Genomic DNA, 288,358 nt, shown 5'->3' on the forward strand with positions numbered 1-288,358 from the left:
TGCCAACTCTTACTAATACAGAGCAATGCATTTCCAAGTTCCCTGCACAGCCAGTCAAGTGCATGGCATGTTAGAGCTCAGCTGCCTAAGATTAATGGCTGCCATTTCAATTTATTAACAGCAACATAGCTGGAATTTCTAGCCCCAATGTTTTTGCTTCACATTAAATCTATAGATTCAAGAAAAGGCAAGGGCAAGCTGTAACACGCTGATCCTGTCCTGACCTGGTTTACTCAGGAGGTTGCATTGACTTCAATGAGGCTTCCCTGAAGGTTGTGTGCTTAGGAGTGCAGGGCGAGGGCCACCAATCCTATGCAAACTTAAGTGGGGAGTGAGCCCTATTGAAGTTGTATTTCAAAGTAAACACACAGAGGATTGAGTGTCCTGTGCTCAAGGCAGCCTTCCTCAACCTGGTACCCTCCAGGTGTTTTTGACCAAATCTCCCACCACCCCGACCATTGGCCATGCTGGTTGGGACTGGTGGGAGCCAGAGTCCAACAACACCTGGAGGGGGATTCTGGCTTCAGGGCTCTTCTCCCTGATGTTCCTATCTAAGCATACTTACATGATAAGTTAAGTCCACTAAAAGAAACCAACAGGGTTTCAAATTAAGACTACAATGCTACACATACTTACTCTGTGGAATGCAGTGGAATTTGCTTCAGAGTAAAAATGCACAGAATCACATGGCACATGTGTTTCAAACACAATAGAGGAAGCCTGTTGTATTTACACACATTTCACCTAGACCAAACAACTTTTTCTTTTAGCAAAGTTGTAGGGCAGATTGAAATGGAGCAGAGGAAGAACTGGAGCACAATGCTTTGCAGCCACCTGACCTCTGCCTATTAAAAGCAGACACGGATTCCCAGAAAATTATTGGCAAACTTGACAAGGTACTCACGTGTTGAAAGTACAAGTTAGTGCAAAGGAATACTTATTTTGAAAAACACAACAGAACGGTATTGGTCAAATGTACATTTTTGTAAGCAAAGAAAAAGACAAATGGTCATCTGGTTCAATACTACTTCCATTCATTCAAATGAATTTTCATAGTTTCCAGCAAAGTCTACTTTTCCAGCATAGATCTCTTTTAATAATTATTTTGCATGTATTCACCAGGAAAAAGCAATGTGTAAGCCTCTTCTCTCCCTATAAAAGAGTAGGGAGTTAAGGTGCACAATCCTGAAACATCTCCCATCTTGAGCCTTGGGCCACATTTCAACATTATTAATTTGATTAATTCATTCTTTTGGGATGGGGGTCCACAGCTCAGCAGCAGAGCACATGCGGTGCATGCAGAAAGGACCAGGGCTGTGATGCTGGGGGGATGTAGAAAAAGTGCAGAACGTGGTATCAAGACGTGGTGCAATTCAGCTTCTTGAGAAATTCCACTTTTTAAATTTGGAGGCTGACAAGAGAAAAAGAGCAATATTTTGACAGCTACAAAGTGTGTTGGCAATGCCTGTGTTGGCAATGCCTGCTAAAGAGCAAAACATGGCTGCAGTCTTGGGCACACTTGCTTGGGGAGTAAGCCTCACTTAGTAGGATTTACTTCCAAGTAAGCAAGTAATATTTGAGCAAGTTTTCTTCTACTTCCTTGCTTTTCTCTAGCTCCCTTTGGACATTCCAAATAAATTGGCGTAGGGAGGGTCAAGCTGGCACATATTAGCTCTGTCCACAATATCTCCATCCCAACAGGGCACAGCTTCAGACCAGGCTGGCAGGGAGAGGACAGCCTAGGGCAGCCTTTGCCCACCTGTGGCCAGCCATTTGTTGCTGGACTAAAAACTTCTATCATCCCTGGCTATTGCCCATGCTGGATTGGTCTGATGGGTAGTTGCAGCCCAAGCATACCTGTCCCTACTTCAGACTGTCATGCATGGAATATGAAAATATAATTAGAATGCTTGGTGGCCAACATGCTTGCTGGCCTCCCCACACGCTGCTCAGAGGGTCGCACAAGCATCGCACAAAATGTCTTAAGACTTTTATGATGAGAAAAACCAGAGTAAGTGATGCAGATAGTAAATAAATTATTTAAAAAATATGCAAACAGTATTTTTGTGTGTGCAGCACACACACTTAATTCTCTGTATCCTTATTGCTTCATATATTAACCAGAATCTGTTCCAGGTTAATGTTGGCATTAAAAGGGGTCGGGGGAATAATCTAGCTTGATACAAGTTATCACAGCCCACTCAAAAAACAAATAAATATCTTTTTGTGCTCCTGAAAAACCTGCCATATAAAAAGGGAGCATACCTGAGTATATTCTGACCACAGACGTTCACACTGTTTGAGAGTAGTCTTCGCATAGCGAAATCCTGTTTGATTTTTCCTTGCTAGATTTGCGTTTTGCTTTGCTTTCTGTTTTAGTCAGGCACCCGGAACAATTTAGCGGGGGGGAATGATCACAACCCCACCCCTTTGCAAACGTAATTTAGATGACTATATTGTGACCTGGAAATATGGGAGAAGGAAACGTTTAAAGAGGAGCTAGTCCTCACTGTGAGGACAGACTTTCCTTCTGTCCTGGACATTCAGAGCTAAGAAGTTCACTTAATGCAGCTATGTCACATCCAAACCATACATGTAAAGCACTCCTTATACCCAGTGGCGTAGCGTGGGTTGTCAGCACCCGGGGCAAGGCAAGTAATTTGCGCCCCCTAACCCGTGGATTTGCGCCCCCTAACCTGTGGATTTGCCCTAACCCCAGATGTTGCGCCCGGTGCGGCCGGCCCCCCCTGCACCCCCCACGCTACGCCACTGCTTATACCACTGTAACTGTCATGGCACCCCTCCCCCCAGAGAATCCTGGGAACTGTCATTTCCTAAGGGGTCTTCTAATAACTCTCAGCACCCTTGGCCAACTATAGTTCTCAGATTATCTGGAGGAAGCCATGGCTATTAAAGTGTTCCAAGAGGGCTGTAATTGCATGGTGTGGCTGTGATAGCAACCAGATTGTTTGTGTGTGACAGTCCTCATTTAGGAAGCCAGAGCCAAGGGCTGAATTTTAGAACACTGATTCTGTTGCACTAACTTTTATCACATTCTGTCTGGCCCGTTCTCTGTATTTCTTCATACTCCAGGCAACACAAGGAAGGCTGTTAAAAAAATCTTAGGAATTAAATCTCCTAGGCTGCAGCACAGTTGCACAAACGCCATCTAGGACAGGCCTCCTGTAGCAAGTGGGTCTTGCTAGTCTTGGGCCTGATAAGCATCAGTGAGGCATTCACAGAAGGTCGGCGGTTCGAATCCCTGTGACGGGGTGAGCTCCCGTTGTTTGGTCCCAGCTCCTGCTCACCTAGCAGTTCAAAAGCACAGCAATGTGCAAGTAGATAAAGAGGTACCGCTCCGGTGGGAAGGTAAACGGCGTTTCCATGCGCTGCTCTGGTTTCACCAGAAGCGGCTTAGTCATGCTGGCCACATGACCTGGAAAAACTGCGGACAAACGCTGGCTCCCTTGGCCAGTAAAGCGAGATAAGCGCCACAACCCCAGAGTCGTCCGTGACTGGACCAAACGGTCTGGGGTACCTTTACCTTTGCATCAGAGTGCAGGGCAGGGTGGAGGCAAACATATTCTGCAGGCAATTGAAGTTCCTGGCCTTTCCAGGTAGGAGTGGAAAGATCTTGGCTGAAGTCCTGGAGATCCGCTGACAAATAATGTAGACAGCGTTGAATTAGATGAGCTAAGTCTGTTGTGGCACAAGACAGCATCCTGGTTTTAGATGCAACTGAGTTTTTGGTTGTGCCAGTTCTGGAAAAGTTCTTCATGGATTTCCTGTTTTTTTTTACTATTATTATAATGGTCTCACACACCAGCTGAAAGCACACTGTGTAAATCCGGGGTGGGGAACCAGTGAACAGTCAGGTGTTGGTGGACTTCAACTCCCATCATCCTTGACCATTGACTGAATTGGCTGGGGCTGATGGGAGTTGGAATCCAACATCTACAGGGTCATAGGTTGCCTGTGCTGGTGTAAATATAGCTTTAGCCAGTTGAACACACTGTAGATCACCAGAATGTCCCCATACCAGAGTTTGAAGAATTCCTGCCATAACCTTGCTTTATTTGCCCCCTGCCCCAACCTTCTGTGCAACTGCAGTTGATGCTGCTGTGTAGGAAAGGGCTATGGCTCAGTGCTGGATCAAATGCCTAGCATGCAGGAGGTCCCAGGTTCAACCCCTGGCATGTCCAGGTAGGGGTGGGAGAAATGCCCCTCTCTGAAATCCTGGATGGACACGTTGTCTCAGGATAAGTCAGCTTCCTATGCTCCCTTCTGCAGGAAAAGCTCTCTAGGAACTCCACTTTGTTCCAACCCCTTGTACCTTGACAAAAAGAGTGTATGGCCTTCCCACATCAGCAGCATGGCTCACTGAAGATGAAGAGCATCTGTTACACACACAGGTTTATGTGAGAGCTAGAGAGTTAGACATTCACATCAAAACTGACAGTCCAACACTGTTCCACAGGATTTCTTCAAAAGCCACAATTATGGAAGAACCCTCAAAGTCCTCTCCCACAGAAGTTAGGAGTGCTGCCTTCAACTCCTCTGCAGATCAAGCATGCAAGCCAGACCACCAGTGTGCTGCTACAAAAACAGTGGGGTGTACCTGGGCACATTGCCAGAAGAGGTCAAGATGACTCCAGTGAGTGACACACACACACACATACACACATACACACACACACACACACAGAGAGAGAGAGAGAGAGAGAGAGAGAGAGAGAGAGAACACCCATACCAGGTTTCTAGCTGATTGGCAAAGGTGGTCTCTCCTTTACTACATGGGAAGGCATCTGAGATGAAGGAACCACATCACACTGAAAATGTGCAAGGAATGACTCCAGGGCTGGAGGTTGCATCTCATGTGCTTCCCATATTTAAGGTCATCACATCACAGTGACTGCTCCAGCTCCAGCTTCCTAAGCATGTGCAAGCTAGCTAGCATTTGCCCCAACACAGCCATGTGTCAGGACCAGGGAAGCGTCAACATGGTCTGTACATCGACAGGCGCTGCTTTGCAGTGCACAGTCACACATCCGAGGTCCGGATGCTCTCATCATCCAGGTCAAAGGGAAATGGATGCTCTTTAAAGTTCTGGGGCTCCGACCTGTGCCGGAGACGCCCACCCTGCGTGGCTCTAGCATCTCGCTGGGCAAACAGAGGGGAGAACTCCGAGTCCTTCGGCAGGCCAGCCTTCTGCTCTGCTGCAGGCTGCGGCTTCCCTTCCGACTGGGGCACCGGCATCCAAGGCAGCCAGCACGAGGCCGACGGGCTTTTGGCAGAGGCCTTGGGCTCCCCTCCCAGATGCTTCAGCCTCTCAATGGGAGGCACGGCTGAACTGGGGCCTCCGCGCTTGTTCACCGAAGCAGATCTCACCAAGTCCTGCATGGGGTGGAGGGGTGTGGGTGAGAGAGGGAGAGAGAAAAGAGACACACCTTACAGCTTATGCATGCCAGAGGGGGTGCCAGCACAGTGCCCATGGGTGCAATGGTGCCCCTGAAGTCTTCCCAGGGACCGATGAAGCCCCTGTGCTCCCTTGGTCATGTGGAATGCGGTGGTTTCCATTTTCTCCCTTGAAAGTGACACTGTTTCCTACTTCATCTCTATGTGCTTTTTTATTTTTATTTTTTATTAAAGATTTTCTTGATTTACAAAAGTGTTTGCAATGTCTCTCTCTCGTTTTCACCCCCCCCACACACGTAACATTTTTACAAATCAGTTTCATTTGTTGAGACATTAGGAAGAAAAGGGGGAAAGGGGTAGAGGGGGGGAAAGATGGGTGGGGTTGGGGTTGGGGGGCAATGTTTCTATTTTACTTACTATATGTAGGGTTTGGTGTCAGCATTGCTTGTGCAGGTTATTTGCTGTTTGCTTGTGTTCCTTTGGTGAGAGAGGTTGGGGTTGGCCTAGGGTGTGGTTATTTATTTGTGGTTGGCTGTGGTGGTCTTTGTTTTCAAGTGTGAGTGGGGTGGCTGGGTGTTTTGGATCAGGTTAGCCATATTGATTTGTATGCTGTTGGTGGATTTTTATTGTTGTCTTGCTGGGCTGTGTATGTGATAAAGGGGAGCCATACCGGGGTGAAGGTGTCTTCTTCTATTTTTCCCCGTGTCAGTTTCAGTTTATTGGTTAATTTTTCTAGTAGGTCTGTTTCCCATACTATCTGGTACCATTGGTCCATGTTTACTCCTGACAGGTCTCTCCAGTGTCTGGCTATGATGCTTCTGGCTGCTGCAAGTAGGTGGGTTATGAGTTCTTTGTGGTGTTAAGTGGGCATTATTGTCTTGGAAGATGTTTAGTAAGGCCAATTCTGGGGTGATTTCTAATACTTGCTTGATTATTTTACTTATTTCTCGTATGGTTGTTCTCCAGAATGGTTGGATTTTGGGGCACTCCTGCCACATGTGGAGGTATGTGCCTGTGGAGGTGCACCCTCTCCAGCATTTTGGTGAGGTTCCTGGGCGTATTAACACCAGTTTTCTTGGTGTTAGGTACCACCTGTAGGTGATTTTCAGAGTGAGTTCTTTTCTTTTTGTTGATATGGATTTAAAGAGGGGGTTTAGATCACATTTTGATCCATTGAGTGGAGTTAACCTCATAGCCTATGTCATCCTCCCAATCTCTATGTGCTTTTCTAGGTTCAGACTAATTCTACTGGATTCCACTTCCCCAATGACTAGTTGCTTAATATACATAATTTGTACAGGTTGAAGAATTCAACATTTCTTGGTGCAGAATATTAATATATTTCAGTGCAGAGCAAACTCATCCCAGGCCATAGTGAAGCTTTCCTGCAGTGAAATTGTTTTCCATATGGTCCGAATGCCTGGCAGACATTTGAGTCAACCTTCTTCAGATTGCCTTAAAAATGGACCTGATCTTGTACAGATGCATTCACATGAACCCTTTGCTCCTGGTGAGGGAGATGGGAAAGGGTTTTGGTCAAAAATATAACCTAAACCAGGGATGGGTAGATTTCCATCTTGCATCTTTGCTTTTTCCAACAACGCTGAGGTCCACTGCTCAGGAGCCAAAGGGAAAATAGTGGCTTAGAAAGAGGGGTGGACATTGACTTAGAATTAAAGAAAAGAGCGCCTCAGAGTGCACATCATCCCATGAACTTGTTTTCAGTACCAGAACTGAGATCACAGCCCTTTCATATAAAAATCTAGTCCTGGTTCCCCACCACAACCCCTCAGCTTTCTTCATTTCAGCAACCTAATTTGGGAGGAAAATTGTTGCTATTGTTAAACAGTTGGGAGTCAGAAATCCCTGGCATCTCCAGGAAGGGCTGGGAGGACTGCTGCCAGTCAGTGTAGACAATCATGAGCTAGATGGACAAGTGGGTCTAACGAAGTATGAGACAAAAGCAAGCCTTGGCCAACTCCTACATGACAGTCAACAATATACTGTACAAGAAGCAAAAGAGAAACCACAAAGACAGTGGTACAGAGTCAGTAAGGACCTTTTTCCTCACAGAAGAAGGAACCAGAGGCAGAACTGGAGAGCAGGATGGCTCCTCCCCCCGGAAGAGGAGGCAAAAGACTTGAAAGGCCCTGACTCTCAGGTGGGAAGAGTCAGCCTCCTCAATGCAGGTCCTCCAGTGCACTCCGGCTTCTCTGATCACAAGAGTCTCTACTTCTGCTTCTTCCCTCTGCAAAACAAGTTACTAGCCCTCATTGATTATGAAGGGCAAAATATTTGAAAGTGGTGCATCTAATAACGGAAACCAGAGGTGGAAGAGGTAGAATATCTAGGACAGGGTGCAACAAGTGTGGCCACTGAGAAACAGGTTTTTTTTATTCTGTGCTTTGGATGGGCAGTGGTTATTCCCTGTTCCTTCCACCTGTGGTCTTGGCTGAAGACTCCTTGCAGAGCCATCCCTCGAGGGGACTAAATAAAAGAAATGCGACTGAAGTAAGTTATGCCAACTTGCAACTTGTTCCTATGTAAATAATAATAATAATAATATTTATTTATACCCCGCCCATCTGGCTGGGTTTCCCCAGCCACTTTGGGCGGCTTCCAACTGAATATTAAAAACAGTACAGCATCAGACATTAAAAACTTCCCTAAAGAGGGCTGCCTTCAGTTGTCTTTTAAAAATAAAATAGTTGTTTATTGCTTTGACATCTGCTGGGAGGGCGTTCCACAGGGCAGGCGCCACTACCGAGAAGGCCCTCTGCCTGGTTCCCTGTAACCTTACTTCTCGCAATGATGGAACCGCCAGAAGGCCCTCGGCGCTGGATCTGTGTCCGGGCTGAACGATGGGGGTGGAGACGCTCCTTCAGGTATACAGGACCGAGGCCGTTTAGGGCTTTAAAGGTCAGCACCAACACTTTGAATTGTGCTCGGAAACGTACTGGGAGCCAATGCAGATCTCTCAGAACCGGTGTTATGTGGTCCCGGCGGCCACTCCCAGTCACCAGTCTAGCTGCCGCATTCTGGATTAATTGCAGTTTCCGGGTCACCTTCAAAGGTAGCCCCACATAGAGCGTGTTGCAGTAGTCCAAGTGGGAGATAACTAGAGCATGCACCACTCTGGCAAGACAGTCCGCGGGCAGGTAGGGTCTTAGCCTGCGTACCAGGTGGAGCTGGTAGACAGCTGCCCTGGACACAGAATTAACCTGTGCCTCCATGGACAGCTGTGAGTCCAAAATGACTCCCAGGCTGCGCACCTGGTCCTTCAGGGGCACAGTTACCCCATTCAGGACCAGGGAATCCCCTACACCTGCCCGCCCCCTGTCCCCCAAAAACAGTACTTCTGTCTTGTCAGGATTCAATCTCAATCTGTTAGCCGCCATCCAGCCTCCAACCGCCTCCAGGCACTCACACAGGACCTTCACCGCCTTCACTGGTTCTGATTTAAAGGAGAGGTAGAGCTGGGTGTCATCTGCATACTGATGAACACCCAGCCCAATAATAATAATCAGGTCCACAAAACTGGACTGCATGGGATGGGGGTGGGTTAAAAAGTTGCTCCAATTTCTAGCCCCCAATTTCTGCTTAATTTCTAAGCCACAGAATTATGATTAATATCTCCCCCCCCCCCAAGGAAAGTTAAGCAAGTTTTGCCAAGTTGCTTGCAGCAGCTGTAGAGAGGCGGACAGATACATGTTCCCATTGCATAATGCTCATTAATTTCTCCTATCTCACCCGCTTTCCACTCCCGGTTTCTGTGGAATCAAGCCAGAGACTAGAAAGCTGCCTCCAGGAAGTGAGATATTTCTCAAATGTTTGCCCAAGACATTAAAATGGATGATGTCTGCTTAAGAAAACAAGCACAAAAAACTAATTAATTCTGCATGCAAAGGATATGACCTACCCTAGGGCAGCTCTTTAGGGCCTGCACAGCCCCGCTGATCTCCTTGATCCAGCTGTGCATGTCCTCAGGGCTATAGGCCTGCAGAGAGAAAGAATAAAGACATCAGCCAAAAACAACACAGCCCACGAGACTCCCATCCCCAGAGCTGGATTATGCTGCACCATGACATTTCAGGCCAGGAAGAGGGTCTGCAGGTGAACTGACCTAGTGATTGACAAGTGGATAGCCTCATCCACCAGTCAGAGCTGCCTTGTGGGGCCGGTACCCCACTCCTGCCCTAGCCAAGTGGCTACCATGTTAAAGTTCCTTCCCATCGTGTTAAATGTGAAAAGAAGGGGTGAAAAGCTGAATGTTCACATCATGAAGAAGAGACAGCAAGACCTAATCAGATTAGACTCTAATAGGTTCTGTGTAAATTCCACGTTGGACCCAGGACTGCTGGAGATAAGCGCTAGACAATGGTTGATCTGTTTTGAAAAATATAAGGGCCACTCCAATAGACCTGCTTATTGAGCATTCAACTGGACTTGCTTGCAAGAAGCTTATGTGGCAGTTAGCCTGTTTCCAGTCTCTCTGGAGCAATCTTCTTATTTGTTTGCAGGGCAGTGATATGACAATGAGCATTTGCCCCACATTCATTCTGATTTGCTTGCAGCATGTTTACATTTCTTCCTGTTAGGCATCCACACTTAGGCATCCATCCTAGTTAGTTCATCCACACTTTTCAATGCATTTTCTCACCTCTCCCCAAACTACAAAGTCAGTGTGTTTGTTTGGTTTTTAAGTGGGTTTGTTGTGCAGGAGTGACAAAGGCCTGTCTGCAAATGTAAATCCCCTCTGCAAAATAGAGTCTACACTACAGGCACACAAAGTTCACCAGTTGCCATGCAAACTTCCACCAGGGGACAGAAGTGAGACTTCAGAAATACATTTCTTCAAAGCACACATACACACACATCCCCCAAAAGCAACAAATCCCCAGGGCCTTTTTTTAAAAAATTAGGCTTTCTGAGAAAGGGAAGCAGTTGCCTTCCAGATGGGCAGCACAATCTGAGAATACCAGCTCAGCTACATGAGTAAGCCCCACTGAAGTCAACAGGATTTGCCCACACATAAATAACAGCTAGATCTCACCCCAAATATCAAGGGAAGGGAAAGTTCTTGTCACTGACTGCTGCTCATCACAGCAAGGGGTGAACAAACACGGAGTAGCAGGGGATGTTCTCATCCTGGCCTTGAAGAAAGACACTGGAGAAGCAGCGTGAGCTAGTGGTTATTTATTTATTTCATAAAATGTATACACCAGTTTACTGGGGGGACGGACCTCAAAGCGGTCAGAGCAAGGGTTGCCAATGTGTCACCATGGGCAGCACAATGATACCCTTGCAATCTTCCCCTGGCACCCGCTAAGCCCCTGAGCCCCCACCTCCTGGCCTCTTGCCTACTTTCCCTGAAAAATACATAGAGCTGAAAGTGGAAGTTGGAAGCATGTCACTTCCCCCCATTTCAGCTCTATATAAGAACCTCAGAAGAGCCTTCTGGAGCAGGCCATTGGCCCACCTAGTCCACCATCCTGATCTCATAGTGGCCAACCAGACACCTGTGGGAAACCTTCAAGCAGCACCTGAGCCGGAGAGCCCTGTCCCCTCCTGTGGTTTCCAGAAACATGGTGGCCTCCGGCTGTGGAGGCGGAGCATAGACATTGTGGCGAGTTGCCCTGGATAGCCTTTTCCTCCATGCATTTGTCCAACCCTCATTTAAAGCCCTGCAGTTGGTGGCCATCACTGCCTCCTGTGACAGGGAGTTCCATATTTTAACTTTCTTTTATCTGTCCTGAAACTTCCAACCTTCAGCTTCACTGGAAGCTGAGCTATGGAGGGAAAAATCTTTTTTTCTATCCACTTTTTCCATGCATGCACCATTTATAGTCTTGCAAATGAACCAGTTCATGCATGAGATTCACCGATACAATCACAGACAAATTACTACGTCCTTGTCTCAGCTCCTGAATTACCATTACTGAAATGTAGATCTAGAAAATTTCCACTTCCTGCCTACCTTGGGAAACATCACGTGCCTATTTATGACCTTTAGGTCATCAGCCCTCCCATGTCGACTCATGGAGATAAAGGATACTCTATGGTGGTTCCACTCTCTCCGCCCAGTGAGGGTATTTAAGGACGAAACTAGGAGGCAATTGGTCCCTTGCATAGAGTCAAAGCTAATGCGGACAACGGAAACCAAGCTTAATACTACTAACTGTCTGAAGGAAGAAAAGAATTCTGTAAGCCTAGAATTACATGATCTGAAGAAGAGGCTATCGAATATAAGACTGAGATTTTTACCCAAAATATAAGGACAGTAGAGCCTAGAGAACAATATTTAAAAACGTCCAACAGCTTCTTACCCCATAGAAAGACATCAGTGCAACTCCCTGTTCCCTTTTCAAGTGACATCGAAGTAGATGAGGAATTTGGCGCCTCCGACATTTTCTATGTCAACAACACCTAAAGAATTCTATGTTGCTGACAGTCTGGAGAAATCCAGCACCCAATCTATATCTGGACCTTTGCCTAATGTTCCAAAAACTTATGAGAATGATCAACCTTCTCTACGGTACTCCTGGCGAGACAGGATGGACAGAGCTTCCGAATTCGAAGCTGGCTCTTTGTTGGCCAGCGATTCCCATTTTATAGCACATGCCTCATTAATACTCCCACAGCCACAGATAGAATCAACAGTCCTTCAGTCAACCCAGGAGGGAGAGAGGGATTGACAGCTAACTAAACACTGTGGGACCGCCCTCCCCGCTTGGGGTGTGGTTGGTTGGGTTTTATCTTCTAGGGATAATTACCCTATCGAACTTCCACCTCTTCCCCATACCATTCTGACCCAGGAGTCCTGGCCCAGGGATGACTTGTTAGTGAGGGGATCTTACCCCTCTATTGGGGTCTGGGATTCCCACTATTGAAGGGCTAGGGAAGAATGGTGGTGGGGCTAGATATCACTATCAGCAAAGGGTTTTGAGATGCAGTGATGCTCAAACCCCTTCCAATCTACCCCCATCCCAAGGGATGAGGGTAGGGCAAGCAGGGATTACCCACCTCCGTCATTGGTGTTGTGCAATGCCAGGTCTATAGGCAATAAAACCGCTACCATGTGTGACTTTTTTGTCTCTCAGGGGATTGACCTGGCTTGAGTGACTGAGACCTGGGTATGGGAAGGTGAAGTAGTCTCCCTACATGAGATAACACCTCCAGGTTTCTCTGTCCTCCATCAATCACGGACTGTGTGTTGGAGGGGAGGAGTATCGTTGTTAATCTGGGAGGATTGCTCTTTCAGGGCTCTGCCACCACCGGCGATCTCTGGCATTGAATGTGTTGGTCTTGTGGGGGCACCAGGGAGAGCTTGGCTGTCTGGCTGGTGTACCGACCACCCAGCGCACCAGCAGCCACCCTGTCAGACCTGCTGGAGGTGGTGGCGGGCTAGGTCTTGGAGTTCCCAAGCCTATTGGTTTTGGGAGACTTCAACGTCCATGCCGATGCCGCCCCCTCCTCACAGGCTCTGGACCTAGTGACTTCCATGGCAACACTAGGGCTCTCCCAGTTTGTTTTGGGCCCCACTCATCAAGCAGGCCACATGCTGGATTTGATCTTTGGTGCTGGCATAGATGTGATCATGCTCCCCACTGTGGAAGTGCCATGGTCTGATCACTACACTCTGAAAGCCAAGATTGACTTCCCGCTCCTGCCCTGCTCAGGTGGCGAGCCTATTTGGGCTTGCCGCGAAGGCTGATGGATCCGGATAGATTCCGTCAGGCCTTGCGGGACCCTGCTCCTCCTGGCGACTCATTAGATAACCTTGTCGAGGACTGGAATAACCGGCTCTTGGTGACCATCAATGAGATCGTGCCTAAGCGCCCTCTGTGACCCCGTTGAAACCGGGCCCCTTGGTTTACTGAGGAGTTCTGGAAAATGAAGCGGGATCTCAGACAGCTAGAGCGAGTATGGCGACGGACTCGTGACGGAGCTTCAAGAACATCTTATAGGGCGCTTATGAAAGCCTATGAGATGGCTATGAAAGCTGCTAAGAAATCTTACTTTGCAGCTTCCATTGCATCCACTAGCTCTCGCCCAGCACAACTTTTTAGAATAATTAGGTCGATAACGTACTTAGGAGGAAAACCAAATTTAAGCACAAATTCGACCCACAGCTGTGAGGCACTCGCGAGCTTTTTTGCGGAGAACGTCCTGTTGCTCCACTGTGACCTCCCTGCCAATTTAGATACAGTGACAGAACTGGAGGCCCCTCAACTGTCTTCGGGTCCAGTGTTGGACCATTTCGATCGGATACTCCCTGCTGATGTGCATAGACTCCTCCAAGCTGGTAGGCCCACCACATGCCTCCTCGATCTGTGCCCATCTTGGCTGATTAGGGCATGCCCAGATGTCACATGGACCCCCCTGGTTGAAATTATCAATTTGTCCCTTGGCACGGGGATATTCCCAGGGGACCTGAAGGAAGCAGTGGTGTGTCCGCTCTTAAAGAAAACTTCACTAGATCCTTTAGATCTATCCAATTACTGCCCAGTTTCAAATCTTCCATATCTGGGTAAGGTAATTGAGAGAGCGGTTGCTGAACAGCTTGGTAGGTTTCTGGAGGAAACATCGGCTTTAGATCCATTTCAGTCCGAATTCCGTCCTGGTTTTGGGACCGAGACGGCTCTGGTCGCCCTAACAGATGATCTCCGCAGACAACTGGATCGAGGCAGGTCGGGACTGCTGATTCTCTTAGATTTGTCAGCAGCTTTTGACATGGTCGATCATGATCTTCTGGACCACCGCCTCGCCAACGTGGGGATACAGGGCATAGCTCGCAAATAGCTGTGCTCTTTTATCTCTGGTCGGGGACAGAGGGTGGCACTAGGGAGGGAGATGTCGTTGTGCTACTCCTTGGTGTGTGGAGTGCCGCAGGGCGCAATGCTCTTCCCGATGCTTTTTAACATCGTTATGAACCCCCTTGCCCAGATTGTCCGGAGCTTTGGGCTGGGTTGTCACCAATATGCTGATGACGCTCAGCTCTATCTGCTGATGGATGGCCATACCGACTCGTCCCCGGACACACTGACCAGATGTTTGGAAGCTGTGGCTGGATGGTTTCGTGGGAGCTGATTGAAACTAAATCCTTTGAAGACAGAGGTCCTCTGGCTGGGTCGGGATGGTATGGGGATGAGGGACCAACTCCCTTCTCTTGCGGGGGCCCAATTAGTGCCATTGTCTTCCGTTAAGAGTTTGGGTGTAATCCTTGATGCCTCCCTTTCCATGGAGGTGCAGGTTACAGCAACAGCCAAGGCGACATTTCCCCCCCTTCGCCGCATCAAGCAGTTGGTCCCTTACCTTTCCCGCCCCGACCGGGCCACAGTGATCCATGCGGCGGTCACCTCCAGTCTTGACTACTGTAATTCGCTCTATGCGGGGCTGCCCTTGAAGCTGTCCCAGAAACTCCAGTGGGTGCAGAATGTGCAGCGAGGCTCCTCACAGGGTCTCTGCCATGGGAGCATATTCACCCAGTGCTTTTCCAGCTGTACAGGCTCCCGGTGGAGTACAGGGTCAGATTTAAGGTGCTGGTTTTGACCTTTAAAGCCCTTCGCAGCCTAGGACCCTCATACCTACGGGACCGCCTCTCCCGGTGTGCCCCACGGAGGACCTTAAGGTAGCAACACCCTAGAGGTCCTGGGCCCTAAGGAAGTCAGATTAGCCTCAACCAGAGCCAGGGCCTTTTCAACACTGGCTCCGGCCTGGTGGCACGCTCTGTCTCATGAGACCAGGGCCCTGCGGGATCTGATTTCTTTTCGCAGGGCCTGTATGGCAGAGGTGTTCTGCCTGGCCTTTGGCTTGGAGTCAATTTGATTCCCTCCCCCTCTTTCTTTTTTCCTTTCTCCTCCTGTGAAAAGGCTGCATCTTAATGTTTTAATGTTGTATTTTAATCTTGTTTTTTAAATTGTATTTTAATCAACTTGTTTTTATTATTGATTGTTAGTAGCCTTGAGCCCGGTCTTGGTTGGGGAGGGTGGGGTATAAATTATCATCATCATCATCATCATCATCATCATTAGTTGCCTTCCAAGGCTCAGATTAACTCCACTAGCTCCAGCTTCTGCCAATATCTCTGGGAAGAGTAAAGTGACCCAAGGGGGGCACCAAATGTGCCTTTAGGCAGATAAAGGTTGGCAGCTCCCTGCATAAGAGTCTCAGACTCAAGGAGTCAGTCCCTGCTCAGCTAGGAAGCTCACTGGGGGTCCTTAGGCCCATCACTCTCTCTCAGCTTAAATCTAACTCACAGGGGATAAAATTAGGCAGGTGAGGAGAGAACCATGGATGCCACACTTGGAGGCGCTTGGAGGAAAGGTGGGATACAGATTAAGTAAGTGTTTGTTCCTTTCCTGCCAAAGTACTACACCAGTGTAGACAACATGCTGTCCTCTTGGTGTTATTGGACTACAATGCCCACGATCCCTGACCACTGATAATGCTGGCTGGGGCTGATGGGAGTTGTAGTCAACAGCATACAGCAGGCACCATATTGGCTATCCCTCTACCACAGCGGCCAGCCCCACTTCCTCTTGTGAACAGGTGTCGTGGGAGATGCTATGACAGTGGCAAAGAGGTGGAGGAACAAGACTCAGCAAGAGCAGAAGCTTCTTTGCTGTTCAGGCCGGCCAGCAAGCCAGACCTACTGCTTTACATCCTGCTTTTCCTCCAAGAAGCTCTGGGTTGTGTACTTTGATCAGAATCCAAGCATTCTTGTGGTTTGTTGCCTGCAGGAATCAACCTTTTCTTCCTGTTCCATTGAATTCCCAGAAGGCCTCTGTCCCTGGCACTTTCCTACCTTGTTGGCCCAGCTCAAGAATGGGGAACCTCAAGCATAAGCCCCAAATGTGGCCCTCCAAGGCTTTCTATCTGGCCCTTCGGACTCTCCCCAGGCCACACACTTCCTTGCCCTGCTTCACACCCTAAGGGTCTTTACCAGGTTGGATAGAGGAGATACAGGGGGCTGCTACATCGATTGCATAGGGATTCTCCAGATTTAGGAAGGAGAAAGTGTGTGTGAACAGTAGTTGCAGGAGAATGTCACATGGAGTGGGGTTTTTAAAGGAGGCACAAGGGGTTCCATATTAAGCTGAGGTATGGATGGGCTCTGAATCAAACCGCTGAGCCCTATACTGCCTGCTCTGAATGGCAGCTGTTGTCCAAGGCCTTAGGTCTTGCTAACCAATATATTTTTAACTTGAGACCCCAGGGATGGAATCTGCCTACTTCTACAAACCAAACATATGACCTCTTGCTTCTGAACCAAAGTGCTGCCCAACATGATGTTGGCACGCTCTCATGCACAAGACCTTACCACACAGTTATGTGACTGATAAACAAAACTCAGCCAGGTGCAACTCCTTGACATGTGCATAGAAGAGCAACCTGCTTTGCAAAAACCATTCTGAAAAACATACTTCCACCTGCCCCTATTATTCTGATCTTCTCTCATGGTTAGTGCATCTGCTTTGTATGCAGAAGGTCCCTGGCATCTCCAGGTAGGGCTAGGAGGAACTCTGAAGAGCTGCTGCCATTGACAGCACTGAGCAAAATGAAGCAACAGTATGACTAAGTGCAAGGCACCTTCCTATGTTCCAAATCTGAGTGAACGCTATCAAAACAAACTGAAAATATTCCACATATAGAGGCTGGTGGGGGCTGACACACAGCTCTGGTGCTGTCCAACATCTGATGCTGCTTGAGTTGTCAGAGACTTGAACTGTCCACCTTCTCTACCCTTGGGGGCTAATCCAAATGCTAGGCTAGAACACCCCCACTACCCCTCACAAACAGCCGGGCAGAGGGGGAGCACATGTTTGCATATGGCTGGCGTCAGGCATAGACATGGCTGGGGACCCAGCGAGGGCCCACAGTCCACCAGGGACCCCCGGAGAAGAGCACCTTGGAGCCTCTCCAGACTGGCAGACTGGGAGGCTGTGGGAAGCCCTGTGCACAGAATATCAGTCTGTTCGCAGAAGCTATGGCAGTTAAAATGTTACATAGCCAGGTTTTAGAGGGCCTCTCCAGACTGGCAGTGGTCCCTTGGCCCTTCCAGAATGGGCATGAGACAGTAACGCAATGCATGCAAAACACACACAGAGATCTGACTGGGCTGTGCTTTGATGCAGACATGCGGCTGCTGGTCACCAGTAATGGCACCCTTGAGTCATGCTGCCCATGTCCTCCTCAGAACACGCAGTTGTAGTCACCCATGGCTTTCTCCTGCTAGCAGCAGCCAATGATACATACATTGATATATTATGGGGAAAGGAGGCAGATGATGAAGTGAAGATGCCAGATTTGGGCAACATCATGTATTTGCCTTAACATGAAGATGGATCCTGTTTGTTATTTTCCCTTGCATTACAGTTGCTTTGAGGGTGTGTCTGGAGGATAAGGACACTAACCACAAGGCCTATGTTCTATCCCAGCAGCAGAGGAGGTGTCCCTCTGACTACCAGCTGAGGGGCATCATAAGCGGAAAGAGTGGCACTCAGGTCTTGCTGGCAAGCTTCCAATGGGCATCTGGCGGCCACTGTAGAACATAATGCTGGACTAGACAGGCCTTTGGAATGGTCTAGCAGGCTCTTCTTATGTCCATGGGACACCCATGTCCCAAGAGGAGCAGCTGGTCTCTATTTTCTGGAACTTGTCTCTGGAAAAACTACTACCCACATTTCTGGCCTTTGCAGGATACCGTGATATGCTAAAATTCACCCAGAAGGCTCGTAGCTCAGTGGAAGATCATCTGTTTTGCATGCAGAAGGTTCCAGGTTCAATCCTGGCCATCTCTGGGTAGGGATGCCTGACATCCTAGAGAGCCACTGCCAATCAGTGTGGACAATAATGAGCTCCAGGGACCAATGAGTTTGACTCAGGATAAGGCTCTTATTCTATATTCCTAATGGTCTCAAAACTGAGGTGCTAAAATCTCCATTCCTGCCCTCCCCCCAAAATTTCTAGACTATCTTAATACTAATACTAAATGATGTTAACATTGTTAATTATACTGGTGGTGGCAGGTATGGGATTATGCCCCAAGATCTGGTGATGGCCAATCAACCTTAAAAGGAAATCAAATTCACAGAGGATAAGGTTACAAATTGCTTTGAGTTGTGATGGCCATATGCCACAACATGCCAATGAATACCAGCCGCTGGAGAACACAAGTGGAAGAGGGCTGCTGGTGGGCTTCCTTCCCATAAGCTGCTTTAGGAAACAGGATACCGAATGAGCATTGGCTTTGAGCTCTTCCTATGTTCGTAGGGTGGCATACAGGATTCCCCGCTATTTTATCCTCACAAATCTGTGAGACAAGTTAGGCTGAAAGAGAGCATCAGCCCATCCAACATCACCCCATGAGCCTCTTGGTTGAGTGGGGCTTTGAGCCCAGGTCTCCTTGGCTAGTCTGATTCTCTTAGCACGACTCCACAGGTGCACATACAGAGAGTAGCCTGCCCATGAATAGCAAGGAATAGTGCACTGCACAGCTTGAGGTATATGCTGGACTCTTGAGCACCCTGTGCAAAACCCCAACTCTGTCCACTTTCACTTGTTGCTGAAGGCTCTAAGCCAGGAAACAGGGAAGCTGTTGCCCTCTGGGTGTTATTGGACCACAAATCTCATAAGCCTTAAGCATTGTGGCCAAAGGGCAGAGATGGTGGGAGGGCCAGTTGTTCCCTATCTCTACTAGAAATGGCTGACCTGTGCAATTCTCAAATGTACAGTTCTGCCATTCACGTCCGTGGGGATTGCACAAAGTAGCTTTCAGGTGGATTGTGTATTTAGGAAGCTTCCTCCCCAACGGTGCATAACACAGGAAACATAAATGGAGAAGTCTTCTTCAAAGAAGACCTAGACCAGCTCTACCACACACTGTACATGTGAACAATCCCCATCTTTATGGTTCTCTTTTGCACCTGCAAGGGGACGCAGGTGGCGCTGTGGGTTAAAGCCTCAGCGCCTAGGACTTGCCGATCGAAAGGTCGGCGGTTCGAATCCCCGCGGCGGGGTGCGCTCCCGTCGTTCGGTCCCAGCGCCTGCCAACCTAGCAGTTCGAAAGCACCTTCGGGTGCAAGTAGATAAATAGGGACCGCTTACCAGCGGGAAGGTAAACGGCGTTCCGTGTGCTGCGCTGGCTCACCAGATGCAGCTTGTCACGCTGGCCACGTGACCTGGAAGTGTCTGCGGACAGCGCTGGCTCCCGGCCTATAGAGTGAGATGAGCGCACAACCCCAGAGTCTGGCAAGACTGGCCCGTACGGGCAGGGGTACCTTTACCTTTACCTTTTTTGCACCTGCACAAATAACTTTCACTATAAATATGATGGAATGGAGAAGTGAAATAGCTGCAAAAGCAGGCTGCCCTTGGTATGGAGGGCCCCAGAGGCCAAAAAGGAACTGTGTACAAACCCTTTCTGCTTGAAAGGTTGTCAGCAAAGCATCCTGTTTGGCAGGGCAAGACCAGAGTTAACTGTTAAGGGCTAAATTTACTGTAGAGAAAAATAAACTTAAAAACAAACACAGTCCTCCCAACTGGGAACCAATTCTGAAATTGCATAATGTGTGCTGATCATTTGACGACCAGTATACACTGATGTAGGGACACGGGTGGCGCTGTGGGTTAAACCACAGAACCTAGGACTTGCCGATCAGAAAGTTGGCGGTTCGAATCCCCGTGTGCTGGTCCCGGGGGGAGGTTACCGTGGGGCGAGGTCCAGGACCTGAGTCGAGGGTCGGCAGACAGTCCTCCACGAGCGAAGCGGGGTCAAAAGCGAGGAGCCGGGCAAGGACAGGAACTCTGGAGGAACAGGACTGGGTGCTGGCCGAAACAGCTCTTCAGCGACGTTGCTCCCGCAACCTGGGACTGGGCTGACTGGCCTTTATCTTCTCTGAGGCCAGGGGCGGCACCGGCCCCCAGGAGCCCCGCCTCTCCTGGCCTTAAGGCGAGCACTCCTCCTGGGAGAAACTAGTTCCCTCCGCCTCTCTGCCCTGAACCTCTGCAGCTCAGGAGAGGCTGGAGGGTTACTGGACCCAGGGGGAGACTCACCTTCCCCTGACAGGGCTGGGAGAGGCGCACCTGTAGGCACTGTGTCCTCAACCACCTCTGGAGCCAGAGTGGATTCACCTGGTGCCTGCTCCTGAGGATCCGGCACAGGTGCAGGCGCTTCAGAATCCAGGCACTGCCCCAGCTCAGCCGGCCCTGGAGGCGGGGACTCATGTGCAGGCTGGGATTCCTCTGGTTCAGCCTCTGAATCGGATTCCCAGGCCATCACACCCCGCGACGGGGTGAGCTCCCGTTGCTCGGTCCCTGCTCCTGCCAACCTAGCAGTTCGAAAGCACGTCAAAGTGCAAGTAGATAAATAGGTACCGCTGTGGCAGGAAGGTAAACGGAGTTTCCATGCGCTGCTCTGGTTTGCCAGAAGCGGCTTAGTCATGCTGGCCACATGTCCCGGAAGCTGTACACTGGCTCCCTCGGCCAATAAAGTGAGATGAGCGCCGCAACCCCAGAGTCGGTCACAACTGGACCTAATGGTCAGGGGTCCCTTTACCTTTACACACTGATGTATATTTATCACTATAGAAATATTCTGGTTAGATAGTAGGGATGAATAGAATTGTCAATTTTGGCTTCTCTCAAGTTTCTCATTTCCACATTGGTTTGTGGTATTTTTTAACCAGTCATGAGAATTCATCAGCATTTTTGTGCAAATTTATTCTAATATACACATTTATGTATGGAATTTCATTGAGTCAGTCTATCTATATCTATCATCTATCTATCTATCTATCTATCTATCTATCTATCTATCTATCTATCATCATCTATCTATCTATATCTATCATCTATCTATCTATCTATCATCCATCATCTATCTATCTATCGTATATATTCATAACACAGACTTTCCAAATATGTATGTTATTTGTTGTATGTTATTTCCCCCAATACATGTATCTTTACGCAGAGGCAGTTTAGGGGAGCGTGACCAGTACAGTACTGGGTGCTACATTGCAGGGACAACACAACAATGCTCTAGAACAGAGTGCAAGGGCGGGAGCACTAAATTTTAGCACTGAACAGGGTGCTGCTGAAATTTGAGAGCCTAAAGTCTGCCACTGCTTTATGCACACTTTATTGTATTATATGCATTTTCCTACATGCTACTTGGCTGGAGAACTGCAATGCAAAATTTGGAGAAGTGTAAATTTTGAAGAATGCCTGTGTTTCAGTTCTCATACTGTTTTAGAAAAATGTAAATTTGCTAGGTTCACTTTTAAACATTAACTGAATCGAATTTCTCCCCCATCTCTACACAGAGGAGTCCTCTGAGGACTATGACTCATCAAATGCAGCACAGAGATATTCTGGGGGATGTTCTGGGGTGCAGGTAGACCCTGGTGTGATGGACAGACCATTGGGTCCTCCTCCTGGAGGCTCTTTGCCAATCACAGCAGGGAGGAGAAGCAGCCCATCAGGAAAGAGTGAGGAGGGTAAAGAGAGAAGCTGGCATTCTAACTGGCAGGGCCTGGGCCGGGGAAGTAGCTAAGGGTGTTTGGGGCAGAATTAACTGGTTTAATTTCCTCATGTGGAGCGAAGAGGGCTAGAGATGTTTTACAGGCAGAGTAAAAGCAGATAGCCATTCTAGGAAGAAATAGACTTAATAGAAGCAGTTCTGTTGTGGAGGATTATAGGTAAGAGCTTGTTTAAACCTGAAACAGTATTTCTGACAGAAAATAAGTATTATGCCTTTAACAGCAAAGCCGTCAAGCTTTATCCTTCATGCTGTGTTTATTTATAATAATTAAAAGATCAATTCCATTGTGCCGCAACTTCAAGGATAAAGTTGTCACAGGAGCCTCTATAGCTGCAGATTTACATTATATGCTACCACATAAAGTTAAAACATGAATTATCGGTTGTTATAGACAGGGAGAGACCAAGGCTAAAAAAACCCAGACTCGGTCGTGTTTCATCTTTCCCATTTGCTACATCTGTCGGTGCCTGAGCAGCAGCCGGCCACATGTCAGCCAGGCTCTTTGCGCTGCTGGCACCGTATTTTTCGCTCCATAAGACACACTTTTTCCCTCCTAAAAAGTAAGGGAAAATGTGTGTGCGTCTTATGGTGCGAATGCAGGGGGGAGGCAGGCAGGAAAAGCCCCCAAGAGCCACACACAAGCTCCGCAAGGCTCTTGCGGGCTTTTCCCCAGGAGGGAGAAGGGACTGACGCGGCCAGTCAGTCCCTTCTCCCTCCTCATAGAAAAGCCCGCAGGAGCCGCACGCTCCTTAAAGGGTCTGCTTTAGCTGCGTGCCACCTCTCCGGCCAGGAGAGGCTGCACGCGGCTAAAGCAGCCAGAACAGTGAGAGGATCCATCCCGCTGGCTGTCTTGGCTTCTGCCATAGCCACGCGCAGCCTCTCCCGGAAGCCAGAGGAAGCCAGGACAGCGAGCGGGATCCTGCTGGCTTTGCTCTTTGGGGCTGGGGAGGAAACCCGGGCTTCCCCTGGCAGCCCCGAGAAGCTCTGGGAGAAGCGGACAGGTTGTGCACAGCCGGTCTGCTGCTCTTTGGGGCTGGGGAAATAATATTTTTTTCTTGATTTCCCCCTCTAAAAACTAGGTGCGCCTTATGGTAAGGTGCACCTTATGGAGCGAAAAATACGGTAATTCTTAAGTCTCCCTGAAGAGGAAGTCAGAGAAAGCGGAGGAGATTTCAGAGCTCCTGGCCATCTTCCCCCGTCCCAGCTTTATGCTAGCATTCTCCAACCTGGTGCCCTCCATATGGTTTTGGACTGCAACTCCCATCAGCCCCAGTCAGCGCAGCCGTCTGACCTGGAAGAAGGCAAAGGAGTCTTAAAGGGTCCCTGATGCCAGACTTCGTAAAGGATTTTCTCTCCAAGGAACCCCTAGGATGCTTCCCCAAAACTGCCCTGCCTGCCAAGTTTCCACTGGTCAGGAGGGTATTTTACCTGGATATAGAAGGTCCTGTAGCTCGTTGTGATTTCAAAGAGATTGTCCCGCATTAGAAGATCACTAGAAAACACAGAAGGAAAAGCCGACATGTTGAAACCACACTTTTCTTCTTTATGTGAGTTACAGTGGTACCCCGCAAAACGAACGCCTCGCAAGACGGAAAACCCGCTAGACGAAAGGGTTTTCCGTTTTGGAGGCGCTTCGCAAGACGAATTTCCCTATGGGCTTGCTTCGCAAGACGAAAGCCCATAGGGAAATCTCCGGGACAGCGGGGAAGCGCAGCGCGTCTACCCCGCTGTCCTCGGACCTCCTCCGAAGCCTGGCAGCGGGGCGGGGACACCTCTTCCTGCCGCCAGGCTTCGGAAGGATGCTCCGAAGCTAAAGAAGCTAAAGCAGCCTGCCGCGACCCTCTCCCGGCTGGAGAAGTGACGCGCGCCTATGGCAGGAGCCTCCATAGCCGAGCGTCACCTCTCCAGCCGGGAGAGCGCGCGCGGGGCTAAAGCAGCCCCCCGCGACCCTCTCCCAGGTGACGCGCGCCTATGTCAGGAGCCTCCATAGCCGAGCGTCACCTCTCCAACCGGGAGAGCGCGCGCGGGGCTAAAGAAGCCATAGCCCCGCGACCCTCTCCCAGGTGACGCGCGCCTATGTCAGGAGCCTCCATAGCCGAGCGTCACCTCTCCAACCAGGAGAGCGCGCGCGGGGCTAAAGAAGCCATAGCCCCGCGACCCTCTCCCAGGTGACGCGCGCCTATGGCAGGAGCCTCCATAGCCGAGCGTCACCTCTCCAGCTGGGAGAGCGCGCGCGTGGGGCTAAAGCAGCCCCCCCGCGACCCTCTCCCGGGTGACGCGCGCCTATGGCAGGAGCCTCCATAGGTGCGCGTCACCTCTCCAACCGGGAGAGCGCGCGCGGGGCTAAAGAAACCCCTCGCGACCCTCTCCCGGCTGGAGACGTGACGCGCGCCTATGGCAGGAGCCTCCATAGGCGCCCGTCACCTCTCCAGCCAGGAGAGCGCGCGCGGGGCTAAACCAGCCCCCCGCGACCCTCTCCCGGCTGGAGAAGTGACGCGCGCCTATGGCAGGAGCCTCCATAGGCGCGCGTCACTTCTCCAGCCGGGAGAGGGTCGCGGGGGGTTTCTTTAGCCCCGCGCGCGCTCTCCCGGCTGGAGAGGTGACGGGCGCCTATGGCAGGAGCCTCCATAGGCGCCCGTCACCTCTCCAGCCGGGAGAGCGCGCGCGGGGCTAAAGAAGCCCCCCGCGACCCTCTCCCAGGTGACGCGTACCTATGGCAGGAGCCTCCATAGGCGCCCGTCACCTCTCCAGCCGGGAGAGCGCGCGCGGGGCTAAAGAAGCCATAGCCCCGCGACCCTCTCCCAGCTGGAGAAGTGACGCGTGACTATGGCAGCAGCCTCTGAAGGATGCACCGAAGCCTGGCGTGGGGGGGGGGGCGGAGAGACCTTCTCCCCGCGCCAGCCTTCGGATGGCTGTCCTGAAGACTTGGGGTGGGAGAAGGGTTTTCCTTCCCACCGCCAACATTCAGAATGCTGTTCTGAATGTTGGCGGTGGGGAGGGAAAACCCTCCTCCCACGCAAGCCCCGGGAACAGAGGGAAAGCGCTGCGCGCCTTCCCCTCTGTTCCTGTACCTGTGCTGAAGGCTTGCGGTGGGGAGAAAAGCCCTTCTCCGCACCGCCAGCCTGGCAAGCGGTTTCCCTAGGAACGCATTAATTGATTTTCAATGCATTCCTATGGGAAACCGTGCTTCGCAAAACGAAAAACTCGCAAGAAGAAAAAACTTGCGGAACAAATTAATTTCGTCTTGCGAGGCACCACTGTATTTTACAAAAAGTGTTGCAGTATTCCTTTGGCAAGACATTAAATGGCTAAGAGCAGGAGCAGTAAGGAAAGGCCTACAAGGCCTACACAATCATTCATTAACTGCTAACTGTTAACAGCAAACTGCTGAATCATTATGACTCATCTACAGGATGACTCATTCTCTCTATAGATTTGCATCCTGTTTGCAGGCAGGCCAGTGTAGTGCCTGTGCCTGTGTGTCTTGTTGCAGGCAGAGTGGCTCCAGGGTTAATCAGTGACTATGACTGTGGCTCTGTGAAGAGTCAGGTAGCTGCTATGAGCACTCTGTGTATGCTCTTTATCTATGCTGTTTCTGAACAAGTTTATTTTCTTAAGTAAAAGTTTTATTCAGTTTATGAAGAAGATTCTGTGTTGATTAATTTGCCGCTGTGCAACACACCATGTAATACACACATGCACACACATGCCAGCAAAAAACAACAGTTCTCCCACACTATTAAGTTGTCGTCTGGAACACAAAATAAACCTGCAACCACCAGTGAGAGAACAGCTGCTTTGCCTGCAGAAATTCCAAGTTTCCCTTCCCAGTATCTCCAGGCAGGGCTGGGAGAGGCCCCAGTCGCTTTCCAACAGTGGAAACGTCCACCTCTTGAAAACAGGCATTCTTGCCTTTTGTAACTTCCTTGACTCTGACTCCACTCACGTTGGAGAAGTGAATACCATGGGTATGCATAGCCTGTGTGTGTACCCCAAATTAGAAGGTGAATCAGGATAATTTGGCAAAGGTTCTAGCTCATGTTTCCAGGACAGATTGCATCTGTAACAGTCTTGCCTTGAGGAAGATCAGGGACTCCCTAAGATTCTGAGTAGCTCAAAGGTCTTGGCTGTCCAAAATATGCAAAGCAGAACGCGCACCCCCCCCCCAGCCAAAAACCCAGTGTGTTAGAAGGGGGCATGCATTGTGGGTATGGGGGGCAGGGCGGGAATCAAACCACTGTTCCTTTTGACAGACAGGTCAAGTTTAAAGTTATAATAAATTATTTCCCAAGGTGCTCCAATCACATTGATTTGGGGGAGGGATTAAAAGCTATGGCTGTTTCTCATGTGGATCAATGCCTAACTCTAGGCAAGTTAATGGAGAAAAACCCCCAAACACCCCCTTCTGTTACAAAGGCTTTGCCCCACCCTAGTCTTTCCTGAGGATTTACCATACTTCCCCACCCACATAAAGTCAATTGAGAGATCTATTTTTCCTTCCCCTGTTCCCCAACCCTCCTCCCAATGACAACCCTTGGTCATTGCTGGGGGACTACATTTTCCCCAACTCACTCTTTTCCAGGGATCCAGCTATTCTGAAATTTGTCAGGCTTCATCCCCTCAGAAGGGGTGAGAATGCCCACAAATTGCATCTGATTCTGGCAGAAAGTGAAAAACGTGGAGAGTTTTCCCTTGTTTAAAAAGTCTAACTTTAAAAATGCCCTTCATGAAAATTCCTGGCTTTATCTGCCTACAATTTGGTAGGGGCTGCTACACCTGCAAATTTCATTCACTTCTGTTAACCCTTTCCTCACTCTCTCATAATTTAAATAGAATATCTCTTCCTTGATATGCTGTGTATTTTTAAATTTAATCCTTAAGATATCCCTTTGTCATCTGCTTTTTTCTTTGAGTGGGTCTTATTATTTTGAGTTCCCAGTTGCCTACCTTATCACTCTCTTAATTTTTTTATTATTTATGGTATTATTTTACTCCCTTGTCTCCACTTGATGTGAAGGAATGGGTTTCCAAAACCCAAAAACTGACTGTGCAGGCAGTTTTAAACTGCACCAAAATTCCTATTTTTCCTTAGCTAAAATGCATAAACTCAAGCCGTTGAGTAAATCCATAACAAGAACAAAGCTCTCTCCCTTATCATTCCGTGGCGGCAATGAGTGACCTTGCCAAGTTCCAGTACAGCAGGGATGATGCATGTGTGCTGACCACAAAGGCGCGCAGACCCACGTCTGGGAATAACACCAGAGTGTGTTCTCGGAAATGGTGACCTCTGCGTCCCAGATAAGAGTAGGAAGAGGAAGATCCTTTTATGGTCAGAAGTACAGGAAGGAAGATCCTTTTATGGTTGAGAGTACCAGAGCAGGAACATATGTGATGTCAACCTGTGTACATAGGCCGACGTGGTTGGGCTCCTAGGGAAGGAGTGAGAGGGTGCCTGGAGGATATATAAACTGCATGAAACCTGTCATTTCTTTGTACTTGCTGTGGACTCACCATGCAGGTGCCTTCTGCTATCCGGAGAGCAGAATAAACTCTTTCTTTGAACCAACCTCGGTGTCATTTTGACTTCCTTCCTCCTGTCCCGGAGCAACGCAGACCCAATTGGTGAACTCCAATAAGGCTACAGATGGATTATAATTGTACTGGTTGGATTAGCCAAACAAGTGGCAAGAAAAATTAACCCTTCATTTTTTTGGATGTTATAAATTTTGATTGCCAAGCAAGTGGCAAGAAAATTATTATTTTTTAAATATTGGATGCTATAACTGAGATTGAGAATTATTAAGAAAATGTCCCATTCACAGAAAAAGGGAGGTGAAGAGGCAACACCTGGAGAAAGAAGAGGATCAAAACAGGAGACGGAATCGAAAGGATATATAGTAAAGATGTTTGCAGAGATAAAGAGAGATATTAAGCAAAGTGAGAAAAACTTTGCAGAGATAAAGAGAGATATTAAGCAAAGTGAGAAAAACTTAGAGACAAGGTTGGAGCAGATGGACAAAAAAAATGATATGACAGTTAATGAATTGAAAGGACAAATGAAGGAGATGACAAAGAGAACACCGAGTCTAGAAGAGGGAAAGAAAAGAACAAAATTAGAGATGAGGGAGGTTAAGATGGAGGAGGAGGAGATGAGAGCTGAAGTTTCAGAAATTAATAAGACGCAAGAAGGTATATGGGATGCTGTCAGAGCTGCCCTAGGTCCCAGCTCACAAAGGACCAACGCCAGTTCGTTGTTATATAAAACAGTCTTTATTGAAGCTCAGTTTCGCTTTCACAGCCGCGGCACGCAGCTCTACGTCTCAAACTCTAGACCGCCGAAGCTCCGTCTGAGTCTCCTCCCCCCAGACACCAGTTTAAGACTCTAGCCTTGCTCCACCTCTTCCTTTGCTCTTTCCTCCTCTGGGTCCGCCTGTCCGCTGAGGTCTTCCCCTTCCTAGACTCTTCTGACGCTGAGTCCCCTGAGTCTTCCCCCTGCCTCCGGCGGGCTTTAGGACCTGGTTCCCAATCCGGGTTTTCTGCTGTCCCGCGCGCCTGTACATTTGAACTTGGCGCGCGCGCCCAGCCGGTTACCTTCCTCCTGACCGTTACACTGCTCCTGTCACTGCTTCCCCCTTCGGGGAGGCTAGCTGGATCTGACCTCCCCTCCATTCCCCCACTCTCCGATGGAGGCGTGGTCAGCCCTGACTCATCTTCTCTCCCCGCTGGAGGTGACACTGGCCCTGACACATGGGACTCTTCCCCCCCACTATGCTCTGGTGGGGAAGCTGGTCCTGATCTCCCGCTGCTGCTTTGGGAGTCCCCGCTGGCCCCTTGCTTCTGGTGCGTCCCCCCTGGGACCCCCCTTGCCCTGACCATCGGCGCCCCCTTCTGGGAATCTTCTGATTCGCTGGAGAGGCTCATGGAATCTCTCGGGTCACTGTCATTCTCCCCTCCGCTGCCCTCAGATTCTTCCCCTTCGCTCTCCATTTCCTCTCTCCCCTGTGCCTCTGCTCCTGAGCCCCTGACAGATGCGATTGCTATGAATGATTTGAGGCAAAGAGAGGGGAATCTAAGGTTGAGATCGGTACCTGAGGTACAAGGGGAGAACATAAGGGAGAAATTGACATTAGAAATTGCACAATGGTTAGGTATGGAAGTGGAAGAGGTGATGAAAACAATTCAAAGTGTATTTCGGATTAAGACAAGATCGGTTAAAGCAAAGAAATTTCCAGGCGATTGTCTAATCATTTTCAAAGATAGAGAAATGAAAAATTTGATATTACATAAAAATAGAGAAGCAAGATTGATAATCGATGGAAATTTCATAATCATCTTTAGAGACATTCCACTTTGCTTGTTGAAAAAGCGAGATCCTTACAAGCCATTGACACAATCTTTGAGGAAAAATCAAATTGAATTTAAATGGGAATTACCAGAAAGGAATTTCCTTTTTTCATAAAGGGAAAAAGTTTAAACTTACAAACCCAGATGAAACGCAGAAGTTTATGAGAAGATGCAAGGAACTGAGAAGAGAAGAAGAAGAAGAAGCAGGAGCTGGAGCAGGAGCAGGATTTGGGGGCCCAGTGGGAGGGGAGGAAGGGGAGAGGGATCAGAAGGAGGAATTGGGAGACAGATAAGAAGAAGAACAGGAAGAGGAAGAAGAAGAGGAACAGGAAAAAGAAGAAGAAGAAAGAAGAAGAAGAAGAAGAGGAGGAGGAGGTTTAAGACTTTAATTTATTTGACTTACAAAGAAAGAACACAAGATGGTGCTGAAACTATGGACTTGGAATATTAATGGGATTAACGATAAAAAAACCCGCAATAAAATTCAATATTATCTGAAGAGGAAGAATTTGGACATTATTTGTTTACAAGAGACTCATGTGGCAAGAAGACATAGAAAGGAATTAATAAGAAATTAGGAAACAAATTTATTTCATCAGACAGAAGCAAGAAGAGAGGGGTGGTGTTGTATATAAAAAATAAATTGGAAGCTCAGCAGATTTTCAAAGATGAAGAAGGTAGGTGTCAGAGCTGGCTCCAGGTCCCAGCTCACAGAGGACCAACGCTAGCCGGTAGTAATGTACAAAAGTCTTTATTGAAGTACAGTTTCCATTTTCAAGCCGCAGCGCCCAGCTCTAAGTCTTAGAGGCTAGACCGGCGAAGCTCCGTCTGAGTCTCCACCCCCTGTACACCAGTTTAAGACTCTAACCTTACTCCACCTCTTCCGTCTCTCCTTTCTCCTCTGGGTCCTTCTGCCCCCCAGGGTCTCCTCCTTCCTGGACTCTTCTGACGCTGACCCCCCTGACTCCTGTCCCTCCTTTCTGCGGGCTTTAGGACCTGGCTCCCTATCTGGGCTACCAACTGTGCCGCCCTCCTGTACATTTGAACTTGGCGCGCGCGCCCAGCCTCCAACCTTCCTCTTGACCGTTTCCTCGCTCTCCGATGGAGGCGTGGCCAATCCTGACTCATGTCCTCCCGCTGGCGGTGAGCCGCCTGATCCCGATACCTGGGACTCCTCCCCCCTACTGCGCTCTGGTGGGGAAGCTGGTCCTGATTTCCAACTGCTGCTCTCTGAGTCCCCTCTGGCCCCTTCTTCCTGGGGTGTCCCCCTAGGCACCCCCCTTGCTCTGACCATGGGAGCCCCTTTCTGTGAATCTTCCGATTCGCTGGAAAGACTCAAGAGACCTCGGGCCGCTGTCATCGCTAACATTTCCTTCGGATTCCTCCCCCTCGCTCTCTATTTCCTCCCTTTCCTGTGCCTCTGCTCCTGAGCCCCTGACAGTAGGGTTATGGCAGTTCAAGTCAAATGGCAAGGCGAAAAACTGATAATAGTCGGGATTTATGCACCTAATGGAAATAAAACTGATTTCTACAAAGAACTGGAAGAAAAGTTACTTGAATTTATGGATCAGAAAATCATAATAATGGGGGATATGAATGGAGTGGTGTCAATGGAAATGGATAGATTAAGAGCAAGTGGGAAAGTTAAAGAAGGGAAACTACCTAAGACTTTTTTTTCGATGATTGAGAATTGTAATTTGATAGATATTTGGAGATTAAGACACCCATTAGAAAAACAATTCACTTACCACTCACAAGCAAATCAGTCAATGTCAAGAATCGATCAGGTTTGGATTTCTAGTGAATTAACACCAAGAATTTCTAAAATTGAAATACAGCCAAAGGTAATGTCGGATCATAATGCAATAAAGTGTGTTATAAAAGGAATAGAAGAAAAAAACCTTTTGATGGAGAATGAATGAGAGTCTTTTGGATGATCTGAAAATAATAGAAAAGGCACGTAAGAACTTAACGGACTATTTTGTGAACAACTGTAATAAGGGTACGAAAATTAATACGGTATGGGATGCCAGCAAAGCGGTGATGTGGGGAGTTTTTATTCAGCAAAATACGATTAAAAACAAATTTAGAGAAAAAGGGAGGAAAGAAATTTTAAAACAAATAATGGAAAATGAGAAGAAATTAATCGAAAAACTAAACAATTCGAAAATAAAGCAAAATATTAAAATATTACAAACTCAATTTGCAATGATAATAAATAAAGAAGTAGAATGGAATATTAAAAGAATGAGACAGAAAAATTTTGAGTTTGCAAGCAAGTCTGGAAGATGGCTGGCATGGCAAATTAAGAACGGAAAGGAACAGAATACAATTAACAAAATTATAGTGGATGGGAAAGAAACAGATAATCCGAAAGAAATTAGAAAAGGGTTTGTAGATTTCTATAGACACCTATATAAAAGAACTGAGAAAAGTGATATTAGAAAAATAGAAGAATTCCTGAGGAAAAAGGAGGTGCAAAAAATTCTGACTGATAAAAAAGACTGAACGACCCAATTGAAATAGAAGAGATTAAAGAAGCTATAAAAGAATTGAAAAGTGGGAAGACACCGGGACCGGATGAATTCACTGCAAAATACTATAAAGAAATGAAGCACATCCTTTCTGTGCCAATGAAAGAAGTTATGAATAATATATTAAAGAATGGAGAATTACCTCAAACATGGAAGGAAGCATATATTACATTTATTCCGAAGCAAGATTCTGATTTAATGCAAGTAAAGAATTATCAGCAAATTTTGTTGTTGAATAATGATTATAAATTGTTTGCAAGCATATTAGCGAGCAGGATGAAAAAAATACTGAAAGAAATTATACATAAAGATCAGGCAGGTTTTCTTCCTGGCAGACAGATGAAAGATAACATAAGGAACATAGTTAATATTATTGAATATCTGACAGCCAGGAATGAAAAACAAGCAATGTTAATTTTTGTGGTTGCGGAAAAGGCCTTTGATAATATATCTTGGGAATTTATGCTTAAAAATTTGGAACTGACGGATATGGATCAATCCTTCCTTAATGGTTTAAGAGCTATATATACTGAGCAGAAAGCAAAACTGATTGTAAATAATACAACAACAGACAATATTGTAATTACTAAAGGCACAAAACAAGGATGCCCCCTTTCTCCACTATTATTCATGTCGGTACTGGAAATACTTCTAAGGTAGATAAGGAAGAATGATTTGATAAAGAGGGTTACAGTCAGTCGGAATGAATATAAGGTAAAAGCCTTTGCTGATGACTTGGTATCAACAATTGAGGAACCATCAATAAGTATTAAGGAAGTAATAGAGGAGATAGAACAGTTCAAGTGGCAGGTTTTAAATTTAACAAAAGGAAGACTAAGATATTGGTTAAAAATATGGAACAGGAACTGGTTAAAACATTGCAACCACAGATAGGTATAAAAGGTAAAGGTAAAGGTACCCCTGCCCGTACGGGCCAGTCTTGACAGACTCTAGGGTTGTGCGCCCATCTCACTCAAGAGGCCGGGGGCCAGCGCTGTCCGGAGACACTTCCGGGTCACGTGGCCAGCGTGACATCGCTGCTCTGGCGAGCCAGAGCTGCACACGGAAACACCATTTACCTTCCTGCTAGTAAGCGGTCCCTATTTATCTACTTGCACCCGGAGGTGCTTTCGAACTGCTAGGTTGGCAGGCGCTGGGACCGAGCAACGGGAGCGCACCCCGCCGCGGGGATTCGAACCGCCGACCTTTCGATCGGCAAGCCCTAGGCACTGAGGCTTTTACCCACAGTGCCACCCATGTCCCTTACAGATAGGTATAGAAGTGGTTAAAAAAATTAAATATTTAGGAATTTGGTTAACTTCCAAAAATATTGATCTGTTTCAAAACAATTATACACCAATGTGGAATAGTGTGAAAAGAGACTTAGAAGTATGGGGAAAGTTGAAATTGTCATTTTGGGGAAGGATATCAGCAATAAAGATGAACGTGCTACCAAAGATGTTATTTCTGTTTCAGACAATTCCAATAATCAAAGGGGCAGCAATATTTAAAGAGTGGCAGAAGATAATTTCAAGATATATCTGGCAGGGTAAGAAGCCGAGAATACAATATAAGCTATTAACAGACGCTAAAGAAAGAGGAGGCTTCGCCCTGCCGGACTTGAAATTATATTATGAAGCATCATGCCTCTATTGGTTGAAGGAGTGGATGAAATTGGAAAATACAGAACTGTTGGATTTAGAAGGTCATGATAATAGATTTGGTTGGCACACATATTTATGGTATGACAAGAAAAAGGTCCATAAAGGATTTGGAAACCACATATTTTGAAGATCTCTTATTGAAATCTGGGATAGGTATAGAAGCCTGTTGGAACCAAAAACACCGCATTGGTTGTCTCCATTAGAAATGATGTGTGTAAAAAAGGTCAATATGAGTGGGAAGTGGATAACGTATGGGGAATTAGCAATTAAAGAAGGAGGAAAATGGAAATTGAAACCATACGAAGAAGTGCAAGAGTATGTTAATGATTGGTTACATTATTATCAGGTGAATGAAGTGTTTAAACAAGATATCAAAGAAAATGGTTTCTGTGAAAAAGAATCGAGGTTTCAACAAGAAATATTGAATAATGATTTTAAAATTCTGTCAAAAATGTATAAATTACTGCTTGAATGGCACTTGAAAGATGAGGAGGTAAAATCAGTTATGATTCATTGGGCAAAAGACTTAGGATATAATATTCAGTTAAGCGATTGGGTCAAACTATGGAAAGAAGGTTTGAGATTTACTGCATGTAATGCATTAAAAGAAAACGTGATGAAGATGATGTATAGATGGTACATCACACCAGTTAAGTTAGCAAAAATGTATAAAGTCAGTAATAAATGTTGGAAATGTAAAGAAAAAGAAGGATTATTTTATCATATGTGGTGGGAATGTAAAAAGGTGAAATGCTTCTGGGAGATGATATATAATGAGTTGAAAAAAATGTTGAAATACACTTTTATTAAATAACCGGAAGCATTTCTTTTAGGTATTGTTGGAAATGTTATAAACAGGAAAGATTGTAAGTTGTTTTTATATGCAGTAACAGCAGCAAGAATATTATTGGCCCAAAAATGGAAGCAAAAAGAACTACCGACATTAGAAGAATGGAGGATGAAATTGATGGGCTACACAGAATTAGACAAGCTAACAGGAAGGATCCGAGACCGGCGGGACCAGAGGTTTACCAAAGACTGGACTAAATTTACTGAGTATTTGAAAAGTATTTGTGATGATCGGATTACGTTTGTAGGACTACAAGAAGTTCTGTGAGGAGTAATTTAAGAAATATTGTAAAAATGGAAAGGGAGAAATGATTTGTTAGAAAAGGTAAAGGCAATATTAAGTTAAGAATTGCAGGAGAAATAATCAAGACGGAAGGCTATCAGAGATGCTGGAGGAAGTCCAAACAAGGACATATGTATGTATGTATTTGTGTGGTATGTCTTAAAATTTTTTGCATGCTAAAAATTAATAAAAATATTATAAAAAAAGAAAAGAAAAAAAGAGAAATAGGTACCACTCCGGTGGGAAGGTAAATGTCATTTCCATGCGCTGCTCTGGTTCACCAGAAGTGGCTTAGTCATGCTGGCCACATGACCCGGAAACTGTCTGTGGACAAACGCCAGCTCCCTCGGCCAGTAAAGCAAGATTAGCGCCGCAACCCCAGAGTTGTCCATGACCGGACCTAATGGTCAGGGGTCCCTTTACCTAAGTTTCCTGGTATGCTCTTGAATCCCTCTTACAAAATACCAGCAGTCTGAAGGTGCCCTGAGCTGCTTCCCAAAGTTACAGATACAAGTCAAATCTTGTGGCTGATGGAAGAGGGTGAAGGTACAGGAGAAAGAACCCGTTCCCAGTGCAAACCTCTCTCCCACACACACCCAGCTGCTGGTATTAGCTGCACAAAGGGAACGTAAAGGAACGCAAATTGTGCTGGTGCTTCTTTTCACAGCTAATAGATGCATGGGGGGTGGGGTGGGGGGGAGAGATAGAATGCCCTACTTTGCATGTCATGGAAAGATTCATGAGTTACTATGAGCAACCATATAGCACTACTGGGAACACAAACTAATATTCCAGGCTTAGAATTTATGTCTGAACAAGGTAGTTTGTTTCTCTTCAAATAAACCATAACCCCATTTGGACAAAACACTAAGCCAAAGACTACAGTTTCTGCTCCTATTTGCACTAGGGAATAATTATCTTGATTTGCATTGCTAGTGGGTGGTTCTTAAGACCAGAGGGCTAGGAGGTTGCCTGCTCTTGATGGGGTTACACTCCCTCTCATGGAGTGGGTATGTAGCTTGGGGGTACTCCTGGATCCTTTGCTGTTGCTCGAGGCTCAGGTGGCCCAGCTGCACCCCTATCTGGACAGGGACAGCCTAACTATTGCCGTCAATGCTCTGGTAACCTCTAGGTAAGATTACTGCAATGTGTTACACATAGGGCTGCCTCTGAAGACAGTTCGGAAACTTCAGCTAGTGCAGAATTTGGTGGCCAGGCTGCTCACCAGAACAAAATGGTTTGAGCATATCACACTGATCCTGGCCCAACTGCACCAGCTGCCAATTAGTTTCTGGGTCCAATGCAAAGTGCTGCTTTTGACCTATAAATCTGTAAATTACCCCTATGACCTACCCGGACCCTGAGATCATCTTCTGAGCCTCTTCATCATGTGCCTCCTCCAGAAGAGGTCTGGAAGGCGGCAACACAAGAACAGGCCTTTTCTGCAGTGGCTCCCATTTGTGGAATGCTCTTATACATCTTTAGGCACCAGTCAAAAACAACTTTTAAATGTATTGGGGGGTTATTGGTTTGTTTTTTGTTCTTATTTTTATTATGTATCTTATGTTTTTATATTGTAATTTTATTTTGTGAACTGTATACAAATTTGAAGAAGAAGAAGACGGAATGAGAGAGAGGGTTTGTGAGAGAGGGTTTAAACTTCTATTCCCCTCTGAATCAAATCACTCCCCCCACTTTAAGCCTTTTCCTTAACTATTCCATGATGAGGCACCTGACTAGACAAGCTGAAGTTCCATTTGTGTCGGGCAAGAGAGGAACTGCAAAGGGATGACAGAGCTCTTCCTACCAATCTTAGCAGCGATCTTTTCTTTTTAAAGTCCCATATTTACAGGGTATATACCGCTTTTCATCCCTGTGCAATTGCCAAGTAATTGGGGCTGCCGCTATCTCTATCTCTCCAGTAAGGTGCTGGGGCCCCCAAAACCTTGGGTCTCACTGGTCCTCACAGACAGAACCTGCAGAAGTTGGCTCCAAGTGCCAATGCCAAATATAAAACCCAGCTGGAAACAAAAGCCATACCCGGATTTCACTAGACATTCATGAGTCTTCAGCACGTCCTTCAGGAGGATTGATCGCAATGGCTCTTTGTCCTGAGGAGACAAGCAAAACAGACGCCAGGTAGTTGAACTGTCAGCAATGAGAGCAGAAAATCTAGGCGAGAGCAGTTAATGGAGCCATTGAGTTGGCAGATGAGCTTCTGAGGAGCTGGTGGCAAGAGTAACATCCTTGGGAGGAAAGGTTACAACTTTTGAGCATTTTAGTAGGGAAAAAGTTAAGTTATGGGGCTTGTGTATACATGATAGAACTGTACAAAGCTGTACAAAGAGGCAACAGAAGCTTTTCTAGACCTTGGGCTCATCCCACAAAGCCAAGTATTGGAAGATTCAGGATAGACAAAAGGAAAAACTACTTTGCACAGCGCTGAGTTGAACAAAGGAATTCACTACCACAAGATGTAGTGATAGTTGCCCAACTGGATGTCTTGAAAAGGAGGTTAGAAACATTTACTGAGTGTAAGGCTTCTCCATGGTTGCTAGTCATGACATGGAATAGTTACTGGGAGCACAGTTTGTAAAGCATGGCTGTGCTTATGTCCTGCCTGCTTGCATCTGGCTGCCCATAGTGAGAAAAGGATCTTAACTGGATGTACCGTTAGCCTGAAATAGCAGCATTACTCTTTGGTGCTTATGACCATAAAGCAACTTCCCATTTAGTCACCTTAATCTTCAATTGTCCAAACCTGACTCCCTCACAGCAGTCAGACAGCATGGGGCGGAGAATGAGATCCAGCTGGCCGACCAGACCCTTCTCTCTCCCACCCACCCACCCTCCATGGGCTCTTTGGCAGGTGGATGGGGGGGGCCCAGTGGCTGAGGTCACTGTCATCAGGGGAACTGCTCTGGCCATTTCTAAACAAACTGCGTGCAGAGCTTTGCAGGCACCTCTGGTCAGATGATGGGCAGCACAAACCCACTTTCAGCCCAGTTGCAGCTTTACTACACCTGCACCTGATGCCACCATGCACAGGAGTTGTGGCCAGCAGTTTTCCACCACAGACATAGCAGATTCACATCAACCTCCCTTTTTTGCTTAATGGAAAACAGGCATTTGTCCTGAAGGAACTGGGCTCCTTGCACCAGTCACGAGAGCAGCCAAGAGCAAAAGGCAATTCTCAAAAGGCACAGCAGCCTGGCTTCCCTCAGGGGCCACCACTCTGGCTCCTGCAGCAGCCGGAACACAATGCCTGCAAAGCTTTTCAATGATGCACTCTGACTCTAAGCTTTTTTAAAAAATTAAACTTAAAAATCAAGTCTCTAGCCCAGGGGTTGTCAACCTAGTCCCTACTGCTCACTAGTGGGCATTTCAGGATTCTAGGTGGGTGGTAGGGGGTTCTATGGCACAAGCTGAATCCTCCTTCCATTGAGCACTGGTGGGCAGTAAGGAAATGTTACCATCAAGAAAGATGCATTAGTGGGTGGTAGGTATAAAAAGGTTGACTACTCCTGCTCTAGCCCTTCTAGAAAGAAAGTTACAGAGCAAAATGTGCAGTTACGTTTTAAGCAATTTCTGAAAAATGAAGGCGAATGTGGAGTAGCCAACCAGTACATTAGTACACGGGTGGCGCTGTGGGTAAAACCTCAGCGCCTAGGACTTGCCGATCGCATGGTCGGCGGTTCGAATCCCCGTGGTGGGGTGAGCTCCCGTCGTTCTGTCCCAGCTCCTGCCCATCTAGCAGTTCAAAAGCACCCTTAAGTGGAAGTAGATAAATAGGTGCCGCTTTATAGCGGGAAGGTAAACGGCGTTTCCGTGTGCTGCTCTGGTTCGCCAGAGCAGCTTCGTCACGCTGGCCACGTGACCCGGAAGTGTCTGCGGACAGCGCTGGCTCCCGGCCTCTAGAGTGAGATGAGCGCACAACCCTAGAGTCTGTCAAGACTGGCCCGTACAGGCAGGGCTACCTTTACCTTTACCTTTACATTCTTCTTAGTAGGAACGTTCCCTGTTGCTGTCTTTAGGAGGAAGGGCAGGATGCCAAGGGTGGCTGTTTCTGTAGTTTTGTGCTGTGCCATGTTCCTTGTGGCAGCCCATTTGTGTAGTGCACCAGCCCCATCACAGCCATTTTGTGACTGGCCCCCAAAGCACTCTCTCAAAATGCAAAATGTGCCCACTGGTCCAAAAAGGTTGGTGCCCTCGGCTTACCTGCTCACACTTGAAGTAACTGATGGAAAAGTCATCCAGGGTGAAATACCGCCGTTTCCAGCTCTTCCTCTAAAAGACAGAAACAACCCCTTTTGGATGCTGATATATTCTATCAAAGTCTTCCACAGCTGTCCCAAACATCCACATTTCACAAGAGCCTGTGATCTTGCTCTCTGCACCATACAGACTTAACCTGTGTGATTTGCTGCCACCAGGTTAGATAGCTTTTCAAAACAACGTACAAGAATGGATAGTTTCGGGATGGGATTCCTCACCCACAGGCATAATAGTGAAGTAGAGCCCTTGTGTACAGAGGCTCTGAATAGTCAGTGTTGGGGACAAGCAGAGGACAGCATGGGAACCAGACCCTTGGCCTGACCCATATCGGGACTGGGGGAATCCCTGCAGATGTTGTTGGCCTACAACTCTGAGCATTCCTGATGGTTGGCTGTCCCGGCTGGGGCTGATGGGAATTGGAGGCCAGTGTATCCACTCAAAAGGCTCTCTCACAGGTCCGGCCCTACCATTAGGCAGGATGTGGCAGCTGTCCCAGGTGGAATGTTTTTGTCTTGAAATGACAGAAAACTGGTGGCTATTTTAAATTTACTATTGATGTATTTTTGCTGCCAGATGAGGAGGGGAGGTGCTTATGAGATGTGCTGTCTCAGGTGCCAATATAACTTAGGTACCATGACTATAACTTGAGGGGCTGGGGTGGGGGCTACAGATAGGTGAATTTCTCAGTTTCACTCTCTCTCAGTCTTCAGGTCAGTTCTCCACATTTCCTCATGAGTTTGTAAAATGCATTTTTAAAAGTCCTCATAAAGATTTATCAGCATTTTAGTGCAAATCTCTCCTAATATACACTGTTTTTATTTAACTTTGCCAAATATACACTTTCGCATTTCCCCCCACTAATGTATGTGCATTTTTCTGCACACTTTACCTGAGTACATGCATTTTTGTGCACATTGCCTGGCTAGAGAGCATCATTGCAAAACTCAGAGAATTTCAAAATTTCAAAAGAAACACTGTGTTTTGGTATGCAATATTTCAGATAGTGCAAATTAAGTGGGCTCAGCTTCAGATGTGAACCAAAACGGATTTCTTCCCCATCCCTAGATAGCTGACACTGTTTGGTACTCCATTTCAGGCAGCAAAATGCTGTGGGCCTACCTGGAATTCTCTCCAGGAGTCACCACAACCACCTTCATGTTCAGTCACCCCCCCCCCTCGAGCCTCACTGGACGATTTCATCACCCACAACGGAAGCACCAGGTTTTAAAACCCAGCACCACTTCATCACCAAGGCTGGCCAGGGCAGAGACCTACCACATTCCCCTGCTTGACACAGTAGCCGCTCTTGAGGACGGGTGGCCCAGGTGGCGTTTTGGTACTGGGGATGTAACTCTGGGACCGTTTCAGAAGAGGATGCACTGCTGGCTCGCCGCTTTCGGAGCCATCCCCTCCATTCTAGGAGAGAAGGGGGGCAGGGAGAAAACACACACACCAAGAATCAGGCTGCCACTGAGGCTGGACAGGAAAGGAACACTGGTCATCTGTTTTGCCAAAGTCCCATAACTGCCACACAAGACCCCAAGAGCCAAACTATATACAACACTTGTATGCAATTTGTCATTAAATGTAAACTGCAGGCATAGGGGCCTTGGTCAGGATTGGGACTGTGGTTTGTGGGGGCAGGAGGTTAATAGGTGCCTTACTCCTTACCTACTATAAATGAGAGCTCCCTCTTCCCCACAATTCAAACAGCAGCCGATTCCTACTTCAGCATAGGAACTTTGTACCCAGCCAGATGACTGGTCTATTTAATCCGGTACTGTCTACACTGATGGGCAGCAGCTCTCTGGGGTTGCAAACAGGGGTCTCTCCCAGTCCTACTTGGAGCAGAGCAGATGACCTAGCTGAGCTCTTTCCCAAAATGTGGGAAGCAGGAAGCAAAGGGATAAAGCCTGCTACTCCTAACTCCAGGGTCCCAGTTTGCATCAGTCTGCAAAATCCACTCATGTAATGGCACCACTGCTTCCAGAATAAATGGCATCTGGCCCAGTTTGCCCCTTCTTTATGGTCATTTATGTGGATAAAATTAATTGAGAGCCAAGCCAAGGCGGTGCAGAAGGGAGCGCTGGGAGCAGTTTGCAGTCCATCGGACAAGGGCTTCTGACTCCCAGATTATTAACAATACCAACAACTGAAAGATTTGCCTCTTCCAAATTAGGCTGCTGAACCAAACCAAGTTTAGGTGGAAACCAGGAGTTGATTTTTGTGCAGAAGGACTGATACTGAAAAACAAATTGCTGGGTGTGCATGTGCTCAGAGACTCCCTGCTGCTTTCAAGTGAGCACGCCCCACCTGCACCACTATTTTGAACATGGGTCTGGTGGGTGGACCTGTGGGGTATGTAGATGCTGCAAGCCTGATGTCTGCCACCACTACCCCAAGCGCAGTGGTGAGATTGCTGGCCTTGGGGACAAGGAAGTGCAGTCCCCAATCCATGCACAACCACAATGCTCCCTGGGTGATTCAGGGCCAGGCATTCTCGGTCAGCCTAACTCAGACATGAGAATGGCATGAGACCTTGGACTGAGTGACATCAGTTGGGATTATATCAAGGCCTGTAATTCTGTATCGAGGAGATTTCAAAACTAGCATCAGAGGCCGCTGAGCCAGTCAGATCCGTTCCTTTGCAAGATAGTGTCCTCAGCTGACCAGCTAATTTGCCACCATTTACAGGTCCAGAGAGGTTGCCCTGTTGCCTTAGAGACAAATGGGTGTAACCTTCCTCTCCCACCTCACCCAACTGGAAGCAACATCACCTTGTAAGGCAGAAGAGCAATAGCTTGTGCTTTGTGCGTGAGCTTTGGCCAGTGCTGGAAGCTGGCGGCACAGAGGCTCGTCTTGCTCCATGCTGGACCCAAAGCTCATGGTTCGGAGATCTCCCTGGGAACCTAAATGGGAGGCAAGCTCTTTGGCAGTGCTAATGCTGTGAGCCCTTCCATCTTATGGTCAGGTTGTAAACAAAACCATAAATCCTAAGGATACCACAGTCTCCGCTGATCTTCATTCCAAGGAAACCAAACCCTGCGAAAGCACTGGAACCCCTGAAGTCTTTCGCTGTTTGGAGACTGGGTGCATGCAACAATAGGATGGGATACAAAGTGATACCCAGCATTTCCCCAGCTTAATAATTTGCCTATGGCTGGGGCATGAAAGGGAATGCAAGTGTGTAACTCCAGCTCCCGGTGGTGGCAGAACAAAGCTCCTGGAATGACTGGGCCTTGTATGAATAATCCAGTCATTTGCCTTTTCCTGGAGACAGGAAAAGTTGTTAAAACAAAACTTTTAAAATTTATTTTTTAAAAACAACAACACAAAATTCAGATTAAATTTTTAAATGTAACTTAATAATTGCACAAAAAAATCATCTTTAAATGATGTATTCTCTCCCAAAAATCAATTTTAAAAAAAGATCTAATATAAATATTTTTTTAATTGTAACTTTATAACAAGAATTGCAGGAAGACTCAAATTATAATATGTATTCTCTCTCAAACATTTCTAAACATTACTTTTATCTTAAAATAAACATTTTTATAAGCAGTTTGGAGTTTTGTGTGTGAGGCTATAATTGCATTGCAAAATTTTGAGGAGCGTGAAATCCAGATATGCATTATTGTGTGCATATTAGTCTGGAATTACAGATCAGATTAGTTTGAGTGGAATTTGCAAACAAATAAATTCCTCTAGCATCCCAACCTGGTGAATAAAGCGGTCCTTTCCAAATAAAGCCACTGGTCCTGGAAACGATCAGGGCAAGGTCTGTTTGTAATTACCCAGAGCCCTGGCCCAATCTTGTTATTGTGTACTGGCTAAAATTGGGATTATGGGGTCCCTTTCAGGACAACACCACTTAAGGATGCCACAAAGCACAAAACCGACCTGAGAAAACAGCTTCCTTGCCACATGGAGTGGGAGGGAAAGGGAAATGAATTTTTTCACCCGCAATTAACAGAAATGCAGAAAAATAAGCCAGTGACAAAACACTAGGCTTTCACAAGCTCCCCTTGGCTAAAGAGAGAGTGAATAAAGCAAACTGTTCTTCTGATGCAGCATTGACTTCTACAGAATGGGAGCCAAAGGCTTTGCTCTTCAAAGAAGAAAGTGGGCTTTTGCTGGCTGCATAAATTTCATGGGTGAGTGCCTGCTTATTGCTTCTGAATAAATGCAGTCCCCAAAGGAAAAAGGGGGCAGACACTGGGCGCCATTGTGTGGTACATTTTAGGTAGCCAAAGTGCTCTACTGGGGCACCAGGCTCCCTTGGCCTGAAGGGCCCACAACAAAGCACACCTCCCCAGTGTCTGTGCCATGTTGGGGAAGAGCCAGGAGTGGGTTGGGGAGTGGGATTCTCCACAATCCCACTCAAGCTGGCCAGACCTTGACAGCAGCGCAGAGCATTGGACGTGGGGAGGAGGAAACATCAGTTTACAACAATACAAAGCAACAGCAGCAGTTAATAAAACAGTTTCCATCCTAAAACTAAAAGTCTGGGGAAATAAAAGGTCTCTGTCTGTCACCGGAAGGACAGCAAAGCAGGCAACAGGCATGCTTCTTTGAAGAGCATGTGGTCGGAATTATTTTTGAATGCTCCCTTGTGTAAAACATTCCCCACAAGTGGAAATCTAGCAGTGGGCTGGAAGCTCTCTCATTGATGTGGTGGTTTTATTGTTGTTATTATTTTCTTGCAAGGGATTACCTTAGGGTGACAGTGGCCATGCTGCATGGGCCTGTTTCCTTGCCTGTTTCCTACTTCTTCCCACAGCTCAGAGAGGGAAGCAGAATTGCACTATGTTTGAAAAGCTAGATGCTCAACTCCTTTGGCTCTGCTGAGAAGCCAGCTCCATCAGGCTTTTCCTCTGTCCTTCTCAGCTGCCGCCTTGCTGCAGCCATTCCACCAGGCTGCAGAAGAGGAAAAGCTTGAAAGCTGGGCTCCTGTCAGCTCAGCTAAGAAGCCCGTTCTATCGAGGCTTCTTCCATCAAAGGTCACCTGGCAGCACCTATTCCATCAGGCTTCAGCATGGGCATGAGAAGAAGCAACTCAGCTCAGCGACATTTGGCTCCTCCACTTCATTCCATCGGGACATGACAAAGAACTAGGGCCTGAGTTTGATTTCCACCTCCCAGTCTCACAGTTCCTCTTCCTTTTTGTGTCCTGTCTTTTAGATTGTGGGCCTGAGGGCAGGGACTGTCTTATATACTCATCTTTTAAAAGTGACCTGGGACTGAAGAGAGGGGTAAAAACACTTTCAATAAACTAAGAAATGCTTTAAAAATGGCATCTCCCTGCAGTCTAAAGTGGCACTGTCTTCTCTACCATCTCATTCTACTTTTGTGCAAAGCAGTCCCAGGTCAGCAATTAAACTGGGTCTGCTAATTGGACACAGAAACTATGGATACCTGCTGTTTGTTCTCAGCAGAATGAAGCAGAGCATCTAGAGTTCGAGTGAGTGTGTGATATGCACAGCCAAGCCATTTAATTAAACATGTGGGGCCAAGCCTTAATTAAGGGAGACATGCAACTGGCAACAGGTGTAATGAAAAGCTGGAAAGACTTCCTCTTGTAGTTCAAGTACTCTGTACCTATTGGGTTGGTTGGCACTGTTTCTTTCATGCCCTATCCTGCCCTGTCCTGAGGGCTCAGGGTGGATAGCAGCCTGAGAACCACAGGCCAGCAAAGCCAGTAATTAGGATACTGGGATATAGAACCAGAAGTCAATCTACATGTTCAGCAAAAGCACACAGGATAGTCCTTCCTGGCACTGAACCACTTGCTTGAATGCTAAGATGGCCAGGTAAAAGACAGACACAGAGAGAAAGGACACAGAATCTGCATCTTCAACAACTGCATAGATGATCCCTACAGTGTGTGTAATTTTGTATTGCGCTTTAATTGTACTATAATAATAATTTAATAATTTATTATTTATACCCCACCCATCTGGCTGGGTTACTGCATTTGCTATTGCAAGGGTCGGCAATCTTTTGGGACCTATGGGAACATTTGCAAACTGTTGTGTGCACCACAGGTGTGCTGCAACTCTTGGCTACCAACTGTAAAGACGGCTTCTGTTGGCTAAAGAAGGCTTCTTTCGAGCCTAATTTCAGCTGGGGGATGTGACTCTCTGGCGCCAGGGAAGGTCTCTGCAAGATGCACATGCCCACAGGTAACCCCTATTTCACTGTATCACTAGGCAGTTCATGACTAGGAGCCCACTGAACCAAAAAGCAGCATATAAGTAAACCACAATAGGAGAGGAATAGAAGAGCGTATTTGAGGAGATGTGTAGCTTGTCATGCAAACTACAGCTGCTAAAATTCCATCTTCTCCACAACTAGTAAAGGTGAAGGCATTCTGCACCTGCCCAATAGGCATTGGGGGGGGGGATGGAAAACTAGGGGGAACAGGAAGGAAAAGTGCTTTTGAGAGGAAGACATGGCTGCTGGCTTCCTGGAGAGAAGCACTCCGCATGGCAACCTTATTTGGCAGGTACCACTGTGTTCTTTTTGCTTCTTAGCCACATTTCAAGTCATGGCTCAAAGGAAAGCACTCCTGCTCCTCCAGTCTCTTCCCTAACCTTCTGAATCCTGCATCACAGGATGAGCAGCTTCCTCTTTAAAAAAGGCACACACTGCTAAAAAGAGGAGGGTGGCACACTTTTCTCTGGCAAGTTAATGAGGCATGACAGGCCATTTGGCAAGGAGGCAAAGCAGCTGCTACGCCCCAGATTTTGTGATGCCCAGGGGTTGGGCAGGGTGGTATTATTGCTGTACCAGCAGGCAGTGGGGAAGCTGCAGCCCTGCAGATGCTGCGAGACTCCGGCTCCCATCAGTCGCATCCGCCAGCACCATCCATCACCTGGAACTTGCCAGAAACACCTGGCTGGCCACTTTGGGAAATAAGGTGATGCACTGGGAGGCTCTTTGCACTTATTTTACTGGGCTTTGTTTAGGTCCTCATGGCAGCCGTAGCTAACCTTTGGCCCTCCAGTTGTTGCTGAACTCCAAGTCCCATCATCCCTGAGTGCTGGCTGATGGGAGTTGGGAGGGGCAACATCTGAAGGACCACAGCTTCCCCACTCTTGATTCAGATCAGGACTCACTGCCATGTTGTTCATTTTATCACCCTTCACTGCAACTACAAGAGGCTGTTGTGCTTTTTTGGCATGCATCCCAGCTAACCGGGTCATTGCCTGAATTTCTGCATTGCATTGCCCTCACTGCTTACGTTTCCACCCAAAGCAATGTGCACATTGTTGCATGCAAGCCCCAATCTCTGATTGGTGAGAAACTCCGGGGTGCTTCCCCAGGGTTCAGTTTCTTTAGAATGCAAGTCAGCACAGACTGTGGTGTCTTCTAGGACGTATTGTTTTGTGTACACATGCAGGCAATGCAAGCACAGGATGGAAGGGATTGCAGCATCACCACCCCCACAGATCTTGCTTCCCCATTAGCCCCAAGCCCAGCACGGAACAAGACATGTCTCTGTGTCTCCAGCTTCCAGCACTGGCCCCCACCCCATGCACAGTGCCCCCTTGCTCTCCATCCTGGGTGAGGCAACCATTTGTCTCTAGGGCATCCTCTGCAGACTCATAAATCATAATAATTTTATATTATTATTATTAATCACAGTATTAACTGGCCAGCCAAAGCCATTCACTTAACTAAGGGACTGGTTGGGTCAGTTTCCTCTTATCGATTCTACCCCACATAAACAGGACTACAACTTTGGGATGTAGGGTATCATCCTGACTGACCCCCCCAACTCATAATAGAATATATCTGCACCTGAAGACAAAGAAGACTCCAGTCCATTGAAGCATATGCCAGAATAAATGTGTTAAAATTTAAAGTGACACAAGACTTACTTTTGCCACAAGACTGACTAATGCAGTGTCAGGGATGTGACTGAATCGAATGCCTGGGAAGAGTCAAACTCTGAAGATGAAAGAATGCAGACAGAGCAGGAGTGGGTTAGCTCGCCCCCCCCCCTTCACCAAGAGTTTCCAGACTCAGATAGAGCAGCAGACTCGGACAGCTTGCAGGCAGAGGGAGGGGAAGAGATAGACGGCATTGAGGAGGTTGCTATGCAACCAGGTGAGAAACAGTGTTCAGAAGGCTCTTCTTTTAAGAGCGGGGTGGGGTGGGGGTAGAATTCCACCCACCTTCTCCCCGAACCAGAAGAGCTGAATGGGTTAAAATGCAACAGAAGTGCAAGAGAGGAAGGACTGGACTTTGGCGCCCTTCGTGCTGTGACGGGGCGGAGACTCAGAGTGACCAACTTGCACCAAAGTGTGGCAGGCTGGGAGCCACGCTCTGGATGTAATTTATAAATAAACGTACCATAAAACTGCCAGAGACTTGTTAACTCTTATCAGGGCTTGCTTGCTTGCCTGAGATCATTACATGCACTTCCGGGTTGGTGCCTCCGGTAATGGCGGAATTCCTCTGATCGGGAGGAATTTGCCCCGTGGGAATTTGGGTCTGGCCGCCACGGCGAAGGTGGAGACCCGTAAAAAATCACAGGCGGGAGAAGCCTGTGAGCGTGGGATTCGGCGGGCACCTTTTGCGCCTCCCCTACTTGCGGGGAAACCCAGTTTCGGGGATCCGGAGCGACGTGGGGTGAGCAGCGCGGTGCTTCGAATCGTCTGCTTCTTCCACGGAGCGAAGCCGCATAGCTGTTGCCGGAGAGCACTGACTTTTTCCTGTGGACAATTTGACTTCAAAGTAATTACCCGTGAGTAGAGCTGAAGTGGAGAATTAGATTTTTAAACATTTAATTTGGCATCGAAACGGGGAGGTTCAATACAGGAAGTCCGCCTCCCCCTTTTGTAAATAGACCGAGGCAATGAGGTTGCAAGCTGAAGTCTTGGAAAGCCTTTCATAAAGGGCTGAATTTCCAGCGGCAAAGCACATCGAACCCCCCCTTGGAGACAGGAGAAGAGGGGGGGAAGTGGTGGACTGAATATGCCTGTAGGAGAGAGTGAAGAGAGCTAAAATACCACTGCTCTGACCCTGGAAACGGGCTGCTAGCAGGATTGGTGTCTTTTGGAATGTTCATTGACAGCGTTTAGAACGTTCATTGACACATAGCTAAACAAGAGAATACATTGTTTCTACCGTCTCCGGCTGTTTTTTTTTAAAAAGGAGTAAAAGTAACTGAAAATTGAAACTAACTTTGGATTATTGGAACTGTGTTTAAAAGAGGACACTACTGACTAACACAAATAGAAACTGTTTCCCCCTAGTGGAAGCTTTTGAAGCTGGTTGCTTTACAAGAGCTGGGCTAGGGGAATTTCCAGCTGCAAGATAAAAAACTGTGAGACTCTGGGATTGACCTTGAATCTCTTAAGTGTTATGGCAAATGGCTGCTGCTTCTGTACCAGTACACCCAAAATCAAGAGGAATGTCGACAGAAGAGGCCCTAGCGGTTGCATTAGTGAAGATAAACGATTCGCTGGAACAGCTTCACAAGAAAACAGACATGATAAATGTGAAGGTGTATGCTGTAAATATTAAAATCAACTTAATGGTAGAAGGTATGGATGATCTGGGACAAAAGGTGAATACCAATGCAGAGACCATCCAGAAACTGATGCAGGAATCTACTTTGATATGGCAAATTGCAGATGAAGCCAGGGAGAAAGTTGTTGTTGCTGAATGTAAAGCAACACAACTGGAGAGAGAGAGAGTCCCAGCCCCTCAGAGGCAACTTGATGAACATAAGTTGACGCTTGCTATGATTGAACTTAAAGAAAAACAGACGAATTTGAGGACCAGAGCCCTACTTGAATTGGAGAAGGAAAGCTTGACAGAGTTTCAGGAGGAGACAGGACTAACATTGGTTGAGAAAGTGAGGTATTTGGGGGTTAGCGTGACTGCCAAAAATGTGAATCTATTTAAGGATAATTGTGAAGGACATTGGATTGAAGTGAAGGGGGATTTGGAAATATGGATAAATTTGAAGTTGTCATTGTTGGGCCGAGTTGCTGTGGTGGGGATGAGTGTTGCTATGTTGCCGGGGATGTTGCTTTTGTTTCCAACATTGCAAGTTTCGGATGGGATGGATTGTTTCAGGAGGTGGCAGAGGGATGTTTTCAGATTTGTTTGGCAGGGCAAGAAGCCTCGAGTAAAATTTAAGATATTGACTGATGCCAAAGAAGGAGGTGGATTTGCCCTGCCAGACCTTAAACTATGTTGTGAACCAGCTGCTTTTTGCTGGCTGAGAGAATGGCTGCTTCCTGAAAACACTGAAGTGTTGGATAATGGCAGATGAAGTTGATGGACTATGTGGAATTGGTGGAAATGACTGGCAAAATCCGAGACCAGGGAGAAGAGTCGGTGGAAGAAGATTGGAAAAAGTTTAAAGACTATTTATAGAAATACTGTAAAATTAATGAATGTTAGAAGAATGTTGGAATGAAGTTATATGGCTTTAGTAGAAATGTTATAAGGAATTAAGTATAAATAGATTAATAGAATATTAAAGGAAAAAATAAGGCTAGAATGTGTTAAGATAATTATAGGATAGAAAACAGAGGAAGATGGAAAGGAATTGCTGAAACAACTAATAGAAGTGGAATACAAAAAGGGAGGTGTGAGGAGGTCGTGGAAATAAGTGAATGAAGGATAAGATACTGAAATTGTTTGATGTGTTTTTAAACTGTTTTTGTTTGGTTATGTTAGTTTAATGTGTAGTGTTATGTAGTGTTTTTGTACTGTATTGTATTGTTCTGTTCTTTTTCTTTTTCTTCTTTGTAGTGTTGTGTTTAAATTGTTGGAAAAGTAATAAATATCATTTTTTTTTTTTTAAAAAAGAGATCATTACATGCAACTACCCTTCTGGAAACAAAACCATGGTTCCATGGGATCTTTGATCAGGGTCAAGACACCAACCCATTATTAGAAGGAATCATGCCTACGTATTACCGTATTTTTCGCACGATTGGACGCACCGGACCATAGGACGCACCTAGTTTTCAGGGGGGGGAAATCAAGAAAAAAATATGATTTCCCCCCCCCCCCCCAGCTCTGGGAGCAGTGGACAGGCTGCACGCAGCCTGTGCGCTACTCCAAGACCTTCTCCCTGCTTTTGCGGGAGGTGGGGGAATTCCCCCATCTCCCGCAAAAGCCCGCAGGAGGGAGAAGGGGCTGACTCGGCCAGTCAGTCCCTTCTCCCTCCTTGGGGAAAAGCCCCCAAGAGCCGCTCGCTCTTTAAAGGCTGTGCGGCTCTTGCAGGCTTTTCTGCGAGGTGGGGGAATCCCCCCACCTCCTAGAAAAGCCAGCAAAGCCGCGCAGCCCCTTTAAAGAGCGCACGGCTTTTGCCTGCTTTTGCGGGAGGTGGGGGAATTCCCCCATCTCCCGCAAAAGCGCGCAGGAGGGAGAAGGGACTGACTCAGCCAGTCAGTCCCTTCTCCCTCCTTGGGGAAAAGCCCCCAAGAGCCGCTCGCTCTTTAAAGGGTGCGCGGCTCCTGCGGGCTTTTGCGGGAGATGGGGGAATTCCCCCACCTCCTAGAAAAGCCAGCAAAGCCGCACAGCCCCTTTAAAGAGCGCACGGCTTTTGCCTGCTTTTGCGGGAGGTGGGGGAATTCCCCCATCTCCCGCAAAAGCGCGCAGGAGGGAGAAGGGACTGACTCAGCCAGTCAGTCCCTTCTCCCTCCTTGGGGAAAAGCCCCCAAGAGCCGCTCGCTCTTTAAAGGGTGTGCGGCTCCTGCGGGCTTTTGCGGGAGATGGGGGAATTCCCCCACCTCCTAGAAAAGCCAGCAGAGCCGCGCAGCCCCTTTAAAGAGCGCACGGCTTTTGCCTGCTTTTGCGGGAGGTTGGGGAATTCCCCCATCTCCCGCAAAAGCCCACAGGAGGGTTGGAGAGTAGCGGGAAGGCGTCGCGCGCCTTCCTGCTGCCCCCCATCCTCTGGGGCTGGCGATGGGGGAAGCGCTGCTTTTCCCCCGCCAGCCTCAAAGAGCAGACTCTCCTGGCTTCAGCGGTGCGAAAAATACGGTATATGTACACCAGGCCTCCACAAGCCCTGCCTGGGCCCAAGTTTGCTTATTTTCTCCTTCCCTCCTCATGCCTTTTTCCTTTTGTGCTATGTACTTAGATTGTAAGGCTGCAGGCACAGGCTGTGTGCTTTTAAACTGGTCTTATGTAAGCCACTCTGGGGGCCTTTTTGGCTGCAGAGTGGGGTAGAAATGCTGTAAAGAAATGCTGTAAACTTCTCCATCTCCAATCCCTTTTCCAAAGCAACAGATTTGGCTGACCAGCCATTCCCTTCTCACCTGGTTGACTGAGATTGGCGTCTGCACAACCACCCCACCAATGATCTCAGTCCTGTAGGGACGCTTGACAACTTCTGCAGTTGGAGGGAAACTTTCACCCTTTGGAACCTAAGAGAGAGAATAGGACAACTTATGTCTCGTGCCCAAAACCAAACAATTGCCTTCTCAAAATCTGCCAGGCTCTCGCTACAAGAGACAGCATCCTTCTAAATCCCTCCAAATGTACCCTTTTTTGAAGTGCTTTTATCAATTGCTAGAGTGACACCTGAGGATGTATATGAAATTCCATTCAGCAAGGATTTCATAGAATCATAGAGTTGAAAAAGACCATGAGGGTCATCTAGTCCACCCCTGCAATGCTGGAATCTTTTGCTCAATGTGGGACTCAAACCCATGACCCTGAGATTAAGAGTCTCATGCTCTATCTAAGACCAGCAAAGAGTCCAGCTGATTTGTAGAATTCCTGCAGTACTCCACTTTGAAATAGGGGTGCATACTGGAAATAATGGGCTGCATTTATTTGCATGATATACCTGTACTAAAGAAAAAAGTTGGTGCTTTAAGATCAAACTATTTTGCTCGATTATTTTTTGACAGATGGACTTGCTGGATTTGAATGACACAAGAGCCCCCACCCCAGCACAAAATCTGATTTGTGGAATCTTGCATATGTGTTGCACATTCTTGATAGTATTTTTAAAGTGTACATTTTTAAAGACCCAGAACTCTTTAATGGGATCTATGTATCATCTTTCCAGCACTAGCAAAGATGTCTTTGTACTTCAGCCCTGGTCCAACTTTTCATACCACAGCCTTGTCACACAGGCAGTGGGGAGGGAGGTCAAAATTTGACGCCCCCTCCAGTCCTCACACTGGCTGGCTGGGCTTTGGAAAGGTGGTGTGAGGCTCTAACAGGGCCCTAGAGCCTTCCCAACTCCTTCCCAAAGCTGGGAACTCACAAACTAGCATTTGGGAAGGAGGACTCTCGGACCCTGTCAGAGCCTCACGCCTCCTTCCCAAAGTGAAAGAAGCTTTCACTTCTGCTTGACCCACACTTTCTAGGCATGGGTCCTAGTGGTTTGCCCCTTCCCTGGCTCCTTTCCTGGTGCTATTTTTCTAGCAAAAGAGGTGCTAGAACTCACCATGAGCACCTCCCTCTTTCTCGTAGAATGGCACCTGAGAGGGGGCAGAAATGAGTTCCGGTGAGTTCCCCCTGAAAAAAGCCACAGGAAAACCTACCCTTTTGCTTTAAATTGGGGCAAATGTCAATCTGGAGAAAACCTGATTGGCGTTTACTCTGAGTGCTAAAGATTGGGTTTCCCTGGGGGAAAGTGGTGGGAAGTCTGGATGAGCCCCAAGTCTTGTTTAATTGGGCACCACAGTTCAAGAAGGACACTGACAAACTGGAACGTGTCCAGAGGAGGGCAACCAAAATGGTCAAAGGCCTGGAAATGATGCCTTATGAGGAACGGCTAAGGGAGCTGGGCATGTTTAGCCTGGAGAAGAGGAGGTTAAGGGGTGATATGATAGCCATGTTCAAATATATAAAAGGATGTCACATAGAGGAGGGAGAAAGGCTGTTTTCTGCTGCTCCAGAGAAGCGGACACGGAGCAATGGATCCAAACTACAAGAAAGAAGATTCCACCTAAACATTAGGAAGAACTTCCTGACAGTAAGAGCTGTTCGACAGTGGAATTTGCTGCCAAGGAGTGTGGTGGAGTCTCCGTCTTTGGAGGTCTTTAAGCAGAGGCTTGACAACCATATGTCAGGAGTGCTCTGATGGTGTTTCCTGCTTGGCAGGGGGTTGGACTCGATGGCCCTTGTGGTCTCTTCCAACTCTATGATTCTATGATTCTATGATTCTATGATTCTATGATTCTACCTTCAATAGGCTTCACTCTGCCTAATTCTAAAACGCACTGAAGTAACCATTATATAAATTAATAATAAAATTCCCTTGTATTAAATTAGACAGAACTGCCCATGATTTCTACAGCCATTCTTCTTAAATTAGTATCTTACTCTGTTTCCAACGTTGTCCTCACACCAAGCTTGCTACAACCTCCATATTTAAAAAAACCTTCTTTCTCTGAGGGATTAGTACCTTTGATTTGCAAAGCACAATACCCAGTCTCCTCTGGTGGTTCTACAGCATATGGAGCCATTCATGTATCTATTTCCTGAACTTTCCTCTCAGGTGCCTCCCTTGCTCCTTCCCAATGCCTGCCCTGCAAAGTCCTTCCAGATGGGGGGATGGCGGTGGTGGCAGCAGCAGCAGCAGCAGCAGCATCATGGCCCTTCAGGTGCCAAGCAGACAGAGATATCTAGCAGCTCTCAGCAGCTCCTTGGCCAGAGTACAAACCTAAATGTGGGTCTATATCAGATTCAGGAGGAGTCTGTGGCTTTCAACATGCATTTCCCCTGCCTAATAGCAGAAATTCTTATCTACAATCTGGTAGCAAATGCTGGGAAGATTCACTTTCCAACCTTCCATCAAAGAGGTGAAGGTACTCTGTGGGCTGGGCAGGTAAAACTGGCTTTTACTAGGCTAACACCTACGTGACCCAGATCTTCACCTCAGCTGGTCCGGTACATAACATTCCAGAGCGGATCTCAAACAGCCAATACGTGGAAGGAATTTCAGAGGCTGTCTGCATGCAAGTTCCCCATAAGATGGTTAAAAGGGCTCTGCTGGAACAAAGGGAAGCTTCCATCTAATCCCAGACACTCTTTTTCCCATGGTGGCCAACCAGACACATCACAGCATGAAGGCAACTGCCTTCTTCTGCTTCTCAGCAAAGCCACTAGTTTAGGTGTCTCTTGAAGAGGATTAGACAAACTCACATGAGAAAGGGGCATCAATGGCTCATTTTATCAGATTTTTACCTTCCTGGAGCTATATGCTGCTGGGGGTTGGGGCTGGGGCCAGTAGAGGGAAAGGACAGGGCTGGAAGTGGCTGGAGAGCACTGTTGATTTCTGTCAACTTCTTCCCCCGTCCCCTACCTGCCCACCGCCACTTGCACAAAATTAGAGTGAGGGTCTCACGTGGCCCTCAGGCCACAGAGTAATGCAGGGATGGGCAAAGAGCAATTACCTTCACCCTGTACTTGGCGTGGGAAGAAGCTATTGACAATTTTGACCCTAGCAAATGCCTATCAGGGTCATATTCCCACATGCGAGACCTTCCAGGGCCCACATGGTGACAAAAGTCAGAGGTTTCTACACACATTTCCCTCTCCTGGCATTATCACACTTCAAGGAAGCATTTGAGCAGTCAAAGGCCTTTGAAGAAGGGATGAGCAGGCCAGAGAGAAGCCTGACTGGCCACGTTTGGCTCCCAGGCCTGAGGTTGCTCTCCTCTGGTGTTTTAATGATACACATATGTTATGTACTGAATTGAATAGGATCCAAAATGCAGCAGTCTGATTGGTCCTAGAACAATAGGATTCAGAATGCAGCAGTCTGATTGGTCCGCAGGAGCCACCCAATCCAGCTCCAGGTGGAAGTGAATCCGCAACCTGATTGGCCTGCAGGAGAATCCCAGAATTAGCCAATCACGTGGGGCCCATTGTGTAAATAATGTATATAAAGCAGACATTCTGGGGGAACTTCCATTCCTCCTCACCACTATGAACTGAATAAAGAGCATGAAATCCACTCTCGACTCCGAGTTTTTTCACCATATTTGCAAACACAACTTTGCCCCCACTTGGTGCTCACATTTAATACATCTTAGATGTATGCCTAACCATAACACAACATGCAAATGAAGCCACTATTGCCCAGATTTAGGAATCTAAAAAGGCTTCCTTTCATATTCATTTCTCAGTTCTTAAGATAATAATCCATGTTCCAAAACAGCAACCAGTTTTCGAAAGTCAAGTTTGGCCAGCTGAAGGGGAAGTAGCCAGCCCTCATGGACAGGGAAACAGGAAACAAGCATGTAATAGGAGCACATCTTCCTGTTTCAGAAGCAGCACAGTGATTTTACAGGGTGAGTGGATATGGGGAATTTAGTCAAGTTGCTGTCAAGTCATCCCTGTATTTAAGGCACCAGTGACCAACCATTCTGGCAAGTGGGGCATAAGCCATGCCCACAGAGCTCTACCAAAAAACACTTCCTGCCCCTTCTCCTTGCAGGGTGGCAGAGTTGACAGGAGACCTCTATCGCCCTCACAGAGCTGCAGTTCTCAGCATTCCCTGTGAAGAGGGATTGGTTCCTAAACCACTGTGGGCATTGTTGCTCTTTGAGGGGTATAAGGGTCCCCTAACAACCCTCAGCACCTTCAACAAACTTCAGACGCCAGGATTCCTTGGGGAAGCCACGACTGCTTAAACAGCTATGATACTGCTTTAAATGTATAGTGCAATTGGGACCCAAGATAGGGGGGGGGGCATTGATTTTCTTTGCCTTTCAATGGGAAGCCACCTAATTTGCACATCTTGAACCAATATGCAAACCTCATACTACTCTGAATTACTCCAACCAACCAGTGAGTACAAAATGTATCATATTAGGGGAAAGTGTGCAAAAAACCAAAACAAAAACCAACCCACCCTATTTTAGTGCAAACAACATGCAAAAATGAATTTTATTATGGGAAATTACTTTCAAAGATGTGTGTGTGAGTCAAAATTGCACACAACAATATGTTTAATAGGAAAAATTCACACAAAAATGCTGATGGATTTTCAAGAGTGTTTTTTTTAAAAAAAGACACAAAAATTGCTTCAAAAATGTGGAGGCCTGATTCTAAGACAAGAAAAATGAGACACCGAAACTGACCGACTTGCACATGGGCTGTGTAGCAAAGGACATCTCCCCAATGCTCTTAGAAGATGCCTCTAGGTCTTCAAACGCAACCAATGGCAGAGAGTAACTGCTGTATGGCACACAAGCTGCCTTTCCGTTCCTATTGATCAGTGGGGAGCCACTGGCCCGTCTCCAAGGAAGCTGGACAAAAAAACCACAGGCTTAGATCCCTGCAGCTGCAGCTTGGCAACAGGTCTAATGTAAGCTATGCAGGAGGAGAGTCAAAAGGCAGCAGGCAGGGGGCATTTGATCTTCCAACCGCAGGTGTTGGTAGTGATACAAGATGCACCACGCACCTTTCCCCAATGCCAGAGCCATCAACACACCGAGCAAGGCATCCTCAACCCAAGGTTCCATATAATGTGGCAAACACCTGCCATCATGGAGAGAAGGAAACATCTCTTTAAGCTGGCCCCTAAAGTAAGGGGCTTCCTAGGCTCGGCTAGAGAAGTTTCGGGTTTATGGTAAGATAAGGTTAAAATAAATTAAGGTAAATTGAACGACAGAATATAGTCAAAGATGGAAAGGATTTGCTGAGTTAATTAATAGGTTAGACTGTTAAGATAAATTACCCAACAAAAATTGAGAAAGATGGAACGAATTTGCTGAAACAATTAATTAAACTAGAATACAAAAAGGGAGGTGTGAGGAGGTCGATGAAACAAGTAAATGAAAGATAAAGATATGGAATATTGGATGTGTTTTTTTGCTGTATTGTTGTATTGGTTTTTATGCTTTTTACTCCCCCCCCCCTTTTTTATGTATCGTAATGTATGTCTTGTTAATTTTTTGTTGCTTTCTTTTCTTCTTCTTTCTGTAATCTTTAAACTTTTAATAAATATCATGTTTAAAAAAAAAGAGAGAGAGAAGTTTGGGGTTCCATATACTGTATTTTTCGCCCCATAGGGCGCACCGCCCAATAGGACACACCTAGTTTTTTTTGGGGGGGGGGAAATAAAGAAAAAAAAATATTTCCCCCCCAGGCACGGGGCTGGCGCGGGGGAAGCCCAAGCTTCCCCCAATCCCAGCCCCGAGAACAGCCTGCTATCCGCAAACCTAAGGAGGCCAGCGGTAAGTCGCGCCAGTCTCCCCAGGCTTCGGAATGCAGGCAGCTCTGCGCAGCCATCGGGAGGCAGGCCCGACTTTGCGGCCCGCTCCGGATGGCTGTGCAGAGCTGTGCTCGCCCCGGGACAGCAGGCAGCTCTGCGCAGCCATCGGGAGGCGGGCCCGACTTTGCGGCCCGCTCCGGATGGCTGTGCAGAGCTGTGCTCACCCCGGGACAGCAGGCAGCTCTGCGCAGCCATCGGGAGGCGGGCCCGACTTTGCGCCCCGCTCCGGATGGCTGTGCAGAGCTGTGCTCACCCCGGGACAGCAGGCAGCTCTGCGCAGCCATCGGGAGGCGGGCCCGACTTAGCGCCCCGCTCCGGATGACTGCGCAGAGCTGCGCTCGCCCCGTGACAGCAGGCAACTCTGAGCAGCCATCGGGAGGCAGGCCCGACTTTGCGCCCCGCTCCGGATGGCTGTGCAGAGCTGTGCTCACCCCGGGACAGCAGGCAGCTCTGCGCAGCCATCGGGAGGCGGGCCCGACTTAGCGCCCCGCTCCGGATGACTGCGCAGAGCTGCGTTCGCCCCGCGACAGCAGGCAACTCTGAGCAGCCATCGGGAGGCAGGCCCGACTTTGCGCCCCGCTCCGGATGGCTGTGCAGAGCTGTGCTCGCCCCGGGACAGCAGGCAGCTCTGCGCAGCCATCGGGAGGTGGGCCCGACTTCGCGCCCCGCTCCGAATGGCTGGGCAGAGCTGCGCTGCCCCGGGGACTGCAGGCAGCTCTGCGCAACCCTCGGGAGGCGGGCACGAAGTGGCGCCAGTCTCCCGAGGGTTGCGCAGAGCTTCCTGAAGCCTGGAGAACGAGAGGGGTTGGTGCGCACCGACCCCTCTCGCTCTCCAGGCCTCAGCGAAAGCCTGCATTCGCCCCATAGGACACACACGCATTTCCCCTTCATTTTTGGAGGGGGAAAAGTGCGTCCTATAGGGCGAAAAATACGGTACATGTCACCACTAAAGCAAAAGAGAGTGTCTTCCCCCTCCGTCAGGGAGTTAAATTCACACAATACACTGCTTCCAGGTGATCACACCAAAAATGTGGGTAGTTCTTTTACAGGTTGTTGTTGTTTTTAGAACAACTCTTACAAAAGAAATGGGAAACCAGTGGCCCTCCAGAGATGGTTAGACTCCAACTCCCATCAACTCGAGCCAGCATGGTCAATGGTCAGGGCATGATGAGAGTTGTAGTCCAACAACATTTGGAGGACCCCAGGTTCCCTATCTTTGCTAACTGGGAACAAATGTTTGCTTTTCTCATGTCATGAATTACAGGGCAAAGCTTGTTCAAATTCTGTAAACAACAACAACAACAGATTAGATGTATATGCCGCCTTTCATCCAAAGATCACAGTTTACAGTATAAATCAATGTATGTACCATGGAAAGGAGGGTATATTAACAGCAGCCCATTTTTTTCATGGCATATAGAACACATGTAGATGGGTAAAATGCCCTGGGGAGAATTATCACACGCCAGGGTATCTCAGATTGGTTTGGCATTGGTCTGGCAAGTGGTAAGGACAATTTTTACTACATGTTGGGCACAGCTGGGGGAGGCAGGTTGGGGAAGGCTACTCTAATGTCTAACCCCTCTTTCTTCTTTCTGGACTTCTGTTCCTGTTTTCTGCTAGGTGAGTGAGAATGGCAATTAAACCAACTCATAGAATCATAGAATAGAATCATAGAATCATAGAGTTGGAAGAGACCACAAGGGCCATCGAGTCCAACCCCCTGCCAAGCAGGAAACACCATCAGAGCACTCCTGACATATGGTTGTCAAGCCTCTGCTTAAAGACCTCCAAAGAAGGAGACTCCACCACACTCCTTGGCAGCAAATTCCACTGTCGAACAGCTCTTACTGTCAGGAAGTTCTTCCTAATGTTTAGGTGGAATCTTCTTTCTTGTAGTTTGGATCCATTGCTCCGTGTCCGCTTCTCTGGAGCAGCAGAAAACAACCTTTCTCCCTCCTCTATATGACATCCTTTTATATATTTGAACATGGCTATCATATCACCCCTTAACCTCCTCTTCTCCAGGCTAAACATGCCCAGCTCCCTTAGCCGTTCCTCATAAGGCATCGTTTCCAGGCCTTTGACCATTTTGGTTGCCCTCCTCTGGACACGTTCCAGTTTGTCAGTGTCCTTCTTGAACTGTGGTGCCCAGAACTGGACACAGTACTCCAGGTGAGGTCTGACCAGAGCAGAATACAGTGGCACTATTACTTCCCTTGATCTAGATGCTATACTCCTATTGATGTAGCCCAGAATTGCATTGGCTTTTTTAGCTGCCGCGTCACACTGTTGGCTCATGTCAAGTTTGTGGTCAACCAAGACTCCTAGATCCTTTTCACATGTACTGCTCTCAAGCCAGGTGTCCCCCATCTTGTATTTGTGCCTCTCATTTTTTTTTTGCCCAAGTGCAATACTTTACATTTCTCAAGTTCTTCAGAACCTGCAAATTCACCCCACCTATCAGAATTACTCTGAATAAATTCTAAATCCATGCAATTTGTAAAATTGCTCAGCCTTGCTGGTCTGCAGGTGCCCAATTGCAGTTGCTTTTGCAATTCTCCTGAAGTAACTTTAACTAGAATAAATGGCTGGGGAAGCGTAACAAAGTGCTGTGGGTGCCCCCCTCCCTGCCTGTGGTAGTACAGGACTTTTCAGGCTATAAAATACTGACAGCTTATAGGGCCTTTTTCCTATTTGTGTCCTGGGTGTTCTATCTGTTTTGCATTTACTGGGGTGAGTTGTTAAGGAAAAAGTGGAGGAGGAACCTGTTTGTTATTACTTCTTACTTTACTATTTAAAGACTTTCTACACTGCCTTTTTACATTGGGCACTTCCAGATAATCAGTGTTTTCAGATGGGATTCAGTCATATACCAGCAAAAATTGGTTCAACAATTATGACTGGGAGGTCTTGTACAACAAACCGACTTCCTCAAAGGCCACATTTTTTGCAATAAGGTAAGTGACAGCAAAGTAAAGTGTGGAATAACATTTGCTTTGATGCAATGTTGTTTAACTTCCCCATAAGCAAATTGGAATGAATGCTCATTTAATAGCTAACATTGTCTGATCTACCTGCAAACTAATCAGGATGAATAAAAGAATAATTGGGGGGGGGGGGGGAGAAGTGTGCATGCACACGAAATCTGTGTATCTGAAGAAGTGTGCATGCACACAAAAGCTCATACCAAGAACTAACTTAGTTGGTCTTTAAGGTGCTACTGGAAGAAGTGTGTATCTGAAGAAGTGTGCATGCACACGAAAGCTCATACCAAGAACTAACTTAGTTGGTCTTTAAGGTGCTACTGGAAGGAATTTTGTTTTGTTTTGACTATGGCAGACCAACACGGCTACCTATCTGTAACTGGAACTATGGAAGGCACCACATTGAGCCACATGAAATGGAGGTCCATCAACCAGTGTATCTGAAGAAGTGTGCATGCACACGAAAGCTCATACCAAGAACTAACTTAGTTGGTCTTTAAGGTGCTACTGGAAGGAATTTTTTTTGTTTTGACTATGGCAGACCAACACGGCTACCTATCTGTAACTGGGGGGGGGGGGGGAGAGAAAGATAAGACGTACTCCCTGTACCATAAGTGCAGACCCCTCTTCTTCCCCTTCCCCCAAATTAATGCACTCCACCTGTTCAATTATGTTTTAGGATTCTGGCCAAGATGCCCACATAATTCAGCTGAAAGGAAAGGAAAGAAATCCCTACATTCCAACCAGATTAAAGCCTGAATAAAAGGAAACCAAAATGACCCCTTCTTTCCACTGAACACCAAAAAGATACCCAAAGCACTGGGCAAACCTACCGTGATCTTGCTGGCCCGATTTAGTGCCTCCACCCAGTCCTGCAGGTCCTTTTGGTCATTGGCTTGCAAAACATAGCGCTGAGACAACGCATTAATAACTGTGGACACAGAGATCAGTGTCAGTGTTTGGCATAGCACATTTCTCCCCCACCCCAAATTCTGGAAATTGTAGTTAAGGCTATTGGTAAATTTAGCTCTATGAAGAGTAAACAACGGTTCCCAGGATTCTTTGGGAGATGCCATGTGCTTCAATCGTATAGACTGGATTTGACATTGGGGCTCACCTGAACAGCTGTCTTGATTCCCCCCCCCCCCTTCAGATGGAGAAAACAATTCTGTTCTGGAAGGCATTTGCCCTCACAGAATCCAATCCGATCTAGTTGCTGGTCTTAGCACTTAGATTTAAATGGGTGTCTACATTTGTTGTTGTTGTTGTTTAGTCGTTTAGTCGTGTCCGACTCTTCGTGACCCCATGGACCAGAGCACGCCAGGCACCTCTGTCCTCCACTACCTCCCGCAGTTTGGTCAAACTCATAGTCTCTGGTTCCTCTGCCTCTTCTAAATCCAGCTTGCACTTCTGGGAGTTCTCGATCCACATACTGCTTGAGCCTTCCTTGTAGAATTTTAAGCATAACCTTGCTAGTGTGTGAAATGAGTGCAATTGTGCAGTAGTTGGAGCATTCTTTGGCACTGCCCTTCTTTGGGACTGGGATGTAGACTGATCTTCTCCAAACTTCTGGCCACTGCTGAGTTTTCCAAATTTGCTGGCATATTGAGTGTAGCACCTTAACAGCATCATCTTTTAAAATTTTAAATAGTTCAGCTGGAATACCATCACTTTCACTGGCCTTGTTATTTGCAGTGCTTTCTAAGGCCCATTTGACTTCACTCTCCAGGATGTCTGGCTCAAGGTCAGCAACCACACTACCTGGGGTGTACGAGACATCCATATATTTCTGGTATAATTCCTCTGTGTATTCTTGCCACCTCTTCTTGATGTCTTCTGCTTCTGTTAGGTCCTTACCACTTTTGTCCTTTATTATGGTAATCTTTGTACGAAATGTTCCTTTCATAACTCCAATTTTCTTGAACAGATCTCTGGTTCTTCCCATTCTGTTGTTTTCCTCTATTTCTTTGCATTGCTCGTTTAAGAAGGCCTTCTTGTCTCTCCTTGCTGTTCTTTGGAAATCTGCATTCAATTTCCTGTATCTTTCACTATCTCTCTCACATTTTGCTTGCCTTCTCTCCTCCGCTATTTGTAAGGCCTCGTTGGACAGCCACTTTGCTTTCTTGCATTTCCTTTTCATTGGGATGGTTTTCGTTGCTGCCTCCTGTACAATGTTACGAGCCTCCATCCATAGTTCTTCAGGCACTCTGTCCACCAAATCTAAATCCTTAAACCTGTTCCTCACTTCCACTGTGTATTCATAAGGGATTTGACTTAGATTGTATCTTACCGGCCCAGTGGTTTTTCCTACTTTCTTCAGTTTAAGCTTGAATTTTGCTATAAGAAGCTGATGATCTGAGCCACAGTCAGCTCCAGGTCTTGTTTTTGCTGACTGTATAGAGCTTCTCCATCTTTGGCTGCAGAGAATATAATCAATCTGATTTCGATGCTGCCCATCTGGTGATGTCCATGTGTAGAGTCGTCTCTTGTGTTGTTGGAAAAGCGTGTTTGTGATGACCAACTTGTTCTCTTGACAGAACTCTATTAGCCTTTGCCCTGCTTCATTTTGATCTCCAAGGCCAAACTTGCCAGTTGTTCCTTTTATCTCTTGACTCCCTACTTTAGCATTCCAATCCCCTATAATGAGAAGAACATCCTTCTTTGGTGTCACTTCTATAAGGTGTTGTAAGTCTTCATAGAATTGGTCAATTTCAGTTTCTTCAGCACCAGTAGTTGGTGCATAAACCTGGATTACTGTGATGTTAAAAGGTCTGCCTTGGATTTTGGTGTCTACATTAGGGAATCGAAAACCAAATGTCACTCTAAAGTTCTTGGCTTTGGTTTTTATGGCTGGGTTTCGAACCTAACAGTTCGAAAGCACGTCAAAGTGCAAGTAGATAAATAGGTACCGCTCCGGTGGGAAGGTAAACGGCGTTTCCTCTGGTTCACCAGAAGCGGCTTAGTCATGCTGGCCACATGACCCAGAAGCTGTACGCCAGCTCCCTCGGCCAATAAAGCGAGATGAGCACCGCAACCCCAGAGTCGTCCGCGACTGGACCTAATGGTCAGGGGTACCTTTACCTCCCTTATAAAGGTAAATTCTGCAAGTGGGACCTGAAATAAAATGCCACACTGTATGCTCCCCTTCTAACAGAAGATCTCTTGTTCAGGGTTCTGGCCAGCCAGCCAGACCCACTCTCCTCCAAGGTAGTATAAATGGTTAGGGCAGGAGTGGGGAATCTGTACCCCTTGAAGTAATGTTGTGGACTACAATCTCACCAGACCCACTCAGCCAGCATGGCCAATGGCCAGAGATTATGGGTCCGTACAATTGGCAGCTGAGGCCTTGTTGGTGGTGCCACCTCTGGGGGCTGCCTGGTTTGCACTGACCTATGATGGGGCCTTTTCAATGGTGGGCCCCTGTTTGTCTGCCTTCCTTAATACTGACATTCTACAAACATTCTTGCTTTGGCAGGCATTTGATGGCTGTTCCTGGCAAAACCAAAATCACTGGCTAAGAGAATGCTTTTAACTGTTTTTAGAGTGGTTTTAATCGTGTTTAGTACTGATGTGCTTTTCTGTTAGGGTCCCAAACAGACCAATGCACCCTCCTCCTGACCCCTCATTTTCTGTTTTATTTTTCCAAATGACACTCAATATTCTGTGGTTTTGGAGAATACTCCATTCTCATTGGGTTGTTTTGGAATTTTAGAAGGGGTGGGATTTGTTTGTTTGTTTGTTTTGGTACTTCTGCCAGCTTCAGGATTCTCTGAGGCAGGCCAGTACCATCCTCTGTATTCTGGGTGGTCTCATTTTGGCTCCATTTCCTTTGGGACCAGAGTTTGCTATTAGGGGGAGTGAGATTGATATTTCATTGAATATATTTTTATTGTTCACAACTCTGATAACTGCATTAAAAAAAGCAAAATAAAAAATATGTTGTGCTGGGGAATGTAGATGGGAAGTTGAAATGCAAGAAAAAAATTTTTTAGAGCAAATGTTACTCACTGCTTGTACACAACCACCTTTTGGATGGGGGTTCGGTTATAAAGACCATCATGCATTTTGCAGATGGGCAGAAGGAGTGCAGCGTATGGTTCACAGAATTCAGCTCTCTAAACATCTCAGTTTTAAAGTCAGATATTAGCTCCTTAAACATCTTCTGGCTTCTATGGTTGCAAGGGTTTGCATGGACAAAATCCTCTCAAAAACCAGAGGGATAGCCAAGTCAGTTTCCCGAGGGTTGAAAGTGTAGCTGAGAAAGGAGGGAATCAAATTCACAGAATAAGCTTGTGGTGGGGTGGGAGGAATCTGAATCCACTTCAAAGGTGCATTAAGGCACTCCTTGAAATATAAACTATGGTCTGAAGCATCCTTCACTAACCTGGTGCCTTCCAGATGTTATGGACTACAACTCCTATCAGCCTCAGCCAGCACATGCCAGCTGGGACTGATGGGGGTTGTGTTACAACACATCTGGAGGGCAGCAGGTTGACAAAGGATGAGCTCTGTTCTCCTGCCTCCCCCCTTACATTTCATGCACAACAACAACAACAACAACAAGTTATATATACCCCGCCCATCTGGCTGTGTTTCCCCAGCCACTCTGGGAGGCTCCCAACAGAATATTAAAAATAGAATCAAACATTAAAAACTTCCCCAAACAGGGCTGCCTTCAGATGTCTTCTAAAAGTCAGTTGTTTATTTCCTTGACATCTGATGGGAGGGCGTTCCACAGGGCGGGCGCTGCTACCAAGAAGCCTCTCTGCCTGGTTCCCCGTAAGCTCACTTCTTACAGCGAGGGAACCAACAGAAGGCCCATGGAGCTGGACCTCAGTGTCCAGGCTGAATGATGGGGATGGAGACGCTCCTTTGGGTATACTGGGCTTAAATCATTAAGTTATGTTTTGGAGGTAAACCTAACCATGGATTGCTGGTTCAAATGTAATGGCAAATTATGCTTTGATGAAAACAGGAAGTGACAAAAGTCTGAATGCAGCCCAACATTCAGCCCACGCCATCTAACTGGCATAGTGTTAGCTTTCCTCTGCAACCACGAAATGAAATTAGAGCCCTTTTGGGGAGACTTGAACTAAATAGCCATATTACAGAATCACTGGTGTCCATCTTCTCTTTGATGGACAACTTATGCATCAGTGTCCCCTAATTGATGGCTGAAAGTGACATTGAGTGATGACTTGTGTACATAAACATAAGTCATACAGGTTAAAAAGCCACAGGTAACTTTAAGTGTTGCAAGTGCAGCTGCTTGTTTTCAAGTGTACTGTGCTTTGAAGACTTACATGCATGTGTGAACCAGCCCTTTCCCTTCCCCACTTCCCTGGAATGCCTTCTACTTACCAAAGCAGAGGGGTGTTTTTGGCTTTTGTTTGGGGGGAGCCACACTGACCTGCAAGGAAAAAGGGAGGTGAGACGGCTGATGACGCAGCCCTGAGTAATTTTGTCCTAGCTATTGGGTAAGTTGCAAAGGTTTTTTCCAGGGTGCCTTTAGCATAGCAGGCAAACATTCAGCATCCTAAACCTTTCTCAGCACAGTTAAGACAGGCAGGATTGAGCAGGTGAAGCCTTTCCTACCATGCAGCATTTAAAGGAGGGGAAATCTTTTGCAAGGCCAAGGGCCACATTCCCTTGCAGACAAATCTTTGGTGGCTGAATGCTGATGGTGAGTATGGCCAGAGGCAAAACTGGGTGGGTCAACAGCTGTGACTCTTTCCTTTGCATAGCAGGCTACATTCCAGCCATATCAAAAACAGAGGTTCCTCTGCATCCCCCATCCAGGCAAGAGGCAGCCTTTGCCACAGGTCCAGGATACTTAACCAGGGGCATCTTGCCCATAGAGGCAAGTGGCGTGGGGCGCCAGGGTGCCAAGTTCTGGAGGGTGCCAGGGAAGAGGCGGAGGATGGGCGCGGCACCTCCCAGCATCCGCTTGCCGCCCTCACCCGCCTTGCTGAAGCAGCAGCACACCCGGAGCCTTCGCCTCTTCCCTGCCGGAGGAGCCGCCCTGCAGCCGCTGCCCGCCTCCTCCAGCCCCACAAAGCTGCTAGCAGCGCCGTAAAAAGGTTGGCAACTCTGGGAAACGGGGGTGGGGAGTGGGGGTGGCTGCCGGAGGGATCTTTGCAGCATGACGCCGGATATACTTAAGACGGCCCTGTACTTAAGTGAGCCTTCACTGACAGCAACACACGGCTCTGCAGCCAAAGGACCAGAACAGGAATGAATGGGGAAGACTGCGCCCCTCCTGATGTAGGGCAACAACTGCCATAATCCCTGAGCACCGGCCATGCTGGCAGGGGCTGTGGAGAGTTAGGCTACAACAACAGTTGGAGGGTCACAATTGCCCCCGCCCGTGGACTAGAAACTTGGCTGTTAATAAGTGGGTAAAGCTAACCTTTTAGAAATGGCACACTTTGCAATTGGCCCCCTGACCCCTGGGTTGCTCTCTGCCCCAGCAGCAGCATCATAGTTCTGCCTTCTTTAGGCAAAGGCTTCCTCTTTCCCCTGAGAAATTATACTTTCCTCAACTGAGGGTTTGTGAATCACTGGGTTATGCTGGGCAATGAGAAACAGGTTTGTCCCCAGTGGAAGTGGTGGCATTTTGTGTCCAGCTATGGATACGTTGCTATTGCAGCTGAATGCCTACTCAGCAGCACTGGGGCATGCAAACCAATATAAAGAATGCAGGAATGGTGCCATCCTTGACCAGGGATCTGAAAACAGCCCATCCAACCAAACTCAGATTTTGCCTATGCTGTCACAAGCTCAAATGGTTATAAGAGTAAGTGCACCCATAGTTATAAGCACAGAACTGGTGGGCTTAAAACAATAGCAACAAAACCTTGAGGGCTAGAAGAGTGGAGAAGAGCAACAGGCTCTGCCAGGTTCCCCCCAATCGTATCTCCACCTTGTTCTTACCTTCGAGATGTAGGTCAGCTGCAAAGATCCCACTGCTTTGGCCCCCACAGCCAAGTTCTGAAATGGGTTAAAAAGTCAATCAGTCAAGTGGCAATGAACAACCAAACCCTCAGATTGCTTATTTAGAATTAGTGATGACCAATGGCAAGGATGCTAAAATTGAGCGACTGGAGCAGCCTTCTTCAAGCAGCCTAGCGTCCTCTAAACCCCTAACCCCTGGCCATGCTGGCTGGGGCTGATGAGAGATGGAGACAACTGGAAGGCACCATGTTGGAGAAGGCAGCTGTGGAGGATCTGGCCCACTGCCTGCCTGCCCTGGAGCATGGCTGCCCAAATCTCTTTTCTGATGAGAGCAGCTTTTGCATCTCATTTGGAAACCAAGGACCCAGAGTCTGGAGGAACAATGAGGAGGCACATAATGCCAGATGCTTGAAGTCCAGTGTAAAGTTTCCACAGTCTGTGTTGATTTGGGGAGCCATGTCATCAGCTGGTGTTGGTCCACTGTGCTTCAAGTCCAGGGTCAATGCAGCCATCTACCAGGAGATTTTGGAGCACAGACAAGCTTTATGGGGATGCTGACTTCATTTTCCAGCAGGACTTTGGCACGTGCCCACACTGCCAAAAGTACCAAAACCTGGTTCAATACCCATGGGATTACTGTGCTTGATTGGCCAGCAAACTCACCTGACCTGAACCCCATAGAGAATCTATGGGGCATTGCCAAGAGAAAAATGAGAGACATGAGACCGAGCAATGCAGAAGAGCTGAAGGCTGCTATTGAAGCATCCTGGTCTTCCGTAACACCTCAGCAGTCCCACAGGCTGATCACATCCATGCCATGCCGCATTGAGGGAGTAAATGATGGAAAAGGGGCCCACACCAAGTACTGAGTACATATGCATGCTTCTACTTCTCAGAGGTCCAATATTGCTCTATTTGCAATCCTTGTTTTGATGATTTCATTTAACATTCTAATTTTCTGAGATTGTTAATTTGGGGTTTTCATCAGCTGTAAGCCATGACCTTGAGCCAGACATCCTGGAGAGTGAAGTCAAATGGGCCTTAGAAAGCACTGCAAATAACAAGGCCAGTGGAAGTGATGGTATTCCAGCTGAACTATTTAAAATTTTAAAAGATGATGCTGTTAAGGTGCTACACTCAATATGCCAGCAAATTTGGAAAACTCAGCAGTGGCCAGAAGATTGGAGAAGATCAGTCTACATCCCAGTCCCAAAGAAGGGTAGTGCCAAAGAATGCTCCAACTACCGCACAATTGCACTCATTTCACACGCTAGCAAGGTTATGCTTAAAATTCTACAAGGAAGGCTTAAGCAGTATGTAGATCGAGAACTCCCAGAAGTGCAAGCTGGATTTAGAAGAGGCAGAGGAACCAGAGACCAAATTGCAAACATGCGCTGGATTATGGAGAAAGCTAGAGAGTTCCAGAAAGACATCTACTTCTGCTTCATTGACTATGCAAAAGCCTTTGACTGTGTCGACCACAGCAAACTATGGCAAGTTCTTAAAGAAATGGGAGTGCCTGATCACCTCATCTGTCTCCTGAGAAATCTCTATGTGGGACAAGAAGCTACAGTTAGAACTGGATATGGAACAACTGATTGGTTCAAAATTGGGAAAGGAGTACGACAAGGCTGTATTTTGTCTCCCTGCTTATTTAATTTATATGCAGAATACATCATGCGAATGGCTGGGCTGGATGAATCCCAAGCTGGAATTAAGATTGCCGGAAGAAATATCAACAACCTCAGATATGCAGATGACACAACCTTGATGGCAGAAAGTGAGGAGGAATTAAAGAACCTTTTAATGAGGGTGAAAGAGGAGAGCGCAAAATATGGTCTGAAGCTCAACATCAAAAAAACGAAGATCATGGCCACTGGTCCCATCACCTCCTGGCAAATAGAAGGGGAAGAAATGGAGGCAGTGAGAGATTTTACTTTCTTGGGCTCCATGATCACTGCAGATGGTGACAGCAGCCACGAAATTAAAAGACGCCTCCTTCTTGGGAGAAGGGCAATGACAGGCCTAGACAGCATCTTGAGAAGTAGAGACGTCACCTTGCCAACAAAGGTCCGTATAGTTAAAGCCATGGTTTTCCCAGTAGTGATGTATGGAAGTGAGAGCTGGGCCATCAAGAAGGCTGATCGCCGAAGAATTGATGCTTTTGAATTATGGTGCTGGAGAAGACTCTTGAGAGTCCCATGGACTGCAAGAAGATCAAACGCATCCATTCTTAAGGAAATCAGCCCTGAGTGCTCACTGGAAGGACAGATTGTGAAGCTGAGGCTCCAGTACTTTGGCCACCTCATGAGAAGAGAAGACTCCCTGGAGAAAACACTGATGCTGGGAAAGATGGAGGGCACAAGGAGAAGGGGGCGACAGAGGACGAGATGGTTGGATAGTGTTTTCGAGGTTACCAGCATGAGTTTGACCAAACTGCGGGAAGTAGTGGAGGACAGAGGTGCCTGGCGTGCTCTGGTCCATGGGGTCACGAAGAGTCGGACACGACTAAACGACTAAACAACAACAACAAGCCATGATCATCACAATTATAACAAATAAAGGCTTGACATATCTCGCTTTGCATGTCATGAGTCTATCTCATATATTAGTTTCACCTTTTAAGTTGAATTACTGAAATAAATGAACTTTTCCATGATATTCTAATTTTCCGAGTTTCACCTGTATTTGTGCACCTGGTTCTTCCTGCCTAAGTGCAGAACCTTACATTTGTCCCTATTGAAACTATTTTTATTAGCCTGGGCCCAGTTCTCCAATCTGTTAATGTCATTTTGAATTCTGATTCTGTCTTTTGCAGCATTAGCTACCCCTCCCAGTTTGGTGTCATCTGTAAATTTGCTGAGCATCAGGCCAAGGGAAAATACCTGGCCAAGCATCACACATTATGTTTCATGGCTGAACAGAGCCCATGAGGACAATCCCATCAACTGTTCATAGACAACTGTTCTTGTCTAAATCTTCTGCCCACGTGTGGCACACTGGCACACTGAGCCCTTGTTCTACTATTCCTTTTAAAATACTAAATGGGTAGATACTGAATAAAATCTGTGGTAGTTACTTCAAATGGATGAGTGCAAAGGAAGGGGTGCAGATCCCATACCAGCTTCTAAACTGACTTTGTTCAGTTCTCAGCTTGCAAAGTCCAGTTGTCCAGGGGGGTTTCCCAGACAAGACTTTTTGTTGTGGCTTCCTTGCAAAGATGCTCAGACAGTTCAAGGCATGATATGAGTCACAGCAAACCGCTGGGTCAGATTTCCTCTTTGAGCTCATGAAGCTGAGCTTCACAAGAGCTGGTGTGTGTGAGTGTCTATTTTGATGTCTGGTGGCAACATCCAGACTTGAGATCCTGTTTGCAGGGTTCTGTCTGGTGTTCTGGAGTGTGAGACAGGAGCTGGGTCTGAGTTACCATAGAAGGTGAGTGCTGTGGCCTTAGGAGAACGGAAAGGAGCAGAGGTGGAAAACATCAACTATGCTGACTGACAGCTCGAACTGAGCCTTTGGATTGGCCAGCCCTGCTATAAATATGAGAAGCCTGGCTTTCTGCCCCCCCCCCCCCCCATCAACAGAGAAACATCTCCCTGCTGCCCAAGCAACTGCTCTAGCATAGGACCCTCTTTGCAGCTATAGCAATGGACAGCAGGGCTGGCATTAAGGGGTGGCATGGTCAGGCATCTGCCAGGGGCCCACACTGCAAAAGGGAGCCACCAGGACCTGCTGCAATGGGGACATGCTCATAAAACTAGAACACATGGACTTCCAATGAAGCTGAACATTAGACAATTCTGGACAGAAAAAAGAAAGTCCTTTGCATAGCACATGGTTAAACGATGGAACTTGCTCCCAAAGGATACAGTGATGGACATCAACTTGCATGGCTTTAAAAGAGGATTAGACAAATTCATGGAGCTATGTTTTGCAATGCTTCTGAATTCTAGTTGCTGGAAAGCACAGGAGGGAGAGGGATCTTGTGCTCAAATCCTGTTTGTGGATTTTTCACAGGCATCTGGTCAGCCACTTTGAGAACAGGAGGGTAGACGGGATGAGCCATTGGCCAGATGCAGCAGGCTCTTCCTATACTCTTAAGTTCTTAGCCTCACACTGGAAATTATCTGAAACATCATCGAGTCCAACCCACCTTCTCCACACATGCCCACAATAGAAATTTGCCCACATAACTGGCAGAACCAGAAAGAGGGGAGACCTGCAGCATCACTCCAATAAGAGCCAAGCAGCCTGAGGCTACCAGGTGCCAGGATCACATCTCATGAGCAGCTTAAGCTCCATTGTCAGTAATATTAATTTACCCACCCCTCATCGTGTGATCCCAGGGCAGGTTGTAGGACAATAAAAAACATAAAACAATTTCCATAACATTAAAATACAACCAAGTTCAGCAGAACCAAGAGTGGGTGAGGATAGAAGACCACCCATAGGCCATCACGGTAGCAGCAGTCAAACATCCCATGGAGATTACTACCCCACAAAATCCTGGGCAAAAGAGGTAGGTCTTTATTTGGCGCCCACTTTACATGTGAATCAAGAATGTGCAGAACAGCTTTGTCCAACCTGGTGCCCTCCAGACATGTTGGACTACTATTGTCCCACCGTCCCTGACCATTCATGGAAATTAATGGGAGAAAACATCTAACAGCTCACCTCCACTGGTGGTGCTCATCCTGCTGTACTGCAAGGGCCACAGCAACCTGACTTAAATATAGTTCAGAGATCTATACAGTCACAAGTTTGTGGGGAAGGATTATATCTTGGGCCCTTCCCAAGGCTGCTTAGAACTTAGTAGAAGAGGTTACTGAACCACCCAAATTGGTTCCTTTGTCAAGGCAATGACTTTCGCTGGCCACTTCAGTACGCTATTTACCATATCCAAAGAGGTTGCCCTGTTGCCATAGATACAAATGGATGGGCCTTTTCCCACCTCACTTGACAGGATGCCACAACATTATATGGATGGGAAACAACAGGCCAGGCGCAGTGTCTAGGAGAGTTGGATGCATAGAATCATAGAATCATAGAATCATAGAGTTGGAAGAGACCACAAGGGCCATCGAGTCCAACCCCCTGCCAAGCAGGAAACACCATCAGAGCACTCCTGACATATGGTTGTCAAGCCTCTGCTTAAAGACCTCCAAAGACGGAGACTCCACCACACTCCTTGGCAGCAAATTCCACTGTCGAACAGCTCTTACTGTCAGGAAGTTCTTCCTAATGTTTAGGTGGAATCTTCTTTCTTGTAGTTTGGATCCATTGCTCCGTGTCCGCTTCTCTGGAGCAGCAGAAAACAACCTTTCTCCCTCCTCTATGTGACATCCTTTTATACATTTGAACATGGCTATCATATCACCCCTTAACCTCCTCTTCTCCAGGCTAAACATGCCCAGCTCCCTTAGCCGTTCCTCATAAGGCATCGTTTCCAGGCCTTTGACCATTTTGGTTGCCCTCTTCTGGACACGTTCCAGTTTGTCAGTGTCCTTCTTGAACTGTGGTGCCCAGAACTGGACACAGTACTCCAGGTGAGGTCTGACCAGAGCAGAATACAGTGGCACTATTACTTCCCTTGATCTAGATGCTATACTCCTATTGATGCAGCCCAGAATTGCATTGGCTTTTTTAGTTGCCGCGTCACACTGTTGGCTCATGTCAAGTTTGTGGTCAACCAAGACTCCTAGATCCTTTTCACATGTACTGCTCTCAAGCCAGGTGTCACCCATCTTGTATTTGTGCCTCTCATTTGTTTTGCCCAAGTGCAATACTTTACATTTCTCCCTGTTAAAATTCATCTTGTTTGTTTTGGCCCAGTTCTCTAATCTGTCAAGGTCGTTTTGAAGTGTGATCCTGTCCTCTGGGGTGTTAGCCACCCCTCCCAGTTTGGTGTCATCTGCAAATTTGATCAGGATGCCCTTGAGTCCATCATCCAAGTCGTTGATAAAGATGTTGAATAAGACCGGGCCCAAGACAGAACCCTGTGGCACCCCACTAGTCACTCTTCTCCAGGATGAAGAGGAACCATTGATGAGCACCCCTTGGGTTCGGTCAGTCAGCCAGTTACAAATCCACTGAGTGGTAGCATAGTCAAGTCCGCATTTTACCAGCTTCTTTACAAGAATATCATGGGGCACCTTGTCAAATGCCTTGCTGAAGTCAAGGTAGCCTACATCCACTGCGTTCCCTTCATCTACCAGGGTTGTAATTCTGTCAAAAAACGAGATCAGGTTAGTCTGACATGACTTATTTTTCAGAAATCCATGCTGACTATTGGTGATCACAGCATTCCTTTCTAGGTGCTCACAGACTGTTTGCTTAATGATCTGCTCCAGAATCTTCCCTGGTATTCATGTCAGACTGACTGGGCGGTAATTATTTGGGTCCTCTCTTTTCCCCTTTTTGAAAATAGGTACAACATTTGCCCTCCTCCAGTCTGCTGGGTCTTCGCCTGTTCTCCAGGAATTCTCAAAGATGACTGCCAGTGGTTCTGAGATCACATCTGCCAGTTCTTTTAATACTCTTGGATGCAGTTCATCTGGCCCTGGAGACTTGAATACATCTAAACTAGCCAAGTATTCTTGTACTATCTCCTTAGTTATTCTGGGCTCTGTTTCCTCTGCTGAATCATTTGCTCCAAATTCTTCAGGTCGGGCATTGTTTTCTTTATCGGAGAAGACTGAGGCAAAGAAGGCATTGAGGAGTTCAGCCCTTTCTGTGTCCCCTGTTTGCATTTCACCATCTTCTCCTCTGAGTGACCCCACTGTTTCTTTGTTCTTCCTTTTGCTACGAACATACCCATAAAAGCCTTTTTTGTTGCTTTTAACCTCTCTAGCAAGCCTGAGTTCATTCTGTGCTTTAGCTTTTCTGACTTTGTGTCTACACGTGCTGGCTATTTGTTTGAATTCCTCTTTGGTGGTTTCCCCCCTTTTCCATTTTTTGTACACATCCTTTTTTAATCTTAACTCAGTTAAAAGTTCTTTAGATAGCCACCCTGGCTTCTTTAGGCACCTTCCATGTTTCCGTCTCATTGGTATTGCCTGAAGTTGTGCTTTTACTATCTCCCGCTTAACAAACTCCCAGCCATCATGAACTCCCTTTCCTTTTAGTATTACTGTCCATGGGATCTCACCCAGCACTTCCCTAAGTTTTATGAAGTCGGCTTTCTTAAAGTCAAGAAATTGAGTCCTAGTATGCTTGGCTGCTCCTTTCCGCTGTATAGTAAACTTCAGAAGAGCATGATCACTCGCGCCTAATGATCCTTCCACTTCTACCCCACTAACCAGGTCATCAACATTGGTTAGGACCAGATCTAAAATGGCTGTTCCTCTTGTTGCTTCTCCCACTTTCTGGACAATGAAGTTGTCTGCAAGTCCAGTGAGGAATCTGTTTGACTTTATGCTCTTGGCTGAGTTTGACATCCAACAAATATCCGGGTAATTGAAGTCCCCCATTACTACTATCTCCCTTCCTTTTGCATGCTTGGCCATCTGTTCCAGGAAGGCATCATCTATGTCCTCTGTTTGGCTTGGGGATCTATAGTAAACTCCCACAATGAGGTCACTGTTATTCTTCTCTCCCTTAATTTTGACCCAAATGCTCTCACTTTGGCTTTGAGGTTCTAAATCTTGGATCTCTTCACAGGTATACACATCCCTGACATATAACGCCACTCCTCCTCCTTTCTTGTCTGGTCTGTTTCTCTGAAATAGATTGTATCCCTCCATTATTACATTCCAATCGTGGGACTTATCCCACCAGGTTTCAGTGATGCCTATTATGTCATATTTAGTTTGCTGTACCAAGAGCTCAAGCTCATCTTGTTTATTTCCCATGCTTTGCGCATTAGTGTACAGACATTGAAGTCCATTAATCATTCCCCCGTGTCTCTTATTTAAGGATTTTTTACTCCCACCACTAGGTCTGTGTGCTGTTTGCTCCATTTGGTCTATGACATTTGGATGATCATCTTCATCAATTGATAGACTCCTACCTTCAGGAGCACTGTCTCCCTCCCCCACATTAGTCAGTTTAAAGCCCTCCTGATGAGGTTTCTGAGATTTTTGGCAAAAACATTCCTCCCAACCGTTGTGAGGTGCAGCCCATCGCTTGCCAGAAGTCCATCTTTAAGAAACTGCAGCCCGTGATCTAAGAATCCAAACCGTTCCTGTTTACACCATTTGTGAAGCCAGTTGTTCACTTCCACTATTTTTCCCTCTCTCCCTGGGCCACGTCGTTCAACTGGGAGGACAGATGAGATGACAATTTGTGCATTCAATTGCTTCAATTTCCTGCTCAGAGCCTCGTAGTCTCTTTTGATCCTCTGGAGGCTATTGCTTGCAGTGTCATTGGTTCCCACATGAACCAAGAGGAAGGGGTATTTGTCAGTGGGTTTTATGATTCCTTGCAGTCGTTCAGTTACATCTTGGATCTTAGCCCCGGGGAGACAGCACACCTCCCGAGACATCTTGTCAGGCCCACAGATCACTGCTTCTGTTCCCCTCAGTAGGGAATCCCCTATCACCACTACATGCCTCCTCTTAGGTCTGGTCGGGGTTCTTGCGTGAGCTGTCCGTTCAAAGGTCGCCTGCACATTCCCTGAGGACTGACTTTGCTGCTCATCTTCATATACCTGATCGACTGTAATGAGGGAGAGATCCTCAAATGGAGTCTGCTCTTCGTCTTCCATGCTAGGGGAGAGGACCTCAAAGCGATTGTGTATTTCTAAACAATCAGAGCGAACCCTGGGCCTCCTACTTCTTTGAGTCACGTTTCTCCATATATCTGGCTCCTGTGTTGGTGAACTAGCCTCCTTCTCAGGGGAGTCCCCTGTCTCCTCCTTGGTGGAGACTGTGTGCTCTGTTGCTTCCAAGAAGAGCTCCAGCTCTCTAATTCTTTGGAGCGTAGCTACACGTTCCTCCAGTTGCTGGACTTTGTCTTTTAAGAGGGCAATCAACATGCAATTGCTGCAAGTAAAGCTGCCTGCAACCTTTGGCAAGATGGCAAACATTGCGCAGGAATCGCAGGCGACTGCAGCTGTTCCCTCACCCTCCATCTTGAGAACATGTCGTTGGGGGTGACTACAGCGGTCCTCCATCATAAAAAGCGTGAAGACAGGAATGCAAGAGTTTGGCCCTATATCCCAATTCCCGCTGTCCTTCATTCCAAGGAAATGGTGCTTTGGGTAAGCACACAGCACCCTTGACTGCGCACAGGTGGCTCCCTCATCTGTCCCCCAAGAGGAGGAAATTCTGGGAGTGGGAATAAAGGTCACTCCTCTTTCCCAGCCTTCCATGTGTTCCAGCTATTAGTGCTGGCCTTACTGCTGGATTTAGACAGGATAGTGCTAAAGCAATAAATACACACAGGTCACTGCAGCTGCCACCCTTCAAACAAGATCTAGGATTGTAGGATGCTATGAAGATCTAATGGGAGCTTCTCTTCAGGAGCAAACAACAGCTTTTGCATGCTGCACACATTCCAGACCCAATGGTCAGTATTTAAATCCTTAAACATGCACATCAACTGCTTTCATACAATTAACATTGAGTCTCAGTGATAAAGAAGTAGCACCTCAACATCCATCTCATTGTTTTACCAAATGGGGCACTGAGACTCTGGAATGTGCTTCTTCTTTTTATCACATGATTTCTATATAAATCTAACAGGACTGGGGGAGGGGGGACTCTACAAAGGACCTGAAGAATGTCACAGAAAGGCTGCTGCTTTCAGGTGGGCCACTGGTGTCTACTTCTGAGGACAGGCATTACCTGGGGATTGTCCATGTACCACAGAAGGCTATTGGCCTGGGTATCCAGGATGAAATATCTTCGCAGGAACTTCCCACAGGACTCATTGTCCTCAATGTCCAGGAACCCACAGATTCGGTTCTGACGATCCACATAAGGCATTCCGGGCTCCTTCTAGCATCACCCTGTGAAGCACAGATACACAGAGATGTGAACCAGGCCTTTTGCAAGCATAGGTGCCCTGTACAATGTCCCACCACCCTTCCTTATTCTTGCTACAGAGATCTCTACATCTCATGACTCAGTTGAGTGACAAAACCCATGCTGGTCAGTGCTGCTGCCATGCAGTCTGTGTGTACCAAGAATGACATCATTATTTGACAGAGCGCTGTGTGAACATTCCTGGGTTCCAAGACTGGTCAGAAGAGGCCCCACTTACCGTAAGTGTCCACTATTCAAATAATATCATTCCAGAAGCCACAAAGGACAGGGTCTTTTTAGTGGTGACCTGTGGAATTTCCTTAACTGGGATGTGCTGTTTCTAAAATGACCTTAAAGCAGAGGTTTTCAACCTTTTTGAGTCCCCGGCTCCCTTGACCAACTACATTCTTTCTGCAGCTTCCCAATGGAGCCCAGTTATGTCCCCCCCCCCCTCTTGCCTGCAGAGCCAGTAGCCCCTCACCCCTTTTCAATAATAATAAGAATAATAATTTATTATTTATACCCCGCCCATCTGGATGAGTTTCCCCAGCCACTCTGGGCGGCTTCAAATCAAGTGTTAAAAACAATACAGCATTAAATATTAAAAACTTCCCTAAACAGGGCTGCCTTCAGATGTCTTTTAAAGAGAAGATAGCTGCTTATTTCCTTCACATCTGAGGGGAGGACATTCCACAGGGCGGGCGCCACTACCGAGAAGGCCCTCTGTCTGGTTCCCTGTAACCTCACCTCTTGCAATGAGGGAACCGCCAGAAGGCCCTCGGTGCTGGATCTCAGTGTCTGGGCTGAACGATGCGGGTGGAGACGCTCCTTCAGGTATACAGGACCGAGGCCGTTTAGGGTTTTAAAGGTCAGCACCAACACTTTAAGCAAGGTTAAGCTTAAAATTCTACAAGGAAGGCTCAAGCAGTATGTGGACCGAGAACTCCCAGAAGTGCCAGCTGGATTTAGAAGAGGCAGAGAACCAGAGACCAAATTGCAAGCATGCGCTGGATTATGGAGAAAACTAGAGAGTTCCAGAAAGACATCTACTTCTGCTTCATTGACTGTGCAAAAGCCTTTGACTGTGTCGACCACAGCAAACTATGGCAAGTTCTTAAAGAAATGGGAGTGCCTGATCACCTCATCTGTCTCCTGAGAAATCTCTATGTGGGACAAGAAGCTACAGTTAGAACTGGATATGGAACAACTGATTGGTTCAAAATTGGGAAAGGAGTACGACAAGGCTGTATTTTGTCTCCCTGCTTATTTAATTTATATGCAGAATACATCATGCGAATGGCTGGGCTGGATGAATCCCAAGCTGGAATTAAGATTGCCGGAAGAAATATCAACAACCTCAGATATGCAGATGACACAACCTTGATGGCAGAAAGTGAGGAGGAATTAAAGAACCTTTTAATGAGGGTGAAAGAGGAGAGCGCAAAATATGGTCTGAAGCTCAACATCAAAAAAACGGAGATCATGGCAACTGGTCCCATCACCTCCTGGCAAATAGAAGGGGAAGAAATGGAGGCAGTGAGAGATTTTACTTTCTTGGGCTCCATGATCACTGCAGATGGTGACAGCAGGCACGAAATTAAAAGATGCCTGCTCCTTGGGAGAAAGGCAATCGCAAACCTAGACAGCATCTTAAAAAGCAGAGACATCACCTTGCCAACAAAGGTCTGTATAGTTAAAGCTATGGTTTTCCCAGTAGTGATGTATGGAAGTGAAAGCTTGACCATAAAGAAGGCTGATCGCCGAAGAATTGATGCTTTTGAACTATGGTGCTGGAGGAGACTCTTGAGAGTCCCATGGACTGCAAGAAGATCAAACCTCTCCATTCTTAAGGAAATCAGCCCTGAGTGCTCACTGGAAAGACAGATCGTGAAGCTGAGGCTCCAATATTTTGGCCACCTCATGAGAAGAGAAGACTCCCTGGACTTTACCTTGATGTTGGGAAAGATGGAGGGCACAAGGAGAAGGGGATGACAGAGGACGAGATGATTGGATAGTGTTCGTGAAGCTACCAGCATGAGTTTGACCAAACTGTAGGAGACAGTGGAAGACAGAATTGCCTGGTGTGCTCTGGTCATGGGGTCCTGAAGAGTTGGACACGACTAAACGACTAAATAACAACAACCAACACTTTGAATTGTGCTCAGAAACGTACTGGGAGTCAATGCAGATCTCTCAGGACCAGTGTTATGTGGTCCCAGCGGCCACTCCCAGTCACCAGTCTAGCTGCTGCATTCTGGATTAACGGTAGTTTCTGTGTCACCTTCAAAGGTAGCCCCATGTAGAGCGCATTGCAGTAGTCCAAGCGGGAGATAACTAGAGCATGCACCACTCTGGCAAGACAGTCTGCAGGCAGGTAGGGTCTCAGCCTGTGTACCAGATGGAGCTGGTAGACAGCCACCCTGGACACAGAATTAACCTGCGCCTCCATGGACAGCTGTGAGTCCAAAATGACTCCCAGGCTGCGCACCTGGTCCTTCAGGGGCACAGTTACCCCATTCAGGACCAGGGAGTCCCCCCCCGCCCGCCCCCTGTCCCCCCAAAACAGTACTTCTGTCTTGTCAGGATTCAACCTCAATCTGTTAGCTGCCATCCATCCTCCAACCGCCTCCAGGCACTCACACAGGACCTTCACCGCCTTCACTGGTTCTGATTTAAAAGAGTGGTAGAGCTGGGTATCATCTGCATACTGATGAACACCAGCCCAAACCCCCTGATGATCTCTCCCAGCGGCTTCATATAGATATTAAAAAGCATGGGGGAGAGGACGGAACCCTGAGGCACCCCACAAGTGAGAGCCCAGGGGTCTGAACACTCATCCCCCAACACCACTTTCTGGACACGGCCCAGGAGAAAGGAGCGGAACCACTGTATAACAGTGCCCCCAGTTCCCAGCCCCTCTAGACGGTCCAGAAGGATGTTATGGTCGATGGTGTCAAAGGCCGCTGAGAGATCCAGCAGAACTAGGAAACAGCTCTCACCTTTGTCCCTAGCCCGCCGGAGATCATCGACCAGCGAGACCAAGGCAGTTTCAGTCCCATGGTGAGGCCTGAATTCCGATTGGAAGGGATCCAAATGGTCCGCATCCTCCAGGTGTGCTTGCAGTTGTTCAGCAACCACCCGCTCAATCACCTTGTCCAAGAATGGAAGATTTGAGACTGGGCGATAGTTGGCCATAATGGCTGGGTCTAAAGATGTTTTTTTAAGAAGCGGTTTAATGACCACCTCTTTCAGTGGGTCTGCCCTCCCCACCCCAAAGAGAGGGGCCTCCTAGAGGCACCATTCACCTGCAGAGCTTATAGCCAGGGTTGCTGCAACAAACAGCTGTGCAAGCCTTTGGGAGGGAGACGTGAGAGGACATCAGAGGAGGGAGGGAAAGAAAGAAAGAAAGAAAGAAAGAAAGAAAGAAAGAAAGAAAGAAAGAAAGACAGAGGGCAGTGTTGCCCATGGCACCTCTGACCATCATTCAAAGCTGCCACGGTACACTGTTTGAAAACCACTGCCTTAAAGGATTGGCTATTCCAACCTGCTGAAATGAGTTTGCTTATATATGATTTTAACTGCTGCTGATTCATTTGGAAATGCCTTCTCATTAAGAATTGTGAAGCAGGTGAAAGAGTTTGTCATTGTGTGCAGCAGTTCAAGAAGTAGCATCTGAAGGATGGCACATTTTGGCTGCCTAACAGAATGCAGGTGGATCTGGCTTATGGGCACAATCCATTGGTAACTTTTCCTACACAAACTTCCTTGAGTGTGCTCTTGCTCAGCTCTTGACCACTTCAAGGTTTGTGCAGGAGCAGGGCCAACACAAGACATAGTGCTGCCTGACATGACATTTCCCTCTTCAAACCAAGGCACCTGAGGCAGAATATCTCACAAGCACCTCTCCCTGTCACTCTCTGAATTAACTGCCTGAGGCAGCCATCCCACACTCCAATGAAAGGGCCGGCCTTATGCTGGAAAACACAACCAGAGCTGCAATCTTATAGCCAACCCAAAATATAAGCAGGAAAATGGTTTATAAATTGGTTTATATTACAAGAGGAGGACTCTATTCCAAGGAACGCCTAAGAGATATCATTTTCCACACACACACACACACACACACACACACACACACACACACACACATATATATATATAGTATTTTGGTTGTAAACTACCTGGATGCCCTCGAACACAGCATATAAATGCACATTTAGAGCCATAAATAAGAGCAACACCATTAGAGCCACCAAATTATTTCAAATTTATAACCCACACTTCTTCCCCTATTACTTTTTTTGCCCTTGTGGGATGAGCAAGAGAAGCCCTATGTATTATTTTTGTATGTATAAGTGATTATTTACTTCTGTCTTACTAAAACACCCAGGAAGGGCTGACTTGCTTATTGGCAAATCAATACAAAAACAGTAATGGAAACTTTTGCTAAATTTATCTTTTCTGCTGCAAAGATTCATAAAAGGATTTGTCTGTTTAAGTGCAGTTTTGGTTGTTTTTCACTTTCTTATTTTATATATGTACTATATATTTTAACTCATGTTATGTTAAAGGTAAAGGTAAAGGTACCCCTGCCCGTACGGGCCAGTCGGGTCCGACTCTAGGGTTGTGCGCCCATCTCACTCAAGAGGCCGGGGGCCAGCGCTGTCCGGAGACACTTCCGGGTCACGTGGCCAGCGTGACAAAGCTGCTCTGGCGAGCCAGAGCCACACACGGAAACGCCGTTTACCTTCCCGCTAGTAAGCGGTCCCTATTTATCTACTTGCACCTGGGGGTGCTTTCGAACTGCTAGGTTGGCAGGCGCTGGGACCGAACAACAGGAGCGCACCCTGCCGCGGGGATTCGAACCGCCGACCTTTTGATCGGCAAGCCCTAGGCGCTGAGGCTTTTACCCACAGCGCCACCCGCGTCCCCATGTTATGTTAGAAATAGTATTATTTTGTTTTTTTACAAGTCTGTGACTGTACAACAGAATCTGATTAATTGACTGGGTTTTTAAATGCCATGTATTAAATATTGTGATGGAGGAGAACCAGACGCATATTCCACTTACAGAACCATGCATACCTCCTGTGAATTTCAAAGAAGGACTTCCCAATGGATTATGTCTCATATTCATTAGTGTGAGGAATGATGCCTGGTTTTTCTGCTTCTAGCCCCGAAACATCTTGGGTCAGTCTGTGAGCTCACTTAGATCATCTAGGGAAATTCAATTCATGGCCAGGCACCCCACAGAGCTTTAGTCTCTCAGCCATGCCGACCTTTCAATTGGCAAGCACAAGGGGCTCAGTAATTTACACCACAGCGCCACCCGTGTGTCCCCCCCCCCCCCGAGTTCGAATTTGCACAACGGGGTGAGCTCCTGTTGCTTTGTCCCAGCTCCTGGCAATCTAGCAGTTTGGAAGCACACTAGTGCAAGTAGATAAATAGGTACTGCTGTGGCGGGAAGGTAAATGGCATTTTCGTGCCCTATGGCACTCATCATGGTGTTTCGTTGCCCCGAAGCAGTTTAATCATGCTGGCCACATGACCCGGAAAGCTGTCTGCGGACAAACGCCAGCTCCCTCAGACTGAAGCAAGATGAGCTTTTAACTGGACTTAACTGTCCAGGGGTTCTTGACCTTTACCCTAGTCTCTCAGCCACATCAATGCTTTGAAAAGTCTCATATTCTTATTCACCACAGATGACCAGGTAGGTAGATATTCACAAACACGACTTATTTCCATGGGCATCAAGCAGACCCTAGGCCTAGTGACATGGGCTTCTTCCAACAACTATACTAGAAAAAGAGGAATAGTCCCTGCGTCCACCAAGAGTGCTCTTCCTGCTTAGCTTTCAGACCCTGTCCCAACCCAAGACAGTGTCTTCCTCTCAGATTTCCTTCCTCACTCATTGTGATTGGAGGGCAAGTCCCAAAGCAAAGTCACAAAGAATCCCCCTGCTAAAGGGAAACTTTGAAGAGCTTATTATGAAACCACCACAAAGTTCAGGGCAACTGTGAATTTGTCACATTTGCTTTCCCAAACAATGCGACATGGAATTTCTACCCTGGTGAGGCAGTTTTCAAATTCTCTGGCCAAACTACCCAGTGTGGTTCCTATGGACCTTCATGGGTTGACAGAGGATTGTGGGAGCAAATTATTGAGCACACATGAGAATTCCCTCCCCTTCTGCCAGGGCCGGCTGCACCACCAGGCAGAGGAAGATGGCTGCCTCAGGTGCTGCTTCTTCCACCTCAAAAAGGACAGCGGACACAGCTAGGTGGGCCTTGTGCCCCATCCTCAGAGCCAGCTGGTTGGGGAGAGCACCTGCACCGGGCAGCAGAAGTGCAAGAGAGGGAGGCATTCTGGCACGTGAAGAAGAGAAGAAGAAGAGTTTGGACTTGATACCCCACGTTTCACTCCCCTTAAGGTGTCTCAAAGAGGCTCACAATCTCCTTTCCCTTCCTCCCCCACAACAAACACTCTGTGAGGCAAGTGAGGCTGAGAGACTTCAGAGAAGTGTGACTAGCTCAAGGTCACCCAGTAGCTGCAGGTGGAGGAGCGGAGTCCATCCCTCTTAACCACTACACCATGCTGGCATTGCGACTCATCTTAGCCGCCTCTGCACAGCCCACTAGCAAGACGTGAGGAGCATGGCTCTCTCCCGCTCCTGTTCCCAGTGACTGGCATTCAGAGGCTTACCATGTCTGATACAGGAGGTCATATACAAGCATCATGATTAGCAGCTATTGGCAGCTTTGCCCTCCATTAATTCATTTAACCCCCTTTCAAAGTCATCCAAGCCGGTGGCCGTCACCATTTCCTGAGGGACATAGGCACTGGGGGAGGGGGCTGGGTGCCCCAGGCCCCACAACGTTCCCCAAGAAGGGGCCAGGCAGTGTGCTGATATCAGATGCACATGTGCATAAGGTCCTGGGGCCAAACTGGTGGGCCTGCTGAGGGAAGGGACTGCATGCTTTCATTATGCACTATATGAGAGAGAGAGAGAGAACTTTTTCCTATCTACTTTCTCCATCCCAGCTATATACATTTTCACATCTCTACTATTTCTCTCCCACTCCCCTACATGCCTCCCCCCCAGAAACAAAAAAACCTCAAAACTAAACAATAAAAAACTAAAAACCCGACCTGACCACACTATCCAGTAAAATAAACAACAAAAGAAAAAAGACAACGTATATAATCCATTGAATGTAGAACAGGGTTGTGTAGAAGGTAAGTTTCTATCCTCATTAGACTTCCCCACCCGCAATATTTGGTTGGGAGAACTCTGATCTTGAGACGGGCAGCAACAACGTGTGTCCAGCTTAGAACTTAAGACTCTAAGAAGAGCCTGGAGGGTCAAGCCAAAGGCCCATCTAGTCCAACATCCTGTTCTTTCAGGGGTCAATCAGATGCCCATGGGAAGCCCAGAAGCAGTACTTGAGCACAGCAGCACTTTGCCCACTTGTATTTCTCCAAAACTCGCTTTCAGAGGCTTACTGTCTCCAACGGAGGAGGTAATACATAGCTGTTGTGGCTGGAAGTCATTGACATCCTTCTCCTCTGTGAATTTGTCTAATCCTCTTTTAAAGCCATCAGAGTTGATGGCTGTCACTGCTTCTTGTGGGAGCGTCCTGACTGGTGTCTCCTCCAAGCTGGCAAGATCCCTTTTCACTTAGCAATGCTGATATTTATCAGGGACTTTGACCAAGAGCAGCTGCCATACAGCCAGAATCGCAATTGGGGTATCCCAAGGGCATTTGCAATCATGGAGACAGAATGCTTGTTTAAACAGAAAAGAAAAGAAAACTGATACCCTACATTTTTTGAAGGCAGAACTAAAAAGCTATAAATAAAAAGGTTTTCTTTTTTATAAAAAGTGTTGATATGATAAACATGCACAAGAAAGGAAGGATGTGGTCACACTCTGACAGACACAACCAGCAAGAGTTAAAATTACTGCCTATGCCCCTGATGGGCACCAGACTCTTCTCAGCTTCACATGCAACAGCAAGAGGACAAAAGGTGACAGGAGCAACACAGGGCAGCTCTGGCCAGGGCCCTACAACTGGCAAAGCAGCCACAGCCCCAACAGTATTCCCACCCCCATCCCAGGAATCACTTTATGCAGAGAGCATCCTGAAAGTTCACCTGCGCAAGATCCTGAGGGGGAGGGAAACAACATTACATTGACAGAAGAACACCTGATAACATTGCACCTAGATGCACAGGAAACTGAGGTGGTGCTCCAGAAACCTGCTAAAGGGCAAGAAACTACCAGAAGGAAGCAGATGGATAGAACAACTTGCTGCTTCAGTTGTCTGTGCACAAATGCACAGAGTATGGGAAACAAGCAAGACAAATTGAAGCTTTTAATACAAGATGGCAAATATGACCTGGTAGGCATTACTGAAACCTGGTGGGACCCATGACTAGAATGTAGGGATTGAGGGGTATAACCTGTTCAAAAGGAATAGACAAAACAGGGAGGGAGGAGAAGTAGCAATATATGTAAAGAATGTGTACACTTGTGAAGAGGTCCATGACCTGGAACATGGAAAGCAGATTGAGATTACAGTGGTACCTCAGGTTAAGTACTTAATTCATTCTGGAGGTCCATTCTTAACCTAAAACTGTTCTTAACCTGAAGCACTACTTTACCTAATGGGGCCTCCTGCTGCTGCTGCACCGCTGGAGCACGATTTCTGTTCTCATCCTGAAGCAAAGTTCTTAACCCGAGGTATTATTTCTGGGTTAGCAGAGTCTGTAACCTGAAGTGTATGTAACCTGAAGCATATGTAACCCAAGGTACCACTGTATATGGGTAAAAACTTGGAAACCAAATCTCAAAAAATGGAAAAAGTGACTGAAGAATTGAATTGAAGGAAGAACAAGAGGTAATAAAGTGAAACATAAGAGGACTATCTGGCAGTCAGGACCAATTTGAGGACCAGCTTGCCCTTTTAGAAATGAGACAAAAATCTAATATTCTCTGAATAAGAGGTCTCCCAGAAAATGAGGGGGATCAGGACTTAATGACATATATAACCAGGCAGAGGGCCTTCTCGGTGGTGGCGCCCGCCCTGTGGAACGCCCTCCCATCAGATGTCAAAGCGATAAACAACTACCTGACATTCAGAAGACATCTGAAGGCAGCCCTGTTCAGGGAAGTTTTTAATATGTGACATTTTAGTTTATTTTTCATCTTTGTTGGAAGCCTCCCAGAGTGGCTGGGGAAACCCAGCCAGATGGGCGGGGTACAAATAATAAATTATTATTATTATAATTATTATATAGCTAAGACATTTGCTGAGTGGCTGGAGGAGGATCAGTGGAAGGAATTATATAGAGCTGCTACCGGGTGTGGTCAGTCAGCTAAAGCTAGAAAGCAACCTGGAGACGGTTTGGTAATGTTTGTTTCAAATAAATAAATAAATAAATAAATAAATAAATAAATAAAGGACGCTATGGTCCAAAAAAATTATGAAAACAGACTCCAGGTGGATGGTAACCTGGTCGCCATGTTTAAAGAGATCCCTTCCAGATTGCTTCAAAAATTCCAGAAATTCCATTACATAACAAATGGATTGCTCAAAGCCAACATCAAATTCAGACGGGAATTCCCAGAGGGAATCTCCTTCATGTACAAAAGTAAGAACTACAGATTGGCAAATGAAGATCAAGCTTGGGAATTCTGGCAAAAATGTGGTAAAGATTTTGACTTTGGCAATCCATATAATGTACCAGAGCCACGGGGATCAGGAGGTGGAGCAGGGGAAGGACCAATAGTAGGAGCAATAGGAGGGGTGATAGATAAATTAAATAATCAAGACAAGGGGAAAGCATAGATAAGACTTAGAGAAAAAGACACAGTAAAAACATAATGGCATATTTAAAGGTTGTGCGTTGCAATGTAAACGGCTTAAACAATAATTCAAAAGGAACAAAATTCAACATGTAATTTTAAAACAAAATTTAGATGTAACTTGTCTTTAAGAAACACATATTGCGAGTAAACATAAAAGAGTCCTAATTAATAAAAAATTAGGAATGGAATTCATAGCAGCAGATAAAAAAAAAGTGGAGTGGTCCTTAATATTAAACCAAAATTGGAGCCCAAACAAATGTTTAAAGCTGATCAAGGAAGAGTTATGGCGGTACAGATTGTAGTGCATGGTGAAAAAATCTTATTAATAGGAATTTATGCCCCTAATGAGAAAAAAGCAGAGTTTTATAAGAAATTGGAAACAGATTTAATGGAATTTGCAGATCAAAAAATTATACTGATGGGTGATCTGAATGGGGTCTGGTTGTTGGAAGTGGATAGAAGAACAATTAGGAAGAAAGACACCAAAGAAAGCAAACTCCCCAAAACTTTTTTCGAAATGGTAGATAATTTAAATTTGATAGATATTTGGAGAAGCAAACATCTATTAGATAGGGAATTCACTTTCCATTCACATCTGCATGAAAGCAGTGCAAGAACAGATGTGATCTGGATGTCTAAAGAATTAGAGTTACAGATAGGTAGCCGTGTTGGTCTGCCATAGTCAAAACAAAAAAAATTCCTTCCAGTAGCAACTTAAAGACCAACTAAGTTAGTTCTTGGTATGAGCTTTCGTGTGCATGCACACTTCTTCAGATACACTGAAACAGAAGTTGCCAGATCCTTCTAGCAACTTCTAAAAGAGTTAGAATCATAGAGTTGGAATAGAGCACAAGGGCCATCGAGTCCAACCCCCTGCCAAGCAGGAAACACCATCAGAGCACTCCTGACATATGGTTGTCAAGCCTCTGCTTAAAGACCTCCAAAGAAGGAGACTCCACCACACTTAATTAGAATTTTAATTAGCCACACTTTAATTAGAATTAAAGGTGAGGAAAATAGAAATAAGGCCAAGAAAAATTTCAGATCACAATCCCTTCTTTTTAGAATTGCAAAATGAAAATCAATCCACCTTAAGATGGAGACTGAATGAAGATTTATTAGATGATCAGAACTATTTAGAAAAAGCAGAAAAAGTATTAGGAGATGTAATGGTTCTAGGGGTTGCTCGTGCGTAAGCCTGTGCCAACACCTGGCTGGGTTGCCTGAGTGAACCTTTCCTGTCCCGACAGCCACTCACCCGTGGCTGTCTCAATTGCTGGCAGAATCCGTCAGTGGGCGTTTCTTAAACTTCTTCCAGCAAAGAAGTTCTTTGACGCCCAGTCTCCTCCTACTCTCCCTGCATGGAAGCCTTCTGCGCAAGGAGGGCGTAGGCAGCGGAGGACCCTTCCTCTCCCTGCTGGTCCCCGGCAAGGAGTCATGTGACCGCCCCTCTGATTCCCCCATCTGCCCCCCTTCTCCACTGGAGCTAAGCTGATTCCCTTCCCCAGAAGATGGGCTGCCTCTCCCAATCCTGGGACGCTCTCTGGGATCCCTCTGGAGCTTGCTCTCTCCGGCACTGATGGCAGTTCCCTGACATCCACCTCCTCCTCAGGACCCCTCCCACCCCCGGCACGATTTTCCGACACAACCTCCTCTCTCTCCTCGGCCAACGATGCGGGGAACCCCTGAAAGAGCTGTCATCCTCTTCTGAGGATTCAAAACCAGCCTCCCATCCACTCGGATCTCTTCCCGCTGGTTGAACCTCCCAGTCTGATTCTTCTCCCTCGGACACCTCCTCTCCCTCCTCTTCGGAGGCAGGAAAACCCACAATGTCCCCTTCATCATCTGTGGGTCCAAATTCTTCCTCCCAAAATCTAGCTAATGGTTTGGGCTTATCCGGGAACAAACTGTGGAATTCTTCCACCAGATACTCGTCAGTGATTGATTCAGCAGGGACCCACGTGTTTTCTGACCTAGGTTCCCCCTCCCAGGCTACCAAGTACTCTACTTGGCGACCTCGCCACCTTGAATCGAGTATTTCCGTAGCTTCGTTACAGTGTTCCCTCTCCTCGACCCGCGGGTGGGTGGTAACCCCTCCCTCCTGTCCCGGGAATTCCCGCCCCTCCCTGTAAGGTGAAAGTAGGGACCTGTGGAACACCGGGTGTATCTTCATGCTGTCAGGCAACTTGAGTTTAAATGCCACTGGGTTCACCTGCTGTATTACCTCAAAAGGCCCCAGCCACCTAGGCTGCAACTTCTTGCACCCTCCCTTTAGGGGCAACCCTTGGGATGACAACCACACCCGGTCTCCCACCCGTATGGCCTCCCCCTCCTGACGGTGCCTGTCCGCCTGCCTCTTGTAAACTTCCTTGGCCCGCTCCAAGTTCAGCCTGAGTTGCTGGTGTAAGGCCTCCATTTCCTCCACAAATTGCTCAGCCGCAGGTACGCTCCATCCTTCCTCCCCCCGCCCCGGGAATGCCCTGGGGTGACACCCGTAATTGGCCATGAAAGGGCTCATTCCTGTGGACACATGTTCAGCGTTATTGTACGCAAATTCACCCAAAGCTAATTTCTCTACCCAATCATTCTATCTCTCGCTGACATAGCAGCATAGGTATTGCTGGAGTATGCCGTTCGCTCTTTCGGCTTGTCCGTTGGTTTCCGGGTGCCTCGCCGTCGAGAAGCTCAACTCGACCTGTAGCAAGCTCATGAGTTTCCGCCAGAACCGGGAAGTAAATTGTTTCCCGTGATCCAAGATTACCCTCAAGGGAGCCCCATGCAGTCTAAAAATGTGATCCACAAACAGTCTGGCTGTCTCCTCTGCCGTTGCTGCATGTGAGCAAGCTACGAAATGGCACATTTTTGTCAGTAGATCGACTACTACCATGACCGCTGTCTTTCCCCTTGACTTGGGCAGATCTGTCATAAAATCAATGGACACCACCTCCCAGGGCCTTTCTGGTGTGGGTAAGGTTTCCAGTAACCCCGCGGGGGCAGCCCTTTCCCCCTTAGCCCTCTGGCATCGGCCACACCCTCATACATATTCTCTTACGTCTTCCCTCACCTTTGGCCACCAGAACTGCCTGGTGACAAGTAGCATGGTCTTGTGCTGTCCAAAGTGCCCAGCTGTTGGGTTGTCGTGGAGTTGTTTAAGTACCTTCCCCCTCAAAGTCTCCCCCTGTACATACAGCGCCCCCTTATAGTACAATAGCCCTTCCTTTTCCTCAAACCCTCCATTGACTTCCTTTCCGTCCCTGAGTTCCCTGATTTTTGTCTAAGCAAACTCGTCGTCTCTGGTGAGCCCTGCCAGTTCTCATTTCCCAACCAATGCCCCCCCCCCCACCGGTCCTCAGGGAACACGTGCCTGGTCTCCAGTGGCCCCTCTCCTTCCATGTACTCCGGTTTCCGGGAGAGAGCATCTGCCCTTACGTTTTCCTCTCCCGGCACGTATCGGATCTCGAAGGAAAACTTGGCGAACTCCTGGGACCATCTGATCTTTCTCTGGTTGAGCACTCGCGCGGTCCACCAGTATTCCAAGTTCTTGTGGTCAGTTCGGACCTGGATCTTGTGCCGCGCCCCTATCAACAGATGTCTCCATTGCCGAAATGCCGCATAGATAGCAAGCAGTTCTCGGTCATACACTGTGTAGTTTTGCTCTGACTTGCTCAGCTTCCTCGAGAAAAAGGCCCACGGCCTCCAGTTCTGCTTGGCCCCGGGCTGCAAAAGGACCGCTCCAATCGCGCGGTTGGACACGTCCATCTCCAGTCTCATGGGCTTCTCCGGATCCATGTGCAGGAGCTGCTATTCCGAGGCAAACGCCCTCTTCAGTTTTTCAAAGGATTGCTGCGCTCCCTCTGTCCACGCGAACTTCTTTTTGCTACTAAGACAATCCGTTATGGGTGCTGTCAAGTGAGCGAAGTTCTTTATGAACTTCCTGTAGAAGTTGCTGAAGCCTAGGAACCTTTGCACATCCTTTCTGTTTTTGGGGGCTTTCCATTCCAGCACTGCCTTCACCTTGCCCGGATCCATGGCTAGTCCCTTGTCTGACAGCCTGTACCCCAGGAACTCGACCTCCCTGGTGTGGAATTGGCATTTTTCCAGCTTGACCCACAACTGATGCTTCTTCAATCTCTGTAGCACCTCCTTGACGTCTCTGACGTGTTGCTTTTCATCGTCCGAATAGATTAAGACGTCATCCAAAAAGGCTACGCAATTCTTGTACAGCAGGGGCTCCAACACATGGTGCATGAAGGCTTGAAAGCAGGCCGATCCCAATTGTAATCCAAATGGCATGACTCAAAAGCCCCCAGGGGGGTGAACATGGTCATTTTCCATTCATCCCCCTCCCTTATCCTAATCAGATTGCATGCTCCCCTGAGGTCCAGCTTAGTAAAAATCTTCCCCTGCCTCACACGTGTCAAAATATCGTCAATCCTGGGCATTGGGAAAGTCACGGGTTCTGATACCAGGTTTAGGGCCCTGTAATCCACGACTAATCTGGGCTGATTAGTCTCTTTTTTGTCCACAAAGAACACTGGACTGCCCCCCACCGCCTTAGATTCCCTTATGAAACCTCTCTTCAGGTTCTTGTCAATAAACTGCCGCAGCTCCTGCATCTCCCGGGCCAGGGCCAACCCCGCCACCCTGGCTACAGTCATTCTTGGTTCCTTCCCTCCCAGACAGTGTTCTGAGCAGTAAGCTGACCCAAAGGTGACCGACCGCTGATGCCATGACACCACCGGGTCATGTATTGCCAGCCAGCTCATTCCCAGTATTATTGGGGGTCCTGCCAGCGTGGCCATGTGAAAGGCAATGGTTTCCATGTGCCTGGAGACCCTCATTCGCATTGGCGGTGTCTGGTGTGTCACTTCCCCTCCCAGGAGCTCCCTGCCATCGATGGTGGTCACCTGCAAGGGAAAATCTAGTGGCAACAGGTGGAGTTGGTGCTCCAGAGCGAAGTCTCTGCTGAAGAAATTACACGAGCTGCCAGAATCTAGCAGTCCCTACACCTTGACGGGGTGCCCGTTTGGGAGTTCTAGCACCACCTCTATGGCTATCGCTGCCTTGGGGGGGTCAGGCTGGGGCACTTCTATTGGTTGCTGGCCTGCCTGCTGGCCCTGCTGGTTGGCAGCCAGGCGTTGTCGTTTTCCTGCGCCTGCCCCTCCTCCCCCTTCTCATCGTGGCCTGCAGCCCCCATCATGCCTTGCCAGGCCTTTCGTTGAGGGCAGACCTTTGCGTGACCCCTCCTCCTGCCCGTAATCCCTGAGATCAGGTGTACCAGTGCATTCCGCCTTGTGGAACCTGCCCCAGCCATTCTGTTGTCTGGGGCCCACTCCCAGGCAGCCCTGACCCTCTCCCCTTAAGAGCGAAGTATAAATGATACAATAGCCAATAAAACAGTGGGGGGGGCGGGGAATAAAAAATACAATTATACCAAAACTAAACCAATCCAGAGCCCCAACCAAATACCCACCCCACCCCAACACAGCAAAAAACAAACAAACGCCCCCCCCAACTTAAAACACCACTGACTGCGTAAGAACATTTCAAAACACATGGACACTTTGGAGCAGGGAAGCAACAGCAGAACACCTGCGTCATTGTGCCCCCCCCCCAGCACTTCCCCAGGAGTTCGCTCCAGTGAGTCCAGCCCTGCCCAATGGGCCCTGCAGTCCTCACTGCAGCCCCTACATGACCGGAGTCTTAGGTCTACGGACGCAATGCCATTCCAGAAAGCTTGCACAACCCAGGCATGTTATCACAGGCACGACAAATTCTCCAGAGGTTGTACATGGGGCACCAGGAGGCAATTAGCCTGCATGTTTTAGGAGTTCACCACAGTCTTAATTTCTTTGGCCAAAGTTAGACTCCAGCACATTGCATTCTGGAATGCACACAAAGGCTTTGGGTGCAACTGTTAGCTCCTCAGCTCACCAGATCTCTGAGCACCATCTGAGGTAGCACTGCCTTTTCCTGTACAGGAGGAGCTTGGTTAAGCGTGAACGATTTTCTTCCATCTCTCTCAGCAAAGTCCAGAAAGGAAGGAGCCTTAGCACTGCAGCAGCGGCACCACCCTGGCTCCATTAGAGCTTGTCAGCACTTCTTCATTACCACAGCCATTGTGTCACACTGTGGAAAGAGAACCCACTGAACAAGACGCTGCACACAAACGCAGAGGAGCACAGGCCTTGCCTTGGGAGCACTGAGCATCAGGAATGCGAGGTCTTGAACTACAGGCTTGGGAGTGGAGGCCAAGATCTGGTCTAAGGGATACATTACGCACTGTGTATCTTGCATCTCAGTGTGTGTGAGTCTGTAAAAAAGGGGCAGGGGTAGGATCGAGATCATGCCACACGTAGAGGGGAGCTAACCAGGGCTTGCTCCAGGTTTGAGGGGGTCCCTAACATGGGGTTTTCCAATGCTGAACCCTGCTGGTGGCAAGTGGTTCCATCCCTCCCATAGTTCAGTGGCAGAACATCTGCTTGGCATGCAGAAGGTCCCAGGTTCAATCTCTGGCATCTGCGGGGGGTGGGGGTGAGAATGTTCCCTATCTGAAACCCTGGAGAGCCACTGCCTGTTGGTGCGGACAACGTTGAGCTAGATGGATCCATGATCTTCCTTGGCATGAGGCAGCCTCCACTGTTCCACAGGCAGGAAGAGGGCAGGCAGGCCTTGCAAAGGAGTAAGAGCAGCAGCACTCTTTTGAAGAGAGCCCGGCAGAAGCCGGCAGAAGCCACTTAAAGGCCCATTATGCCCAGAGTGACCGGCAGTGCGCTGCAGGCATTTGCCTGGGGCTCAAAGAAATGCTAGAGAAGTGGGCCCAGGGCAGCAGCACTCACAGCACAAGGATGCAACTGCAGACCAACCCTTTTGCCCTCCAGGAACTGAGTTATGGAGGGGCCACCCACCTTCCTTTCTGGTTTGTTTAGCTGCTTGTGCCAGATAGGATGGACACTGTGCTTTATTGAGATAAGGTTTTTGGCTTACCTGTACGTGTGACTGTGGGCAGAGTGAAGCCTTTGGATACCCTCAGCTTAAATATTAGGAATTCCACTGTCTGCCTGGCCAACACTGCTTGGTCTCCTTCTGCTTGCTGCATTTCAGCTTCCAGCTCAAGCCAGTGACTGCAGAGAACCTGAGTTCATACCCCAGCCGACAGCCTGCTCCACAAGTGTACACAGAACTTGGCTGGTTTGGTCCTGACCTGCAGCCTTCTGCCTTAAAGCTGGACTATGAGTTCCAAAACAGAACAGGGCACTGTCCTCCTGAGATGGTACAACTTCACTGCAGGCAACAAAACCATAGACAGCAGGCAACAAAACCATAGACTGCCCCTTATAGACAAAGCTCCATCCCACCAGAGGAAAAAGAACAAGCCCTTCTAGAGCACGTGGTACCGCCTCTCAGCACACCTTCCCCGAGGACAGACCAGAATAGATGGGGAGAAAGGCTGAGGCTGATAAGGAAGGAGCAGACAGACTTCTCACCCTGCTGCCGACTACCCAATTTTGTACCCGAGAGAATTCAAGTGATTTGTGTAATCTCTCCAGACACAAAAGCAGGCTTCTGTTTTTAACATCATAAGAAAATCTTCACACTGCAAGATTTGCAGTTTCCAATTTTATTTTGCCACCTGGCTTACTAAGGGGGCCAACTGAAGACATGATTCAGTCAACCAGAGACCACTGACTGTGGCAGACTCCCAAAGGAATTTTGTCAGCACTGTGTTTGTGTTTGTGTGTGTGTGTGTGTGTGTGTGTGTGTGTGCATGTGTGTGTGCGTGCGTGTGTGCTCAGATTAAAATTCTGCCTTAAGAGTTCAATTTTACAACCAATGTGTGTTATGCAAATTAAGAGAATTTGCATGCATCCTTTTATTTTGCATAAGGATTAGGTGTGGTTTTGTGTGTGCAAGTCAGGGACCTACAGAGGCACCTTGACTCCCCACCCCACCCCCGCACGCTTTGCCAGGTCATGCATTGCTAACACACTTTCACTGCCTGGAGGGCTACAAACTTGTACTGAAAGATTAGATTCTCAATATACTAATTTTTGTGTACAATAACAAACTACATTCCTGATCATTGAGCCGCAGAACATGCAGTGCCCTGTATAAAGTCTGGCTGCCGGAAGACCTAGAGGTAGTAACTTCTAGCTAAATTGATAATGGCAATTCCATTCATTTTGTTTAATTTACTGGATTTGTACCCTCCCTCTTAAAACAAAAGGGTTCACAAGACAAGAGAACTGGTGGAGATTGATTACAAGGAGGCAATATTTCCTGACTTCTACCTTTGCAAACATTTTCAGACCCTTCTCTCTTCCATTTCCTCAGCTCTTGTACAATTAAAAGCAGCTGTAATATATTCCATCCTGGAAGTCACATGAAATAAGCAGATATATGCAAACACATCCTCCATTTCTAGATTCGGTTCTGGTTACAGATTTGCAATTACATGTGCTGCTGCAGAATCTGGATCCAAAGCTCATGTGATCCGCACCTACTGTCTGAAGGCAGGTCCAGGGCCACCATGCACAAGCCTGACAAAAGGAAGGTGTGTCCCCAAGGTCACTTCCCCATTGGAACTTGGGTCATGAGTGGAGGACTGGCAAACAGGGGCCCAAACTGCTAAAGGCAGGAGACCACCAGGCTCCCAGCTGAAGCCTCCCATTCATTCCCTTGAAGACTCCTGCTGCAGGAACTGCCAGTAATAACATCTTACCTAAAAGACAAGCCCCCTGGTGCCCCAGCCATTCACTCCTGAAAGCTTTTGCCCAGAAGATGGGCTTTCTGAGTTCATAGCAAAAGTGACTACGGAGCTTGACATTTTGTAAAAAGGAGGAACCATATATTGTATAAACCAGTTGCAGTAAATGATTTGTCATGCTCGTTGTGGGACCATTTTTTCACTTTGCATATTGAAGATAGAGGGGGGAAGTTGGGAAACAAATGTACCATTTCCTGAAATGCCTCTACAACTCCCAACATTCATAGTTATTGTCCACACTGCATGGGACTAATGGGAACTGTAGCCCACAAAATCTGAAGGGCACTACGCAGACTTTACCAACCACAACTCTTAGGTCACATCCGCAGCATCCATTCAAAGAACAGAACTTCCACCAAAGAATCCTGACAACTGCAGTTTACCCTCACAGTACTACAATTCCTGGAATCTTTTGCAAACTACAGTTCCCATGATTCTTTGGGGTTCAGTCACGTACTTTGAACGTATGTTGTAGATGTGAACTATAGGCGGAGGAGATGTTAGGGATGGAAGCTGGGACATTTGGCACATAAAGCTCTACCAACAAGCTATAGTCCCGCTTGAAAAACAGCGCTTTTGCATGGGACCCATTCACACATTCATGCTGCTAGTCCCCATGTACATGAGGGGTAGGGCACCTCAGGCTCAGGGCTCCATGTGGCCCTCCAAGGTTCCCTTTCTGGCCCTCAGGATTCCTCCAAGACAAATGCCCTCCTAAGCTGCCCCCCGGCCTCACTCTGTACTTCCCTCAGTGCTGTTGGAAAATGTCCTTTAAGTCTGATAGCGTCTCTTCTACTTACTTACATATATATACACACATACTGCTATTTATAAAAAAATCAGAGTGGTTAACAACAACCATACACAAAAGAATACCATGAACCCCATATAAACAAGTTTAAATCAGAAGTCAGCTAACAATTATGGGAAAAGGTATTCTTAATTTCCTGCAAAACCTGATGGAAGAGTAAAGGGTCTTTCACCAGGCATTCAGAAGTTGAAACAGAAGGCACTTGCGATGGGCTCAGGGAGCTGAAGGAACTAAAGCCCAACCAAATTTGCACTGGTATGCTAAACCTGTTTCTGGTCTCTGTCACTTCAGAATGCAGGAAAAGGTTCACTGCAAGAAAGGGGAGTCTCAGCTTTGCCCTTGTAGAACACAGCAGGGAGAGCATTGGAATGAAACTAGAGCAGCTTGACTCTCCCTATGGTTGGCTCTGGCGCCACCTACTGTGGGCCTCCCTGCCTTCTGACCCACCCGTCCCAAAGGGCATCACAGCCCCAGGAAACCACTAGCCATGAAGTTCACCTTGGGTCATGCTCAGTCTAACCTACCTCACATGGGTGCTGTGAAGGAAAAACAGAGGGGGAGAACAATGCATTGACTTAAGCTCCCTGGAGAAAGGTGGGAAATAAATGTTGTAAATAAATAAAACAATTTTAAAAAAATCTTCCCCATTCTCCCCACAACATTAATTTTCCAGAGGAAGTGGGTTGGGGGTTTTTCATACAGAGGAATATTCAAATCATGGAACAGCCTGGAAATAAGACAATCCTCAGAAGAGGACAGGTTTGTAGCCTTTGCCTCTCAGCAACTTGGGTTATTACACCAGACTGCCTTTCCTTCAGGTGGCTGAAGGGGCCAGCCCTAGATGTGAAGGCCCTGCCACAAGTACCACAACCTTTGGGTGATTAAATTGTGGCGAGATGATGCTTCTTGTAGTCAACTAGTCACTGACTGTAGCCCTTGGGATCAGCCGAGAAGACAAGTCCAACCTCCCGGTCTGACCTGGGAGAATTATCTCCCTCCCCCCCCCCGCCCCTCTCCTTCTCTCTCTCTGGCATAAGCTTCTCCCATCTATGGATTCAGGATGGAATAAAACGAAGCACAAACTCAGCACTTTCCAGCCTTCTCACAACAACTTTGCAAGGCAAGTCGGTCTTCTTATCCCCTCTATGAGGAGAGACACGTGTTTGAGAGAGTGGGTCTCACTTCAAGGTATCCAGCTAGAAGGTATTCAGCTAGTTATGGCAAGAAATGAGATTCAAGAAGTCTTCCCATTTTGAAGGCTGTGCCAGCTTCGTATATATTATCTCAGTAATTTTCTACAGCAACCTGAGTATTAAGGACCTCATGGTGCTATGTGGGACTGCTGGAATTGGGAGAGCAGAGCAGAGGAAACCTCACAATTGAAGGCACACTGTGGCCCAAACAGCCTCATCCCCACTTTGGTGAGACTGTTTCTTAACTGCTCATTTGCTTATACAAATTTTGAGGGACTAGAGTGCTGAATATTAAGGTTGAGCAAGGATAAATTTATTGGGGGGGGGAGGAAAACACACTTAATTTAAAATAATTACAAGGCTAAAATTAATAGATCCTCAATTATTTCTGGCAGAACACAAATGCAGATGCTGAGGCACCATAACTAAAACTATTACTAGGACAACCATCCGAGAGGGATGTTGGTGTTTTGAATATTGTGGTATTACTGCATTGGCAACCTCCCCCCCCCCCTTTTTCCAGAAGATTTAACTTGCAGCATGCCAAGCTGGGTAGCCCATCAGCTAGGTTATAGCAGCCCACCAAGGGCTCGATAGACCACCCAATTCTCCTGCCTGCCTGTGAATGCAGGAAGGGGCGGGGGAGGCAGGGGGCAGGAGGAAGTGTTACAACCAGCCACAAGTGATAGCTGGTCAGCTGTGTTTAGCTTGCTTGGTGCGGTATTAAAAAGAGCCTGGATCAGGCCATGGCAGCCAAGAGCTCTTGAGGCATCTGATCTAGACCTGCATTTTAAAATGAGCTTAATATATATATATATATTTGCAAATGTTTGTATGTTTCATGCCAGACATAAAGCAGCTGGCTGAGTACTCTGGCAGTTGTTTATCTTCTTGATCAAGCCCCCCCCCCTGATTTATTGCAGGAGACACGTTTCTCAAAGTTGTAAAAGGAAATTACAGGCTAGGAGCAAAAGGTCATACTGACCATACGTATTACAGAATACAATCAAGCTGCAAAAACACTAATTAAGAGTTGGTAAATAGTAAGAATTATTGTGCCTCCCATCAGACTTGAGCCACATCCTCCTAAGGTTAAAGGGCAAGAGCTAATGGAAACAGCAGCTGGCTGGGGAAAGGGGGTTGTAAACTGAAGAGGTTTTTTGAAGCTGTTTCCTTTTTACTTTGAAAAGGCCTTTTCAGTTCTAAAAAGCTATATATGTTAATGTATGAAATATATTGGCTTAAATGTAAGTATGCAAAGGATTTAGAAAGTAAGAAATGTTAGATTCTTATGTTAGATTCTTATTTCATTGATGGTGTGTGAGAAGGTGAACCCAAGATCTCTGTTTAAGATGAAATTAAAAACCATGCACCATCTGTTTTAGCCATCTGTTTTGGAGTGAATAGGGCAATAGGGCAATAGGGCAAAGATGATCTGGTAATTAAGGTGCCTTGTCGAGGCAAATGTAAGATATATGGCTACTTGTCTGCCATTTATGGATAGAAGGAAATATAGCTCTTTGTCTCCCATAAAAGGTAATAGGAAATGTGTGTATCTTTTATGATTGGTTCTAGCAAACAGCCAATAGGAATTTCAACCAGGCTGATTGGACAGAGGCAGCCAAAGGAGGAGCAAGGGGACTGGGCTGAGGAAATATAAGTGCTGGCCATCAGGGCTGGAGTGGGCAGAGCTTTGGTAACCATATACCACTGTGCCTATCATTTATTTGTCTGACAAATAAATTATTATTTTAATTTCTCTATTGCTGCGTTGGATATTTCATTCCAGCTAAGCGTTAACCACAAGCAGGGTGCTACACTCTCTCCCCCTCTTTGGCAGACATGGCATTCAAAGGCATCTCACAGGGAAGGGAGAACAGGGTCATATCCTGACCAGTGGCCATGGACAGCCTTATCCTCCAGGAATTGGTCTAGTTCTTTTACAGACTTCCAAGGTGGTAACTATCACCATATTCCGTAAGACCAATTTACATAGTTCAACTATGCATGGTGAATAGAAGTTGTTTCTTTTGTTTGTCTTGAATCTCCCAATATTCAGCTTCGCAAGATGGCCCTGTTAGGTCCTAGTATGATGACTTCTCTCTATCCAAAGTGGGGCCAAAGAGCAGGGCCGGATTTATGTATAAGCTAAACAAGCTATAGCTTAGGGCCCCACTCTCTTGGGGGCCCCAAAAAAAATTAAAGGGAAAAAACTGGATGTACATTTCCAAAATATAAGATAAAAAACGAATAAATTAAAACCTACATACAGCAAGAGTGTTTTGTGTTGTATAGATTCCTATAATGTAAGTCATGGGCCCCACCTGCTCACCTGCTCCCTAAAATATCACTGGTTTGCTCCTTTCTATATATAGGTTGCCTACATTCTGCATGCGCAAACGGCTTTAGATACCTATTAGGTCCATAAATTACCATACAGCATATATTCAACACACAAAAACAGTGACAATTTGTTGTTGACAAAGGGCAGCTGGACATATAAAGGGCCCCGTTACCTTCAGTAGCAGAAGGCCTCATCAAACCTAGATCCGGCCCTGCCAAAGAGCCAGTGTTTTCCTTCTCCTGTGGCAGTGGCTGTTCCTTGAAGATGGCTGCAGGGCCTCTCTAGTCACTCAGCAGAACACCAGCCACATCTGGCTGCTCCTTTCCTTGTGCTCTTCCATTGCAGCTGGGCATTACAAGAATGTCGTTACAAAGGGGGCTAATGCCTATTTTGGGGGCGACAGAGGACGAGATGGTTGGATAGTGTTTTTGAGGTTACCAGCATGAGTTTGACCAAACTGCGGGAGGCAGTGGAAGACAGAAGTGCCTGGAGCGCTCTGGTCCATGGGGTCACGAAGAGTCGGACACGACTAAACGACTAAACAACAACAACAACAATGCCTACTTTTCTCCTCCCTGCCCATCTCTTTTCCTTTTCTGTCATGTCTTTTACATTTTAAATCTGATGGCAGCGTTTGTCTGTCAGCCAGTACAGACCATGCTGAGCTACATGGGCACAATGATCTGGAGTCTGTATACGACAGCTGCTTACATCCTATTTTTGATATTTGTCAGGCACTCTGGGAGCCTTTTTCAGCTAAAGAGCTGCTAAAAAATTCTTTCTTCCTACACACATCAACCTTTAAGGTGCTGTAATGCTCTGCAGTTCAAATGGCCCCCAACTGGCAGAGCTGCTTAGCGTAGGGGAAGACCCTTCACACAGCGGTTTAGCAAGCCATGGTGTGGAGTGATAGAACAACCGGCACCTCAAGGACTATGCAGTCCAACTCCCTGCAATGCAGAAATATGCACCCATATGGGGATCAAGCCCGGGACCTCAGTATGATCAGCACCTTGCCCTAACCAACTGGGCTCACTGGCAACTGCATGGCCACTCCTTAAAAAGGGCTTGGGCTTTTGGGCTTGGGGTGAGCAGGTGAAGGGATAGGCAAGAAGGTAGGTGAGCTGGGAGGGAGGGGCTTTGGTTGGGGTGGGGGAAAGACAAAAGGGTGGGCAGGGCTGGCAGGCAGAGACCTCAGCCCCTATACAATGATATATAAAATTATCCACAATCCCTTCAGGACAGTGTGAGAAATTAAAATGGCAGCCTCCAGTTGGAGTCTCAGAGCCAGCATTTAAGTCTCTCAACATGGCATTTCCCCAGGACATTGCAAGTAAATAAAACAGTGTCTGTTTGTGTCCTAGCACACCCCCCCCCCCTCATGCGTCCTGCTCTCATCTGAGTGTTGCTGCCTGCTACTACCACAACCACCAGGTTAGCCTGCCAGAGATCCCTGCAATGTAAGAGGGGGCCCACCAGCAGGTATTTTGCTAACAGCGCCCTCAAACCTGGAGCAACACCTGAGTACAGACACATATATGCAATCTCAGTGAGAACAAGGACAAAAATGAGCCATTCCTGCAGCACACACAGCCTGGCAATGCTAAGCTGCATATATGTGACACCTTGAACACACCTCTGAAGCAAATTCTTTCCCTCCAAGAATTCTGAGCAGTTTGGTTTACCTCTCACTGAGCTACCATTCCCAGCACCCTTAAACAAACTACAGTGCCTGTAATTCCTTGAGGGGGCAAATGCACAAGTAAACAAGCACACCCTAAGAAAGAAAAAATATTGTTTCCCTATTCTGGCAAGGCATTCAACCCTCCAGCGATAGAAAGGCTGTTTTGTATGAAGCCAAGCAGCTCGACCGACCCTTATTTTTCAGAACCTCATCCCCTGGGAAGGCTGCCAAGTTCCTCTGTGCTTGCAGTCTACATAGCTTCCTCTTTGGGTGTTCACAAAGCACATGCTGACTTACATTGTGTGTAAGAGGAAGGCACACCAGAAAAATCCCTTTTCAATAAAGTGGGGAAGGGACAAGGACCACTGATGCAGAAGAGATCCAGACAATGGACATTACAGAGTATCTTGTGAATCAAAATACATATCTGAAGAGGAAAAGCCAACTTTGGCTGTGCACACACCATACATTAGAACGCATTTAAAGCACATTTTCACCTCCAAAGAATCCTGGGAACTGTTAGTTTGTTAAAGGTGCTGGGAACTGCAGCTCTGTGAAGGGTAAACTATAATTTCCAGAATTGTTTTTTGGACGGGAGAGGAAAATGTGCTTTAAATCCAGGGCACCTTTGCAGCCCTCATCACTGCAGCTCCTCAACCTCAACTCATGCCAAGACATGTTTCCAAATCTGAGGAGCAGGCAAAGAGGTGATGATCCATGCTGAGATTTTCTGATGTTCCTGTATAAGAGCTTCTGCAGTATTTATGGTTGCCAAGGCTCTTCTTACGGCAGGCTTCTGAAACATTTGTAAGGTAGGCAGAATTTTAACAAGGGAAGCTTTTGTCTGGCATGGAGATGAAAAAGAGACGAGCTTCAGCTATGGAGTATTCTGCCTCTAATGTAGGGGCAGACGAGCCTTTCCATGAAGGAATGTGGTAACATTAACAGTGCTCAATAAGTAGCCAAAGAAAAAAGCATCCACTCTATTTTTGTTTGTTTGCAACCATTTTAAGAGCTGATGCAGCATAATAGTTCCAGTTAAAATATCTTCTCACAGGATTGCTTTAGGCAAACCAGCAGCTTCCTTCCCCATCTGCAATACAAGGATAACACCAAAACTAGCCGGACGATATAGGGGAGGTGCTTTGAATATTTGAAGCAAACTAACAGAAAAGCTAAGTATCCTGAATCCAATCATATGTTCTCCAATTATTCCAAGGTATAATGCATATAGGTTTCTAACTTAAATATAATGAAGAATACTTGAGCCTGGGAAATAATGGGTAGGTGGGGGATACAGTCTGCACGATTTTATTGACCATAAGCACAAAGATGCAGAACCCCATCCCCAGATTGGGTAACCTCTGTCCCACAGTTAATACCTTTCACTCAAACACCCAGTGCACAGAGGATTCTGCAATTACCCACAGAGAGACCTGTTTGCAACATGTGAATGTCCAAATCACATTTCACACCAAGCAGTCATAAAAAGAAGAAGCAAGCCTTATTTTCTCTGGTTCTGGTTAAGCCCCACCCGATCACACCCTAGGGAAAAGTCCAGGGTTGGCTTCCCCAAGCTGGGCTCTCCATAATTTCTCCACAACAGCTCCAATCCGCACGCCTGCGCTGGCTGAGCTGAGGGGAACCTGGAGGGCACCAGGTTTGGCAGGGCTGCATGGTGGTCCTTTCACATTATCCAAGTTCACAAATACTTTGTGGTGGGAGAATAAAAAGCCACAAGGATGCATCCCAATACATCTGGCAGCAAACTCAAGAGGATCTGCTTGCAGGCTTCCCATAGGCATCTGGTTGGCCACCAAGAGAGCACATGATGAGCCAAATGAGCTTCTGGCCTGATCCAGCAGGACTCTGTTTCCTTTCTTAAGAGGGCAGAGTTCAAATCTCTATACAGCTCAATGGATGACCCCAAGGTCACCTTCCTCTTTCTCTCTCCTTCTCTGGTTGAAGATAACATGGGACAGTGTGTAGGTGCCCCAAGTGTCCTAGAGCAGGGGTGGCCAACTCCCAAGAGACTGCCATCTACTGACAGAGTTAAAGACTGGCAGTGATCTACCCCCTTTTGGGGGGTTCAGGTCAAACTTGTTGATCTGCTTTTAGGGAGGAGGGAAGGCCCGTTTTTTTTGGGGGGGGGTGAAGGGCCAAAATGTTGAGCTTTTTTTAGGGGAGCCAAAGTTGTTCAGCTTCTTTGGGGGAGCCACTGATCTACCAGTGATCTACCACAGACGTCCGACGTCCAGTGATCTTCCAGTAGATCACAATCCACCTGTTAGATGTGCCTGTCCTAGAAGATGAGTGGAATACAAATGCAATAGAGAAACTGTTTCTGGGAGGTTTCAAGGCACAGACATCCTATTTTGGCGCAATCAGCATCCAGGGCAGCAACTTTTATTTCAGATGAACAGCAGTAACAAAGCTAAAGAGATACCAATGGGAACAGAGAATGCATTTTATTGAGTAGAAAAATAGACATTGCAATGGATTTTTAATACTAGTAGTGCTAATGAAGAGGTGGAGAGGTCCTCATTTGAAGAGTCTACTTTCTCTTGTTCTTTATATAAAACTCTCCATGGACCATAGACGCAATAGCAAAACACTTCTATGGTGCTTTCTGTGGGGGCCTCCCGATGTAGGCTTACTGGTGCAAATGGGTTTTTAGGTAAAGACTCCTGACCATTAGGTCCAGTCGTGACCGACTCTGGGGTTGCGGCGCTCATCTCGTTTTACTGGCCGAGGGAGCCGGCATACAGCTTCCGGGTCATGTGGCCAGCATGACTAAGCTGCTTCTGGTGAACCAGAGCAGCGCACGGAAATGCTGTTTACCTTCCCTCTGGAACGGTACCTATTTATCTACTTGCACTTTGATGTGCTTTCGAACTGCTAGGTTGGAAGGAGCAGGGACTGAGCAACAGGAGCTCACCCCGTCGCAGGAATTCAAACTGCCGACCTTCTGATCGGCAAGTCCTAGGCTCTGTGGTTTAACCCACAGCGCCACCCGCATCCCAAAATGGGTTTTTAAGATACCTCAAACAGGCCATTCGTGACAGGTTTTGCTTTGTTTTTACTTATTACATTTCCAGCACAAAGTGTAAATCTGGATTGGGTAGGGTGGGGTGGCCAGGCTAGCATTTTAATGCAAAATCATGCTGCACTGCAAAAAAACTTAAACAGATGAGGAGCACCAACCCCCACAATAAACATGCATCCTGAAGCATCCTCAGGCTGTGTGTGCCCTTTTAAACTCCATGACTGTGATGTCTATTATGGTGTGGATGTACTTATCCAAGCAGAGAAAGACTGGGGCTCAGTGACAGAACACCCGCTTGGCATGCAGAAGGCACCCTCTTCAATTCCCAGGAAGGGCTGAGAAAGACTCCTGTAGGAAACCCCTCACAGTCCATGCAAAGGGTTTGGAGTTTTAAGACCTGGGACCCACCTTGAGCTGAAACAGGCTTCCCCACCCCCCTATTGGTCTGACTCAATACAAGGTAACATCCTATGTTCTTCAGGATGGAATACACACACACACACACACACACATTTTGACATACTTTGTGTGAATCATCTTTACAACAACCCTGGAAAGTAGGCCAGTATTATCATGTGCCTATTGCAAATGAAGCAACCTAGTTGGCTTGCAGTCAAGTTAAAATTCGGACCTGGGACCTCCCACTCCTCTCAGCCATCACCAAATCCCAGCACCTATCTTGAGCTGCCCCACAAAGTCAAGCAGGACAATGTGTGGGCAGGCAGTGTGTGACCTTGAGCTTCTTAAGGCGAGATCCCCTGGGAGCACCACCCTTGCTTCTCAACCGCAGACTGGGCTAAGGTAAGAACATTAGAAGAGCCCTGGTGGATCAGGCTGGTGGCCCATCAGGTCCAGCATCTTGTTCTCACTGTGGCCACCCAGATGCCCCTGGGAAGAACGCAAGCAGACCAAAGTCCAACAGCCCCCGCCCTCCCACCCTGGGATGCCCAACAACTGGTATTCAGAAGCACTTCTGCCTCCCATAGTGAGGGAGAGCATATTTCACCAGGGTTAACAGCCACTGAGATCCTCCACAAATTGGTCTAATCCTCTTTGAACACAGTTAAAGGTCTGGAGAGGAGCCAGAACTCAGTTGCTGTTTTAAAGGATGCCTTGGCCCGGCGCAAAGGGACGCACACCCCTGCCTCGCCCAGTGCCAAAGCGCAGCACAGCCGCTCTTCCCGGGATTTCCAGAGACGCTGCATGGAAAGGAATGATCTGTCTGCACGCGGACGTGGGAGGAAAGTCGCATTGATCTCGCGGGGTGTGGGCGTTTACTTCGGAGGCTGCAAAAACTCCGACTCCAAGTTTCTTACATTTTCTTAGCCCACTAAGACTGCACGCGGGGAGCGTGGATCAGCAACGGGAGTTCCATGATGCCGCATTCATACGCGGCGACTTGGGAGTCGGGACCATTGGCGTTCCCAGGGCTTACTTCAGAGGAAAGACGCAAAGAGCCCCGCCACGCGTGCTTGGGTTTCTTTTCAAAAAGCTTTTCCCGTCCCTTTGACCTAGAAACTTCTTCTAGTGAGGAACTTGGTGCCCTCGTTGTCCCGGTGATCCCAGCACATGCCCAGAGGCCCTCTCGCTTCTTGGCCCGGTGCCTCGGCCTTCTGGACAGGTTCCGGGCTGAGCCCCAGCGGGCGGCTGCTTCTGGGAGCATCGGGCCGTCCCAAGCGCCCCGTCCTCCCCGCGAAGGGCATCCCCCCGCCCCGGCCCCCTCGGCTGTGCGCGTCCCTCGCGGCCTCCGCCCGCCCGCGCCTGTTGCGCGCCTGCTCCCGCGCCCGGCACTCACCCAGCTGCGTCTCTGGCCGGCGCGCCCCGGACATGGCCCGCGACACTCGGAGGCGGCGCGGCCGCGAGCAGCTCCCGTCGCGCCTCGGCAGCGCCTCTTTTTTCCGGGTTGCTGCTGGTTCCCGGAGCCAAAGCCAGCCCCGGATGTGAGTGCCGGGTGCGCCGAGAGCGCCCGCAGAGGCCGCCCATCCTCCGGGGTGCGGCGGCGGCGAGAGCGAGCGCTCCGTCGGAGCGGGAGCCCTGGGGGGGGGGGCTCACCTGGGCATCCTCGGCGGGGCGCGAGCGCGCGCAAAGAAGACCATGCGGCCGCCGACAAGAAGCGGACTCTGCTCAAGTTGCAAAGTTGCAAACCAAACAGAAACCCAAAGTTCCTCTGCCTTTAACCGTAGCCCGGAAGGAAGAAAGGCGTGCGTGTTCGGTAGAGCAAAACCCCCTGCCATTAGCAGGGCCGACTTCTGAAGAAACGCGCAGATGATCGGGTTAAGCAAAGTGCCCGATCCTGCTGGCAAAAGCCCCACGGAGCCGAGCGGGAGTTACCCGCTTTGTTGCCACTCCGTTGGGGAAGTCACTAGCAACTCCTAAGCATGGATTGGGTATCAAGACGGCGGCTTGCTCTTGCCATTAATTCTGCCTGCAAAGGAAATATGCATTAATTACATGCATGTCCTGCCTTTCCACCAAAGAGCTGGGGGTGCTGTACATTGTTTCCCCCTTCCCTTTTCATATGTACAACAAGCTTGCAAGGTAGGCCAGGCTGAGAGAGAATTACCAGCTCATGGCCACTTCATGTCTGAATGGACAGGGATTTGAACCTGGATCTCCAGTGGTCTTGTTCCAGCCACTGTGCCATGTTTACTCTCAAATGCTTAGCATTTTTGTTGTGGTTTTTGAATCTGCAAAGTGATTTACATATTTTATTTTTTGCCCTATCACAACATATGGGATCCACTCTCCTTCCTTCACCATCTCCAAAACTGGAAAGAGTCGGACCCATATCATATTTTTGGTGTGGGGAGAGCGCCCGGAAGGGGGGCGGGCAGTGGAGAGATGGCATTGCATAACGTTGTCCTTTGTGCTATGTTGAATACAACCCCTGGCAGATAAATCAGAAAAGTCAGGATTATACAACCACACTACATCAGTGAGAGAGACTCTGTGACCCTCCTGAAGTTGCTAGACTCCCAACTCCTATCATCCCTGGCTCTTGGCGATGCTGGGCTGGCAATGGCTGATGAGAGTTGGAGTCCAGCCACATCCAGAAGAACAAACATTGCTCTGCCTTCTCCAATCTGGTGCCCTCCAGATTTTTGGGACTCCTACTCTTATCAGCCATAGCCAGCATAGCCAATTGTCAGAGCTGCCTCAGGTCCTAGCTCACAGAGGACCAACGCCAGTATCTCTTTATATACAAAAGTCTTTATTGAAGTTCATTATTGGTTTTACAGCCGTGGCGCGCAGCCCTACGTCTGAAACTCTAGACCGTCGAAGCTCCATCTGAGTCTCCTCCCCCCAGACACCAGTTTAAGACCCTAGCCTTGCTCCACCTCTTCCTCTGCTCCCTTTTCCTCTGGGTCCGCCTGTCCTCCGGGGTTTTCCCCTTTCTGGACTCTTCTGACGCTGACCCCCCCGAGTCTTCCCCCTCCCTCCGGCGGGCTTTAGGACCTGGTTCCCAATCCGGGCTTTCTGCTGTCCCGCGCGCCTGTACATTTGAACTTGGCGCGCGCGCCCAGCCTGCCACCTTCCTTCTGACCGTTATACTGCTTCTGTCGCTGCTTGCCGGAGGAGAGGCTGACTCTGACCTATGAGACTCTTCCCCCCCACTACGCTCCGGTGGGGAAGCTGGCCCTGATTTCCAGCTACTGCTCTGGGAGTCTCCGCTGGCCCCCTGCTTCTGGTGTGTCCTCCCTGGGACCCCCCTTGCCCTGGCCATCGGCGCTCCCTTCTGGGAATCTTCTGATTCACTGGAGAGGCTCATGGAATCTCTCGGGTCACTGTCATTCTGCCCTCCGCTGCCCTCAGATTCTTCCCCTTCGCTCTCCATTTCCTCTCTCCCCTGCGCCTCTGCTCCTGAGCCCCTGACACCAATGATCAGGGATGATGGGACTAGTAGTCAAAAACCTCTTGAGGCACCAGTTTGGGAAAGGCTACTGCAGATAGTGGCTTTGGGGCCAATATTAGGGATATGATAAGGTCATGGCAATTTTTGAACTTTTCTTTTTTTCTTTCCTAAGTGAATTTTTTTTTTTTTTTAAGGGACACGGGTGGCGCTGTGGGTTAAAGCCTCAGCGCCTAGGACTTGCCAATCGAAAGGTCGGTGGTTCGAATCCCCGCGGCAGGGTGCGCTCCCGTCGTTCGGTCCCAGCGCCTGCCAACCTAGCAGTTCGAAAGCACCTTCGGGTGCAAGTAGATAAATAGGGACCGCTTACCAGCGGGAAGGTAAACGGCGTTCCGTGTGCTGCGCTGGCTCGCCAGATGCAGCTTGTCACGCTGGCCACGTGACCCGGAAGTGTCTGCGGACAGCGCTGGCTCCTGGCCTATAGAGTGAGATGAGCGCACAACCCTAGAGTCTGGCAAGACTGGCCCGTACGGGCAGGGGTACCTTTACCTTTACCTTTAAGTGAATTTTTATTGTTTTCCTTACATATTCTTTTCCAACAAATTGTAATAGCACCATACATTCCCTTTGACTCTGCCGAGTCACGACCCCCCTCCCTCCAGACAACTGGTATATTTATCCTCTTTCCATCACACACATCATTCTCAAATTAGTACTATTATACACTGGAGGTGTTATGTCAATCCTGCTAGTGTCTTGACCTCTTTACAATTCTTCTTTAAATATTCAATAAATTTACTCCAGTTATTTTGGTATCTTTGATCTCCCTGGTCCCGGATCCTCCCTGTCAGTTTGGGAAGTTCTGCATATTCTGTCAACTTCGCCTGCCACTCCTGTATAGTTGGTATATCTTGTACTTTCCATCTTTGGGCCAGAAGGGTCCTCGCGGCAGCTGTAGCATACATGAACAAATTGTGATCTTCTATTTTAATTTCTGTTCCTATTAAGCCTAATAGACACACTTCCGGTCTTTTGGGGAAAGTATATCTAAATATTTTTTTGAGTTCATTATAAATTGCTTCCCAAATTTTTTTTACCTTATCGCAGGTCCACCACATATGGAAATAGTCCCCATCTGCCTTTTTACATTTCCAACACTTTCTTTCTTTTTCCCTATACATTTTAGCTAATTTTACTGGCGTCAAATGCCATCTATACATCATTTTTAGCAAGTTTTCCTTTAAAGCCATGCATCCTGTGAATCTCAAACCCTCCTTCCATAATCTTTTCCACGCATCGAATTCAATGTTATGTCCAATATCAATTGCCCATTTTATCATTGATTCCTTTACTTCTTCATCTTTTGTATACCATTCTAGCAATAAGCTATACATTCTTGATAAAATTTTATCTTTACAGTCTATTAACTCGATTTGGAATTTCGATTTTTTATCTTCGAACCCATTTCTCTTTTTGTCTTCCTTTAATAAATCACTGATCTGATGGTAATGCAGCCACCCTGTTAACATCTTTTCAATTTGGTCATATGGTTTGAGCTTTATCCCTTGGTCTGTTTTCCTAATAATATCCTCATATGTTACTCTTTCCCCTTCCATGTTTACTTTTTTTGTTGTCAGCACCTCAATTGGTGATATCCACCACTGTGTCTTTCTTTCCAGGAGGTTTTTATTCCGATCCCATACTTCATATAAAGATTTCCTAATCACATGGTTTAGAAAACTTTTATGTACCTTTACTTTGTTGTACCATAGGTACGAATGCCAACCATATCTATTATCATGGCCCTCTAAATCTAATAGGTCAGTGTTTTCTAAGCTCAGCCAGTATTTTAACCATACCAAGCACGATGCTTCATAATATAAAGTCAGGTCTGGTAAATCAAAACCTCCTCTCTCTTTCTTATCTACTAGTATCTTCATTTTTATCCTTGGCCTTTTCCCCTGCCAGACAAACTTCGCTAAGTTTTTTTGCCAATCCTTAAATTGTCTTATCCCTTTTACCACTGGTATTGCTTGAAATAAAAATAACAGTCTAGGTAATATATTCATTTTTATCACAGAGATTCTGCCTAATAATGACAATTTTAGTCTACTCCATATATCCATATCTTTCTTAATTTCTTTCCATACCACCTCATAGTTGTCCTTGTACAGGTTTATATTTTTTGTTGTCATCCAAATTCCTAAATATTTTATTTTTTTAGCTATCGCGATTCCTGAGTCTACTTGTAATTCTTCCATCTCTTCTTTCTTCAATTTTTTTGCTAGCATTTTCGTCTTGTTTTTGTTAAGTTTAAACCCTGATACCTTCCCGAACTCTTCCATTCTTTTTATTGCCTCTTTCACACTTTGTCTTGGTTCTTCCAACGTTAAGACTAGATCATCTGCGAAGGCTCTTAACTTAAATTCTTTTCGTCCCACTTTAATGCCTCTGACTTCTGATGATTCTCTTAGCTTCTTATTCAAGACCTCTAGGACTGTAATGAATAGCAAGGGAGACAAAGGGCATCCCTGCCTAGTACCTTTAGTTATCTCAAAGTTATCTGATATGTTGTTATTAATTATTAACTTTGCTTTTTGGTCCGAATAAATCGTGTCAATACCTCTCAAAAAAAATTCACCAATTCCTAGTACTTTTAAGTTTTCTTTCATGAAATGCCAAGAAACATTATCGAACGCTTTTTCCGCGTCTATAAACAATAATACTGCCTGTTTCTCATTTCTGACTTCAAGATATTCAATTATATTTATCAGGTTTCTTACGTTGTCCCTTAATTGCCTCCCCGGCAGAAAGCCTGTTTGGTCCTTGTGTATCACCTTATTTAACACCATTTTTAGTCTATTCGCTAGTATATCCGCAAATAACTTATAGTCGTTATTCAATAACGAAATTGGCCTGAAATCTTTTACATCTAATATATCCCCCTCTTTCTTTGGGATCAGTGTAATATAAGCTTCTTTCCAGGTGTTTGGCATCTTTCCTTCTCTTAAGACTTTATTCATTACTTCACTTAGAACAGGTGTCAGGTATTGCGATAGTGTTTTATAGTACTTTGCTGAGATACCGTCCGGTCCTGGGGCCTTCCCGATTTTCATTCTTTTTATTGCCTTTGTGACCTCTTGTTCTGTTATCTCCTGGTTAAGCATTCTTTTTTCTTCTTCTGAGATTTGATGTAGTTTATGGTCATGGATATACTTTTCTATTCTCTTATTGTCTTCTTTATCTTTCCTATATAGATCTCTATAGAATCTCTGAAATACTTTTCTAATTTCTTTCGGGTCCTCAATCATTTTTTCCCATCTTTTATTTTACAAATTGTGTTCTGTTTTTGTCTTGCTTTTATTTGCCAGGCCAAGAATCTCCCAACTTTGTTGGCCGACTCAAAAAATTTTTGTCTCATGGTTTTTATTTTCCATTTGATCTCCTGTCCCACCACCATAGAGAACATTTTTATATTTCGTTTTATTATTTCATCTTTAGGTTTTGTTATTAGCTGTTTTTCGTTCTCGATGAGCTGGGACAGGATCTCCTCTTTCTTCTTCTCTCTCCCTCTTTTCTGGAAGCTGTTTTTTTGAATCAGGAAACCCCTTATCACCGCTTTGCTCGCGTCCCAGACTGTTTCAATTGGTGTTTCTTTGTTTAGATTCCATTTAAAATAGTCTGTTATTGTCTCTTTTGCAGTTTCCACTACTCTCTGGTCATTAAATAAGCTCTCATTCATTCTCCATCTATGTGTAGAAGGGTCCTTTCCTTTTAATTCCATATATAACGGATTATGATCTGACAGGGTTCTTGGGAGGATTTCAATTCTAGTTACTCTTGGTGTTAGAATCTTAGAGACCCAGATCTGATCTATTCTGCTGAAGCTTTGGTTTGGTTCAGAGTGGAAGAGTGGAATGAAAATTGTCTTACTGTTGGGTTCCTTAATCTCCAGATGTCAATTACTCCCAATGTATTGGCCATATCAAAGAAGGCCTTCGGGAGTTTACCTTCATATGTATTTCGCCTCTTTGTTAATCTATCTAAGTCCGGTACCACTACTCCATTAAAGTCTCCCAGTAATATCAATTTCTGATCTAAATACTCTAGCATTATTTCATTCAACTTTGTATAGAATTCAGCTTTCTTATCGTTTGGAGCATAGATCCCCACAATCAGCCATTTTCCCCCTTGAAACCCAATTTGTACAATCAATATTCTTCCCTCATCCTCCTTAAAAATTAATTTTGGGTCATGCTTCTCTTTTACATATATTACCACACCTCTCTTTTTGTTTGAATCTGACGCGATAAACTCTTGGCCCAGTTTTTTATTACTTAAAATTCTTTTATGCTTTTTTGCTACATGCGTTTCTTGCAGGCATATGATATCTAAGTTTCGTTTAATCAAAACATGGTTAATTTTTCGTCTCTTATTTAAATTGTTCATCCCATTAACATTCCAGGAAAATACTTTCAGATTCATTATTTCTTTTATCTAAGAGTACCCACTCAGTTGCGCTAAATTTACTGTTCTTTATTGTTGTCTTCTTCTGATTCCTCTCTCTCTTCTTCTTGTTCCTCCTCTTCTTCCTGACATTGTTCTTCTTTCTCCTTTTCCTTTCCTTCCTCTTTCTGATCCTGTCTTGGTTTTATTTTCCCTGTCCTCCCTAGCTCTTTGTCGTATCTTCTGGAGAATTTTTCTAACTCTTTGGGGCTAGTTAGTTTGAATCTTTTATCTTTAAAGTAAAAGGAGATTCCTTCTGGGAATTCCCATCTATGCTGAATTCCATTCCTTTTCAATAGACTCACCATTTCTTTATAAATTCCCCTTCATTTCAGAAACCTAGCAGGGATCTCCCTAAAAATCAAGATTTTCACTCCATCTATGCATAGATTTTTGTTGTAATTCAGTCTCAGTATTTCATTTCTTATGTCCAATGAGTTAAACATGACTAGAACGTCTCCAGGAAGCTTTTTTGCCCTTGCCTTCACTGATCTAACCTTTATTCTAAAGACATTCATTATCATTGGGCCAATATCTTCTTCTCTTAGTTCCATCCACCCCGCCAGTTCTCTTATTATTTTATCTCTTATATTCTCATTTGGCGTCTCCGGGAGACCCCTGAATTTCAAATTTCGCTCTTTTTGACGCATCTCCAGAGTAGATAGATTATCCAACATCTCCTCCTGTGCCCTATTCATTTCTATAATTTCTCCTCTAATTTGTTCTGTCTGTCTTTTTACTTCCTTTAGATCTTTCTGATTGCGTTTGTTTGAATCCTCTACCACCTTAGTTCTTATTTCCAAGTCTTTTACCTTCCCTGTCAACTCTCCCACCACCATTTCCAATTTTTTGTCTAAGGCTTCCTGGACCTCCAATAATTTTCTCTATATATATTGCTCATTCTGCTTACACTCTTTTCTTATTTCCCCCAGTAAGCTCTCATATTCCTTGTTTTCTTTTCCATTTTCTTGCCTAGATGGGCGTCTCTCTGCTGGGGTCCCTATTCCCTTTTTCCCATTTTCCCCGGACATCTTAAATATATATTATACAAAAATTTAGATCTTATATATATATCACACAAAGTCAGTCCACACGATGTTTCAGCCAGCCACCAGGGGGAGCACTTTCCCGCCTTCTTTGCTTTTAGAATGTAATTTTTTAGCTCCCCACACGGTGGCAGTCCCTAATCCACATGCTGTATCTTCACTCCCAGCACGTCTGTCACTTCTATCCCTCCTCTCCCCACGTCCTCCAACACACAGGAGACAGCAGGGAAGTCCGAGAGCCTTCCGACAAATATTCCAAAGGGCAAAAGGTAATAGTTTATTTGTTATCCCCCGTGTGTTTTCTTCTCTTCTTCTATCAGTCCATAAGGTTGTTTCAAACCACGCGCGGGTTGTGTAAGGCTCCCAAGTTCCCGAAGCGTAATTTCCGGCTTCTTCTTCCTCCCGATGACGGGGGGGGGGGAGGGGGGAGATTAAACCCCCCTTGTTTTCTTTGTTCCTTTAATATTGGTCTTGGCCCCCTCAAGAAACTGTTAAAAGTCAGTGTAGAAGCCTACCGTTAGGGTTTTGAACTTTTCATGTCGACGTTCATCGCTCAGTCTCTCTCTCTTTTTTTGAAAATAATATTTATTCAAGATTTTAAAAGTTACAATAAGAAAAAAGAAGAAAAAAGAATTTTTTTAAAAAGACAGAAAAAATACAAACATTAAAAAAAAGAAAAAGGGAAAAAGAAACAAATCAAACCTTTACATAACTTTCTTCCTTTACTTATTTCCTTGACCTCCTCACACCTCCCATTTTTGTATTCTAATTTAAATTGTTGTTTCAGCAAATCCTTCCAGCCTAATATTTATCTTAATAATTTGTTTTAAAATACTGTAGCTTTACATTCTCTCTTTCATCAATTCATTTTTACTTAATCCTTTATGTCTTTTTACCAATACCACATAAATTCCTTTTTCAAACATCTTATCAACAAAATCCTTAATTTTACAATATTTTTAAAAGCCACTTTTACTTTTACTTTATCCGATCTTAACTCTCATCCAAACCTATATATCAATACTTATTCTTAAGACATTTCCCTAAGGTCGAAAAAAAAGTTCCCTTCCACGAATTTCCCAACTCTTATAAAAATAAAACAAAAAAGCAACTTATATTATATGCACTTTAAGTTCCCAATTTTTATTCCACCCATACCCCCTTCCCGGTTTCAGTCCCCAACATAAATCCGTCAATCTCAAAAAACCATCAACCCGGAGATCTTAAATCCGAGGCTCTTAAATCTCTCTCATGACTCCTCTGCCAGTCTTTTTGATAGTCTTTAATATTGAAAACCAAATCTCGGGGAGACTCCAACCCAACAGCAACCATGTTCCTTCCAGCCAAACCTCCGTACTTGAAGGTAAGGCCTATAGGATATTCCAAATCTTGTTTCATTCTCCTTTCAAATCCAAGTGTCCCCATAACTCCAACTTCCACCTGAATCAGATTTATAATCCAAGTAGAATTAAAGTCTTTTACAGAGAAAAAAACCAAAAAACTCTCCACGACCTTAGTTGGAGGTTCTTTGCTTTAGATTGTTTACAGAAAGGGGAGGCGGACTTCCTGTTTGGACCTTCCCCGATCAGTGCCGAATTTTAAAAATGTTTTAAAAATCCAATTTCCGTACTACTCACGGGTTGTTGTTTGAAATCCGAATATCCACAGAAAAAAGTCAGCGCTCTCCGACAACGGCTGTGCGGCTTCACTCAGCAAAAATAGCAATCGATTCGAACACCGCGCCACTCACCCCACGTCACTTCGGAACCCCCGAAAAGGGGTTTCCCTGTGAGTAGGGGGGACGCTCTTGGTGTGAGCCGAATCCCACGTTCCCAGGCTTCCTCCGCCTGGGATTTTTAGAGGGTCTCTGCCTTCGCCGCGGCGGCAAGACCCGATTTTAGCGGAGCGGGTTCCTCTGAATCAGAGGAATTCCGCCATTGCCAATGGCGCTGACCCGGAAGTTCGTTCATTGCTCAGTCTCTCACAGTGCAGTCCTACACATGCATCTCCTCTGAAGTAATTCCCACAGAGTTCAACAGAGTTTGCTCTCACTTAAGCCACTTAGTGGCATTAGCCACTATATTTGGGGTTATATCTGCCCATTATGTTCACTGACTTGATTACTCTTTAATGCACACTCGGACTTTGCTTTTGAGAGAGAGAGATCCCATCCTCCCACAGACACCTGGGGAAAATATGCTAGTGTTGCCTAATCCAAGCAATCTTTCCAGGAACTATTGGAGGAATAAACTAAGATCACTGCTGAAGGGAATTAGATTCCCCCTCCAGCAGCAGGCAAGCACGTATACAGATGATAGCATTATTTTACCTTCTACTGTACTGCTTTTCAGGTTGAGACAATTTCTCAGACCAAGAGACCTGTGCTGCAAACAAGCATCTCTAAACTGCAAAGAGGTCAAGGTTTCTGGTGGGAGGCTACTAATGTTACACTAATAAACAGTTTGATTGTCAAGAACTTGAGTGATTAAGTTTTTTCAAAAATATATGGAAATTTGAAAATACAGGGAAGCATGTATACAAAAAAAGAGAATGAGGCTCTCGCTGCCAAACTGAGATCTGAAAAGGCAAGAGGCATCCATATGGTGTTTCCAGGTGTGAAAGTTCCTTCGTTGTAGAATATCAGTTGCTTTTTCCAAGCAGCACAAAATATGAGGCAGCCCTTGGCAGAATTTGGTTTTTGGAGTGGGCAGGTATATAGGTCTCACTGACCAATTGTCACCCACGCCCATCGAGTGGTATTCCAAGGAATGCAAGAACACACCTGATTCAAATACTGCTGCACGCACCTATTTGCTTCCTGTTTCTGTAAACATTCTACTTGCTAGACAAATCTCTCACTCTCGGATCTAGAGCCATGCCTAGGAGGATGCAGAACAAATCACATGGGGTGGGATGGGATGGGGTGTCCCTGCCTCACTGCCTCCTTTGGTCTCTGCTGCCCCATCCCCTCTCCAGGGTGTAGGTGCCAATGGTGGCTCCCCCCGCCCAGCTTATGTTTCTTCTTAGCTATGGCAGCATTTATCTATTTATCTACTTGCACTGGTGTGCTTTCGAACTGCTAGGTTGGCAGAAGCTGGGACAGAGCAATGGGAGCTCAAACTTCCACCATTGTGCATATTTGAACCGCCAGCCTTCTGATTAGCAAGCCCAAGAGGCTCAGTGGTATAGACCACAGCATCATAGTCTACAGCACAGTCCAGCATGAATGAAGGACCTATTTTATTTTTTCCCCCTCTCCTCTCCCCCCCCCCCCTTCTTATAAATTTGTATAAGTTCTACTTGTTATTTATACAAAATACCTTTTACTTATGGTCACCAATCTAAGCAATACACATTACTATATGTAATAATTATTATCTGTAATAACTGTAATAATTTTAGTATATACACTTTGACACAACTTTGTTAACATATTCAGAAATGTTTAACTGAATGTTTGTTGTTTTATTTTTAATATTATGTAATAGTTTCATGTCATATGCTCTTAAGTAAACAAAGATATATCTTAATGCAACCATGTTAAACAGTTTAAAGATTAAAATGAATCAATTATAATGATAATAATACTTTCTCCATGGTGACACCTTCAGTTTGGAATGTGCTCTCACTAGAAGCACGACCATGAATCTGGAAAAGTGAGATGCAAGAAAAACACCCCTTTCTCCTCTCCCCACCATAACTCCCCCCCCCCATGAGATACAAGAGGTCCTCACTATCTCAGAACAACTGAAAATATTTTCATTCCAAGAAGCTTTCCCAGCTGAATGTAGAGATCTCTGCCATGTGTGCTTATTCTGTATTGTTTTTAATTTATATGCTGTTCTTTTTGTGGGGTTTTACACTGTTTTCTATAATTTGTATTTTGGTGTTTTGTACATCACCTTGAGATGTGTGGAAGGTGAGAGAACTCGTAACAGATTCTTTTTTTTTTTTATAAATATTTTATTGAAATTTTTAAGTTACAATATAATAGACAAACCAAGTTATAACGAAACTTAACATACTTTCTTATCTTCTTGTGACCTCCTCACATCTCCCGCCCCTACCTTCCATGTTAAAAAAAATTTAGTCCAGCAAATTATCACCTTACTTCCATCCTTACTGTCTAACTATCAATTAAATTTAACCAAATATTTATCCAAAATAAAGATTGTTTTTTCTTACATTTTAACCTATCTTCCTACTTCTCTTCATCTATTTTAATGGTGCCAAATTGTTTATAATCAAGCATCCTGCTTAGCATTCATACAGTTTACAATGTTTTTGCAAGTAAATCTTAATTTTTTTCCAGTCTTCTTCTACCGTCTCCTCTCCCAGATCTCGGATTCTGCCGGTCATCTCGGCCAGTTGCATATAGTCCATCAGTTGCATCTGCCATTCTTCCAGTGTGGGTAGATCTTGTGTTTTCCAGTGCTTCGTGAGAAGTATCCTTGCTGCTGTTGTTGCATACATAAAGAATGTTCGGTCCTTCTTTACCACCCCTTGGCCTACCATACCCAAAAGAAAGGCCTCTGGTTTCTTAGAGAAGGTATACTTAAATACCTTTTTCAATTCATTGTATATCTTTCCCCAGAAAGCCTTCACTTTAGGGCAGGTCCACCAGAGGTGAAAGAATGTTCCTTCATTTTCTTTACATTTCCAACACTTATTATCAGACAAGTGGAGAACTCGTAACAGATTCATGGATTACTGCCTTGCCATGGCGAAGGGGCTTGAATAACCCAGAGAAGCTATGAGCTATGCCGTGCAGGGCCACCCAAGATGGACAGGTCATAGTGGAGAGTTTTGACCAAACGTGATCCACCTGGAGCAGGAACCGGCAAGCCACTCCAGTATCCCTGCCAAGAAAAACTCCACGGACAAAGACAACAGGCATATAAAAGTTATGATGCTGGAAGATGAGCCCCTCAGGTCGGAAGGCATCCCACATGCTACTGAGGAAGAGCGGAGGACAAGTACAAGTACAAGTAGATTCAGAGCTGATGAAGCAGCTGGACCAAAGCCAAAAGGATGCTCAGTTGTGGATATGCCTGGAAGCGAAAGGAAAATCCAATGCTGTAAAGAAAAATATTGCATAGGAACCTGGAATGTAAGAACCATGAACCTTGGTAAGTTGGATGTGGTCAAAAATGAGATGGCAATAATAAATATTGCATCCTGGGCATCAGTGAACTAAAATGGATGGGAATGAGCGAATTCAGTTCAGATGACCATCACATCTACTACTGTGGGCAAGAATCCCGTAAAAGAAATGGAGTGGCCCTTATAGTCAACAAAGAGTGGCAAAAGCTGTACTGGGATGCAATCTCAAAAATGATAGAATGATCTCGATACGAATCCAAGGCAGACCTTTTAACACCACAGTAATCCAAGTTTATGCACCAACCACTGGTGCTGAAGAAACTGAAATTGACCAATTCTATGAAGACTTACAAGACCTTATGGAAGTGACACCAAAGAAGGATGTTCTTCTCATTATAGGGGATTGGAATGCTAAAGTAGGGAATCAAGAGATAAAAGGAACAACTGGCAAGTTTGGCCTTGGAGTTCAAAACGAAGCAGGGCAAAGGCTAATAGAATTCTGTCAAGAGAACAAGCTGGTCATCACAAACACTCTTTTCCAACAACACAAGAGACGACTCTACACATGGACATCACCAGATGGGCAACATCGAAATCAGATTGATTATATTCTCTGCAGCCAAAGATGGAGAAGCTCTATACAGTCAGCAAAAACAAGACCTGGAGCTGACTGTGGCTCAGATCATCAGCTTCTTATAGCAAAATTCAAGCTTAAACTGAAGAAAGTAGGAAAAACCACTGGGCCGGTAAGATACAATCTAAGTCAAATCTCTTATGAATACACAGTGGAAGTGAGGAACAGGTTTAAGGATTTAGATTTGGTGGACAGAGTGCCGGAAGAACTATGGATGGAGGCTCGTAACCTTATACAAGAGGCAGCAACGAAAACCATTCCAATGAAAAGCAAATGCAAGAAAGCAAAGTGGCTGTCCAACGAGGCCTTACAAATAACGGGGGAGAGAAGGCAAGCAAAATGCGAGGGAGATAGTGAAAGATACAGGAAATTGAATGCAGATTTCCAAAAAATAGCAAGGAGAGACAAGAAGGCCTTCTTAAACGAGCAATGCAAAGAAATAGAGGAAAACAATAGAATGGGGAAAACCAGAGATCTGTGACGGAGCCAGCCGTCACAAATGGCGCTGTTTAGCATAAAATAAAGACACAGAGAGCCAGCAATATTTTCATGGATGGAGGGCAGCTCATTCGAACTTCTTCTCTCCTCTCCGGTATCTTTTATTATCCTTTGTTCTCTCCTGTCGCATGGCCGTTTGCCAATCTCTCACGTTACCTACATCCGATCATGGCTTTTACCCACCCATCGCCATATATGGTAATGCACTTAATACACTGCAAGGCACGGACATGCAGGTCACTGAGGTCAGCGAGGCACCAGGTGGCGCTACAAACCTTTGCTATGACTTCATGGCTCCCGCATGCCCTCTTTCTTTATTTAATTAATCAGAGTCATATATATCAGTACCAATACGGTTATATCGAGCGCGATAGGCGGCTCTTGTGAGGCCGGAAACAGGCCGCTGACGGCAGAACCATGCAGTACATATAGAAATTAAAGAAGGAAGACATTGTATACAGCAACACAAAATAATGCAAATAACTACTATAATGATCACTATAATCAATAAATGTCGAAGCCAACTTCCATCCGGAAGCCAAGAAAATAAGAGTTCTGATTCCAAGCTGCATGGTAGGCTTCCTTTCTAGTTTATTAGCCATGCACTGGTGTCACTCCTATAGCACTGAGATTGGTCACTGTATGTTCCTGTAAGAGAACAAGAGCTATTAAACATGAATTTCAATGTATATTGACAGTTTGGATATATGCCCCATGATTCTTTCCCCTCTTTAATTTGAAAACAAATGGGGGCAGGCATACACAACCAACATTTAGAAGCATGCAATAAACTGGCAAACATAATCATATCTTGTGAGGTTTGGAACTTAACTGGTTAAGTTGTTCCCATGATGCCTCAGCATTCTGACGTCAGCTTTCGAAGCTGGGAGGAGTTTCGTTCTGTTCCTCTCGGTCTTTGAGAGAGAAAGGACGTAGTCTATAATGGCTGCAGTGAGTCCAGGAATTTTCTGAGAAATGTCGGAATAAACAACTGTAAATAGACAAACCTGTACTGTGTGTGTTTGTCTGGAAGCTTTGTCAAAGGACGTGACAGTTTTCACCGCTGTGTTCAACTCTGCTAAGGCGTGACTGAAGAGCTGCTGGAGACGGAGCAGAGTCTGGCAGGGAAGTGTGCCGGGCAGCCATAAGTAGCTAATTGGGGTCGCAAATCAATTAGCGGGGGTCACGCCGGATCGATAAATCAACTTGTCACAGGTTATGGGTACTTAATTACCGCTTGTAAAACTGTCACTGGAAGTGCCGGAATGCGTTTGAAGTTGCGGTTCAGAGCAACGGAGCGGCAGGAGATGGTGTTTTTTTTTGCCTGGTGTTAAGAGGCAAAGGAGTAGCTGCGGAGCTAAATGCGGCTGACTGAAAGACGCAAAGTGGTTGCCTGTGTTGCTGCGGAGCTGGGAGCTGAGAGCAGCAAGGAATCGTTTCTCCACGGAGAAGGGAGAGCCTGAGAAGCTGAAACTGACTGTAAGTACTGCTTGGGGCCCCTTGGGAGAACGGAAGAGGATGGCAGGCTGCCAGGTCTTGGAGGACATTCCATGCTCACTTTAAGAAGTTGGGCAACCTGGCTGCTGATCTGAAGTCTATTGTTCGGGTTCCAGGAAGCCAGAGGCCGCTTGGCTAGCGCTCCAGGGAGTTTGTGAGGCTGGAGGCGACAGCAAGGGCCGGGAGATGGCTGCTTCAGAACAGGAAGGCAAGATGGCGCTGACCACCTTCGTGAGAGCCGGTGCACAGCTGGGAAGGGCTGTGGGCCCCAGAGGGGGGGCGAAGGAACTATTGCCACTGCTGCTGTTGCTGCCAGGTTTGCAGAGTCTAAAAGGGCTGTCTGGGGATGTGCTGCGTGTGCTGTGAAGCTTCAGCAGGAGGCCAGAGCCTGGAGAAGTAAACAAAGCCTAGAGATGGCTGGAGCCCCTGTCCCTGATGTTTTAGCCTCAAGGAGTGCTAGTGAGCAAGTCGGGGGGGGCGAAGGATTCCAAAGGCAAGTTTAAGAAGCCTGCTGGAATGAGATGGCGGTTCAGAGGGGGCAAAGCCGGCAAGGAGTGCTTTTCCGGAAGAAGGAGAAGGAGGCCAGCTGGGAGGAGCCCCGGGCAGTGTTTTTCCACTGAAGTTCGTTGTTGCTACATTTGCAAGTCAGCTGACCACGTACGTCGAGCTTGCCCCCACCGGAGCAGAGAGGCAAGGCAGGAGTTTGCCAAGGTCAACCAGCTGGGTTCCCATGGGAATCAGTCTCGGAGAGGAGGCCAGCGTGGGAACGCAAGGGAAGGACGTGGCTCAGACACTGGGGAGGGTTGTTTTCTTATCACTGCTTCTATGGCAACTGTGAAGAACAACTCCAGCCAGGACACGGTGACACGCTGGGTGTTGGATACTACTATTGTGATAAGCGAGCCTGCAGGCGGAATGCGGGACTGCAGGGCTGTTTCAACTGGATTGACTGTTATGTTCACAGACGGAACACAAAAATCAGTCTGTGGTGTGGCTAACGTGTTTTTCTCTCCTTTACAGGAGGAGCTAGAAGTCTACGTTGTGCCGGGACTGAATTGTTGTCTTTTATCTGTATCAGCTCTAATGAAGCAAGGATACAATGTTTGCTTTGAAAATGACACCTGTTCCATTTTCAGAGGAGGGAGACAACTGGTCAACGTGCAGAGGGAGAACAATTTCTTTGTTCTGGAGTCACCTCTGGAGGGTGGTGGGAATGCTGGAAAAGCACAGGTGCAGTGTGCTAAGGTTCCCAGTCATGTGCAAAAGTTGCACAGGTGCACAAAAGGGTGTAAAATCACACAATGTGGGAGGAAGTTCTCCACCAGGGTGCAAGGGTTCAAGAGCGACCGAGGGTCACAGTTTACTGGGTCTGCTCTGGAGGAATTTTTCAAGGTAAAGGGAATACGTCACCAGGTGACGGGTGCAAAGTCTCCTCAAGGGGAGGAGAGGGAGGCAGAGGCTGATCCCGGTGATGGGGACCAGGTCCAGAATCAGGGTCCAGAACCCGGTGATGGGGACCAGGTCCAGGGTCAGGGGTCAGGGCAGGTTTGGGCATCTCCAAGCGTTGTGAAAGGAGTGTCCAGGTGTGAGGCTTCATCTCCGGTAAGCGTAATGGAGAAAGCTCACGGACGGGTTGTCAAGTCAGAGGGGGAAGAGTCTGACGGAGAAGACACAACTGCTGGCCCTAATGGGTCAGTAGGGTATCAGGTCACAAGTGCGTGGATAAGTGTCGCACAATGTGATTCTGGGAGTGTTGAAGGGGTTCAACAGGTGCCTGGGAAAGATGCCGGGAAGGGGCACAAGGCAAAGGGGAAGGTGTTGAACTCAAAAAAGGTCTTGTCAGAATGGTTCGGCAAGAGGGGGTGTGAGGTTTGGAACTTAACTGGTTAAGTTGTTCCCATGATGCCTCAGCATTCTGACGTCAGCTTTCGAAGCTGGGAGGAGTTTCGTTCTGTTCCTCTCGGTCTTTGAGAGAGAAAGGACGTAGTCTATAATGGCTGCAGTGAGTCCAGGAATTTTCTGAGAAATGTCGGAATAAACAACTGTAAATAGACAAACCTGTACTGTGTGTGTTTGTCTGGAAGCTTTGTCAAAGGACGTGACAGTTTTCACCGCTGTGTTCAACTCTGCTAAGGCGTGACTGAAGAGCTGCTGGAGACGGAGCAGAGTCTGGCAGGGAAGTGTGCCGGGCAGCCATAAGTAGCTAATTGGGGTCGCAAATCAATTAGCGGGGGTCACGCCGGATCGATAAATCAACTTGTCACATATCTTGTACAAAAATATTATTCCTCCATATTTTATGATAATTTTCTCCCCTAAAAGTCTTATTCAACAACGCTGTTCTTATAGTTCGAGAGTGGCTGAGCCGTGGATGCTGCCAGCCAGAGTAGGATTCTGATGACAGCTGCTTGCCAGCCGATAAGGTGAAATATGGTGGTTTCAACTGGACTGGGTAGTCTGCTTCTCTTCCTTGTATAACGGTGCAGGAAAGGATGGCAAGGCAAACGGTGAGGAAGGCAAACACTGCCAGATGCAGCTCATGTGCAGCACCTATAGGTGGCGCATGCGGAAAGGTTTCAATGCTTCATCCACAAAATGTTGACAAAGTGTAGGGGAGTTCCGCATGCTCTGAGGCAGGACAACCCACTGATATATATGTTATATACTGGCAATGTAAAAGCAAACCGTTCCTGTCTACTGGGGCCAGTGGGATGAAGATGGTTCAATGTGGCCGAAAGTCAATTGTTCAGAAATAAGCTGTTGCCGCTGCTGCGGATTTTTCTTTTGGTAGAGGCCACTGTCCTACCCACACTGGGGTATCGGTGATCCTGGTTTGTCACACTGGAAACATGCTGTATTGGTGGCTACAGGCTGGTTTTTATTTAGCGCTGCTGCCAGCAGATGAGCCTTGTGGGTGGCTGTACCTACAGACTGACAAATGCAAAGCATGGCTGCTGTGTCTGTGGTAGGATTGTGTATTATCGGTCGTAACGCAACCTTACAATCCTCATTGGCATTTTCAAAGGCCAATTGTTTGATAATTATTTGTTGGGCTTCAGGATTTTCTATTTGGCGACTCACTGCTGTAAGCAGCCTGTCCATAAAGGAAGAATATGATTCTCTTGCCTCTTGCCTGATTGAACCCCACCTAGACTGAATACTAGTGGGTTCTGGAATTTTTCTCATTGCTTGTTTAGCAGCAAGAGCAGTATCCCTCAATAAGATCTGCAGCAGTGTGGCTTGCACTGAAGCCTGAATGAAGGGGCCACGCCCCATCATGGCATCTATGACATCTGCGAGGGTAAGATTAGGGTTATTCCCTCTGGCTTGTTGTAATAAAGCTGGAGCATAAGCACGGCAGGCGATTTCCCATTCATGGGCAAACAATACACCAGCTGATGTATGGGCCAAAAGCTTGATGTCCTCTGGAACCAAGAGCTGGGCTAATGTGGCTTCTAAAAGCGCCTGCGTATATGGGGCTTGGAGTCCATTGGCCTTTACTGACTGTTGCAGCTCTTTCAAGATCTTAAAGTCAAAAGGTTGGTGTTGGGCTTGAGTTCCTGCTGGAGCGCCAGCAGGGGGCACAATAACAGGGAATGCCATAGTATCCTGAATTAAGGAACAGGCAAGGACTGCACGTTGAAAAGGGGTGGCTGGTTCTACCACTGAGAGAGTAGGGTCATTTCCAGCCAGACCACGGTATTTTTGCAGGATTGGGTCCTCTGGTGAGGAACTGTAGTCCGGAGGTTTGGGGTCTGGGGCTGCTGGCAAGGCGAGTGCTGGAACAGATGGCAGCACAGCAGGCTGAATTAAAGAAGCCGGAGGTGATGTTGGCAATGCAGCCATGGAGATATTTTTTGGTGATAAAGAGCCCATGGCGTAACGAACCTTGCACCATGCATTTAAAATCCGAACACCAATGCTGGGGTGTCCATGAAAATGTGTTCCAATCTTATCCCAATGTTTTAATTCCCAAGTCCCATCTGCAGGAAACCAGGGGCAATGTTCATCAATGGCCAGAATGAGCTGTATCAAATCACCCTCAGGAACTTTCAATTTGTTGGAGGAGAGGAGAAATTTTAAGTCTTTTAAAAATTTCTGTTGGGGAGTAGACAAAGAGCTGCCCATGTTTCTAAAATCAAGATAAAAGGGATCAAATTCACCGGGATCTTTTTAAGATGTGAAGCGCTTGCAACCCTTGCCGGGCATGGTAAGCCGATGATTGCCGTTGTGTGAATCGAAGAACCTCACACGGTTTTCTTTTAAAATCCTCTTAGTCTGCCTCAGACTGTTTTCTTTAAGTTGCCTCACACGGGGCACCACTTGACGGAGCCAGCCGTCACAAATGGCGCTGTTTAGCATAAAATAAAGACACAGAGAACCAGCAATATTTTCATGGATGGAGGGCAGCTCATTCGAACTTCTTCTCTCCTCCTCTTTTATTATTCTTTGTTCTCTCCTGTCGCATGGCCGTTTGCCAATCTCTCACGTTACCTACATCCGATCATGGCTTTTACCCACCCATCGCCATATATGGTAATGCACTTAATACACTGCAAGGCACGGACATGCAGGTCACTGAGGTCAGCGAGGCACCAGGTGGCGCTACAAACCTTTGCCATGACTTCATGGCTCCCACAGATCTGTTCAAGAAAATTGGAGATATGAAAGGAACATTTCATACAAAGATTTCCATAATAAAAGACAAAAGTGGAAAGGACCTAACAGAAGCAGAAGACATCAAGAAGAGGTGGCAAGAATCATAGAATCATAGAATCATAGAATCATAGAATCATAGAGTTGGAAGAGACCACAAGGGCCATCGAGTCCAACCCCCTGCCAAGCAGGAAACACCATCAGAGCACTCCTGACATATGGTTGTCAAGCCTCTGCTTAAAGACCTCCAAAGACGGAGACTCCACCACACTCCTTGGCAGCAAATTCCACTGTCGAACAGCTCTTACTGTCAGGAAGTTCTTCCTAATGTTTAGGTGGAATCTTCTTTCTTGTAGTTTGGATCCATTGCTCCGTGTCCGCTTCTCTGGAGCAGCAGAAAACAGCCTTTCTCCCTCCTCTATGTGACATCCTTTTATATATTTGAACATGGCTATCATATCACCCCCTAACCTCCTCTTCTCCAGGCTAAACATGCCCAGCTCCCTTAGCCGTTCCTCATAAGGCATCATTTCCAGGCCTTTGACCATTTTGGTTGCCCTCCTCTGGACACGTTCCAGTTTGTCAGTGTCCTTCTTGAACTGTGGTGCCCAGAACTGGACACAGTACTCCAGGTGAGGTCTGACCAGAGCAGAATACAGTGGCACTATTACTTCCCTTGATCTAGATGCTATACTCCTATTGATGAGGCCCAGAATTGCATTGGCTTTTTTAGCTGCCGCGTCACACTGTTGGCTCATGTCAAGTTTGTGGTCAACCAAGACTCCTAGATCCTTTTCACATGTACTGCTCTCAAGCCAGGTGTCACCCATCTTGTATTTGTGCCTCTCATTTTTTTTGCCCAAGTGCAATACTTTACACTTCTCCCTGTTAAAATTCATCTTGTTTGTTTTGGCCCAGTTCTCTAATCTGTCAAGGTCGTTTTGAAGTGTGATCCTGTCCTCTGGGGTGTTAGCCACCCCTCCCAGTTTGGTGTCATCTGCAAATTTGATCAGGATGCCCTTGAGTCCATCATCCAAGTCGTTGATATAGATGTTGAATAAGACCAGGCCCAGGACAGAACCCTGTGGCACCCCACTAGTCACTCTTCTACACAGAGGAACTATACCAGAAAGAAATGGATGTCTCGTATACCCCAGGTAGTGTGGTTGCTGACCTTGAACCAGACATCCTGGAGAGTGAAGTCAAATGGGCCTTAGAAAGCACTGCTAATAACAAGGCCAGTGGAAGTGATGATATTCCAGCTGAACTATTTAAAATTTTTAAAGATGATGCTGATAAGGTGCTACACTCAATATGGAAAACTCAGCAGTGGTCAGAGGATTGGAGAAGATCAGTCTACATCCCAATCCCAAAGAAGGGAAGTGCCAAAGAATGCTCCAACTACCGCACAATGGCACTCATTTCACACTCTAGCAAGGTTATGCTTAAAATTCTACAAGGTAGGCTCAAGCAGTATGTGGACCGAGAACTCCCAGAAGTGCAAGCTGGATTTCGAAGGGGCAGAGGAACTAGAGACCAAATTGCAAACATGCGCTGGATTATGGAGAAAGCTAGAGAGTTCCAGAAAGACATCTACTTCTGCTTCATTGACTATGCAAAAGCCTTTGACTGTGTCGACCACAGCAAACTGTGGCAAGTTCTTAAAGAAATGGGAGTGCCTGATCACCTCATCTGTCTCCTGAGAAATCTCTATGTGGGACAAGAAGCTACAGTTAGAACTGGATATGGAACAACTGATTGGTTCAAAATTGGGAAAGGAGTACGGCAAGGCTGTATATTGTCTCCCTGCTTATTTAACTTATATGCAGAATTCATCATGCGAAAGGCTGGGCTGGATGAATCCCAAGCTGGAATTAAGATTGCTGGAAGAAATGTCAACAACTCCAGATATGCAGATGACACAACCTTGATGGCAGAAAGTGAAGATGAATTAAATAACCTTTTAATGAGGGTGAAAGAGGAGAGCGCAAAATATGGTCTGAAGCTCAACATCAAAAAAACGAAGATCATGGCCACTGGTCCCATCACCTCCTGACAAATAGAAGGGGAAGAAATGAGGGCAGTGAGAGATTTTACTTTCTTGGGCTCCATGATCACTGCAGATGGTGACAGCAGGCACGAAATTAAAAGATGCCTGCTCCTTGGGAGAAAGGCAATCGCAAACCTAGACAGCATCTTAAAAAGCAGAGACATCACCTGTCACAAGGCTGAGTGCTGCCAAGCTGGCATAGATAAAACTCCGGGCTCACGGCCAGTTATAATCTCTTTGATTTATTTGACAAGTTCAAAAGTACATCTCCAGTGCTTCAATTCATGTCCGACCGGGGCGGCAAAGTTGCCGCATCTGCTTTCTTTTTCCTTTTTTTTACCCAACGTCCAAGTCTGCGGAAACCACACCCCTGACTTCCTCTGTTTACAGAATGACTGGTTCCGGGCTCATCCTCCTCCCTCCCTGTCTCTGGCTCGCTGTCAGATGACAGACGGCTGATGATCTCTTTCGGCTCTCTATACGTGCTGGTTTCTCTCTTTAAATCTTTCCCCGTTTGCCTCTCCCTGACATCACCTTACCAACAAAGGTCCGTATAGTTAAAGCCATGGTTTTCCCAGTAGTGATGTATGGAAGTGAGAGCTGGACCATAAAGAAGGCTGATCACTGAAAATTGATGCTTTTGAATTATTGTGCTGGAGGAGACTCTTGAGAGTCCCATGGACTGCAAGAAGATCAAACCTCTCCATTCTTAAGGAAATCAGCCCTGAGTGCTCACTGGAAGGACAGATCGTGAAGCTGAGGCTCCAATACTTTGGTCACCTCATGAGAAGAGAAGACTCCCTGGAAAAGACCCTGATGTTGGGAAAGATTGAGGGCAGAAGAAGAAGGGGACGACAGAGGACGAGATGGTTGGACAGTGTTCTCGAAGCTACAAACATGAGTCTGACCAAACTGCAGGAGGCAGTGGAAGACAGAAGTGCCTGGCGTGCTCTGGTCCATGGGGTCACGAAGAGTCGGACACGACTAAACGACTAAACAACAATATAATACATAGTTATGTTCTGGTGGAATTTAATTATGATGCTATAGGAGCTGATCTTGCCTGAAAAAGAGGATGTGAATGTTTTTTCAACTCAACTAGAACTTGATGAAAAGACAGGCCTCAAGGTTCCCTTCCTGTTGAGATCCACTGTAGCTGAGAGACAGTGATCTTCATTGCCACTTTGTTTGCTGCTTCTCCTGGATGCGCAAAGGAGTGGATGGCCACAGCTAATTAGAGATGGCCCAAGATATTCTGCTACCTGAGGCAGAAAATCCGCATGGCAGCCCAAGTGGTAATAAATGGGTGCAATGTCAGCACATCTAGTGAAAGCAGTTTCTTCTGTTCATTTGCTTTGTGCTATCAATTTTGGAGCGAAAATGTAGGGGTCAGATGGGATTACCATGAGGAATTATAAAATATACATCAAGCCATCGTGTCCACGATGAAAGCATTGTGTTGACTGGGTTTGATATATTGACGATAATTGATCTGTTACGGTAAAATCTGGGTGTGGGGCTACTCTGCCACCCAGCTCGTCGGACTAAGTCCGCGGGTCCCTGCGGAGGAAAATGAGCTCAGCCGGGCACAGGAGCAAACTGCAGAAGATCCAAGTTTATTGCGCAACAGGTTCAAGACGAGATTGAACAGCGAGAAAGGGGTGACATGAACTTTTGAAACTCCCTCCATGTCCCAGAATACAGTGCAAAATACATCCCAGTTGCATCATGAATACATTAAGGAGAGGTTGGGTTACACAGATTACATCATGAATACATTAAGGAGAGGTTGGGTTACACAGATTACATCATGAATACATTAAGGAGAGGTTGGGTTACACCGGATTAACATATGGAGGAGGGAGGGGGGAATATGCAGAGCTGGAGATATGCGCAGATAAGCACTTCCTGAGTACCGGTGATGAGAAGTCAATGGTCCATGTATGCATATTCTGTCACCTGGCATTGCCCGGAGGAAAGGCTTGGCAGAGTGATTTGACAGGATTAGGGTCTTGACACCTTACTTGAGGGATTATGGAGGACAGGGGAGGTGTCATGGAGTCCTAGAAAAATCGAGCAAATTGGCACGTTGATTTTCTATGAATTTTATAGATTTTAGTCCCTTTTGACATTGACAATTGGAAATAAATGGATATATTGTAGCGAAGAAGAAGGTGAAGAAGACATGCCCCCCCCTTCCGTATCACCATGAGGAATTATAAAATATACATCAAGCCATCGTGTCCACGATGAAAGCATTGTGTTGACTGGGTTTGATATATTGACGATAATTTCTGATTAAATCCCATAAGATTCTACGTTCGTGCCCTTTTCATGCCCTTTTGACTCTACTGCCCATTTCTCTCCCCTCACATGTCACGTACACAGCAGCTCAGCAGTTGCTTCACCAGGCAGGCATCCTGGGCCATAAAGATTGTGGGCAAGCTTATTTGAAGTAGCTCTCTAATGTATATTAATCTTAGGATGTTAATCTTAGGGCCAGGAAACAGATCTCACATGAAGGTGATACTGATTGCTATCCTCCTGGCCATCCTTCTTATCATATGTATTGATTGTTTATTATCTCCAGGGTTGCCAGATGCACCCCTTTGTAGTTCTCAAGTTATTTACTACCCCTTTGTAGTTCTCAACTTATTTACCCCAGAAATATTTGTGCTTAATTAGTTTTAGTGGTTTAACTTTCTCCCCACCTGGGGTTTGATGAAATGCTCAGAGGAAATATGATTGGTTCTTACGAGCACTGTGTAAAAGATTCTTTTGCTAATAAAATGGCCTGGCGAGGGGTGTGGCTTCTGCACTTTCTCTGAGAGCCTTGCTGGTCAAAGCCTCGTGTCTTGTTTTTAATCAGGGTCCAGTCCTTCCTTTACTTTGCGAACGCAACATAGTGGGGCCCCGTGTGAGGCAAACCTAAAAGAACCGTGTGAGGCAAAGCTAAAAAGAACTGTTTGAGGCTTGTAAAAGAAAACCTCAGTGTTTGCAGCACAGCAAAAGGAAACCTCAGCAAAAGGAAACCCCTAGGATTGGACTCCCCTCGGAGCTAGCAACCTGCTATCCCTCGGTCGCGGTGGATCATCTCCTGCAAAACGATTCCCGGACTTAGGATCTCATTCGCTTGGAACGAGCCCCAAAAACGCGTGTCTATTACCCTTCAGGTGAGATCATGGGAAGCAAGCTTTCACAAGTGCAGGAAAAGCATAGGAATAATTTGTTATTTTTGCTAGCTCAGGCAGGGCATAATAAGCATTTAGCACCCTTAGTAGAAAAATTGTTGATTGCTAGACTGTGCCCCTGGTTTCCAGAGGGGGGTACTTATGACATTAAGAAATGGAATGAGCTGGGAGATGCACTCCATATACATCCTGAGGCATCTCTACAAGTCTTGCACACCTGGCGTTTGTGCAGAGATGCGGTTGGAAAGCTCTCTAACCCTTTGCTCCAACCACCAGTTGTCTCTATGAATGTTCCCATATTGTTGCAACCCCTAGCTGATTTTAAAAATACCGTAATATTGTTTCCTCCATCTCAGTCTCTAGATTTGCAGCCTCTCTCTGAGGACTCTGAGGTAATGCCAAAAGTAACTCCATTGGCACCTTCCTTTGCCAAAGATTTGCCTGGGTCGAATGTAAATTCCATGCCACCTTCGGTGGACCAAGGCCCACAAGGGGCTCAGACCACAGTGCAAAAATTGACTATTCCAAATATGGCAGAAGGAAGCAGTGAAGAAAAAACAGCTGACACCTTACCTGTAATGTTCCGCGAGTCTCTTCGTCTAGAGGTTTTTTCGTCTTGCGAAGCAACCCTATTAGCGGCTTAGCGGATTAGCGCTATTAGCGGTTTAGCGGCTTAGCGGCTATTAAAGGCTTAGCAGCTTAGCGGCTAAAAGGCTATTAGCAGCTTAGCGGCTTAGAAAAGGGGGGGGGGCGGGAAAAAAATCGCAAGACTCGCAAGATGTTTTCGTCTTGTGAAGCAAGCCCATAGGGAAAATCGTCTTGCAAAGCAACTCAAAAACGGAAAACCCTTTCGTCTAGCGGGTTTTTCGTCTTGCGGGGCACCACTGTATTAGCAGTCTGTCCTGTTGTTCAAAATGCACAGGAACAGAGAGCCCATGAATCATTGCCCTTCGCAGTTTTTAAACAATTGAAGCGAAGTGTGACAGAAAATGGCTTACATGGCATTCTTGATGGGCTAAGAGTACTTTAATTCCAAACCTAGAAGACTCTGAAGTTTCAATGAAACAACTGGCTTATGAAAATGCTGATTGCAAGACTGCTCTTAAAGCAAGTTACCAGAACCCAGAAACAGAGATTGCTCAAATGAGTAAGCCTTGCCAGAATATTGACACCGAGATTCACAAATCTGCCCTCCTAGCAGCAGCTTTGTCTCCTTCAGAGCATCCTGCTAAAGACAGGCAATGCCAGGACAGGCGGCCTTCCGGCCTGAGTCTAAATGGGAGAACAAAGACTGTTTGCCAGCTGATTGTCAGGATTTTACTGAAGCTAAATTAGCAGAGCCAGCTAGCTCTTCTAACACAGTTGCTTTTAACACACTGTCTCCTGTGACAAATCTGCGCCATGCCGCTAAGGGCAGTGCTGGTTTGAATCTAATGGCAGCAGAACTTGCTACTTTTCAGTTCCAGTGCCCTATGGTGGTTTATAAAATTAAGACTTAGCATACAGGTCTGATTCCACCTCAGACAGTGAGACTCCTTCTTCATCACCTGTTGCAGACTGTTTCTTTTTTCTCCTTTCCTCCCTAAACTTAAAATTCCTAATGAATTTACTTTACAGCAGTTGCAGAGTTTTGAAGTCACTTCATACGAGTGATTTTCCTTAATACGATGTTTTCACCTATTCTCCTTAATACAATGTTTTCACCTACAGGACTACTTTTTCCCCAGACGCTGACAGAATAGTGATTTTAAAGTGGCTACATTTGCCTAACACTGGATTTGATATTGCTGTTTGTTATTTGCTTTTTTCTAAAACAGGAGCACGAGTTCTTCTCTTTCCTATCTGTTTGCATTTACTGATTATATTGAGATAGTTTATTTTAACCCTTCTAAAGATTCATGCCTAGTTTTAATTCAACAGGTACCCTAGAAATTGGTTTCTGTTAAAAAAAACCACAGGTTCCTATTCAACACTCTAGAGAGTTTTAACGTATAAGGATTCTGAAAATAACTGGCATTTTTTTTGCAGCTAATCAGAAAACTGACAGAGACCAGCCCACACTTCCACTGCATTTTGTGAATTTTGTGTGAAGTGGGATATCTTTTTATCACATTTGGCTAATTCCTATTTTTCTCCTATGCTAGGTTTTAATCTACTCTCTTTGTTCTTGACACTGAAATATCTCTTAATGCCTAGAACTATGCCTTTCTATGCTGCTCATGTTTGCTCTCATGTTTGCTCCCATACAGGATTCAAAGATATAATTTCAGAAGGAAATCAACATGATGATTCTGTTCTGAAATCATTCTGTCCATTATTTTCTAATGCAATTGACAGCCATGCATTTTTTCACCAGGAATCTAAGCAGCTGATAACATAATTTTTTCATTCCTCTGACACAAGCTAAGGATATTGTTGATGGATGTCCTTCCTGCACTTTAACTCCTGTTCTCTTTACCTTAAATCAATTAACTGTTTCCTTTCCTAATAAATTTTCTCCTATGGAATGCCATTGTAGGAAAGAGGTATCTCTGGAACAACCTCTGAAACGCCATCTAGTGACGTACCAGCAGCTCCCAAACCCGCAGTGAGAGGGACCTATTCCTTTGATTACCTGTTCCTTTAATTACCTAGGGGCAGGATGCCCTACTGTTCTTACTTCCTCAGGTCCCGTGTGGATTCCAGGTCGCTGTATACATCCCTATGGGCAAAAACATGCACTGACACCAAGGCCTGCAGAATCCCATTCCAGACTTTGCAAGGACCATGACCCTGACTCCACCTCTACAGGCTCAGCAGCCCCATGCGAAAGTCCATCATGTCCATCCTCATCCTCGAAGGGCTGAGGGATGCCCAAAAGTGACATGGGGAATGCTGAAGACCTTGACCTCTGATGCCAGGACACGATTTAGCATCATGATGTTCCAGAAGCACCAGAGATTTTTTAGTAGCTCTAATTACTCAGCTATATATGAACTCTATGCTGATTTTAATATGTATATTATTTGTTTTCTTGATATCTAGTACTTAATGTATGTATCTTCTCCTGACGTTTACTCTAGTCATAGCTATACTATGTGGATGTGTTTAGCTGAAATTACTAATGTCTCTAATTTTTGTTTGAGTGAAACATATGATATGCACGCTGCCTTAGGAAATTGTATGATTCCTGTTTGTACACAGTTTTCATATGACACATGCCACACACATGGGAAAGTGGTTTTCTAAATGGATTTCTGAAGGTATCATTGGTTATACATTGGTGCCTCGCAAGACGAAATTAATTCATTCCGCCAGTGTCAGGGGTTCAGGGACAGAGGCACAGGTGAGGGAGGAGACGGAGAGCGAGGGGGAAGAATCTCAGGACAGCGAGGAAGAGGATGACAATGACTTGAGGGATTCCATGAGTCTTTCAAGTGAATCGGAGGATTCCCAGAAGGGGGCGCCTGTGGTCAGGCCAAGGGGAGTCACAGGGGGGACCCGTCAGGAGCAGGGGACCAGCAGGGGAACCCAGAGTGGGAGCTGGGAGTCGGGACCGGCTTCTCCGCCAGAGCGCAGTGAAGGGGGTGGAGATTCCAGAGTGACAGGAGAAGCAGGTCCGAAAGCAGAGAGGGAGGGGAGATCGGAACAAGACATCCTCCCGGAAGGGGAGGGGAGTAGTGCAGGGAGTAGTGTAACTGTCAAGAGGAAGGTTGGAGGTTGCGAACGCGCGCCAAGTTCAAATGTGGAGGCGCGCGGAAGTACAGGGAGCCCGGAGGAGGAGCCAGGTCCCAAAGCACGCAGGAGGGGGGAAGAGCTGTCTGGGGATTCCGCTTCAGGGGAATCCAGGAGGGGCGAAACCCCAGGGGGCAGGAAGACCCTGCGGAAAAGGAAAGAAAGGAAGAGGTGGAGCAGCACAGCCCTCTTAAACTGGTGCAGAGGAGGGACTGACTCAGAGGGGACTTCAGCGGTCTAAGTGTAACAGACGTGGGGCTGCGCGCCTCGGCTGTGGAGCGGACAATACATTCCAATAAACATCTTTGTATATAAACTGGACTTGGCGTTGGTCTCTTGTGAGCTGGGACCTGAGGCAGCCCTGACAGCGAGTTTTGTCATCTTGCGATTTTTTTCGTCTTGTGAAGCACGGTGTCGGGAAAGTTTTGGAAAAGCTTCAAAAATCACCAAAGTCTTTAAAAACCTCAAAAAAGGCTACCACACCGCGTTCTATGAGTTGCTCCTCGAAGTCAAGTCGTAACTGTATTAACGGTGTTAAGAAAAAGGAAACAAACTTGCAAGACGTTTCCGTCTTGCGAAGCAAGCCCATAGGGAAAATCGTCTTGCGAAGCAGCTCAAAAAACCAAAAACCCTTTCGTCTAGCGAGTTTTTTGTCTTGTGAGGCATTCGTCTTGCGAGGTACTACTGTACCAATCTCCATGATTGGGGAAAGGTGACACAAAGTTACCCCTGGATGCAATCTCATTATACACACCTAGAGTTGCAGCACCATCAGACACCTCTTGTGCTCAGATTGTGAATTGCAGTAAGAAAGCAACTCGCTGTCTGGACACAGGAAGGTCAACTTAGAATTGTTCACGTGTTCAGCAGATTGCTTTTAATTATGCTCATGTGCGCTTACCAGATAGCTGGTTTTTCACGTGTAATCAAAGAAGTTATAATTACATTCCCACCAGTTTATCTGATGCTCAATGCTGCCTTAGCCGATTGATGTTAGTTATGCCTAGTCGCTCACTTTTAGAACAAAACAGGCAGCAGCACTCAAAGCGCCCTCAAAATCGTGCTGAAAGTTTAACAGACATGTGTGATTCCAATCTACAGCTTTTTTCCAAAGCAGAGTATACTTCCTTGGCTGCTTCCTTAGTCGGAATCCCTGCTTTGGCTATATACAATGCTCGCATGGGTGCTCACCTGGCCTGTTCTTTGACAAAATCTACAAATCATACCTCACGTGCTTTAGCTCTTTTAAATCAAGAACAGAAAATTTTAAGAGAAGCTGTTATTACACTAAAAGCTTCTGTTGACTATCTCTTGCTACGCCAGCATCTAGGATGTCAGGTTGTGTCTAATCTTTGCTGTTTTAATTTGACTGATAATAGTTACCAGGTGCAAACTCAAATTGATCAATTGCAAGCACTAGCACACAACATCACACAGGATGTTCTTCCCTCCTGGAGGGACACTCTGTGGTCTTGGTTACCACAGTTTGGATGGTTTCGAACCTGGCTCATGTATGGTTTGCTAGTCATTGTTGCCTTAATTGGAACTTGGTTTTTTACAAAGTATCCCTTCCTTATTCTCTCTCTGCACTACATTTTTTCCACGCCCTCCTTTAGGAATGTCTGCTAGAGATCTTTATGTGATACAGAAACACATGCAGGCAGATGATGAGGATGCAATGCCTCTCCTCTCTTAAGTCTTCCTGTACACAAATAATAAATAAAAAAGGGTGAGATGTAGGGGTCAGATGGGATTACCATGAGGAATTATAAAATATACATCAAGCCATTGTGTCCATGATGAAAGCATTGTGTTGACTGGGTTTGATATATTGACGATAATTTCTGATTAAATCCCATAAGATTCTACGTTCGTGCCCTTTTCATGCCCTTTTGACTCTACTGCCCATTTCTCTCCCCTCACATGTCACGTACACAGCAGCTCAGCAGTTGCTTCACCAGGCAGGCATCCTGGGCCATAAAGATTGTGGGCAAGCTTATTTGAAGTAGCTCTCTAATGTATATTAATCTTAGGATGTTAATCTTAGGGCCAGGAAACAGATCTCACATGAAGGTGATACTGATTGCTATCCTCCTGGCCATCCTTCTTATCATATGTATTGATTGTTTATTATCTCCAGGGTTGCCAGATGCACCCCTTTGTAGTTCTCAAGTTATTTACTACCCCTTTGTAGTTCTCAACTTATTTACCCCAGAAATATTTGTGCTTAATTAGTTTTAGTGGTTTAACTTTCTCCCCACCTGGGGTTTGATGAAATGCTCAGAGGAAATATGATTGGTTCTTACGAGCACTCTGTAAAAGATTCTTTTGCTAATAAAATGGCCTGGTGAGGGGTGTGGTGTACGCACTTTCTCTGAGAGCCTTGCTGGTCAAAGCCTCGTGTCTTGTTTTTAATCAGGGTCCAGTCCTTCCTTTACTTTGCGAACGCAACACGAAAATGTTATGATATGGGCACAGTGACATTTGCATTTACTTTCCAGCTATGTTTAAGGCTCACCTTACACCTCTAGTGCAAGGAGGGAACCTTTGGCTCAACATGGGTTCAGATTTGCCCCGCAGGGCCGTTCTCCCCCCATAACCACATCCCTCTGTCAAACGTTGAGAGCCTGGGGGCCCTGCTTCAGCTTCTATCTACCTGGCCCAGGGTGGGGCCTGATAGATTTTATAAGCACCGCTGCTGCTCAGCAGAGAGGTCTTCTTCTTTTAAATTGTTTTTAAATAGTTTTTATATCCTTAAAAAAAATAGTGTTTCAATTGTTTTTAACTGGGCTGTAACGGTACTTGGTGGGATGTGCCTGGGAGGAGAGGAGTGGGGCAGAGCAGGCAGAGGCCCAATTTCAGTGGTTCTGAGTAGAGGGAGGTATGGCCAGGTAAGGGGCACAAGGCACAGGCACTCTGCTGTGTGCCAGCCCCTCCTCCAACCTGGGGAATTGTGGTTGTCATATCAGCCAGCCCTCGTGTCTGCGACTGCTGCTGTTGAATGCCAGGTCATCCCAGAATAAAGTCTCCCTCATCCACGATCTGATTATGGATGAGGAGGCTGATCTGTCTCACTGGAACCTGGGTGGGTGAACAGGGTGGAGTTGGTGCAGCATCAGGCCAGACTCGAGGGTCGGGCAGGGGGAGTTGCTGTGGTCTACAGAGATTCTCTATCTCCAGGCTCTCTGTCCAGACGGGGTGTGTGTGTGTGTGTTAATCTAGAGTGTATGATCCTGGCGTTGGGGAATTGGGACAGATTAGGGATTCTGCTGGTTTACCGCCCACCTCGCTGCTCAGCAGTCTCCTTGCCTGAGCTGACAGAGCTGGTCTCAGAGGCAGTGTTGAGGACTCCCAGACTGCTGGTTCTAGGAGACTTCAACATCCATACCAAGGCAGCTGGCTGTGGGGCGGCTAAGGACCTCATGGCCACCATGACAACCATGGGGCTGTCCCAACATGTCACCAGCCCAATGCACATGGCAGGCCACACTCTGGACCTTGTTTTCTCAATGGGGCAGGAAGAGGGTGATTTGAAGGCGGGGAACATTTGTGGGATGTAAACACAGGAGCAGTCAATGACAACATTCCTAGAGTGTACATGTTAGAACATGGGGAGGGATGTCAGTCCAGCAAGCAGGTAAACTTCCTGGGGACGGACTTCCTCCGCATGTGACCAGAGGTGGATGTGGCCTCACCTGTGCAGGTAAATGATAAAAGCACAGGGCAGGCAGCCATATATCTCTCTCTGCCATCTTCCTTTGATGAGGAAACATCTAAGGATGCTCTCTTGGCTCCCAGCCAAGAGAGGAGATAAGGACTATCTTCGTATAAGATAGATTCTGAATGTATGTAACCTTTTAGAATCATAGAAACATAGAGTTGGAAGAGACCACAAGGGCCATCGAGTCCAACCCCCTGCCAAGCAGGAAACACCATCAGAGCACTCCTGACATATGGTTGTCAAGCCTCTGCTTAAAGATCTCCAAAGACGGAGACTCCACCACACGCCTTGGCAGCAAATTCCACTGTCGAACAGCTCTTACTGTCTTTTAAGCTGTCTGCCTTCTGGGATCATATTGTGAACAGAACGTGAGTAAACTCTTTTATACTTTTATAAAGACTGTGTCGTGTCTTGTATTTTAAGAGGGAACAAAAGGGGAAATTACCAGAGTAATTATTATAGAGGTTCTAGCAAACCTGTGCAGACGTTACCGTTGCGAACATAAAGGGGAATGTCTATAAACTCTGCTGATATTTTGGGAACTAGTTAGCACAAGTTGGATAAGGATATAATTAGTCAATATATCCTCTCCTGCACCCCAGAACATTCCCACAACATTGACTTCAGTCCCTTGTCATGGTCAGATCACTTCCAGTTGGGATTTAGGCTGTCAGCACCTTTTCCCCTCTGCAGAGGTGGGGGACCTATTAGGAAGGTCCGCCCTTGGAGGCTGATGGATCCAGTGGGATTCCAAATGGCTCAGGTGGGGGGGGGGGTCTGGCTGATATGACTGGTGCCCCTGTCGAAGCCCTGGTCGACCTCTGGAACACCAGAATGGCTTGGGGTATTGACATAATTGCCCCTGAGTGCCCTCTCCCACTTCATGGAGCCCGATTGGCCCCCTGGTATACTCTGGAGATAAGGGCGAGGAAACAAGCTAGGAGATGGCTTGAACACAAGGAAAGATTCAAATGAATGCAACCAAATACTGGTGAGGGCTCATCATTGAGCCTCCCTAGTGGCAGTGGAGGCAGCAAAGAAGGCATGCTTTGCTGCCTCCATTGCATCCCCCTCGTGTCGCCTGGCAGAGCTTTTCTGGGTTGTACTGGCCTTTTGCAGGCTGGCCCAAAGGAGGTGATAGAACCAACGGCAGCTCACTGTGACTTGTTTGCAAGGCATTCTGAGGATAAAATCACTTGCATCCACCATGACCTTGACTCTGCTGTCAGAGGTGTAGGAAGGGGAGTATGGTGGGTGTGGTCCACCCCGGGTGCCATCTCTGAGGGGGGTGACAAAATCCTCCCTGGGCAGGGATTGCTGCAGATCTCCACACTGATCGCCACAGTGGGCGGGGATCACTGCAGATCGCCTTGCCGATCACCCCTGTGGGCAGGGATCACTGCCCCGCCCCGTCCTGTGGGGGGCTTGCCTTGGGTGCATGGCATGTGCGCCACTCTGGGTGCCCGAGCGGCTAGCTACCCCGCTGTCTGCTGTTAAAGCGGATGAATGTCATGGGATGTCCAGAGTGCAGTCTAGTCCTGTTGTGTTGGATGATTTTCAGTTGGCAAGGCTCGAGGATGCGGACAAGGTGCTTGGATCAGTGCTCTGGACCCTTGTCCTTCTTGGCTGATAAAAACCAGCAGGGAGGCAACAGCTGGCTGGGCAAGGGAGGTGATCAAGACCTTTTTTTGAGAGGGGGTGGTCCTTGCCTGCTTGAAGGAGGCAGTGGTAAAGCCACTCCTTAGGAAACCTTTCCTGGATTCAGAAAAACCTAACTAACTACTGGCCAGTTGCTAACCTCCCTTTCAAGGGCAAGGTTCTGGAGCAAGTGGTCGCCAACCAGATCCAGGCGCTTATGGAATAAACTGATTTTCTGGATCCATTTCAATCGCAGATCCAGGCACTTTTGGAATTAATTGATTTTATGGATCCATTTCAATCCGGGTTTTGGCTAGGTTTTGGCAAAGAAACTGCTTTGGTTGCCCTGTATGATGACCTCTGTCAAGAGAGAGACAAGGGAAACATGTCCCTGTTAATTCTTCTCAAATTCTCAGCAGCTTTTGATACCATTGACCATGGTATCCTTCTGGAGCGACTCTCTGAACTAGGGTGGCTGGCATCGCTTTGTGGTGGTTCCAGTCCTACTTGGATGGTCATTCCCAGAGGGTGTTACTTGGGGAATGCTTTTCAGCCCTGTGGAACTGTCAATGTGGGGTTCTGCAGGGCTCAATCCTATTCCCCACGTTTTTTAACATCCACTTGAAACTGCTGGGTGGGGTTATCCAGTTGTTTGGAGTATGTTGTCAGCAATGTGCTGATGACACTCAGCTCTATTTCTCCTTTTCATCTGCAGGTGAGGCAGTGGAAGTGCTGGACCAGTGTCTTGCCTCAGAAATGGTCTGGACGAGAGCCAAGAAACTGAAGCTCAATCCAGATAAGATGGGGGCACTGTTAGTGGGTGGTTCCCTAGACCAGATGGGTGGGAGATCACATCCTCTTGTCTGAAGGAGCAGGTTCATAGCTTGGGGGTCTTCCTGGATCCTTTGCTGTTGCTCAAGGCTCAAGTGGCCGCAGTGGCCCAGAGTGCCTTCCATCAGCTTCGGCTGGTAGTCCAGCTACACCCCTATCTGGACAGGGATAGCTTAACTACTGTTGTCTGTGCTCTGGTAACCTCAAGGTTAGATTACTGCAATGCATTCTACATAGGGCTGTCTTTGAATATGGTTTGGAAACTTCAGCTAGTGCAGAATTCTGCGACCAGGTTGCTCACCAGAGCAAGACACTTTAAGTATATTGCACCAATCCTGGTCGAACTGCACTACCTACCAATTAGTTTCTGGGCCCAAATGAAAGTGCTGGTTTTGACCTGTAAAGCCTTAAATGGCTCAGGACCACAATACCTCAAGGACCAGCTCTTTCCATATGAATCTACCCAGACCCTGAGATCATCTTCTGTGACCCTTGTCTGCGTGCTTCCTCTGAGAGGTCTGGAGGGTGGCAACACAAGAACGGGCCTTCTCTGCAGTGGCTCCCCGTCTGTGGAATGCTCTCCCCAGGGAAGTTCACCTGGCGCCTTCACTATACACCTTTAGGCGCCAGGCAAAAACGTTCCTTTTTAAACAGGTCTTTGGTGGATCTGATTTACATATGATGTCCTTTTAAAATGCGGCTCTTTTGGGGGGTGGGGGTGTTATTGGGTAACAAACCAATATAATATATTATATATATTATTGTTTTTATGTTGATCTTTTTTGTGAACTGCCCTGAGACCTCTGGGTATAGAGTCAGATTATTATTAAAATAATAATAATAATAATAATAATAATAATAATAATAATAATATGTGGCACACAGGATTAGATGCTAGTAATCTGGTCTGCAGCTGAATAACCTTGGGCTGCAGGCAGAGTTATTCAGTAGATCTCATGTCTGACTGCTCTCCAGGCACCCCCAAACCCGCTCCTGGCACAGAGAGAGCATCTTGCCCCTCGACTAGGCTGAGCCCCTCTTACTGGCATATTCTCTTTGCCCTAAGGGAGCCAGGAGAGATGTGCTGGGTAGAGCTTCAGATTTCCACTCAACTGTGAAGCTCACGGGATGATCTTTGGGTAGGCTCTCTTCCTCTGCCTAAGCTGTCTTGCAGGATTGTTGTAAGGATGAAAGATGCATGTGTAAACAATATACACAACCTTGAGCTCCTTGGAGGAAAAGGTGGGATAAAAATGGAACAAAATAAATTAGGAGTTTTTCCAAACATGTAACTCTCCACTTGCTGCATGAAATAACAGTTTGGGAACTACCTTTCTGCTTAATTCTGCTGAATTGCTAGACCTTGCAATATTCACATTCATTCATTCATTCATTCATTCATTCATTCATTTATTCATTTGCAATTCTTAGTTTGTCTTTGAAGGACTTATTTTGTCAGCGAATGAAAGAAATGGCATTTTCATCTGCTTCTGCTTCTCCTTCGCACCCCAGTAACTGTAACGTTCCTTACTTTTTCCCTTCTGAAACTGGGGCATCTTTTGTAAACCTTGTGACTGCCTGAGGTCCAGATCTGAAACATTTTTTATGACAGACATGAACAGATCACACACATGTTGTAGAACTATTTATAGAAGCTGGAAAGCTTGCAATTTGCTTCCCTATAAGAGAGTCTTTTCTGCTCTACCTCTGCTTTGCTTTAAATTCTGTTGTTCCAGGCACAAGAGTAAAGAAAAGTGACACCCCTACAAAAGGTGTTTCAACTGTCCATAATTTGGAAAAATACTTGTATCACTTTGCAGAAATCTCTCTTGTGGCTTCACTGCAGGATCCATGTTAGAAGGCCAGGAAATGTCCATGTTGCAAAATGTATTGCCATACAAAACAACTTTTGTATCTGGACTTTTGAAATATGGCAACCCTAATACTGGAGCCAAGAGCACCATTTGCAAGGGAGAGCACAGCTAGCTTAGGGGCCCAGCCTCCAAGTAGGGTGGTGTTAATGTTAAGGAGGCCAGAGTTGCCAAATGACCATTACAAACAAAATGGCCTGCTCCAGTGCCTTTATCCACAACTTGATCTACGAAAGCAACTTGCATGTACAGTTGCATCTGTTTTGTTCACACCAGTCATTTTTTCCTTGTGAGCTATAACTTCTTCCTCTTGTACCTTAACTGTCTGCCCTTCTCTTGTTATAGGATTGGGGGTTTCATATGAATGTCTTTGGGTCCCCTCCAAACCTTTAATTTTATGTTTGTAAGACTTGGAGTTTGCAGTTTCTTTGTTAAGTTAATGGGCCTGATGAAGTCTGTGAGGAATCCATTTATATGTCTAAAGGGTTGGTCCAGTACAGACGTGTTGCTATAGAGACACCTAGTCAGAGATATTTCCAGAAGGAAGGGACAGGCCTTCTCCCCTCACTCCAGAGGAAGGAGAACAATAGACTAGGGGATGAGTGCCTTTTGTCAAAGTCTCCTGTGGAGCTAGGAAGACACAGAGGCATGATTTGATTTTGGTGCTGAAACCAAAGCTATGGCTTTCTGGGGTGGGGTGTGTAGAAACCTAGCAGAGAAGCCAGATTTGTTGGAGTGTTAATGCTGTGAGCCCTTCCATCTTATGCTCAAGTTGTATATATGCGCAAATGCAATCATATATCATAAAGACTCCACCGTTCAAAGGGAACGGAACCCAGTGGTAAGCACTGGCACTGTTTAAGCATCTTGCCACTTGGGGTGGGTGTGTAAGAGTGCGTATTGTTAAACAATACAATTCAGTAAACAAATGCATTTTTAAAGGCAGGAACATGGACTGAGGAAAAGATGGAAACTTCGGGGAGGACCTGGGCTTTAAGGGGAGAGGTTATGCCAGTAGCTAGCCAAGAAATTGGGGAGCTGGTGACTTCATACGTGTGGTTAAAAATGGAACAGCCCATGTTGTGCAAATCTATCTGATTTTTTTCAGTTCCCATCTGGTAAAAGGCCTTGCATTCACTTTTTCAACTAAACAGAGCCCTCAAGTGGCAGCTAAGGAGGCAGCTTGCTTGACTGCTTCCCTACCCCAGCCCTCACCAGCAAAACAGCTGCTCCAGAATGCTCACATTTGCAAATTTTGAGTTTTGCTGAGAATGAGGTATTAAGAAAGGGGAGGGGAGAAGAATCTCAGCTGGAAAGTAGACTTGACTAAACAACTGTAAACATTATTCATTTAATGGAACAAGTTGTTTGGATACAGAAACTGCCGCTTATTTGTGCCGTCTGTTGTTCTTGGTAGGTCTGGCACTTGGCCTCGCCTGCATCATTCTGGCATATGAAGTGTTGTGTGGTGCTCACAGCTTTGGCTACTCAGAGCATAGGCTTGCAAGGGCACAGGGCAGCACCCAATGCTTTAGAGGACTCCTTAACATTTCCAGGAGATGGACTTAACTCTTGGGGTCACAAGCCATCATGCCAACAATGCATACTGGATTAGAAATTGAGAATTATTCTGGAGGTGGTTAAAAATGAACTGTGTTACAAATAATACACTTCCAAAGTATTGTTAGAGATTTGGGAGGGGACTCCCAAGAAATTAAAAAATGGTAGGATTTTTCACTTTCGGGTGCTGCGTAATAGCGATCGGAGTGCGAGCCTGATTGCTTTGACAGGCTCAATCATCACTAGAGGCTGGGGGAAGTGCTAAGGCGAAGCGCACCCCCCAACCCCCCCCAAAGGGAACATTGGGGGCTCCTTGGGGTCCTGCGACCTGAAAAAAGAGCTCCCCTGTCTCCTTTCTCTCTCTCTCTCTCTCTGCTCCGAAAGGTGGGGGGAGAGGAGTCAGGATCTGAGCCGGTGGGTAAAAAGGCTCCACCGCAACTCAGCGAAGAGAAGCCTCAGCTCCAGCCAACAGCGGTTCTCCTCTCCAAAATTCTTCAGTGCTGACTGAAAAACCTCATCAGAAGGCAGAAGGTAAAGAATTTATTTTGGCTTCATTCAGCAAAATGACGGGAAGATAAAAAGGAAGTCCATCCTGTCAGGGGTGCAGTTTACTCTGCATGGGAATATTTTACAGGTGAATCAAGAACACTTTGCTTTTTGTGGTAGACATGCAAGATAACAAAAGCATTCTGGGAAATGATTTACATTGAGTTGAAAAAATGTTTAAAATATTTTTTGTGAAAAAAACAGAGGCTTTTTTGTTAGGTATTTTAGGTACAGAGAAACCAAAGGAGCAGAGACGATTATTTATGTACGTGACGACAGCAGCGTGAGTACTATTGGCCCAGAGATGGAAAGAAGACAAAGTTCTGACCAGAGACAAATGGTTGATGAAGATGATGTACTATGCCGAAATGGTGAAATTGACTGGGAAAATCAGAAACCAGGAAGAGATGAACTTTAAAAAAGAATGGGGAAAATTTATAATGTATTTAAGAAAACACTGTAAACAACTAAACACTTTGGCAGGTTGTGAGTAATGCTTGTAATGTATGAAAAACTATGATAAAAGTGGATTATTTTTCTTTAAAAAATAGAGAAAATAAGGGAAACAGTTGGAGAAAAAGATTGATAATGGTAACCATGAAAGGGCAGAGGGGAGTCAAAGGATTCAGGGGATCCTAAATGATGATGTTTTGTTTGAATTTAAATTTGTTATGTAAAACTCAGTAAAAAATATATTTTTAAAAAAGAACACTTTGTTTTTATGGCTTTGTCCTAGTTAATGATAAAGTTGGAATATATGGGTGTATGATCCCCTTCTTTGGAAAAGGAAGCTGTAATTTGGAGCTTGACTTTGATTTTCACTTTGAACTTTGATTTCTAGACTTTTATTTTTGTACATGAACTTGGACTTTACTTTTGAACTTGGATTCCTTTAAACTTGATTGTGGATTGTACCAACAAATATCAGTATCTGAACTTCAAATTTGAACTTGGACTTTTAAACTAAGTAATTTGGATCTTGAACGTGAATTTTGCATATTAACTTTGACTTTGGGGCAGGACTCTATTGCAAGAATTGCTCTGTTAACTTTTTGTTCATAACTGTTGATATATACAGTCATACCTCGGGTTAAAGTTGCTTCAGGTTGAGCGTTTTCGGGTTGCGCTCCGCGGCGACACGAAAGTAATAGAATGTGTTACTTCCAGGTTTCGCCGCTCGTGCATGTACAGACGCTCAAAATGATGTCACATGCATGTGCAGAAGTGGCGATGTGAACGGGGCTCCGGAATGGATCCCGTTCGCATCCAGAGGTACCACTGTACAGTGGTGCTCCGCAAGACGAATGCCTCGCAAGACGAAAAACTCGCTAGACGAAAGGGTTTTCCGTTTTTTGAGTCGTTCCGCAAGACGAATTTCCCTATGGGCTTGCTTCGCAAGACGTTCCGTCTTGCGAGTTCTTGCGAGTTTGTTTCCTTTTTCTTAAAGCCGCTAAGCCGTTAATAGCCGCTAAGCTGCTAAGCCGTTAATAGCCGCTAAGCCGCTAATAGCCGCTAAGCCGCTAATAGCCGCTAAGCCGCTAATAGCCGTGCTTCGCAAGACGAAAAAACCGCAAGACGAAAAGACTCGCGGAACGGATTAATTTCGTCTTGCGAGGCACCACTGTACTTTGAAACCGTACCTACCAAAAGACAATTAGGAACTGTGGATATTTAAACTCCAGATCTGTTTTGGGTCTGTGGAAGGGGGAACTCACTAAACCTTTCTGCTCCTGGATTGGACTTACAGAAGTAGCTGAAGAAATTACTGGAACTGTGACCTCTTCTGACTCTCTTGATTCTCTAACTGCAAATTACATATTGTTTGAATTTTATTTTCTTATTACTATTTTTCTACCCTGCCAAGGAGAGAGAGACATTTTCCTTTGTTCCTTCCACTCTTTCCTTAAATGGTTATTCCCAAACACCTTAAATACCTACTCAAAACCCCCACTTTAATAAATCAAAGAGAGTTACCCCCCCCCCCACCCGGAGAAAGTGTGTAATGGTTGGGTCTCTCCCACAGAAGAGAGACAACTCTGGCAGCAATTAACTCAGGTTTATTGCTCAAAACACACAAATCACTCTGGAACTCAGTCACTCAGCGTCTGCTTCCAAATTAGCTGTTGCTGAGTCTGAGTTCTGCACCTTCCTCTTCCCCCATTTAAAGCCCCACTTTTGCTTCCTTTCCTGTTCACACCTCTCATTATTTCTTGTGCGCCTGCGCGTCATGGGATGGGCTATTTCCGGTGGCCCCTCCTCTGAGTCCGAGCTTAGCTGTCAGTCTGTGTCTTCCCCCTTGAACTCCCCCCTTCCTTCTCCATGTTCTCAGAGCTCAGGCTTATACTGCCACTAGGCTGCTCCTCCCTCATTCTGCATTCCTGCCTAATTACCTCCTTCTGTCTCTCCACGCTCTGCCCCTCTGTCAACAATGGGATATAGCTGACAAAGTGAATATGAGGACTAATTGGCCAACATACAGAGTGCTAAGGTAGAAAACAGGTAAAATTAGTGGCGTAGCGTGGGTTGTCAGCACCCGGGGCAAGGCAAGTAATTTGCGCCCCCTAACCCGTGGATTTGCGCCCCCTAACCCATGGATTTGCCCTAACCCCAGATGTTGCGCCCGGTGCGGCCGGCCCCCCCTGCACCCCCCACACTACGCCACTGGGTAAAATTAAAAGATTTCGAAGAGGAGAGAGAACTGGTAACAGACTGGATACAATATCATCAATTAATTTTTAAAAAATGGATAAAAAGAATGGTTTAGAGCTTATAAAATAACTTTACATTGGTGTAAAAAAATGTGTAATTTGCTCCTGGAATGGAACACAAAAGATGAACAGGTCAAATCTGTGATGATCCAATGGGTGAAGGATGTGGGACATGATATACAAATGTCAGATTGAGAGAGGCTATGGAAAACAGATCTGAAATTTATGTCATGTTGCTCACTGAAAGAAAATTATATGAAAATGATGTATCGGTGGTAAAATTAGCAAAAATGTATAGAACAAGTACCAATATTCTGGAAATGTAAAGAAAAAGAAGGTACCTTTTATCATATGTGGTGGAATTGTAATGTACTCAAAAAATTCTGAGAAATGATATATAATGAAATGAAAAAAATGTTTAAAATAACTTTCCCTAAAAAAACAGAAGCTTTTTTACTAGGAATTATAGGTACCGAGATCCCAAAAGATCAGAGGAAACTGTTCATGTTTGCTACAATGGCCGCTTGGATCTTGCTGGCCCAGGGACGGAAGGAAGAGACAACCCCAACCAGAGAAGAATTGCAGATCAAGTTGATGGACTATGCCAAAATGGCAACAATATCTGGGAAGATCAGAAACCAAGAAGACAAGAAATTTAAAAAAGAATGGGAAATGCTTATAATCTATATATAAGATCATTGCAAACAGGTTAAAACATCAGCAGGATTCTAAATACAATTGTAATGTAATAGAAAGTACAGATAACTTAGGAAGATGAAAAATTGGCGAAGTATTGATATGCAGCTGAAAATAGAATTAAGAGGACCCATGGATGGGATGGGGGGAAGCCAGGAGATTCAGAGTAATCTTGATATGTGGAATTTATATGATCTTTTGATGTAAGATTGCTCTTTTTCTTTCTCTTTTCTTTCTCTATTTTGGAAAATCAAATAATTTTTTTATAAAAAAAATAAAAATAAATGGTAGGATTTTAATTAGTTGGAGTATTGAAGGGAAGATTGCAGGCCAATGGAAAAATACAGGCTAAGCTTCCTTTCCAAGCCAGGGCCTCACCTGGGATAGAAGCATTCACAAAAGGGGTTGATGCCCATCTAGGAGGAATCTTTGACCTGGGGAGAGGTTGTCGTGGTGTGTCTGATGTGTTGGAAAGAGAGTCTTGAGAGCAAGGAGTGCTGGGAAGAAGAAGTGGGGAAAACAAAGTGAGAGATCCATCCTGGGCAGGCTGGCTGAAGGCTGGCTGGGAGAGATGCCTTGGACTCCAGTGCTGCACTGCTGTAGGGGACAACCCCTCTTGAAATGACCAAGCTGTAAGATCTGGACTATCTCCATGCAGATGGAAGGTGAAAATAGGTGAATGACCCAGATTTCTTAAAGCAGCAACAATCTCTGCCACATCTTCAATTCTTCAGCGCTCCAAATTAAGTGCCTGGAACCCCCTGTGGAGGTGTAGAATCATAGAATCATAGAGCTGGAATAGACCACAAGGGCCATCAAGTCCAACCCCCTGCCAATCAGGAAACACCATCAGAGCACTCCTGACATATGGTTGTCAAGCCTCTGCTTAAAGACCTCCAAAGAAGGAGACTCCACCACACTCCTTGGCAGCAAATTCCACTGTCGAACAGCTCTTACTGTCAGGAAGTTCTTCCTAATGTTTAGGTGGAATCTTCTTTCTTGTAGTTTGGATCCATTGCTCCGTGTCCGCTTCTCTGGAGCAGCAGAAAACAACCTTTCTCCCTCCTCTATATGGCATCCTTTTATATATTTGAACATGGCTATCATATCATCCCTTAACCTCCTCTTCTCCAGGCTAAACATGCCCAGCTCCCTTAGCCGTTCCTCATAAGGCATCGTTTCCAGGCCTTTGACCATTTTGGTTGCCCTCCTCTGGACACGTTCCAGTTTGTCAGTGTACTTCTTGAACTGTGGTGCCCAGAACTGGACACAGTACTCCAGGTGAGGTCTGACCAGAGTAGAATACAGTGGCACTATTACTTCCCTTGATCTAGATGCTATACTCCTATTGATGCAGCCCAGAATTGCATTGGCTTTTTTAGCTGCCGCGTCACACTGTTGGCTCATGTCAAGTTTGTGGTCAACCAAGACTCCAAGATCCTTTTCACATGTACTGCTCTCAAGCCAGGTGTCCCCCATCTTGTATTTGTGCCTCTCATTTTTTTTGCCCAAGTGCAATACTTTACATTTCTCCCTGTTAAAGTTCATCTTGTTTGTTTTGGCCCAGTTCTCTAATCTGTCAAGGTCGTTTTGAAGTGTGATCCTGTCCTCTGGGGTGTAACAGTATGCGACCCCAGAATTCCACCAATACACCAATGGTGTTGGCTAAGGAGGCCTCAGAGGTAGAAGAGCCCCATGAAAGAATCACTGTGAAAGGACTGCTGGAACAAAACCATAACTGCTTTAGCACCCATGAAGGTTAGGAGCCCATATGCGGAAGCAGGAGAGGAAAGCCTGTTTTGCCCCTCTCACCCCTTCCTTGTGTAAATTCCTCAACACTCAAGTCTATAACTGCTTGGACACCCCAGCCTTTCTCTCTCATGGTCTTTGTGAGCTGCATGTAGAACGCAACACCCAGTTCTCCAGTCTCCCCACCTTCCTTTCCCCATATTCATAAGCTTCTGGCTGGAGCCCATCTTGCATTCTGAGATCATCACCCCCTTCTCATATTGCAGGCAGAGCCGAAGCAGAAGGATGGGTCACAATCGCCTCTTCTCCCCTCTAAGCCTAGTTCCCCACCTTTCCCTACTTTAACCATTCTTCCCCTTATGTAAGCTGAAACTGTGCTGCCACAACCACATAGCCAATTCATCCCACAATTCCACAGCAAGTGCTTTTTTATCTGAACCTCACCATAGTACTCACCATATGGAGTACTTTTTTTTTTTTTTTTTTTTTTGCTGCCCTTGGCAGCCGTTTCATGCCAGCGTGTATGATACATTTATCAAGAGATAAGCACTGGCACCTCATTTTTTTAACAAAAAAACCCCCCACTGCTTCCAGCTAACCATTTAATTGCTCTTTATTATATTCTTTCAATAAAACCTTTACCTTCTGGAAACCCTTGGACTTGTCCCCATTGCTCCCAGAGTGCCTTAGAAGGGCACTCCTTTACCCAGACTTAACCACCCGTTACACATGCTCGGCTCCTCTGTATTATGGTTGGTGTGTGAATAGGACCAAGCTCTACCACATGGACACCAGGCTTTCCTCTAGAGCAGCGTTTCCCAAACTTGGGTCTCCAGCTGTTTTTGGACTACAACTTCCATCCTCCCTAGCTAGCAAGACCAGTTCTCAGGGGTGATGGGAGCTGTGGTCCAAAAACAGCTGGAGACCCAAGTTTGGAAAATGCTGCTCTAGTGGGAGAGCAAAGGTGCCACATTGAGTCAAACCCTGACGCCTCCACCCCGGAGCAGCATGTGTGTTCCGGAAAGGATTATTCCAGGAGAGGAGGACCCATGGCCCTTTAGGTCATTTTGTTATTAAAATTTGTATACCAGCCCAGTGCTTTTTTTCTATGTATAGTGGTACCTCAGGTTAAGAACTTAATTCATTCCGGAGGTCCATTCTTAACCTGAAACTGTTCTTAACCTGAAACACCACTTTAGCTAATGGGGCCTCCCGCTGCTGCCTCGCCGCTGGAGCACAATTTCTGTTCTCATCCTGAAGCAAAGTTCTTAACCCGAGGTACTATTTCTGGGTTAGAGGCCCCTGAAGCTGTATATAAGAAAATCTTTAGGAGTACTCTCATTTTGACTCAAGAAAATCACCATTTTATAGTTCAAATCGGGAAAAATATATACAGTAAATGGACAAAAGTACAAAGATTCACAAAATGTTTAGGGCTATGCGTCCCCAGGAAAAAAGCACCCACAGGTCTCAGGGTGGTTCACAGCCGTCAGCCAATGTGATGCCCACCAGATGTTGTTGGAGTTCAGCATGGCCAGGTTGGGATTTAGACTCCAACACTATCTGGAGTGCCACAAGTTCCCCATCCCTGGTTCATTCCCTCAGCACTGAGAAGTAGTGCACAGTTGTGTGAGGAAAAATGTTAACTTGGCTTAGGTTTAAAAATCCTCCTTCACCGGGAGTTCCAGGAGGGGAATAGGCATCTCCTAGCTACACTCTCAGCAGCTCCCAGGATTCATTGGGGGAGGTCATGGCTTTAAATGTATGGTGTGAACGCAGTCTCATTGGCTGGCCAGTTTGGCCTTGTCTCACTGGAAAGTCACAAGAGGGTAGAGGCAAAACAGACTTCTCTCCCCCCCCCCCCTGAAAACACAGAACAGTAATAAAAGGAAAACAAATACTCCCAACTTGGAAACACTTTATTTTTATTCAGGCAATGGGACATGGAAAAAATATATTAGTAATCATTATTATAATCTCATTTGTGTGAGTATAACTCTTACAAATATTTACCTGACATAGAAAAGGGAAATTATCATACATATCAAATGTGTGATGGTAGCAAGTCACACCCACTGCACAAAGCAGCCCCAGCCGCAGGGCACCCTGGCCCAGGGGCCGGAGACCCTTTGGTGGATGGTACAAGGGAACCAAAGTAACTGTCAGGTTAAGATATCTTGGGGACTTTGTGGCAGACAAGTGTTCTCAGCAACTGTATGCTGGCAGACAGCAATAACTGGGTTTATAGGCAGGCTTCTTTGTGCAAAGGGTTGTTTAGCTTTCACGGCGGAGAGAGAAAGGCATGCTGGGAACCAGAGACTAGCAAATTGCTTCTGTTCTGGAATTAAACCGAATCAACTGGACGATTTAACTAGTTATCAGCCAGATATAAGAGAATCATCCAGTCTGGATTTTTCTGATGCAAGGCAGCCTAATATGGAAGCACAGATTCCAAAATACACCACCAGAACCTTCCCCTCCACCCCAATTTTGAGTTCAGGACATAGGTCGCCTGCATTACATCGGCCATTTGGGAGAGAATCATATACTTCTTACATTATAGGAACAGGCTGCATCTGCCACCACCAGAACTAAGTTGCAGAAGCCATTACAAGGTCGATGAGCAACTAAAAAATAAAAGCAATCTGGGACAGTGTAGCATGGAGTAACCCAGTGCCAAAACTGTTCCTGCTAGTGAGCACAACTGCATTGGAAACCGCACCTGTCTGCTGCATAGTTTGCCTTCCATACTTTCACCCAGTTTCCAAAGAGATGACAGGAGCATCTAGAATCCCATTAACAGGGAGGAGATTATATATTCATATTCTTCAATGTCTAGGAGCTGTTACTCACTTGGGAGGCCCTGCATTCAAGGTGCATTCTGGGAAATGTGCTCTCTCTCTGTCTCTGGGAGGGAACACTGTCCTCCCACTGCAGCATTAAAGTGCACTAACTGAAAAGAGAAATTCCAGGAGGGTACCCTATGTTGGTCTGTGCCTGAACACACACAAGAGCCTTAAGAAAATGTATCGTGGCACAAACCTTCTAATCTATAAGACCTTATAAAGTCTTTAAGGTGCCCTGAAGCACTGCCTTTTTCATTGCCAATTCTGGCTCACAAAGACTTGCTCTCGCACAATCCAGTAGACCCTAATTTGAATTCTACATGTGATCCACCCTCAGGAAGCAATCTAGACACCAGCCTGTGTCATGCAACTGCTGCATTAAAACTGGCCTTGTTGGGCACCCCCTCCATTGCAGCTTACTTCACATCTCACTTGTGCCTTCCCCATGCTCACTGCAACCGCATATGGCAAAGCACCTGTTTAGGTAAACGGCACCTCCTCCTGGCCCCTCCCCATCACCCATTGGCAGGTATTCACAGCAATGTCCCTTTTCATCAGGCATCAGCTCTCAAGGCAGCAAATGCAGCATCTTCTGTGGGCTGGAGCCCCACCTAGTTGCAGAACAGAGTGGCTGTTCTCAATGCCTTCTTGCAAATAAAATGGCATGTCTAATATGTATATACTGCATATGCCTCACCAATTGCAGCTGGGCTACAAAAAGTGGACAGCGGAAGTGAAACCAAGGAGGAGACCTGGACTGGTGTGTAATGTTGGAAATGAACACATAATAGGGCCTCTGATTCCCTCTTGCAGGTGAAGACTGCTTGATACAGAAGGCAAGTGCATGTGCTTTTCCCTCTCCTGCAGCAGGGGGAAGATTAGTTCTGGAAAATGAGGCAGGGTGCTCACTTGAAGATGCAGATAGACAACAGGAAGTAGCAGAGCATGGTTGCTCTGGACGAGAGAGAGAGGGGGTCAGTCCGCCTTTCCTAGCTTGGCAATCAGCTCATCGCAGATCTTGGTCAGTTCTTCAATTTCCTGGTTCTGAAAAACACACAAAACATAGGAAGTGAAGAGCTGCTAATGACACATTCTTAAATCTCCTTTCTTGTTGCCACCATTGGGTGCAAGAGAATGCAGAGGGTTTGGGCTGGCGAATGGGATAATGGGATAAGCCAGAGCTTTCCAAACTGTGTGTTGCGACACATTAGCATGTTGCCTTCAGTGTGCAGGCATTTCATGTGAATGCTGCTCCTCCTGGGACTGGCAAGGGGTTAGTGCTAGTAAAACTGAATTATTGTGTCACGAAATGATGCATGTCTAAAAAGTACGTTACCAACATGAAAAGTTTGGAAAGCTCTGGTATAGGCAGTGGCCACAGTCCAGGGATGGGGAGCCTGCAATCTAGCCAACATGCTGTGGACTCCACACAGGATCCCAATCCCTGCTGTAGAGCATTTCCATAAAAAAACCCCCACAGACTTGCAAAAGTTGAAACCTGCAAAATCCAATAAGGCACCTATAGTGCAATGGAGTCTCCTTTAAATGCTTGTGCAATCATATTTTCATAGTTTCAACTAGGTCACCTTTCTGTGCCCTGGGCCACATTTGTAAACCAAAGAAACTGTTGTGAGCATCACAAAATGCCCTCAAAACAGGCAAAACATCTACACACATCCCAAACCAAATCAAACACTAACAGAAGAAGTAGCTAAGGAAACCATCCTGAAGAACAATGTCCCCAAAACTCAGTATTTGAAAAAGAAACCTAGGAAGGGCTTTTGCAGGCCCAAGGTGGGCCTCAAGTTAGGGACCATAGCAATAGGGTATTGAGGAAATCAACCAACATAACCAAGTTAACCAAACAGATTCAGGAGTACTATTTGGAACACAGATTACTGTATATCATCGTCAGGATTGTACTACCCTTCAGTATATAAGGGTCCCCAACACAGAAGAAAATATTAAAAATACAGGACAAATGACGCACAATAGAAATATTGTATAAACACAATAAATGAATCAGGCCATTGAACAATTAAGAAGAATAAAAAATAGCAATATCACAAGATCAGGAGAATACTGAAAACTCAATGTACATTTTGCTGTCCATGTTAAAGGAATTTCAAGCAGCATGTGGTAGATTCAGACAATTGCTCTTTTCTTTGCAGCAGGAAAAAGATAAGAGAGGCTCCTTCACCTTTTGCTGGAGGGCCCTCTCCAGAGACTCCACCTTCATTTGTTCTTTTCGGAGCCCAGCGTGAAGAGCTGCACTCTCCGCTTTGGCCTTGTTGCGCACCTGAGCAATTTCTTCATTGGCTCTGCATTGAAGGGGGAAGACAGCAAGAGAAACAGAGATGCAAATAAGGTTCATCTTCTGGATAGCCCTTGAGAGTGACAGTATTGTGCTCAGCCAGGCTGTAATAAAAATGTCCTTAGCAGAGAAAACTGACTTTCAACTGCAGGATTTGCTGTTCGCAATATAGCAGCCCACTGTTGATATTATTCATGATGTGCTGCAATCCTTTGGCAGTGGAGGCTGCTCCATTGCAGCAAACAGGTAGCTCTGCCCACCAACCTTGCTCTGCCCTCAGACAGCTGCCACCTGCCTGCTTTCCGAGCCTCCTCTGCCTTAGGTCTTAGTGTTTCCCTGTGTAGAACCCAGCATGGAGGATGATGGGGACAAAACTAAAATTAACTAGCTCTGCTTGTCGCCGACTCCGGCTGCACCAGCTGTTGTTCACTCTGCTTTCATCTTATCACTCCCCAAAGGGCATCAGCCACCACTGATCCTTCAACTGCTTATCGTCATCATTATTCCTGAAACTTGAGCTTGTACTTGTATATTCTGTTGCAGGCAAAGACGTTTTTGCTCCCCATCCCCCCTTAATCAAGACACCATGAGAACCTTCCTCTGGCCTCACTTGCTTCCCCTTCTCCTCCTCCAGCACACCCACAGGGAGGAATCTGGAAGCTTTCACTCCCGCTTTCTGTTAACCACACTTCAGTGTTGCCATTCTCTCTTTCCTTGAAAGCCAAAAATTCCTTACTTGTCCAACTTCTCTTCAGCATGGATTTTCAAGGCCTGGTACCGCTGCTCTTCTTGCTTGACCCGAGTGAGATAATCCTGAGCACACTTCTTCAACGCATCCTCATTCTAGAAGACAAAAGTTAGAGGAAGATGCAAAAGGTTTAGCAACAAAAGATGCAAGTGTGCCAACTAGCAGAGCATCAAGATGGAGAAGCTAGCAAAGTTCTCCAGAGCTGAACTTGGGGAAAGTGCTTCAAAGGCTTCTTAAAGTCCATAGGGAAATAGCATTCAAGCTTCACGAGCCTCTAAATTCTTCTCCAGCATGGACTGAAATCTGACCTGGAGCAGAATTGTTGGCTTCCTGATACTGCCCCATTGGGGAAAATCTGAATCGCCTGTTGCCATGTGATGTCAGGAAACAGACGGTGGAGGCCCACACCTATCGGTCAAAAGAGGTGCACAGAGGGTGGGCCAGTTCTGGATCCAGCCCTCCAACGGAGATTATACATTCATCAAAATGAAGGCACCCATTTGGATAATGAATATTAAAGAATACACCTTCATAAACTAGGTGTTTTTTAAAAAGATATGAGACTTTGCAAGAGGCTTAATCCATAAATCCTTGACTAACACAGGGGAACAAATGCAATAATATATGAGGGGGATTATTTCCTCTGCTAAAATACAGCAATTGTGCAGTTGATTGTCGGCTGCCGGCGGTGATCGGACAGTGGCTTTGGCAAGATATGCGACTGGCAGTGGCGGTCAGGTGGGTGAGTGATTGTCTGCAATCCCGCCCCCAAAGCTAAACAACTGTGCCTCCCCCCAAAAAAGTTTAACAGCTCTGGACAATCTCCAACCATTTCCTTAATTTGGAGTCCCCAAAAATAGGGGTCGTCTAATACACGGGGGCATAGTCTACATGGAAAAGCACAGTAATATACCGTAATTTACGGTAATTTCACTTGATAAGTAAAATGTGTTTAAAATTGCCTAGAAATCATTAAAAATGCTTACCAAGTACTTGCAGTTTTACTATAAATTATTATTATTGTTAATAGTAGTAGTAGTAGTAGTAGTAATAATAATAATAATAATAATAAGGCATTTCTGACATTCTCAGAAGGTAAAATTAAAATCCTTTGGGTTTTTTGGTTTTCCAAAAGCAAATTATGTGCTTCTTCCTCAGACATAGACTTACTGAATACTGTCCACTCACAAAAAGAATAGCAGATTTGAATCACACCCAGAAACATATTTTTAAGATGCATCACTGAAGAAATTTGCAAAAATTCAATTTCACCCCGAAAAAAGATACGCCCTCCTGCATCAGGGAACCTGTGGCCCTTCAGAAATTGCTGCATTCAAACTCCCATCAGCCCAGCCAGCAGGGCTAATGGTTAGGGGTCCAGGAACTTCTGGAGCCCACAGGTCCCCCACCTCTGGCCTACAGCAGATAAGGCAGGGATTCTGAGCTGCAGGTAAGGAGGAGAAAAGGCCTTTTTGTGCAGAGAAAGGACCTTCTTAAAGCCTTCCAGGATCCCCTTCAGGTTCTCATATCTCCTGAACAGGTCGGAAAGGGACCGTTCCACAGAATTCAGGTCAGACAGAGCCTGCTCCTTCTCCATCGTCAGTTGCTGAAGACTCTTCTGGGATGCCATGTTTGTCCTCTGTTCATCCTCTGTGGATTCAAATGAAAAGGAGAACATTAAGCCTACCTGGAAAGTATTGGCTCCTAAGTAGCAGTTAGGCGTTCCCTTCTTCCCCAGCTGTGATTCCTATCGGAAAAGACAGTGCGGAACAGCAGCGCAGGAGGGCAGGTTTTCACGTGTTCAAGAGCTCCGCCAAAGGTTTAGTTCACCCTTCACTGACCTGGCACCCTCAAGAGGTTTTGGACGACAACTCCCATTAATGACTGAAGGTTGGCCAAGGCTGAACTAAATGGAGAGGGGTTGGTGTTCAAAACCTCTGAAGGGCACCAGGTTGGGGAAGGCTAACTTAATTCCAAATTCAGGTAGGTAGACGTGTTGGTCTGATGTAGTAAAAAAAAATAAAAAAATGTCCAGTAGCACCTTATAGACCAACTTAGTTTGTTCTGGTATAAGCTTTTGTGTGCATGCACACTTCTTCAGATACCAATTCGAAATGGAGAAGTATCCTGTCCTTGATATCTGCTATTTCCCACCAATTAGCCAATATTTTTTAAAAAGAGTGCTGTTGTGCTCTGTTCTGCCTCTGCGGATCCAGGGAACCAGGTGGAGGGCCTTCTTGGTAGTAGTGCCCACCCTGTGGAATGCCCTCCCATCAGATGTCAAACAGATAAACAACCCCACAACTTTCTGAAGACCTCTGAACGCAGCCTTGTATCCAGAAGTTTTTAATGTTTGATGTTTGCTGTGGTTTTATTATGCTGGAAGCCGCCCAGAGTGACTGGGAACACCCAGTCCGATGGGAGGGGTACAAATAAAAAAATTCTTATTATAATGGGCATCTGGTTGGCCACTGTGAGAACAGGGTGCTGGACTAGATGGGCCTTGGGCTAATCTATCTGGCTCTTATGTTCTTATCATGCTTGCAGCATTTACACAGAGACTTGACTATAACTGCTTCTCCAAGCGCTGACCAGACTCCAAGCTACCACTTGAAAAATTGGCACGTCGTGTCACAGACACAGAGACCAGACACACTGCATTGAAACTGCATTTGTGAACAGCTCTGAGATCTATGGGTATAGACAGGGCGGTATACAAATTTAATAAAATGAATAAAGAAAGATATGCCTCCTGCACATTTGTGGCCTGGATTAGCTGGAGGGGATGATCTGTAGAGGGTGAGGCACAGCTTAGTTGTCCCTTCTGCCCACAAAGCCATGGCTTACCTATCATCTGGGCAATGGTCTTCTCGTATTCAGCCACAATCTTCCTAAACAGAAAAGTCAGGAAACAGCACACAAGAATCAGAATTGCTCACTTCTTGCTTCAGTGAACCAGCTCCACCCACTCATCCTAGTGCGGGATGCCTTTTACATTATTTCATCCTTATGCAAGACAGACAGACAGCCATCACTCAAAGTTTCTCTTCTGCAGGCATCTTAAGATGCATGCAAACTTGAGAATGGTTACATGCACGCCCATTTCACTTCATAGACCTGTTTGGCTTCCAGAACTCTTTACAAAAATGTAGGTAAAGAAATCTGACACATTTTTTGATTTGGGCAGTGGCGTAGCGTGGGTAGTCAGCACCCGGGGCAAGGCAAGTAATTTGCGCCCCCTAACCCGTGGATTTGCGCCCCCTAACCTGTGGATTTGCCCTAACCCCAGATGTTGCGCCCGGTGCGGCCGGGCCCCCCTGCACCCCCCACGCTACGTCACTGGATTTGGGTGCTTTTTTGTTAACATCCAAACAAACAAACAAACAACTATGTACAAATTTATTCCATTTGTATCCTGTTCTTTCTCCTGATATGGTGCACACAAAGGTCCTGCTCTTTTATCTTCACAACCAGCCTGCAAGGTAGGCAGGCTGGACTGAGAGGAACAAGCTGATGATCACCCAGGAAGTCTTGTGGCTGAGTGGAGATTGACTTGGGGTCTTCCCTGCCCAGGTCAAATTCCTAGGCCAGGGATGGCTTTTTTTCATTCGGGGGCCACACTTGCCCTTGGCCAACCCTCCAGAGGCTGCATGCCAAAGGGCAGCTGTGGACAAAAGCGGATGTTGCCTTTCTACACACTTAAGAGAACATGTCACTGTACTCTTTTTGGTGCCTGCGAAAAACATTTTTGTTTAGACAAGCCTACCCAAATATAGATAATGTTAACATGTGTTCTAATATGTTTTTAGTTTATCAATGATTTTTTTTTACATTTTAAATACTTATTCTTAACTGTTTTTACCAGTAATTTTATTGGTTTATTATTTTGAAAACAGTTTTCAGGGTATTTTGTTTGTTTGTTTTTTACATTCAATTGGTATATAAATTTTATGAAATAAAAAATTATACACAGCCACACGTACATCAGCTGAGGTAGGGGGCTATCGCTCTCCTTGCTCATCAAACTACAGGAGAGGCTGCAATTTACATCCCCACCAGGGCCCTGGGCTGGATAGAGAGAGTTACCTCATTTCCAGAACCTCTTGCCGGCTTCCTTCATATTTCCACTTCCAATCGTTTGCTTCAATCTCTTTGGAGATGATCTACAAAACATGGGAACCAAGAACATCATTTAGCTTTCCATTTCAGAGCCCTCCTAACTGTAAAAAGTAATGTGTGAAGCCACTACAAGGCATTTCAAAAAATACCTAATGGGATAGACTCAGCACAGAAGGCACATATCAGGAGTGGTTAGGCGCAAATGTAAAAACTCTGCCTGACACTTTTAAGTTGTCATGGCACCCCTTTCTGTGGGCAAGAAGGGTCACTTCATCCGTACCTGTCTAGTAGCTTGCATGTAAACGTCACCCACCTCAGACTGGGAGGACCCCCTGGCAGGCCTGGACCCCAGCACTTCTGAGGCACTAGCGCACTTTGGAGAAGGCTACCTTCCGCTTTCACATGCTCAGGCTCAGGCCCAGACTGTGGTCCTCTCATTTCCAGAGGGCAGAACAGTGAGAAAGAGCTAGAGCAGGCTCCTGGCATTTATTGCCAGTCCTGGCCACTGATACTGCCTGCCAGTCAGAGGAGCTGATGTCCTTGTCTGTGTTTGAAGAGGCTGTAAAGCCTGAGTGCTCTGTAGCACTCTGTAGGGTTTGACCTCAGATCAGAAGATTCCTGGTTGAAAACCCTGATCCCTTGCACACCATACAATGAGGTGGGCAAGCTTTTCTCTTAGGGTGGTCCTCAGACTTTGCAGACCTGGAACGCAGCTTCAACCCAAACATATATTTGGGGACCCATTTCTGAATTTTTAAATAATCTACTTGCATAGTGGCAGTGCTGCTCCTGTGACTTGCCTTCGGTCATGCTTTGATGTCCTGGCAGTGGGTGCTGACCCAAGGGTTTGAAGGCCAGTGCCTCAGGGGCAGTCTGGGGGGGGGCAGCACATTCTCTCTCTGCCTTTCCTTTCTCATTCCCTCTTCCTCCCAGGAGAGACAGGAGAGGGACTGATCACTCACAGATGTCTTTGGCTTTTAGGCCTGAGGCTGCAGGTTGCCCATCCCTGCTTTTTAAAAACAGATGGCTCTATAGCCCATTTCTACCTCAACATTTTGTAACTGATTTTAAAAGTAATTTATCATTCTTAGTGACAAAGCACTGTTCTCAAACATAACTCCACTGGAATTGCAACAACAGAGATCGTTCTGTGTGCAACTTAAGGGTTAATCCTGTAAGTGTTAAAGTCAGCTAGACAAGAGGGGAAGGGGGTGTTGCTCAGCAACCAGTCGGAATGGTATGATTTTCACCCAATTGGCTGTGTCGTTTCCTGTCTATGTTTAGTTGAATGTCTCCCTGCTGTGTACAAGGCCTGAAATAAGAATGACAACACCTCTCTCCTCAAATTATACAGTTTTCTGTTCAGTTTCCTCAGTAAATTGTTATCAGGATTTCTTTAGAACCCAAAGGCAAAAACTTACTAATGACGGGAGGCTACCAAAGACGTTTTTCGAGATGGTGGACAATTTTGACCTGATAGACATTTGGAGATTGTTTTTTTTTTTTAAGATATTTATTAAAGTTTTAGACAATAAAACAAACTTCACATTCACAACCAAAAAGAAAAAAACACCATCACAGTCAATCAAAAAAGCCAAAAAAGAAAAAAAAAGTACAATAAAAAACCCCCATACAAAATAGAAAAAAAGACATAAAAAAGACATAAAAAACCAATTTCTTAAATATTATTTTCATAACCCTCCTTCCAGACTCCCTCACATCTCCCTTTTCTGTGTTCCCTTTTACAGAATCTTATTCAGCAATACTTCACCTTCTTTCAAATCTTATTTTGTATTATACATTTCAACTGTTATGTCTCCAATTTTTCCCTTTATTATCAGTTATTTAAGTTTGACATAATATTATTCTAACTTCACCTTAGTTCTTATAAACCAGTTTTTGCATACTCCTTTCAGCTATGTCACTAATGCCATATTATCTTTATATCCTGCATCATTCTAACATTCATACAATTTACAATACTTTTGCAAATAGTCTTTAAATTTCTTCCAGTCCTCTTCCACTAGCTCTTCTCCCAGGTCTCGGATTCTGCCAGTCATTTCTGCCAATTCCATATAGTCTATCAGTTGCATCTGCCATTCTTCCAGAGTGGGCAAATCTTGTGTCTTCCAATGTTTTGCGATGAGTATTCTTGCTGCTGTTACTGCGTACATAAAGAAAGTTCTATGCTTCTTTGACACCATTTGGCCAACAATGCCCAATAGCAAGGCCTCTGGTTTCTTAGGGAAGGTATATTTAAATACCTTTTTCAATTCATTATAGATCATTTCCCAGAAAGCCTTAACCTTTGGGCACGTCCACCAAAGGTGAAAGAATGTTCCCTCAGTTTCTTTACATTTCCAGCACTTGTTATCTGGCAAGTGATATATTTTTGCAAGCTTGACTGGGGTCATGTACCACCTGTATATCATTTTCATAATATTTTCTTTCAGGGCATTACATGCCGTGAATTTCACACCAGTGGTCCATAACCGTTCCCAGTCAGCAAACATAATATTATAGCCAATGTCTTGGGCCCACTTTATCATAGCTGATTTGACAGTTTCATCCTGAGTGTTCCATTTTAACAGCAAGTTATACATTCTTGAAAGTACCTTAGTTTTAGGTTCTAACAGTTCTGTTTCTAGTTTCGATTTTTCCACCTGGAAGCCTGTTTTTTTGTCCATATTAAAGACCTCCCTAATTTGACGATAATGTAACCAATCTCGCACTTTATCCTTTAGTTTCTCAAAACTCTGCAATCTCCATGTGTCTCCATCATTTTCTAATATCTCCCAATATTTTGGCCACTTGGCCTCCATATTGAGTCTTTTCTGAGCCTTAGCTTCCATTGGTGACAGCCACCTTGGGGTCTTATTTTCTAATAAATCTTTGTATCTTGTCCAGACATTAAACACTGCTTTCCTGACAATATGGTTCTTGAATGCTTTATGAGCTTTAACCTTGTCGTACCACAGATATGCATGCCACCCGAACACATTGTTGAACCCTTCCAAATCCAAAGTATCAGTGTTCTCTAGAAGTAGCCAGTCTTTCAACCAGCAGAAAGCTGCTGATTCATAATACAGTTTCATGTCTGGCAGGGCAAACCCCCCTCTTTCTTTAGCATCAGTTAGTATTTTAAATTTTATTCTGGGCTTTTTGCCCTGCCAGACAAACTTAGAAATATCTCTCTGCCACCTCTTGAAACAGTCCATCTATCTTGTCCACAATCTGCAAAGTCTGAAACAAAAACAGCATTTTTGGCAATACATTCATCTTTATAGCAGCAATTCGACCCAACAAGGAAAGCTTCAATTTTGACCAAATTTCTAGATCCTTTTTGATTTCTGACCAACATTTTTCATAGTTATCTTTGAATAAATTCAAGTTTTTAGCAGTCATATTAACCCCTAGATATTTCACCTTTTTAACCACATTTAACTCTGTCTCCTTCTGAAACCTTTCTTTTTCCATAGTTGTCAAGTTTTCCCCCAAAACCTTAGTTTTTTGCTTGTTTAATTTAAATCCCGCCACCCGACCAAATTCTTGAATCAGTTCTAAAACCCTTTTTGTACTAGATTCTGGCTCCTGTAATGTCAAAACCAGGTCATCTGCAAAGGCCTTAAGTTTATATTGTTTAGCTCCGACCTGAATTCCTTCAATCGACCGGTCCCTTCTGATCATGTTCAAGAGCACCTCCAGGACCGAAATAAATAACAATGGAGAGATAGGGCAACCCTGTCGTGTTCCTTTCTCAATTTTAAACTCTTCTGACACCACATTATTAACTATCAATTTTGCCTTTTGTTCTGAATAGATTGCGTCTATGCCATTTTCAAACCCCCGTCCCACTCCCATCCCTTTAAGATTTTTCTTCATAAAATTCCATGAAATATTGTCAAAGGCCTTCTCCGCATCAATAAAGATCAACACTGCTTTTGTATTAGTGTTCATTTGCAATAGTTCCAAAATGTCAATGATGTTCCTTGTATTATCAGACAAGTGTCTGCCTGGGAGAAAGCCTGCCTAGTCTTTATGAATCACTTCATTTAACACTTTTTTTAATCTATTAGCTAAAATATCTGCAAAAATTTTGTAATCCACATTTAAAAGGGAAATGGGACGGTAGTTCTTAAGTTGTGTCTTTTCAGTTTCAGATTTAGGTATAAGTGTGATGAAAGCTTCTTTCCACGACTCCGGTGCCTTCTTCCCCTCCATAATCTCGTTACAAACCTCCTTCAGTGGTTGAATTAAATAGTCTTTCAAGATCTTGTAATACTTGGAGGTTAGCCCATCCGGCCCTGGAGATTTGCCCAATTGCATGTTCTGAATGGCACCTTCAATCTCTTGTTCTGTTATTTTATAATTCAATGTTGTCTTATTTTCTTGAGATAGTTTTGGTAATCCGTTGTTTCTTTAAAATTGATCTATCTCAAGTCTCTTTTTGCGGCCCTTGGGTATAAAGTTGTTTAAAGTATCTCTGGAAGCATTTTCTGATCTCCACAGGGTTCTGAATATTTCTCCCTTCAATCTCTAAGTTAGTAACCGTATTCAACTTCTGTCTTTTTTTCAACTGCCATGCTAGCAGTTTTACGCATTTATTTGCCGATTCAAAAGTCCTTTGTCTCATTTGTTTAATTTTCCATTCAACTTCCTGGTTTATCAATTTCATATATTGTGCTTGATAAAGTTTAATTTCTCTCAGGATCTCCTGTGACTTTGGTTTCGATCTTAATTTTCTCTCTCCTTCTTTTATTTTCTCCAAAATCTTATCTTTTTTCTCATTCTGAGCTCTTTTTTAAATTGCATTCTGTTGTATCAGAAACCCCCTCATGACCGCTTTACTTGCGTCCCAGATTACTCTTTTTTCCACTGTAGTTTTCAAATTTATTTCAAAATAGTCACTCAAGTTCTTTTGGGCCTTCTTTGGAGATTGAAGAATCCAATGGAGAAAGATTTTACATTTTTTTCAGATGCCAATCTATCGTGCAGTTGCCTAGATAATATATGGTTAACTAAAGACTTGACTCCAAGAGTGACTAAATCTGAAATTTGCCCAAGGACTTGTTCCGATCATAATGCTGTGTTAAAATTGTCTCTAGAGGGTTCTTTTAGATGGCGGATGAATGATGCTTTACTGAGAAATGATTTGATTGTAAATAAAGCTCAGAAGACCCTAAAGGACTATTTTGAGTTGAATTTGAATCCTGGAATTGAAGCAAGGGTTGTACGGGATGCAAGTAAAGTGGTAATGCGAGGTTTTTTTATTCAACAGAATTCTATCAGGAAGAAAGCACAGAATGAGCAAAAGGAAAAAAATTCTGTCTCAATTAAAGGAGAAAGAGAAAAAACTGAGATGTAACCCAAAAAATCAACAGATTCAAAAGGAAATTAAAGCATTACAATCTTAGCCTTCACAAATAGTCAACCAAGAAATTGAATGGAAAATTAAATTGATGAAACAAAAGACTTTTGAATTGGCAAATAAATGTGGAAAATTACTGGCTTGGCAACTGAAAAAGAGACAGAAGGAGAGTACAATAATTAATATTATGGAGGATGGTAAGAATATTGAGAACCCAGCAGAGATTAGAAAATGTTTTCAGAAGTACTACAAGCAACTTTACAAAAAGGAAAAAAACGAAACAGCTTCTGGACAAAAATGGATTGCAGAAAATTCCAGGGGACAAAAAGAGCATAATAAATGAATGGATTACAAGACAAGATGTTGAAGGGGCAATTGCCCAAATGAAAATAGGCAAAGCACCGGGACTTGATGATTTAACATCCAAGTATTATAAAATATTTAAGGATTGGTTGATACAACCTTTGATGGATGTTTGTAACAAAATATTACAGGGGGACAAAGCACCCGAGTCCTGGAAAGAGGCCTTCATCACTCTGATACCCAAACCGGATATAGATAGAGCTCAAGTAAAGAATTACTGACCAATTTCTTTGTTGAATGTGGATTATAAAATATTTGCAAATATTTTGGCTACAAGATTGAAGAAGGTTTTGAATAAGCACATACATAAAAATCAATCAGGCTTCCTACCTGAGAGGCATATGAAAGATAATATTAGGAACATAGTGGATGTGTTGGAAAGATTAGAGGTAAAAATGAAAGCCTTTGATAATGTTTCTTGGAGCTTTATGAAGCAGAACTTATGTAATATGGGGGTCGGTCAAAACTTTTAAAATGGTATTAATGCAATTTACTTTGAGCAGAAAGCAAAAATTATAATTAACAATGTGGTCTCAGAAGAAATTAGGATTGAAAAGGGAACCAGACAAGGGTGCCCACTTCCCCCCTGCTTTTTATTTCTGTCCTAGAGGTGCTGTTGAACATGATGAGGAAGGATGAGGAAGTTAAAGGCATAGTAGTGGGAACTAAACAATATAAGTTAAAAGCCTTTGCTGATGATTTGGTATTGACTTTACAGGACCCTGAGATCAGTGCAATCAAAGCACAGAAAATACTGTAATTCAAGAGTTCAGACAAGTTGCAGGTTTCAAATTGAATAAGAATAAAACCAAAGTTTTAGAGGGGAAAAAATAACGATACATGAAAAACTTAATTTAGAGGAAACCACAGGGCTGAAATTTGCGAAAAAGGTGAAGTATCTGGGTGTAAATATGATTGCAAAAAATTTGAATTTGTATAAAGACAACTATGAAAAGTTATGGAAAGATATCAAAAGAGATTTGGATATCTGGACAAGGTTGAAACTATCTTTGTTGGGCTGAATTTCTGTGATAAAGATGAATGTATTGCCTAAGGTGTTATTTTTGTTCCAAGTACTTCCTATCATTGATAAGTTGAATTATTTTAAGGAATGGCAAAAGGCATTATCTAAATTTATCTGGCAGGAGGGGTAACCCAGAATTAAGTTTAAATTATTAACAGATGTGAAAGAGAGAGGGGGCTTCTCCCTGCCAGATTTAAGGATCTATTTTGAAGCTGCAGCCTTTTGTTGGTTGAAAGAATGGTTTTTGTTGGAAGATACAGATGTTCTAGATTTGGAAGGTTTTGATAATGTATTTGGTTGGCATGCATATTTATGGTATGATAAGATAAAAGCTCACAAAGGATTTAAAAATCATAGAATTAGAAAATCTTCCTACAATGTTTGGGTAAGATACAGGGATCTGTTAGAAAGGAAAACACCCAGGTGGATATCACCATTGGAATCTAAGATCCATAAAAGGTTGAATATGAAAGATATGTGGTTCAAGTATAATGATATTTTGATGGAAGTAGGGGACCAATTTAGATTAAAATCTTATGATCAGTTGAAATATAAATTAGATGATTGGTTCCAGTACATCCAGATGAATGAAGTGTTGAAAATGGATAAGAAAATCGGTTTTCAAACAAAGAAATCCAAACTGGAAACGGAATTACTAGACACAAAAATAAAAAAAACCTATCTAAGATGTATAATTTATTGCTGGAATGGCATATGAAAGATGAACAAGTGAAATCTGTAATGATTGAATGGGCTAGGGATGTGGGGCACAATATTATGATGGTGAACTGGGAGAAATTGTGGAAAAAAGGAATCCAATTTACAGTTTGTAATGTATTAAGAGAAAATCTGATGAAAATGATGTACAGATGGTATTTAACACCAGTGAAGTTAGCAAAAATGTATCATACTCATGATAATAAATGCTGGAAATGTAAAGAAAAAGAAGGAATCTTTTACCACATGTGGTGGACGTGCCCCAGGGTAAAAGGCTTCTGGGAAAGGATTTATAATGAATTGAAAAAAGTGTTGAAAAACACATTTATTAAAAAACCAGAAAACTTTTTACTTGATATAGTGGGGGGTGAAATCCCCAAAAAGGATCTTACTTTTTTTCTGTATGCCACAACAGCTGCGAGAATATTACTAGCGAAGAACTGGAAGAAACAAGATTTACCAACTATTGAAGAATGGCAGATGAAGATGATGGACTATATGGAACTTGCCGAACAGACTGGGAGACTCCGGGACCAGAGAGAAGAGACAGTGGAAGAAGATTGGAAGAAGTTTAAGAATATTATATGTAAACTGCCAAAGATGAAGTAAAATGAAAATCAGATAGGTGGGACTTGGGGAAGCCCACTTAACAATGTTTAGAAAAATAAGGATATGACAAGAATTTGTTTGTATTGTTTGTTTTTTCTGTTCGTGTTTTTTATTTGTGTTATAAAATGAATACAAATTTTTGTATTTTTTGTATGTTTTCTGTCTTCATTATTTAAGTGACTTAAACTAACATACCCAAAACACACACTCCAGAAACATAGACCACCAACGAGCCTTACATGGTTGACATCCTGATGGGGTCCCCCCACCAGGGTGCAGCTCTTACCTCGTCTCTGATCAGAGTCAGAACTGCCATCTTATCAGATTCACTGAGGCAAATCGCATCTAGGGGGCTTTCAGCACTCCCTGGCGTCTCATGGGGTGCAGTTGCAGAGGCCTTTTCCCCAGAGGATAGTTCAGAACTTCCCTGTGGAAAGAAGGACTGCGTCAAGACAAAAACCAGCCATCCCTTTCGAACTGGGAAAGTTCTTCCTGAACTCGTCCCCCTGATTCCAGTGGTCCAAACAAGAGCTCCAAGGAGATGGGAACATGTTACTCAGTGCAACTTTGGATACAATCCAGAATTTATAAACCACCTTCCACATATATATTTCAAGGAAATGGAAAAAGATATAATAAAAACAACCGCCCTGTGGAACGCCCTCCCATCAGATGTCAAAGCGATAAACATCTACCTGACATTCAGAAGACATCTGAAGGCAGCCCTGTTCAGGGAAGTTTTTAATATGTGACATTTTAGTGTATCTTTCATCTTTGTTGGAAGCTGCCCAGATGGGTGGGGTACAAATAAATTATTATTATTATTATTATTATTATTATTATTATTATTATTATTATTACTACTACTACTACTACTACTACTATTTAAAAGGACACCAAGAATAGAATACAATTTAAAACACAAACATAAAATTGAGACCCATAACAGAGATCCCTAGCCATCCATCTGGGAAAGGTTGTTGGAACAAAAATGTCTTCAATTGTTTCTGAAACGTGATGATGGGGGGCAAATCTGTGGGTCTTTGAAGTCTAAAATCCTGTGGAAAGTCTGAGGAGGAGGGGGAAATGTCAAAGGAGGGGGAAGGGCTCTGGCCAGGCAAACTGGGCTTAGGAAAAAGAAGCAGCAAAGATGGCCAGGGCAGCACCAAGGTGCTGATACATCAACCATACAGGGCTGTATCTAACTCTACAATTCAGATTGTCCAACCCCCTGCAACGCAGGAATCTCAGCTAAAGCAGCCATGGCAGACGACCATGTATAGGATTACAGTGGTACCTTGGTTCTCAAATGTAATCCTTCCAGAAGTCTGCTTGACTTCAGGAATGTTCGAAAACCAAGGTGCAGCTTCTGATTGGCACAGGCACCTTGGAAACAATAGCCGACAGCCGCATTGAATGTTTGGCTTCTGAAAAATGTTCGCAAACCTGAACACTTACTTCCAAGTTTATGGCGTTCGGGTTCTGATTTGTTCATCAACTAAGCCGTTTGAGAACCAAGGTTCCACTGTCCACTGTTATTTTGAGTTTCAGAATCCGAGAACTAATGTGATGGAAGTGGGTGGTGGGTGGGCGGTCCTTGTCTACGTCTCCCTTGCTACCTGCCTACATCTCCTTTGCGTTCTCTCCACAGAGGACTCCAAGGAAAGAAACACGATGTCAGTATCCCTGCTCTTGCCACTATACTACTTGCAAAGTAGGTTAAAAACAAAAGAAAACCTGAACATCACAGCCTCAGATTCTAATAAATTGAGCATGTCCATGCAACTTTTTGCACCATTCATTTTAAACACAATAACACACCTTTTGGTTGCAAAATTTGGAGAGAGGCTGCTACAAAGTAAAAACCAGCCCTGATCCATCCCAGAAGGAAGTGGCATGGTTCATTTTAAATCTGCCCTTTTCTATCTCTTCTCTCCCCCTCCCCTCTATATGTTTACAGTACCATAATGCCACTTTAAACAGCCACATCCTCCCCAAAAATTAGAATCATAGAATCATAGAGTTGGAAGAGACCACAAGGGCGATCGAGTCCAACCCCCTGCCAAGCAGGAAACACCATCAGAGCACTCCTGACATATGGTTGTCAAGCCTCTGCTTAAAGACCTCCAAAGAAGGAGACTCCACCACACTCCTTGGCAGCAAATTCCACTGTCGAACAGCTCTTACTGTCAGGAAGTTCTTCCTAATGTTTAGGTGGAATCTTCTTTCTTGTAGTTTGGATCCATTGCTCCGTGTCCGCTTCTCTGGAGCAGCAGAAAACAACCTTTCTCCCTCCTCTATGTGACATCCTTTTATATACAGTGGTGCCTCGCAAGACGAAATTAATTCGTTCCGCAAGTCTCTTCGTCTTGCGAGTTTTTCGTCTTGCGATGCACGGTTTCCCATAGGAATGCATTGAAAATCAATTAATGCGTTCCTAGGGAAACCGCCTTCAGACCAGGTCCGGGGACAGTCTGTCCCCCGACCTCTTCTGAAGGCTGGGGGGGGGGGGCGAAAGTCTTTGCTCCCCCCGCCTGCATTCAAAAGCCCTCCGGGACAGCGGAGAAACGTGCTGCGTTTCTCCGCTCTCCCGGGAAGGCAGGCAGGGGGGAGCAAAGACTTTTGCCCCCCGCTGGCCTTCAGAAGAGGTCCAGGACCTCTTCTGAAGGCTGGCGGGGGGCAAAAGTCTTTGCTCCCCCCCTGCCTTCAAAAGATGTCCGCCCAGGGTTCGCGGACCTCTCCGCAAGCAGCGGCAGCGCTGCCGCAGCTTGCGGAGAGTTGCCGGCATGCCGAAGCCTGGGCGCGCTGAGATCAGCGCGCCCAGGCTTCGCGGCCCCGGCCCCGGCATCGGGGCATGGTCCCGATGGCGGGTGGCGGGGGGAGGCGTTCCCGCCCGTCCACTGGCATCAGGGCATGGTCCCGATGGCGGGCGGTGGGGGGAGGCGTTCCCGTCCGCCGCCCGGCATCGGGGCATGGTCCGGGGCTTTTAAATTGCCCCGGAACAGCGGAGAAGTCCCCCGCTGTCCCGGGGCTTTTTAAAATGCTGGCGGGCGACAGCGGAGGCTTCGCTCCCGCCCGCCAGCATTTTAAGATCGCCCCGACAGCGGAGAAGTCCCCCGCTGTCCCGGGGCTTTTTAAAATGCTGGCGGGCGACAGCGGAGGCTTCGCTCCCGCCCGCCAGCATTTTAAGATCGCCCCGACAGCGGAGAAGTCCCCCGCTGTCCCGGGGCTTTTTAAAATGCTGGCGGGCGACAGCGGAGGCTTCGCTCCCGCCCGCCAGCATTTTAAGATCGCCCCGACAGCGGAGAAGTTCCCCGCTGTCCCGGGGCTTTTTAAAATGCTGGCGGGCGACAGCGGAGGCTTCGCTCCCGCCCGCCAGCATTTTAAGATCGCCCCGACAGCGGAGAAGTTCCCCGCTGTCCCGGGGCTTTTTAAAATGCTGGCGGGCGACAGCGGAGGCGCTTCCCCGCTGTCCCGGAGATTTCCCTATGGGCTTTCGTCTTGCGAAGGAAGCCCATAGGGAACTTCGTCTTGCGAAGCGCCTCCAAAACGGAAAACCCTTTCGTCTAGTGGGTTTTCCGTCTTGCGAGGCGTTCGTCTTGCGGGGTACTACTGTATTTGAACATGGCTATCATATCACCCCTTAACCTCCTCTTCTCCAGGCTAAACATGCCCAGCTCCCTTAGCCGTTCCTCATAAGGCATCGTTTCCAGGCCTTTGACCATTTTGGTTGCCCTCCTCTGGACACGTTCCAGTTTGTCAGTGTCCTTCTTGAACTGTGGTGCCCAGAACTGGACACAGTACTCCAGGTGAGGTCTGACCAGAGCAGAATACAGTGGCACTATTACTTCCCTTGATCTAGATGCTATACTCCTATTGATGCAGCCCAGAATTGCATTGGCTTTTTTAGCTGCCGCGTCACACTGTTGGCTCATGTCAAGTTTGTGGTCAACCAAGACTCCTAGATCCTTTTCACATGTACTGCTCTCAAGCCAGGTGTCCCCCATCTTGTATTTGTGCCTCTCATTTTTTTTGCCCAAGTGCAATACTTTACATTTCTCCCTGTTAAAGTCCATCTTGTTTGTTTTGGCCCAGTTCTCTAATCTGTCAAGGTCGTTTTGAAGTGTGATCCTGTCCTCTGGGGTGTTAGCCACCCCTCCCAGTTTGGTGTCATCTGCAAATTTGATCAGGATGCCCTTGAGTCCATCATCCAAGTCGTTGATAAAGATGTTGAATAAGACCGGGCCCAAGACAGAACCCTGTGGCACCCCACTAGTCACTCTTCTCCAGGATGAAGAATTCTCCAGAATTCTGGGAGCTGCAGCTGTTAGGAGACCCCCATTCAACCAACCATTTAACAATCAATCATTCATCATAGGGAACTTTGGGAGTAGTAGCTCAGGGAGGGGAATGGGGGTTTCTAACAACTCTCAGCACCTTTAACAAACTGCAGCCCCCAGAATTCTTTGTGGAGGAAGCCACAAATGTTTAAAGTGGTGTCACAGCACTTTAAATGTATGGGGTGGATGTTGCTGCCAAGAGGCCTTTATTCCAGCCAAGGGCTCTCTCAGCAGAGCTGCCAACAAAGGCCCTTGGAGACACAGCTCGTCTCCCACATCCCTTCGTAGCAAACTTTGAAGATAGCACCCATGTTCACATTCTGCACATGTGGGGCAGGAGCTTACAGCCCACATCCACAGCACACAGAGGCTCTCTAGTTCAATTCTTGCATCTCCAGGTCACACTGGGACTGTCCCTGTGCGAGACCCTGGAGAGGCAAAACTGAGCTCCAGGGAGCAATGGCTGTGACTTTGCATAAGGAAGCTTCCTATACGCAATCCCAACAAAAACTGCTCGCCCCGTAGTACTGTAAGAAGCTCCCCCCTCCACACACTGCAGTCCCCATGAAATCCCAACCCCCAACTAGTATTACATTTTTTGGAAACTGCAGGTGTAGCTACCAAGTGCCCTTTATAACATCACACATAGTTTGGCTCTAAGGCAAAATCAGAGAAATCATGCATGCATGTACACCCACACAACAAAGAAGAAACCAGAGGTCCTTCCCAAGCAGGATTCACTAGCCAGCAATGCCACCTGTGGCTGTTCCGTGCTTCAGCAGAAACAACCCCACATATATTCAAAAGTAAGGCAAGGGTGAAAGAGCCCTTGCTTCAATGCATTCAGGTGAAGAGCATGAACCACGGCTTCTACAGGTGCAGCCACTGCATTTCTTTGCTCAATGGAGGGCAGAAACCGCTCTTGTGCTTACCAAGGGATCCCCAGGGTTGCCCCTCTCCGCCACCTTGCTCAACGATGTGTCCTTCTCAAAACCTAAAGCAGAAGAAATAAGTGGGTCACACACTGGTTGCTGGAGTCTCAGCGGTGATGACTGGAAGAAGAAAGTGGAAGCCCTTTTCTCTGAGTCGAGACTCTCCTGCCCTCCCACCCAACCCCTATTTTTAAGACCATGGGATGCCAAAGTCGCACCTGGAAGATTTCCCCCCTGTGCTTCCTTGCAACGTGTCATAGGAAGATAGCTCATCCCAGGTTTGGCTATTTGAGCATGCAGCTCAGTCTTATCTGCTCTGGCTGGCAGTGGCTCTCCAGGGCAGTGGTGGCTGGTGCCCGCTGTGACTGATGGGGGTGGAAAGCAGGGGGCCAGAGCCAAAGACAGGGAGAGTCAACGCATTGTGATCCTCTTCCCTGCTGAGTTCTACAAGGGCGACACTGAGACTAAGGAGGAGGAGCCTATAAAATCATGCATGGCTTGGAGAACAGGGATACAGGAAAGCTTGTCTCCCTCTCTCATCACACCAGCACTCCTGGACATCCAGGGAAGTAGAATGTTCAAAAATTCAGGACAAGTAAAAAAGCACTTCTTCTCCAGGGTCTTGGACAGATAAACCCAATGCTTTGAACTGAGATGCAAGGATCAGACCTGTCCTGATATGAAGGACTCTAAGGGTCACCAAGGGCAGGTCTACATTTGTCATTTATAACGTTAAAAATGTGTTATTAAAATGTGACACCAGAGGGTGCTGCACACCAGCAAGCCAAAAGCAGTGGGAAACTGCTATTAAGCAGTTTTCTACATTATTTTTCAATACGTTTAGGAGATCAGTGTAGATCCAGCCCAGGTCCTAGGCAGGTGCCTTATATCCGGCCAGAATACTTGTCCATCCAGTCCACTGCTGTCTACTCTGATTGGCAGTGTCTCTTCATGGTCCCAGGCAGAGAAGGTTCTTTCCTATCACCTAATCTACCTGTGCCTTCTTAAGTGGAGACTCCTGGGATTGAACCTGGAGCTTTCAGTATGGAAAGCATGTGCTCGCTCAGTGAGCTGGGTCCCTCCCTGCTTCATCCCTGCACTTGATTCTTTTATTACTTGGCAGCTCAACAACTGAGCGTCTATCTCATCTCGGTCAGATGTGAAACACTTGTGGAGATCCTGGATGACATGAAAGGACCAGCTGAGCTGTTAGATCTGGGATGATTTTCTGACGTTTTTCACAAATGACATTTGGGTGAAGTGGCCCTCATTTGGAGTGGCTCAATGACCAAGGATGGGAAGGACAGACACCTTCTCCAGCTGGGCAATTTTGCAAAATGGACAACCTAGGAAACTGCATAAAGAGATCCTGGGAGGCCACCTGAATGTCCCTGGCAATGCCAAGACCCCACAGAAGGGAAAGGGCTGGGATCCAGCAGACCTCTTCTCTGGCAGTCACTGGGTGTGCACTGCACTGCCCATCCTTCACATTTTAGATGTTGAGAAGTGCTTCCCCATATTCCTCCTTCAGAATTACAGCCCCCTTTTTTGATGTACATCTGCTGTGTGTATAAAGCAAGGATGTGGCTGCTGGAAACATTTGGAAATGCTTGCAGCATGCAAATCTAAGCCCCAGAGAACCAAGATTAGCTATGCTATGCAAGCCTGCATGCAGCTTCCTGTAATGTGCGAAGCAGCCCTTCGGATCAATGTCAGAGCCTGAGAGGGGGCTAGGAGAGAAAGGTTGGAGGATGCTCGACAGTGAGGAAGCCAAGAGTGCTGCATAATTGGTTAAAATAAAATGCTTGGTTGGAATCCCAGATCAGTCATAAAGCCTGACCTTGAACCAAGCCATTCACCCTCTGCAGGTAACCTGAGACACCTCCATGTCAATGGGATGTGGTGCTCCAGATGTTGTGAGACTTCCCATCTCCATCTGCTGCAGCCAGCTGGGCCAATGGAGTACAAGGTCTGAGTGGCTGGGTGCCTCTGAATACCAGTCGCTGGGGAACAACGGTAGGAAAGAGCATTTGCCCTCTTCTCCTGCTTGGGGTGGGCTTCTGCAAGAGGCGTCTGGGTGGCATGTTGGGAATGGGATGCTGGACAGATCTAGCCAGGCTCTTCTTGTGCTTTTAGGATCTGAATAACACATGGATGTGCAGGGATGGGAGGAAGGAAACAATCCATTGCTCTTGTGCAGCTCCATTCATTTCAATGAGGCATGCTCAGGAAATCTTCATTGCAGATCATAGCACATGTCGACTAGCAGAACAGAAGGGGGGCTTGCTGCTTAGCTTTTCTGCTTCAGATAGTAAGATTTTGTGTGAATTCCTCCACATGCAAAAACTAACATTGAAAAATTGTAGAAAATAAGAAGTGCTAGAATAGGGTGACTTAGTTTTTGTTCTTCTCTGTTCTCCCTTCCTTGTTGTTACTGCTTTGCAGGAAAAACAGCTGTCGTTTTGCTCCACTCCATGAAATGGGGCATCACACCCTGTGGAGATTTGCATGTGGTTCTTAGCAGCAGCTGTTTTCTCTCCCCAGAATAACAAGAATGCAAGCATCATAATAGCCAAAGCTGATCGAAACAAGTTTCATGTGTTTTCTTCTATTCTTATCAGCTAGGCCAATAAATGCCATCTCCAGTTGCCTCAGAATGCTCCTCAAGCCCCCTGGACTCAGCCATGGGGCTTTGGCCTTTGGGGACCTGCTAAAGCATTCAAGACTGTGTATTTGCAGGGAACCCTTTTCATACTGGCCTGGTTCACAAATAACGCTAAGCCATGGTTTGTTTAGCTGAAGTGAGGTTTGCATGAATGTTTGAACCCAGAATAGCAGACTAACTAGGGGTTGTTTTCTGACAACAAAATCAGGTTGTGAAGCCAAGGTCAGTTGTGGGCTTACAAACTGTGGCATGTTTTAACTATGATTTGGCATCATGATCATTATCTAGACTATTTCTATACTACTTAATATATAAAAATACCTCTAGGTGGTGTATAAGCAACTAAAATAGCAACAATAAATATTATAAAATTACACATAAACCATTATACAAATTAGTCTTAAATATATACAGATATCTATTTCTCCTCCTCCTGGCATGTCACAGCCTCCTGGCTCCCACTGAGGGCCCAAACTCCCAAATCACCCCTGAAATCTCACAACAAAGAAGGTTCCCGGAACCCGCTGGCCGCACTTGAGTCTCTCACATGAGGCTTGCTTTTATGGGCAGACACCGAGGATGATGGCGCCTCCTCAGGCCTCCCACAGCTGGAGGCCAGTCACCCAGTTCCAGGTAACAGCAGGTTTGATTGGGCAAGTGTCTCAGGGGAGCCAAAGGGTGGCTAATAGGCCACCACTCCCCGCCCCAGCTCCTTCTCTGGCCTCTGGACTGCACATCTCTCCTCTTCCACACCCAACAATTTTGCTTAACCAAGGGTTGCTTTGGAACTCACCAAGCTACAGGGGATGCGGCTGGAGCCACAGAACCAAGCTGTGGCTTGTTTGCTCATTTGCAAGACAAGCTATTTGGGCCTGAGATCTCCTTTTCAAATACCCTACCAAATGGCGCTTCCCCTCCTACACACTGACTTGGATTCATAAGAAACAGGAAGCCAAACTGTGGCTTAGTGTGAACAAGCTGATGTTAGGATATTTCCGTTCCACCTTAAGAGAGGAGGATGAAGGTGATGTGAAAAAAGCAGATCATGCTGAGAAAGCTGAGGAAACTGAGGATGATGATGATGATGATGATGATGATCAGAGTTCGGATTCCAGTTCAGTGGGCGGCGCTGCTGCTGATGTCAGTGAGAGTGATGACACAGCAGACTACAAGAGTGCAAAGGCCTCAGTCAGACCATCTGATGCGTCTGACAATGAACTGGAAGAACCACTGTTCACCATTGGTCATTTTTCTCCTAAGAAAGAGGAGATGAGTCCAGAAGACTTGCGTCTAGTACGTAGGTCTGAAAGGGCGACCAAAGGCAGACCTCCAAAGAGATTTGCTGATGAGTTTGCTAAGACTGCAACTGCTGTTCTTAGTAGCTCAGAGAAGGTGTGGGAACCTTCAAGCTTCAAAGAGGTTCAGGAGTTAACCTCTAAAGATGCTGAGCCTTGGCTTAATGCCATGAAGGCTGAAGTTGATTCCTTGAACAGGAACCAAACTTGGGAGCTGGTACCGGTAGTCCCAGGTATGAGACTGGTTGGCAGCAAATGGGTCTTCAAGGCCAAGACAGACCAGAATGGCAAGGTTGTCAGACACAAAGCCAGATTGGTTGCCAGAGGTTTTTCACAGGTACCAGGACAGGATTACCACGAGACCTACTCACCCACAGTCAAATATGAGAGCATTCGGCTGATGCTCAAGATCGCTGTGGAGGAGAAACTGCATGTTTCCCATCATGACATTAATACAGCTTTTTTGTATGGGATTTTGAACGAGGAGCTGTTTATGCTTCCACCTGACGGGATGCAGATACAGAAGGGAATGGTCTGTAAACTGCGGAAATCCTTATATGGTCTCAAGCAGAGTGCTAGGTGTTGGAACACAAAACTCACTGAAACGTTGCTTTCTCTAGGTTTTCACCAGGGCAAAGCTGATCCATGTGTGTTTGTCAAGGAGGAGGGGCAAAACAAACTGTATTGTTTATGTTTTGTTGATGATCTTCTGATGTTTTGGAAGAATCAGGCTTTCTATCAAAGCACCCTAGCTCAGCTGAAGGAGCACTTTGACATGAAAGATCTTGGTGAGGTATCCAACTATCTTTCTCTGCAGGTGGAGAAGGACCAAGCAGGTAATTTTCTGGTACACCAAACACAGAAAATTGCTGATGTATTAACCAGGTTGAATTTGGTTGATGCAAACCCAGCAGACACACCGATGGTGACAGGTTACCAGGTAGACAGTACTGCTGAAGCGTTTTCTGACACAACGCTATACAGATGCGTTCTAGGCAAGCTGAATTTCATTGCCAGATGTTCGAGACATGACATAGCTGTAAGCTGTAATCTGCTTAGCAGACATGCCAACAATCCTACGGTTCAGGATTGGAAAGCTCTGAAGCGCATAGCCCGCTATTTGAAAGGGACTATGCACTACAGGCTGAGGTTCACCAGTCAGAAGACTGGAGGTCTTGAAATCTTTGCAGATGCAAGTTTTGGAAGTGACACCACAGATGGTACAAGCACTTCTGGAGTATGCTACATGTACAACCACTGCCTGTTTGACTGGTTGTGCAAGAAGCAAACAACAGTGAGCCTAAGTTCCTGTGAAGCAGAACTCAATGCTCTGTCATTTTCACTCATGGATTGTGAATGGTTGATGCAACTGTTTAAGGACATCGGGGTTTCTGTGAAATGTCCTATACAAGTGTATCAAGACAATAGATCATGTTTGGCTTTGCTGAACTCAGAGAGTTGCAAGCAGAGAACCAAATACTTGCAGATTAAGCTACATCGTGCAAGAGAGTGTATTCAGAAAGGACTGATTCGGGTGTCCTACATGGCAGGAAATGAAATTCCTGCTGATCTGTTGTCTAAGGTTGTTAACAGAGAACAACTTAAGGTTTACGTACAGAGGTTACAATTGGGTTGAACCACAGGTACTACAGGTTACACGGAAAGGGGGAGGATGTTAGGATATTTCCGTTCCACCTTAAGAGAGAGCAGGCTTGTGAGTCACAGAGTCTGTGTATTTCCTGTTACAGGATGTTTATGTTTGCTGTTTCCTTTCGATGTCAGTCGGTCGGAGTCACTGACTCAGAACGGTCATGTTTTTCCTTTGTTCTGTTCAACGCTAAATAAAGTCTGTAAATTATGCTCTTCTGCGGTGCAAGCTTTCTGGCTGTGGTTTCTGCTGATAAACAGTGTGCACAAGCCTGGAATGTGGCAATCTATTTCTGAGGCTTCGTGTCGCTAACTGCTGGATCTGCCTGGCTACGGGAGATCGATGGACGTCCGGCAGCCGGCTTGGGGCCATGATGGACAATATCTCCCTGGCAGTTTCCCAACAGCTGATGCATGGGGTGAAAATTGCAGCTGATTTGCTATGCAACCAGAGCTATGCCATGGTTTTGCTCTGCGTTTTATGCAAACCGAAGCTTGTGGTTTGTCTCACTCAGGACATACTATGAACCCAAGAACCAACCTTGGCTATAGCTAGTGGGTCGTATTTTTGCTTTGTGGGCCATGTGAACCGAGGCTTATAGTTTGTCTCACGCCAAACAAACTGCAGCCAAATTTTGTCCTGGGTTATCACTCATAGTTTGTTTCAAGCAAGCCAACCCACAAGCTGACAAGAGTTTTTTCAAAGCGTTAATTCTATCCTGCAACAACAACAAAATATCCCTCCGCCTTGGAACACACTTTTAAAAGAAAAGCCTGACTGGCTCTACAGATTCCTTTTAATGGAATAACATTTTAAAGAAATGCCTGAAGGAACTGATATTATAGTTTGAAATCTTGTTTATTCTGCTATATTTTACTCCAAGAAGACCCATTTATCCTAAATAGAACCCAATAAGGCAGACATGTATGTACAAAATATTTCTTTTTTAATGTGATCACATTGAGATCCCAAGATGAATTTCTGCAAGTAACTCTTAGAAATATGGTGTAATCAATACATTACTTAGGAAATTTTTAATCATATTAATTTTTAATTATTTTTTAAATTTTGAAACTTAAATTTAGAATTCAAAGCAAGCCCATCATGTGACATATCACATTAAAGCCCATGAAGATCTGAAGAGATTAGTATTTTTAGTTTTGAAATACCACAATTCTGGGCTGAGCTTTAAAGGTTTTTATGTAGCATGGCAAGGCCAAAATTGACCATTTTTTGAAATTCCCTCATAACTAAAAACAGGATGAGATAAAAAATTAAAAACTGAGACCTGGGACCTTCTCTTAGACTACTTTTAGGAAACTGAAACTGAAAGCAGTATGAAATGGTAAGGTAAAAGGCATTTGATCACTTGACATGGAATGATCCAGCACTTAGTTCAGGGGTGGAGATCCTGGTGGGTCAGATCTTTCTCTTTCTTTGCTGCACGTGTCGACTTTGGCAGCTGGGCAGGGCCATCTACCTGCCAGTCATCTGAGACCACCATGAGGTTATATGTCAACTGGCCTGCAGGCAGGGGTCTGCTTTGCCAGTGCATTCCTCGCTGGATTGAATTCTATGCTCATAGCTGATAAGCACAGACTTCAGTCCTTCTGCTTCAGAAATGCTGAACATGTTCCTGTAACTGTTTGCACCGTTGTCAAATGCAGAGATAAGCAAGGGTCCAGGCTTTGTTCCTTCTCTTGCCACCCATCAAAAAGAGACATTTAGAGCTTTTTCTAATGCTTTTGAGATATAAAATCTGGCAAAGCATGGAATGAGGATGGTTCTGTAGTTAAAGAAAGAGAGTCTACAAGGTGAGGAAGTTTCAATAGTTTTAAATCAGTAGATCACAAAAAGCTTTAATTAATTAATTAATTAATCGGACTGGATAAATTTTAATCAGAGTTAAAGGTTCCCCTCTTCAGTTTTCTTTTTTCTAGTAGGCCATTTTGGTTTTGCTACATAGCCCTACCAGAAAATTAATGTGGAAAACATAAAAGATGTCCAGCCACCTAATAATTAAACAGTACACTGGCTTAGGGACAAACTTGGTGTTACTCCAGTTGCAAGGTCAGCAACCATGTCTGGGTGTTTAAAAGGGGAAGGGCTCAGGGGCACAGCATCTGCACTGCATGCCAAAGGTCTCGGGTTGGATTCCCAGCATCCCCAGGCAGGGCTGGGAGGGACCCTCGCCTGGGACCCTGGAAAGCCACTGCTAGTCAGGGCACACAATACTGGGCTAAATGAACCAACGGTCACTGGAAGAAGGCCTCTTCCTCTGTCCTAAAGTTAAATACCAATACATGTGGGAGCCCCTCCTGTTCACTGAGAGCGTAGCACCCAGAGAGGAGAAAGTCTTCTCTCCCCAGCTGTAATTTCGACACCCCCCTTCACTGCAATTGGCCTTAGAAGAAAAGGTTCTCCTGGTGTGAACAGGCACTTTCATGATAAAGCAAAGTTCACTGGGGGTAGGAGATTTACACCAAGAGTGCAAAATTAGCAATGGGTGGTGGTGGTGAGTGCAGTGGCGTAGCGTGGGTTGTCAGCACCTGGGGCAAGGCAAGTAATTTGCGCCCCCTAACCCGTGGATTTGCGCCCCCTAACCTGTGGATTTGCGCCCCCTAACCCATGGATTTGCCCTAACCCCAGATGTTGCGGCCGGTGCGGCCGGCCCCCCCTGCACCCCCCACACTACGCCACTGGGTGAGTGAATGCATGGCCATGAAATTAGATGTCTGCTTCCCAATCTCAAGAAGACACCTTTACATGGGCTTTGGTGATAAGCACATTAAGTGAAACTTAACTGGAGTTAAGGCTACAATCCTAAATACACTTGCTAGGGACCGAGTGTTCCATCAAATGGAGCAGGGCTTACATCCAAGTGAACACACATAAGATAGGGCTGCACAGTCGCTTTCAAAATGGCAGGTGACTATTTGACCAAAAATCCATTTATCAGCCGACAGTCCTCTCAAAAAACACAGTGCCGCTTCTCCCCTTGGAGCCTTCCAGGTGTTGGCAATTGCAATTCCCATCAGAATAGCCAGCACTGTTGGGAGCTGTAGTCCCCAACACCTGGAGGGCATAGGATGGGGAGGTTAAAGGTTAAGACAAGGGGCGGGAAACAGAGAGGGAGAGACTTCCGTACCTTCTCCTGGGGATGAAAACGTATGACTTATGGCAGACGCAGGAACATTGGAACACTCAAAGTACTCCAGGTCTTCCTCTGGCTCACCTTTCGCCTCCAAGTCTGCTGCCTTTTGACTGGAGGATGTGCAAGCCAGTTTCTCTTCGTCAGTGGCATGCCCATCTCGGTTGGAAAGGTCTGGGATTTTGGAGGCAAGCACGGCTTCCTCTTTGTCCTGCACAAGCAAGGAGACAGTTAAACAGGGATCAGCCCATTGCCCAGGACTTGGATAGCATTAATGGGGGGGGGGGGAATCCGGAAGTGCCCAGGGACAGCTGTCTGTGCCTTCCATTCCACTCCTTTTCACTTTCCAGCTTCTTAAAACATTGAATTGATTCTATATTTATTGTCAGCCACCAAAATGGTTCTTGCAAGAAAATGAAAATATTTAGGGGGGTTGAATAAGGATATCTGGTAGAGTCAAATCTGGTCCATAGCTAATACACTGAAAAGCAAACTTGAAAATTAAGGTACACCAGAGGACACCCCTCCAAAAAGGATTCATTCTTGCTTACGGTACATGGCAAAATGTATTTCATATATTAATGATGATTGAAATGTTCAAATATGCTTCCATTTGGAATTCTTAGTAACCTTTTAAAGTGAGAATATCACAAGAACTTAAAGACAATATCCTATTTTTAAATAAATCAATTTATTTTTTAAAAATGCTGCTACTTCTCAATGCCAGTAATAATGATAATAATATTGGGGGGGGGGGATGAGAAGGAAACAACTCAGATTTGTGCTTTGTATGAGCATGTTTAATTTTAGTTTTCATTCGTTCCCCCCACCCCCCAGTTCTTGTGTGCAACTGAGGTGTATATTCTTGTTTAAATAAAGATTTTTATTATTATTCTTTATTTTAAAAGCTTCTGGAAAAAGAGTTAATTTAGCCTGCAGCTCTTGTCTTCCTAACAGGCAGGCAGTCGGATGCCTCTGTAGGAAGGGTGGTGGCTCAGTGGTACGGCTCATGCTGTATCTCAAACAAGGCTCTGGTTCTTCCTGTGCAGGCTGGGGGCGGGGGGAACCCTCTCTGGAAGACTGGAGAGCTCCTGCCAGTGCTGGCGCTGATAGGTAGCCTATTCTGGCACAAGGCAGCTCCCAATGTAGCTTGGTGGAGAGCCACTGCAGACAATACCAATGGTCTGACTCAGCCTATATTCCAGGGTCTGCTTTAGGTTCTTAAGATGCCCTCAGTGTGGACCATTCCCTGAGTGGATCCCCCTCTTTCCCATTTGCCCTCTTCCCCTGTGCCCCATCTGCTCCACTGCCCTGCAGGAAAGAGCAAGGCAAGCAAAAGCTGCCATTCCTTCTTCTTCCCTTGTCTCCTTTTGGACAGTAGGAAGAGGGCAGATAGAGGCAGGAACAGCAGAGAGTAATTCTGAGGGACGTGGGCCCAGGCAGAGTCCCAAGGATGCAAACTCTGGAAGGTGCACCTGTCCCCGGCTGCTAGTGCAAGGAACCCTTCTCCAAATCCAAAGCTCTTCCACATGGATTACTACTTAAGAAAAGCCTTGCTGGATCCAGCCAGTGGCCCATTGAATGCGGCCTCCTGCTCTCACGTTCCCCCCAGTAGATGCCTGAGGGAAGCCTGCAAGCAGGACCTGAGTGCCACGGCTCTCCCCCGACACCCCCAGAGGTGCACAGCCTCTGACAGTGGAGGGAGACTATAGCCATCGTGTGGGCCTTCTCTCCTGTGAATGTGGGGAGCAAGTGGCAATTCTTGGCTACCCCATACCTGGGAGCAGACATCGAGAACCAGGGACGGTGCTTCGTATTTCTTCACCTTGCAGCCACTCCTGCAGAGAGAAAGGGAGGACAGGGTCAGCGTTGGACTTTCTGTTATTGGGTGTGGGGTAGGGAGCTGAGGAGTCAGGGAGGGAGGCAAGTAGGCAGGACCAGATGGCAGGACCAGAGTTGGCACCCACGTTGTTGGCATAGCAGATCTCAGCCCTGATCAGGGAAGGCCATGTTCTTTCTTAAAGCAGGAGGTGGGGAGAGAAGAAGGGAGAGACCAACACAAGGGCTACTGTGCTCAAAAGACCATAGACTCTGAAACAGCCGACACTTAAAAGCCGTTTTGCACGAGGGCAGGCACAGGTCTGCTGCCAACTCAGCCAATCCTGGATATTAAGCAGCAGAGTCAGTTTTTCCAGCTGGGGAAAGGGTGACGATTCAGCGGCACAGTACTTGTTAAATGCAAGAAGGCCCTGGGTTCAACCCCCAGCACCTCCAGGTAGGGTGGGAAAGAGTCCTGCCTGCAGATCTGCTGACAGTCAGAAAATATAATACTGAGCTAGATTGATCCATGATCTGATTTGATACGAGGCACCTTCCTACGCTGCTACTGGTCTCTTGCTAAAGCATCTCAGAAGTTAACTTTGCCTCTTGTAATGACTTTGGCTCAACAATGTTTGAAACTGAAATCATAGCACCACAGAATTGTACAGCTGGAAGGGACCGCAAGGATCATCTAGTCCAAGTTCACTTTCCAAGAGAAGCAGAGGAACAATACCATGGATGTGGCGGCATCTACAGATTTTCTTTCTTGCTGTGGACTTGGAAGAGGAAGCCAAGTGATGCCACTGCAGGAAAGGGCACAAGAGGAAAATACAGTGGAACAAAAAGCTTTCCCCAGGAGCAGGAGAGCTGCTTCTGCCTGCGAAGCCCTGTGCAAATCATGATACCCCGTTCAGATGTAATGGGCACAGCGCCTCTTGCCAGGGGAGGCGAGAGTAGGTAGAGTGCACCAGCAGGCAGCTCATTCACAGAAACACCATGATAAGCCAGGAAGCCTGTCTGGCCAGATTTTATTCTACTTTTCATACAGAACTGGCCTCCCAAAGCAGCTCAGGTCCATAAAGAACTGAACACAGTGCTAGGAACCCACCAATGAAGCTGGACAGCAAGAGCCCCCTCTCGCCACAGCTGCCCAGAAGCTGCCTCTGACCACGGAGGCGCCATGCAGCAAGACCCACCCCATAGGCATCTAATCCCCCTTTCTAAGCTGCTAGCCCTCACAGTCATCTTGCCACAGCAAGAAGACTTGACTTTGGTTTGCCCTGAAACTGCCCATCCATCCAATGTGATGGGAAAAATCTCCATCAGGATTGTGCAGCTTTTAATAGAGGATCTATGCCTTGGCCTTATACCAGGAGTGGGGAAACTCAGGCCCAGGAGCCCAGTGTGGCCTCTGTGGCCACGCCCCTCCCTGTAGACCACACCCCTCTCTGGCAAAGGTGTCCCGGAGCGGCAGCGATGCCTCTTGCTTCCCAGCTGTGTGTGGAAACTGGCCCTATAAACAAAGATCAACATGGCAGTCCTTCCTCCGCCCACTTCTGCCTTGATCCCTGCCTACTGCTAGCAGGTGGCCCCCAGAACGTTGCCCAGAAGAGAAGGCGGCCCTTGGGATGAAGAAGGTTCCCCAAGTGCTGCCCCAGGCTCTCCTTTTTCCTAAAGCAAGAAAAGGCGCCTATTACAGCCTCTCTTCAGATGGCAGGGTGGATAACTGGTGTCACTCCCTATGCTGTTGGCCATGACACCTGGGACTGGAGGACCACATCCTTCCCACTCTGTTCTGGGGAAACTTTTACCGTGCCTAGTTCTGTAGGTTTTCCATTTCTGCAATGTGGAAGATAAGAGCTAGCTGAAGCTCCCCACTAGAGACTGTGAAGGGCCATGATCTCTGAAACTATGTGGCTTTTTTACTGAAGACCCAGACATTTGTTTCTGAAAAAGGTGGGCTAACCAAAAACGAATTCTTGGCTTTGGAATGAAAGAAGAGCCATAATGTGTTTTTTTTGGGGGGGGAGCGGGGGGGGGGAGCACACAGCAAATGCACAGAATTTGTTATGCCTTGGAAACCCATAGAAAGCAAGCATGCCACAACAGCCAGCCCAGCCATCTCCCAGGCCTCATTCTGCTGCAAAGCTAAGCTGCCAGGTGAAATTATGGTCTTCTAAGAGGAGGCTGGAGACAAGAGACAGAGAAAAATAGGCGAGGAAGCTGCATGCAGTGAAGAGAGAGAGGGGGAGGGAGAGAAAAGATCAACAAAAACACCAAAACCCAAAGAGGAACACAAGAAAAAGAAAGGAAATGAGTACTTACAACAGAAAACAGAGAAATTTCACTTGTTCTGTAGTCCTGATGCACCAAAAATGAACAGACAGGAAAGAAAGGTAGAGAGATGGAGGGAGAGGGGGGGGAAAAGAACATGTAAAAGACCCAGGGGTGTGTGTGTGTGTGTGTGTGTGTGTGTGTGTGTGTGTTCAGTATATATATTTTCTCCCTGGATAAATACAGAAGTCATACTATGAGTGGAAAGACTATGCAAAGAAGAGATGTAAAACTTCAAATGTTTGCTGCTGGTGTGCAGAAGCCCTACAAATGAGTGCATAACTTAGAGCCAGGGCTATGTGAGCCCCCTGTTGATGTAAGGCTGGAGAATGCTACATGAGGGAATATAATTTAGCCTCCTGAGAATCAGGAAACAACATCTCAGGTTTCTAGCCCTCATAGCTATGAAGATATGCCTCAATACGTGTGGACATAGAATCACGGAGGCAAAAGACCCTTCAAAGGTCATCCAGCCCAATCCCTTGCCTATCAGGAAAGCTGTAGCCATGAATTTTCTGCACTGGCAAGCCCCACTGCAATTTCAAAAGCCGGAAGAGTATTAGCTCCACGTGGCACCTGCTCCTCAGTATAACTAGAAGAACAAAAAGAAATTACACAAAAGAGCAGTAAAACGAGACAAAACAAAAACTGCAGAACTGTGCAATGGAGGGGAAACTATGCAAACATTCTCAAAGTTGTAAAATTCAGCTTTGAGGGGGAAGGACCAGGATTACCAGGCACAGGTTTCTTGCATTTTTAGCATAGTGTAGACCTAGCACTACTCAAAGCCAACTGTAGCTAGAGTTGACCTTTAGGACAAGGCTCTAGTTTGATCTAACAGCTCAGCTCTTGCAAACTTGTCATACCAATACAGTTGTACCTTGGGTTACATACGCTTCAGGTTACATACATTTCAGGTTACAGACTCTGATAACCCGGAAATAATACCTCGGGTTAAGAACTTTGCTTCAGGATGAAAACAGAAATCGTGCTCCGGCGGCCCGGCGGCGGCAGGAGGCCCCATTAGCTAAAGTGGTGCTTCAGGTTAAGAACAGTTTCAGGTTAAGAACGGACCTCCAGAACAAATTAAGTACGTAACTAGAGGTACCACTGTATTTGTTAATTTGCATAGGCTATGAACAGGGGCTTAACATCTATGACATCTATCCTCTTCCTACAGTACATCCCCGTTCCTGAAATGCACTGAATTTCTACACAATACTGTGCATTGCCAACCACGCTACTAGGGCTGGAACAATACAGACCACCTTCCAACACAGTAAAACTCTTATGTTTTAGTTCCATGTGGAGCCCTTCTAGGAGCCATATGTGACCAAGTTGTGATGCTCGCATATGCCCAAGCATCTTTTGCTTCATGTATATAGGGGGAGGGGCGTGTTTGCACACAATGCAAAGCCAAAAATACTTGCGCATGGGTTTTTCTGCAGATGCAGAGCCTCTCTGAGGCTGTTTGGCTCCTCCTTTCACCTGTGTAGCAAAACAAGCCAGGACCCAACTCACAGCCATAGTTTCCTGTTGCATGAAAACCTGGAAACCACGGTTTCAAATGAAGACAAGAAACCATGGCTTCAAACCTGGCTTGTGTTGAATCCATTAACCAAAATTTCCAGGTTTACATGCAGCAGGAAGCTATAGCTGTGAGCTGCATCCTGGCTTGTTTTGCTACTCACCTGAAAGAAGCAGTGAAGTGGCTGCAAAGGAAACCCTTTTTGTAGCACAGACCACTTGTGCACTAACTGGTTTTTGAAGCCAGAATAGTCTGTTTGGCATTGTGGGCGTACACAGCTGGTGTGTGCTTGCAGGGGAGCCTCAACCCACCAAGGATTCCCATCAGGTATACATGCGCTCTCTTGGATGCAGAAGCACTTCACACACAGAAATCTCGTCAGGGCTGAAACTGCTAAGATCCAAGATGTAACTGAACGACTGCAAGGAATCATAAAACCTACTGACAAATACCCCTTCCACTTGGTTCATGTGGGAACCAATGACACTGCAAGCAATAGCCTCCAGAAGATCAAAAGAGACTACGAGGCTCTGGGCAGGAAACTGAAGCAATTAAATGCACAAATTGTCATCTCATCTGTCCTCCCAGTTGAACAACGTGGCCCAGGGAGAGAGGGGAAAATAGTGGAAGTGAACAGCTGGCTTCGCAAATGGTGTAAACAGGAACGGTTTGGATTCTTAGATCACGGACTGCAGTTTCTTGAAGATGGACTTCTGGCAAGCGATGGGCTGCACCTCACAGCGGTTGGGAGGAATGTTTTTGCCAAAAATCTCAGAAACCTCATCAGGAGGGCTTTAAACTGACTAATGTGGGGGAGGGAGACAGTGCTCCTGAAGGTAGGAGTCTATCAATTGATGAAGATGATCATCCAAATGTCATAGACCAAATGGAGCAAACAGCACGCAGACCTAGTGGTGGGAGGAAAAAATCCTTAAATAAGAGACACGGGGGAATGATTAATGGACTTCAATGTCCGTACACTAATGCGCAAAGCATGGGAAATAAACAAGAAGAGCTTGAGCTCTTGGTACAGCAAACTAAATATGACATAATAGGCATCACTGAAACCTGGTGGGATAAGTCCCATGATTGGAATGTAATAATGGAGGGATACAATCTATTTCAGAGAAACAGACCAGACAAGAAAGGAGGAGGAGTGGCGTTATATGTCAGGGATGTGTATACCTGTGAAGAGATCCAAGATTTAGAACCTCAAAGCCAAAGTGAGAGCATTTGGGTCAAAATTAAGGGAGAGAAGAATAACAGAGACCTCATTGTGGGAGTTTACTATAGATCCCCAAGCCAAACGGAGGACATAGATGATGCCTTCCTGGAACAGATGGCCAAGCATGCAAAAGGAAGGGAGATAGTAGTAATGGGGGACTTCAATTACCCGGATATTTGTTGGATGTCAAACTCAGCCAAGAGCATAAGGTCAAACAGATTCCACACTGGCCTTGCAGACAACTTCATTGTCCAGAAAGTGGGAGAAGCAACAAGAGGAACAGCCATTTTAGATCTGGTCCTAACCAATGTTGATGACCTGGTTAGTGGGGTAGAAGTGGAAGGATCATTAGGCGCGAGTGATCATGCTCTTCTGAAGTTTACTATACAGCGGAAAGGAGCAGCCAAGCATACTAGGACTCAATTTCTTGACTTTAAGAAAGCCGACTTCATAAAACTTAGGGAAGTGCTGGGTGAGATCCCATGGACAGTAATACTAAAAGGAAAGGGAGTTCATGATGGCTGGGAGTTTGTTAAGAGGGAGATAGTAAAAGCACAACTTCAGGCAATACCAATGAGACGGAAACATGGAAGGTGCCTAAAGAAGCCAGGGTGGCTATCTAAAGCACAGAATGAACTCAGGCTTGCTAGAGAGGTTAAAAGCAACAAAAAAGGCTTTTATGGGTATGTCCGTAGCAAAAGGAAGAACAAAGAAACAGTGGGGTCACTCAGAGGAGAAGATGGTGAAATGCAAACAGGGGACACAGAAAGGGCTGAACTCCTCAATGCCTTCTTTGCCTCAGTCTTCTCCAATAAAGAAAACAATGCCCGACCTGAAGAATTTGGAGCAAATGATTCAGCAGAGGAAAGACAGCACAGAATAACTAAGGAGATAGTACAAGAATACTTGGCTAGTTTAGATGTATTCAAGTCTCCAGGGCCGGATGAACTGCATCCAAGAGTATTAAAAGAACTGGCAGATGTGATCTCAGAACCACTGGCAGTTATCTTTGAGAATTCCTGGGGAACAGGCGAAGTCCCAGCAGACTGGAGGAGGGCAAATGTTGTCCCTATTTTCAAAAAGGGGAAAAGAGAGGACCCAAATAATTATCACCCAGTCAGTCTGACATCAATACCACGGAAGATTCTGGAGCAGATCATTAAGCAAACAGTCTGTGAGCACCTAGAAAGGAATGCTGTGATCACCAATAGTCAGCATGGATTTCTGAAAAATAAGTCATGTCAGACTAACCTGATCTCGTTTTTTGACAGAATTACAAGCCTGGTAGATGAAGGGAACGCAGTGGATGTAGCCTACCTTGATTTCAGCAAGGCATTCGACAAGGTGCCCATGATATTCTTGTAAAGAAGCTGGTAAAATGCGGTCTTGACTATGCTACCACCCAGTGGATTTGTAACTGGCTGACTGATTGAACCCAAAGGGTGCTCATCAATGGTTCCTCTTCATCCTGGAGAAGAGTGACTAGTGGGGTGCCACAGGGTTCTGTCTTGGGCCCAGTCTTATTCAACATCTTTATCAACGACTTGGATGATGGACTCAAAGGCATCCTGATCAAATTTGCAGATGACACCAAACTGGGAGGGGTGGCTAACACCCCAGAGGACAGGATCACACTTCAAAACGACCTTGACAGATTAGAGAACTGGGCCAAAACAAACAAGATGAACTTTAACAGGGAGAAATGTAAAGTATTGCACTTGGGCAAAAAAAATGAGAGGCACAAATACAAGATGGGTGTTGGCAGAAATGACTGGCAGAATCCGAGACCTGGGAGAAGAGACAGTGGAAGAGGACTGGAAGAAATTTAAAGACTATTTACAAAGATATTGCAAAGTGACTGGATGTTAAAATGATGCAGGAGATAAAGATAATATGGCATTAGTGATAAAGCTGAAAGGAATATGTAAAAGTATTGTACAAGATATAAGGGTGAAAAAAGTCAGAATAACATTATGTCAGAACTAAACGAAAGGATATGAAGGGAAAAACTGGTGACATAATAGTTGAAATGTATAATATATAATAAGATTTAAAAGAGGGTAAGATATTGCTGAATATGATTTTGTAAGAGAGAACACAGAAAAGGGAGATGTGAGGAAGTCAGGAAAGAGGGTTATGAAGGTAACAAGCTGGAAACAGGATTTTTATGTTTTTCTTTTCTTTTTTATGTATTTCTATGTACTTTCTTTTGTACTCTTTATGTTTGTGAAATCTGTTTAATTGTTCAAAATTTTTAATAAATAGCTTTAAAAAAACAAAAAACAAATACAAGATGGGCGACACCTGGCTTGAGAGCAGTACATGTGAAAAGGATCTAGGAGTCTTGGTTGACCACAAACTTGACATGAGCCAACAGTGTTACGCGGCAGCTAAAAAAGCCAATGCAATTCTAGGCTGCATCAATAGGAGTATAGCATCTAGATCAAGGGAAGTAATAGTGCCACTGTATTCTGCTCTGGTCAGACCTCACCTGGAGTACTGTGTCCAGTTCTGGGCACCACAGTTCAAGAAGGACACTGACAAACTGGAACGTGTCCAGAGGAGGGCAACCAAAATGGTCAAAGGCCTGGAAACGATGCCTTATGAGGAACAGCTAAGGGAGCTGGGCATGTTTAGCCTGGAGAAGAAGAGGTTAAGGGGTGATATGATAGCCATGTTCAAATATATAAAAGGATGTCACATAGAGGAGGGAGAAAGGTTGTTTTCTGCTGCTCCAGAGAAGCGGACACGGAGCAATGGATCCAAACTACAAGAAAGAAGATTCCACCTAAACATTAGGAAGAACTTCCTGACAGTAAGAGCTGTTCGACAGTGGAATTTGCTGCCAAGGAGTGTGGTGGAGTCTCCGTCTTTGGAGGTCTTTAAGCAGAGGCTTGACAACCATATGTCAGGAGTGCTCTGATGGTGTTTCCTGCTTGGCAGGGGGTTGGACTCGATGGCCCTTGTGGTCTATTCCAGCTCTATGATTCTATGATTCTATGCTTTGGAGCTCACCCCTTTGCGAATCCCTGCTGAACCCTGGTGCGTTACAGGAGAAGAAGATGCAGCAAGACACAAGCACTACCACAGCCTCCCCAAGGCCTTGGGTCTGCTTGCTCCTAGGGGCCTGTGGCTATTCCAGCCGGCACCAGTGCCCTTGGAACCCTGGCTCCCGAGACTGTATGGAAGCTGTAAATAACAAAGGGCTGGGAGGGCCCAAGGAGAAAAGGATTTGTCTCCTGCACAATAAGCATTTGTTAGTATCAAATAAGCAATAAGCAGGCAGTATCAGATTTTCCCACCTCCAAAGTCACCAGCTTTCTGATCGTTTCATATTCCAGCTAGGGCTGGTTCGGGGTCTGAGGGGGGAGTGCTTTCCCCTCACCTCCCAGGGAAGGTGGTCATTTAGGCAGAGGCTGAGGGGGCCATCGCAGGATTAGGGAACCTCTGTCCTGTGGGAGGGGCTCTATTCTGCTTTGGCTGCATGACAGTTCCCATGCTGATGAGCTGGGGTTAAATCCTGCTCTATTGGCTGCACACCCCAGTTCCCCTGCAGGCAAAAGCAGTCTGGGCTTGTCTGAAAGCAACAAGCCCAGTGTTTCTGGAGGTTTAAAGTGCAGCAGGGGATTGCTGGCAAAAGGGCTTTCAGAATCTACCCTGTGCTTTGAAATCCTGGCACATCCAGACTTCAAAGCCCCACATCACCTAACCTTCATCCTGACATCCAGTGATTATTCAGCTGGCAGGGGTGGAGAGATGACCCTGCTCCACAGCACCCTGAAGAGGCAGGAATCTTTTGCTTCTCTTAAACAAGAACTTTCCTAATTTTCAGTGCTGGAATCTAAAAACCTATGTTTGCTGCAGGGGCCCAGAACCCTGGAAATAAATGTGGAAAACCTATTGCTGGATTGTACCACAGCACGTGGGGGGGGGGCTGTATTCTCCACAGAGGAAGTGGGTGAGGTACCCCATATATAGAAAACTAGCATGTCAAGGTGAAGAAAAGGCCAAAACCATTCCCCTTGGCATACTAGGTTTCTGTGTGCAAGGAGCTTTAATATTTAAATTGCAATACACACACAATCTCTCTTAGGACGGAGCATTCGATCAGGCAGTTCCCACACATGCACTCCATTTTTCAGGGCTGGAGAGCCTTTCTCAGTGGCAGGCAGAGAAATGGATGCAAATTTTACCTCTGTCCAATAGGCTAGTTTCTACACAAGGCTTTTAATCCTCCCTCCCTCAAAGCAAAAGACCTTATCAGAGTTCAAGGACACATTCCAGCCAGGCAAAAGCAATCAAGGAGGACCTGAAGCCGGTGGGGGGGAGGTGGCAGGGGGGGTGGCGGCGTCCCAAGGGCTTGGAGGACTGCATTCATCCCCCAGGCCGGAGATTCCCACCCCTGCTGAAGCTGTTGTGGTTGCTGTTAATTCAATGTTTATACTGCCCTTTATCCAAAGATCTTAGGGCAGTTTACAACATTAAGAAGATAATTTATGCAGCATAATAATAAAAACATAATACACAGCATAAAAAAGAAACAGCCATAACAATAGTCCCCCTTCACCCCACATAGAACAGGCCACAGGTTATTTAATGGCCCATCGTTTGGGAACGATGAGCTGTTTCTCTCGTGGTCCCTCTGCACCCCCACGTCTTGCTAGAATCCCTGAAAATACAGAGCTTGGCGACTACTGCCCTGGGACCACGGGACACCCTTGCATCCTCCATCCTTATGCTCCTAGAGCAGCTGAAAAACAAGACACTGCCCTCTCTCCAGCTGCAAATATTTATTCAGGCCAGGGAACCGGGCAGCCCATGAGCTTCTGGGACTTTTTCACAGCAAAACTCCATACCTGGAAGAGTTAAGAGTGAGAGAAAAACAGTCACCAGACTGCTCCCTGCACCCCAGAGGGAAAAATGCAGAATCCCAGTAGAAACTGGGATTTCTACATTCTGCCAGGCTGCCTCAGTGGGAGGCTCATTGCACCAGGTGCCTCCTGCCCCTGAACTAGGCCAGCCATTCCTTATCAGAGCAACAGTCAAGAATGGGGGCTGGAGGCTGGTTTTTTCCTCTTCCCTCCCTATCCATTTCCCCTTGTGTGTCTTTTTCATTTAATAGGTTGTGAGTCTGCAGGTGGGGACTGTCTTATTTCAATTGTATATAAGCCACTCCAGGAGCCTTTTTGGCTGAAGAGCGGGTGCAAATACTCTCAATAAATAAGTAGTAAATACCCCTGTAACCCCCCCCCCCGATATTGACAGACTCCACCAACCCCATCTGTAGGGTTACATCCAATCTTAGTCATACTCAGTCACTGAAATGAATAGACAATATAAACTAGGTCCTTTAACTGCAATGGCTCTACTCTGAGTAGAAGTTACCTGGCCACAACCCACAGTAACAAAAAACATCTTGAGGGGCCAGATGCCTGGGTGGGTGGGTGATATGCAGCACCCTTGGGGTGCTGGGTTGGCCAGAGGGGAAGAAACTTCCCCAGCCCAGCACTGGGTCATTGCACTTTTATTTTTTGCTGCCTCCACCAGAATCAGGGGATTCTTGCAGGGTGAAGAAATTTCCTTGAGGTGCTAGATAAGGTGCATTGGTGGGTCCAGAACATGCTCGGCCCTGTCCAGAGCCTTGTAAACTATGGGGCTTCTGTGCTACCCTGCAGCAAAGTCAGATCCCCCCCCCCCCCGCCTGTCCTCACTCACATTATCAGCCGGGACTTGGGCTTCTTTGGAGAGGTGAAACCGCTCTGCAGCTCTTTGCCCTCGCAGGCATCCAGGGTCTGCTGCTCCAATATCTCATTGAGACTGTTCTCCGCAGAGGGGCAGGAGTCGGCTCCTGGGCCAGCCAAGGTCTGGGTGGGCTTGAAAAGATCAGGCGCGTCAAGGTTGTAGGAATCTCTCAGAAGGACTGGCGAGCTCTGCAAGCCTGCACTCCCTGCAAGGGGGTTACAACTAGGACCATCCCAATGGACGGCATCCACCTGGTGGGAGACCTTGGGGAGGGGCACCGCGGGTGGATCTGCAGCAAGGGCTTTCTCTGCTCCCTCAGTGCCCACAGTGGGTCGGTTGGCACCAGCTCTTTGCTTCTTAGGAGACAGTTTGCTGGCTGGCTTCCTTCCGGCTTTCCTTGGCAAGGCTTTCTTCGACTCTGCACTTTCCACACCATCGGCAAAATCAAATTCAAGCTTCACAGCCCGGCTCTGCGACTCACCAGCAACTCCCAGTCCCAACACCTTGGGGTCACTGTGTGGAAGAGCGAAGCCTGGCTGGGATGCCGGGGGGGAGTTCTGGAGCTTGGAGCCCCCAATCACAAAGGGGTTGGTGTTCTCGTTGTACTCCTCTGGGTCAAAGCGGTAGGAGGCTTTGGGGATGGGGCAGCTCTCTGCGGCCGTTTCAGTCTCAGGGTTCTCTCCTCCCATCTTCTTCAGGAGGGCAGCTGGTCTTGCCCTGGGGAGTTTACTCTTGCTGATCACAAGTGTCTCACCAACTGCTTTGGCTTCCGAAATCCCTTCAATGGGTGCTACTCCACATCCCCAAGACGTCCCCTGTTGTTCTTCCTGAGTTGCTGTGGGCACAGCACTTGCTGAAGCTAGGTCTGGATCCAACCTCTCTGGGGCAGCGCTTTCTTCCACAATTTGCTGCTCTGTGGACGGCTCTGGCCTTGGTGCAGATGGGGTCATGGATGGACCTACACCAATCCCAATATTGCTTTCTGGCGTGAACACCTCATTGGCATGTGGGACTGCAGGCTTTGCTTTCCATTCATCCTCTGCTGCAGCTGAGCCTTTTAGGTGCACATTCTCCTCCAAAATGTCAGCCACAAATGGCATGTCATCTTCAAGTGATTCTAGGGAAAGAGAGTGAGGGGGCAAGAGAATAAAGAATATGGCTCATAAATAAAGATTTCTCCCCAGCAAACCCTGGTGGTGGACAGCATTCTTCTTCCTTCTTTTTACCCTCTTTCCTTTCAGAAATGAAAGTGTTTGCTCCTTGGGGCAGGGGACTATTATCTTGTTATTCCTCTACAGAAGTGCTGTGTACATGGATATCAGCACTATATAAAATGTTTTAAAACTGTAAATGACTGTATATTGGGTAGCTGGGGCCACCCACTCCCCCATTTCTCCCACCCTCTTTCTCTGTCCTTGCCCCCCACATACACTTAGGGCAAAATTCACAAGTTGCCCACTTGTAGGTTAAAGTATTGGGCGGAGGCAGGGGGAGAGACTAACCAGGGACATGATAAAGGGATTATGACATGACAAATGGGGCTTCCGTTATCACTTTGTGGGTGGATATTGGACTTTTTGTCAGACCGCCCCCAGAGGGTTCGGTTGGGCCCTTATACCTCTAGTATGCTTAAGACTAACACAGGAACACCACAGGGATGCGTACTCAGTCCGCTCCTTTATATTCTCTACACGTACGATTGTGTCGCTGCTCACCCTAGTAATAGGGTTGTCAAATTTGCAGATGACACAACCGTGATTGGGCTCATCTCTGAAAGGGAGGGTGAAACGGACTATAGAGATGAGGTGGAGCGGCTGACAGAGTGGTGCAGAGCTAACAACTTGCTCATAAATACAAGGAAGACAAAGGAGCTTGTGGTGGACTTCAGGAGACAGAAGAGCAATGTCCAGCCACTTTTGATTGATGGGGTCTGTGTGGAGAGGGTAACAACGTTCAGATTTTTGGGTATTGAATTACAAGAGGATCTGTCCTGGAGTGTCAACACAAGGGGGCTTGTGAAGAAGGCGCAGCAGAGACTGTACTTTTTGAGAATTCTAAGGAAAAACCATCTTCCGCAGAAACTGCTGCTTGCCTTCTATCACTGTGCCATTGAGAGCGTGCTCACTTATGGCTTATGTGTGTGGTACGGAAGCTGTACTACCCAGGACAGGAGGGGGTTGTGCAGAGTTGTTAAGGCAGCAGAGAGCATTGTTGGCTGCCCACTCTCCACCTTAGAGCAGATTTATGCCACAAGGTGCCATAGGAAGGCACTGGACATAGTAAAAGATCCATCGCATCCTGGTCACTGTCTCTTCGAGCTCCTGCCATCGGGACGGAGATACAGGACGATGAAGACAAGAACGAGCCGTCTTAAGAACAGCTTCTTCTCCAGAGCGATCTCGGCCCTGAATGGGAAGCCTGGACTTTGAAAGTCATCTAATCTTCCTTGCTGTATTATACTGTATTGTTTTAATTAGTGTTTTTATAGTTGTTTTGATTTTGTGTGGAGTGCCCTACCTGGGTGGATGGAGCAGCCAAGTAATTTCGTTGTCCCCGAGAGGGGGCAATGACAATAAAGATATTATTATTATTATTATTATTATTATTATTATTATTATTATTATTATTATTATAAATGAAGCAACAGACCCTCAAACCCGGGGGCCACAGGGTCACCCAAAAGCCCAATGTTGTCCAATTCACTCCAAACCAGTGTGGTGCCAGTTTGCGGTGATTCAGATGATGTTGGGATTTTGTGTGACCCCCAGGTTTGACGTTCTGTCGCTCTGTTTGTGGGGCGCTGCAAAGCGCAGGGTTTTCGTTGAAAAACAACTGCAAAACTTTGGCACCAATTTTGAAGGGATCCCAGATTTTGAAATTTATAGTTAATGAAGCTAACTTATTTTATGGCACAGCAAAAGGGAGCAGCCAGGTGGCTTCATGTGTTTCTTGAAAAAATGTTTGCACACCCACAAGCACTGCTACCTCCAAAGCATCTTACAAAAATGATTTCAAAACAACAACCTCATAATCAAGGGTTGTACCGAAAGCTAGTTCTACATCAGAGTAGACCCACTGAAATTAATAGACATGGCGAACTTAGGTCCATTAATTTAAAAGAGTCAACGCTGAGGAGAAATCAGTTGGAGATGACTGTGAATATCAAACAATTATAACAACAGGGCACTCAGAGGCACAAAATTGAAGCAGCACAATCCATAGAATTCAACACGGCTTGAGAACTATTACCTATTTATACGGCCTTATCCATATATATGGCTCTTTTCAAAGGAATGAGAGGAAGGGTGCTCACCCCAAGCAGCTTAAAATCTAGAACTAGATCCCCAAACTAGTTCCCAAGATTGTCTGGGGAAGCCATGACTGCTAAAGTGGCAGCATAATGCTTTAAATGTGTGGGGAGGTTGTGGCCTGAGTTACATAGGGGTACGGGAACTTGGGGGTTGTGCCTGGCATTGGAAAGACGTGAACGTGGCCCCAACCCATCATCCCTGATGTGGGGGTAAGAAACTCTCTCCCACAGCCAGCTGCTGGAAGGGTCTCTAAAGATCATCTCAGTGTACCTACAGGTATATTCTGTACTGTTCCGCAGGGAATCACATTGTACAAGAGAGTTTCCCTGACCCAATAAATAATGATGATAGTAGTAGTAGTAGTAGTAGTAGTAGTAGTAGTAGTTGTAAAGCACTTGTCTAATGAAGAAAGCACTGTGTTAGATAACATCTAGGAAAGAAAAAGATACTTCTACGTAGGCACCACAATAAATCTTCTCACCTTTAAGATGTCATGGGAGATTCCTGGTTGTTACAGCTAGAAAAGTGAGTTTTGCAATTTACAATGTCAGATTTAAGAACTGCCCGGGCCTGCTCAAAAGCTCAGTTTTCCCAGGATTTTTCAAAACGTTTTTTTTTGGGGGGGGGCAGCAGGAGGGAGAAGATGATTTTTCAGAAGATTACCACAGGGTGCACCAAGCTGCTGGTAAACTTTGCCTGTTTGTGTGCAGTTGCTAAGGTCAACCCATCTGAGTCTAACATTGTCTTTATTATTTATATTAAGGGAGAGGCCCAGGGTGTTTATTCAGAATCTGTGGCATCTGGACATGTGCACAGATAAATATACCAATGAAGAACTATTCTGAGAAAACCACTGGGCTGAACAGCTGCAGACACCTTGCTTCACACAGGAAAGATACTGGCTTTAAAGAACCATAGAAAGTTAAAGGCTAGTGGCATAACTTGTAAAGAAATAACCTGAAACAGAAATTCTATATTGTAATGCTCCACCTCAAATACACACACAAACATTTATTAACAAGGAAACAAGAAAGGAACTGTGAGAAGAGCCAGGAAGAATATTGAAGGGAAAATACATGTGTGTGACGTACCGTCCAATCTGCCAATGTTTCACAGTTGTGGCTGGTACCATTGGGGGGGGGGGCACTTGTCCTGGGCAACAGAGAACAGTCCTCTCTTAGAAGGATTGTCCAATTCCAGTCAGGTTTAAAGAGAGAGAACGCAAAGAAGGGAGATGTGCAGGGTCTCAAAGCTGTGCATTAGTAGTTTGCACCTAGACACAGAGTGAGCAGGCACCCAGGTCCGCCTGGTGACAGCCTTCCTCCCTGTTTCTATTTACATTGTCATAATTATTTCCACATTTGACCCCATACATACAAATTAGCAAAAGCACATTTTAGACAAATCTGTGCCCTCTCTGGTTCTCTTATTTTGACAATGCATAAAAGGCCACTCATATTTATCCACACCAAGAGTCACTGCCTGTCTGACAAGGCAGAAGAAGAAGAAGAGTTTGGATTTGATATCCCGCCTTTCACTCCCCTTCAGGAGTCTCAAAGCGGCTAACATTCTCCTTTCCCTTCCTCCCCCACAACAAGCACTCTGTGAGGTGAGTGGGGCTGAGAGACTTCAGAGAAGTATGACTGGCCCAAGGTCACCCAGCAGCTGCATGTGGAGGAGTGGAGACGTGAACCTGGTTCCCCAGATTACGAGTCCACCGCTCTAACCACTACACCACACTGGCACAGGCACAGAGGTGTGTGCGCATGCACACACACACCGGCAGCCAATTATCCTTTGCTTCATTTGCTTGCTGGATGCTGCCTTAATTTACTTTGCAAAAGCCTTTTCCTGAATTGGCTTCAGAAGTAACTTTTTTTGAGGCTGTTTAGCAGAATGAATGGTCTGTCCTGAAGTGATCCTTATTCACTCATCAGGAACTGCATACACAATTCAAGAGTCTTGCAGCACCTTCAGGCAGCCTTCCCCATCCCGGTGCTCTCGAAATGTTTTGGACTACAAACTCAGATCAGTCCCAGCCAGCAAGAGGTTAATGGGAGTTATAGTCCAAAATAGCTGGGTGCCAGGTTGAGGAAAGAAAGGCTGTTCTTGAAAGGATCTCCAAGGAGCCACCTTGTCCTTTGCCTCAGGCAACAAAAAGCCTTGGGCCAGCTCTGCACTACCTATTGTCTCCCCTGAAAGCCTGTTATGGGATTTTCCCTTGAGGAAGGCATCCACGTGGCCACTGTGAGAACAGGATACTGGCCCAGATGGGTTTTCTGTGGTCTGGGCCAGCAGGGCTCTTGGCTGAGGGGGTTTCTAGCAAAGCACCCCGCCCTGCTCAGGACACGCCCAGAGCTGGGCAGGGAGCTGACTGCATAGCTTGAATTCCCCTGTGGAGCCACAGCCCCATCTGCCCTAAACCCAAAGAGTTTCTCTCCACAGAAAATTACAGGAGCGCCACGCAAAGAAGCCATTCCTGAAATGTTGAAGCATTTGGAGGATATTCAGAAAGACAAGAGAAACTTGCTATGTCAAACCAGCAGAACTGACAGGTTACTTAGTAAAATCCAGAGACTGTTTTTCTAATCCCAGCCCTCCTCCGTAGCCCTGGAGATTTTGAAACAAAAAAACAGCAGTGTCCTCCTATATGCAGATACATAAAGGTACACAAGTCTAGGAATATGGGATAATGATGGGACTCAGCAGTTAATTCATGAGTCCAACATGACGTCCGCCAATGATCTTCATGCATCAATGAGCCACCAACATTCACTACACGTATAACTTTTGTATCAGCCAGTCACCCCAAATGAAATGTTGTTCAGAGTGCAATTCTATATCTATCTATATATCTACACACACACACACACACACAAACACTCAGAAGCAAGTCCCTTCTGAGTTCCACAGGGTGTAAGACTATTGAAATCAGCCTGCCACATTTAGCCGTCAATCATCAAGGGCAGAGGAACAAAGTGATGTGTGAACCAGATGCATGGCAAAAACAGAGGGTAAGAGTGAAATGAATCTCTCTTTTTCTCATAACACTGGAACTCACAACACCCAGGCCAACTGACAGCAGCAGATTCAGGACAGACAGAAGGAAGAAATGGCGATACATGCCTTGGTTGCACCCCATTTGGATCACTGTCAGGCGAGCTGTGTGGGGCTGCCTTCAGCAAGTTTTCAGAACCTTTGGGGAGTCCAAGATGTTGTGGCCAGATTGCTGACTGGAGCCTGTTGCAAGGAGAATGGCAACCCCTTGTTACAACAGCTCCGCTAGCTGCTGGTCCCTTCCCAGATACAATTCCAAGTTCTGGTTCTGGCCTACAAAGCCCTAAATGACTTTGGTCCAGAAAGACTTTGGTATCAGAAGGACTTGATCTCCTTAGATGAGCTGGATTCGGCTTTGAGATCTTGTGGGGAGGCCTTTCTCCTGGTCACAGGCACGTTTTATGAGGACATCAGAGAGGGCCTTCTCGGTGGCTGCTCCCAGATCACAGAACTCCCTTCCATCCATGAGAAGGTGGACTGCCCTTCCCCTGCTTCTCTTTCATCAGCAGGCAAACACTATTTGACACCCTCCCCAGTCCTCATGCTGCCTTCACAGAGCTGGGTAGGGATTTGAGAAGGAGGCACAAGGCTCTGGCAGGGTCCAACAGCCCTCCTACCTCCTTCCCAAAGCTGGGAAAGCACAAACTCATATTTGCGAAGGAGGACTCTGCCAGAGCCCTCAAGCTTCCTTGCCAAAGCCCCTCACTTACTGGGCCTTGGGAAGGCAGCACAAGGACTGGGGAGGGTGTCAAAAGTTGTCAAGGGCTACCTGAAAAGGCCTGGAGGGCCACACATTGGGCCACCCTGTTCCAGATGGACCACCAGGTTCTAAGAGCAGCAAAAGCAGCTGCTGCTCCCACAGATAAGCCATAGATGACCTGCATGTAGCTCGCAGACAACGGGTGGTCCATACACTCCTGTTTGGGAAGCCCTGGATGAGACCATGAGAGCTCTATGTGACCTTTGGGCTCAGGAGAAGCATGCCACTGAATATCAGCTGCTAGGGATTGTGAACAGGAGTCTGCTATTGTGCTCCTGTGCTGCTGGTGGGCTTCCCAGAGGCATCTTTGGGGCCACTTTGCAAAATGGGATGCCGGACTATAGGCACTCGGATCTAATCCCATAGGGCTGCTCTTTAGGTACCGACTTTTGTTGCCACCCTGTCCAAATCTTTGCTCCTTTATCTCTTGCTCCCTATTCCCTATTCGATGGCCCTTGTGGTCTCTTCCAACTCTATGATTCTATGATTCTATGATTCTATTCCAGCTATCTAGGCCAGTGCTTCCTACATAATGACTTATAGCTTTAAATACTTGCTTTCTGAGCTTGGAGCAGCTAAGAACTATCCTTCTTTGGCTATCACATAGGATTCCAGGCAGGAGTTGATTATGGTGAGGGTTTGCCAAGCGTGCCTTCCTTTTAGCACATTTCTCCCTTTCCTCCTGAGTTCAAGCATCTTCAAATCCCATGATACCTTTGCTAAAGTCTGTTATCCAATTGGAGAGCTCGCAGGCCAGTATTTCCCAATTGTTGGGAAACCACTGAGCCTAGGGCTTGCCGATCGGAAGGTTGGCAGTTCGAATCCCTGTGATGGGGTAAGCTCCTGTTGCTCGGTCCCAGCTCCTGCCAACCTAGTGGTTTGAAAGCACGTCAAAGTGCAAGTAGATAAATAGGTACTGCTCCGGTGGGAAGGTAAACAAGCATTTTCATTTCCCTGTGAATGTCCTAGTCCTCAAACACTCTGCCCTTCAATCGGGAGAAAGCTGCACTCGCAGAGCTCAGGCAATGCTGGATTTCGGCCCTCATGGAAAGATAACTGCCCAGGTAGGAAAAGTGATTGACATTTTCTAAAGTTACACCATTAAGTTGCATTTGTGGCACTGCAGAGGGGCTATTTTGTGCTTGTTGGTGCAGCACTTTGGTTTTTTGGATGTTGAGCGGATAGGCCAAGCTTTCCGTAAGCTTCTGCGAAGACATTTAGGATGGTTTGGAGGTAATCTTATGAGTGTGCGCACACTATGTTGTCATCATACTGAAGCTCTATGATGGAAGTTACAGTAGCCTTACTCTTTGCTTTCAGCCTGCTCAGATTAAAGAGATATATGAATATAATGAACTATCCAACTACAGAGCCATCCACTGGCTCTGAATGAAGCATTCCATGGCTCCAGGACTCATGCAGAGACACAGCAGGTCAGCATCCCCTAAGGGCAGCAAATTGTGTTGCTTCAGGAGTGACTGAATAATCCAGGGAAGTGGTGGAATAACCCACCCCCTGCTTCCTCACTTGCCACACACAATTACAATTGCATAAGAAGAGGGGTGTGCAAGCCCCTCAGACCCTCCTGCACGTCTCCTTCCTGCAGCCTTCAGTACAGTGGTACCTTGGTTCTCAAACTTAATCTGTTCCGGAAGTCTGCTCCAAAACCAAAGCGTTCCAAAACCAAGGCATGCTTTGCAATAGAAAGTATCGCAAAATGAATTAATCTGTTCCAGACTTTTAAAAACGACGCCTAAAACAGCAATTCAACATGAATTTTACTATCTACTGAGACCACTGATCTATAAAATGAAAGCAATAAACCAGGCATGCCCAACTTCAAATAAACTGCGATCTACCCAGTATCAAAAACTGGCAGTGATCTACCCATCATCATTGCAGGGACAAGGAGTGATTGCGGGATGCGTGTGTGGAAGGAGGTGGCTAACTGGACACGAGAGGGGGGAGTTTAAGCAGTGGGGAAGGAAAGGGAGGCAAAAGTTCTCCCCCACCCCCCAAGCCAGCCCTTCCTCTCCCTACCTAAAGCAGCTCTCTCCCACCCGAAGCCATCCCTTTCTCTCTCTCTCTCTCTTCCCCCAAGCCAGCCCTTTCTGTATTGTATTTTTAACGTTGTACAGTGGTACCTCGGTGTGATGGGATGATGAGCTGCTTGTGCGTAAAATGCAAGTCCCTCAGAGTTTGATCAGGTTTTCAAACCTCTGCCTGTGACGGAGCCCCTCCGGCATGGCTGCGTCAGTCGCTAGCAGAATCCGAAAGTGGTTGCTTTCGGAATCGTTTCCAACATAAAAGCTCCTTAACGGAAACACGTCTTCTGGACTCTCGGCGTGACAGTTTCCGTCGAGGAGTGGGTGTCCCTATAGGAGGTCCTGAGACCTCCCCACTGTTTTCGCTGGAAGCGTCTCTGAGCCATCCCTCCGACTCACTTTCCCTTGGAGTTCCTCCTCTCCCCCTACTGGTTCCCTCTTCAGCTGCTATGTCTCTCTCAACCTCAGTGAGCCTTTGCACCTCCTGTCCTTCCGATGGCAGTTCCCATCCACCTCCCCTCCAGGGCCCCCTTCACCCCCTCCCGTCTCCTCCCCTACGGGCGGTGAGGAGGTAAAACCCCTGAAAGAACCTCCCTCATCTTCCGAAGTCTCGAACACTTCCCTCCACTTGTTGCTGTCCCTGGTCTCTCGGTACTCCTCGTCATCGGAGTCCATTCCCTCTTCCAACTCCGAATCCGTGAATCCTTCCAGTTCCTCTTCCTTGTCGGTGGTGCCGAAATACTCCCTCCTAAACCTTGCTACAGGCTGAGGTTTCCTCGGGAATCTTTGGTGGAACGTTTCTATTAAAACCTCGTCATTGACCTCCCCTGCAGTCACCCAGGTGTTTTCTGACTCCGGTTCCCCTTCCCACGCCACCAAATACTCCACCTGATTTCCCTTCCACCTGGAATCGAGGATTTCCGCTACATGGTTGCTGTTTTCCCTTTCTTCCAAGGCGGGTTCCCTGGCGTGCTCCCCTTCACGTCCTCCCCTGTACGGTGACAGTAACGACCTGTGGAACACTGGGTGCAATTTCATATGGTTGGGCAACCGGAGTTTGAAAGCCACTGGGTTGATCTGCTGAATGACCTCAAAGGGTCCCAATCTTTTGGGTCTCAATTTCTTACAACCCCCTTTGAACGGCAACCCTTGGGTTGACAGCCACACCTGATCCCCCACCCTTATGGTTTCACCTTCCCTTCTGTTCTTGTCTGCCTGCTTCTTATATTGTGCCTTGGCCCTTTCTAAGTTGAGCTGGAGCTGATGATGGATCGCTTCCATCTCTTCTACAAAATGTTCGGCCGCTGGGACGCTCCATCTCTCCCCTCCTTCCCCTGGAAATGCCCTGGGGTGACACCCGTAATTAGCCAAAAAGGGGCTCATCCCTGTGGACACATTCTCCGCATTATTGTAGGCAAATTCTGCCAGCGCCAACTTTTCGACCCAGTCGTTCTCTCTGTCATTGACATAACACCTCAGATATTGTTGGAGGATGCCATTTGCTCTTTCCGCCTGCCCGTTGGTTTCAGGGTGCCGGGCAGTCGAAAAATTGACTTCCACGTGCAGCAAGCTCATGAGCTTCCTCCAGAACCTGAAAGTAAATTGTTTGCCCCTGTCTGAGATCACCCTCAAGGGGGCGCCGTGCAACCTAAAGATGTGTTCTACAAACAACTTCGTGGTTTCTTCCGCTGTGACTGCATGTGAGCATGCTACAAAGTGGCACATCTTAGTTAACAGGTCTACTACTACCATGATGGCTGTTTTCCCCTTGGACTTCGGCAGATCCGTCATAAAATCTATCGATACCGCTTCCCAGGGCCGTTCTGGCGTGGGTAATGGTTCTAATAACCCTGCCGGCGCCCTTCTTTCCCCTTTGGCTCGCTGACATTGGTCACACCCTCTTACATACTCCCTTACATCTTCCCTCACCTTAGGCCACCAAAATTCCCTGGTAACCAACCACATGGTCTTGTGTTGCCCAAAATGTCCCGCCGTGGGGCTATCGTGCAACTGCTTGAGTACTCTCCCCCTCAATTCACCTTCGGGTATATACAGTGCCCCTTTGTAATACAATGCCCCATTTCTTTCCTCGAAACCTCTGGGGCTCTCGCCCTCCCCCCTGAGACCTCTGAGCTTATCCTGGGCATATTCATCATTTTCCGTTTCCTCTACCAGTTCTCGTTGCCCCACCAGCGCCGCCCCACACACCCAGCGGTCCTCAGGGATGACATGTCTCTCTTCGATTGCCCCCTCCCCCTCCAAATACTCTGGTTTGCGTGAGAGAGCGTCCGCCCTGACGTTCTCTGGGCCTGGCACATAACAAATTTCAAAGTGGAATTTGGAGAATTCCTGTGCCCATCTCACTTGTCGTTGGTTGAGCACTCGAGCCGTTCTCCAATACTCTAAATTCTTGTGGTCGGTGCACACTTGCACCTTGTGTTGTGCCCCAATTAATAAATGTCTCCACCTCCGGAACGCTTCGTGAATGGCGAGTAGTTCCCTGTCATACACCGTGTAGTTCCTCTCGGATTTATTCAGCTTCCGCGAGAAGAAGGCACACGGTCTCCACTCCGACGTACTCCTCCCCGGTTGAAGAAGCACCGCCCCTACCGCCCGGTCGGACGCATCGGTTTCCACTCTCATTGGTTTTCGTAAATCCACATGCAGAAGTTGTTCTTCCGAGGCAAAAGCCCTTTTCAGTTCTTCAAATGCTCGCTCCGCCTCCGCCGTCCAAACAAATTTCTTCTTGCTGCTGAGGCAGTCGGTGATGGGCGCCGTCAAGTGGGCAAAGTTCTTGATGAACTTCCGATAGAAGTTCCCAAACCCCAGGAATCTTTGCACATCCTTCTTGGTCTTCGGTGTCTTCCATTCCAGTACCGCTTGGACCTTGCCTGGATCCATTGCCAATCCCTTGTCTGACAAGCGGTACCCCAGGAATTCCACCTCCTTGGTATGAAACTGACACTTCTCCAGTTTCACCCACAGCTGGTTGGCTTGCAGCCTGCCCAACACTTCTCGAACGTCCCTCACATGCTGCTCCTCATCCTCCGAATATACCAACACGTCGTCTAAAAAGGCCACACAATTCTTGTAGAGCAAAGGTCCCAGGACGTGGTTCATAAAGGCTTGAAAGCACGCCGAGCCTGCTTGTAGACCGAAGGGCATCACGAGGTATTCAAAGGCTCCCAAAGGGGTGAACATGGTGGTCTTCCATTCATCCCCCTTCCTTATGCGTATCAGGTTGTATGCCCCCCGCAGGTCCAGTTTTGTAAAAATCTTTCCCTTCCTCACCCTGGTCAAAATGTCATCAATTCGGGGCATAGGGAAAGCCAGGGGTTCCGACACTGCATTCAGGGCCCTAAAGTCCACTACAAGCCTCAGCTTATCTGTGTTTTTTTTGTCCACAAAAAACACTGGGCTGCCCCCCACCGCTCGGGACTCTCTGATGAAACCTCGTTTCAGGTTTTTGTCAATGAACTCCCTCAACTCCTGCATCTCCCTGTCTGACATGGCGTACAGCTTGCCTACTGGGAGTTGGGCCCCAGGGAGTAGATTGATTTGACAGTCAAAGGGTCTATGCGGCGGCAGTTTGTCTGCTTCCCTTTCGCTGAATACGTTGCTCAGATCTGCGTATTGCGGGGGCACCTTCCCTTTATCCGTTACTTCCATCCCGGCTAGGGTGACTCTGGCTCCTCCCGGAACCTTCCCCTCTTTGCAGTGTTCTAGGCAATGCGCTGACCCAAAGGAGACCACCCTCTGATGCCAGCCCACTAGCGGATCGTGTAGCGCCAGCCAGCTCATCCCCAAAATGATGGGAGCTCCTCCCAAGGTGGCCACGTTAAACGCTATCCGTTCGGTGTGCCTTGCCACCCTCATTATCATCGGGACAGTCTGTTGGCTAACTTCTCCTCCCAACAGCTCTCTGCCGTCAATCGTGGTCACCTGCAAGGGGTTACTTAAAGGGATGGTCTGTATCTGGTGCTCAGCTGCAAACTCCTTACTCATGAAATTACAGGAGCTGCCTGAATCCAAAAGCGCCTTGATCTTTAGTGGGTGTCCGTTTGGCAGTTCTAGTAACACCTCTATCACTAAAGCAGGTCTTGGAGGTTCCGGCGTGGGCACTTTCACTGCTCTTTGGCCTGGCTGCTGTGCCCCGACGGTGGCAGCCAGGCGTTGGCTTTTACTTGCTCCTTGCCTTCCTCCTCTTTTTCCCCAACAGCTCCTGCCATCCCTTGCCATTCCTTTCTTTGTGGGCAGACTCTGGCAAAGTGACCTGGCTGTTGGCAGAGATAACATTTCTTGGCGCTCTTTCCCTCCTTCTTCCGCCCTTCACTGGGATTTGAAACTGCGCGCGCCCGCGCTGTTCCAACTTCCATCGGCTCTGCCGGCGGGAAAGGTGGCTCTGGAATGTCTGGAATGCGGAAATCCCTCCAACGTTCCCCTTTCCCTTCCCGCTTTTCCAAAGCCCTCGCCTCCTGGCGTGCTCCTATGGCCAGCGCGGATTTGGTCAGCTGGTCCATAGACTCCGCCCTGGGCCCCCGGGAAAGTTCATCTTTCACGGCCGAAGAAAGCCCCTCTTCAAAAAGCATCTGGATGGGTTCCGCCGATAGATCCCACCCCAACTTATGGATCAGCATGGTAAACTCAGTCCAGTACTCACGGACAGATCGGCTCCCCTGTTTGCAAGCCATTAACTGCCTTCGCACCACTCCCTGCTCAATGTCGCTGGAAAACATCAGGTCCATGGCACGAAAAAACTTCCTCGTGTCCTTTAGGATCTCATTATTCACTGCCATCAGGGGTCTAACCCAGTCCTTCGCTCCCAATTCGAGATGGCCAATCACAAAAGCCACTCGCGATTCCTCGTTGGGGAAGTCATCATACTGCAGGTTGAGAGCGTATTGCATCTCTGTTCTAAAGGCATGATAGTTCCTGGGATCCCCCCCAAACTTCTGCACCAATCCTGGCACCTTTCTGGCGAGCGGGGTGGTTTTCTCCTTTCCCTTTTCTGCATCCTGAGCCCTCCTCTCCTCGAGCCTCGCCGTTTACAGCGCAAGCTGGATCTCCAACGCCCTGTACCTTTCTTCCAGGCTTGGACCCCCTCCAGCTGCTCCTGCTCCTCCGGTTCCGGCTGGGTCGCTCATGATGCCTCTCCCTGCACAAGCTGGCTTTCGAGGACTTTCGGATTGCTGTGATGGGATGATGAGCTGCTTGTGCGTAAAATGCAAGTCCCTCAGAGTTTGATCAGGTTTTCAAACCTCTGCCTGTGACGGAGCCCCTCCGGCATGGCTGCGTCAGTCGCTAGCAGAATCCGAAAGTGGTTGCTTTCGGAATCGTTTCCAACATAAAAGCTCCTTAACGGAAACACGTCTTCTGGACTCTCGGCGTGACAGTTTCCGTCGAGGAGTGGGTGTCCCTATAGGAGGTCCTGAGACCTCCCCACTGTTTTCGCTGGAAGCGTCTCTGAGCCATCCCTCCGACTCACTTTCCCTTGGAGTTCCTCCTCTCCCCCTACTGGTTCCCTCTTCAGCTGCTATGTCTCTCTCAACCTCAGTGAGCCTTTGCACCTCCTGTCCTTCCGATGGCAGTTCCCTGACACTCGGGATGCGAACGGGATCCGTTCCAGAGCCCCGTTCGCATCCTGAAGCGAATGTAACAAGCGACGGCCCGTCTGCGCGTGCGCGGATCATGTTTGGCCGCTTCCGCGCATGCACGTGACGTCATTTTGAGTGTCTGCGCATGCATGATTGGCGAAATGCAAAGCACATTCAACACGAGGTATGACTGTATTGTATTTTTAATATTTGATTGGGAGCCGCCCAGAGTGGCTGGGAAAACCCAGCCAGATGGGTGGGGTATGTATGTATGTATGTATGTATGTATGTATAAATAAATAAATAATTTCTCTCTCCCCGCCAAGCCAGCCCTTTCTCTCTCCCCACTAAAACAGCTCTCTCTCTCTCTCTCTGGGTCATTCCACGCCAAATTACCTGGTGCCATGTGCTTTCACGACTCAGATTTTCTTCAAACAAAAATTATGTGTAGATACCTATGAGATAACCACAAATATTTTTTTAAAGATTTTTTGGTCCAAAATTGGGCGCAGGAGATTTTTTTAAAAATTTCGATTTTCACATGATTTAGGCTAATGCAATTTCTGCGTCAGTGAAGGAAAAAGCTCCTTTTTCACTTATTTTTCGACCAATTGGGCTTATTTTGGTATCAAAATAAAGCTAATTGTGGTATCTTTCAAAATAAGGTATTAAAATGGTATTAAGTGCCACAGAAAAGGGTCATCAACCATTCAAAGTGAATTTTTGTCATTTTATTCCCGGTAGGTTCGATAAGCCATAGTGCGCAAACCACAACTAACACATGTATGGGCTAACCATGTACTTGTTATGCTTTACAAATAAGCAGGGTGTTTTTTGTCATTATAAAATAAATTGATTTTGAAGTAAAAAAATTTTGGGGGTACAGGTTTTAAGGTCTCTTTGAGCCTGAAATAACTCACACATTCATGAGAATAGTTAAAATTGTACCCTCTTATGTTACAATGTCATCTGATATATTTTAAAAATTAAGTTTTATTGATTATTTAATAAAAACAAAACACGTCTCAGAGCCCTTGTTCATTTTATTGTGTAAAACACTTCTGCAATGTTATGGTCAAAGCTATTTTGTTTTCCATACATGGAATATGGTCAAAGATGCTGTTTTGACCACTGTATGCAATATGACCTTTCTGAATGAGCAAAAAAAAGTATGTATTTATTTTTTACTTCAAAAATGTCGTGAGAGCACGGTCGAGTATTAAAATCAGGTGATTTGGTGCGGAATGACCCCTCCCCCAAAGCAGCTCTCCCCCCCCCCCCGCCAGCCCTTCTGGATCCCTTCCCCCGCACCCAGCCCCCTTTCCTCAGCTTCTTCAGGGCTGGCACAAGCAGAACCCGTACTGCAGCAGCGGGGCTGCATCCTGCCACGCCATCCCGCACCCTGTGAGAAGGCAGGCAGTGATGGGGCTGAGATGCTTGGCATTGCTCTGGGGGCTGAAGCGGTGGCCACTGGCAACACTCGGAACCGGAGGAGGGCAGAGGGAGCAGGAGCTGCAGGGGGTGGTTGCTGCTGCAGCAGTAGTGGCGGAGGGACCCGGTGCTGGGAGGTGCGGCGACAACCCTTGCCCACTCGCTTGCAGTCCAGCCCAGCCTTCCCTCACTCAGTGCTGGCCCGGGACAAGGCACCACTGGGCATCTTTTCCCTCGCCCTGACAGGACACAGCGAGCGGGGCAGAGGGCAGCTGAAAGGGCAATGAGGGGAAGCTTTGAATTCTCAGGTGGTGCGAGCTGTGCAGGTGGGGGGGGGGCTGTTCTTCCCCTGCCCTGATGGTTACTACTGTCGGTTACAACCACTGACGCATGGCGCTCAAAACAGAAGTGTGGCACTCAAAACAAAGCATGTTCGGCTTCTGAAAAAGGTTCACAAACTTATTTCCGGTTTGCAGCATTTGGGTTCCAAGTTGTTCGACTACTAAGGCGTTCGAGAACCAAGGTACCACTGTCTCTTGGGGGCTGAATGTAAGGAGCAAGAGGCCCACTGAATTACAGAAGGCTCCTGGCTACTGGTGCTCAGTCCACTGCACTTCAAGGACTGCAGGCATGCTGACTGAGATGCGGGGGGGGGGGTTCATCTCATTTGGTGGAATCTGTGGCTGGAGGGGAGAACAAGCGACTAGGACTCCTAAGTGGGAAAACACCACCTCTGCATGCAGAAGGGGTCCAGGCTCAACCCCCAGCCTTGCCATAAAAAAGGAGCAGGTAATGTGGATGAGGTAATGAGGGTGATCGATTGGAAGGGACCCAAGGGGCATCTAGTCTCACCCCATGCAATGCAGGAATCTCAACACACAATCTTCTGTCCAATTTGAAACCAGACCAGACCCTGTTTAGCTTTTCAAATGTGCTAGCAGTTTTGTTGCTGCACCATGCATCCTGGGTGGGTGACATGGGTGACCACAGCCAGAGATCCTGAGAGGCAGCTATGTTTGGAAATTAGTGATCTATGCACACACACCATGCAGAGAAGGGAATCCTGCCATGTCTGCCTGCTAAACTCTCCCAACTGCATGGAGAAACAAAGACTTGCAATTATTCTGAATTAGCAGGTACAAAAAATTATATAGGTCATTTCTGAACATGGTGGTTTCAGAGAAAACACACAGTTGCCTTGCCAGCCTGAAAGTGGGCAGCTTTGGAGACCTGTGTGCGGGAAAGCTGTGCAGGGTTCCATTTATGGAGAATCTCAGCTTTCTTCTTTTAAAATGAAGTTTCTGATCCTTATGGAATGACCCCAAACCAACCTGCTTGTGCTCAGGTGTAGGGAATCACTGGCCCTCCAGACATTGCTCAGCTACAACTCCCACCATCCCTGACAATTGGGCCTGCTTACTGGGACTGATGGGAGTTGTAGTTCAGCACCAAAGGTCCCCCAGCTTAGCACCGGGATCAGCCAAATCAAAGTGGCCGGGCAGAGGCATCAAAAGAGAAAAATGTGTGGCAGTGGGGTTGCCCCTCCACTAAGGAGTGTGGCTGCTTGTAGACCTCACATACAACAGGTGCATAAGAGAAAACCCTTTAATCGCTGTGGAATGGCACCTCTGTTATTTAGCCACTGACAAGTGTGTGTTAAATGAAACAGATGCCCTAGTTAGTACATTTTATTTGTATTTTTAGAGCTCCCTACCTCTTTGGCAGCAGGTCGCTTGCACGAATGGCAGGTGCTACCTGCAGAAAACATGCTTCTCTTGGCCTTCTGGGAATCTAGCAAAGCCATTCAGGTCAAGAGAATTTCAATGGATGTATTAGTCAAGCTCCAGCAGAAATAGAGGCTGCAGCAATCAAAAGTACAGTACCCAAAACCATTTGCAAGCCATGCATCTGTCCATTTGCAGAATACAGGGCTAAGGGAAAACATTTGGGCGTCCAAGGTAGCAAATCCTCCCCACTTCTGGCACCACCCATCCAAAATATCTTTTGCAAGCCCTGTTGAAAGAAATGTGTGTGTGTGTGTAAACTGTCAAAATCTGGAATAAAATGCTGAACATAATTTCCTTGGAATCTCAGCTTCCTTTCTCTTTATAAATAATAATGTCTTTTGCAGCTGCAGAGAAATTCTGAACTTGCATAGGTTGCTACATCTGTGTAAAACCAAAGACCAAATAAAACCTTTTGCAGGCGTTTTCAGGGCTCCTTCTATCCTGAGCACCTCTATAGATCCTCTGTCTGCCTTCCTCCCTCCGTCTCCCAGCAATACTGTGAATTATCCAAACCAGAGCCTTGCAATGGGGATCACTTGTGCAGAAGCACACAAACTCCCTTCATTGACACAATTTGTTCCAAGCACAGACTTTGGGAGGATAATTGAGGATTTGCTGAGAAGGGCACCATTGTGTGATGTTTGGCCAGCCTCAAATACCATCGCTTTAATAGGTGGAGCCTGACTGGAGAATTTTGAAAGTCAGTCTACTGTCATCTCCAAACTGGCAGGCACAGTTTACCCAGCGAGCAGGTCTTGTGCAATGGCATGGAGAGGAAGGAGGAACTGCTGCACCCTTGAACGGCTAAATTCCTCCTTTCAGAGATGAGCTCTTGAACCTATTCACAGTGCCAAGGCTCAACCTGCTGTGATACAAGCAGTAAGAAGAAGTGCAGCTAAGGACAGGAAAAGATGGATCCATAGATCCCATGATTTGCCTATGAAGGTGAAATCAGGCCCCTACTTAGAGGTTTCTGAAAGTATGCATGGCTTGGAAACAACAGAGACACATTTTCCTCCCTCTTGCATAACACTAGGACACAAGGGAGATTCAGGACAGGCAGAAGGAAGGCCTTCTTCACACAGCACCCAGCTGAACTCTGGGATTCTCTGCTACAAGAGGCAGTGATGGGCTCCAGCTTGAAACAGCTTTGAGAAGCAGATGAGATGGAGGCTGCAAGTTATGATGGCAGTATGCCAAAGCAGAGAGGTGGGGCTGTAGTTGCCAAGCCCTGCGGGTGGGTTTCCTGCAGGCACCTCACCAGCTGCTGTGGGAAATGGGATGCTGACAAGGCAGACTCTTGGACCAACCCAGCAGGACCCTCCTTGCACTCTTATGCACACTCAATCAGGGAAGAGTCCAAATACTGATTCTTCTTTTTTAAAGGGAAAAAAAACAGATTGTGGTTTCTGTGACTTGGTGCTGAGTCAACCTCAGCTGAGAGGGAGAAACAGTTTTCTCTCTTCCTCCCAAACAGCCATTAAATCAGATCTGGCTCCAGAGAGTTTTGGGGGCGGGGAGAGAAAGGGAGGGAGGGAGACTGAGCGCCATCACTGGCCAAGACCTCCTTAACTAGCCAAGACCTTTCCTTATATGCTCAAAGACAAAAGCAGGCTTTAGTCCAAACAACAACTCTGTGGCAGTTTATATGGTACCTACTCCTACAATGCCTAAACAAGGTCAAAAAGTCTCGTAATTCCCTCCCGAATAACAACAACAACTCCACACCTCTCACCTCCCATGATGGGGGCCAGTAGCTTCTTCACAGCACCCAAAGGAGGCACTGCACTTGGACCTCATAACTTTCTTCTTCCTGGCATTTCTATCCTGCTTTTCCTCCAATGAGCTCAAGAAGGTATGTGCATAGTTCTTCCCCCTCCTCATGACAACCCTGTGGGGGGGGGGTAGGTTGACTGGTCCAAGGTCACCCAGTGAGCTGAGGGGAGATTTAAACCCCCCTCTCCCAGGTTGCAGCAAAACACTTCAACCACCAACCACCAAGAATGTGTGGAGTTTTTTCTTCTCACAACAGCAGGCCTTAGCAGTTGGCTCAGGTGGGGTTTAAAAAGTACTTGTTCCAATAACATGCAATTAACTTATTATAATGTGTGAACATTTGCATCCTGCCTTACCACATATCATGCCCAAGATGGCTAAACAGCAACAGATACAAAAATAAAGCATTTAAGATAATAGTACATATTTCTCTTCCAAAGAATGTAGGGATGGTCATTAGCTGAGATGGATGTGCACCATCCTTTCTGGCCCAGCACAGCCAGCTGTCAACCAAACAGAGCTGAAAGACAGCCTTCCCAGGAGCAGGACTTTGGATATCAGCCACTCTGTCAACTCAACAAAATTCAGTGTCCACTGCACACAACCCAGTAGCAGCCCTAGACAAGCCACATTTTATCAGTCCCAATACAATGCAGGTGCGATAATACTGGCCCATTTTGCAACATTAAGTACAGTATTAAGATAATGCACCGGGGGGGGGGGGTGAATGCTTTAGGTGAAGTGCTGGATAAAAGCAAAGTATTGCTATCAGGCTGCAGCCTTGAGAACTAGTAACTTTCTTCTGCTTTTGAAAGAAGTTTTGAAGTTCCCAGGAACGCAAACTCTGCCAGAAATAGCAGGTTGCACCTAGAATTCTGCAGGCACAGAATAAGGCAAAGGCTAATGGCCACACTGGCTATCTTTTACCACCAAGGTCTGTAGCAAAATGGCTCTGAATGCTGAGAAGCTTATGTTGAGAATCATAAATTGCTGCTAGACTCAGATCTTGCATATGGGCTTCCCACAGGCATCTGGTTCCCCCACCCCAGCCCACCCTGAGAACAGGATGTTGGACTAGGTGAGCTCTTCCAAATACAGCCCTTTTAAAAAGCACAGGATTTGCAAGCTGCAATACATCGAAATGCCCGCTGGCTAAATATCCCTGCAGGCAGAGTAAACCAGGTCACCTACATTTCTTTGGGCACTAACCAAGAATTTCCAGATGGGGACAGTGGGATGCCCTGAAATGTCCTTCTCCACACCACCCCATTGCCCATCAGTAGAAACTGCAGCAAGTGGCCTCTTTCCTCCCTCCCTTGGCAGAGATGCATATGCCATGAAACCAGGCAGCTTCTCTACCAGGCTGCCTCTCTCAATACATTTGCTGGAAGGATGTCAGAGGACCAAAGCACCCTCAACGGCCACAAGAAGCCTTTTCAAAAGGGGTGGAATTAAGCAATCAGAACCTTGCAGGCAGGAAGTGTCACTTCCTCAGGGGAAAAAAAGGATTGTGGTGTTGCAGAGAGCGGTGGGGAGTCCAGGAGGAAGAAGAGAAATGTCAGTGAGGCATGAGAGAACAATGGAAAGATACTAGGTGCCCACAACAATAATGGGAGTGCAACTGCCACAACCAAGGGGAAGTCCCTGGCCATTTTGTGAGACACAAAAATCTCTTTTTAATGTTAGCAGCATCACCAATAAGGATTAAAGCTGCCCCAGAGCTAAGGTAAAGAGCTATCATGTTCCAGACTGCTGTAGCATCCATATTCAGGATGCACCTGGAACATGCAGAAGGTGCAGCATGGCTAGACTATTTGGGGGAAGGCTACATTGAGAGGGGGCAACTGCATTCTGCTTCAGCGTATCTGGTCTCAGTACCAATGCCACAGGTTTGGGGGTTGGGCCTCTTGGGCAAGAAACCCCCAGTGCCGCTGCCCACTGTCACCAGTTGCTGCTGCTGCTGCTCTTTCTCATCACCTTCTTGCTTGTTGTGGGAAGAGCTAGCAAGTAAACAATGGCAGACACTCCATCTCCTCAGCTTGCCATCATATGTTTGTTTGCCCACTCCCTCTGGGTCTGGGTCAAAGAGAGAGGCAGATGAACAAGCCGCTTGCAGTGAGAAGCGGGAGCAGATCCACAAGGCTCCCATCAGGGGCACCCCTGCTGGGGCGTGGGCTCCTGGCAGGTGCCCAACCATACCTGCTCTCGACACCAACCCACACTGAGTGGACACACGAAACCAAACCATGGCTGAGCAGAGCAGCAGCACAACCAGAGAGGAGCATAGCAGCCACAATCTCCTCTCCAGCAGATGATGGTTTGGTTTCACGTTACATACAAATGGAGCCAAAGCATTAATGTTCAAAATCAGGTGAGAGAAACAACACTATTTTACACTGGGGGGAGGTGAGGCTGAAAATCTGTGGCAGCACTGTGGCTCAAAACCAGATCTAAGCCCAAACATTTGTCCATTAAGATGCACTGGCTAATAGAATTGTGTTTTAGATTGTGACCAAGAATAAACACATACAACAAAATACTTGGCACTTTAGTGTGTTTCTGCAGATACAGTATCTCTGCAGCTCTCAGAACAAGGCTACACAGATTTGAATGAAAATAGCTACTGAATGAACTGTTACAAATTCTAACTCACAATAGCAAAAAAGTGTTTCTTCTACTTTCCAGCATGGGCAGATCAAAGCAGATGCAATGATTTTTTGCCTTCTAGAGCTCAGCTGCCAGGCCTCTCTGCCTGAGCTTCCCACCTCATGGTCACAGGGTTCAGCCCAGCGAGCCCAAAACTGGTCCCAATATACTATGGGGAGGGTGAAGCAAAGAGCTGCCTTTCCAAGAGCTGCACCTTGAACATGCTAGGAGCCTTTGCACTATTCCAGGCCAAGGCTCTGGAACTGCATGCTGCTGAGGAACTCCCGGAGGGGAAGAGTTTTAGTCGGCTGCAGCAAAAAGAAAATAGAAAAAACAACAACAATGAAAGGTGCCTCCAAGAATGCTTACTATTTTCAGGTGGGATTCACAAAACAGCAAATTCAGGTTGTGAAACAGAAACTGATTAAGAGATCTTGTGCAACAAACCCACTTCCCCAACAGATCAGAAAAGTGACAGAAGAACACATTAGGAAGTGCAAGATAGCAGTTGCTTGGACACAAACCTTCCTGCAAGCAAATCAGAAGGAAGCCCAATAAGCAGGTCATCTTGAAGGGTCCGAAGATGCTCATTCTAGCAGAAGCCTGGGAAAGGCCATTGCTCAGTGGCGGAGCATCTCACCTGTAGAAGCTATCATAGCAGGTTGCCTTAAGAGACTTCAGGGAGACCCCTGAGAAATGACACCCTTCCCTCAGATGGCACACAACCCAGAGGGGCTGGGGGGTGGCCATCACCTATTTATAGAAACTGACAGACACAAACCAAGATGCTGCTGCACAATTGTTGTCTGCTAGACATGGCTGCAGCCAAGCATCCTGTTTCCCAAAGCAGCCAAACAGAGATGATCTGCAACCTTGGTCTTCACAGAGGGGTCTGCAAGACCATCAAGTCTGCCTGCACAAGAGGCACCTGTGCATCAAATGGCATCTTCTAACTCCATTACAAAAGGTGCGAAAAGGAACCTCCATGCCTCTTTACCTTGGGGCTCAGTCTCAGGCTCCAACAGGTGCAGGGATGGCTCCTCCAGCTCCTTCCCCAGCAAGCGGACTGGGGTCTCTGCCTCGGGAGTCCCAAAATGGCCTTCTGAATCTGAACTGCAGACAAGGAGAGGGAAGAGAAGGACAAATTAGCCACTCCTCCCAGCCCAGCTCTGAACATCTTCTCAAGTAGGGTTTCAACAAACCTTCCCGGCCATTGCCAGGCACTCAGAATTTCTCTTACTGAGACTTCTGATGAATCAGACAAAATAACATCTGTGTCATGGCCAAACAATGCACAATGTCATTATGAGTTTTGCAGTTAACAGACACATGTTCTTAAAAGGCAAACAGCCAGTAGGGTTTGCACAGGGAGAAAACTCACCAATGGTGCCCTTGGGGGATCCACTCACTCACATGGTGGTATTGGGGGACTTCAATATCCAAGCCAAGGTGGCCAAAATGAGCTGGCTCATTTCATGGCATCCCTGACAGCCATGGGGCTGTCTCAGGACATGCATGCTCCAACACACATAGCAGAGCATCCCCACTATGGCAGAGGTTGGGAAGCTTTTTCAGTCCAAAGGCCACATTTCCGTCTGAGTAAACTTGTGAGGGCCACATGCCAGTGGCCAGCAGGGCCAGAGGCAAAAGTGGGAGGAGCAATGAATGCAAACTTTGTACAGGCAAAAAGAGTCCCTGGTCAAGCCAGTGAGGGGTACTTCCTGAGGAGAGGCCAAGGACCAGGTGGAGAAGACTGGAGGGTCAAATTTAGCCCCTGGGATCAAGGTTCCCCAACCCTTCCCATGGTTTGCTGCCTATGTCTAGTACTTGAAGCATAACTGTCTCTGCATATGGAGGTTCAGGGAGGAATTCAATATTGCAGAGTGTGGATCAGGGCAAATATTTCTGCCGGCCTCTCTTCCACCTGTGCACGCTTCTGGGGTTCTCTGGACTCCCCAGAGCCAATTTTAGGGAGCGCAGGGGATGCAGGTGGGGTGAAGACCCCTTGAGCAAGCAGAGGTCCTTGCTCAGGTTTTTGCTGATGGGACCCTTTGTCCATAACACAGAGCTAATAGCGGTTGAAGCAGACCACAGATGAGGAACCTGCGGCCCTCCAGATGTTCTTGGACTCCACCTCCCATCAGCTTCAGTCAGCATAGCCAAATACGTTGGGAGTTGCGGCCCAACAACATCTGGAGAACCCCAAGTTCTCCATCCCTGCCCTGGTTGCTCATCAGTTTCACTGGGCAGCGATTCTGAGCAGGAGGGTTCAGGGCAACCCTCCAAATCAGAGAGCCAGCAAGTCCCACTGCTGCATCAGCCACTCTTCTCTAGGCTGCCTCAGAGGGCCAGATTCAGCCCTAGGGCTGCCACTTGCTAACCCGTAACAGAAAACAGGACAGGAAACTGTAGTTCTGCAAATGCTTGGGGGTCACTCTGCAGGGAGTTGCAACTAGGCATGACTCCCTGGTCAGTGGCCCCCAGCAAATTGGGAGAGGGCTGCATTTCACAGTATTAATTCATCATACATTAAGAAGTAAAGCAAAACCCAAGACCCAGTTTTTGTGCCAGGGCTCAGGCATGGAAATTGTGAAACCGTGATAAAAGAATTTGGCCTTAAAAGCATGTGTCAAGTGCCTCCGCTCTCCAGAGCAAGCACTAGCAACCCCAATAGAAATCTGGGATAGAGAGGGAGGTGGTTCACACCCAGCCTATGGAATGTCACTCAGGCAGACTCAGGCAGACTCACCTTGCCTCATTGCCGGATGAATTGAGGCAGCAGCTTCATCTGCTTATAGGTAGGACTTTGGCTGAGGCTCACTTTGTAAGGCTGTCCTCCCACAACCAGTTTTCTACAGCAGCATATAGCCAAGGGAGTGCCTCTGAGCATGTGTTAGAAGCATCTGGTATTAGAAGTAAGAACATTTACCTCCAAGAGATGAAGTGAGGTCCAGGGAGAGTTAAGCCCTGCAGTTACTTCCTGGAAATTAATGCTGCCAAAAAAGTATGACCTAGAAGCCCTGACCTTTCTGAAGTCTCCCAGAGAAGCAGCACCAAATGCGGAGAGCATTGCTCTTATCACAGAGTAGCCACAGAACGCAGGCCTGAGAACCGGCTGCAAGAGGAGAAGGGGGCTCACCTATGGAGCCCCGAATACAACCGCTACGATAAGTATACACATTTTGCCTTTACTCAGAGACACATCTCCAGGGGGTATTTCTCTTCCAGGCACAGTAAAGATAGTCAAAAAGTGGTGGAAGGACTAAGACCCAGCTTCTTGGAACACTTCATTCAAGAAACAAAATAGGCATCTAGCACGTTTTTAGCTGCGCATACGCTGTGGATGGATGTGTCTAAAACAGAGGTTTACTCCTCACGGATGCCCGATCTGGGCTAATTCACACACGCACCCAGCATGGCAGAGGATGCCCTGCACATGAAGATGGGCCTTCCCACCGAGGCCGTTCCGACGTGCATTTGCCGATCCCCGCGGCCGGTCTGGCCCCCGGCGCCACGGAGAAGCCCGGCCTGGGCAGAGCGGCCCGGGGAGCTACGAGGCGCCCCTCGAGCGCGCAGCCCGCCCGCCCGCGCCCCGAGCTGCGCCCGGCGCGTCTCGTGTGAAACGGCCCCGTCGAACCCCGAGGGCGCCCGCCTTGCCTGAGACTCAGCGACTTGGTGTCCGCCTGCGCCTCCTCCTCGTCGTCCTCGGGCTGCCCCTGCCCGTCCGCCCCGGCGAGGCCGTCCTGCTCGGGCCCCGCCGCGCCGCCGCGCACGGCCGACCACGTCCACTTGGCCCACTGCACGGGCGACAGCAGCTGCCACGACGAGCTGAACGCCATGGGGACGAGGCTGCCTTCAAAATGGAGGGGCGGCCCAGAGGCGCCGGCAGGAAGGCGCGGATCCGGCGCCGACGGGCTCCGGCGTGAGCGCGGCTTTCCGCTTCTGCGCGCCGCCTCCGCCCGGCTCGCCGCCTCCCTCCCTCCCTCCCTCCCTCGCTCGCTCGCTCGCCGCCGCCGGGAAGGGGATCGGGCCCAAGGGCCGCGCCAGAGGAGCCTCCGCGGACCCGCCGCGCTCGCTCAGCCCATTGCCGCGCCCGCCCGGGGCGCCCCAGCGCGGACTCGCCGCCGCCGCCGCCGCCGCGCGGGAGGAGCGCGCCCAATTCGGAGCAGAAGCCGCCGGAGCGCCGCCCCGGCGAGCTCGCCCCGCCTGCACGCGCACGGCCGCTTCACACGTTACGCTCGGCCATCCAGCGGGCCCGCGGAGGAAGACGGGCAGGTGCCCCAAACACGCCACGTCTGGCGGGGCTGCGGAGGCGCATTCACGAGGGAGCAGCACGGGCTGCGGGCTGGTCGCGGGGAGACGAAAGGAGTCGCCATCAGCCGCAGCGGCGCCACGGGAGAGGAGAGGCAGGGCTGGGGACAAGGGGCGAGCCTTGGCAGACGACCGCAGCTCCCGGAGCACGGACGAATATCCTAAATCCAGGGCTGCCTGGAGACAGTCAGTCAGGCCCGGCATCCGCACCACTGGCAGGAAGCAGAGAGAAGAAACGCCCGGGTGCATCTGCAGCAGCACAACTGGAAGCCTGCATCTGCAGCAAAGCATGTCTCTCCTGCTGCACAGACTCTGCAGCCACAGCAGGCGCTGCAACCTCCCAACAGCTTGACTTGACCTCCCTTGTCTCCAATGGAGACAGACAGATGCCAACCAACCAGCCTTGCAGGATCAGACCAAAGGCCTTTCCAGACCAGCACTCTGTCCAACCAGATGCCCCTGGGAACAGTGCCAGATTACCAAATAGGCAGAGTAGGCACCAGCCTCTGGGCCCCATGGGACAACTGCTGAAAATAATATTGATTTGATCTTGGGGGGAAATTACATTCAAGCTTTCTTAGTTCAATGTTATCCCACTAAGGCGGGGCGGGGGGGGGGGGCAAGATTTCAACTGTCTTGGGGCCTCCACAGGGTTTAATCCAGCACTGCCTGGGAACTCTGCAAGCAGGACGTGAGCACAACTTGGTTGCCATTCCCAGTAACTTGGTCCACAGAGGTGTTCTGAGTCCTGCAGTCCAGGTAGCGCATAATGTCCTGGCTCTGGCAACTGATTTGATACAAATGCTCACATCCTCTCTCCTGCGATGTGACATCTGAAGCCACAACCTCACCATCTCAGGGCTAAGCAACTACAAAGGAAAGTGTCAGCAGAAATGCTTCCATTGCTCTGGCACACTGCTTGACTTTAGGGAAATGCATAACTGGAACAGCTCTTTTGGAGGGGCAAAACAGCACCACGGATTGCTCCGCTGAGCACAACACCTGCGCACAAAACCAAGCTCTCAAAACATGTCACCAAACAATCTCTTTCCTCAGCCCCCACATGCAACCTGCTAACATTCTGATTGTAGGATAATCTTACAAAGAAAGACTACCATGTTGGGAAGTGGGTGGATAAGGAAGAGGAGGAAAGCAAACGGGGGTCATCCAGTGAAGAATAGATATTGGGAGATCCTGAGTGGAGAAAAGGAAGTGCTTCTTCACACAGCATCTAGTGAAACAAGGAGTGAGGAACCTCTAGCCCGCATGCTGGCTTAGCATGTGCTCCAGTTTGACCCAGAGCTGTTTTCCCAGAGCCATACCTGTGTGACATCAGATGTAGGGAACTCAATTGCACAGCTAATCCCTGCAGAAAGCAGGCTTGAAGTCACTGCACCCACCTGTCACATTTGGTAGAATGTGCACTTGGTAGAAGAGAGCTGGACAGGTCTGGTTCCCCACCCAAATTAAAGTATGGAATTTGTTGCCATAAAAGATGGGATTACGCACCCATAATTATAATTATGCATTTAGAAGGGGATTAGAGAAATTTGTGGAAGATATGGCTATCAATAGCTACCAGCCATGAGGGCTACATATTATCTGCAATATCAGCAACCTTAAGCCCCTGAATATGGGTTGTTGATGGATCAGCAGCAGGGAAGGCTATTGCCCTTGGGCCCAGGCCTGTAAGCTCCCCAGAGGTAACTGGCTGGATGCAGCAGGACTCTTACATTCTTAGCCAATTCTGCCTGATCTAGATAAGACAGCCTTCACTTGTATCTTCCTTCATCATACGCCTGAGTTATTTACATTCTTGACTTTTTACCTCTCCCCCACACTCAGGCAATGCCCTTCCTTATTTGGCTTGTGTGTGTGTGTGCACACATGTGTGTGTGCATGCACGCGCACACACACACAGGCATGTTTTCTTGCTTTGCAACTGTTCATCACTGATGGTGAAATTAAGCAGTAAGTATTGCAATTTCTTTTTGAATTATGGTGCTGGAGGAGACTCTTGAAAGCCCCATGGACTGCAAGAAGATCAAGCGTATCCATTCTGAAGGGAATCAGCCCTGAGTGCTCACTGGAAGGACAGATCCTGAAGCTGAGGCTCCAATACTTTGCCACATCGTGAGAAGAGAAGACTCCCTGGAAAAGACCCTGATGTTGGGAAAGATGGAGGGCACAAGGAGAAGGGGACGACAGAGGATGAGATGGTTGGACAGTGTTCTTGAAGCTACAAACATGAGTCTGACCAAACTGTGGGAGGCAGTGGAAGACAGGAGTGCCTGGCGTGCTCTGGTCCAGGGGGTCACGAAGAGGCGGACACGACTAAACGATTAAACAACAACAACATTGCCATTTCTGATATCTGCTAGATTTATTGCATGGGTTTTCATGTGCATTTAAAACATAGCAACACACACACACACACATCTTCAATAAGACATAAAATCCAAGCCAGTACATACCGGTATATATTGAAAAATCACAAAACCAGAGCTAAAATTCTTCATAGGAGCTAAAAACAGCAACTAAGACCCAACAAGTAAAAAAAACAGAAGAGCTGAAACCTCCAACCATAAAACCGAAAGAACAGAAAAAATTACCCTGTCCTGATTCTGGGGAGAGAACAACATGGGAGCTGAGGGATCTTTCCTAGGGAAAGCATTCAGAGCACATGGGGTGGTGCTGGTAAAAAAACGGCGAAGGCACTGACTCTCACAACTCAACTCTAGACTTCCTATGGCAGGGGCACTCTGACGACAGCATCTGGGAGAAGGGACCCAGTTGTAATGGGTGTGTGACGAACCATTTCCAGTCAAAGGGGCACCTTCCCTTCTTGGGAACCCTCTGGGGAACACAGGCCACTGGGGAGCAGAGCCAGAGGCAGAAGTGGGTGAGCAATGAGTACACATTTTGGATACATAAAGGTTTGGACCTATAAAGCCTTTAATGGCTCAGGATCATGATACATCAAGGACCGCCTCTCTCCATATGAACTGATCCAGACTCTGCAATCATAATGTGAGGCCTTTCTTTGAGTGCCTTCTCCACGAGAGGTCTGGAAGGTGGCGACAGGAGAATGGGCCTATTCTGTGGTGGCTCCACGTTTGTGGGATGCCCTCCTCAGGGAGGCTCGCCTGGTGCCTTCATGATACACTTTTGGGCACCAGGCAAAAATGTTCCTCTATAACCAGGCCTTTGGCTGATTAACATTCTATGGCCTTTTGAATGTGTTTGTTGGAGAGGGGCTTACTGGTTTGTTTTGTTCTAATAATAATACATTTTGCTTTTGTACAATAGGATCATTTCTACACACTCACACACTCACACACACCTCTCTCCTCCATGGAGGTAGGCAAGAGTTCTTAATGGAATTCAAGGACATATTTGAGCCAGGAGAAAACCCTGATGGAGGAGGGTATGAAGCATGGCTACTGAAGGATGTGACCTGAAGAGAAAGGGAGCGTTTTTCAAACAGGTTGTTTCAAACAGTGTTACTAGAGATGTCTGCAATGAGATATATATAACATTGTTTATATATATATATATATATATATATATATATATATATATATATGCTTTCGTAGATTTTCACGGGTACAGGAATGCAGGTTTTGGTGTCCTCGGGTGTCTTCCCGTGTAAAAGATGGGGTGTCTAGGCGACGTTTCGACGAGGTCTCACTCGTCATCTTCAGGCTGGTGTTTTCGGCTTCTTGTTCCAGTAACAAGAAGCCGAAAACACCAGCCTGAAGATGACGAGTGAGACCTCGTCGAAACGTCGCCTAGACACCCCATCTTTTACACGGGAAGACACCCGAGGACACCAAAACCTGCATATATATATATATATATATATATATATATATATATATATATATTTGCTTTCGTAGATTTTCACGGGTATAGGAATGCAGGTTTTGGTGTCCTCGGGTGTCTTCCCGTGTAAAAGTTGGGGTGTCTGGGCGACGTTTCAAACAAACAGACGAATAAATGCACGTATCGCAGAACACAAGAATGCCGTCAAAAAAGAAGAAAAAACTTCCTCTCTTTTCCAACACATGAAAGAAACAGGACACGAAATTAATTTTGCAGATTCCAAATTGCTCTCTAACATGGAACATCACCACAAGAGAATAATCATGGAAGCCATCGAGATAGAGAAACACCCTCACAACATGAACAAGCGTGACGACACATCCCGCTTGCCAGACATCTGGAAATTAGCCCTCCCCACAAAAACTGACACCAGATCCAGAGGCACACAGAACGCCATCACCAATCAACCACACCAGACCCAAACCCAGACCCTCTCCACAGATAAATTACAGACACCATCCAGTAGCCAAACCATGGTGGCACCTCCGGATGCTGCACCCCCCTGCAATCCCTACACAGATCTGGCTGGCACAGGCCACAAAACCACAGCTCGCCCCTATACACGAAGCCAAGCCAGAGCACAACTAAATGCAGTACAGCCATCTTCTCAGAAAAACTCTTCACAAAGTTCAAGAGGTCAAGACACAAAGGCTTTAGCAACTAATCCACACCTAATGACCCACCTAAGTGGTACTCAGGATATCACTCAAGAAATCACTCAAGATATCCCTCAAGCAATTAAGGAACAAAAAAAGAAAAGGCACACTAGCCTGGGAACTTCCTCTCGGCCCAGAACATTGGAGGCTATACACCACACCTCCTCAACAGTATTTATAGGAACTCAAACACTGAGATCCTGCTCTGTTCCAGTAACAAGAAGCCGAAAGCACCAGCCTGAAGATGACGAGTGAGACCTCGTCGAAACGTCGCCCAGACACCCCAACTTTTACACGGGAAGACACCCGAGGACACCAAAACCTGCATATATATATATATATATATATATATATGTATATAAAATTTTGGGGGGTGGGACCCCCCCTAATCCCTAAAAATTAATAAATGGCAGAATTTTTATTAATTGGGATATGGATGAAAGTACAAGCTGCAGAGCTGCATTCTGGGAAGAAGAAGGAGGAAGGAAGATTGGGATCCATCTTGGTCAGGTTGGCTGCAGGCTGGCTGGGAGAGATGCCTTGGACTCCAGGGCTGCACTGCCATGGGGGACAAGCTCCTCTTGAAAAGACCAAGCTGTAAGATCTGGACTCTCTCCATGCAGACGTGTAAAAAGGTGAATAAGCCATAGTTCTTAAATCTACAACAGTCTCTGCCGTGTTTCAATTCTCCAAAGGAACACAGACCCGGTGAGCACCTGGAGCCCCATGGACTTTTGCTGCAGCTCAGCAGGGAGTGGGGGAGGCACCCGACTTTTGTAGCAAGACCTGTATTGGTGAGGAAACTCCTTATTCAAGGAGGGTTAAAGCTGCAGATCCCCTGTGCCTGCTTGCTTGTCAGGACATGTTCATGCATTGAGAGGTCAAAAGATGGCCGGCAGAGAAGGCAAGACACCATGGTGGCCAACATGCCACCCAGACACATGACACTTCCATAGAACAATGTCATCAGGATGACAAGTCTACTCCAAGGGAGTCCATTAAACTTCAGCAAAGGGAGGCTGCCTAGAAAGCAAGTGGAAGGATGGGTTCATGATAATATGCAGTGTGCATTTCCCTTACTACTGGGTACTCTTATCCCTTCCGTCGTGAGGAAGCACAGGGAGTACAACTGTAAAATGGCAGGCAGGTCCCTTCTCATCCTGCAGACTTCACTCAGCTGAACACTTCTCAAAGAGATCATAGAACTCCATAATTGTGTAGCAGGAAGGGATTCCCAAGAGTCATCTACAGCCCCCTGCAATGCAGGAAGCACAGCTCAAGCATCCCTGACAGATGGCCACCCAACTTTTGCTTGAAAAGCCCCCCACCACAGCTGCTCTCCCTTTAGTTGCTACAGGCTTTGGTGACCCGTCCAGCTGTGCTAGTTGCCTTTGGTTGCTGCAATCTCCAGAGTACAGGCACAGCCCAAGATTCTTGGCATTATTGGAGTCCCCGTTCCCTTTGGGCATGAAGTCCATTTGAACTGCCCCCCTGGAGAAAAACCTCTCTCTCCAGTGAGCCTGGAGACCAGCCCCCCAATGGCAAGTCTGGGATGTTGGCTTATCCAGAGGCATTGTGGGGCGGCAGCAGCAGGAGAGGACACAAAGCTTGCCCTGGAGGATGGGGGCAATGACCTCTGGACCTGCTTCTGTCAATAAGGCATGCGGATGGATCGCCTATTAAAAATGGTTGCCAGGGTCGATTTTTCTGTTTTAAGCAATTCTTCACACAATAATTGTTGCAAGGGAAGACAGGGAGCAATTTCCCCCTCCCATAGCCACACAGTCAGATCATCCTTCATTACCACTCTAAGGTTCATGAGGCAGAAGTTGGTGCCAATTTTCTTATAAAAACCCCTTCCCTAGGAATAGCTTATGTGCAACTGGTTGCAACACTTGGCAATTTGGCTTGCAGCACAGGAGCCCCACATGACCCTGCAGATAATGCTGCAAAACAGAAGGAGAGAAGCAGATGCTGCAGAGCTCAACTTTCTCCTGACTGCCAAAAGTCAGGCCGCAGAACAGCAAATTCCTTTAAACCAGCACTTGCTAGATGAGGACCAGGAGAAGCTGCAGCCAATCTGGAGGAGGGCATTAGCAACATCCTTCAGTTGTCTGGGCAGGACATCATGTGCTGCCAAGAAGAGAGACTCCTGCCAGGTGAGCAAGAAGAGAGGGCAGGCGAGGGGGCGGCCACAAAAGACTCACAGGCATGTTCTTCCTCCAAATCCCAGGTCAGGCTAGGATTACTCTATGGCGGTGGTGGCAGACCTATGACACGCGTGCCAGAGGGGGCACTCCAGAGCCCTCACCCCAGCACAGAACCGGCAGAAGGCAAGGGCAGCGCCTCGAGTCCTCAGCTCAACTTGTGTCTGAGTAGGGTGTGGTGGGGTGTTTGCAAAATGGAGCCACAACCTCCAGGGTGCACATTTTCCCTTGGGGAGCCTCCGTTGTGGGTGGGGAGGGCATAGCGCTATGCACGCGCTCAGAAGGGCACTGCTGCGTTGGTGAGCCGCCGAGATTTCCAAGCAGCCGCTTTCCTCCTCCTCCTCCTCCTCCTCCTCCTCCTGCTGCTGCTGCTGCTGCTGCGAGGTTGAGGCTTTACACACCCTGCGGTGTGGGAGCGGAGTCCGAAGTGGAGTGGAGGCTTCGTGCTGCATCTGAGAGCCCCTGCACCACCAGAAGGCAGCTAGGCCCTCCCCAGCTGAGCTGCCCGATCCCACTCCAACTTGCACGCAAGCAGGAACAGGGCGGGGATCTCTCGGAAGCACGAAGCCTCCACTTCTGAGTGATTCCAGCCATGCTCCTGCTTGCTCGCAAGTAGGAGCGGGATCGGGCAGCTCAGCTGGGGAGTGCCTAGCTGCCTTCAGGTGGTGCAGGGGCTCTCAGCTGCAGCTTCTGGGCTGCCTCCACCTTCCCCAACCTCAGGAACTATTCAGCCTGGCTGCCTTCACAGGGTTGCAGGGGATCTCATGCGGAGGTGGGGGCTCTTTTAAACTTCTCCCTTGAGGGGAGTGCAGCCGCGAACCCCTCAATGGAAAGTGTGATGGAGCCTGTCCCTCCCCAGCTCAGCAGCCCCGATCCAGCTCCTGTTCCTGTGCAAGCAGCTACACTGCCTAGCAGAGCCGCCCCAGGAGCAGGAGCAAGAGCAGGCTGGGGGTGGCGGCGGCATCCCTTGCCTGCTCGCCCCAGCCCAGCCTTCCCTCACTCAGCGCCTCCGGAGCTGGAGGATGGGGTGGTTGCTGTTGTGGCAGTGGGGGGGACCCAGCACTGGAGGGCAGCAGGTGCCTGCTCACTTGCTGCCCAGCCCGCCTTCCCTCTGAAAATGGAAGTGTGGCACTCAAAACGGAAGTTATACTCAGAACAGAGCATGGGCCACTTCTGGAAAAAGTTTGAAAACCCGAACACTCATTTCCATGTTTGAAGTGTTTGGGTTCCAAGTAGTTTCAGAACTCAGCAGTTCGAAAACCGAGGCACCACTGTATTGCTCCACTCTCTCTCCGCGTGGATGAGCCAACCTCCCCTTCTAAACTAAAATCTCAGTATTCAGGTTAAATTGCCGTGTTGGCACTTTGCGATAAATAAGTGGGTTTAGGGTTGCAGTTTGGGCACTCGGTCTCTAAAAGGTTTGCCATCACTGCTCTGTGGTAAAGGGAACACAGCCCCAGAGGATCCGGAGGGCTGCTGTGTGCTGAGAAGTGGAGCATCTGCTCTGCAGGCAGAAAGTCCCAGGTTCAATTTCAAAAGGCTTCTCCATGTATGCATTTATTTATCTGGAGCACTTGCACCCCACTTTTCAGCCAAAGAGTCTCCCAGAGGGGCTTCCTTACAAGCAGAACAAGACAGTCCTCACCCTCAGGTTTACAGTCTTAAAAAAGCACAATACACAAGGGAAAAGGAACAAGGAGAGAAGAAGAAATACCCAGGCACCAATGTCTAAACCATTGTTCCTGCAATGACCAGCAATTCAGAAGGTGAAGAAAGGCCCCGTGGTGGACAGCTGGTCAAAAAGGCCCCAGGGGTAGAAAAGATGTTTATGAGGTACAGGGTGAAAAAATTAAATAGGAATGACGAGCCTCAGAAATAAAGGGCATGGGAATCCAAAGAATTTGTTTCCCTTGCCATTTCAGGAGAGAAAGTCCATTTGTTTCTCATTGTTGTTGTTTACTCGTTTAGTCTTGTCCGCCTCTTCATGACCCCATGGACCAGAGCATGCCAGGCACTCCTGTCTTCCCCTGCCTCCCGCAGTTTGGTCAGACTCATGTTTGTAGCTTCAAGAACACTGTCCAACCATCTTGTCCTCTATCGTCCCCTTCTCCTTCTGCCCTCCATCTTTCCCAACATCAGGGTAAAGTCCAGGGAGTCTTCTCTTCTCACGAGGCGGCCAAAGTATTGGAGCCTCAGCTTCTGGATCTGTCCTGCCAGTGAGCACTCAGAGCTGATTTCCTTCAGAATGGAGAGGTTTGATCTTCTTGCAGACCATGGGACTCTCAAGAGTCTCCTCCAGCACCATAATTCAAAAGCATCAATTCTTCGGCGATTGGCCTTCTTTATGGTCCAGCTCTCACTTCCATACATCACTACTGGGAAAACCATAGCTTTAACTATATGGACCTTTGTTGGTAAGGTGATGGCTCTGCTTTTTAAGATGCTGTCTAGGTTTGTCATCGCCTTTCTCCCAAGGAGCAGGTGTCTTTTAATTTCGCGGCTGCTGTCACCATCTGCAGTGATCATGGAGCCCAAGAAAGTAAAATCTCTCACTGCCTCCATTTCTTCCCCTTCTATTTGCCAGGAGGTGATGGGACCAGTGGCCATGATCTTCGTTTTTTTTGATGTTGTTTCTCATATTTATGTGTAAATACTTAATCTGCACTTCCAAAAACACTGAAATTTTGCACTTCTCCAAATTTGGCAACACAGTTCTCCAGCATCATATATATTAGGGGAAAGTGTTATAAAAATGAAGATAACATACAACAACTCATGATATGAAGAAAAACCACATGCAAAATTATATATCTGAGAAGAAATTCACACTAAAATGCTTCTGAATTTTCAGGACGTTTTTTTTTAAAAAAACACCTTGCAGGTGTGGAAATGGGCAGAAGAGAATTTAATATTAGAAAAAAGAAGAAATTGGGAGAAACTGAAACCAAAAGATCCGTCCATGTCTATTCTTGATAACACTGTGTGTTTACTAGATTCAAGTGCTGGAACATGATCCCATCACCGTGGCTGAAATCTTCCCTGAGAGCTGCTCCTTCCCAGCAGAGCATCTCTTCTTGAATGCAGGACAGTCATACTGTGGGAGCATATGAAACATGATGGCACAGCCAATGCCAGGCTCACATGAAAGGGAATTGGCTCCATTTCAATCTGTGCCTTGCCAGGGCTCTTGTCACTGAGGCCCATATTTGTTGTTCCTGCCCTTTACCAAGAAAGGACGGATGTTCAAGCAGGGAGCACCAGAAGGCTTTCCTCTCACAGCCAGCACACAGTTGCCCAGCTGCTGCTCAGAGCCTCAGAGCCAAATGCAAACACTCAGGGGCAGAGGAAGCCTCTCTGGCACCCTAGCTGTGCCCTCAGCCGCTCTGCAGCTGGGGGGGGGGGAGGCAGCAGGCCATCTTGTCACCCTCCCGGGTGGCACCCGAGGTACGCCACCCCCCCACCTTCGTACGCCCCTGCAAACACTTCCACTCTAGGTTAAAATTAAGAAGTGATTTTAGATGTGCACACAGGCCCCCCTTTCTCATTGCAGGCTCCCCCTTTTTAATTGCATATGAACATATGTGAAAGTGAAGTGACTGCCAGATGGAGCACCTAGAACGAAACACAACAGGCCTCAGCAACAAGAGGCACCTTCTCTCCCAACCTTTCGATGCCCCTGTAAGCTCTTCTATGCTTAGGCAAATCTACTGAAATTGCACTTTCCAAAACAATAGGTGGCCACAAACTCAGCCATTCTCCAAATTCTACAGTGCACTTCTCCAGCCAAGTAATGTGTAAAAAAATGTAGACACCAAACTATGAAAATTTAAAAACAAAAATGGATCAATTAGCCAAAATTGCATACAAAATGTGGATAGTGGGAGAAATTTGCCCTGAAATGCAGGTAAATTTTCACGAGCACTTAAAAAAATTACAAACTGACGTGGAAATGTGGAGAACTGAATCTGAGGCTGGAAAAAGAAGAAACTGAAACTGTTAGATTCCCTCATTGCTAACAATGGGCAGGACACTGGGCCTCACAAGCGCCGTGGATGAGGGGTGGAGCTGGGCCAGGATAAATGTTCAATGAGCAAAGCATCTGGAGGAGTCCAGAATCTCAGTTGTGATTGAGTTTGGAGTTGTTAAATGCTACCCTCGCTCTGTTGGGAGCTCTAGCAGCAAAACTCACTAGAGGGAGCTTTGAGATGGCTTTTCCAACAAAAAGCACCAGAAAAAGAAGGCTCCCTTCTCCAGAGTCAGAACAGCAAACAGCAGGCCTGTGGTTTCGTTTCTGGAAGAATCTGAGCCATTGAGATTCTCTAGACTCTCTGCAGCCTTGGCTTACTCCCACACCACTTGGCATCAGGGCTGCACACGCACATCCCTCAGCACATAATTTTCCTGTAACCGTAGTTACATAACATTTTTTGCAGTTGCTAAGAAACGTGGAGTGGGAAGAGGCCCTGATGTGGCTGTGAGAAAGCCTGCAAATAAATACAGGAGGAGATAAGCTGTTCTTACAGCAACTGTCCAAGGATTCAGGAAGACAATGCACACTTCATTGGAAATAAGTCTTGCCAAACTCAGTTAGACTTACTCCTGAGTAAACACGCACAGGAACAGGCTGTGCATCCCCATACACTGACAAAATGTTGTGATAGAAAATGGGTTCAGAGTGGTAGAAGAAACTCCATGTGCTGATTTATTTGGGTGCCTAAAATATTGATACTGCCAGTTGGGGATGGGAACATCAGAAGCTGCCTTCTAGCAGGTCAAAACATTTATCCATCTAGCCTAGTATTGTCTACTGGAACTGACAGACCTTTCCAGGTCTCAGGCACAGGTTCCTCCCCCCCCCCGCCCCCGACCAGCATCTGCTACCCAATCCTTTATTTAACTAGACCTGGACCTTCTGCACTCAAGCAGGGGCTCTATCCTTTTCTAGCCCTAGCACAGAATTACATCCAACACACAATATTTCAGCCAGATCTTAAGACTCTCAGCTTCTCTGTTTTGAAACAGCACACATTTCTAGCACTTCAAAGCTCCCCCAGAAAGTACCAAAAGGTGGAGGTCATTCTTGCCAAATCTGAGAAAGTGAAGTATGGTTTTAATAAATTCAACAGGAGAGCAGGAAAAGCCAACATGGTGCCCCCAGATGTTGTTGGACTACAACTCCCATCAGTGGCGTGTGGTGATTTTTTTTTTGTAGGGGAACAGTTAGGGCCAGAGGTGCCAGCTTGCAAGGACGATGGGGCGGTGTGTGTGTGACATTGCACATACTGTATGAGCATTCCGACTCCCTCCCTAAGCTGGGCAGAAACTTCCTGGGCTTTGGGAAGGAGGTGGCAGAGGAACATTTAGGGGACTACCTAGTCCATCATCATCATCATCATATTATACCATGCCCATCTGGCTGGCTGGGTTTCCCCAGCCACTCTGGGTGGCTCCCAATTGAATATTAAAAACACAATACAGCATTAAACATTAAAAACTTCCCTAAACAGGGCTGCTTTCAGATGTCTTTTAAAAGTAGGATAGTTGTTTATTTCCTTGACATCTGAAGGGAGGGCGTTCCACAGGGCAGGCGCCACTACCGAGAAGGCCCTCTGCCTGGTTCCCTGTAACCTCACTTCTTGCAATGAGGGAACCACCAGAAGGCCCTGGGTGCCAGATCTCAGTGTCCAGGCTGAACGATGGGGTTGGAGACGCTCCTTCAGGTATACAGGACCGAGGCTGTTTAGGGCTTTAAAGGCCAGCACCAACGCTTTGAATTGTGCTTGGAAATGTACTGGGAGCCAATGTAGGTCTCTCAGAACCGGTTTTATATGGTCCCGGCAACCACTCCCAGTCACCAGTCTAGCTGCCGCATTCTGGATTAATTGCAGTTTCCGAGTCACCTTCAAAGGTAGCCCCACGTAGAGTGCATTGCAGTAGTCCAAGTGGGAGATAACTAGAGCATGCACCATTCTGGCAAGACAGTCCGCGGGCAGGTAGGGTCTCACCCTGTGTACCAGATGAAGCTGGTAGACAGCTGCTCTGGACACAGAATTGACCTGTGCCTCCATGGACAGCTGTGAGTCCAAAATGACTCCCAGGCTGTGTACCAGGGGCACAGTTACCCCATTCAGGACCAGGGAGACCTCCACATCAGCCCGCCCCTGTCCCCCAAGAACAGTACTTCTGTCTTGTCAGGATTCAGCCTCAATCTGTTAGCTGCCATCCATCCTCCAACCACTTCCAGGCACTCACACAGGACCTTCACTGCCCTCACTGGTTCTGATTTAAAAGAGAGGTAGAGCTGGGTATCATTCGCATATCGATGAAAACCCAACCCAAACTCCCTAATGATTTCTCCCAGTGGCTTCATGTAGATGTTAAAAAGCATGGGGGAGACGATGGAATCCTGAGGCACCCCACAAGTGAGAGCCCAGGAGTTTGAACACTCATCCCACAACACTACTTTCTGGACACGGCCCAGGAGAAAGGAGCGAAACCACTGTATAATCATGCCCCCAGCTCCCAGCTCTTCTAGATGATCCAGAAGGATGTTATGGTCGATGGTATCGAAGGCTGCTGAGAGATCCAGCAGAACTAGGAAACAAGTCTCACCTTTGTCCCTAGCTTGGAGGAGATCATCGACCAGTGCGACCAAGGCAGTTTCAGTCCCATGATGAGGCCTGAATCCCAACTAGAAGGGATCCAAATGGTCCGCATCCTCCAGGTGTGCCTGGAATTGTTGAGCAACCACCTGCTCAATCACCTTGCCCAAGAATGGAAGATTTGAGACTGGGCGATAGTTGGCCATATTGGCCGAGTCTAAAGTTTTTTTTTAAAGAAGGGGTTTAATGGCCGCCTCTTTCAGTGGGTCTGGGAAGGCTCCCTCGCAGAGAGAAGCATTCACCACCCCGCAGAGCCCATCGCCCAGCCCTTCCAGACTCGCTTTTATGAGCCAGGATGGGCAAGGGTCAAGGAGATAGGTGGTCGGTTTCACTTGTCCAAGCAGCCTGTTCACAATCTCGGAGGTAACAGACTGGAATTGATCCCACACAACTTGACCAGACAGAACTCTAGCACTCTCCCGCCCCGGCCCTGCTCCCACGGTGGAATCTACCTCTTTCTGAATCTGTGCGACTTTATCTGCAAAAAACTTTGCAAAAGCATTGCAGGAGATCTTGGGGTCCCTACCAGGCCCCGGTGATGATGGTGGTTCCGATAGATTGTAAACCACCTGAAAGCGTCTCCTGCTGCTGTTTTCTGCAGATGCAATAGAGGCAGTGAAGAAGGTCCTATTTGCAGTCGCTATTGCCACTTGGTAGGCTCGACGTTGAGCTTTAGTCCAATTCAATCCAATTCAGAATGAGTTTTCCACCACCGACACTCTAGCCATCTCAAAGATTGTTTCATCACCCTCAGCTCAGGGGAAAACCACAGGGCTGTCCGGGCTCCATGCAATCAGAGAGGGCTCTTCAGAGCCAGACAGTCAATAGCCCTGGTTAACTCTGCATTCCAGCGGGCCACTAATGAATCAGCTGAAAGGCCATCAACATGGGATAAAATATCCCCTACCACTCCCTGGAAACCATTTTGATCCATTTGGATCAATTAAGTGGCGGGGGCGGACCATCCGAATTGGTCCCACCTCCCTGCAGAGGGAAAGGGCTGCAGAGAAGTCCAGTTGCACCAGGCAGTGATCCGACCATGGCACTTCTTTTGTTTCACTTTTACTTAGTGTCAGATCACCAACATCCATAGAGGTGAACACCAGATCTAAGCCAACTGTGAGTTGGGCCAAACTTTTTTAGGGACAACCCCATGGAGGCCACTGACTCCCATCATTCCTGACCAATGGCAATGCTGGCTGGGGCTGAGTTGGGAGTTCAAAATACAGAGGGAGGGCACCACATTGTGCCACAGTCTTAGATTTCAATATTGTTATGAATATGTGGGGTGCCTGGACTCCCCTTCTGACTCCGGGACCCCCCTTCTAATTCCTGGCTTTAGCATGTTGAAATACATGGCAGGAGCTAGCCTCGTGATGGCCCCCTAAAGATGAGTCTTGGGGGACAAAGCGAGTGGCTCCATGTCAGAGGCCTCTGAAGTAGAGTTTTAGAGCTGAAAGGAGAGGAGTTGTTTTTAGAATTGCAGTTGGCTGGGATGTGAGCTGAGAGAGAAAAAGCGGCAGCACAGAGTAGAGAGACAGAGGGCCGTGGCTGATTTCTGCTGGCATTCAAGACTGAGACCACGGGAGAAGAACCTCTTGGTGCGTAATGCTGTGAGTTCCTCCATCGTAGATATGTGTACATAAGCCCTATATCACAAGGACTCCACAGTCTCTGTTGTGCCTCATTTCCAAAGGAAACACAAACACTGATAATCGCCTGGAACCCCTGCAATCTTGCATCACTTGGAGAGTGGGGTGGTGTGTCTCCCCCCATGTCTTCCATTCCTTTGCCACTAAAGCACCAGTACCCCCATCCTCAGGACTTCTCAAAGACTCCAAGGCTTAACCAGGAATGTCATGGTGGGATTACCTGGAACATAGTCAAATGAGCTACCTGGAACCACCAAGCCTTCATGGGGCTCAGAAGGGGCTGGGTGTGTCCTCTCATCCCAGAGAGCTGCCTTGTACTGAGTCACGCTAACAGCTAAGCATGGTCTGCACTGCCTGGCAGCAGCTCCCAGAGTTTCAGCATGCAGAGCATCAGTTCTGCCATGGAAATCCTGGATGCCCTTCCTCAGCCTCTGGGACTGGGAGCCAGTAAGAAGTCTCTGCCCCGGGCAAAGGTGAGGAGCTTGGCCTTTGACTTTTGCCCGCCCAGCAGAGAATGTGTTTCTGCCTTCAGGATTTCAGCCTCCAGCTTCCCCCATTGCTGCCAGCTCTAGCAACTGTCTTCATGCAGCCTGGGGTGACAGAGACACCCCCAGAGCTTTGAAGCAGGGATAGCCCAGGCTGAAATTTCCCTATCACTGCTTTGCAGATCTGAGGCACAATTAATAAAGCAACAAGAGAGATGCAAACTGGCATAATTTATTTCAGTCGAACGGTTTCTGATTTGTGGCATGTACGTGGTGCCCTGGAGATGAACTGCAACCGCTGGTGTGACTCAGCTGGCCATGCAGTATATGTTTCAAGTTGCATTTCAGCTAAGAAACAGAGGAGCAATACCAGTTGGAGTGACAGCCAGAGACAGAAACAGTATATCCTCAAGGGGTTTGATGCTGCAGGTAGCTATTGGAGAAGGACCCAGGCTCCATCTCCAAAGGCATCTCCCAGCAAGGCTGGAATGCCTCCCGGAGAGCTGCTGCCAGTCAGTGCCAACAATCTAGAGCTCAGTGAACCAATGGCCTGGCTTGGCATGAGGCGCCTTCCTGTGTTCCACAGGATCACAGCCAAAAAGAAAACACAGTCAAGCCACCTCTCAGTTACAGATCTCTGCAGTGTGAGGAACAGACTCTGTTCAAACAAAATGGAACTTCCTTTTCTTTGCAAACACACTGACACTCACTCAGCACTGTTGCTGGGAGACAGCCAGTGCACATCTTAACAGGACCAAATGCAAGAAAGCTCTTCAGCAGGAATACAGAAAAGCAGAATACAGTGGATGCACGGGTAGCGAATGTGATCCGTGCGGGAGGCACGTTCGCAACCTGCAGTGCCGCATCTGCACATGCATGGGTCACGATTTGGCACTTCTCTGCATGCACAAAGCGCGATTTAGCTCTTCTGTGCATGCGCGAGTGCCGAAACGCAGAAGTAACCTGTTCCAGTACTTCTGGGTTTGGCACGGTGTGCAACCCGAAAATGCGCAACCTGAAGTGTCTGTAACCCGAGGTATGACTGTAGAAGACATGACTATCCATCACCCACAGAGGGAGGCAATATCCTTATCATCCTAACTATCCCTCTGACTGTTAGTTGAAATTAAGAGCATATCAAATTAAAAGCAACATTAATAAGGTTTTGTTAGAACTGGATATGGAACAACTGATTGGTTCAAAATTAGGAAAGGAGTACGGCAAGGCTGTATATTGTCTCCCTGCTTATTTAACTTATATGCAGAATTCATCATGCGAAAGGCTGGGCTGGGTGAATCCCAAGACGGAATTAAGATTGCCGGAAGAAATATCAACAACCTCAGATATGCAGATGACACAACCTTGATGGCAGAAAGTGAGGAGGATTTAAAGAACCTTTTAATGAGGGTGAAAGAGGAGAGTGCAAAATATGGTCTGAAGCTCAACATCAAAAAAATGAAGATCATGGCCACTGGTCCCATCACCTCCTGGCAAATAGAAGGGGAAGAAATGGAGGCAGTGAGAGATTTTACTTTCTTGGGTTCCATTGATCACTGCAGATGGTGACAGCGGTCACGAAACTAAAAGACGCCTGCTTCTTGTGAGAAAAGCAATGACAAACCTAGACAGCATCTTAAAAAGCAGAGACATCACCTTGCCAACAAAGGTCCGTATAGTAAAAGCTATGGTTTTCCCAGTAGTGATGTATGGAAGTGAGAGTTGGACCATAAAGGAAGGCTGATCGCCGAAGAATTGATGCTTTTGAATTATTGTGCTGGAGGAGACTCTTGAGAGTCCCATGGACTGCAAGAAGGTCAAACTTATCCATTCTTAAGAAAATCAGCCCTGAGTGCTCACTGCCCCAGCTGCAACAAAACATGTCTCTCGCCTATCAGTCTCTACAGCCACAGCAGGTGCGATAACTCTCCAATGGTATGACTTTACCCTTGAAGGCACACTTTTCCATTATCTCCCAAGACAGATGGGTGCCAATAATGTTCGGGTTGGGTGCAAATTTGGAACCTGTTTTTTTTAAGGCGGGGGTGTCCTCAAGACAGCATCTGCTGCTGCTGCTTCTCACAGAACTGTTTGCACCAAAAATTATAAATGGGTTCTCATAGATAGTTTGTAATTGCTGCACGACTTCCTATGATAACATCTAAATCTAGTTTAGAATGTTTTTAAAAACAAAACAAAATACAACTGGAACTAATAACAGGAACCCAGGGCTCAGGTTGTAAGACAGCATATTCCAGAATGGTCTCTGTGTGACATCCCACATTTACTGCTTGTGTAAATGTGAAATCATTGGGTGGTGGGCAAGGGAGACTTTTGCAAGTGTGGCTTCCAAGTTTGCAAAGCACTCCTCTCTCCCTGTTTTGGTGGGGCAGAGGACCATCCTCTCCTTGCCTGGGCAGGGACACCTTTGCCATGCAGAGATAGCAAGTGTGAAGATTATCAGCAAGTATTGAGCAGTCGTAAGCCTCAGTTAGTAACTCCCCCTTTGTATCCCTTTTGTTTTTAATTTGTATCTTATCTTTTAGAGAAACATAAAATAAAAAAGATGTTCCTACTTAACATGGATCACAGCCAAGCAGAAGGAGCGGAGAATTAGATCTTCCTGGATTCCTCATTAGGTGAGTAAGGGAAGAAGAGGGGTTTGCTAATGTGAATCATGACGGTTCTCCTTTATTCTTTACAGGGTTTCAAGGTAAAGAGATAACTGGAAAGCTCCGTAGTCTATATTGAGGGCAGGGGGCATCTGCACGTGTATGATCAATAAACACTTTCCATATTTTCTCAATCCTAGATCTTTTGTCCTCTGGTTGTGTTAATTTCTCTCAACCAGTACAGTAGGGACATATTATATAAGCACAATTTCAGTGGCAGGATTTGAGTGTGGGGGCAGAAGCTGTGCAGCTGCATGAACTTCATCAAAGGTCTCAAGGGCTACAGAGAGAAAACAAGGATTTGGACCTCTATGATGTATTAATTCTTTATTGACAAATGTCCTGGTTGGGCAGGTGTGGCGGACTGCTTTGGGGGCGGGTGTGTGGAAGCAGCAAGCACTGAGACAGTACTAGGTCTCAGTAGAAGAGTCAGCACTCATGTGGGGGCTTTAGGGGAGTGTTGTAGAGCTCCCATGCCTTTTATCAGCTCAATATTGTTTACACTGACTGGCAGCAGCTCTCCAGGGCTCTGGACAGCCCTTTCTAGAGATGCCAGAGAGTGAACCTGCCTGAGACAAGGTGCGTGCATGGCACGTGCTCTATTGCTGGTAGAGAGATGAAGCAATAGGATACCTTCCACCTGTGTAATATCTGTGTGCCAGGGAGCTGTCAAAAGTCATGGAGCAAGAGCCTGGCAGGAAATGAGGCAGCAACAGGAGGTGTCCCCTTGCCTTTTAGTCACACCTGGCAAAACTGGTGTGCCCTTTCGCTGTACCTTTTCCATCCATGTTAGGTCACAGTCACAACATACAGTACATTTAAAGTATGAGGGTACCATGTTCTGGCTTCCCAGAGTGGCTTCACATTTGATCCTTCTTCCCAGGGGACTCTGGAATTGTAGCTCTGGGGTGGGAATGGGGTCCCCTAACAACTCTCAGCACCCTTAACCAAGTAGCACCCTGTAATTATTTGGGGGAACATTGGCTACGCACTCACAGGCTGCAGCTTTCTGGGGCCTTGGGGAGAAGAGTTTCCCTGCCCTACCTGACCATCCCAGAGACTGAACCTCAGAGCCCCTAAGGCAAAACAAGTGCTCTCCCACTGGGCTGCCACCCACCTCACAGCTGCCCACAGGTACAGCACAGCACAGAGAGAATCCTCCTCCAGTCTTACACATCCAATCCTTTTCACCCTCCAACACTTCTAATCTTTTCATTTATAAATGCATCCAAGTGAGTAACCATCAGGCTAGCTTATTGTGACAAATTCCAGAGGGGAGAGCATTATGTTTCAACAAAAGCAGCAGCAGCAACAACAAAAAGATTGTGGCACCTTAAAGACTAGCAGATTTATTGTGGCATAAGATGTCAAAATAAATCTGCTAGACTAATTTCTGCTAGACAAATTTCAGAGGCCAGGATGTTAAATCCACTTCCTGGGAAGTAAGCCCCATTGGTCACAGTGGGAGTTACTTTGATGTAGACACGCAGAGAAGAGGCTCAGCTGGTTTATTGTCCTATCTCCAGTAGTCCATGAAAGTTAATGGGGGCCCTTGCAAAGGGGTGGACAAGTGCAGAACAGGATTGCAAAAGATCAAGAATGCTGTACTGAATCAGGCCAAAAGCCCATCTAGGGCAGCATCTTGTTCTCAGCCAGATTCACTCATTGATTGCTTTATTTATATGGACTTTTTGGCCCGAAGGCCCCCAAAGCAGTGAACAGATTAATGCAAAAGAAAATATAATAAAATTGCAGTAATTGCAAACACAAAAGTACAATAACTACAGGAGATGTAGAAAACAGCAAAAACCGGAGACACCATCAGTTGAGGTGCTGCATTTGCGCTCTCACCCCAAGCTCCACTCTCCAAACCTTCCGCGTCTCAACTAGAAGCCAGTTTGACCCGCATTTGCCTGCCGGCCTCCTTCCAGCCACAGTTGTTCCACCAAGGAGGAAGCCCACCCACAAACAACAGTTCAGGGGGAATCCTGTCACCTCCAGAGGATAAACCCGAAGGGAAAATACCCCTTTGGGGAGGCCCAAGGCTATGCAGCCCCAAATAAGCAGGTTCCCCCCCAACCGCTATGGCAGAAACTTCCCCCTGGCTGCCCGTGGGCCGGGCTGGCAGGCTCAGCCTTCTGGCTGCTCCAGGTGCAGCAGCAGCAGCAGTGGGACAAAAGGGCAGAGGAGGCCGCAGTCTGTAAGTCTCCCTCCTGCCCCCTGCCTCCAGGTGCCTGGAAAGCCCCCAACTGCACTGCCCTCCCCATTCAGAGGCCTTAGTTCTGCCTCCAAGAGAGGAAAGAGAACATGACCATCAATGGGGGAGAATGTGGGATGGAGACAGCCACCCAGAAGCCATCTTTGACCCACAAGAGAAGAAGGGCCCAATCCTCTGCAGGCTCCCTGAAGCCTGTCCGATGTCAAGGAAGTTTATTCTCTAATCAAGCAAAGACGACCAGGATTGCAGCCTAACTATAATGCACAGAAAACGCCTCCCTCCGAGCAGCCCGGGGCTTTTCAAAAATTCCAATTTTCATAGGGGGCTGATCAGCCTTAGCTTTGACCGGAACAAGAGGGGAGCTATTATTTTGTCATCTGTATCCCACTACCTTTCAGGGAGCGCAGGGAGGGCGGGCACACGTCTCCCCTTTCCGTCTTATCCCCACAACAACCCTGCGAGGTGGGCTAGGCTGAGAGATAGGGACTGGGCCAAGGTCACTTCGTGGGCTCTCGGACGCTCTAACCACTGCACCACCCTGTCTACCCCACCAGCTTTTCCTCATCGTTTCACTCTTAAGGAAACCGTCCCGGGTTCACAGTGGGGGAGTTACACCCCCTTGCCAGGGAGGGTCACCTGCCAGTCTCTCCCCCTGCACTTACCCGGCCCCGTCCAGCCTGCAAGGCGGAGGCGGCGGCTGCCCGCGGCGGCTCAGGGTCCCCCCCATCGCCCACGAAGGCGCCTCGCTCCACGGGGAGAGCCGCCCGCCGGGCCGGGGCGTCGCCGGCTCGCAGCTCCAGGCGGACGCGCCGCGCCCAGCTCCGGCCGGAGGGGCGGACCCAGCCGGCAGGTGCGGAAGGGCAAAGATCGGCCGCGTTGCAAGCGCAGGAGCAGCGCAGAGGGGACGCAAGGGAACCGTAGGAGCCGGAATTGCCAACTTTTCCTACTGCAGTGCTCCTCTGCTTTTTTCCAATAAAAGTCCAGAGACATCGAAGTTGAGCCAGCGAGTCTTTTCCTGACGTGGAGACGAAGCGAGCTGAGGGAGCTACAGTTCTCTTCTGTTAACTGCGCCGGGAACCAATGTTTTCTCTGGCGGAGCGCCTGTGCCTTTATAACGCAATAATTCCTCAGGTGAAGCTTCTCTGAAGCCCTCCTGCTTGGTGCCAAGAAATATGTCACAGAAATCTCTCATCAAAAGCACAGGAGTGGAGTTGGTAAAATATAAAATAAAATAAAATAAGTTGCTGTATGGAGCACACGGTGAGGGCTGGTCGGTCCTGGTTTGCTCTTGGAAATAGGGCTGCCAATGTATTCTCACGGTTTTGCTTCTGTGCATATAGCAGCTTCCTTAGAGGTGCAAATGAAGCTGGTGAGATTTTATCCCCATGCCAGGAAAACACCCAGCAGCGCCGGCTGCTGTTAAAGGGACTAGAACGAATCCAGCCGAAAGAAAATGGTAACTTCATATGGAATCGGCTTGCTCTTTTTTGGGCATCTGTGTGCATATAGTGCCATGCGTAAGTACCTGTGAGAGGGGCACCTGTGTGTTTCCTGACAGCAGTGCTCTAGGCCGCCTCATTTTCCTAGCAGGAAGTGTTTCTATCTGTACAACAGCTAGGAATGCCAGAATTGAAACTTCCCCTGAAAATGCAATTGCAGCCCTAGGAAAACTTTCAGTCCTGGAACAAAGTATCAGTACTGGATAGATGGACATGCCATTAGGAGGGTGCATACAGCTGTCCTGAAGAGCAGCAATCTGCTTGCTGGTGGAGGGAGGGAAGCAGCAGCAGAAAACTGCACCTGTCAAAAGCTGCATGTGGAACTTCCTGCCACTTTGTGGCAGTGGAAGGAATACCAAGCAGAGCACCAGAGGCCCTCAGGTCTCTAACCCAGGCCATGTCCCTCAACTGCCCTGCTCCACACCCTCAGTGGGAGCTTTTGCCTGGCTGGAATGTTTCCTTGAATGGTGACAATGTCTCTTGCTCACTTGGATGGAGATACATATGTGAAGAAACCTCTGTCTTTTGTGTGGTACAAAGTTTCTTGCCTTGCACACTGTTTGCCTCTGGCCCTGCCTACCCCAGCATGCGGCCCCTGGAAGGCTGCCCAGGTGGAGACGTAGCCCTGGAGCTGGGAAAGGCTGCCTGCCTCTTTTTAGAAGTCCAAACTACTTATTTCTTGATGTGGAGAGATGCACAATTGCAGAATTTGGAAAAGCCCACCCTGCCCTACCAGAAGAAAGTAAGAAAGGCACAGACCCCAGATGAGATCAGTGAGATTCTCAAGTCTTGGTTGGTCAAAGAAAGTTTGTTAATGGGAGAGGCAGTGGGAGGGTTTTTAAAATAAATCAGTAGCTATTTTTATTTGCAACAGCAATAAAAATCACCCTTGTTTTCTCCTTAGGCAAAAGCTTGAGGTGCCTAAAATAAGAAAGCATAGTCAAGTAATGAAGCCCAAGTAGCAACAGATTAAGATGGAGCACAATGGTCAAGTCAATTCTCTTCAATAAATGACAGGACAGCAGGCAGAATGGTTGGCTCTTGGAGGACTGCAGTGCTCTTCTGGCGTCCCAAGAATGTCATCGCTTCTCTCTGGGAAGGTTTTCATAATGCTTTCAGAAACAGGGAGTTCTGCCAAGTGGCAATAACTCACACACCCCCCCTTCCCCGTCCCACAAAACTGAGGCCCAACTTTAAAGAGAAACACACACGACTGACCCCTGGCTTGCTCTTTAACTAGATGTGTGGAATCCACAGTAAAAACGTTGCCAACACACTCAGAGATGAAGAAGCACCAAATGAGAATTTATTGTATCTGTTTACTAGGGATGTCTGCTCTGGTTTCTCTCAGTTTTTGATTTCTGGTATTCTGGTATTCACACCTCCACATGAACTTACAAATTTCTTTCAAGCAGTCCTTGTGAAAATTCATCAGCATTTTAGTATGAAATTTCCCTGAAGCACAGACCTTTATATGCAGTTTTGCCCAATATACAAATTTGCAAAGCACATTTTCCCATTTTTGTATATGCATTCTTGTGCAGATTACTTGGCTGGAAAAATGGTACTGCAAAATTCAGAGAAGTGTGTATTTCGAAGGATCTTGCTGTGTTGTTTTAGAAGGGACAAATAATGCAAATTTGCCTTTAAATATTGAATTTCTCCTCCATCCCTAGTTGGAGCTGTGTGTGTGTGTGTGTGTGTGTGTGTGTGTGTGTGTGCAGAAGACCCTGGGAGCCATAGGCTGTGCCAGAGCAGGTGCTGTGCATGATAAAGATCCCAGATGCAGTTCCTGACATCTCCAAGTAAAAGGATCAGAGAGCAGGTGATGGTAAGGATTTGTGCTACAGACTGTTCAGTGCTGGGTATATGGCGGTTTGGGGGGTGTGGGTGGTGAACTGGGCCATAACTGAAGGGTAGAGTCCACATTCTGTATGCACAAGACCTCTGGTTCAGTTCCCAACATCTCCAGGTGAGGATGGAAAAGATTCACTATCTTTGAAGCTCCTGAGAGCAGCTGCCAGCCAATGTCATCATTACTCAGTTAGACGGACCTAAGCTCTTCCTTCAACAAGGCAGTTTCCTACAGCTCTATGACCAGTTTGGTAGTTGCTGCACCCCATGGACAGCAGATCAACCCATAAATTTGGGCAGGGCAAAAGGTAAAATAAAATAAAATGCTGTACCCTGACCATCCATATCCTAAGACCTGTTTAAATTGTGCAGTGGAGCCCATTGGCATCTGCTCTCATGTTTGGCATCAAAAAGCCCTGCTGGCCCATCTAGGTCAGTGGGTCTCAAAGTTATTTTCTGTGGGCCAGGGGCGTACGAAGGCGGGGGCAGGGGGCGTGCCCCGGGTGCCACCCGGGTGTGTGTGTGACAAGATGGCCTGCTGCCCCCCGGCTGTACAGCGGTTGAGGGCGCAGCGTCCGTACAGGCTGCCGCGTGTGCATGCTCCGCCCTGCGTGCCGGAAAAGCTTCCTCCGCCACTGCTCTGGGCCACACTTTCAGAATAAATATATGCTGGTACCACACCAAATATTTTATTGATAAGAAATATGTGGGGGGCGGGGTGGAGAAACAACTCCCAGCAATGCTTCTTTTGTAACACAGAACACAACTACTTTATAATATGACCACGAGACACCCAAAAAGTATAAAACAATGCTGCTGCATAAAAACATGAATCATTCCCAAATAGAATTATAAACAAGCCATTTAAATATGTACCCTAAGTATGTACACAAACTCAATGAGAGGTGTGAGCTTGCTTTTACCAGGTAATCTTATTTATAAAAAATATTTTGATACCATACTAGTTTGCATTTGTCTGTCTCGAGAGACAATGGAGTGCGCCTCCAGGGGTAAGGTGCATTGGCAGCACTGAAGTGACCTCCCTTGGGTGCAAGCCTGGGCAATGTATTTGGTGGCCTCCCTGTCTCTCAGCCTCACTGATGGGGTCCAAAGGAAGGCAGAGCAAGACGTTTGACCTAGCTGGGCTGCAGTAGTAGCTGGAAGGAGGTGTACAAGGTGCCACCCAACCGTCTTAGGGACTCCGCTCCGGATTTCTGTAGGGTTTCCTCCTGAGCCTTTCCTTCTCCCAAAGATATCCCGCAAGACAGCAGAGGTTTAGGATCAGAGTTTTCCTTCCCCTGGATGGGCTCCCTTCCCAGGTGGACAAGCCCCATGTGCCCCTCACTTCCCTCTCCAGCACATGCAGAAACCGCCTTCTTGACCGTTGGACCCACTCTTGACCTCATTTGCTCCATCTGCCAGAGCCTGTCTTTGCATGCAGGGAAGACCCTAACTCTCCAAGGGTTTAAGACCCACCAGCCAACCTCACCTGCTTAGCCAGCCAGTTGAAGCCATTTCTGGGGTTGTGGCTCCAGTTACATTCTGACAATTTCTAGGAGCCACAGGTGAGAATTGAGTGCAGGATGGGGACAAGGTGGGCAAACTACTCTTGAAGGAGCATGATGTGTCCCCCACCAGAGGTGCTACCCCCTCTCCTAACACCCTGTACACCCCACTTTAGTTGTATAAGTCCAGCATTATAGAAGCCACTGTTGTATATGTAATAAAGTAACAAATACAGTAAATAAAGATTTGGAAAAATTCTACCTGTATAGCACTTATTTAAAACTATCAGGAGGACCATATGCTTAGCTTTTAATTCAGTATTCTGTTTATTAAGTATGGATTTGGTTACAAACTCTGCTGCTAGCCGTGACTCTCCAGGATTTCAGGGAAGGTTCACTCCCAGCCTGACCTGGTAGATCCTCTACCACTGAGCTACACCCTTCCCTCAAACCACTGGGAGAGAGCCCTGTTGCCAGTCATTGTGAACAACATGAAACCAGATGAACCAATTGTCACTTGGTCCAAGGCAGCGCCCAATACTCCACACACTGGAAACATCCCTCAGACTTCTTTAGACAAAGTGGAGGGAGGTGGCAAACTCACCCTGTGTGGTGCAGCCTCTGAAGTTCAAGGCGTCCTCTGCAGCCAGCACCCGTCCCAGAGCCTTTGGAGCTCAGCACCGCTTCCAACTTCTGCTAGCTGCTCCTCAGGCTGTGCCATAGCAGGAGCTGCCAGGAAAGGAACAGATGGGAAAGATGAGCCACACAAACCAACCCCATGGAAAGTTCTGTGTGCTGGGAAATGATCAAACTGAGACCATTCCCTCACCCTATAGCCAAAGGGCAGCCTTCCTGATGTATTCCTGGGGAGTGTGACTAAGCACAACTGTCTCACTATGACTTGCATTGCTCCTTTAAATGTCCCTCAGGAATTTCCATTTCACCATGTGAGCAATGACAACTACGATCTCATCAATGCTGGGAGAGATCCCTTGGGTTGTCAGCATGCAGCCCCTATGAAACAACCTCAGCCTCTCATGGGACTCCCCCAGAGTGTTCCTCCTGATTTGCTTGCACAAAGCTTATGGGGAGGTGAGCCCGACCTTCATTGAGCATTGGTTCTGATTTGATAGCCCATGTGGAGGTTAGATTCTATCTGGTGTTTATAGAGCAATTGTTTTGATCCAATTGTGGGGCAGTTATTCAACAATGAACAGTTAGTTCTGCATCCTGTTATCACAGTGATCAAGCAGATGCACCTGGGAAACCTGCAAGTAGGATCTGAGCACAAGAACCCTCTCCCAGCAACTGATAGCCATGACCATCCAGCTATGGAGGCAGGGCAGAGCCATCCTGGCTAGCGGCCATTGACAGCCTTCTCTGCCTCAAATTTGTCAAATCCTCTTTTAAAGACATTGCTCTTTACAGAACTCTAGCACACAACTCATCTCCATGGTTGATGCATTCCAGACATTCCAGCTGCCCTTATTTACCATGGTCTCTATTTTATGGAACACATTGTTGGAAAAATCCCTGTCTCTATTTTGTCCCTATTTTTGGCCTTGAGGAATGCCTTGCAAAAATGGTTTGCAAGAGTTACTAGAGTTATCACTCTTTGGAGTTGAGCTTTCTACCCAGTTTCTGTAGAACAGACTTTATCAACCTGGTGCCCTCCAGATGTTTTTGACTGGCTGTGGCTGATGGGAATTGTGAAGAAACATCTGGAGAGCACCCGGTTGATGAAGTCTGCTCTAAAAGCTAAACCTCTGGGCCTGTACATCTTGACTGCAAAGTGCACACATGGAAATACCAGTACATGAACTTTAAGGTCCCATGCACTACACAGTGGAGGCTGCTCCATTAAGGCAAATAAGGAACTGCCCACCAACCTCAGTTGCTCCCAACTGCCTGCTTTGCTTGTTACAACTAGAATTGCAAGAGGGTGTGTGTGTGTGTGTGTGTGTGTGTGTGTGTGTGTGTGTGTGTGACTAGAATGCATTGACTCTGCCTCTGCCCATCCTGGATCACCCTTTCTGCCCTGCCAATCTCAATGGGCACTACTCACCCTGTACTATATAGCCTAGGAAAGTAATTGCCGAGAGAGAGAGGGAGAGGGGAAGAGAGGGAGAGAGGGAGAGTGGAATCACGTCACCAAAAAAAGAGCATATGAGGTACACATCATGTCCCTAAGCTATCAGGCACAGTCCATCAAACTAATCATTTGTGATACACACAAATAATAATTTGTTTGATGGACTGTGCCTGGCAACTTAGAGACATACCAGCCTCTCTGCTCTGCTTGCAGTCACCAGGATTAGCGGGGGTGGGGTGGGGCCCCCGGCCCGTTTTATGTGTGTGCTGTGCAGAAAGTCCCTTTCCTCCCCCTGCTCTTTTCCTCCTTGGTCTGAAGCAACAGCCAAGCTCTGTGTGGCTGCCCCCTCACCCCCCCTCTTCTGATTGCGTCCTACCTTCCTCCAGCTGCAAAGTCCTTTGCTCCTTGCATCTTAAGAAACAACCACGAAGTAGGAAGAGGCCACGGAGGAGCTTTGAGGAAGGAAGGGGATGAACCAAGGCAGGGAGGGACGGGATGGGGGTATCTGTCAGAGCGCGAGGGAGCAAAGCTTCTGGTCAGAGGAAATGGATGTTTTGTAATCTTTGGCAAAAGGAACTTGACAGTGCCCTGGGGATCCCCCAGCCACACAGCCTGGGCTGAGTCTCAGGACTTGGCAGTGGGGCTTGAGAATCCTTGGATTTCAGCCTTGCAAACGGAAACCCAGGTTGGATTGGGCATGTTCTCCCCCTTTCCTGCTTGCTCCAGTAACAGCCCCACTCCTGTCATGCTGTTAAAATGCACACATGCGCTGCAGCGAGAGCAGGAGGCCTCTCCACCAGAGAACTTTCGAGAGCTTGCACAGATTGTTTCCTTTTCCTTTTAAAAAAGAAGAAGACTACAATTGCTTCCTTTAGGTTAAGAGAGCAATGGGGTGCCTTCTGCAGCTCAAGGGCCACATTCTTTTCTAAGAAACCTTCTGGAGGCCAAATCCCTACAGTGCACAAGGCCAGAGGCAAAGCTTAGTGGAGCAGAGAACATACACTTCCCTTGGTGCAGTCAGCCTGTCTCCCCCCCCCCCAGGCAGGCTCAAGGATGCCGGGTGGGTAGGCAAAAGTCATCATGAAGGGTGTATGGGGGCAGGCTGTGGCTTGGGGAGAGTCCCAAGGACCAGAGAAAGATGCCTGGGGGGCCACATTCAGCCCCTGGGGCTGAGGCTCCCCACTCCTGGCCCCAGTGTCAGGATTCCTGAATCTATGTCAGGAGCCAGAGTCAGGAACAGGTCAGCACTAAGACCCCCGGTGTCAGTGAAGTTACACGAAGATACCCAAACAGCACAGGCCTATTGACCATGGCAACTCTTCCCAGTAGGTCTTGCATCAATGAGGCAGTTGTGAGGACTGAAGGTCCCCACCTTCCCACCATTCTCTAATGCAGTGTTTCCCAACCTTGTGCCTCCAGCTGTTTTTGAACTACAACTCCCATCATCCCTGACTAGCAAGACCAGTGGCAAGGGATGATGGGAATTGTAGTCCAAAAACAGCTGGAGGCACAAGGTTGGGAAACACTGCTCTAATGTTCCTTCCCTGGTTCCTTCCCTAGCAACCTAAGGCTCCTTTGTCTTCTCTCTCTTTGGCCAACCCTCTTCATTCCTCTTGGGGTTTTGAGAGACCAGGGTGGAGGGGAGCTGGTCACAGCAGGAAGGGGAGATATCCTGGCTTCTTCAGCAGCTTGCCTCTTGGCCCTCCTCCTCTCCAGCCTCCACCTCTGCCTCTGATTCTGGACTGCTCTCTGCCACAACCTCTTCCTGCTCACTAAGCCCTGTTGCCTCTTCAGCTTACACCACCTCCTCCTCCCAGTCTTCTCCCTCTTCCCCCTCTGACCACTTATCATCATCCAGTCCCCTGGCTCTGAGCCTTCTTCCCCCGGGGGCTCCTTGGGGTTCCCCAGATGGTGCCTCCCACCACTCCTCTGCATCCAGCCAGTCCATGATCTGGACATGAAGTCGGAGACTGCCGGGGCACCAGATGGGGAGCCACGTCTGGGTCAGGGGTCAGAAATGAAGACGGGAGACCTTTGCACTTGAGGCTGTTGGACAGGAGTCCCCAAAGGACCCTCCCAGACCATCAAGGGAGGTCTGTAGGGCCAGAGTCTAGACCTCTGCAGGCACCTTACCCAGAGTTTGAAGAACCAGTTGCCGTGACTTGTGCACCATAATTGGCTTTACAGTATTGATTATCTTACTTGTGGTGGCCTGACAGCTCATCCCGCAGAACTGGAAAAATCTGGACCATCTTCTGCTCTTTCTGCGAAGACAGAAGGTGTGGACAATAGCACTGATGGAGAAACATCGAATGGTGCACAGGACTCAGAAGGCTCCATAGAAGCATGGCCTCCCTTCATAACCTTTCTAATGACAACAAAGAAATCTGGCATGTTCACCTGTGGCACAATGTATCTAGCGGCTTAGAGGGCACACCAGGAAGGAGGCTATGGAATGGAGGAGGAGGAGGCATGGCCATCTTCAGGTCAGAAGGTCAGAAGGTTGGCCCTTTAGGGCTCTGAAGTCCTCTACAAGGGGTGAAGTCTGGAGGAGGAGCCTGGAGCCAGAGGCTTCAAAAGATCTCGGCCTCCATGGAGCAAGGTGCTCCCTCCATAGTCCAACAAGCTTCAACATAATAACAGGATTGTGTGTTTGAGCCCCACGTTGGGCAAAAGATTCTTGCACTGCAGGGGGTTGAACTAGATGATGATTCTAAGTTGCCTCCAAGTTTTGCTGCTTTCTCTGTGGGATCTGACTTTGGTCCAGAACATGACACCTGACACTCAAGCCACAATCTAGTATTTTTTTTTGGACAGGGGTTGCTACAGACATCATTACAAAAAAAATATTGCATATAACAACAACAACAACTTATTTATATCCCGACCAGCTGGTAAAAGGAATACAGGTCGGAGCTAAACAATACAAATTAAGGGCATTTGCAGATGATTTAGTGTTAACCTTGCAACAGCCAGAAGCTAGTACCAAAAGAGTTCTAGAATTAATTGAGATATTCGGCCAGGTAGCAGGATTTAAATTAAATAAACAGAAAACAAAGGTGTTGGAAAAAAATCTAACAAATGAAGAAAAAGATAGGTTTCAAAGTGAAACTGGGTTGGAAATAGCAAAAAAGGTTAAGTACCTGGGGGTAAATTTAACATCTAAAAATGTGAACTTATTTAAAGATAACTATGAAAAATGTTGGTCAGAAGTGAAAAAGGATCTAGATATATGGTCTAGGCTGAAACTTTCCTTGTTAGGCCGAATTGCTGTTATCAAGATGAATGTATTGCCGAGAATGTTGTTTTTGTTTCAGACGTTGCAGATCCTGGACAAAATGGACTGCTTCAAGAAGTGGCAGAAGGATATATCTAAATTTGTCTGGCAGGGCAAAAAGCCCAGAATAAAATTTAAGATTTTAACCGATGCGAAAGATAGAGGGGGCTTCGCCCTGCCAGACTTAAGACTTTATTATGAATCAGCAGCATTTTGCTGGTTGAAGCAATGGCTACTTCTGGAGGATACAGACATTTTGGACCTGGAGGGATATAACAATAGTTTTGGCTGGCATGCATATTTGTGGTATGACAAGGTAAAGGTGTACAAAAGCTTTAAAAACCATATTGTTAGGAAAGCACTGTATAATGTTTGGAATAGATATAAGGATTTATTGGAAAGCAAAACCCCCAGGTGGTTGTCACCAATGGAAGCTAAGGCAGTGAAAAAACTTAACATGGACTCTAATTGGCCTAAATATTGCGAAATTTTAGAACAAGATGGTGAAAAGTTGAAGCTTCAAAGTTTTGAGAAGCTAAAGCATAAAGTTCGAGACTGGTTACATTATCGTCAGATAAATGAGACATTTAAGCAGGACAGGAAACTTGGCTTTCAGAAGGAGAGGTCAAAGTTAGAAATAGAATTGCTAGAACCCAATACTAAGAATTTATCTAAAATGTATAATTTGCTGCTGAAATGGAACACACAGGATGAAACGGTGAAATCAGCTATGATTAAATGGGCACAGGATATTGGTCATGATATTATGTTTGCTGACTGGGAACAGTTATGGACCACCGGCATTAAATTTACGGCATGTACTGCCTTGAAAGAGAACATAATGAAAATGATCTATAGGTGGTACATGACCCCAGTCAAGCTTGCAAAGATCTATCATTTGCCCAATAATAAATGTTGGAAATGTAATGAGACTGAAGGCACATTTTATCATCTTTGGTGGACCTGCCCAAAGATTAAGGCCTACTGGGAAATGATCTATAACGAAATCAAGAAAGTCCTTAAGTGGACATTTGCAAAGAAACCGGAGGCTTTTCTCTTGGGCATGGTCGGTCAACTGGTACCAAAGAGGGATAAGACATTTTTCATGTATGCAACCACAGCAGCAAGAATCTTGTTGGCAAAGTATTGGAAGACGCAAGAACTACCTACTCTGGAAGAATGGCAGACGAAGGTGACGGAATATATGGGACTGGCAGAGATGACCGGCAGAATCCGTGACCAGAGGAAAGAGACAGTGGAGGAGGACTGGAGAAAATTTAAAATATATCTTAAAAACTACTGTAAAATTGTGGACTGATAAGATGTTAAGGGGTAAGAAACAAAGAATTACAGCTGTAAATGTTAAATCTTATGTAAATTTAAAAGAGACTTGATTAAAAATTGACCGAAGGGTTGCTTAAAAAATGGTAAAATAAGGATGTGGTGAAAGGAAGGTATGGGGAAGTCAAATTTTTGTGGTATGTTTTTGATGTATGTGGTTTGTTTTGTATTGTCTTTTGTATGTGTAAAAAATCAATAAAAATCTTATAAAAAAAAACCAACTTATTTATATCCCACCCATCTGGCTGGGTTTCACCAGCCACTCTGGGTGGCCCCCAACAGATGTAATAATAATAAAAGGTAAAGGTACCCCTGCCCGTACGGGCCAGTCTTGACAGACTCTAGGGTTGTGCACCCATCTCACTTAAGAGGCCGGGGGCCAGCGCTGACCGGAGACACTTCTGGGTCACGTGGCCAGCGTGACAAGCTGCATCTGGCGAGCCAGCACAGCACACACGGAACACCGTTTACCTTCCCGCTAGTAAGCGGTCCCTATTTATCTACTTGCACCCGAAGGTGCTTTCAAACTGCTAGGTTGGCAGGCACTGGGACCGAGCAGCGGGAGCGCATCCCGCCGCGGGGATTCGAACCGCCGACCTTTTGATCGGCAAGCCCTAGGCGCTGAGGCTTTTACCCACAGCGCCACCCGCGTCCCGTAATAATAATAAAAACCAATAAAACATCAAACATTAAAAACTTCCCTAAACAGGGCTGCTTTCAGATGTCTTCTAAAAGTCAGATAGTTGTTTATGTCCTTGACATCTGATGGGAGGGCATTCCACAGGACAGCTGCCACTACCAAGAAAGCCCTCTGCCTGGTTCCCTGTAACTTCTCACAGTGAGGGAACTGCCAGAAGGCCCTTGGCTCTGGACATCAGTGTCTTGGCTAAATGATGGGGGTGGAGACGCTCCTTCAGGTATACTGGGTCAAGGCTGTTTAGAGCTTTAAAGGTCAGCACCAACTTTGAATTGTGCTCAGAAACATACTAGGAACCAATGTAGGTCTTTCAGGACTGTGTTATATGGTCTCAGTGGCCACTCCCAGTCACCAGTCTGGCTGCCAAATTCTGGATTAGTTGTAGCTTCCAGGTCACCTTCAAAGGTAGCCCCACGTAGAGCGCATTGCAGTAGTCTGAGCGGGAGATAACTAGAGCATGCACCACTCTGGTGAGACAGTCTGTGGGCAGGTAGGGTCTCATCCTGCATACCAGATGGAGCTGGTAACAGCTGCCCCAGACAGAGAATTGACCTGTGCCTCCATGGACAGCTGTGAGTCCAAAATGATTCCCAGATTGTGCACCTAGTCCTTCAGGGGCACAGTTACCCCATTCAGGACCAGGGAGTCCCCCACACCCGCCCACCCCCTATCCCCCAAGAACAGTACTTCTGTCTTGTCAGGATTCAACCTTAATCCATTAGCCACCATCCATCCTCCAACCGCCTCCAAACACTCACACAGGACCTCCACTGCTTTCACTCGTTCTGATTTGAAAGAGAGGTAGAGGTGCTTTACACATATACTGTACACAGTTTCAGACATTTTGGTGTTATTGGCAACAGCAACTGTTTCTCACAATAAACTGCTTTAAGAAAAGGAAAAATAACTCCAATTAAAACAAGTGTCTTGTGGCATTTTCAAATCCTACAGATTTATAGTGGGATATGCTTTTGTAGACCAGTTCCCACTTTTGTCGTCCAGGTGGGTCGGTGTATAAACTAAGAATTTGGCCAGCCTTGGCCCTCTGCCCCTCACTTGAACACCAACCTGCGCACAAAGACATTGAGCAGGTGAGGCTTTGCCAGGCATGGAAACAAAGTGGTGGAGGGTGGAGAACTGCCCCACTGAAATTTCTGCATGTTTAGGGCATAGGAGATTGGGCAGGAAAACAAAGCTGGCAACCTCAAGCAATGTGCAAAATAGTTATTTCAATTTACCTTCTGAAAGACAGAAGCAAGTTTTTGAGGGATGCGGGTCGAGCTGTGGTCTAAACCACAGAGCCTAGGGCTTGCCAATCAGAAGGTCGGCGGTTCGAATCCCCATGATGGGGTGAGCTCCCGTTGCTCGGTCCCTGCTCCTGTCAACCTAGCAGTTCAAAAGCATGTCAAGTGCAAGTAGATCAATAGGTACCGCTCCGGCGGGAAGGTAAACGGCGTTTCCGTGTGCTGCTCTGGTTTGGCCAGAAGCAGCTTAGCCATGCTGGCTACATGAGCTGGAAAAACTGTCTGTGGACAAACGCCAGCTCCTTTGGCCTTTAAAGCGAGATGAGCGCCACAACCCCAGAGTCGTTTGCAACTGGACTTAACTGTCAGGGGTCCTTTACTTTACCTTTTTATCCTGAGCACAATTTAGTTGGATACAAGCCAGTATTGAATTAATCCAATCAATGGATTTATTCAACTGCAGCCAGATAGAAATAGACAAGACAGGTTGAAACGGTATAAACAGATACTGTACACAGGTTGCCTGGGACTGATGCACCTTGTAGCATCTGGGGACCAGCTGGGCAAGGCTCTTTGCCACTGTGTTCCCAGGCGAAGATGCCACACCAGGGTGGCAGATGTGCTCTCTCCGCAGGTGCCTGTCCACACTGGCTCTTTTGACCTCTGCTTCTTTTTTCACCCATCCTGGGGACCCTCACCCTCCAGCACAGACAAGGGGAGGAGGAGGGCCCATAGGCTACTTCACCTGCATCTTCCTGCTGGCTCTGTTTGTCTTTGCTAAAGACCAGTTTGCAGTTAGCAGGGCTTTAAATAGCTTTGTTCATGGACCATAAATACACACCTAAATTACAACCTGCAGCTGACCACAGGAAAATGCAGGGAGTATTTTTATGTGGATAAAGATACCAGTGAAGGCTGAGGGGATAAAAACAGCCCAGAGTCCAAATAGATAAAAATGCAGGTGCAGTGAAATATTTTTGTTTGTTAGGACCCAGAAATGCTCACGAAGGACCACTTGCTCTCTGGGCTGCAAACATAGGAACATAGAAAGCTGCCTTATCATACCCTCCAACACTTTCAAGTCAAAATCCAGGATGCCTTCTTCCCAGATGCCATCTTCCTGTTTTTATCGCGAGAGCGTGGCAGCTATTTTGGTTACTGTGATCTCTGCTAAGCTGAACTGCAAAGGGCCACGAGCTCAGTTGGTTTCCTATATGTTGGTCTCCATAGGGCAAAGGGGCTGCCACTTTGGTTGACATCTGCTGGGAACCTTCACTGGTTCCAATTTGAAAGAGAGGTAGGGCTGGGTACACACAGTGGCAAACACCCAGCCCAACCCCCGTGATGATCTGCTCTGGTTTTGCCAGAAGCGGCTTAGTCCTGCTGGCCACATGACCCGGAAACTGTACGCCGGCTCCCTCGGCCAGTAAAGTGACATGAGCGCCACAACCCCAGAGTCGTCCGCAACTGGACTTAATAGCCAGGGGTCCCTTTACCTTTAGAGCAGAGCAGAGCCACCTAGTGGTTCCTTCTAGAAAGGAAAAACCAGCCAAGGCAGATATAATTGCGGGGAGGGGGTGTGTGTGTGTGTGATGGCAAGATCCTCACTCAGTTCAACCCCCGCCCTCTCTCCCAGAACCAGCAGTGGCTCAACTTGCCTGTCCACATGGCAGGTTGGCTGGCCTGTTTGCGAAATTCCCAAAAAACCTGCCCTGCCCAATCTGTGGAGCAGTTTTGCATTTTAAAAACACTTACACACATGCAACTCCCCTCCTTAAATTGATCTGGCAATGAATGGGATAAACTCATTTTATTTATTTATTTTTACATTTCCTTTAAAAAAAATATTTTTTTATTAATTTTAACATATAAATTATAATACATACCACAAAACTTCACATCTTATACAATATGTTTTTGGACTTCCATCAGCACCTCTGATGATCCACCATTCTTGTCACTTCTTCTGCATTTCTTACGTTCATATTGCCTTTAATTGTCTTAACTAACCATCCTCCCCTTTATCCATTTTTGCAATAATTCAAATAATTCACCTCACAAAACTTCTTGCAAACCTACAAACGTGACCTGATCATCACAATTACTTTTCAAATAGTCCGTAAATTTACTCCAGTATTCTGTGAATTCTTCCTGTTAGTTTATCTAATTCTGCATAGTCCATCAATTTCATCCTCCATTCTTCTTTCGTCAGTAATTCTTCTTGCTTCCATTTTTGTGCCAATAATATTCTTGCTGCCGTCATTGCATATGAAAACTGCTTAAAATCTTTTCTATTTAAATCACTTCCTACAATGCCCAATAAAAAATGCTTCTGGCTTCTTTATAAATGTATATTTCAACATTTTTTCCATCTCATTATATATCATTTCCCAGAAGTTTTTCACCTTTTTACATTCCCACCACATATGTAAAAATGTTCCTTCTTTTTCTTTACATTTCCAATATTTATTACTAACTTTATACATTTAAGCTAATTTAACGGGTGTAATATAGCATCTATGCATCATTTTCATCACATTTTCTTTTAAGGCATTGCATGCAGTAAATTTTAAACCTTCTTTCCATAATTTTTCCCAATCACTCAACTGTATGCTATACCCAAAATCTTTAGCCCAATGAATCATAACCAACTTTACCTCCTCATCCTTCAAATGCCACTCAAGCAGCAATTTATACATTTTAGACAAAATTTTATAGTTATTACTTAATATCTCTACTTCAAACTTTGATTTATTTTCATCAAATCCTTTTTCTTTAAAATCCTGTTTAAACATTTCATTGACCTGACGGTAGTGCAGCCAATCATTCACATATTCTTTAATTTCCTCATATGGCTTAATCTTCCACTTATTTCCTTCTTTTTGTATTAATTTCCCATAAGTTATCCATTTCCCACACACATCGATCTTTTTCATGCTCATTGCTTCTAATAGAGATAACCAATGCGGTGTTTTACGTTCCAATAGGTTTTTATACCTATCCCATATTTCTATTAGAGATCTTCGAAATATGTGATTTCCAAATCCTCTATGGAATTTTGTTTTATTATACCATAAATATGCGTGCCAACCAAATCTGTTATCATAACCTTCCAAGTCTAACAAATCTGCATTTTCTAATAACATCCATTCCTTTAACCAGCAGAGGCAAGATGCTTCGTAATACAATTTCAAATCTGGCAGGGCGAAGCCTCCTCTTTCTTTAACATCTGTTAGCAACTTATACTGTATTCTCGGCTTCTTTGCCTGCCAGATATATCTTGAAATTGTTTTTTGCCACTCATTAAAAATTGTTTACTGGAATTGTCTGAAACCAAAATAACATCTTTGGTAGCACATTCATTTTAATAGCAGAAATCCTTCCCCAAAATGACAATTTCACCCTTCCTCATGTTTCCAAGTATCTTTTAATTCCATTCCACACCGGTGTATAATTATTTTGGAAAAGATCGATATTTTTTGAAGTTAACCAAATTCCTAAATATTTAACTTTTTAAACTGCTTCTATACCAATTTGCTGCTGCAACACTTCCACCAGGTCCTGTTTCATATTTTTTATTATCATTTTAGTTTTCTTTTTGTTCAATTTAAAATCTGCCACTTGCGCAAACTGTTCTATCTCCTCTAATACTTCTTTCACACTTGTAACTGAATCTTCTAATGTTAGTACCAAGTCATTGGCAAAGGCTTTCACTTTATACTCATTCCAACCGACTGAAATTCCCTTTATTGTTTCATTTCTCCTTATTGTCCTTAGAAAGACTTCCAGTACTGATATGAATAGTAATGGTGATAATGGACACCCTTGTACCTTTCGTAATTTCAATACTTTCTGTTACTATATGATTTACAATCAATTTTGCTCTCTGTTCTGAATATATAGCTTTCATTCCTTTTAGGAAGAATTGCCCAGTATCCATTAGTTCCAAATTCTTTAACATAAATTCCCAAGATATATTATCAAAGGCCTTTTCCGCATCCACAAAAATTAACATCGCTTGCTTTTCATTTCTGGCAGTCAGATATTCAATTATATTAACTATATTCCTTATGTTATCTTTCATCTGTCTGCCAGGTAAAAAGCCTGCTTGATCCTTATGAATTATCTCATTCAATATTTTTTCAATCTGTTTGCTAGCATACTTGCAAATAGTTTGTAATCATTATTTAACAGCGAAATTGGCCTATAGTTCTTTACTTGTGTTAAATCCGAGTCTTGTTTTGGTATTAATGTAATATATGCTTCTTTCCATGTTTCTGGTAATTCTCCCTTTCTTAATATTTTATTCATAACTTCTTTCAACGGTACAAATAGGGCGGGTTTCATTTCTTTATAATATTTTGCTGTAAATCCATCCGGTCCCGGTGTCTTTCCACTTTTCAATTCTTTTATAGCAACTTTAATTTCTTCTGTTTCAATTAGGTCATTCAGTCTGTCTTTCTTTTCTTTTTTTTTTTAATAAATATTTATTAGGGTTTTTAGAAAGAAGAATACAATATTAATAAGCATTGTTACTTTGTTTTAACAAAATTTCATAATATCCTTAAACTTCCTCACGTCTCCCGCTCCCACTTACATCATTAATAAGTTTTTGTCAAGCAAATTATAATCTTATTTCCAAATCTGTAACCACTTACTTAAATACAATAAAATAATTCTCCTGCAAATTTGTTTCTCTTAATCTCTCTTATCATCAATTCCTGATCTATTTTAGTGAAGGCCAATTATTTATAACCAAGCATCCTTCTTAACATTCCGCTAAATCACAATATTTCTGTAAGTAAGTCTTGAATTTCTTCCAATCTTCTTCAATCCTTTCTTCTCCCAGGTCTCGGATTCTGCCAGTCATCTCCGCCAGTTGCATATAGTCCATCAGTTGCATCTGCCATTCTTCCAGTGTGGGTAGATCTTGAGTTTTCCAGTTCTTAGCGAGTAGTATCCTTGCTGCTGTTGTTGCATACATGAAAAATGTTCTATCTTTCTTTAACACCTTCTGGTCGACAATGCCCAAAAGAAAGGCCTCTGGTTTCTTGGTAAAGGTATACTTAAATACCTTTTTCAGCTCATTATATATCATTTCCCAGAAGGCCTTCACTTTAGGGCAAGTCCACCAGAGGTGAAAGAATGTTCCTTCATTTTCTTTACATTTCCAACATTTGTTATCAGACGAATGGTATATTTTGGCGAGTTTAACTGGGGTCATGTACCATCTGTATATCATTTTCATTACATTTTCTTTCAAAGCGTTACATGCAGTAAAGTTCAACCCAGTGGTCCACAACCTTTCCCAGTCCTCAAACATAATGTTATGCCCAATATCCTGTGCCCATTTTATCATAGCCGACTTAACCAATTCGTCTTGTGTGTTCCATTTCAACAGCAAATTATACATTCTTGAAAGTACCTTAGTCTTAGGTTCTAACAGTTCTGTTTCCAACTTCGATTTCTCCACCTGGAATCCTAACTTTTTATCACTTTTAAAGATTTCCTTAATCTGAGCGTAGTGTAACCAGTCTCGCACATTGTCTTTCATTTTCTCCATACTCTGCAGTTTCCAATTATCTCCATCTTTTTCTAACAGTTCCCAATATTTTGGCCAGTAGGCTTCCATATTGGGTCTTTTCCGGGCCTTAGCTTCCAAAGGTGAGAGCCACCTTGGAGTTTTGTTTTCCAATAAGTCTTTGTATTTTGTCCAGACATTAAACACTGCTTTTCTGACAATATGGTTCTTAAAAGCCTTGTTGATCTTAGCTTTGTCATACCACAAATATGCATGCCAACCAAAAGCATTGTTATAACCTTCCAAATCTAACACATCAGTGTCTTCGAGAAGTAGCCAGTCTTTTAGCCAGCAGAAAGCTGCGGCTTCATAGTACAACCTTAAGTCTGGCAGGGCAAAGCCCCCTCTTTCCTTTGCGTCTGTTAATATCTTAAACTTGATTCTGGGCTTTTTGCCCTGCCAGACAAATTTGGAAATATCTCTCTGCCACCTCCGGAAACACTCCGTTTTATCCACAATTTGCAATGTTTGAAACAAAAACAACATCTTTGGCAGCACATTCATCTTAATCGCAGCTATTCGTCCTAACAAAGAAAGCTTCAGTTTTGCCCAACTGTCCAAGTCTCTCTTAATTTCAGACCAACATTTTTCATAATTATCCTTAAATAGACTCAGATTTTTGGCTGTTATATTAACCCCTAGGTACTTTACCTTTTTCACCAATGATAATTCTGTTTCTCTCTGAAACCGTTCTGACTCTGTATCTGTCATATTTTTCCCTATCACCTTCGTTTTTTGTTTATTTAGCTTAAATCCTGCCACCTGACCAAAATCATGTATCAGTTGTAATACTCTTTTCGTACTAGGTTCTGGCTCCTGCAATGTCAAAACTAGGTCATCTGCAAAAGCTTTAAGTTTGTATTGTTTCGCTCCGACCTGGATCCCCTGCACCAACCGGTCCCCTCTAATCATGTTCAAGAGCACCTCTAGAACTGAAATAAATAACAGAGGGGAGATCGGGCAGCCTTGTCGTGTTCCTTTTTCAATTTTAAATTCTTCCGTTACCACATTGTTAACTATCAATTTAGCTTTTTGTTCTGAATATATTGCATCAATCCCATTTTGAAAACCCCGCCCCGCTCCCATTTCTTTTAAATTTCCCTTCATGAATTTCCAGGAGATGTTGTCAAAGGCCTTCTCCGCGTCTATAAAAATCAGCACTGCTTTAGTGTTTATATCTGTTTGCAAAAGTTCCAAAATGTCAATAATGTTCCTTGTGTTTGCAAACATATGTCTACCTGGGAGAAAGCCGGCCTGGTCCTTATGAATTACTTCATTCAAAACTCTTTTAAGTCTGCCTGCTAAAACATCAGCAAATATTTTGTAATCCACATTTAAAAGGGAGATGGGGCGGTAGTTCTTAAGTTGTGTCTTTTCAGTTTCTGATTTTGGTATCAACGTGATAAAAGCTTCCTTCCACGATTCCGGCGCTTTCTTTCCCTCCAAAATTTCATTGCTGACCTCCATCAAAGGTTGAATCAGATAGTCACTCATTGTCTTGTAATACTTGGAGGTCAAGCCATCTGGTCCTGGAGATTTGCCCAGCTTCATGTTCTGAATGGCATGTTCAATTTCTTGTCGTGTTATTTGACTATTCAGGAGTAGTCTATTTTCTTGTGTAAACTTTTTAAAACTGTTTTTTTTCAAGAATTGTTCAATCTCAACCTCATTTTGTGGCCCTTGAGTATATAGTTTCTTGAAATATTTCTGGAAAGATTTTCTGATTTCCACGGGGTTCTGAATATTTCTTCCTTCAATTTCTAGATTTGTTACTATATTTAACTTTTGTCTCTTCTTCAACTGCCAAGCCAGCAGTTTCCCACATTTATTTGCCGATTCAAACGTTTTTTGTTTCATTGACTTAATCTTCCATTCTATTTCCTGATTTATCAGTTTAGAATATTGTGCCTGATGAAGTTTAATTTCTCTCAGAATCGGCTGCGACTTCGGATTTACTCTTAGCTTCTTCTCTAATTCTTTTATTTTTTCCAGGATCTTGTCTTTCTTTTCATTTTGTTTCCTTTTCTTAATAGCATTCTGTTGTATTAGGAACCCTCTCATCACTGCTTTACTTGCGTCCCAAATTGTTCTTTTTTCCACCGTTGTGTTCAGATTTATTTCGAAATAGTCTTTCAATGCTTTTTGGGCCTTTTTAATAATCTCCTGATCTCTAAATAAGTTGTCATTCATCTTCCATCGAAAGGAACCGGTTGGTAACAATGTCAAATCCATTTTCAAAGCGTTGTGGTCGGAGCAGGTCTTTGGGCAGATTTCCACTTTTCTGACCTTAGGTGCCAGACCTCTAGTAATCCAAATTTGGTCGATTCTTGTCCAAGTCAGATGGGCTTCAGAGAAGAATGTTCCTTCCTTTCCCAAGGGGTTTCTCATTCTCCAGATGTCAATCCAGTCCATATTGTCTGTCATTTCAAAAAAGGTCTTTGGTAGTCTGCCATCTTTGGTAACTTTTTGACTTTGCGACTTATCCATATTAGTTGATACAATCCCATTCATGTCTCCCATCATGATGATGTTCTCAAAGTCCAGATATTCCAGCATGCTCTCATGCAGCTTCTTGTAAAATTCCGATTTCCCTTCATTTGGTGCATAAATTCCTAATAACATAATTTTTTCTCCTTGATGCTGTATTTCAACTGCCAAAATTCTGCCGTGTTCATCTTTGAATAATAATTTGGGTGAAAGGCTCTCCTTTACATATATCACCACCCCTCTCTTCTTTACTCTGTCCGAAGATATAAATTCCTGGCCGAGTCTTTTATTTATCAAAACTTTTCTATGGAGCCTAGTCACATGTGTTTCTTGCAAGCAAATAATGTCCAATTGTTCCTTTTTTAATATATGGAAGATTTTCTTCCTTTTTTCGGGAATATTGCAGCCATTAATGTTCCAGCTCAGAAGTTGCAGAGACATCCTGTAGAAATCTGGTTATTTTTCAAGGGGTGGTACGTCATCCAAGGGTGCCGGTTCCTTTGGTGCTCCAGGCTCCGGCAGTGATCCAAGTCCTTTATGAAGGTCTTCTCCGTATTGGTTCAGAAATTTGTCTCTATCTTCCAATGTTCTGATTTTAATCTTCCTCCCTCTAAAAGTAAACGATAATCCTTGAGGGAATTCCCACCTAAAGATGATTGAGTTGCTCCTCAGTAGTTTTGCTAGTTCCAAGTATCCTGATCTCAAATCCAAAAGCTGTCTAGGAATATCCTTAAAAATTTCAATTCTTTTGTCCAAGATGTCCAGTGAGTTTTTGTAATGTAGGCCCAAAATTCTGTCCCTTTCCTCCTTTGATCTCACTGTAATCAAGCAGTCTCTGGGCTTGTCTTTTCTTATCAATCTTCCCAGCCTAAAGGCTGATGTAATTTTAAAGTCTTTTTCTTCCAATTTCCACTGCACAGAAAATATTTTAGTCAGGAACTCAGCCAGTTGATCTTCTTCTACTTCGGGTACAAATCTTATCCTTAAATTGGTCTCCCTATTTTTCAATTCAATCATCGAAAGATAGGTCTGGTGTTCACCTACTTGTTTGTTGAGTGGTCTTACCTCTTTTTCTAACTGTCCAAGTCTTTGGCTAGTGTCTTCAACCAATTTCAGTCTGTCTTTCTTTTCTGTCAGAATTTTTTGCACCCCTTTCTGTCTCAAGAAATCATCTATTTTTTTAACGTCGTTTTTTCCAGCTCTTTTATATAAGTGTCTGTAAAAGTTCACAAATCCTTTTCTAATTTCTTTCGGATTGTCTACTTCTTTTCCTTCCACTATAATCTTATTGATTGTGTTCTGTTCCTTTCTCTTTTTAATCTGCCATGCCAGCCACTTTCCAGATTTATTAGCATATTCAAAATTCTTTTGTCGCATTCTTTTAATATTCCATTCTAATTCTCGATTTATCATTGCGAATTGACTTTGCAGTATTTTAATGCTCTGTTTTATTTTCACATTGTTTGGGATTTTAACTAATTTCTTCTCATTTTCCATTATTTGTTTTAATATTTCTTTCTTTCCTTTTTCTCTAAATTTATTTCTAATAGTATTCTGCTGTATAAAAAAGCCTCACATAACTGCTTTACTAGCATCCCATACCACACTTATTTTTGTTCCTTTAATACTATTATTCACAAAATATTCCATCAAATTCTTCTGCGCTTTCTCATTTATTTTTTGGTCATCCAATAAATTCTCATTTAATCTCCATCGAAAGGTTTTTTCCTCCATTTCTTTTAATTCACATTTTATTGCATTATGATCCGAAAGTATTTTTCATAGAATCATAGAATCATAGAGTTGGAATAGACCACAAGGGCCATCGAGTCCAACCCCCTGCCAAGCAGGAAACACCATCAGAGCACTCCTGACATATGGTTGTCAAGCCTCTGCTTAAAGACCTCCAAAGAAGGAGACTCCACCACACTCCTTGGCAGCAAATTCCACTGTCGAACAGCTCTTACTGTCAGGAAGTTCTTCCTAATGTTTAGGTGGAATCTTCTTTCTTGTAGTTTGGATCCATTGCTCCGTGTCCGCTTCTCTGGAGCAGCAGAAAACAGCCTTTCTCCCTCCTCTATGTGACATCCTTTTATATATTTGAACATGGCTATCATATCACCCCTTAACCTCCTCTTCTCCAGGCTAAACATGCCCAGCTCCCTTAGCCGTTCCTCATAAGGCATCATTTCCAGGCCTTTGACCATTTTGGTTGCCCTCCTCTGGACACGTTCCAGTTTGTCAGTGTCCTTCTTGAACTGTGGTGCCCAGAACTGGACACAGTACTCCAGGTGAGGTCTGACCAGAGCAGAATACAGTGGCACTATTACTTCCCTTGATCTAGATGCTATACTCCTATTGATGAGGCCCAGAATTGCATTGGCTTTTTTAGCTGCCGCGTCACACTGTTGGCTCATGTCAAGTTTGTGGTCAACCAAGACTCCTAGATCCTTTTCACATGTACTGCTCTCAAGCCAGGTGTCACCCATCTTGTATTTGTGCCTCTCATTTTTTTTGCCCAAGTGCAATACTTTACATTTCTCCCTGTTAAAATTCATCTTGTTTGTTTTGGCCCAGTTCTCTAATCTGTCAAGGTCATTTTGAAGTGTGATCCTGTCCTCTGGGGTGTTAGCCACCCCTCCCAGTTTGGTGTCATCTGCAAATTTGATCAGGATGCCCTTGAGTCCATCATCCAAGTCGTTGATCAAGATGTTGAATAAGACCGGGCCCAAGACAGAACCCTGTGGCACCCCACTAGTCACTCTTCTCCAGGATGAAGAGGAACCATTGATGAGCACCCTTTGGGTTCGGTCAGTCAGCCAGTTACAAATCCACTGAGTGGTAGCATAGTCAAGACCGCATTTTACCAGCTTCTTTACAAGAATATCATGGGGCACCTTGTCAAATGCCTTGCTGAAATCAAGGTAGACTACATCCACTGCGTTCCCTTCATCTACCAGGCTTGTAATTCTGTCAAAAAACGAGATCAGGTTAGTCTGACATGACTTATTTTTCAGAAATCCATGCTGACTATTGGTGATCACAGCATTCCTTTCTTTCCTTTCTTTCCTTCACAATTCTAAACTCTTCTTGACCCAAATCCAATTCCCAAAAATCAGCAAATTCCTGTGTAAGAAAATCTATCAAGCTTTCCTTCTGCAATTCTGGTATGGCTCTGATCCTCAAATTTGTCTGTTTTTCTTTAAGTTCAATCATAGCAAGCGTCACCTTGTGTTCATCAAGTTGTCTCTGTAGGGTTGGCACTACCTCTTTCTCCAATTGAATTGTTTTACAATCAGCTGCTGCTGCCTTCTCCCTAGCTTCCTCCGCAGTCTGCAGTGTCAAAGTGGATTCCTGTATCAATTTCTGAATGGATTCTGTATTAGTGTTCACCTTTTGTCCCAAGTTATTTATACTTTCAGTTGCAGTGTCCACTTTCTTATTAAGTTGTTCCAGTGAATCATTTATCTTACTTAATGCAACTGCTAGAGCCTCTTCTGTCGACATTCCTTTTGATTTTAAATGTACTGATGCAGAAATAGCAGTCGCAGAAGTGGCTGAGGGGCCTGATGTTGAAGCTCTCCTGGGTTGCTGCCAAGTCTTACCAGATCTCAATGTTCCCCCAGCTGCTGGCTGTTCTGTTTTTCCCTTTTCATTTGCCATAACACTTAACAAATTCAAGGTCAGTCCCAAAGTCTCACGGTTTCTTATCTTGTGACTGGAAATTCCCCTAGCCCAGCTCTTTTAAAGTAACCAGTTTTAAAGACTTCCACTAGGGGGAAACAGTTTCTATTTGTAATAGTCAATTAGTATCCTCTTTCAAACACAAATCCGGAATTAGTTTAAATTTTTCAATTACTTTAACTCCTTTTTAGTAACAGCCGGAGACAATAGAAACAGTGTATTTCTCTTATTTTGCTAGCTGTCAAAGAACGTTCTAAGCGCTGTCAATGAACGTTCCAAAACATCGGTCCTGCTAGCAGCCCGTTTCCAGGGTCAGAGCGGCAGTATTTTTACTCTCATCACTCTCTCTCGCAGGTATACTCTGTCCTCAACTCCCCCCCCTCTTCTCCTGCCACCAAGGGGGGGGGGGGTATACTCTTTTCCGATGGAAATTTAGTCTTTTACAGAAGGCTTTCCAAGACTTTAGCTTGCAGCCTTATTGCTTCCGTCTATTTACAAATAGGGACGCGGGTGGCGCTGTGGGTAAAACCTCAGTGCCTAGGACTTGCCGATCGTATGGTCGGCGGTTCGAATCCCCGTGGCGGGGTGAGCTCCCGTCTTTCAGTCCCAGCTCCTGCCCACCTAGCAGTTCGAAAGCACCCCTAAGTGCAAGTAGATAAATAGGTACCGCTTTATAGCGGGAAGGTAAACGGCGTTTCCGTGTGCTGCGCTGGTGCTGGCTCACCAGAGCAGCTTCGTCACGCTGGCCACGTGACCCGGAAGTGTCTCCGGACAGCGCTGGCCCCCGGCCTCTTAAGTGAGACGGGCACACAACCCTAGAGTCGGACACGACTGGCCCGTACGGGCAGGGGTACCTTTACCTTTACCTTTATTTACAAATGGGGAAGGCGGACTTCCTGTGTTGAACCTCCCCCGTTTTTGATGCCAAATTAAACTTTTAAAGTCCAATTCTCCCTCTTCCGCTCTACTCACGGATAGTTCTTTGAAGTCAAATTGTCCACAGGAAAAAGTCAGTGCTCTCCGGCAACAGCTATGCGGCTTCGCTCCGTGGAAGAAGCAGACGATTCGAAGCACCGCGCCGCTCACCCCACTTCACTCCGGATCCCCAAAACCGGGTTTCCCCGCAAGTAGGGGAGGCGCAAAAGGTGCCCGCCGAATCCCACGCTCACAGGCTTCTCCCGCCTGTGATTTTTTGCGGGTCTCCGCCTTCGCCGTGGCGGCCAGACCCAATTCCCACGGGGCAAATTCCTCCCAATCAGAGGAATTCCGCCATTATCCAGAGGCACCTCCCCGGAAGTCGCGTGCCTGTAGAATAGTGTAATGCACTAGGGTCAGGGTCTTCCTTCCTAGGCCAGATTCACCACGCCAATGAAGTGTCCAAATCAACAGCAGAAACACCATTTGCTCAGTGGATAAACTACAGCCAGTTCTTCAGTTGGTGGGGCTGAGAGCTGGTAGCTTCCCCATCAGATAACGCATAGGAATAGACAGAAACAAGACATTGTGGGTTTTTCTAGTGCCTTAAAAATGCTTATTGTCTTTTTCCACCTGATAAAGCAAAGGAAAAAAGTTAGATCCCTGCAAAGACAAAAAGAAAGAAGAAATGTCCAACAGAGGGAGCACAGAACCAAGGAATGGCTAAGATATTATTTGCACATCTGCAACCCAGGAGCCTTATTCAAAACACTTGTTTGGCATATGTGTAGATTGACAGTGTGTAAGGATAAGAATGGGATTGCACTTGCTGTCGACACCCCTGATGAGCTCTGCCCAAAGGTCAGGGGAGGGGGGTTAAGGAAAGCTAAAACTGAATCCAACCCAATCCAGCTTTTTCTGCTTACAGTGGCTAGTCAGATGTCTGCAGGAAGCCCCATGCAGGACAGGAGAGCAATGGCACACAGTGGCATCCTGACTCTGCTATTGCAGGTAGTACATGTAGCCCTCATGACTAGTGGCCATTGAGAGGCAGTGTTTGGAGTTTGGTTCCCCACACAGCCATGAAACTCACTGGGCTGGTCGCAGTCTCTCAGCTTAACCCACTTCACAGGGTTGTTGTGAGGACAGAAATGGAGAAAAGATGACCCACATATGCTGCCTTGGGCCCCTTGGAGGAAAGGAGGGGCACATATGTAACAACAAATAAAACAACCATTTGTGGATTTGTCTAAGCCCCTTTAAAAACTGTCCAAGTTGATGGCCTACACTACATCTTGTGGAGCAGAATTCTGTCGTTTCCCTATGCTCAGTGTGAAAATATACTTCCCTTTGTCTGTCCTGCATCTGCAAACATTCAGCTTCATTGGATGGTCCTGAGCTGTCGTGCTGAATGAGAGAGAGAGAACATCTCTCTATCCACTTTCATAGAATCATAGAGTTGGAAGAGACCACAAGGGCCATCGAGTCCAACCCCCTGCCAAACAGGAAACACCATCAGAGCACTCCTGGCATATGGTTGTCACGCCTCTGCTTAAAGACCTCCAAAGAAGGAGACTCCACCACACTCCTTGGCAGCAAATTCCACTGTCGAACAGCTCTTACTGTCAGGAAGTTCTTCCTAATGTTTAGGTGGAATCTTCTTTCTTGTAGTTTGGATCCATTGCTCCGTGTCCACTTCTCTGGAGCAGCAGAAAACAACCTTTCTCCCTCCTCTATATGACATCCTTTTATATATTTGAACATGGCTATCATATCACCCCTTAACCTCCTCTTCTCCAGGCTAAACATGCCCAGCTCCCTTAGCTGTTCCTCATAAGGCATCGTTTCCAGGCCTTTGACCATTTTGGTTGCCCTCCTCTGGACACGTTCCAGTTTGTCAGTGTCCTTCTTGAACTGTGGTGCCCAGAACTGGACACAGTACTCCAGGTGAGGTCTGACCAGAGCAGAATACAGTGGCACTATTGCTTCCCTTGATCTAGATCAGTGTTTCCCAAATGTTTTTGGGCAACGGCACACCTGTTTACTGAAAAAAAATCTCGCGGCACACCACCATTAAAGCCCCGCCCCGTGACGTCAGCGCGCAGCGTCACGCCGGGAGGGACGCACAAAAGTGAAAGTTTTTTCCCTCCCCCTTGCTGGGGAACCTCCAAGCTTTGGGGGTGGGAGGAGGCAGCAGAGCGAGGGACTGAGGGACGGCGGCAACTGAGGCGGCGGCGGCTGAGGCAGAGCTGGGAAGGGGGTTTCCAGGGGACACGGCAGCTCCTCGAAAGGCTTCTCTCAGCTGCGCTCAATCCGCCTCGGAGAGGATTTCCCCTCCGGTCCCATGCGTTCGTTTGGGGCATCGCTCCGGCTGCTCCCTCTCCCGCCGCGCAGGAGCGATGCCTCTCTCTGGCTTTCCCTCCGCGCAGGCTGAGGGAGGGAGGGAGGGGCGTGTGTGACCCGTCTCTGCTGGGAGACCAAACCCAGCGAGGCAGAGTCGCGCGGAGGCGCCCAGGCAGCGCTTCCGGCTGCGAGGAGGAGCGCCAGGCAACAGCAGGAGGCGCGGCCTCTCCTCGCCGCCGCCGCCCCGCCTCTCGCCGCCCGACTCGCCCGCCTCCCTCCAGGCATCTCGCGGCACACGAGGCAACGTCTCACGGCACACTCGTGTGCCGCGGAACACCGGTTGGGAAACACTGATCTAGATGCTATACTCCTATTGATGCAGCCCAGAATTGCATTGGCTTTTTTAGCTGCCGCGTCACACTGTTGGCTCATGTCAAGTTTGTGGTCAACCAAGACTCCTAGATCCTTTTCACATGTACTGCTCTCAAGCCAGGTGTCACCCATCTTGTATTTGTGCCTCTCATTTTTTTTGCCCAAGTGCAATACTTTACATTTCTCCCTGTTAAAATTCATCTTGTTTGTTTTGGCCCAGTTCTCTAATCTGTCAAGGTCGTTTTGAAGTGTGATCCTGTCCTCTGGGGTGTTAGCCCTTGTGGTCTCTTCCAACTCTATGATTCTATGATTCTATGATTCTATGATTCTATGAGTCAGACCATTGGCCCGTATACTCCTTGCACTGACTGGCAATGGCTCTCCCAGGTTCCAGACTTTTGAACCTGGGAACTTTTGCATGGCAAGCAAATGCTCTACTACTGAGCTACAGCAGCTGTTTCTTATGTGAAGCAGCCTTAGGAGGAGCCAGCTACACTGGCTTGGCAGCAGGTCTCTGGGACCCTCATAACCCTGCTGGGAGATGCTGGGGATTAAACCTTGGTCCATTTGCCTGTCAGGCATGGACTTTAAGACTGAGCTCTGGCCCCTCTCTCAAATGTGCAGCTGCCTCAGAACAGACCTCCAAGTGTCTTCTCTGCAGTGGCCCCCCGTCTGTGGAATGCTCTCCCCAGGAAGCTTTGCCTGGCACCTTCATTATATATTTTTAGGTGCCAGCCAAAAATGTTCCCCTTCAACCAGACCTTTGGCTGATGAATACTCTGCAGTAGTGTTTCCCAATTAGCTAAATACTGAGGACCCCCTATTTTTCAAAAGTCAAGCCACGGACCCCCTACTTTAGGAAATTTTGATAACTCTGTGGTAGTTACGTGTGCAAAGCAATTTTTTGAAGAAAATGTGGGGTAGCCCCTAATAAGCAAAGGATTTTAGGTATACTAAAAAATTAATTAGTTAAATACAGTACTTATTTGGAGTGAGATTTTTATTCTTGCTGATTACCAGTAGGAACAACCAGCTTTTGACTTTATTAGGATACTGCCGTACATCTGTTTCCTTCCACCCCCAAATGTAGCCACATAGCTTCCCACAGATAACAAGAAAACAACATCCACGCAGGCTGCCTTTTGCACTAAATTAGCCCGGGTGGTGTACTGATACATCTCCCAGGGGGAGACTGGTATGAGGGGCAGACTGTGGGAATGTTCAGGGAGTCAGGAGAGGATATATTGTTTAATTATATCCCTTCCATTTTGTGTTAACAAGTTCTAAAATTTAGCAGAGTAACATTCCCCTTTTCAAACTTCTGCAGCGGATAGCGTTTGCCAGGCTTGCATAAGCCTCTAAAATAAGTTTCCTTGGTAATTTCCCCTTTAGTCCCTCATAAAAAGATAGACACAACACAGTCTTCTATAAAAGTATAAAAAGAGTTTACTCACGCACTCATTCTGTTCACAAATGGATCCCAGAAGGCAGGCTTAAGTTACAAAAGTAATATACCTGGAAACTATCCCATAAGGAGATAGCATCTCAGTTTAAGGAGATGTTGCTTCTTCGAGGAATGGAGTCAAAGAGAGGGATGGCGGCCTCCGCTGAGGTATTTTGTTACCTGCACAGATGAGGCCATGCCCACCTCTGGCTACATGCAGAAGAAGTCTGTCCCAGCCTAGGAGGAAGCAGGAAGTTCCGACTGGCTGGTCCAGACTGTTGAATGGTTTATTTAAATATTAAGGTTCATTATTGTTTCACAAGATGTGTATCTCTTTAAAGGCCAGAGTAAATATCATGACCTAGCTTTACAGCTGTGAAGCAGTATAGCAGGTGCTGTTTGGTTGTGTTAATTAAGCTGTGTCAGCAACTGGGTACAGCATATAAAGAGCAGCGTGTACCTGTTTCAGTACCTTGGTGAATGGGTTGATAGATGGGTCATACTTATAGATTTAAAATAAGAGGAGTTTTTGTTTTTGTAATTAAAGCCAAGCAAAATATATTTTTGTGTTTCTTCATTGTTTCCTGAATGTGTGTGTGGTCTCCCCAGCATGCTTTCTGCAGTGCAATTAATCTGCTAAATGTGCAACACAGACATCCCCTTTTATGTCCGCTCTACAGATGTTGTATTTGACTGCTCTGTGTTTCACATCCCAAACAGACTGCAATGGCAGCTTCATTTGACAGTATATCGCCGGCAAAACCACCACTGCTCTTGGCTCCCTGCAGCTGGCACTGGAGGCAGACTGGTTCAGGAGCGGCAGCAGTTTCACCAGTGATATAGTGCTGAGTGAAGCCACCCCCCCCCCCACTCTGTCCTCATACTGGCAGAGGGAGAAAGAAGCTGCCTTGGCGAGGTGTGATGCAGCTTGAGTGTGTGGCTGCCCTTGCCTCAGCCAGACAGTTTTACAAAGCCCTCATCCTGCCACTGGCTCACATGAGCCAGCAGTGAGGTGCAGGCTCCATGAAACTGCTCCACTGAGAGGTGCACGGTTGCTGCTCCCCTCAGCCAAGCAGTTAATGGAGCCCCCAGCCCACCACTGGCTCATTCAGCTGGGGGGCGGGGGGTGTCTTGCACTCCAAGCTGAGCAGTTCAGTGAAGCCCCGATGCTCTGCAGCTCACACATGTGCTTGAGAGGCATTGGGACTCACTCCCTGTGTAGAGCTGGGTCATGTATCTCTGTCCATAAGGCGGGAAGAAGCCACCGAGATAAATTCCAGTCATTGTGATATATCACCATATACTGGTATTTAGTAGCTGATATATCAGGATGTTGAAAAGGAAGTATCACCCAGCCCTAGCACTAAACAAAATCATCAAAGGGTGATCTGTTGTGCTAATCCTAGTGCCATTTTGTTAGCTATTTCCCTGTTGGACATCCAAGATGAAACATGAGAAAATCCCAAACCCATCAGGCAAGATTCACTGAAAACCCTCCCTACACGCAGCAGAAGAGTCCTCTAAACCCAATAGTCATTAAAAGCAGTTAGAAGTTTGCTATAAGAAAAAAAAAACTGTTCTTTTTCCCAATAGTCCAAATAGAGCCCTTATGTAGGTTACCTATCAGTAGGAGAAAATAACAGAGGCCAACTTTATTAATTGTTGCAACAGGGTGCTCACAGCCACAGGCAAGAGGCAGGAGGGACCCAGAACATAGGTGTATAGACTTTTGAAATCCCCGCCCCTAGCTCAAGACCCCCCCCCATACATCATAGAAGGGGTGGTCTACAGCAGAAATCCTGTTTGCCAGGGTACCTGATAATGGTCACTGATTGCATTTTCTGGGCATTCTGGGCATTTATTTTGTGATGGTAAATACTCAGTTCCTGAATCCAGGTCACAGGCTCACCCTATTCATACACAGATAAGCCCATAAGACAGGATATGTGAGCAAAGACACAATGGGGAGGTTTTCCCATTTCCTTCCTCCTTGCAGAGGAACATTTGAGGTCAATTTGTGAGAGTCAAAATGGTTTCACGACTATTTTCCTGTACTGTTCAGACATGTGGTTTATATATTTATGAATGTGTTTGCGTGGTAGATTTATGGACATTTATTTTATATTTTCCCCTTCATGGATCACTGCCTTGCCATGGCGAAGGGGCTTGAAGAACTCAGAGAAGCTATGAACTACGCTGAGCAGGGCACACAAGATGAACAGGTCATAGTGGAGTTACAGATAGGTAGCCGTGTTGGTCTGCTATAGTCAAAACAAAAAAAATTCCTTCCAGTAGCACCTTAAAGACCAACTAAGTTAGTTCTTGGTATGAGCTTGTGCATGCACACGAAAGCTCATACCAAGAACTAACTTAGTTGGTCTTTAAGATGCTACTGGAAGGAATTTTTTTTGTTTTGACTATGGCAGACCAACACGGCTACCTATCTGTAACTGGAACTATGGAAGGCACCACATTGAGCCGCATGAAATGGAAGTCCAGGTATCTGAAGAAGTGTGCATGCACACGAAAGCTCATACCAAGAACTAACTTAGTTGGTCTTTAAGGTGCTACTGGAAGGAATTTTTTTTGTTTAGGTCATAGCGGAGAGTTTTGACCAGACGTGATCCACCTGGAGGAGGAACCGGCAAGCCACTCCAGTATCCTTGCCAAGAAAACTAAGGTGCTACACTCAATATGCCAGCAAATTTGGAAAACTCAGCAGTGGCCAGAAGATTGGAGAAGATCAGTCTACATCCCAATCCCAAAGAAGGGCAGTGCCAAAGAATGCTCCAACTACCGCACAATTGCACTCATTTCACACGCTAGCAAAGTTATGCTTAAAATTCTACAAGGAAGGCTCAAGCAGTATGTGGATCGAGAACTCCCAGAAGTGCAGGCTGGATTTAGAAGAGGCAGAGGAACCAGAGACCAAATTGCAAACATGCGCTGGATTTTGGAGAAAGCTAGAGAGTTCCAGAAAGACATCTACTTCTGCTTCATTGACTATGCAAAAGCCTTTGACTGTGTCGACCACAGCAAACTATGGCAAGTTCTTAAAGAAATGGGAGTGCCTGATCACCTGCTTGGCAGGGGGTTGGACTCAATGGCCCTTGTGGTCTCTTCCAACTCTATGATTCTATGATTCTATCTGTCTCTTGAGAAATCTCTATGTGGGACAAGAAGCTACAGTTAGAACTGGATATGGAACAACTGATTGGTTCAAAATTGGGAAAGGAGTACGACAAGGCTGTATTTTGTCTCCGTGCTTATTTAATTTATATGCAGAATACATCATGCAAAAGGCTGGAATTAAGCTGGAATTAAGATTGCCGGAAGAAATATCAACAACCTCAGATATGCAGATGACACAACCTTGATGGCAGAAAGTGAGGAGGAATTAAAGAACCTTTTAATGAGGGTGAAAGAGGAGAGCGCAAAATATGGTCTGAAGCTCAACATAAAAAAAAACGAAGATCATGGCCACTGGTCCCATCACCTCCTGGCAAATAGAAGAGGAAGAAATGGAGGCAGTGAGAGATTTTACTTTCTTGGGCTCCATGATCACTGCAGATGGTGACAGCAGCCACAAAATTAAAAGACGCCTGCTTCTTGGGAGAAGGGCAATGACAAACCTAGACAGCATCTTAAAAAGCAGAGACATCACCTTACCAACAAAGGTCCATATAGTTAAAGCCATGGTTTTCCCAGTAGTGATGTATGGAAGTGAGAGCTGATAAAGAAGGCTGATCGCCGAAGAATTGATGCTTTTGAATTATGGTGCTGGAGGAGACTCTTGAGAGTCCCATGGTCTGCAAGAAGATCAAACCTCTCCATTCTGAAGGAAATCAGCCCTGAGTGTTCACTGGCAGGACAGATTGTGAAGCTGAGGCTCCAGTACTTTGGCCACCTCATGAGAAGAGAAGACTCCCTGGAGAAGACACTGATGCTGGGAAAGATGGAGGGCACAAGGAGAAGGGGGCGACAGAGGACGAGATGGTTGGGTAGTGTTTTCGAGGTTACCAGCATGAGTTTGACCAAACTGCAGGAGGTAGTGGAGGACAGAGGTGCCTGGCGTGCTCTGGTCCATGGGGTCACGAAGAGTCGGACACAACTAAATGACTAAACAACAACAACAAAAGTGGTGAGGAGGGAATGAATGTCCCCTCAAAGTATCTGCTTTATATACATTAGTTACACAATGGGCTGCACATGATTGGTTAATTCCGGAATTCTCCTGTAAGCCAATCAGGTTGTGGATTCACTTCCATTTGGAGCTGGATTTGGTGGTTCCTGCAGACCAATCAGACTGCTGTATTATTCTAGGACCAATCAGACTGTTGCCTTTTGGATCCTATTCAACTCAGTACATGACACCAACATACTAGTTATACTTTAAAAGTCTTCTGGTTTGTGTGAGAGCTTATTGCCATTTCTCATCAGTTAGGAGGGAGAAGGGAGAAAGCAAACACAGCAGGAGAGACTGATGCCCCCCCCCCCCCTGGCTGTCGGTTTCCACCTATTGTTCACCAGTAATTTCAATACTGGTATGGCATGGCAGGGAAGGTGCTGTGAACCCCCTGGGGTCCCCAGACCCCTAAACGGGAACCACGGTTCTACAGCCTTTTAAATGTGTCTGTGGGAAGGTGGGGTGTTATTGTTTTGCTGTTTTTGTTTTAATTACTTGCTTGCTTTTAACCTGTATTTTATTCTGTGAATCCCCCTGAGATCTTACATTGAAGGGCACCATATAAATCTAATGAATAATAGACAAAAGTGGGATGTGCTTGATCCCAACATAAAGGCCGCTTCCTCCCTTGGAGACTGGCTGGCCGGCAGAGGGCGACTGGGCCTGCGCATTTGCTGCTGACTTGCTGGCTGATCGCCAGAGGTTGAGTACTTCTCTCTCCAGTCAGCCTCCTTCGCCTCACTCTTTCTTTTCATCTGAAACTTCCTGTTATTTATCATCTTTATTCTTTACTCTTCAGCAGTGCAGAAAATTGGCACTTAATTTGCTCTGGGAGCTGGCTGCGTTGGTGGATGTAATTGCTGTTCCCCCTCTCTGCCCCTGTAGTTACACATCCTTGGTGCATTTCAGACAGTGAGCTCAAACTTGTGGCACACTCATTTCCTGCAATCCCATTATTCTCTCTGTTGTTTTCAAAGGATGTTGGTTTGAATTCAGTTCTGAGCAAGATAAAAGTGAGAACAATGGATACAGAAGAGCCCCCGCCCCCCCTCACCCCTTGGAGGCCCAAAGGTGACTTAGAGTTGGGAAGAACACACATTTTCAACGCTGACCCCTTTGCCACCTCCTCAGACTTCTGAGAGCAGTGGCATGCTCTTGCCCCCCCCCAATTAAATTTGGACGCCTGCAGTCCATGTACGAGTGCTCAGAGGACTGACTCTTATTTAGCACTGCACACCTGAGGGCCACAGCAGGCAAGCTTAGGGGGGTACAGACCACCTGTGTAGCCCATACAGCTCTGTTCTCCAGTATCGCCATATTGCAGATATGAATATTGCAGAGTGTGAAGTGACTGGATGCTTGGAAACTGACTCCCTTTGGGAAATAAAATATGGACAAAGTCAATATGTTTGTTCAAACTTTTATTGCAGAATTTTCTTCAAAACGAAACAAAAACATCAAAGATACATCCAAATAATTCCATAAGGCAGCTTGTGCTGTCTAGCACAGACTCATCATTTTAGAAAATGTGAATACTCTACAGACCTATCAGCAAAGGTCTCTCTCTCTCTTTACATCCTCCATTTTCCTGGAGCTGTTTTTTCCTGGAGAGCGTCATTTACATCCTCACTCTCACCGAATCTGAGAGCAAAGATTCTACCACCCTTCCAAGATATTGAATATACAGTTCAATACCTCTCATGTGATCTAGACACTCATGTGTCAGCTAGCAAAGAATTATCAACTCACTTAAAGCTCAGAGTCTTTTAGAATACTACTGTGGAATTTCCCCAGAGTTAAATCTTTTCGGCAACACACATAGCCATTCCCATTTCAGGGTCAATTAAACCAATTATACTTAACATGCCACCCTTCAAGTGTCTGCCACTTAAAGCACCTGCCTCATTTTCCCCAATGGTATGGCTGGCTCTGCTTCCTCTGTGGTCTGTCCTGCTCCCTCCATTTTGTTGCTAGGCGAAAGGTGCTTTCCCCAACCTCATTGGGTCTTGAACCTTTGTCCCAAGTAATAATAATAATAATAATAATAATTCCTTTATACCCCACCCATCTGGCTGGGTTTCCCCAGCCACTCTAGGTGGCTCCCAGCAAAACATTAAAAACACTATAAAAGATCAAACATTAAAAACTTCCCTAAACAGGGCTGCCTTCAGATGTCTTCTAAAAGTCAGATAGTTGTTTATTTCCTTGACATCTGATGGAGGTCATTCCACCGGGCGGGCGCCACTACCAAGAAGGGCCTCTGCCTGGTTCCCTGTACCTTTGCTTCTCGCAGGGAGGGAACCGCCAGAAGGCCCTCGGTGCTGGATCTCAGTGTCTGGGTTGAACGATGGGAGTGGAGACGCTCCTCCAGGTATACTGAGCCGAGGCCGATTACGGCTTTAAAGGTGCACCAACTCTTTGAATTGTGCTCAGAAATGTACTGGGAGCCAATTAAGGTCTTTCAGGACTGGTGTTATATGGTCCTGGCGGCCACTCCCAGTCACCATTCTAGCTGCCGCATTCTGGATTAATTGCAGTTTCCGAGTCACCTTCAAAGGTAGCCCCACATAGAGCGCATGGCAGTAGTCTAAGCGGGAGATCACTAGAGCATGCACCACAGGTAGGGTCTCAGCCTTACCGGGCCCCAATGGTGAAAGTGGTTCCATTAGATTGCAAACCACCTGAAAGTGTCTCCTGCTGCTGTTTTCTGCAGATGCAATAGAGGTGATGAAGAGGGTCCTCTTCACCATCGCTATCACCACTTGGTAGGCTCGACGTTGAGCTTTAACTCATGTCTGGTCCAATTCAGAATGAGTTTTCCGCCACCAGCGCTCTAGCCATCTCAGCAATTGTTTCATCGCCCTCGGCTCTGGGAAAAACCATAGGGGTGTCTGGGCTCCATGCTATTGGAGAGGGCGCTTCAGAGCCAGACAGTCAATAGCCCTGGTTAACTCTGCACTGCAGCAGGCCACCAGGGAATCAGACGAAAGGCCATCAACATGGGATATAACATCCCCTACCACTCTCTGGAAACCATTTGGATCCATTAAGTGGTTGGGGCAGACCATCCAAATTGGTCCCACCTCCCTGCATAGGGGAAGGGTTGCGGAGAAGTCCAGTTACACCAGGAAATGATCTGACCATGGCACTTCTTTTGTTTTGCTTTTACATAGTGTCAGATCACCCACGTCACTAGAGGTGAACACCAGGTCTAAGGCACGTCCGTGACTATGAGTTGAGCCAAACTTATTCAGGGACAGCCCCATGGAGGCCATGCTTTCCATGAAGTCCCAAGGGGCCCTTGTAAGGTCGTGTCGGCATGGATGTTAAAATCCCCATGGAGAATCAAACTAGGTGTCTTCAGGAGAACATCTGCCACGACCTGAAGCAGCTTGGGCAGGGAATCCTTGGTGCAGCGGGGAGGTCGGTACACTAAAAGGAATCCTGTACTGTCCCTATTGCCCAACTTCCAGCACATGCTCTCAGAAAACTTGGTCTTCCCAATAGGAAGCCTGATGCAAGCTAATGATTTCCTAAAAATCACTCCAACCCCCTCCCCTACCTGCCCACATGACCTGGTGGACAAGCAGTGGCAAGGACAGGCCCATCTGCTTCATCCAACCAAGTCTCTGTCACACATGCCAGGTCAAGTCCTACAGGTCCTCTTTGCAAGTCTCCTTCCATGGCAGCTGCTTCAGTGCTCTGTTCTGCAGTGTCTATTTTGTATGTTTATTATTATATTTTACGTACTGTACATTTTCTTTCCAATTACTTTCCAAACAAGACATTTTAATGGCATTGTATGTCTTTGGAGTGTTGTTTTTGTTGTTTGCTAGATGCCTTGGGTTTATAGAACTATGCACTGGGTGGGTAGGTGTCCTGAATCTCCCGGTTCTCTTAGGAGAGAGGAAGAAAAACTTATTTTCTGCTGTGACTGAAAGTGAGTAGGGTGTTTCAGAGATTCTTGATGCACTCAAAGCCTATCCAACACACATACGGTTTCTGAAAGTGTTGAAATGAACCTGTGAGAAGAGTTCTCAGAACATTTGAAATGATACTTACCAAGCAATCCTTCCTTACCTGGAAGTAAGGATGGGAGAGAAATTTGGTTTGGTATGCATTTTAATACAAACCTTCCTAATTCACACTTTCTGAAAGAACACATGGGCTGAAACACAAACATCCTTAGAAATCTCAACATCTCCAAATTCCTCAGTGCTATTCTCCTACCAAAAATGTGTCTGCTGTATCAGGAGAAAGTGTTCCTAAGAATGCAGGTTTTAGTGAAAGTATCATACAAAGTGCATTTTATCTGGGGAAACTGCATGCAAAAATGTGCATATTAGGATAAACGTAATCTAAACTGCTGGTGAATTTTTATGAGGATTTTTTTTTTAACCAAAACAAGCTGATGTGAACTTAAGATATGAAAAATGAAAAACTGAAAGAAGCCCAGATTGGCATTCTGATCATCATCACAATTCTCGTACCTACGGGACCGCCTCTCCTGGTATGCCCCACGGAGGATCTTAAAGGTAAAGGGACTCCTTTACCTTTCCAGGTCAAAGGCCTGGAAACGATGCCTTATGAGGAACGGCTAAGGGAGCTGGGCATGTTTAGCCTGGAGAAGAGGAGGTTAAGGGGTGATATGATAGCCATGTTCAAATATATAAAAGGATGTCACATAGAGGAGGGAGAAAGGTTGTTTTCTGCTGCTCCAGAGAAGCGGACACGGAGCAATGGATCCAAACTACAAGAAAGAAGATTTCACCTAAACATTAGGAAGAACTTCCTGACAGTAAGAGCTGTTCGACAGTGGAATTTGCTGCCAAGGAGTGTGGTGGAGTCTCCTTCTTTGGAGGTCTTTAAGCAGAGGCTTGACAACCATATGTCAGGAGTGCTCTGATGGTGTTTCCTGCTTGGCAGGGGGTTGGACTCGATGGCCCTTGTGGTCTCTTCCAACTCTATGATTCTATGATTCTATGATTCTATGACTCCTGACCATTAGGTCCAGTCGTGGCCGACTCTGGGGTTGTGGCGCTCATCTCGCTTTATTGGCCGAGGGAGCCGGCATACAGCTTCCAGGTCATGTGGCCAGCATGACTAAGCCGCTTCTGGCAAACCAGAGCAGCACACGGAAACACCGTTTACCTTCCCACCGGAGCAGTACCTATTTATCTACTTGCACTTTGACGTGCTTTCAAACTGCTAGGTTGACAGGAAAATAGCAACACCCTAGAGGTCCTGAGCCCTAAGGAAGTTAGATTAGCCTCAACCAGAGCCAGGGCCTTTTCAACACTGGTTCCGGCCTGGTGGAACGCTCTGTCTCATGAGACCAGGGCCCTGCTGGATCTGATTTCTTTCTGCAGGGCCTGTAAGACAGAGTTGTTCCATCTGGCTTTTGGCTTAGAATCAGTTTGATTCCCTCCCTGTGATGGCCTGGGATTCGGACTTTGAGGCTGAACCTGAGGAATCCCAGCCTGCACAGTGGAAGGATCATTAGGCGCGAGTGATCATGCTCTTCTGAAGTTTACTATACAGCGGAAAGAAGCAGCCAAGCATACTAGGACTCAATTTCTTGACTTTAAGAAAGCCGACTTTATAAAACTTAGGGAAGTGCTGGGTGAGATCCCATGGACAGTAATACTAAAAGGAAAGGGAGTTCATGATGGCTGGGAGTTTGTTAAGAGGGAGATAGTAAAAGCACAACTTCAGGCAATACCAATGAGACGGAAACATGGAAGGTGCCTAAAGAAGCCAGGGTGGCTATCTAAAGAACTTTTAACTGAGTTAAGATTAAAAAAGGATGTGTACAAAAAATGGAAAAAGGGGGAAACCACCAAAGAGGAATTCAAACAAATAGCCAGCACATGTAGACACAAAGTCAGAAAAGCTAAAGCACAGAATGAACTCAGGCTTGCTAGAGAGGTTAAAAGCAAGAAAAAAGGCTTTTATGGGTATGTCCGTAGCAAAAGGAAGAACAAAGAAACAGTGGGGTCACTCAGAGGAGAAGATGGTGAAATGCAAACAGGGGACACAGAAAGGGCTGAACTCCTCAATGCCTTCTTTGCCTCAGTCTTCTCCAATAAAGAAAACAATGCCTGACCTGAAGAATTTGGAGCAAATGATTCAGCAGAGGAAACACAGCCCAGAATAACTAAGGAGATAGTACAAGAATACTTGGCTAGTTTAGATGTATTCAAGTCTCCAGGGCCAGATGAACTGCATCCAAGAGTATTAAAAGAACTGGCAGATGTGATCTCAGAACCACTGGCAGTCATCTTTGAGAATTCCTGGAGAACAGGCGAAGTCCCGGCAGACTGGAGGAGGGCAAATGTTGTCCCTATTTTCAAAAAGGGGAAAAGAGAGGACCCAAATAATTATCGCCCAGTCAGTCTGACATCAATACCAGGGAAGATTCTGGAGCAGATCATTAAGCAAACAGTCTGTGAGTACCTAGAAAGGAATGCTGTGATCACTAATAGTCAGCATGGATTTCTGAAAAATAAGTCATGTCAGACTAACCTGATCTCGTTTTTTGACAGAATTACAAGCCTGGTAGATGAAGGGAACGCAGTGGATGTAGCCTACCTTGATTTCAGCAAGGCATTCGACAAGGTGCCCCATGATATTCTTGTAAAGAAGCTGGTAAAATGCGGTCTTGACTATGCTACCACTCAGTGGATTTGTAACTGGCTGACTGAACGAACCCAAATGGTGCTCATCAATGGTTCCTCTTCATCCTGGAGAAGAGTGACTAGTGGGGTGCCACAGGGTTCTGTCTTGGGCCTGGTCTTATTCAACATCTTTATCAACGACTTGGATGATGGACTCAAGGGCATCCTGATCAAATTTGCAGATGACACCAAACTGGGAGGGGTGGCTAACACCCCAGAGGACAGGATCACACTTCAAAATGACATTGACAGATGAGAGAACTGGGCCAAAACAAACAAGATGAACTTTAACAGGGAGAAATGTAAAGTATTGCACTTGGGCAAAAAAAATGAGAGGCACAAATACAAGATGGGGGACACCTGGCTTGAGAGCAGTACATGTGAAAAGGATCTAGGAGTCTTGGTTGACCACAAACTTGACATGAGCCAACAGTGTGACGCGGCAGCTAAAAAAGCCAATGCAATTCTGGGCTGCATCAATAGGAGTATAGCATCTAGATCAAGGGAAGTAATAGTGCCACTGTATTCTGCTCTGGTCAGACCTCACCTGGAGTACTGTGTCCAGTTCTGGGCACCACAGTTCAAGAAGGACACTGACAAACTGGAACGTGTCCAGAGGAGGGCAACCAAAATGGTCAAAGGCCTGGAAACGATGCCTTATGAGGAAAGGCTAAGGGAGCTGGGCATGTTTAGCCTGGAGAAGAGGAGGTTAAGGGGTGATATGATAGCCATGTTCAAATATATAAAAGGATGTCACATAGAGGAGGGAGAAAGGTTGTTTTCTGCTGCTCCAGAGAAGCAGACACGGAGCAATGGATCCATATAATCATAGAATCATAGAATCATAGAGTTGGAATAGACCACAAGGGCCATCGAGTCCAACCCCCTGCCAAGCAGGAAACACCATCAGAGCACTCCTGACATATGGTTGTCAAGCCTCTGCTTAAAGTCCTCCAAACTACAAGAAAGAAGATTCCACCTAAACATTAGGAAGAACTTCCTGACAGTAATAGCTGTTTGACATTGGAATTTGCTGCCAAGGAGTGTGGTGGAGTCTCCTTCTTTGGAGGTCTTTAAGCAGAGGCTTGACAACCATATGCCAGGAGTGCTCTGATGGTGTTTCCTGCTTGGCAGGGGGTTGGACTCGATGGCCCTTGTGGTCTATTCTAACTCTATGATTCTATGATTCTAGGAGTCCCCGCCTCCAGAACCAGATGAGCCGGGGCTGGGGCTTGAGCCTGAAGGGTCCTCACCTGTGCTGGATCCTCAGGTGCAGGCACCAGCTGAGCCTGCTCTGGCTCCTGAGGTGATGGAGGACCCATTGCCTGCAGGTGCTCCTCTCCCAGCCCTGTCAGGGGAAGGTGAGGTTGCCTCTGGGTCCGGTCACCCTCCAGCCTCTCCTGAGCTGCAGAGGCTCAGGGCAGAAAGGCAGAGGGAACTAAGTTCTCGCCTTCAGGTGTGGAGTGCTCGCCTCCAGGCCAGGAGAGGTGAGTCACCTGTGAACCGGGACCGCCCTATGCTTCGGGGGAGATAAAAGCCAGCCAGCCCCAGTCCCAAGTTGCAGGAGCAACATTGTTGGTTCCAGCCTGATCCCTGACCTGCTTCCCTACCAGAGCTCCTGACCTCACCCGACGCCCTGGCCTGCACCCAGCTTCGCCTTCTACGGACTGCCTTCATATTGCACCATCGACCTCGGACTGGACTTGGACCTCACCTCTCGGTTAGCCCCCAGGACCAGCACACTCCCCCTCTTTCTTTTTCTTTTCTCCTCCTGTGAAGAGGCTGCATCCTAAGGTTTTAATGTTGTATTTAAATCTTTTTTAAAATTGTATTTTAATCAACTTGTTTTTATTATTGGTTGTTAGTCGCCCTGAGCCCGGTCTTGGCTGGGGAGGGCGGGGTATAAATAAAAAATTATTATTATTATTATTATTATTATTATTATTATTATTACTACTACTACTACTACTACTACTACTACTACTATCATGAATAAATTGTGGGGGCTTCAGTAGAAGCAACATTTCAAATAAGTTTTCACGCTGATGCTGGTGAAATTTTGCTTTGTGCCAGGTGGAAATATACATCCTATAGATGACCCTATGCGTGTGAGAGAGAGATATCAGGATATTAGCTCAAGGTGGCATGCTCAAACCATAAGAATGAGGTGGATCTCAAGCTGTGGCACAGAAGAGTTGGACACAGAGACACCAACCCCATTCTGGATCTGCCGAAAAGAGAAATAGCAAGGGAACTGCAGGTAACAAAGATGAACACGGCACCAACAAAATGTGTAAGTTGTGCCACTCGGAAAACCGTTAAGTCTTCATTTCCTCCTTGCACTGAGCAGAGAAGCACCAAAGTCTACAGTGACTTATGTGGACCTATGAATGGTCCCTCAGTGGGGAATAACTGGTACATACTAATGTTTCTTGATGATTTTTCAAAGTATTGTGTAGCGTATTTCATCAAGGAAAAGAGTGAAATGCTGGAAATGTTAAAGGACTACCTTGCTATGGTGAAGATCAAATTCCAGAGAGCTTCAGCTATGCTAATGACTGAAAATGGGGTATTGCTCACGTGACATGCAATCTCCTAGCGAAGGAAGGAATTGAGCATGTAACCACTGTTCCTTACACCCTATAACAGAACTCCATAGCTGAGAGAAAGTTCAGGTCCATCATGGAGATGACAAGGTGCATGTTAGAGGATGCATGCCTACTCCAAAAGTTGTGGGTGGACACAGCATGCATTGCAGCGTATCTCCAAAACAAACTGCCAACAAAGGGAGTTAAACGCACCTTTTGAACTTTGGCATGGGAGAACTTCACACATCCATGTATTTGGAAGTCTATGTTACTATCACGTTCCCAGAGAACATAGACACAAGCTTGACTCCAGAGCGCAAGCAGGTATCCTTCTGGGATACACCTCTGGAGGAAAATGGTACAAAATAATGGACTTACAAACTGGTAAAGTGAGTGCACATCATACAATTTACTTTGATGAGCACAACAAAGCTGACACTAAAAGTAGTGTGGAGTTTTCTGAGGAATCAGAAGAATTCCAAGAACTTGGGTACTTTCCTTCATTAACTTTGCAATGTCCAGATATGCCTTCCAATGTCATAGCCCCCTCTACAGGCGATGCACAAGAAGACGCAGAGGACCAGACTTCTAGTGGCACCAGAGACAAAGAAGAGGATCCGTATGTAGACATGCCACCATTGGAGGATGATGATGAGGAAGATGATGCAGTCCCAGAACCACAGGTCAGACGCTCATCCAGAACCAACAGAGGTGTCCCACAATTACAGCTGTCCTACTTCGCAGGGTCGACGTTACCTCAAGAACCGTCTATATAGGAGGAGATAGAGCAGATGCCAGCTGCAGAAGCCAGTCTCTGGAGGAAGGCCGCACAGGAGGAGATGGATGCACTGCATCAAAACAAGACATGGACCCTTACTGACCATAGCTGTCAACATTTCACTTTTTTAAAGGGAAATTCCCTTATTCCGAATAGGATCCCTCACAAGAAAAGGGAAAAGTTAACAGCTATGCTACTGACCTACCTCCTGGAAAGAAGGACATAGGAAGTAAGTGGGTTTTTAAAATTAAGCAAGGATCAGAAGGGGAAATGCAGCTCTACAAAGCCAGATTTGTAGCACAAGGCTTTTCTCAATGCTACAGCGAAGATTATGATGAAGTCTTTGCGCCAACTGTGAGTTACAGCAGTGTACGGATTATTATTAAAACTGCCTTTCTTCATGGGCAAATTTCAAAGGAAATTTACATGAAGCAACCCAAGGATTTTGTTAAACCACATGAGGCACATTTGGTGTGCAGACTACAAAAGGGACTTTATGGACTTAAGCAGGCTGCCAGAGCCTGGAACCAGAAGCTGCACAAAATGCTGAAGCAATGGGTGCAAGCAAGGCCATGCTGACAAGTACTTGTACAATCAAAACTAGAATGCCTATACAGTATTATGCAAATCCACTTGAAAAAACACGTGAGCGTAATAGGCTGTATAATAAAATTGTAAAATTATTTACTGGAAACTACTTCTCAAAATTAGATACGTGTTTTGACAAGTACTTGTACAGCAAGTCAAGTAATGGACAATTTTCATAAGTTCTCGCTTTTGTTGATGACTTGGTTATTGCCACAGCAAATGACAGAGACTATGCGCAGGTTGTAAAACACCTAGCAAAGCTGTTGAGTTCAAGGAACTGGGAAAGATCCAGTACTACCTTGGAATTCAAATTGAGAGAGAAGAGCCGTTGAACTTCCTGTTACACCTGACTGGAGCACCCTTCCTTTGCATACCAGAAAGCGTCTCCACCCCCATCGTTCTGCCTGGACGCTGAGGTCCGGCGCCAAGGGCCTTCCCTCATTGCGAGAAG

At 46.5% G+C, this 288,358-nt stretch overlaps 2 protein-coding genes and 2 pseudogenes across 13 annotated transcripts; 2 read left to right on the forward strand and 2 right to left on the reverse strand.

Annotated features, from left to right (window-relative positions):
* Nucleotides 1-892: 892 nt before the first annotated feature.
* PLEKHA2 (pleckstrin homology domain containing A2) lies at nt 893-106,930 on the reverse strand. 5 transcript variants are annotated; one of them, XM_028708044.2, is made up of 12 exons: nt 106,802-106,930; nt 76,854-77,017; nt 67,045-67,101; nt 65,473-65,521; nt 60,945-61,042; nt 51,201-51,308; nt 40,186-40,326; nt 38,854-38,922; nt 36,676-36,746; nt 23,390-23,453; nt 9,335-9,412; nt 893-5,394 (listed from the first exon to the last, which is right to left on the reverse strand). In XM_028708044.2, the coding sequence occupies exons 2-12, from the start codon at nt 76,992-76,994 to the stop codon at nt 5,041-5,043; spliced, it is 1,230 nt and encodes a 409-aa protein (XP_028563877.1). In that variant the 5' UTR covers nt 76,995-77,017; nt 106,802-106,930; the 3' UTR covers nt 893-5,040. The 5 variants fall into 5 exon arrangements, with proteins under 5 accessions (XP_028563877.1, XP_077775979.1, XP_028563876.1 ...); XM_077919853.1 differs by lacking the exons at nt 23,390-23,453; nt 106,802-106,930 and adding exons at nt 31,207-31,243; nt 106,545-106,711; XM_028708043.2 differs by lacking the exon at nt 106,802-106,930 and adding an exon at nt 106,545-106,707.
* On the forward strand, nt 12,834-18,736 carry LOC144325701 (uncharacterized; annotated as a pseudogene).
* LOC144325704 (uncharacterized) lies at nt 106,577-139,054 on the forward strand (annotated as a pseudogene).
* A 13,668-nt stretch (nt 139,055-152,722) lies between these two features.
* On the reverse strand, nt 152,723-250,214 carry TACC1 (transforming acidic coiled-coil containing protein 1). 8 transcript variants are annotated; one of them, XM_077919546.1, is made up of 15 exons: nt 250,082-250,214; nt 248,218-248,342; nt 219,008-219,123; nt 195,577-196,720; nt 190,030-190,179; nt 184,731-184,791; nt 182,951-183,164; nt 174,195-174,256; nt 169,209-169,349; nt 160,809-160,885; nt 159,570-159,613; nt 158,212-158,372; nt 156,711-156,817; nt 155,861-155,981; nt 152,723-154,704 (listed from the first exon to the last, which is right to left on the reverse strand). In XM_077919546.1, the coding sequence occupies exons 4-15, from the start codon at nt 196,701-196,703 to the stop codon at nt 154,636-154,638; spliced, it is 2,334 nt and encodes a 777-aa protein (XP_077775672.1). In that variant the 5' UTR covers nt 196,704-196,720; nt 219,008-219,123; nt 248,218-248,342; nt 250,082-250,214; the 3' UTR covers nt 152,723-154,635. The 8 variants fall into 8 exon arrangements, with proteins under 8 accessions (XP_077775672.1, XP_077775674.1, XP_077775669.1 ...); XM_077919548.1 differs by lacking the exons at nt 248,218-248,342; nt 250,082-250,214 and adding an exon at nt 243,418-243,698; XM_077919543.1 differs by lacking the exons at nt 248,218-248,342; nt 250,082-250,214 and adding an exon at nt 221,668-221,993 and having other exon boundaries at nt 183,038-183,164.
* Nucleotides 250,215-288,358: the final 38,144 nt, after the last annotated feature.

This window comes from Podarcis muralis, chromosome 15, assembly GCF_964188315.1.
Source record: "Podarcis muralis chromosome 15, rPodMur119.hap1.1, whole genome shotgun sequence".
NCBI lineage: Eukaryota > Metazoa > Chordata > Lepidosauria > Squamata > Lacertidae > Podarcis > Podarcis muralis.

Bases quoted from the DNA above. Each gene is read 5' to 3' on its own strand.
- PLEKHA2 (XM_028708044.2), bottom strand. From the start codon at position 76,994: ATGCCTTATGTGGATCGTCAGAACCGAATCTGTGGGTTCCTGGACATT. The intron at 67,102-76,853 runs GTAATGCCTGTC...AACCCATTTCAG, and splicing joins GGTACATGGACAATCCCCAG to AACTTGGCTGTGGGGGCCAA. The intron at 5,395-9,334 runs GTAGGTCATATC...CACCCCATGCAG, and splicing joins CCCTAAAGAGCTGCCCTAGG to GACTTGGTGAGATCTGCTTC.
- TACC1 (XM_077919542.1), bottom strand. From the start codon at position 221,849: ATGGCGTTCAGCTCGTCGTGGCAGCTGCTGTCGCCCGTGCAGTGGGCC. The intron at 160,886-169,208 runs GTAAGAGCTGCA...CATGTTTTGTAG, and splicing joins TGACTCTGATCAGAGACGAG to ATCATCTCCAAAGAGATTGA. The intron at 155,982-156,710 runs GTAAGGAATTTT...CCTTCAATGCAG, and splicing joins GCTGAAGAGAAGTTGGACAA to AGCCAATGAAGAAATTGCTC.